Genomic DNA, 281,422 nt, shown 5'->3' on the forward strand with positions numbered 1-281,422 from the left:
CTTTACTTATTCGTTTATCTACGTGTGGTGCTAAGACTCGAACCCAGGGCCTCGCGCATGCTAGTCCAGTGCCCTAGCACTGAGCCGCAGCCGCCCCTGGATTTCACTCCACTAAAACACAACGGAAGCGGTGGCTCTTTGAAAGCCCGTCACCGGGGTCGCGTTGGGAGTGGGGGCTGGCAGTGGCAGCAGCCGGGACAGGGTCCAGCTCGGGCCAGCGCGGGGAGCCAGCTGGGCAGGGTCCAGCTCGGGCCAGCGCGGGGGGCCAGCTGGGCAGGGGTCCCGCTGCGGCCGGCGAGGCCCGGCGGGGAGCGGCGACCCTGTTACGGGCGCCCTCCGAGCTCGCCCCGGACAGCGGACGCGGGCGCCTGCGGACTCACCGGGCAACGCCGGCCCGGGGCGGGGCGTGCGGGCGGGCCTGCGGCCGCGGCGGGCGGGAGTCGGGGCGGCAGCGGCCGGGGTGGGCGCCCCGGGCCCGGGCGATCTGGAAGAGACCCGCGCTCGGTGGGCGGCTTCCTCGCGCCCGCGACCCCGCCACGCCGCCCTCGCTGGCTCCCCGCGGCTCACTGGCCGCTCACAGCCCGTCGCCATGGCAACCGAGAGGGCCAGCTGCCCCGGCCCGCGGGCTGGAGCCGCGGGGGCGGCAGGCGGGCGCGGGCTGCGCTCGGGGACGCGCGGCTGCGGGGCGCGATTGCCTGGGTCGCGCGCCCGCCCCTCCACGCCCGCTCCTCCCTCCGCTCCCGCTCCTCCCTCCGCTCCTCCCTCCGCTCCCGCTCCTCCCGCCGCTCCTCCCTCCGCTCCCGTTGCCTGCTGCTCCTCCCTCTGGCGCTCTCTGCCCTGCCCAGAGGCCCCGGGACCGGGACCGCCAGCCGCGGCTCCCTCTCTCCATGCCCGCCTCCACCTGCACGCCCTCACCCAGGTACAACGAGTCCTCCTCAGTGCCTGGACGCGGCACAGGGGCCAGACTGAGGGGCAGAGCCTCACAGGGGGGCAGCTCGTATTTATCCTCCTCCTCGTCCTCCTCCTCCTCCTGGGCCTTGAGGAAGCGATGCTGGGCACGGGAAGCATGGACTAGGTCCAGGACCCTGATAGCTGCTGCCCCCTGTCCCCTGCCCCGCCCCAGTTTCAGCAACTGGACTTACGCGGGGTCTCCAGGTCTCTGGGGCAGGCAGAGGAGAGGGACCTAGGGCATCTTCTCTCCAAGCTGGGGCATCTGGACAGACAGACAGGCCTCACTTCCTCCCAGCCCACCCTCCTCTGGTACCCACCTCTTTGTCCTTTTAACTAAAGGAACACAACCTGCTGGGCGTTTCTGGCAGGCACTGGGCGGGGAGGTGGTTGTGGAGGCCATGAGTAGGCATGGACCGCCCAGCCACCCTCCCACCCCTGCTAGTCCTCTGCCATTGCACTGCAGATGTCGATCAAGACAGGTGGGAGAGCCGGGTCCCAGGCACCAAACAGGCTAGGGCAGGTGACCAGGGCCTGCGGGGGACACCCAACTTGTGGGGGCCCGTCACTTACCTACACATCTGGGGGGTGGCAGTGGGGGACCCAACCTGCAAGCAGACTGCAGTCAGCTTTGTTCCAGGGCTTCCGAGTTCACGTGGGCCAGACCTTGCAATCTAGGACACTCTCACCCGTGACAGTGTGAACACCCTGGAGTTGTGGGACACTGTGGCCCTGGCACCAGGGCAGCAAGAACGGAAGGCTGGGAACAGAGCTAATGCCCTCTGGGTGCAAAGCTCCATGAGTTGGCCTTGGGGTGACAGGGTGGGAGCAAGGAGTCCTTGGGGTGGGTAGCTTAGCACAGCCCCTGGGATGGGTGCTTTGCAGAGCAGTAGAGCAGGTGAGGCAAGAGAAAGGAGAGCTCACCCTGGTACTCACCGGGGCCTGCTGCTGCTGTGCTTCTCCTAGAAAGAGCCAGAAGGGAAAGAGCAGGGTGGTCAGCCCAGCAAGTGCCCCTGGCATGGGCAGGCTTGTGTGCCAAGGCTCTCCGAGGACCACCAAGTCTCACCATGGCAGTTTAGAGGGCCTCTGCCTCCCTGGAACTCGGGATCTGCTACTGGTGGCCTGGGCACAGGGGCCTATTGTTCCCATCATTTGCATCTTCTAACACTGGAAGAGGGGCCACCTGTGACCGACAACTCTAGTGGACTTCACCCAGGACACTCCCAGAGCCCAATCCCAGTCCCGGCTTCCCCACCCCACCCCCAGCTGTGGTCTCCAGACTCTCAGGAGCAGAGCCAAGCTGGACCAGGACACTCAGCACACAGGCTTCCTTGGGTTCCAGTGTCTCTTCCTCCTCCTCCTCCTCCTCCTCCTCTTGCTCTTCTTGTCCTTCTCCTCCCCTTCTCTCTCCCTCTCTCTCTCTCTCTCTCCCTCTCTCCCTCTCTCCCTCCCCCCTCTCCCTCCCTCTCCCTCCCTCCCTCCCTCTCTCTCTCTCTCCCTCCCTCCCTCTCTCCCTCCCTCCCTCTCTCCCTCTCTCTCTCTCTCCCTCCCTCCCTCTCTCTCCCTCTCCCCTCTCTCTCTCCCTCTCCCTCTCTCTCTCCTCTCTCTCTCTCTCTCCCTCTCCCTCTCTCCCTCTCTCTCTCCCTCTCCCTCTCTCTCTCCTCTCTCTCTCTCCCTCCCTCCCTCTCTCTCCCTCTCCCTCTCTCTCTCCCTCTCCCTCTCTCCCTCTCTCCCTCCCTCCCTCCCTCTCTCTCTCCCTCTCCCTCTCCCTCTCTCTCCCTCTCTCTCCCTCCCTCTCCCTCTCTCTCCCTCCCTCCCTCTCTCTCCCTCTCTCTCTCTCTCCCTCTCTCCCTCCCTTCCTCCTCCCCCCCTCTCTCCCTCCCTCCCTCCCTCTCTCTCTCCCTCCCTCCTCTCTCCCTCTCCCTCTCTCTCTCCCTCCCTCTCTCCCTCCCTCCCTCCCCCTCCCATCCTCTCTCTCTCAGTGCTGGGAATCTAACCCAGGGCCTCAGGGATGCCAGGCAAGAGCTGTACCACTGAGCCACATTCCCAACCCTCACAGACAATGTCACATTAACTGGCAGGTCCGATTAAAAATGAGATGGCCCTTGGAGACACCTTCCTAAACCCTTGCTCCTGCTGCCCTTTGCTGGTGAGTGGGCCCAGAGATGAAGGTTGGTGAGGCGCTCAGAAGCAGGCTCTGGGACTTAGTGAGACAGCTGGCTCTGTGATGGATGTGTGTATTCATCCATCAGGTATTTGTGGAACCTCCAGGCACGATTGCAGGAGTAAGGTGCTGTAGAGAGATGAGCAGGCGTTACGCCTGTGTCGTTCCTTGTCGAACCTCACGATGCGAGCACCAGTGCTAGCTATACTTTTCAAAGAGGAGACTGAGTGTGTGATCAGCTCAGACTTCCGTAACAGAACGCCACAGACTGAGTGTCATTTCTGCAAGGCACTGGGGTTGGTTTTTGGTGTGGCCTCTCTCGCTGTGTCCTCACAGACCTCTTATCTGGGCACAGAGCTATCTCCCAAAGACAGCCACGCTGGAGCTAGGGCTTCGGCCTGTCCGTGCGGGGCACAGTTCCGTCTCTGCCACTGAGGCGCCTCGAGGCTGCGCGGCCTCCCCCAGGCTGGTGGTGGCTGTGTGCTGGAGGTAGGCTGAGGTCTGCCTGGCCCACAGCCTGGCCACCGCGCATCCTGGTCTGGCTGGGAGTCTGCACCCTCCCTCCCCGAGATGCGGTCAGGTCCTGTCCTGTGCGTCCTTGGGGACTTGAGCACTTGTGGTTTCCAGGTGCTCTGTCACCCAAGTGAATTTTGGGACACTGACTTCTGAGAAGTGCTGAGATAACAGGAGGGCAGGCCTGGCGTCTGACCATTTAAACCAAGGAAACTGTGATGGGGAGATGAGGCCTTCTCAGGCTCTGTAGCTCTCTTGCATTTACTATTTTGGTGATGACTGACCCCTGGAACAAAGAAGAAATAAAGTCAAGAGTGGGGGTCCTCTCTGCCACGTCCCGCGTGGAGGAGAAAAGGGTCGACTGCCAGAGCCGGATGTTGGCGGTTTCTCCATTACTCACCTACTCAATAAGAGAGGGGGTGTGACGGTCCAGCCGTCCCAGCTCTGGCCTCTTACAACAACATGGAGATGCCCAACTCTCCTTTATTTATAATGTGCAGGTAATGGGGGCCAGGACCAGGAGGAGCTGCTTCTGTGATGGACAGGACACGGTGGAGTTGGGGAAGCCATTCTCTTAGCGGGAAAGTTCCAGAAGGGCACAGGGAACTAATTCTATGCAGCGCCACTTGCTTCCCAGCAGTTCCTAGAAGCCAGGCCTTGCGTCCCATGGCCCCACCTAGTCGATTCTGCTAAATAAGGACAGCTTCCCACACCCAGGCACCTGTGCCTTTGGAGGGCATGGAACTGGGGCCCTGGGGAGAGAGCTCAGGGCTGGAGCTGGCCACAGCCTTAAGAGAGGAGGCCCAGGTGAGTCATGGGAACTGTACTTCAGAAGCCATGAAGAGCCGGGTACAGTGGCACACGCCTGTAATCCCAGGGACTGTGGAAGCTGAGACAAAAGGATCGCAAGTTCAAGGCTAGCCTGGGTAATTTAGCAAGGCCTTCAGAAACTTAGGAAGAATTTTTCTCAAAATAAAAATTTAAAAGGGCTGGGGATGTGGCTCAGTGGTAACCCTGGGTTCAGTCTCCAGTACAAAAAAAAAAAAAAAAAAAAAAAAAGCCACAAAGAGTCACTGGGATGGTTTCACAGGGAGCCCTGGTGGTGCAGGAAAAACGAAAAAAAGAAAAACAAGAACCAAGCTAGGCACCAGGCCCACTCCTCTCCCTCACTCCCCAGCTGACCATAGGCAGGGGCAACTTCCTCACCTACAGAGCCTCCTATGGGATGAGGGACCACAAGCCAGAGTGAGCAGAAGGTTCTGGACACGTCTCACCATTAAACCCAAATCGAGTGTTTCCCAGAGTGCCCTGCCCCCCCCCCCAGCTGCCTCTCCCTTCTGCCCAGGTTTGCATAGGCAAATGCCATGGCCTGGGTGGAGGCTCCAGCCCATGCCATCTGGGCAGGCCACCACCAGCACAGGTATGGGAGGAGGGAAGGAGGGCTGCCGGGCTCAGTGACCGTCCGCCCTGCAGAACCGTCTGCTCGCTGGTCACGGAGGCCGATGGGGACACCTCCCCCTCCATCTTTGGCACAGGGTTGCTTTGCTCCACCGGAGACGTTCCCTCAAGAGGAACTCCTAGAAGGATCAGTTCACTGCCACATCCCCGGCAGCCCCCGAGCGCCCGTGTTATGGTCCTCCCAGAGCACAAAGTGACTCTCCAGGATTTTCAGAAATCAGTTACTGATGTCCAGTGAGAGCAGGCCACACTTTCTAAGAGTGCCTAACTTCACCCCTAGGAAACAAGCAGCCAGCTGGGGGTGCCCTGCTTGCTTGCAATCCCAGCCACCCAGTGGCTGAGGCAGGAGGATCCCAGGAGAGGCCTGTCTACCTGATTTAGCTAGACGCCCTCTCAAACGGAAAGGGCGGGGACGCAGCCCGCTGGGAGGGCTTGCCGTCACCTCTGCAGCCCTGAGCTGGGTCCAACAACCGCAAAACAAAACAAAATGGGGGAAAATCCAACCCACGAAATCCAGCCCACGAGAGCAGTGTTTTCCCATTTGCCTGATCATAAGAATCACTGAGGGTTCCACCCAAAGTCCAGGTTCTGGCCAGGGGTAACATGCTCACCTGTAATCCCAGCTGCTCTGGAGGCTGAGGCAGGAAGAGCGCAAGTTCCAGGTCAGCCTCAGAACTGAGCACCACTCAGTCGCCTTCCACCCAGGCCAGGACCCTACAGCACAGTTATTTGTGGTGTATTATTTTCCACCTTCACTGGCTAGAGTTGGTTTCTTACTTTCACTTCAGAACTCTAACCTAGGGATGAAACCACACCAACAGCGGTGTCACACCAAATGACTGAAGAAGCCCACAGAGGAGCCCAGGTGTGCGTCACCTGGAAGGAGCAACCAAGAGGACCCTTGGAATTTTCAAAATGACAAATAATAATATTATTGACAATAATAAGACAGGTGCTGTGGCACATGCCTGTAATCCCAGTGACTCAGAAGGCTGAGGCAGGAGGATCACAAGTTTGAGGCCAACCTCAGTAATTTAGCAAAGCCCTAAGCAACTTAATAAGACTGTCTCAAAATAAAAAATAAAAGAGTTGGGATGTGGCTCCTTGGGTAAGGATCTCTGGGTTCAATCCCTGGTTAAAACAAAACAAAACAAAACTGTGCACAGTGGTGCACACCTGTAATCTCAGGCGCTTGGGAGGCTGAGGCAGGAGAATTACGTGTTCAAAGCCAGCCTCAGCAATTTAGCGAGGCCCTAAGCAACTCAGGGAAACCCTGTGTCTAAATAAAACACAAAAAAGGACTGGGGATGTGGCTCAGTGGTCGAGTGCCCCTGGGTTCAATGCCCGGTACAAAATATATACATAAATAAATATGGGGGTAAATTTAAAAAAAAAGAAAAAAGAGGAAGGTGACCAGGATTTCCAATATGGGGAAGGAAGAAAACTACTGTGCCAGGAGAAGCCAGGCCCTGGGAGAGGAGGCCAGGCTGAGGCGAGTCCTGGGGAACAAGGCCACTGAGGCAGAGGCCCCTTTAGGGAGCTGCCTGGCCCCTGCCCCTCCTGGGGCCTGAGCGTCTACTGCCGCTGCATCAGAGGTTTGTGTCAGAGCCTCCCCGTCTCCCCTGAAGGTGGACAGGAAGGTCAGGTCCTTCTCAAGCACAGTTCCCTGGCGTTGGTCGGGTCTCCGAGGGCTAGGGCTGGCGCGAGAGGGCAGAGCACAGGGGCAGGAGCTGGGCTGGCATCGCCCTGCTTCCCTCTGTCCCAGTGGCCTGCCCTGCCCTGTTCCAGAACCTCTGTTCCCAGCAGGCTGGCAGTGTCTGCCTCCGTGACCCCCATGGCTCCTTGAATGAGGGGCAGTTCCTCCTTGAGCCACATCCCCAGCCCTTTTTTATGTTTTATTAGAGACAGGGTCTCACTGAGTTGCTCAGGGCCTCCCTAAGCTGCTGAGGCTGGGTTTGAACCTGCAGTCCTCCTGCCTCAGCCTCCAGAGGTGTGCCACCTCGCTTGGCTTGTTTTTTTTGTTTTTGTTTTTGAGACAGGGTCCTGCAATATGGTCCAAGAGGACCTTGGACTCTCAACTCTCCTGCCTCAGACTCCCACGTGGCTGGGAGCAGAGGGCCATGTGCTCCGCCTCCTCCTTGTCCATCCAGCTCCACCTACTTCTGCAGCCCCCACTCCTCCATGTTTCCCTGGGACTCAGGCACAACCACCTTCTCTCAGGATCCTTGGACCTGGGGTGGCCACTCTGTATTCTTGAACTTGAAGAAATTTCAGTTGGAAGAAATTAAGGGCTTTATTCAGTTCTCTGGTGGGCATTCTTGATATATAGGGAAACACAGTCAAAAGAAAAAAAGGGGCTGGGGAGATAGCTCAGTTGGTAGAGTGCTTGCCTTGCAAGCGTAAGGCCCTGGGTTCAATCCCCAGCACCGCAAAAAAAAAAAAAAAAAAAAAAAATTCAAATTCACACACACCCCCTATGGCAAGGCCTCTGCCCCAGGACCGTCCCTCCCTGCAAGCCCAGCCCTGGGCCCTCATGGTGGCTCCCTGCAGCCCCACAGCTTCCGTGCCCTCTTTCAGCCCAGAGGAGGCGGCGCCTGCTCAGGAAGCCTGGCCAAGCTGGGGCAGATGGAATGTCACGAGGCCCCTGCTGACCTGCCCTGCCCCCTCTTCCTGCAGGCCACCGCTGAGGGGCCCTTGCTCAGTGTGGGTCCCACACCAGGGCAGCCCCCACAGCAGCCACCTGCTTGCTCAGAGTCAGCCTGTGGAGGCCCTCAGTACTGCAGGCTCCACAGTGGGCAGTCGCCCTGTCCACTAGTCACAGCCCGACGCCTCCTGTGGGCATTCCATCTGTGTATCTGCCTCTCACCAAGTGGCCTGCGGAAAGCCCTCCTCTCTGCAAACACCCAAGGCCTCTCTGAAAGGCCCCTGTCTTGTCCTTTCTGGCCCATAGCACCAACTTCCAGGCCTGGCCTACAGGACAGGGCCCGTGAAGGGTCATGGAAAATGATATTCCTTCAAGAGAGACCCCGAAGAGCAAAGGAGGGCCGTGTGTGGGAGGAAGCAGGGGAAACCGGCCACACATTAAGGCTCTCCCCAGGGCATTCTTTCCTGATAACAGTGGGCTCTACAGGAAAGGGGCAGACACTGACCTTGACCTTCCCCCATGGCAAATCAGTCTAAATGACAACCAGCAAGATTTGAGTACTCATCCCTCGAGGTCTGGTTTTAACCTGTACAACTAACCCCTGACTGTCAAAAAACTGCACGGTCAAAACTGCATGTACGTGGTTTCCAATGATTACATCATTGTACCCTATAAAACCAAAATCCTCCCTGTAACTGACGGCCATTTTCCCATTTGGAAAATGGGCCCAATGGCACTCGAGTCCACAAAGGAATAAAGGCTTCTCTGAATCCGTCGAGGTCTGCTTCCGGTCCTTTTGTGCTTATAGCCCGAGCGCTGGTCTAATGATCTGCTGAGCACAGCTCCTCTCTAGGTGCAGACATGTCCCCTTAGGAGAGGCCAGATGCTGGCTCAGGACGTGCCTCCATTCCCACATCCTTCCTTGGAGGATGTGTGAAGGGCCAAGGGCCCTGACGTCAGCCTCCCTGTCCTTTACCAGGGGAAGAGCTGACCAAAGAGGAGATCCTGTCCCCTCACCCTGTCCCAAGCCACTACAGAACTGAGAAGCTGTTCCCCAGGAAAGGCCGACCTCTGGTGGTGAGTGCGAGAATTACAGACCACCATGCATCTGGAGCCAAACTGAAAGGGAAGAAGGTCCTTTGACCAGCAAGCCAGGCCAGCGCTGGGAGCAGGCCAGCGCCTCAGAGAACCCCCACACCCGGGCTTTGGAAGCACAGAGCTTATCATGGCAAAACCCACAAAACCACAAGAACGACGGAGGCACACGTAGGTCAGAAAGACCCTGTGGAGACAAATATTTCAACTACCTGAGAGCGTTGTTCTGATTACACATTTCAGAGTCATTTTTTCATACATCGGGGCCACCGTCAGGGACGAGGGACGTCCCACTGTACTGTCAGGGTAGACGCAGCTTCAGGAGGCGGAAAGGAACACACACGTTAAGCAAGTCCATGATGGCGTCAGGTCAGAGCAGAAGCCTTACTTTGGTTCCTTTCCATTTCATGAGGGGATGTGTGGTGGCCTGTCCCTCAGTCCCAGGACTCTGAGGATGACAGGAAGGGGTGTGGCCCGCGGGACCAGGCCTTATGATCTGAGAAAGGTAAACAGAGAAAAGCCCCTTAGGGGAAGGAACCGGCCTCCTCTGCTCTTGCCCCCACATTCTCTGTGAAGGCCTGGTGACCCTGCTCTGGGCTGACCCGCCTGGTAGATCTTCAGGAAGCAGGAACAGGCTTGCAATGGCTTTTGGCCTCCTGCAGGCCACACAGGCGCTTAGGATTTGGGAATTTGGTGCTAAGCCCTGAATGAGGAAGCAGGCATTCCAACATGATTCCAGGCCTGCCACATCATGCGGGCCAGCGTGTATGCCCCTTAGGGCCTGCGGGCAGGGTCTCCCTGGCGGCGGCCACAGAGCTTCCACCGTACAGCATGTGAGTGCCTGCTAGGGACTGGGGAAGAGGAATGGCCGCCTCCAAGTCATGTGAAAACACTTCTCTGGCCAAATGCCTTTAGACGTGTGTGCATGTGTGTGTGTGTGCGCGCACGCAGCGCCAGGGAGTGAACTCAGCCAGTACTCTACCACTCAGCCACCTGAGTCCTGCTTTCTTGAGTTTTCCAAATGAGAGGGGTTTTGGGAGGGTTTGTTTGGTACCAGGGATTGAACCCAGAGGTGCTTAACCACAGAGCACTGAGCCACACTGCCAATCCTTTTTTTTTTTTTTTTTTTTTTATTTTGAGACAGGGTCTTGCTAAGTTGCTTAGGGCTTTGAACTCACTATCCTCCTGCTTCGGCCTCCCCAGTCCTGGGATTACATGGCAAACTGAATGAGAGTATTTTATTAAACACTAAACGTGGGAGATATTCTTAGCAAACTGTTTGGGAAGATTAATGTCATGTTGTAGATTAGGTTGGCCCATCTTGTGTATAAAGCAGACTTCATCTTTGTCTTCTTAAATTGATTTAGAGTGTAGTTGTCTTTTTTCGAAATTTCTAGCTGGGTGTGGTGGCTCACGCCTGTAACCCCAGTGACTCAGAAGGCTGAGGCAGGATGGAGGTTTGAGTCTAGCCTCAGCAATTTAGACTGTCACAAAAAAGGCGGGGGGGGAGGGGTTGGAGGTGAAGCACAGTGGTAAAGTATCCCTGATTCAATTATGGTAACCAAAAGAAGTTTCTGCATTAATTTATGTCATTAAAAATGTTTACAACGTGCAAGCGCTTAAAAACAGAGTAACGTGAAAATATTGCAACCTAAAAGAATTTTTTTTGGTAGCAGGGACTGGACCAGAGATGCTCAACCACTGAGCCATGTTAGGTCGGGATTTAAGCGGTTGCTTGGGAGGAACAACTAAGGCAGTGGGCAGCATGCCCAAAAGCAACCAATCAAATGCGGAGAGATAAACCCCACTGAACCTACCACTCAGCAGGACTCCCCACCTATTCTGGCCTATAAAGACCCTGGGCAGCGGGGCTTATCCGGCTTTCCACCATGACCTGTACCCCAGAGGGCTGGGAATTTTGCCCTTACCCTTGCCCTCGAGCTTACAAGCCACATCCCCAGTTCTTTTTATTTTTCATTTTGAGACAGGGTCTTGCTAAATTGCTGAGACTGATTTGAACTTGGATCCTCCTGCCTCTGCCTCAGGCATGCGTCACTGTGCCTGGCACAACCTAAAAAAATTCTTCACCTCATTGTGTTTTACTTGAAAACTTTAACAATCTTTGAGGAGAATACATAAAATTTCTGCTTAATTCATCATTTTTTAATGACATAAAATTCATTTCTTCTGGTGCTGGGGATTAAGCCCAGGGCCTTGTGCATAGGAAGCAAGCACTCTACCAACCGAACTACATCCCCAGCCTGAGAGTGATCTCTTAAGAGTGAGGAACTGAGACAATGCTGTCCTCAAGTTTCTAGGTACCTATCTCTGATTTTTAGGGGCAGAAGGCTACTCCATAAAAGGATTATTGTCAGCTGAGCATGGTGGCACCTGTCTGTAATCCCAGCGATTGGGGAGGGTGGGGCAGGAGGATTGCAAATTCAAGGCCAGGTCAGTCTCAGCAATTTAGCAAGATCCTGTCTCAAAATAAAAAATACAGGCTGGGGATATAGCTCAGTTGGTAGAGTGCTTGCCTCACATGCACAAGGCCCTGGGTTCAATCCCCAGCACGGCCAAAAAAATAAAAATAAATAAAAAAATACAAAAAGTTGTGGGTGTAGCTCAAGAGTAAAGGGTCCCTGGGTTCAATCTCCAGTACTGGGGGCGGGGGGAATGGTGGTCCTAACAGAAAGACTCAGGAAAACAGGTCTTCTAGAATCTTCCAGGTAGGAATGGGCATGCTTGCTGACCACTTGACCAGTCAATATGAATGCCTCCCCTGCTACCAAGAGAATCTGGACTATCTGCTTGGAACCCTCTGGAGCAGGTTCTAATGGTTTTAGAGTAAACGGAGTATTTCTAGGGAGTAGAAGGTCTCCACCTTACGACCAGACTCAGCGCTCACCGGCATCACGGGGCCACGGTTAACCTTCGCGGGCTCCGGCCTTAACCATCAGGCAGGTAGCAGTTATGTGCCCTGTTCAGGACCTATGAAGCCTGGACATGGGTTGGAGCAGAACTCCAGCGGGTTCCTAGTCACCGTGGTGTCACTGCTCCTGATACAGGTGTAACCTGAGCCCCACTCGGGAGCCAGAAATCAGCTGAGAAGAGGCCTCAGGCGGTGCGGGAAGTGGGGCCTCGGCACAGCTCGCCCCACCGAGCAGGCTGACTTGCACGGAAAGGTTTGGGTAAGTCCCATCTGTGGGCCACCCAGGAAGCCGGGGCAAGGTAGTGCCAAGGGCCGAGCTGCGGGCGGGGATGAGAGGATGCTCAGCGGGAGCACCCGGTTCCGACCTGCCACTGCGACCTCGGCCCCCAGCCGGCCTCGCCGCGTGAGGCCGGCGCCCGGGGAAGGCCAGCAGCCGGGGGCCCGCCCCGCGCCCGCTTCCGCAGCCGTGCTGGCGCGCCGGCCGGGCCGCGGCAGGACAACGGCCCTGTGCGCGGGAGGGGCGGGCGCTCCCCAGGGCTGCGGGAGTTCGCCTCCTCCCCCGCAAAGGGGGCGCGCCTTCCGGCGTGGCTCCCCTCTCGGCGCCGGGGCTCTCCTCCCCCGACGCGGGGTTCGGCCCCGCGGCGCGCAGGGTGCAGGGCCGCGAGAGTGCGGGACTAGCCTCTCCGCCGCGGGGCGGCACCGCGCCCCGGCCCCACTCGGACCGCGCCCCCACCACGCCGCACCGAGGCCCGCCGGGAGGGGCGGCCCGGGGGCGGAGCCAGGCCGGCCGGCGGACGTGCGCGCGCGCGCTGTCCGAGGCCACGCCCCCAGGGGCGGAGCTCGAGGGGCGGGGCCAGAGCGCCCGGCGCGTGCGTGCGTGCGTGCGAGCGAGCGAGCGAGCGTGCGTGCGGCGTCCCGACGCCCGCAGCGGGCTCTGCTGACGCCGCCCCGGGGCCCACAGACTGCGGCCACCGCCCCTGAAGACTTCGGTTCACGACCCGCTGGGACAGCGGCCCTCTGGCGCTCGGCCAGGAGGGCCCGGGTCCCTCGCGGCCCGGCGGGGACCCGCCCTGTTCACCATGGCCGGGCCCCTGTGGCCCTTTCTGCAGACCCTCGACGTCCCTGCAAGGCCCGCCTCCAGATGGGCAAACGGAGGCACCGAGAGGGGCGCGCCCCTGCCAGGTCCACCCGAGTGAGGACGTGGCCTCGGAGGCCCAGGCCTGCTGGCAGGATGAGATGGTCCAGGCCGTTAGCAGGCGCGCCGGCGCCCGCCTGTAATGCCAGAGGCACAGGAGGCCGAGGCAGGAGGATCGCGTATTGGAGGATAGCCTGGGCAACTTAGTGAGACCCTGTCTCAAAATACGAAATAAAAGGGGCGGGGACTGTAGCACAGTGGTGGAGGCCTCCTGGGTTCTATCCCCTGTACTGCAGGGGAAAAAGTTCAGTGGTGACTAAGTAACAGGCGATGAGAGGACTGGCCGAGCGCGTTGAGGCTAAGATTACCTTACGGGATGGACTGAGGGAAACTTGCCAGATTTGATGACTCTTCCAAGGGAACGCCGAGGAAGTATGTCTTGACCAAGAAAATATATGGGCAACTCTGGCCCGTACTGTGAGAATCAAATAAATGGGGTTCTGTATGTGGGAATTAAGTAAACTAAATCCCGAGGTGTGAGAGGGGGTTATCAGAATCTGGACTCTGTCTCTGTGCCTTCACGGGTCTCACTTCAAAAGAGAAAACAAGGAAGGTCACCTGAAATCCCAGGTTATCCAAGAACAGGAGAATAGAAAGTTCAAGGCCAGCCTGGGCTACTTAGCAAGATCTTGTCTCAAAAAGCTGTGGGTGTAGTTTAGTGGTAAAGGGCCCCTGTGTTCAGTTGCCAGTAACAAATAAAGAGAAAAGAAGGTAAGGAGTCAGAGGTTTTATCCCACATGTGGAAGCCAGAGAGGAAAAAAGGAAGAAAAGGGGGCGGGGAATTTTACAAAAATCAAAGGGACAGACCAGTAGAGTAGAGGACCAGGAGAGGGTGGAGGGGAGAGAAAAGGAAAGTACTGGGGGAACATGTTGACCAATGTGTAGTGTTAATATTGTGTGCATGTATGAATAGGTAACGGAGTCCCACTACTATGTATCATTGCAATGCTCCAAAAAAAATTATGGAAAAGAAAAAGCCAGACGTGGTGGCGCACACTGTAATACCAGAGACTGGGGAGGCTGAGGTAGGAGGATCGAAAATTCAGTCAGTCTCAGCACCTTAGCAAGGGCCTAAGCAACTTACCGAGTCCCTGTTTCAAAATAAAAAATTTAAAAAGGACTGGGGACGTGGCTCAATGGTTTAGTACCCCTAGGTTCCACTCTCGGCACTGGACACACACATGATAAACAGATCTTCTTGAATCTTAGGTCTTCTTTAGACAGTATGTCCATCAAGTCTCCTCAGGGCCTGTGAAATGATTTAGAAAAATGGGTTTGCAGATCAAGTTCACAGGCTAGAAACCCCCAAGTATTGTGGGCAATTCTGAGGCTGGGGTTGTGAAGTATTGCAGCAGATTCCGGTCACCCCTGGATGAGGAAAGGTGGCTGAGCCACACCTCTGGAGGAGTCGGGAATCAGGAGGGGCTCTCCCGCTCTAGGGCACAGAGACCTGGGGAGGGCTCCTGGCAGGGCAGTGGAGGGCAGCGCAGGACCTTGTTAGGGAGACTGCAGTGTCAGGAGCTCTCAGCCCTGGAAATCAGTCTACAGCCTGGATCTCTGGACACAGCAGTAGGAAGCTGGCCATTGGGGAAGCCAAAGCCCAAGCAAAGCAGCCATGTCTGGGAACCTGTGTCAGATGCTCTCCTGTTTTTTCCCAACCAGATGGTCATCTTAGAAGTAGTTTATTAATAACAATGGCGGCAGCCCCTGTCCACACAGGGCTTCATGCTTTTCTAAGCCCCGCCCCCCGTGGCTGCCAGGCTGTAGCCTCCTGAATCTCTAGCACAAAAGGGTTGGGGATCGGAAACTTCAGGCTGCAGCAGTACTGGGATGTGGGGATTTTGCTCTCTAATCTCTTTCTAAGGTATTTGGTAGGGATTTTAGAGAACCTCACCTGCTGGGTGCTTGTGCAGGGTGCCCAGGTGCTGACACGCAGTGGGCACACATGCCTGCAGCACATGGCCCGGCAAGGAGGGAGGCTTCTGGGTGGTGGAAGTGTTTGACACCTTGGCAGGGATGTGGGTCACATGGTTGTTGCCTTGGTCAGAACCATCAAGTTGTATGTGGTCAGTACATTTCACTGTATACTTGGCCTAAAAAAATGGAAAGCGGAATGCTGCAGGCCCAGCTGTCTGGAGGCAGCCCAGGCCGGCAGGGTGCCCGGGTACACTAGCACACACTTGCTGTGGGTGTGGCTGGGGAGTTTCCCCTTGCAGACTACATGGCCCAGTGGCTTTGATGCCCAGAGCAGCCGGGGCACAGTGGAGGGTTTTGGAGGAGGGGTGCTGAGCAGGGGAGAGAGCTTTCTCCTTCCTCCTGGAGTGTGGCTGCTGGGCCCCCAGGCCAGAGGGGCCAGGGTGGGCATGGTTTCATGCCCACCAGTGAGCCATGGAGAGGCTATCCTGTTGGCTCCATGAAGCTGCTTCCCAAGAAGTGGAAAGGCCTCAGCAGTGCACCAGGAGCCTGAACCCTCGAGGTCGGTGGGCACTGCGTGGCTCTTGGGCCACATCCTGGAGGCGAGGCGGGAGAGTGGGCCTCTGCTGCCTGGTGCCTGCTGCGCTCTCCCAGGTGCTGCTGTGCTGACCAGCCCTGGTTAGAAGCCAGCATCACCCTGGAGGGCTGCCTGACCGTCTCTGAGCCTCCCTGAGACTTCATTTGTTAAGCTCGACGCTGCCAGATGCAAGGACTGGACAAGATTCATTTAAAGCACCAAGTTCACGGAACAGTAGCTGTTGGTACCGTGAGACACCAAGGACCTAGGGACTGGATGGGGAGGGGACACTGCCACCCTCTGTAGAGTTCTACACAGTGCTGCTGTCCTTAGCTGCCTTGTAGCGCCCTGAGGGCCTGTCCTGAGTGGCCTGCTGGGCCCTCACTCCAGAGGTGGTGGGGGTCACTGAGCATGCCCTCTGGGGTTTGGGGTTGGAGGGCTTGGGGGTGCCCAGCTCCCTGTGCCTGCTGTGATCCACAGGGAGGAGGGAGGGGAGACAGGCCGTGGGAGGAGCTGCTTCCTGCATTGCATCCCGCTTGGGGGAACCAAGGGAGGAAAACAGCCTTAAAACAGCCTCGTGCAGACACTGGTGGGCAGGCACATTGGGTTCTCAGGTGGTGTGACCTGACTCCTCTCTGTCTGTGACAGGTGGCACTGTGTTGGCCCAGCTGGCTCCTGGGTTCAGGAGGTCCCCACGTCTCAGCTCTGAGCAGCTGGGGCTCGGGCCCTGCCCCTGCTGCACCAGGCTCCCTCCCTCCCTCCTTGCTGTCTCTCTCCACGTGCTGGGAAGGGAAACCAGGACCACACTCTGCCCCGAGCCCAGCCCCTCCCTCGCACCGGGCTGTAGCCCACTCTGGGTCCTTTGCCCCGACCCCCAACCGTTAGGGCTTCTTAACCCAGAGAGGCTCCAGTGTAGGGAGCAGTGATTCTCCTTTGTCCTCGGGGCCTGGGTGGGTGAGTCCAGGATCTAAGAGCCACCCAGGTTTGGACCTGTGCGACCGGAGTCGAGGACCCTGCTGGTTCTGGGGTGGGACCAGGGCTGGGAGAGCAGGCTGCTTCGCCAGTGCTGGGCTCAGGTTTTGTTTTTGTTTTTTGTTTTTTTCTTTCTGCTGGGGTGGGTGCTGGGGATTTAACTCAGAGGCAATTTACCCTGAGCCGCATCCCCAGCCCTTTTACTTTTTATTTTGAGACAGGGTCTCACTAAGTTGCTTAGGGCCTTGCTAAATTGCTGAGGCTGGCCCTGAACTTGAAATGCTCTTGTCTTGGCCTCCCGAGCCAGTGAGATCACAGGCCTGGACCACCACGCCTAGCTAGCGTCGGCACCTTTGCTGGCCTGCTCTTGTAAATGCTCAGCTGGACAGTGGCACGCTCGAGGGAAGAACGAGGAGTCTGCCTATGAGCATCCGTTATGTGCGCTGTACTCTGGCCCTCATCACTCCTTCCGTTCATCCCTGTGCCCACTTTAGGGACGGGCAGAGGCCGAGGGAGGGGGTGTTTCTGGACTGAGGAAGCACGGTCAGCAAGTTCCAGACCGCCCAACTCCGAGCTCCTGGTTCTCTGGCCAGCCTGTGGTTCCTGTGGGGACACGGTCCTGCTGGGACGGCGCCCAGGCTGCCTGCTCTGAGACCACTTGTTCTTCGGGGAGAACATTTACCTTCCTGTATCGCTGTGCTGAGACGACTGTGCTGGGGCTCCTCAGGGACAGGCACGGGAGAGGCCCGAGCCAGCAAGTGGCATCAGCGGGCGCACACTTTGTCCTGGAGCCTGGCCTGGACCCCACTTTTCTTTCTGTACCTGTTTGGAGGGAATGGGGGCTTCGTGCTCCCTGTGTGGCCATTAGTGCTCAGGGCCAGCAAGCTGGAGCAGACTAGCTGTGCGTTTCGGACTGTGATTCTGGAGGGCTGGTGGCACCCGGCCAGCCTGAGCTTCCCCAGAGGGGCCAGAGCCTGGCCTGGTCAGCGAGCAGTCTTGAGCACTCCGGGCACGAGGAGCGCCCAGGCTCTGAACTCCCTCTGAGCGGAACTAGAAAGCCAGTCAAGCGGGTGCGGTGGCCACGCCTGTGATCCCAGGGCCCCGGGAGGCTGAAGCAGCAGGATGGCGAGTTCAACGCCGGCCTGAACGGTTTAGCGAGGACCTAAGCAACGGGTCGGGGGCGTCTCTAAATAAAATGTGCAAGGGCCCGGGGATGTGGCTCGGCGTTGAGTGCCCCTGGTTTCCACCCCCAGCACCCAAAACACACAACCACAAAAGCCCCCCGAACAAACAAATCAAGCTTTCAGGGCCCGGGGAACAAATGGGAGAGCCAGTGACCCCGCCCAGTGACCCCGCCCAGGAAATGCAACCAGCCGGGCGGGCAGGGCTGGACTGGTGGGGGGACGTGGCTTTCGTTGCTGGTCCTGGACTCAGAGGTCCGGCCAGCGCCCCCGGCCCGCGGCCACCTCTGGTCTTCCCGGGACGCCCCCAGGCGGCACCTAACTGCAGCCCGCGTTCCCCTGTCCAGGCCTGCCCGGCCTCGCAGGGTGGGGCAGGTGGGCGGGGCGGCCGGGAGGAGAGGGAAGTGAGGAGCGGCAGCCGCTGGGGGAAGAGCCGCAGGAGCAGGAGCGGGAGAGGAGCCAGGCAGGTGACCCGAGGGGGCCCTGGGAGGGGGCTGGCCAGGGCCCTCTGGGTGGACCCTGGCGGGCTGTGTCTGAGCTGCTGATGGAGGAGCCCAGGGCTCCCCCTGGGTGTGGGGGTGGTGGCGGCACCCTAGAGACGCCGAGGCCCCCAGCGCGAATTCTTTCCCCGGGACAGCACTGGGAGGGGTCTGGGCCACTGGCGGGCTGGAGGGGCCCAGTCGGGCAGGGCAGGGCAGGGCAGGCCTGGCCTTCTGCAGGAGGCACTTTGGCCAAGTCCCCTGTGAGGGGCTGCTTGGGGTGGGGGTGAGGGTGGAGCCCAGGCAGAAGCCCGTCGGCTGGGGGATCTGGTGTGGCTCTGATGCAGACGCCTCCTCTCCACCCCTTCACCGGAAGGAAGCACGTGCACTGCACACCAAGGGGCAGAAAGGCTGTGGGGCGAGGAGGCCTGTCGGGGGGCGAGGAGTCAGGGTCTGAGGAGGGTGAAGATCCCACAGGGACCGAGGCATGGGGACACCGAAGGCTGTCAATCTTTTCATCAAAGGTGTGCATCAGCTGGGCTCCGAGGCCCAGTGCCTGTAATCCCAGCAGCTCAGGAGGCCGAGGCAGGAGGATCTCAAAATAAAGATAAAAAGGGCTGGGACTGCAGCTCAGTGGTGGAGTGCTTGCTTAGCATGGGAGGGCCCTGGGTTCAACCCTTAGTACCTGGGGTGAAAAAAAAAGACACAGAAGAGGCTGTTCTGTCCAGAGGGGTTTCCCATCCCCAGGAGCATCCAAGAAGGGACCTCCGTGCTGTGGTGCCTGGGTGTGTTGGGAGGCAGGCGAGGAGCAGGACTGAGCTCGGTAAGCAGGAAGGCTCCTCCCAGGGCTGGTCTGTGATTCTCGAGGGCCCTGCGAAGGGAAGTGTGAGGCTTCCTCGGGTGTGGCAGCCTTCCACCTCGCTGCACCCTGCGGCAGACCCGAGGCCTGGGCTGCTCTTCAGCCCTGCCCCCAACCTGCCCTGTGCTGAGCCCCCCACAGGCCTTGAGGGAGTGGAGTGGGTGGACGGCTGCAGGTGCTGGGGACTGCGGAGGGAGGATCAGTGCTCCCTTGCTCGGTCTCCATACAGGACCGCCTGCGGTCGAGGCTGGAGCTGTCCTCCTGGGCTGGGGCGAGGGCTGGCAGAACTGCGGAGGAGGCTGAGGCATGGGGCTGGAAGTCTCCTTGGACAGCGGGGCTTGATGGGCGTGAGGTTGAGGAGCTGGGGCTCCGGCCAAAGAGCTGGGATGCGGGGAGAGGGAGAGGCTGGAGGCTGGGCTGGAGCCTCCTGGCAGAGCCTGGAGCAGAGGTGGAGGTGGGGATGTGACAGGGCAGCGGGAGCTCCAGCCCTGACCTGGGACCACCCAGGCTCTCCCCCGGGTCTCTCTGTAGCTGGCCGTCTGGGGCCGAGGTCCTGGGGGTTCACAGAACCCCTCGGGTGATCCCAGTGTGCCAGGGTGACGCTGCCCAGACAGAATCCACAGGCAGTATGAGGTCCCGCCAAGGGTCGTTCAAAGTATGGGTGCTCAGCCCCACTGCAGACCCGAGGAGTGAGGCTGGCTGTGGAGCCTCAGCCCTGAGACCAGCTGAACAAGCCAAGAAGACCTTATCGGCCCCAGGGTCCCAGACCACAGCGACAGGGTCCTGCCCTGCGGGGAGAGGGCGGGCTCATTCCCAATGCAGCGAGGGCCTGCGGCAGCTAAGGAGCGGGGTGAGGGTCAGGGAATGGCCCATGACTCCAGGGACGCAGCAGGGCCCGGGCTCCTGTCTCAACCGCCGCTGGGACTCCTGTTGAAGACTGGCCGGGCGCCCTGCCCTGACATCCCGGGGAGGCAGAGGCTGAGGGGTGGAGGTGGAGGCCGGAAGCTCGCTCCGTAGGCTGTCCCTCTGCGGGACTCGCAGTGTGGGGCATTTAGCCCGGGGCCGCACACGTGCCCGCAGCGCCCTGCCGCCGGCCCCCTCTGAGATGCTGAGGCCCTTGCCGGACTCCACCCTCCGCCCTGACTCCCCCCTCCGCCCTGACTCCCCCCTCCGCCCTGACTCCCGGTGACTCAGGCCGGGCCTGCGGGCGCAGCATGTGACCCTCCCCGCGACTCCTGGGCTGAACCCTTCCGCTCAGGCGCGGCTGGTCCCGGAGGAGGAAAGTCAGGTTTGGGCACCACACACCGCCCTGTGCTCGCTGCCTGCCCAGGCCCCCAGCTGCCCGGCTCCAGTCAGGCTCCAGTCAGTGGCTCCCTGCCCGCCTGCAGCCCCAGCCTGGGATGACCCTTGGCCTCTTCACCCTGATCTCCTGGCTGTGACCCTGCCTGCAGGGCTCCCTGGCCGGGGTTAGAGGCAGGCAGCCTTCAATAAAATGTTCTGTGTTTGGTAGATGCCTTTTATCAGGTCAAGGAATTTCTCCTCTATTCTAGTTTGCTAAAAATTTTGCTGTTTGGTGCTGGGGATTGAACCCAGGGTGCTCTACCACTGAGCTACATCCTACCCTTTTTATTTTTTATTTTTTGTTTTGAAAGCAGGGCCTTGCTAAGTTGTGGAGGCAGACCTTGAATTTACGATCCTCCTGCCTCAACCTTCCATGTTATTGGGATGACAGGCATGTGTCATCATGATCAGCTTAAGAAAGGCACGGGCCTGGCATTCTGGGGTGGGCACAGGCCATGGAGGCGTGAGGGCTGCTCATGCAGGCCGGTCCCGGCAAGGGCAGTGGGGCCGGGCAGCTCCTGCTGGAGGAACTGCCCGCAGGCAGGCAGGGGCTGCCCGGGAAGCTGCGCCTGGAGCCTGGGGGAGGCGGAGGGAAGTGCCTCTGGAGAGGGGCGGCAGGTGGCCCTTTCTGAGCCCGTCTCTTCTTGAGCGAGTTTTCACTCTGTGTATCTTTCAGGGTACTTGTTCATTTCCTGTGAGAAATTAAATACACTGGCATAAAGTTTTTGTGATACTTCGTTTATCGTTTTAATATCTATAGAATCTATAGTGATGTTGAGGTAGGTCAGAAGAAAGAAAAAGACAGGTAGAAAAGAGACAAAGGGAAGGACAAGGAGCTACAATTGTTTTTTCTTTTTTTTTGCAGTGCCAGGGACTGAACCCAGGGCCTTGTGCTTGTGAGGCAAGCGCTTTTCCAACTAAGTTATATTCCCAGCCCAAGGAACTGCGGTTTTGATCTGAAGTTCCACACACGCCTTTCCAGGCCTTACTCCCAAGTTCAGTCTCCCCAGGCCTGTCTCTCCCACAATTCTGGGAGATCTGTAAACCCTAGAATTCTCATAAATTCACCATCCTGTTGTGAAAATTCCCTGTGCATTGATGATTAGCTTACAAAATGAATAGGTTAAGTGAAGGGAGATATGGTTTTTTTTTTAATGTGGTACTGGTGATTGAACCCAGGGGTACTCTACCCTGAGCTATATCCCCACGGTCTTGAGACAGGGTCTCGCTAAGTTGCTGAGGCTGACCTTCAACTTGTGATCCTCCTGCCTCAGCCTCCTAAGCCGCTGGGATTACAGGTGTGCACCACCACACAGGGCTGCTTTTATTTTTATTATTTAATTTCTTCTGATTGTTTTGGGTTTCATTTGCTTGTCTATGGTGGAAGCTGAAGCCATTGGCTTGACTTTTATAATAGTAGTTATTGCTCAGAGAGCTGCATCCCAGCCTTGGTCGTCAGGTGTCTGAGTGGAAGGTAGGTGTGGCTGAGAGGTCAGGCAGGGAGACTGAGCCTCCACCAGCCATGCCCAGTTGAGTGACCCTGCGTGACCTTGGGCGTTCCACCCGCTTTCTGTGCCTGTGTCATGGAAGCAGGGGCAATCCCCTTCTCAGGCCTCTGGAGGTGAAGTAGTTGACTACGCGGGCCACCTGGCAGGGCCTCCCAGACCCACGTGCAAGGGCCCTCAGGCCCCTTGATGAGGTGCTTCTGTCTTGCAGGTCCTGCGACAGCATGTTCACGCCCATTCCCAAGAGGTAGGCAGCCTGCCCCTCCCCACCCCGCTCCCCCCGGCTGCCCACTCCTCCAGACCCAGCCACCGACCTCTCCCTCCCCGCAGTGGCTCTCCGTTCCCCGCGTCCGTGCAGGACCCTGGCCTGCACGTGTGGCGGGTGGAGAAGCTGAAGCCGGTGCCCGTGGCACGCGAGAGCCAGGGGGTCTTCTTCTCGGGGGACTCCTACCTGGTGCTGCACAACGGTCCGGAAGAGCGCTCCCATCTCCACCTGTGGATCGGTAGGGCCGGGCGCCGGGGCTGGCTCAGGGTGGGGGCTGGCCTGGGTCCCGGGGACCTTGCCCTGCCACCTCCTGCCTGCCACAGGCCAGCAGTCTTCCCGGGACGAGCAGGGGGCCTGCGCCGTGCTGGCCGTGCACCTTGATGCCCTGCTGGGGGAGCGGCCGGTGCAGCACCGGGAGGCGCAGGGCAACGAGTCCGACCTCTTCATGAGCTACTTCCCGCGGGGCCTCACCTACCAGGTCAGCGGCTCCTCGGAGCCAGGCCAGTGTCCTGGGCTGGGTCCCAGCTCCCCGCCCGTCTCCTCACGCCTGGGGGGCAGAGCTCTGGTCACTCAGGCGGCCTTCTGGGCTGCAGGAAGGCGGTGTGGAGTCAGCATTTCACAAGACCTCCCCGGGGGCTGCCCCGGCCGCCATCAGGAAGCTCTACCAGGTGAAGGGGAAGAAGAACATCCGGGCCACCGAGCGGGCACTGAGCTGGGACAGCTTCAACACCGGGGACTGCTTCATCCTGGATCTGGGTCAGGTGGGTGGCCCAGCTGAGCACTGCCCAGGGCAAGGAGTCAGGCTTGTACCCCACTCCCGGGTGGACCCTCCACCAGGGGACGCCGTCCCTGTGCCCAGCCCTTGGCAGCTGCAGGGGTTGTCAGAGGCTCAAGGCCTGTGTAGATGGTGGTGTCTGCGTGTTGAGCCCACATTAGGAAGGGCCACGTGGACAGAGGGGCCTCCGGTGGAGCCCACTCCCTCCCTCTGAGAAGCCGTGGTGGCCTGGTCAGCTGCCTGCTGGGCCACTTGTTCACTCATTCACTTACCCACGTGTGGTGGGTCCATGATGCTCCTCCGGGCCAGTACCTGGGTCCCTGGGGAGGCAGCCAAGATAGTGGTCCCTTGTCCTAGCCCCTGGCCTCAGTGAGCAGGGCAGAAGCCAGGGGCTGGGGCTCTCAGGGCAGGGAGGGGCGCCAGCCTGCCATCCCAGGGAAGAGCCCCTGGATAGACCTTCAGGGGAGGGGTAGGCGAGGAGGCCGGGGGGGAGGGGCAGGTGTGCAGCTGGCTTTTTGGGGCCTGGAGTGCAGAGGGAGCTGCGGGAGCAAAATGGCGGGTGGCCGAGGTCTTGGGGACGCTGCTTCAGGCTGGAGTCTGGCTGAAGATCCACCTAGCTGTCCTCAGGAAGGGCCAGCGGAGGTGACATGAGGTGGGCACAGGTCAGGCCTGGCGTCCCCTGGTAGCACAGGAGGAGCGGGGACGAGAGAGAGCTCCAGGATGCGTCCCTACTCCTCGGTCACCCATGGGCACAGGTCTGTACTGTACCTAAGTGTGCCAGCTCAGCTTGGCGAGGGCGCAGGGCACCCAGGCTTCTTCTGGAGGGAGGGACTGGCTCCACCCAGGTAGAGAAGCGGGATAATGGCGACGGCCAGGGCAAGGAGCAGTGGCCGAACTCCTGCAGCGCTGTCCCTGCCTTCTGGGGACAGCCCTCCAGGGAGGACGGGGGTGGGGTCCTGAGCTGGGCAGCATGCAGTAGCTGGCTGTGACCAGGGCTGCCCGCTGCCCTGCAGAGCATCTTTGCCTGGTGTGGTGGAAAGTCCAACATCCTGGAGCGCAACAAGGCCCGGGACCTGGCCCTGGCCATCCGGGACAGCGAGCGGCAGGGCAAGGCCCAAGTGGAGATCGTCACCGACGGGGAGGAGCCCGCTGAAATGATCCAGGTTGGGGGGCACTGCCGTCCAGAGAGTCAGTAATGAGCTGGACACAGGGTGGCGGATGGAGAGCGGCAGGGCCTGGGGCGCAGGCGTCTGTGTGAGGGAGGAACAGGCAGCCCGCTGGCCGAGGGCTGCACCCACTCTTCCCAGTGCCCTTGTGCAGGACCCGGCAAGCCCCACCAGAGGTGGTGGCCCTGGGCTAGAGGGCTTGACCGTTTGGGGCAGGAATCCCAGTGAACCTGGCCTGCTGGGCTCTGCAGGTTCTGGGCCCCAGGCCTGCTCTGAGGGAGGGGAGCCCTGAAGAGGACCTGACGGCCGACCAGACCAACGCCCAGGCCGCGGCTCTGTACAAGGTGGGCACTCGCGCGCAGGGGCGGGTGTGCGAAGGCCGGGCCAGGTCCCCGCGAGGTTCTGCTGGACTTGGAGGGCAGGAGGATGGGGAGTGGGTGGCGGCAGTCCCCGAGGCCCTCCTTGGTGACGTTTCCAGGCTAGTTCCGAGCTTGACTCCTGTCGAGTTCTGTGCCTGTTCCTAACCCGCACTCCTCTCCTTAGGAAGCGGGCCCATGAGGGAGGGACGGCGTGGGGGCGGAGCAGCAGAGTGGGAGGGGCGAGAGGGCGGCGCGTGGGGCAGTCAGCGTGGCCTGCCCTCCCCCAGGTCTCCGATGCCACTGGGCAGATGAACCTGACCAAAGTGGCTGACGCCAGCCCCTTTGCCCCCGAGCTGCTGATACCTGACGACTGCTTCGTGCTGGACAACGGGCCCTGTGGCAAGATCTACATCTGGAAGGGTAAGCGGGGCGCCTCCACCGCCGCCAGGGCCCTGTGGTGCCCTGACCCAAGCAGGTGCCGGCTGCCGGCCCAGCTCCGGTTAAGCCGCGCTTCGAAGCCGCAGTCAGCCACAGAATCGCCGAGGACCTGCTCAGATGAGTTGCTGGGGCCTGTCCCCGAGACTCAGGCTCACTAGGTCTGCGGGCAGCTACCGCTCCCAGAGGAACCTGTGTGGCCCCAGGGACCACCCTCAGAGACTCGCTTCCTAGGCTGCCCCTAGGCCTTCACGGCCTGGGGACCCTTGTCCTGGGACTCTGCCTTGGGCTGTGACAAGTGAATCCATATAAACTGAGTGTCACTTTGTGCAGCGGGTGGAAACTTGCAGAACTTGTTTCCCCAAAGATGGTGTTGGCTGGAAAGAATGCTGTTGTGCAGGAGCCCGTCTGGCCAGCTCGGGCCTCTGGGGCACGGGAGCTGTGTGATCCCAGGCCCCGGCTTGCTTTTCCTGCTTCTGCTTCCTTGAGCGTTTTCCACCTTCCTGACCAGAGGACCAGCTTCCCCAAAGCAGGGACTGTGTCTGTCTGAGAGTCTCCAGGAAATAGCTGCAGGGTGAACCAGGTGTGGGACTTGCCAGCCCTGAATCTGGTCAGGAAGAAGGTGAGGTCCAGGGAGCAGCTCCAAGGGGCTTGTCCTGTGGCCTCCCAAACCCAGAGGCCTGGGGCTGCTGGTGGCATGGCTGATCTCTAGGGGTTGAGAGGCTCCTGCTGGGGCTGCCTTCTCCTTCCCTGGAAGGGATGTGCCCCACGGCACTGATGCCAAGCACAGGAAGCCCCAAGCAAGGAATTGTCACAGAAAGAGAAGCCAGAGGAGAAATAGGGAGTGTGAGGGCCAGGAAGAGAGATGCCTGTGGGTTGGGCGAGGCTGGTGTGTCCACTGGGAAGAGTGCAGCGAGTTCGTTCAGATGTGCTGTAGTTCACGGGATCCCCACAGCCTGCTGCAGAGCCCACCACCCTTCCCCAAACTGTTTCTTCACAGGTTGGGTTAGGGACAGTCTGCAGAAGTGGGTGGATCCGCATGACCTTTGTCTTGATAAGCAGTTTGGTAGCATGACCGTTAGGCCAGTGTAACTGGCTGGCATTATGTGCGTCTGCTCCCCTCCATAATAAATTGTCCCTTCTGTTCTACTTAATTTTATAAAGAAGGCTTGAGCTGGGCATGGTGACCATGCCTGTATTCCAGCAATTTGGGAGCCTGAGACGTGAGAATTGCATGTTCAAGGCCAGCCTGGACAACTTGATGAAACCTTCAAACTACAAAATATAAAAGATCTGGGGATGTGGCTCAGTGGTAAAGTGCCTCTGGGTTCAATCCCCAGCATTAAATAAACAAACAAATAAATAAATAATTAAAAAAGGAAAAGGCTTGTTAGCCATGCAGTCGACAGGCACAACAGGTGAGGGTCCTGCCTCTAGTTGATTCCAGGGAGAAAATCCATTCTTCCTGCTATGTCCCCGGGGCCCGGGGTCCCACGCATGCAGTCAGGTGCTCCAGAGCGGGTTTGAGGAGCAGGCCTGGGCAGAAGTTTTCACCTAGCTTTGAGATGCCAGTTTGGAAAAGCACTGCAGGCTCATTTCATGCTTCCAAAGAGCTCTTTGGTATTCCAGTTAAAAAACCAAGGACTATTCTGCAGACCCCCGTGAAATTCCTCAAGAAAATGGGATGGGGGCTCGAGAGGATCTCTGCTCTTTTAAAACCCTTCCTGCACTCCAGGGCGGAAGGCCAACGAGCAGGAGCGGCAGGCGGCCCTCCGAGTGGCAGAAGGCTTCATCTCCCGCATGCAGTACGCCGCCAACACTCAGGTGGGAGGCGCCTCCTACCCCAGGTTTCCCTACCCTTCTTGTACAGTGTGGCTGGTCTCTGGGTGGCCTGTGCTCCTCAGGGTCACTGTCCTAGGCTGTGACCACCCTGGGGTAGTTGGTCATCCCGATGGGGCTCAGGTGTAACGGGTGGCCTGTCAAACCACATCAGCCCTTGAAGCAGGGTCTGCTCCGGGCCGACCTGGAGGAGTGTGCCTGGCCTGCTGACCACAGCCTCCTCCCTGGCAGAGACAGGCGGCAGCTTCCGAGCCAGCCTTCTCTACACTGTCCTGCAGGTGGAGATTCTGCCCCAGGGCCGTGAGAGTCCCATCTTCAAGCAATTCTTCAAGGACTGGAAGTAAGGGTGGGCTTCCCCCAGCCCCTGCCTGCCCAGTGCCGAGGAGCCCTGTGGACACCAATAAAGGAAGCCAGTGCCTGACCCCGCTCTCCTCTCCCTGCCTCCCTGGGGGTGGGGTGGTTCTCACCGTCCCCCCTCTGTGCCATGGAGGCAGGGGGCTGGAGGGTTGTGAACCCCATGGGAGGTGGCACGGATGTGGCGACTTGGGTCCTGCCTGGCCGATGGGCCGCATGGGGCTGAGGGAGAAGTGCCATTCTGGGCGAGGCCTGGGCTGTTCTGCCTCTCTTGCTCCTGGGCAAGTGGCCCCTCCTTATCTCCATCCCGCTTTGCAAAGGGGTGCGAGAGCCAAGAAGCAGAGGGTGCTGGAGCAAGTGTGTCCCGGGCTGCCTGGGCCCTTGCGGCCAGGCAGGCTGTGGCTGGCGGACTCACCTGAGTCCTGAGGCTGTGGTGGCTTTGGGCTGACACAGACCACTTCTTGCTGACTGTGCCAGAGCGTAGAAACCAGCTGCCCTGCTGATCCCCACATCCTGTCCTCACAGACTGCCAGCCCTCACCTGAGGGGATACAGAGCTGGTGCCAGGGACTGCTTTGAAAGGGAGCGAGGCTAGCACTCAACTCGGGGCTCTGGTGATGGTTTGGACTTGTGGAGGGCCCAGGCCACTGCCCAAGGGAAATGGCTGATTTCTGCGTCTCCCTTCAGAGGGCTATCCCCTCCACCAGCCACCAGCAGCCCTGTACCAACGCTCCTGGGTCATGCCACTGCCCAGGTCTTGAGGGCAGCAGCTGTGAGCACTCTGGTTTGGGGAGCCTTGAATAGGCCACCGCTACCTATGGGGGGCAGCTGCTTCCCTTCGGTCAGGGCCCTAGTATGCAGCCTGGCCCCACGTGCAGGGCTACAAATTCATATGGGCTGCTGGGTCGGCTCCTGTCAGGGCCGCAAGGGAGGGAGGGAGGACCACTGGCTGATGCTCCTGCAGAGGTGCTGCTCTTCTCCCCGTCCACCCACCATGTTCGGCACCTCCCTCCCTCTGCTGGTCTGAGGGATTCACAGAACAAGGCCTTAGTTTAAACCTAGCAGAGACGACAAGAGGCAGACTGCAGGGTTTGTCACCAGCCACACCTGGGAAAATTCCCTTCTGCACCTGGAAGCCCATCTGTTGTCCCCACCTGAGATGGGTCCCACCTTCAGTGAGTCAGGCCTGGAGAAGCCTCAACTTCCACTGGAGCAAAGACAGGTGGCGGGGCTCTCGCTGCCCCGACCCCCAGTCTGGATGCCTGGCCTGCAGCCTGAAAGCAACAGAACCAGGCTGCCATGCAAGTGCACCTGACAAACACCTGGGCCGCTGTGTCCACACCTGCAGCCAGTGAGGATGGGCTTTGCAGCTCAGGGCTGGGTGTGGCTGGGCATGGCAACTGCTCCTTCCTGGGCCGTGTGCTCCTCCCTGCAGGGCTCTAATGGGGTCCAGGGACAAGGCCCAGGAAGGCCCTGCACAACAGGTCCTGGAAGGACACAGTGGGGACCAGAGCCTCCAACTAAAGCACTGCTTTATTTTAAAGTGCTGGTGTGAGTGACTTCCTCCTTCTTTGCCCAGGCCAGAAAGCCATCCGAGGACGCAAGAACCTCCCAGGAGGAAGCCCTAGCTCGTGGGCATTTGCGAGGGGCGGCCGGGGACACCAGCCCAGAGCCCTTCTCTAGATCACAAACTGGGGAGGGGAGGGGGGCTGGGGAGGAGCAGCCCAGCCGTCAGTGCTGCCCCTGCTGGCCGCAGTCGCCTTCTTCCCCGAGGCCCTAAGCAGAGGCAGGCCGACTGCTGCTAGGAGCCAGAGTCCAGGCAGGCTCCGTCCTGTGCGGGGTGTGTGTGCCTCAAGCTCCGCTCACTGCCACCGACCCCTGGAACGCAGCCCTGGAGGCTGCAGCACAGCTGGGCCAGGGCGCCCAGAGCACCTGGAGCTGGTGAGGGTGCTTGGCTTTCCGCATCAGGCCCAGGAGCTTCCCATCTCACCTGCCACGGCAGGAAGGTGCTTGGCCCGGCCAAGGGGCTCTAGACGTGGTCTGCTGTGTGACCTCTGAAGCCTGGTGGCCAGGCTGGGGGTCTTCCTGCTGGCTGGTCTCTGGGCTGCTCAGATCAGCCCTGCACCCTCGGAGGAGTGGGGCTGCAGGTCACACACACCTGTGAAGGTGAGATCTGTGGAGGGAGGGGCTTGTGGCCCAGGACACTTCTGTGCCAACAAGGAGGCCTGTCCCTTTGACGCCCGGGCCAGGTAGCTCTCCAGGGTCTTGAGCAGCCGCCGTGGGCTCTTCTTGGCCAACGCTTCCAAATCTGCAGGAGAGAGGATTAGGGAGAAGAAAGCTCAGGGAACTCTGGTCATACCTAGCAGGTCTGGTGAGCACTCCCAACCCTTAGGCTAGGGAGGTCAAGGTGAGTCACCTAGGATGGAGAGCACCGAGAGCCCAGGCTCACATGCTGCCTTGTCCAGCCAATCTCAACTCTTGAGAGTCAGTCTACCGCTGGACCCTTGGTTCCTGTGTCTGATTCACAAAGTGTGACCCCAGAGGGATATGGCCAGGAAGGAGGGCAGTGGTGGCAGAGAAGAGAGCAGCAGGCTCTGGAGGGTGGTTCCCACATGGGGCAGGAGAGGGAGCTGCAGCTGGGGATAGAAACCAGTGCATCTCTGGACCTGAGACAGCATTTGGGGGCCTGGGCTCCCAGGAGAAAGAGACACCTTTGAGGACAAAGCCTGAGTCTGAGATGGTCTTCTGCTGGGTCCTCCAGACGTGGGCGAGGCGGAGGAAAGTGGCGGCATAGAAGCTGTTCACCACGGCAATGACCTTTTGCTGCCGGTTACACTCCCTGTGGGACCAGGAAGGTGGCCTGTGAGCTGCAGATCAAGGCGACATCTGGGCACCCTCCCGCCCACCCTCCTGGGTGCCCTAGAGGAGCCAGTCAGACTGGGAGCTCCCCACCCCTCTCCAGGCACCCCACCTGCATCAGGCTGGGGAGCAGAGATGGAGGGAGGCGGGTGTGCGGGAACTTGGCCCAGGCCCTCCAGGACCAGTGGGGGAGGAACGGAGTTGCAGAGGTGGGGCGGGAAGGGCTGGCTCTGCTGGTCACGCTGACCAGCCGGGGACTCACCTGGAGAGACACTCCTCCCTCAGGGCCTGGATGGTGATGCGGGTGACATTCACCGACATCAAACAGAAGGGAAACTGCTGGAATGGAGGGGCGGCAGGTCAGTGGCTTCCCTCTTGCCCTGTTTTGCCCCCAGCCTGGTGCGGCCAGAGGCAGTCACAGAGGCAGAGAGGCTGCTCACAATGCTGTCCCATCTCACAGGTGAGAACACCGAGGCGCAGTGGCCTCGGGTGGTTCTGGTAAAGCCTGCGGACCAGGATTCCACTGAGGCTATGTGCCGCTCAGCGGCGGAGCGTTTGCTGGGCCAGCAAGAGGCCCAGGCTGCGATCCCAGCACTGTGCACACAGGGGCGCCTGGAACAAAGGCTGTGGTGCAGCTAGTACTTCCTTAGTTCTGACTATGGTCAAAGGGATGGCAAGATTCTTTCTAGGGGTCAATGGCAGAAAGATATATGAGAACGTTCTGGACTACTTTTACAATTATTCTGTAAATCTAAAATTACTTCAAAATAAAAATTACAACGTGTTCTTTAGACCAGGCCTCTTTAAGACAATGTGACCTGATGGCTAAGGGTGTACTGGGGTTCCAACACCCCCCTTCATTCCCACACAGCTTCACAGTCCCATATAGTTAGTTATTTACGTCTTGTACTGGGGATAGGACCTGGGAGGGGCCACCTTACCACTGGGCTATATTCCTGGCCCTTTTTATTCTGAGATTGTGAGACAGGGTCTTGCTAAGTTCCAAGGCTGGCCTTGAACTTCAGGTCCTCCTGCCTCAGCCTCCTGGGCTGCTGGGATCATAGGTGTGTGCCCAGTCCACCTATCTATCCTGAATGCACCAGGGCCAAGCTCATCTTTGCACCTCTGCATGTGGTGGCCACAAACCCCTCCCTCAGGCCACGGTCTCCTGAACTCTGGCCCCATAAGCCTCTGCACAAGCCCTGGTCTGCCCCCACCTCTAACTCTTCTGCAACTCCCCAAGCCTGCCCGTGTCCCTGGCAGGATGGTCCTGCTCAGTGCTCCATGTTCCAGCTGCGGCTGTGTGTCACCAGCGAAGGTGCCCATGAACGTGCACTGGCCTGTGGCCCTGGCTGGGTGCCCCTGGGTGTGGAGGGGAGGCACCTCTGCTGCAGACACTCTCCACGCTCCTCCAACAGCCCAGCCTTGATTCTCGTGTTATCAGATGACACTGCCCACTTGCAAATTTTCAAATATTTGAAATTATATGAAAATAAAAACTACTGAAGGACTGGGGAGATAGCTCAGCTGGTAGAGTGCTTGCCTTGCAAGCACAAGGCCCTGAGTTCGATCCCCAGTACTGCAAACAAAACAAAACAAAACAAACAAAACAAAACAAAACTACTACTACCACCTGTGTTTGCGCCCATTTGCAACAAAGTTCCTTGAAAAAGTTGTCTAACTTACGGTCTCCAATTTACCTCTCCAATTCCCTCTTGACCCAATCTAAATCAAGGTCTTCTGTGTCTGACCCTCACTGAAAATGCTCACATGGAGACCCCCAAGGGACAAATCCAGCAATGGCTGAGCGGTCATCTGAGTGATCAGCACCATCTGGCCCAGGCGGCTCGGCTGTGCCACATGGCTTCCAGAACCGTACCCTCCCCGGGCTCCTCGCCTTCCTTCCACCACGGCACGGTCCCCTCCACTGGGTCTCTGCCCACTCTGTGGAGTGGCTCAGACTGCACTCTTCCGCTGACAACCACCCACACTGGAGGTAGAAAAGATCCCCACCAGTGGTTCCCAGAATCCCTTGCAGGGTGTCCTGCACACAGGGTTCTGGCCCCACTCACGAGTTTCTGATGCATGAGGTCTGGGGAGAGCACAGAAGGTTCATTTCTAAGAAGGTCCAGGTGAGGCTGATGCCACTGGCTGACGATGGCACCTCTCGAGCCACTGATGTAGCCTACAGCCTCTCGCTAATTCCATACTCACGTATCCTGCCACTTACCAACACTGGCACTTTGAAGTCCGATGGACCTTTAAAAACGTGTGGCAAAACAGAACCCCAGCCCTGTTCTCCCTCGGTGGCTTGTGCTAAGCAATTCCCATGGTCTGCCTGTTTTGTCCTGAGCCCTACTCGACCCTCAGGAAGACATACCTGCTCTGTACTCTTAAGCCCACACTCAACTCTGCATAACCCGACTCTCCTCTAAAAACTCCCTGGCCCCAGCCACTATCGCCTCCAACTTGGACTATGATAAAAGCCCTTCCTGAATGCTACTCTTAACCAAGCAGCTGGTAAGAGCCATTACAAAAATCTAAGTTGGCTCATGCAACAGCTAGTCTGAAACCCTGCTGGGGCTCCTAATTTGACACAAGGTAAAACCTGGAGTCCCTCCTGTGGCTGTGAGGCCCGTGGCGTCTGGTGCTACCTCTGGGGCCCAGCCTGCTGTGCTCCTGTGTCCCTTCCACTCCCACTGGTTTCCCTGTCGTTTCCTTTCTGCCTGGAGTGTCCTTCCCCCACCTCCTTCAAGGCCTGGCTATGTCTTGGCTCCCTCTTGTGAGCGCTGCTGACCGCTCCTCTTCTGCCGACCCACCTGACTTGTGCCTCTCCTTCGCGCTTACCGCCTAACATGCTCTCCCGTAGCTGGCACTGAGCCTATGTCTTGCCATCTCTGCGGGGGATCCTGTTGTTTTGCTTCCTGAGGCATCCCAAGCACCATGAGAAATGAGAAATAACTAGCCCAGGGGACACTGAGTAAATCTTCATTCAGTGATGAATGCTTTCCAGCTCCTATGAATCTGGACTGGATGAATGGAAGGAAGCAGGTCAAAGTTGCTTCCTAAAATGGAGAGACTACCACCTTTTACTGCTTAGGAAAACCATCAGCCCTCTCCCCAGAAGGCAGGACTGGACAGAGACCAAGGAGCCTGACAGTGAGTACAGGAGTCAGCTGAAGGCTCTTTCCCTTTAGGGTCAGGAGAAGCCACCAACACTGAGCAAGGGTCTCTGCAGGGAGCAGAGGGTGAAACAGACTCCTGTGTGTGTGTCCAGTGCTTTGTTTTATGTCCCATTTAATTTTCTCAAGGAGAAAAGGATTTCCACAGATGAGGAAATCAAGGCTCTAAGCTGCTGAGAACTTGCTTGAGACCCACAGCTAGCGAGTGGTGGAGCTCAGACTCCAGGACAGGTCCGATGACAGTGTTTGTTTTCACTGCCCCGAGAGCCTTCAGCAACCAGTTCTCAACCTGTGAGGTCCTCTTGGCTGCTCAGGTCCTTGCTCCAGAGCCCTCTCCTCTGGCTTCCCACCAAAGCCCACCTGGATATGGTGACGAGACAGGCGGAAAATCTCCTGGGCCATAAGCAAGGTCTTCGCATCCATCACCAGGTACAGCAGGTGCAGGAGGGCAAGGAAGCCCGCCCCTCTCAGGTCTGTGGCCGGATTCGCTCCTGTAACAGCCATGAGAAAATGCGGTGGGACAGTAAGTGGAATGGTAATTGGGCCCAACAAAGCCCTGCCCCTCAAGCTCCAGGGACTTGCTTGGGGAGCTGCCCTGACTTGGACTCCTTTCCACGGCGATGGAAGTCTGAGGAGCACAGACCTGCTTCCTGCCATACTCCTGTGACTGGCTCTCTGGGCTACCCCGGCCTGTCTCCCAGCACCCTGGAGGTCACTTCCAACAGCAGTTTCTCTTGCTCACATGACTCTCTGGAGTCATTTCTCCATAATACCAGTGTGAGCCTTTACAGGAAATGACTAAACTTCTGATTCCAGGGCAAGACGAATAATGGACTCCCCCAAGTCCCACGAAGAAGAGCTGCAAACGTCAGAAGCCTCCGACTGGCTCGAGCCTTGACTACTGAGAAATGACATTGGTGAACTCCTCAGGTCTCCTTCTGCCTTGTATTCCAACCAAACGCTGGAGAGTGGTGACAGAAGTGCAAGGGGAGCGTGCCACATTTGAATGCATGCCCCGAATTTTGCGTGTTGGAAACTTAACCCACAAGTTTGTATGTTGGTGGCATTTGGAAGTGGGGCCTCTGTGAAGAGACTGAGCCGATGTGCTCCTCTGTCAGGCTGCATGCTGTCCTCCGCCACGTCATGAGGTGGCAGGATGGCCCCCGCCAGGTCCAGCAGATGCGGTGCCACGCTCTCGAGCTTCCTGGCCAGCATACCATGAGCCAAATCCACTCCCATTTTTAACAAAGGTGTTTTGTTATAGCAAAAGAAAACAGACGTAGATAGCAGAGACAAAGAAAAAAATCCAAGAGAGCCTGTTGTCTCTGGCCAAAGGGCCAGGAGAGGAGCAGCTTAGCAAGAAAGAACACTTTATTTTCTGAGACAGGGTCTCGCTGAGTTGTTTAGGGCCTCCCTAAATTGCTAAGGCTAGTCTTGAACTTGTAATCCTCCTGCCTCAGCCTCCCAAGCTGCTGGGATTACAGGCATGCACAACAGCGCCCGGTTAAGACAGAACACTTTAGATAATAACCATCCTATCCTGCTAAACAAACAGAGAAACATGTCCCTCTTCCCAATCCTCAGTAAAGCCCCAGTGGGGGCCTGGACTCCCACCCTGACTGGTCTGTAACAAGGCACCCTTACCTGCACCAGGGTAGCATCAGAGAAGGCCAAGCAGGAGCTGGGCCTTCATCCTTCCCAGTGGTAAGAAGCAACCCTATCACCTCTGCAATGTCAGTGGAGGTCACACGGGGACAGCAGTGAAGTGCCCCTGTCCCTCCCAGTCAGTGGTGTCCAGAGGCCAAAGGGATACCTGGGCTTTACCCCATGAGTGACAGCCCTTCTTCCCCGACTGGCATGGCAGCAGAGGAGGCCTGCTAGAAGGGGAGCTATAAAGGAGACCCCAGTCTCTTAACACAGTACTCAAAACGACCAGGACTAGCAGAAAACCACACCTGATGCCAGGAACCAGGACATCTCACTTCTCATTCTCAATGTGAATGAGAAACGACACTCAGCGGACACCAACACTGGGATAGCACAGAAGGCGGACGACCTAGCAAGGACTTTACAGTGGCTGTGGTAGGCCAAATATTGCCCCACTTCCAAAGACGCCCATGCCTCCACCCCAGTACCTCTGAGTGAGCAGTACGGGAAGGAGATTAAGAAGACACTAATCAGCAGGAGGGTGACCACCCTGGGCTCTGGGAGGGCCCAGTGTGGTAAGGGAGGTCCAGGAAGGCAGAAGAGGGAGGCCCAAGCACAGGGCCAGGAAGAGGTGCTGTTTCTGGCTCTGAGAAGAAGGAATGCAGGAGGCCTCTGGAAGGTGGAAAGACAAGCAAGTGGATCTCTCCTAGAGCCTCCGAAAAGGAGCGCAAGGAGTGCAGCCCACCCAGCCTCGATCTGCGCGGGAACTCTGGACTGCAGAGTCAGAGTGAACACATGATGCTGTTCCAAGCTACTAAGCTGTGGAGATTTGTCACGGCAACAGCAGGAAACGACCACAGCAGCTATGCCTCTCATGAGCCAGTATGACAGAATATACTTTGGTTTTTCTCCTCAGTGCTGGGGACAGAAGGCAGGGCTTTGGCACGTCCTCCACCATTGAGCTACACCTCTGGGCCCACCCTGAAAAACAACTGCAAAAATAGAAAGGGTCACTAAAGAAATGCAAATGAAGAAAGAATCAAATGGAAATTTTAGAAATGAAAAAATAAATCAAATAAACCTAAACACTGGAGATAAAGGTCAGAGACTATGAAGGTGGAACAAATAAAATGATCCCATCTGAGCAAGAGGACAGGGGAAAAAGCAGAAATGAGCAGGGCCTGGGGGAGCTATTAGGTTAGACCCAAACACCGAGGCGGGGCCGCGGCTCAGTGGTGCAGCCGCTGCCTAGCACGAGCAAGGCCCTGGCTTCAGGCCCACAACTGCAGCACACAACAGCAGCAAGGGTCTCGTTTTGTGTCCTGAGTCCCATAAGAGAAGACAAAGTCTGGGGCTGAAGAAAGTATTCAAAGTAATTGTAGCTGGAAATTAGCCACATTTCACAAAGGACATAAACTAACAGATTCAAGCGGCTGAGCTAACCCCAAGCACGATAAGCCCAAAAAGACCCATACGACGACACGTCATGGTCGAAATCCTGAAATCTTAAGAAAAGCTGGGCATGGTAGCACATGCCTGTAATCCCAGGCTAAGACAGGAGAATTGCAAGTTCAAGGCCAGTCTCAGCAACTTAGCAAGGTCCTAAGCAACTTAGTGAGACCCTGTCTCAAAATAAAAAAATAAGAACAGAATGGGGACACAGTTGCTGGGTTTAACCCCCAGTATTACAAAAAGACAAAAGACCTCCGAAGCAGGGCAGAACAACAGCTCCTTACTCATAGGGGGAGGGAACTCGAGTGGCGGGGACTTCTCATCAGACACCCGAGGCCAGAAGGAAGCAGGTGCTTCAAGAGCTGAAGGAAAAGACCAGGGTTTTAAACTGCACCCAGAGCGCTCCTGACAAGGGAAGATCACGGCATTCTCAGGAGACCAGGAGGAAAATGGCAGAGAAAGAGTCCTGGACACTGGGAGGGAAGAACAAGACAGGGCGCAAACAGCATGTGCAGGACGCCAAGGCCCTGCGGTCTGTCCTGTGCTGGGGAGGAGACCCAGGGCTCCACAGGCTGGGGGGTGCTGCACCACCCACTGCCCCCGCCCTCCCTCCAGAGCTTCTGATGTTATATTTGGTGGAGGCAAAAATCACAACACCATCTGATGTGGTCCTCGATACACGGGGGACACTCTCAAGACAACTACACTACAGTTCTGGGGCCTAACCTCCCACCACTACCAACAGATTAAGGATACATAAAGCTTCCTTTTCTAATTAAGATCATTCGCTATTCCACACAAATATAACTGGATATGATTTTGAAAAAGCATCACCCTAAAACAAGTGAAATCATCTTTCAGTTTAAAAATTTGTAATAAAATTTTCACTTTTCTCATGAAAAAGGAGGAGGACAGATCCCAAGGCTTCAGATTCCAGGCCCTGCCACTCCTGCAGGCTGCAGGTGTCTTCCCGTGGCGAGGCCTTAGCCTCAACATGCTGTAGCCCCCGGGAGCCCTGCTCTTCCTGCCTACACTGCTGGCGCAGCCTCCGTGCTAGCCCTGGGTCAGGGGAGGGAGGGACGGAGAGTGCGCGTCTCCTCTTACCCTGAAAGCCCAGGTCCTCCCAGTGGTCTCCCCGGAGGGCGCAGTCCAGTTTGGAGCCGGTCAGCTTCTTGTAGATGGTCTGGAGCACACGGCCGTGCACTGGGTCTTGGCTGTCCAGGCCACCTGCCCCCAAACACACCACACTCTCTGCCGACTGTCCCAGGGGAGGGCTGGGTGCTCAACACCCTCCTCTCAGCTCCCAGTCTCACCCACCATCAGGTGCATGCCAGAGCCCTGGCCTGGCCAGCTGAGGGGCACAGTGCTCTGTCCCAGCACCCATGTGGGGTGTGCTCTGTGGCAGCCCGACACTCACACTGAGCGATGGTCAAGACCAAGTCCCTTTCCTCCCGAAGGCCCTGATGGAGCTTAGGAGGCCCGAAGAGGCAGTGCCGGAGGGCGGCGAGCCCAGTCCTTCGAACAGTTGGTTGTATTCTCTTCTGGGGAGGAAGATGCAGGTATTGGGCAGAGGGCCAGCTTCATCTGCCTTAAGGAGCTGACCATCCCCTGGGGTCAGTTAGCGCCCCAGCCAGCACCTGCCTCTGGGCAGTGAAAAGAGGCAGAGGCTGCCAAGAACCCGCCAGGCCTCCCAGACAGGCTCTTCCAGCTTGTCTGCAGGGAGGAGGAGGTGTCCTGAAGCCAGCATTCCCTGCCATTCTGTGCGTTGGTCCTTCAGAATTTTCCAGAATTAGCTATTCTACTGACTCCGGGAGGCTCCAGATGCCCCTCTGGGATTCCCCCATGTGGTCCAAGAGAAAGCCGGCCAGGGCTCCCAGCAGGGCTGCTCTACCCTTCCACATCCATCTCCCTCTCTCAGAGGTGAGTCCCCACTCAACTTCTAGGACACCAGCCAGAGGGGAGGGGGTTCAGTGGGGACTCACTGGAGTGAGATGCCTCTGAGGGGTGGCTGGAGCCTCGTGGCCATGACCAGTGCTTCCTAAGCTCAGTCGTGTTGGCTCCTTGTGGCCAGGACCACGGCTGCTGGTCTTAGAATATTCTTTTGTTTTGAGCAGCTGAGGATGAACCCAGGGCCTCACACACGCACGGTCAACGCTACCCACTGAGCCGCACTTCGGCCCCTGCCTTGGGATATTACAATTTGAGTAGCTTCTGGCTCTCTGGACTCTGCTGACCAACACAACTCCTGAGCCAGGTTTCATGTTAATGATCTGCAACTGCATTCTTCTCAACTTACTGCTAGTCACAGATTGAACCAGAAAGCCCAGCTTGGCTTTCCCCCAATACTCCCTCCTTTCCTGACCCCACATACTTCTTAAGATTCCCAAATAGCTCCTGGATCCTTCAGGGAACTGCCCTCCATTGGCCATGACTCATTCAGCTCCTTGGACAACTGCACCACCTCCCCAGGGCGCTTCCGGGTCCTTGGTTCCCCCCTCCCACTGCTAAGAGGGAAGAGCAGGGGACAGCTGCACAGGCCCCTGAATGGCAGGCCACAGGACGCCAGGGGCCTGGCCCTGAGGACGCTGTGCCACAGCACTTCTCGGGTGAGACAGGCCCTCAGATGGACGCTTCCACTTGCTTGCCCAGGGCCCTCTTCTGGAGGGAGGGAAGACTGGCTCCTGGAAGCAGGAACTTCGAGGACCTGAACCTCCCGTTACCTTGAAGGAGGAGAGGTCCAGAGTCTGGAGGTGCTGCAGGGCCTCACCAAAGGAGATGAGCTGTCCAGGCTGGTCTGAGCTGTCCCAGCTCTCTGTGGCAGGAGGGAAGAGAGCTGAGGATCTGTTAACAGTCGTAGTTCTGCCAGCAAGCCTCCACCTAGGGCTCCTGGTGGTCACCTCTGAGCCAAGCACGGGCTTCCAGCTGAGCACAGACACCCACGGCTGCAGCCCTCCTTTCAAGGAGTTGGCTTTACCCGCTGGACCAGGCTGTTCAGAGTTGCTAGCTAACCTCCGCATGGAGCAGGATGGGGCTGACCTGCAAGGGCTCCCTAATTCCATCCTTGAGGGGGCAAGTCACTGCCAGGAGTAGGTACCCACAGGGGGCGTGCTACTGGTTTGCTCAGGGGCCAATTCGCCATGTAGGCGATGGCTGATGCTATTCCCTGTCACATCTCTCCAGGAGCCTGATGGGACTCAGGCTAAGTCCAGGTGCTACCTCTACCCTGCCATGTCTCTACCTGGACCTCTCAGAAAGGGACTTGAGGAGATTCGTACCCAGTCTTCAGAGCACTCCAGTAGATGGCTTTGCCCCTGTCTTTGCAGCCCACCTTGAATACTGAACAACCTGACCAGCTGTGTGCAGGGGCCCTGGCTGCCTGCCTCCATCCTCCTCACCCTGCAGAGGCTGCCCCTGCCCAAGGCTCCCCCTGCCTTCCCTCAGATTAGCTGGATGTCAGGGAGGGCTGGCAACCCTGCACTCATTTCCATTTCTCTGGAGGAAGAATGTCGTCATCTTTTGGTTTGGAAAAGAGATTTTATTCTATGTCACGCTACTAAAATGAGAACACTCAGGAAAGGTCTCCTAATCCCAGAACTCCAGAAACACCAGCCACCCTCGTTTACCTGCATCTGGCTGGATGGTGTCCACAGCTTCCCATTCCTCTTGGGCCCTGAGCACCTCTGCGCTCACAACTGCAACAATGAGAAAAGGAGGGGCGGCTGACCACAACTGCAGACACCAGCCTCGCCTGCCCCGGGCCTGGCCACCCTCCAGGTCCTGCCAGAGTGAGCTTTCAGAAGGCAGTACTGATGTCCTCCAGCGGCTCTACGAGCCCTCACTCTGCAGCGCACACCTAAGCCCCTCAGGGTCCAGATCCTTCCTCCTTGCTGCCTTGCTCGGGGACCAGCTGGAGTCCTCGGCTCGCTCTGCCTTCCCCATGCTCCTGTCCTTGCAGACGGCTCGCCCTGGCAGGCTCAGTTCCCTCCCTCACTGGGCAGCATCTCTGACCTCACACCTGGATTAGGAGCCACACCCTGAGGCGCTACACCCGATGGTTACCATGGTGGGCTGGCTGTCTAGCCCTGCTCTGTGAGGCACGGGGCAGGGTCCTCCAGACCCAGCAGTGCTGCATGCATGGCAGGGGCTCTGCAGGTGTCGGATGAATCAACGCACTTCCGCAAAAGGGAAAGGGGTAGAAAGGGCAGCTACCACACAGCCTTCTCTCCAAAACACAGCTGCCTCTCTAGCCCAAACTGCTGGGCACCTTCTGGCACTGGCACTCCCAATTCAATTCTCATATGACACCAACTAACAAAATGAAGGCTGGAGACTGCACTGCCCAGTGTGGATGAGGACCTCCCTGGCCACAGGGGTGCACGCAGACTAGGAAGGCTCCTGCCCCGTGGTTTGCAATGGTGTGTCTCCAAGTGGAACCCTTCCAGTGCTGAAATCCAATCCCACTGTGAGCTGCTAAGAGGGTGGACACAGTGCGACTCTCCTACTCAGAGGTGGGATCTTCAGGAGGCAATTGGGGGTAAATCAGGGTGGAGACCATGACTGAATACTGGGGCGTCATGAGAGCCAGCCCAGAGGAGATGTGCATGTGTGGTCCTGCTCTCCCTCCTTGAGATGCCCCCATCAACCTGGGCCTGCCAGCACGGCCATCACGATGCAGCCTCAACCTTGCAACAGAGCTGTGAGCCAAAAGAGCCACCCACTGTCAGCCATCTCATGATAGTAATGAAAAACAGACTAAGACAGACGTGCTCTTGCAGATTAAATGCCACCAAATGCTAATGGAGAGTGAGGAAGAGACAGGCTGGGAAACAGAGGAGGACAGTGGCTGAAAGCACACCCGAGAGCCAGACGAGGTGAAGGGTGTGACCTCTGCTGCTCAGTGGCTGTGTTTCTTTGGGCGAGCTGCTTAGTCATCTAGCTCCTCTTCTCCAGCTCCACACGAGAGCATGCAGCCCAAAGGCTGCAGTTCAGTAAGCCTAGCGATTACTGCTGACAGTCCTGGGCTCAAGGCTGTCTATGCCACCTCCAGCCTGAGGCGGCAGACAGCGAGACTGAGGGATTCCAAGGTGGACAACGCCAAACAAATACTTGACCTTGGATGGTCAAGAAAATAAAACTTGCCTTCAGCATGCTGGACCCTCCGGAGATCAAATGAGGGACAAAGTGACTGGCCAGAAAGGGAGAAGCAGAACAACCACAAGGAACGCGTATGGTCTGAGTCCCACCGACTTGCGGCTTTGATTCTGCACCCTCAGACCCCCGCTCCGAGCACTCAGGGCGACCTGTCCCCTGTGCTCCTCATCCAGGTCTGGGAGGGAGGAGTGGAGACCTCAGGAGCAGCACAGGGGTAAAGGTCTGCTGTCACCATAGGTTAGTCAGAGGAAAGTACTAGCTACTGGCTAGCAATATCAAGGGCTGGGATGCGGCTCAGTGGTAGAGCACCCGCTCGGCATTGGAGCCCAGGGTTCCACCCCCAGCAATGGAGAAGAATCAAACATGTGGCACTGAAACCAACTAAAGATACCAGACCAGTGCCTACAAACTGGGGACAGACACCCAAGCCATGTAAGAGCTTTTCCCGTCCTCTTGGAGACCCTCCCACTTCCAGAGATGATCCTGACCAACAGAGGACCACAGGCAAAGGACAGAATTTTGAGAAACGGACTCAGCTTACATTAGTATAGCTGCTTTTTCTTTTTAATTGTCTTTTTTATTCTCCCTCTCTTCCATGTATTCATAAACTAAACATTGTTGACTTGGTCATCCTATTTAATTGAAATTAGCCAAGAGCAATCTGAAAAACTTTTAAAATATGGTAGAAATATCTGGCATAAAAAAATTTGAGTAGAAATATTTTGGCATTTAAGTTAAAAGTTATTTACTAATGTTGGGTTGTTGCCATTCAGTATGGATAGTATTTTATTTAGAGAACTTTGTGGATGTCCAAAAATTTTTTTCTACATTACAATATTTATAAAGCCCCAGAATATTTATAAAAGAGCCAGAATTTAAATGAGATATCTAACTCCAGAGCGGCTGCTTCTGAGATAATGAGGATCTCTCCATAATAAATCAGCAAGTGGAATGAACTTTAAATAGAGTACAGATGGAAAACAGATAAAGCAGGAGACTACCCCCCAAAGCCTTTTCAAGTACGTGAACTCATTTTCCCACTATCCCTTTGAGGATGAGAGAAGTATTAATATTTCCAACCTAGACAGAGATCACATGACTCTCCCAGAGGCACACAGTAAACTACCAGTGTTGATTCTAATTATCCTTAAGGAACACAAGCCCACAAAATTCTGGAGGATAAATAAGAAATTCCGCCAACGAAAGGCAGATCCACAGAAGGTCTGGCTTGGGCCCCACCCCGACTCCAGAGCCCTGAGAGGTCCTTACCACCTGGCTCCCATCCATTAGCTTCTGCTGTCAGGGCCCGGAGAACGTCACGGTTCTTCAACTCTGAGATCTGTGGGGCAGGTCACCTTCAGAGAGAGGGCAGATTCCATGTGCCCCATACACACCAATATTTCCCACCCACTTGCACAAATATCCTTGAAACTGGCCAGAGACTCTGGTCGGCACTGATGGGTCCATTAAACTATTTTTTGAGGGCTAGTGCTGGGGATTGAACTCCTGTGGCACTGAAGGGAACTTCAGAGTGAACACCTGGAGACTTCCACTGCAATGTGGAAGCAGGGCGACGAGAGGACAAGGGCAAGTGCTCCTCCAACAGCAGACAGGCAGACACTCGCTCGAGTCCTTGGGACTCTCGAGTGCTCTGGCACCCACCGCTTTACGCTCTGCTTCCTACGGCAACTACCCAACTAGACAGAGGTGGTGTGGCCTGTCTGCGACTCCGCAGCGTGAGCTCCTGCAGGGGAGCACCTACCAGCCCGTGTCCCCAGTGCCCAGCACCAAGCCTGGCCGGCAAAGCAGCAGAGCAAAGGTATGTGCTGGCAGGAGGCGCCGAGTGTGATACGTACAGGAATTCCTGCAAAGTCCACGAGGGCACCGCCATCTTCCTCACGTGACGCACAATCCCCAGGAGATGCTCTTTCACCCTGTGAGACAGGCCAGGATCAACCTCCCAGGACATATCGATTCCCCCAGGACCACAGTTTAAATGCTGCACCTTTACCCAGAATCACAAAAGACATAACTCCAGAGAAATACTGTCATGAAAAACCTGTTTAACATGGTGTGAAGAAAAACTGTGGGTTGGGGAGATAATGTGGTGGCAGAGCTCGTGCCTATCAGGTACAAGGTCCTGGGTTTCATCCCCAACGCATTAAAAAAAAACAAGAAAAAAACAAAAAAGCTCAATTAATGTTTTCTCAAAATCGTCTCTTGATGGTCCTGGGGAAGGAACCAAGGGCCGTGTGCATACTAGGCAAGTGTTCTACAACTAAGCTTCACCCTCAAACTTTTCTATTTTATTTTGAGACCAGGGGGGTCTTACTAGTTGCCCAGGCTGGTCTTGAACTTGTGATCCTCCTGCTTCAGCCTCCTGAGTAGCTGGGATTATAAGTGTGCACCACTGCACTTATCTCAAAAATCTTATACCCATTTCTTAACTCTGGCAAAGGTCTCAGGACTCTGAGTAAGAAAGTTCAGTGAAGCAGTTTCCCCTGGCCTTTCTGCTCAGCCAGAACTTCCTCCTACTAGAGTTAAAACCCAAATGAGACACAGCAAAAATGTTTCGTCAACTGTTTGCAATTCATATCACAGATACTCTGACATAATGTTGCAGTTGTCAGATTATCAAAGGTCAAAAAGTTTAGGGGTTTGGGGTGTTGTTCAGTGATACAGCTCTTATGTAGCATGTGGAAGGACCTGGGTTCGATTTCCAGCCCAGTGACTACCCCCAAAACAAAACAAAACAAAACAAAACAAAACAAAAGAATTTGCTAAGACTCTGTTGGCTAGAGTGCCCACACGGGACAGTCGGTCGTACCTGACAAAACCACACGTGCACATCTTGGGTCTGCACGTGTATTCCAGTACTTCACCTACCAGACACTCATCCCTGTGCAAAATGACATGTACCTTGACGGTGTCACTCCCTGCAGCACTATTTATGATAGCAAGAGGCTGAAGAGAGCCCACAAGTCCACAAATGGACTGATTAAAACAACTACAGCACTGGAATCCAGTGAGCTACCACAGGCCTGAAGAAGAATGAGAATGCCTGGTGGGCGCGTCTTCATGACCTCTTAAGAAAGGGCAAAGCAGAGAATGCAGGTTCTCCCACCACTGCATTTATAAAGACACATAAATCCCTCGGAATGGCTATTTCCAGTTACATCCCAGGAGGTAGTAACTTTGCTTCCAGCAGGAAAATCAAGTGGCTGGACACAAGGGGGAGGTAGTTTTCACTATATGTATATCCTCCTGTGATTTTTAGATTCTGAACAATGTGAATGTTTTCTCTAAATTAAAGAAAAAATCAGTAATGAAAAGAAAATAATTAGCAAAGGAATCATTGCTTATGTCAAGGCCCTGGAATCCTAAATTATCCTGTTACTCTAATCCTCCTGTTAATTTTTGCCAACTAACGCTCCTTACGCTCCTTATATACAGTTTTGACTTCTTTATATCCTGGAAGCAAGAATGGCAGCCCAGATATATCATGGCTGACCAGACTCCCCAAAACTGGCCTGTGTTCAACACATCAAAGCCCATGACAATCCAGGCAACACACTGGCAGCAGCTACTCTCCTGACCTTCAACCCTTGATCTGACTGGTTTTTGTGCAGAACATACCCCATCTCCACCTCTCGTATCCCTTCCAGCTGGGTTCTACTTCCTCGAGTGGCCTGCTTCACCAACTGCAACTACAATGGCGCCTCGCTTCTCTTTTGGCCCTTCAACAGAGCACAAGTTTCTCTGTAAGGTCCACACAGGGCCCTTCTCTTATGTTTCTCTGATGCTCTCCCCACGACACCCTTTTTTTTCAGGTAATTCAGGGATTGAACCCAGGGATGTTCTGCCACTGAGCTACATCTCCAGCTCTTTTTATTTTGAGACAGGGTCCCACTAAGTTGCTTAGGGCCTTACTAAGTGAATGAGGCTGACCTTGAATTTACAATCTTCTTGCCTGAACCTCCTCAGCTGCTGGAATTACACACCCCTTAACATAGTACAAAGCTCTGAAATATCTAACTCAAATTTTCTTGAAACTTTGGTTCAAAAAATTTTGTGACTCATGGTGCTAAACAACTCCCTGTAGAAGTACATATACCCAGGATTCGTCCTCTACCACAGACCAGTAGTGTCCAGAGCTTCCTGTAGGAAGGAAAACCTTCCTAGAGTTTCAAAGTAAAACTTGTGTCCTTGTTCTAGCCACTCAATCCCACAAACTAAGTTTAAGACCATTTCTGGGGCAGGTAAGATGGAGGAAAAGGTGCAGAACACAGGTGTAGACACCAAGTCCAAGGAAGATACAGCACAGTGAACCAAGAGTCCTGAGGATAATCAGGTGAGGTGGTGTTTGACAGGGAGGATGAAAGGTATATAACACTGAGGAACTATAGACTTCTTGGGGGATTTATCAGAAAAATTTCCCCCAACCCAAACAAACTTTCATAAGCCATTTAGAAATCAAATTATCAGGAAAGGGAGATGAGGCAGGAGTGAACAGAATCTCCTTTTCTGGGGTGGTGGGGATGAAACCCGGGGCCTCATGCGTGCTAGTTTAGCTCCCTACCACTGATCAACATCCCCAGCCTTGAATCTCCTTTAATACAACAAAAAGCTATGAGATCATTTTCCTATTTATTCCTAAATCTTCACATTCTTTTGATATCGTGTCTCATCATTATTATTAACAACATATCTGTAACCAACATCTTTCCCATACAGGCAAGCTTACCTGTCCGTCTTTAAATTCTTTTTCATTATGGAAAGAGCGAAAATTTTCATTCATGACTCAAAGTCATTTGTTCAAATGAGCTTTGTCCTGGGGCTCAAAGGGGGTCTACTGAGGTCTGAGATCTGATGCTACAGGAGAGCCTCGGGTCCAGCAGTTCTACCTTTGTCTTCCTCCTGGCACTCGTTCAGACCCGGACTAAGACCACAGTCCCTCCGCGCCATCGCCAGGGTGCGGCTGGTTTCCGTGCGCACCGAAGTCCCGGAGGCCCGTGAAGCCTCAGCTCTGCAGAAAACAGAAAACAACTCTGGCCTCTCGGTTCGGTCAGGCCTCTATCGAGGTGCGCACTGATTCTCAATCGACGAGCCGCCGGGCCGAGGGCCGCCCCCGCCACCCGGCTGGCGGTGGGAAGGAAGCGGAGCGGGGCCGCCTCGGCGCGCAGCTCCGGGGACCGGCAGCCAGCCAGCGGCGAGGCGCAGGGCCCAGCTCTGGGCCTCGGGGGCTTGGTCTCCGGGCGCAGGGGCGTCGGGGGCTTCGAGCGCCAGCCTGGCTGCCCGGATGGTGGACGCTCAGAACGCGGCGCGCCCGCCGGGCCCGCCAGGCAGGGCTTCCAACGCTGCCCCCGCCGGTGCGCGCCCCGGGGTCGGCCCTCAGGCCGCCCATCGCAAGGCCCGGGCCGGCGGGGCTGGCCAAGGGCGCAGTGGGCCCCGGCCGCGGGCGGCGAGGAGCGGCGGGGTCTCCTTCGGGCCCCAAGCCGCCCGGTTCCGGCCTCGGCCAGGGTGCGCGCCTCCCGGCCGTGCGCGGCCCCGCGACCCGGCCTCCCCCCCGCGCCGCCCGCTCACCGGGTCCGCACGCCCAGGCGGCGCCCTCGGTCTGCTTCGCGCACGCGCACGCCGCCTCGGCCGCCAGCCGCACTTCCCGGCAGGCCGGGAGCTCGGCAGGTACGGGGGCCGGAAGTCCAATCCGAGCCCGGCGCCCGCTTCGCGTGGGCGTGGCCATAGCTGCCTCCACGCCCCCCCCGGACCCCGAGGACCGTGCGGCTGGTCAGAAAACTGCAACTCGGACCAGACGCGTCTGCAGGCAAGATGTGGCTCGCGCTGGTCCTGCTGCTGCTGCTGCTGCTGCTGCTCCTCGCGGGCATCCGCCGCGCCTACCTGGGGCAGTTCGCCGGGCGTTCCCCGAACCCTTTCTCGCAGGACGTCAGGCGGCCGCCCGCGCCCCTGGTGACCGACCGGGAGGCCAGGAAGAGGATCCTCAAGCAAGGTCAGCGGGACCAGCGGTCCGCGCAGCGCTCGAGGGCCTTGCCAGCTGGACTGGCCTCAGTTTCCCCGTGACAAAGTGCCGGGAAGACCTCCTTGCACGTGGGTCCCGTCGTAGGTGTGAGGTGATGACTTTGCACTTGCAAGCTCGGCGGTGCCAAGGGCTTGGCATAGCTGGCGCCTCCCTGCCCTGCAGCCTTTGCGGAAGCGGGACTTTCCCCATTGACTTTCTGACCCCAGCTTTCGCCCACAGAAACCTCTCCCCACTGCAAGAGGAAATGGCTTTGCCGGCCAAGGGATTGGATGGGGTAGGCATGGTCCCAGCTCATAGGACCTAGTCTGGATTCTAAACTTGGGAGAGGCTCAACAGGGCTCCTCAGCTCTAAGCCCGTTGCTCCAGTCGATAGGAAACTCAGGTGGGGTTGCCTGCAAGGTTAGAGAGAGTATTGCTGGAAAAATAAGCAAAAAACAAAACGAACGACCCCCCGCCTCCAAAGTATCCCATTGATCTCCAGCGGCCCTCTTGCTTGTAGATTTTTTTCCCTTGTGACCAGTCTCGCTACAGTCAGACGATACATTTTTTCTTTGTGTGTGTGTGTGTGGTAGTGGGGTTGAACTCAGGCTACACATGCTGGGTGAGTGCTCTGCAACTGTGCTACATCCCCAGCCCTTCCTACTTCGTGGCCTGGAACTTGTGTTCCTCCTGCCTTGACCTCTTGAGTAGCTGAGATTACAGGTGTGCACTGCCATGCCTGGCACTAGGAAGATTTTTAAAGACTAAATGTATATGGAAATACCCGTACAGCACCAGTTGTTCCTCTTAAGGTGTTCGCTCTCCTCCCCAGTGCAGGGGGTGGTGCTGTGATTTCTCAGAGTAGCAGCCTCTGGGCAGCTCAGTCCTGCCTGAGCCTCTGAATCAGTATCTGGAAGAACCACATGCACCCCAGCTGCTCTGGGGGCACTTGCAGACCCTACATCTTCCAAAGAAACCCAGCTTGTGTATGGCTGGTTCCTGAAGCTGCCAGCCTGCCCCCTAGCATTTCCCCATCCCCACTCCTTTTTCTTTAAATATATTTTTCAGTCGTTAATGGACATTTGTTTTCTTTTTTTATTTACATGCCGCGCTGAGAAGGGAACCCAGTGCCTCACACATGCTAGGCAAACGCTCTACCACTGAGCCACAACCCTGTTTTCTTTCCTGGCTCTTGCTCCCTCAGAAGGATCTACACTGAGGTTTACCCACCTGTACTGTTGTCCTCTTTCTCTCTTTGATCCTGTAGTTAACTGATGCCTACTTTTTTTCAAAGCTGTACCCATCCCCAGGTATGGAGTGGTCGTTGTTAAATTAGTTCAGACCAACACACATCACTGACTGGTCGTGAGCACCCCCTCCCAGCTGCAGTCAAGGGCTGCATGCTAAACCGCTCTGAGGTTTCTTCGGGGGGAGTCTTTGGTTTTTCCGTCTTTGCCATTTTCCTGCCCCTGCCTGAGAAGCGCACCCTCTTCCTCCTCCCTTCTGTTGCAGTTTTCTCGACGAGTCATGTGCCAGAGAACCTGGATGTGGTGGTGATTGGCAGTGGAATCGGGGGCCTGGCTGCAGCTGCGATTCTGGCTAAAGCTGGCAAGCGGGTCCTGGTCCTGGAGCAGCATACCAAGGCAGGGGGCTGCTGTCATACCTTTGGAAAAAAAGGCCTTGAGTTTGACACAGGTTAGGCTTGTGTGGAAAAGGGCGGGAGGAGCCATTGGGGGTCGCACATTCCTCTGTCCTGTGGCTGCCATCTTCTTTCTGGGCACCCCTTTCCTTGTCTGACAGCCATACCTGCTGATCTGGTCGTGTCTGCTCTGCCACCTCCCTGCAGGAAGGAGGGCAGCCCTCTGCACCATCTCTTCCACTTTACTTTCTTGTTCCCTTCCCAAGGTTCAGTTCCATTATCCCTGTGCCACCTTCTCTTCCCACCCCCCAACAGGGATCCATTACATTGGAAGCGTGCAGGAGGGCTCCATTGGCCGCTTTATCTTGGACCAGATTACTGAAGGGCAGCTGGATTGGGCTTCCCTGTCCTCGCCTTTTGACATAGTGGTTCTAGATAGGCCCAGTGGCCGAAAGGAGTTCCCCCTGTACAGCGGGAAGAAAGCATACATTCAAGGCCTCAAGGAGAAGTTTCCCCAGGAAAAAGATGCCATCGACAAGTACATGAAGCTGGTGAAGGTAACTTAGACTTGCTCAGGACCCCAGTTTATTCCCAAGACTGACCTTCCTCATTAGTAGAGGGCTGGGCAGAGGAATGGCTGGAGTGGGCAGGGCTCGGCAGCTGCCACTCCTGCTCTGGCCTCCGGAGGGCACTCTGCTCTGCTGACTATGCTGACTTCCAGGTGATAGCTCTCTGCTCCTTTTTATTTCTTCTGAGATGGGATTTCTGAAAAGGAATCTGACCAGGAAATTAATAAGTAGAGAAGACTCACCTGAGTGTGCAGGAAAGGAAATATTCAGAGTACAGAGTTTTGGTTTTTTTCCAAATTCAGGCTGGGTGCAGTGGTGCACACTTGTAACGCCAGCTGTGGTGTTGGGGGACAGAGGCAGGAGGATCCCCAGTTCAAGATCAGCCTGGGCAACTTAGCAAGTCCTGGCATTAATTCGTTTATTTATTTATACTGCATAGAGTCAGCCTACCACTGAGCTACGTCCACAGCCCTTTCTAGATTTCATTTTGAGATAGAGTCTTGCCAAGTTGCCCAGGCTGGCCTCGAACCTCCAATCCTCTCAGCTAAGCCTCTAGAGTTGCTGGGATTACAGGCACATGCCTTGCCAAGACCTTGTCTCAGAAAGCCTGGGGGTGCAGCTTAGTGACAGAGCGCCGCTGGGTTCAATCCCCAGCACCGCAAACAGCAAACACAGAAACAAATACACACTAAAATCCCAATTCAGCAGTGCTCACAGGGGTAGGTGTTGCTGGCCCTCGGCTGCTGGGAGGTGTCGGGAGAGACGTTCGGTTGCAGCTGCCCCAGAGCGGGGCCTGTTCCCACGCTCGGCTTCTTTCCCAGGTGGTAGCCGATGGAGTTGTTCATGCCATCTTGCTGAAATTTCTCCCGTTGCGCATGGCTCAGCTTCTCAGCAAGTGCAGGCTGCTGACTCGGTTCTTTCCGTTCCTGCATGCGTCCACCCGGAGCCTGACTGAGGTCCTGCAGCAGCTGGGGGCCTCTTCTGAGCTCCAGGCCGTGCTCAGCTACATCTTCCCCACCTACGGTGCATACTAGCTGCAGGCTCTGTGTCCCTGGACAGGGGCGTGGCCTCTTCATCTTCCTTCCCGACCCCGCCTGGCCGACAGACGGACCACAGTGGCCCTGGCCTCTGCAGCCTGTGGAGAAGTCTCTGGCTGATTTTTCTGTTGGCCACCACCAGGCTCCTGGCCTTGGTGACACGCTAGTTTGCAGGCTCAACCTTCCGACTGGCCCCAAGGTTGTCAGGCACTGGTGGGATGGAGATAGCTCTTCTGTGGCCCTTGCCCCTGGGAGCCTGGGGTCCTAGGATGGACTCGGTGGTGTGGAGTTCCCTTCTGAGTGGTCCTGGGTCCCTGCTCACTACCCTCCCTCCCCTCTTCCTGTAGGTGTGACCCCCAGCCACACCACCTTTTCCATGCACGCTCTGCTGGTCGACCACTACCTGCAAGGAGCCTTTTATCCCCGAGGGGGTTCCAGTGAGATCGCCTTTCATACCATCCCTGTGATTCAGCAAGCTGGGGGCGCTGTCCTCACAAAGGCCACTGTGCAGACCGTGTTGTTGGACTCAGCTGGGAAAGCCTGCGGTGAGCACCATGCTGTGGGCTTTGGGGTCCCTGTGGGCACAAGGTCCAGAGGAACCAACCCCGTGCAAGCTAAATTTAGAAAGGCTAAATCTGCTGCAGAGCAGTGGCGGGTGGCGTAGTGATGAGTCTGGGAATGAAAGGGTTACGTGGTCTCCAGAGAGCAGTTCGTAATTACTTACTCCGTAGATAAGAATATTTGTCCAGTGATCCGTGACCCCCTCCTTGATTGTGGGGCTGTGTCGTATTTTTCTTGGTAGTGCTGGGGATGGAGCCCAGGGCTTTGCACATGCTGTGCAAGCACTTGACCCCTGAGCTAGGTCCTTAGCCCAGGGCTGTATATTCTCTATTTTATTTACTTATTTTGAGATGGGATCTCAGTGTGTTGCTCTTTTGGGCTAAACTTGCCATCCTCCTGCCTCAGCCCCCCTGCAACCAGGACAACAGGTTGTCTGTCTGTACGCCTTCAGGGTTTGCTTAGTGATGGATGGAGTGAGCAACTTGTGCCTTTGGTAGGCTGCTGGAGGCCAGCAGGTGTCAGATATTGACTGTTTGTGAGCGTGGCAGAGATGCAGCTGGACACAGAAGGGACCAGATCACAGAAGGTCAAGGTGTCCTTAGAGAGTTTGGGTATAGGCCTCTGGCAGCAGCAGAGGAACCTGGGAGCCAGTGCGCTGTGGGGTGGAGGGAGCCAGGAGGGAGCCAGGAACGACTGTGGCAGAGGTGGGGTGCTTGTGGTCACCTCCCTGCTGGCCCTCCACAGGCTGGACCCCAGGTCTGAGGAGACGGGGTGCAGGCCAGGAGACCTGTGGAAGTCTTCCTGGTGCTCAGAGTCTCAGCCAGGCTCCTGTACTGCAGGTGTCAGTGTGAAGAAGGGACAAGAGCTGGTGAACATCTACTGCCCCACTGTGGTCTCCAGCGCGGGCCTGTTCAACACCTACGAGCACCTGCTGCCAGAGAGTGCCCGCTGTCTTCCAGGTAAGACCGCTCCGTGCGGCTGCCTCTCCCCCTGGACATTCTCAGCCTAGGTGACACCATCCCTCTGTCTTACCAGATAAAAACTCCGCGTCGCGCCCCAGTGACGGTGGTTAGGGAGGTGGCGGCCCTGACAGGTGGATCAGCCTCCTCCTGCTGCCCAGCTCGGAGCATCAGGAGCAAAAGCCAGGCTCTTAGTGCTCCTGTGGGCCTCACTGGAAGGGGCAGGAGCGTTGGTCAGCCACAGGGGACGTCGGGGCCAGTGAGGTGGGAAGTCACGTCGGGACAGTGTGTGACTTGAAGCTCTGGTGTGATGTGGGGAATGGAGGCTGCTGACCAGAGGGGACCAGTCACTCAGGAGGGAAGACAGGTCCGGACGAAGGCCTCTGGCTGGGGCAGGAGGTGGGAAGGACAGAGCAGCCCCGGATGTGGCTGGGATGGAGTCCGTGGCTGTCAGTGGTGTCTGGAGAGCAGTGAGGAGGGAGCTGTCCCCTCGAGGGAATGCCAGGGAGGCCCAGAAGCAAAGTCGTTTGGTAGAAAAGTGTGGTCCTGGGTTTTCTAGTGGGGCACGGGTGGGGCGAGGTGGCAGCTGTAACTGTCTCTAAGGTTTAAAATGGCACCTCAGTCAGCTTTGCGTCGCTGTGATAAAATACCTGGGATAATCAACTCAAAAAAGAAAGCGTGTTTTGCTTCACAGTTTCAGAGGTTTCAGTCTTGGTCACTTGGCTCTGTTGTTTTGGGGCCTGTGGTGGCAGTTTGCCACAGTGGGAGGTGTAGTGGAGGCCTGTCTGCCTCATGGGAACCAAAGAGAGAAAAGGCTGGACATGGTGGTGTACCCCTGTAATCCTAGTGACTTGGGAGGCTGAGGCAGGAGGATTGGAAGTTCAAGGCCAGCCACGGCAACTTAGCAAGTTCCTAAGTGACTTAATGAGACCCTGTCTCAAAACAAAAAATAAAAAGGGCTGTGGACGTTGTTCAGTGGTTAAGCACCCCTGGGTTCAATCCCCAGTACCAGAAAAACAGAGGCCCAATGTTTGCTTCAAAGACACACCAGGGAACTCAGCCTCCCTTTGGGCCCCACCTCCCAAAGGTCGAACCACCTCCCAGTAGCACTGCAGACTGGTGACCAAGCTTCACTATATGGCCTTTGGGGGACCCTTACCAAAACCACAGCAGCTGGGCAGCTGTCTAAGTCCTGGGCTGGGGACGTGGCTACGTGGCCCTGCTGCCAAAACCAAACCAAACCCAAAGCCACGTGGGTGGGGTCACCAGGCCGTGTCCGCAGAGAGGTGTCTCTCGGGGTGACTGAGTGGGGCATAGCAGAGACTGCCCAGGGCAGGGCAGCGGGCGGCCTGGCTGGATGCGCCAGCCTTGCCCCCTCCTCTCTCAGGAACCCTGCCCTGAGAAGCCGGCGCCCGCCTGGCCTGCTCCCCTCCAGGCTGGCAGCACCCCAGTCCCACTCTGGGCTTCGCCCCGTGCACACCCTGGCCCTGAGCAGTCCCAGCTCAGGCACCGTGGTCCCCAGGCAGTCCAGAGGCTCTCCAGGTGAGCCCCGCGTGTGCTGTTCCACAGAGGCAGTGTGAGGCTTGACCGAGACCCAGGAGCTGGGGGGCTCCTTCTTCCCAGCTCTTGGGGTGGGGCTGTTTTGGCCTGCCTCTCAGAGGGGAGCCGGATATCTGGTGGCCTCTGGGACCGGCAAGGCCAGCTGACCAGCAGTGGAAGAGGGAAGCCTGGCAGAGGAGCCTTTTTCCATCCACAGGCCGGGGACACGGGGGTGGTCGAGGGACGGATCTGGGGAGAGAGGCCATTCTGAGGGGCTTCTGGAGACCAGGGGTTTCTCCCGGCGCCTGCCTGTGCCCCGCCTGGATGTAGGACCTGGGTGGGAGCCGCTGTGGAAGCCCACGTTCTGTCACCGTGCGCCCCAGGGCTGGGGCTCTGCCGTCGTCGTTGATGCTTCCCTGTGCCCCCAGCCCTCAGCGAGTGGTCCCTCGTACCGTCCTGCAGAAAGCCTCTTCCAAGCGACGGGCCTCCTGTGACCGCTGTGTGCCCAGGGCCTGCGCCGCAGGGCCCAGTACGTTTCAGGGCATCCGCGGTCCTCGTTCAGTGGGGGCAGCAGAGCGGCTGGAGGTGGCGGCTGGAGGGGGCGGGAGGCGGACGAGATCATGGGCGTTTTCTAAGAGCTGGTCTGGGGTCCTCTGCCGGGGACCTTCGGGCGCTGCTCTGCAGGTGCTGTGCCCTCCGCCGGCCGTGGAGCGTTGAGCCGTGCTGGCTGGCCTCCGGCACACGCACGGCCACGCTGACGACGAGCTCGGAAGGAACGACAGCCGTGTAAATGCTGAGACAAGGCCACGGCAGACCTGCCCACCTGGTCTTCACCTTGTCATCTGCTCCTCACGTAGGCCTCAAGGGGTGATGGAGCAGGTAGCCAGCTGCTCTGCAGGTGCTGCCCGCCAGGGGCAGCCCAGGGCTGGGCATCACCTGTGCAGAGCTGGATCAGGCTCCGTGTGGCGGGCGGGAGACAGACGAGCGGGCAGAAGGCCTGGCCCTCCTAGCTGGCCGCTGAGGACCAGCTGCAGACGTCCGGAGCAGGGCCTGGGTCTGCCCGCAGCTCCACCGGCCTGCCTCACCGTCCGGCAGGTGTGAAGCAGCAGCTGCAGATGGTGCGGCCGGGCCTGGCCACGTTCTCTGTCTTCATCGGCCTGAGAGGAACCAAGCAGGACTTGGGTCTGCAGTCCACCAACTACTACGTTTATTTTGACACCGACATGGATGACGCGTAAGCGGGTGTGCTTGGGCACAGGTGCTGGTGCGGCTGTCCGCCACGGGACCCTGTGTGCAGTGCGGGGCAGGTGTCGGCTGGCGTGGGGACCCTGTGTGCAGTGCGGGGCAGGTGTCGGCTGGCGTGGGGACCCTGTGTGCAGTGCGGGGCAGGTGTCGGCTGTCCGCCACGGGACCCTGTGTGCAGTGCGGGGCAGGTGTCGGCTGGCCTCAACCCTCGGGGCCTCCTGCCTGGACACTGGGGTAAGCAGTCGGGGCCGGGACCCCGGAAGGGTTCACAGGGCACCACATCTGGCCACGTCCCCACAGGATGCAGCGCTACCTCTCCGCGCCCAGGGAGAAGGCCGTGCAGCTCATCCCCCTGTTCTTCATCACTTCCCCTTCAAGCAAGGACCCCACCTGGCCGGCCCGCTTCCCAGGTGGGGCTGGGCGGTGAAGCTGCCTGGGCCAGCGGTGGGCAGGGCTGCACAGCAGTGGGCAGGGCTGCACAGCAGTGACCCTGCTCTGCGTCCCCAGACAGGTCCACTATGATCGTGCTGTTACCCACTGCCTACGAGTGGTTCGAGGAGTGGCAGGAGGAGCCGCAGGGGAAGCGCGGCCGGGACTACGAGGCCTTCAAAAGCTCCTTCGTGGAAGCTGCTGTGTCTGCGGCCCTGCAGCTGTTCCCACAGCTGGAGGGGAAGGTGAGCGGGCGTGCAGGTGGGGGAGACCCTGGCCCTGCAGCTGTTCCCTAGGCTGGAGGGGAAGGTGGGCGGGTGTGCGAGTGAGGACAGACCCTGGGTGTCCCTGCCCTGTGCTGGGGTGGGGCCCTCGTCCGGGAGGCAGAACCGGGTCTTCGGAGCTGCCCTGAACCTTGCCTGCCTGCTGCCTTAGGTGGAGAGCGCCACGGGAGGGTCCCCGCTGACCAATCAGTTCTTCCTGGCTGCCCCCCGAGGGGCCACCTACGGGGCTGACCATGATCTGGGCCGCCTGCATCCTCACGTGGTGGCCTCCCTCAGGGCCCAGAGCCCCATCCCCAACCTCTACCTGACAGGTATACTGCCCATTCTGCCAGGATCTGTGACCTTGGGCCTCCCTGGCACCCAAAGTCCTGCAGTGGGACTGACTGAGGGGGCTGTGACCCTGAGCCCTGTGCCCTCCTGCTCCCCACGTGGGTGGACACTCACGGCCTGTGCTCTTGCCTCCCAGGCCAGGACATCTTCACCTGCGGGCTGATGGGGGCCCTGCAGGGCGCCCTGCTGTGCAGCAGTGCCATCCTGAAGCGGAACTTGTACTTGGACCTCAAGGACCTCCGCTCGAGGGTGCGGGCCCAGAAGAGGAAGTAGCTCCTCGGGGCACCCTGACTCACCCGTCGTGCCTCTACTGCATTTATTTCTGGCACATAGAAAGCACTGATTGTTCTGATTTCTGGACGAGGTCTCCAGTGGGAGCTCTTCCTGGGGGCAGGTGGTGGTCTTCCTTACCTTGAAAATGCCTTTCCTCCTAACTGGTCCTGCTGCCCCTGTGGGCAGCCTTGAGGCTACATCTCCAGGGTGTGTATTCCCACTCCTGTGTTTTGATTCAACCCAGTGAGATGTCCTGGGGATGGGACTCAGGTCTGAACACATATTTCCTGTGGTGCTGGTGATGGAACTCAGGGCCGGGTACGCGCTCTGCCCCCGAGCTACACCCCAGGCCACAAAATGCATTCCTGTTTCACATATGCCTTATATACAGACCATGAGTATTTTATAAACAAAATTTTTGCACTTCGACTTGTCACGTGAGGTCACAGTGGCACTCAGAGAGCTTTGTAAAATTCAAGAGTTCTTGATTTCAGTCAGGAATGCTCAGCCAGCATGAAGGACAGACAGGGAGATGATTAATGGTCAAAGGTTAAGAAAAATAACCTTTTCACTTACTACCTGAAGTACCAAGGGCCTTGTTTTAGTACATTTTGATACAGAATTAATAAATTCAATGATTTCATTGCTTTGATATCTGAAATTTATTTTGGTTTCCATTCAGTGACAAAATCACATTGAGATGGCATTTATAGAAGCTCATTAAACATGTACTGAAAAATATCATTAGACCAAATAAGTTTTAAAAAAATAAAATTATATGATTAAGTTACAAAGAACTGAAAATATAAAACAATGCTAAACCATGACAACCCAGTCATTGGGCAAACAAAGAAGGGAAACAATCTCAACAGTTGATCATGTACTTAACCCGCTAGTTTATGAACTAAAGACGCCTATTGGAGCGTGAGGGGCTGGCTCTGCAGGCAGCTTCGAGTGCTGTGCAGCTCACAGCTGGGCCCGTCCCAGAGGGGTTTCTGAGTGGGAATGTTCAGGAAGCCCACATCTGACTTGGGAGCCAGCGGAGGGGAGCCGCGCCAGCTCTGGGTGAAGCCTCAACGTCTCGCCACTGAGCCTGCTCCAGCAAGGCAGTGCCTGGGGCGAGCTTCCTGCAAGGGCTTCAGGCTGTGTGCATGCCCAGGTGCCCACATGCAGGACCACGTGACAGGAACTGGCATGGAAAAGACGCAAGCATTACCACGGGGAATTCTGGAGGCAGAGCCCTATCACCCAGTGTTTCATTAAAAGCCATCACAGAGAAACTTGTCAGTATGCATAGCTACGCGACAGGTCTTTTCAAACTGTCCACGACTGCAGCCCCTTCCTCCTAATGCAGAGGCACCTCTTGTGGCTCCACCCCACCCCCTGGCTTGAGATGCCTCAACAGCTTGCCCCCAACCACACAAACTCAGAAAATATGCTGCCAATATCCACCTGCAGAAAGACAGCCATGGTGAAAAGTGAACTTAAACCCCATCGTGTTCCTTGGTACCCTTGTCATGGAGACAGCTGCTGCCAACCTTCTTCCTGCTCCAACCTTTCTTCCTGCTCTCCTCTTTAAGTCGACATGTCCAGGTCACTGCCACCAGCAGCCAGAAAGCTGTGCAAGCCCTCATCTGTCACAACCAGGTGGCAAGAAGAAAGAAACATCTCTGGAAGAAGTAACTGAACTACCAAGTCCCCAGCAATGTCACTGTGCTAGGCAAAAGCTACAGGGTCGAGGGCAGTCTTTCCAGATCAGAGATTAGGGTAGAATCAAGAAGCAACTGCACAGGGCAGGCAGTCAGACAAGGGAAACTTGGGTTGGGTCTTGATTGGGAGGTTTCGGAAAGGGAGAAAACCTTACCAAGTAACAAAGATGGGAAGCTGGGGGGGCACGCTAAGAACAAAGGCACAGAGGCAGAGGTGGGAGCTTTGGCCTGTATGAGAGGTGCAGGAAGGAAGGTGTCACTACACAGAGTCCTCGATACCAGTCCACAACCTGATTCTCTAAGCCACGAGAAGTCCAGACAGAGCCTCAGACTGGGCCAGAATCCTGGGGAGATTGATGTTTCCAGGACTCTCTAAGATGGACAGAACCAACTGAGGTGGTTCATGGGGAGTCAGCAGAGGGAAGTGAAGTGGGTGGGGGTGTGGACGGGGGAGCAAGGAGAACGGAAAGAAGTCAGCTGGAGATTTAAAACCAGGAAACGAGAAAAACGTAGGTTTGTGATGTGGAGTTCAGACGACTGGAAGAAAGGGCAGCGGAGAGGCCGCGTGACGGGGAGGAGAGTCCGCTTCAGCGACAACCTGGCCGTACTCGTCACACACAGCATGACTGGTCAAGGGCAAGGACGGGTGGAGAAGACGGGGAGGCTGTCAGAGGCCTGGCTGAGGGTCTCATCCCCACAGCAAGGACGAGGACAGCATCGGACGTGAAGAAAGGGCATGCCACCATGCCTGCCAGCAGCACTGACCTCAAGAACAGGACTGAGCTCTGAGGATGAGTCCAGTGCATCCAGTGGCCCTAACAGGAGGACAGGGACTAATGTGGGTTTGTGAAAGTCACAGAGGATGGGTGGTAGGGAGAAGGATGCTCAGAGGAAGCAACGTGCAGATGGCACAAGCCAGCCACGGGGAGCAGGAGGGGAGGGGGTCAGCAGGCAGCACCAGCCAGGGTCTCAGGAACCCAGGAGCCTGAGACTCCCCATGCTGGGCAAGGTGACACAGGACCTGTGCACAAGCAGCAACGTGGAAGGTACTGACCGACTCGCCACAGCATGGAGCCCACCACGCCTCCCTCCTAACACGGTCTTTGTGTGGCCCTGAGAGCTGAGATCCGACTCTCCTCAGGATCTGGACAACAGGGCAAGACTAGAGAAGATTAAAAACCCAAAGAGCGCCATTCAGGATACTACCCTGCTGCCCCAGGGGAACAGGTTCCTGACAGGGGAGCAGGGAAAACTTTACCAGCTGTCACTGGCATCTTAACAGAGATAAAAGTAATGGTCAGAGTGGTTTTTTATAAATAGAAACCTATTTTGTCTATTTTGGGCAACAAGAGCAAAACAGGGTTGGTGGGAGACCTGTTCCACAAAAGGTTTTTGAAAGAAGTGCAGAGGAAACCCTTCTGCATTTCCATGTGTGAAGCCTGGACTGCCCTTTTCAAGAAGCTCCAACTGAGTGGCTGGATCAAAGGACATCCTGTTTCAATGATGATTACTACTTATGAAAAATGATGGAAAGAGGCTTTACTTCCAGAAACCCCAGTCCAGCTCTGTGTTCAGTACGACCAAACACAAGGTGATCCGCTGCCTCAAGTAATAAGAAATACCAGAACAACGTGGGGGCTCATGCTGGATGGGTCAGACTCTCAGGCAAAAGCACTTCTTCAGTCTGCTGTTTGGTTTGCTAAAGCCTTTGAAGAGAACCGTGTGCCCTGCGCCCTCTGCCGGTCAGCATCTCGCCATCTTCTACATCTTTGTAGGGGACGTCCCTGCCCCAGGAGGTGTAGTAGAAAAGCCCTCCTCGTGCAGGCTTCCTAAGTCTGAGGGCAGAGCCACGGCCAGGGCCGCGGCGTGCAGGCCTGGCCCCGTTCCCACAGGCGCCTCCACTCACACTCCGAGGAAAGGACAATGGAACAGGCAGCACAAGGGTCACAAGCACACGCCCCAGCGTCTCCTAGGCCACGGTGCTTTCTCCTCATTTCTCTTGATTCAGAAACAGATCAGCAGGGAGGACGAGGGTGTGGCAGGCAGAAATCAGAGCTGAAACAGAGCAACACAGTCCACTGCTGAAGTTCACAGTCTTCCAGAGGAACGTCACATGGCTAAGATTTATAGGGGGCTGGGCCGGGGCTCAGTGGTAGTGTGCTTGCCCAGCACGTGTGGGGCCCTGGGTTCAATCCTCGGCACCACATAAAAATAAAATAAAGGTATTGTGTCCACCCACAACTAAAAAAAAAAAAAAAAAAAAAACATTAAAAAAAGATTTATAGGGCTACTGTCATGTATAACTTATTAGAACAAATTAAAAAGAAAGATTTATAGGGGTGGCTTCACTTTGGGGAAAAAATTAAAAATTAACTAAGACAAATGGATCCAGCACCATACAAATAACAATTAAAAATAAGAGCACATCAAATGATCTGTTTCTTTGGTAATGGGGACTGAACCCAGGGGGGCTTACCCACTGAGCTACATCCCTAGTCCTTTTTAATTTTTTTAGTTTTTAGTTTTAGGAGACAGCCATTAAGTTGCTGAAGCTCTTGCTAAGTTGATGAGGCTGTCCTCGAACTTATGATCCTCCTGTCTTAGCCTCCTGAGTTGCTGGGATTACAGGTATGCAACACTGCACTGGGCTACATTGATGAATTTTTTTAAGTATTATTTTTATACACATTTTTAGTTTTTGATGGACCTTTATTTTTATTCATTTATTTATATGTGGGGCTGAGAATCGAATCCAGTGCCTCACACAAGCTAAGCAGGTGCTTCACCACTGAGCCACAACCCCAGTCCAACACTGGTGAGTTTTAAAGTTGGTCTGAAATAAAACATGAACTAGGATACACTTGAGGAAGGGAATCTGGGAACCCTGGCTTCTGCTTACACTCTTCTGCACTGTTTTGAGTTATTCACGTGTATTTTTGTGTGTTTGCTTCGGTACTAGGGATGGAACTAGCGTGCTCTACCACTGAGCTATATATCCCCAGCCTTTTTTAATTCTATTTTTTATTTTTGAGATAGGGCCTTGCTAAGTTGCTGAGGCTGGCCTCAACTTGGGCTCCTGCTGCCCCTGCCTCTGGTGTTGCTGGGCTGACAGGCATGCACCATGGTGCCCACCATATCTACATTTTTTCTAACCAGAAGAGTTACAATGAAGGAGGAAAAATTCTTATACCAAATATCAGGGAAAGCAGGAGGTCGGAGCTGAGGAAGCTGACCCAAGATGCCTGCTGGCAGAGACATTGTAAGCGGAATGATTTCTCTGTAGCTGGTACAAGGAGTACGAGTAAACTGTGCTCCCTGAAGGAAACACGGGAACACTGTGGAGCGGGGTCACGCCTCCTCCGCCACTGCCTCCATGCTGCTGAGGAGTGGGCAGGAAGGACGCCTGCTGGCATCTGGCTAGCCGGCTACCTCTGGAGCACCTGATCAGCTCTTAAACTTTGGGATGGAGGACTGTTCTCCCTGGAGGAGGTAGATGGCTGTGCTCAGGAGGGTCAGCCCACAGTGCTGAGTGTGGGGCTGTGCCAGGGATCTGAAGGCCTATGTGGTTCTGGGCTCATTCGTTTTCAGGAAGTGTAGTCTAGTAGTCTAGTACTTGCCACCCACAGTGTGGCTCCAGCAGCATTTGGTGTCCCTAAGAACTCCCAGAAATGTACACAGTTCGGCTCCACCCCATACTAAGTGAATAGGTTTTGCTTTTTAACCACAATTCCCAAGGTGAGTCGCATGCCTGCTGCAAGTGTGAAGAGCTGCTATAGTGCACCAAGCTCAGGCCTGGGCATCTAGGGAGCTGCTTCGGTCCTCATGTCACCACTATCTTGGAGAGGAAATGTTTCTGCACAGGTTAGCTCTCTTATCTGTCAAAGAAGCTGTGGCAGAGGACAGAAAGGCTTCTTCCTGCTGACTTTGTAGATAGTGCACAGTATGTGGAGGTCGGGGGAATGGCAGTAGTATCCCCAGAATCAGCTGCCACCGCCAGTCAAACACAAATCAACTGCTGAGCCCCCTCAGGTGGCATGTCCCTTCCACAGACCTGGCTCCCCGTTCCTTACCTTAAGATTCAAACGCTGGTAGTCACTGGCCTTTGGTCGCCGAGTTACTTTGGATCTTTTTCCCTCCAAAGCAAAAGCAATAATCTGGGGAAAGCAAAGGAAAAGTGATTAACAGATGGCTCTGTAATGACATATTCCAGTCCCTGAAATCAGAGGCAGTCAGTCACGTGGTAGCACATTTGCTAATCACTGCACTATGCAAAGAGAAGCATACCCACAAAGAGGCCTATTTGAACTACAGTGATTTGAGGAGGGGTGGGGGTGGTGTATGCTGGGATGGAGACCAGCCCAGGGCCTAGGGCATGCTAGGCAAGTGCTCTGTCAGGCTGGGAGTGCAGTAGTTGGAGAGTGCTTGCCCAGCATATAGCAAGAAACCCTGGGTTGAAGCTCTAGTGCCTCAAAACAAAACAAAAAACTTAAAAAGAAGGATGAGGCCTAATTACATCAGAATTCTTTATACTGCTTAATAGGAAATGACAAGATGGAATAAGATTGCTCTGAGCTCTAGCTTGTAGGACCTGCATGATTAAATCTTGGGTACTCAAAGACCTGTTCAGTCCTGCCCTGAGAGCTCTGGGATAGGTCATTCCTTTATTACTATTATTTCTTAAATTCTGAGACAAGGTCTATGTTGCCACGATGGCCTGGAATCCTCCTGCCTCAGCCTCCCTGGTAGCTGGGATTGCAGGCGTGTGCTACCTTAATCAAATCTTTGTTTTCTCTATGAAGTCATTATCAGTAATTATTTCTCATCTACAAATATTCTCTTCCACCCACACTTTGCTTCTTCAACAATCACACTCTTATACTAACACTCTCGTTATGAAGACTCATATGTAGAATAAGAAATGTATACTTTTACTAGTGGTTTTCTCTCATTCTTTAATGCCATAGACCTGATGGCCATCATGAATTGAATTCTCCAATTTTAACCAGGTTACTGAAACTATCTTCTAAATTCTCAGGGTTCAACAGGAAACACAATCACTTTGTTATTAGAGTGACTGCTGAGGGATATAGGTACCTTTCACGCTGGTGCTAATGAAGAAATAAAAGATGTTTTTATCTGTAATTTTCAGAATTTCTTCTAATTATCAGTGCAAAAGAGTCCTGGGCTCTAGCTATTGATACCAGAGTGTAGCTCAATCTGTTCTTGTATCTACCATAGATGGGAGACAGAATGGGAAAGAAACTAGAAATGATATATTGTCTTAGGCATGGGAGAGTGAAGAGCTCTGCCTCAGTTAGGTCTCCTGTGGCTGTGAAGCATCTAAAGTCAAGGTCATGGGAGGAGGTCCCACTTATGTCATAAAATCTTGTCCTAACTTGGCACCGAATGCAGCAGGACTCGGGGGAAACAGGTCACATGACTTACAAGAACAAGGAATCCTGCCAGGATCTGAGGAAAAGCTGCAGTTTGTCTTAAAATCCCCAGTGCTCACAGGCAGATAAGCCATGGAGACCTGTGGGTACACCAGCAACTCCCCTCCCAGGCAGCACCAGGCTTACCTTTCGCTTATTGTGGTAGGCAATATAGAGGACAGCCACGAGAATGGCCGCAGTGACCAGGTATGCAAAGAAGTGGCTGCTCTCTGCACTGGCACTTCCAGAATTGTCTTTATAAAGGTCATCCTTCTCACTATTCATGGAATCCAAAAGAGTCCCTTCACGGTTCTCATTGGAGGCAGGGCTGGACATCTTTTTCTCTTCTTCAGCTGGTGAGCCCTCTTCAGGCCCTGTGTCACCTTCTTCAGCCTCCTTGGGCTCTGCATCTTCAGCAGGTTCTGAAGACTCATCTTCTCCCTCCTGCTGGGGAGAAGAGAGGTCCGAGTCCACTGTCACTCTCTCCCCAGCTTTAGTTTTGGAAGTTTGCAGAGAGGGGTGATCTTTTCCAGGCGGCTGGGTTTTATCAGTCTTGGGGGTCTCCTGGTTACCTGACGAGGGACTGGCGCCTCCTTTCAGGGGGCCCTGCTCCTGTTCCGATCCGCTGGCTCCTCCATTCGGGGGGCCCTGCCCCTGTTCCGATCCGCTGGTGACTCCTTTCGGGGGGCCCTGCTCCTGTTCCGACCCGCTGGTGACCCCTTTCGGGGGGCCCTGGCTCGGTTCCGACCCGTTGGCACCTCCTTTAGGGGAGCCCTGCCCCTGTTCCGACCCGCTGGTGACTCCTTTAGGGGGACCCTGCCCCTGTTCCGACCCGCTGGTGACTCCTTTAGGGGGACCCTGCCCCTGTTCCGACCCGCTGGTGACTCCTTTCGGGGGGCCCTGCCCCTGTTCCGACGCGCTGGTCCCGCCGATGCTGGAAGGCCGGTCGGGGGGCGGCTTCTGCGGCGAGGACGGCCGGCTCTCCAGGGGCCTGCTGGTCCCTCTCTCTGTAGAAGACTGGCCTGGGGTGGCTCCCTTCTCCTGCACGGGGATCAGCCCATGCGAACTCGCGGCGTCCGGCCCCGAGGCGAGCGGCGTGGGGCCTGAAAGAGAAAACCAGTGAGCCCAGCAGGCCGGGCGGGAGGCAGGGGCCCGGGGCCGCGAGGCCGGGGCCCGGCGGGCGGAGCGGGGCGGGCGGGGGAGAGGCGAGGCCGGCGGCCCCCGGCCGACATGCAGGTAGGGAGCCTGGGGCGAGGATGGGATGGGCAGGGGTCTCACCCGCCGCGGCGACATTCAGCAGGAGACACGCAACCAGGAACCGCATCCTGCACAAACTGCGCTTCCGTTTTCTACAGCTCTCGCGAGAGCTGCGCGCCGAGCTCCAAACTCGTAGCCCCGCCTCTTCCTGCGCACGCCTCCCTGCGTCGCGCGGCCCCGCCCCTTCCGCGCGGCCCCGCGGCCCCGCCCCCCCGGTCCCGCTCGGCCCTTCGTGGCTGACGCTGGCCCGGCCTCGGCTCCGAGTTCTTGTCTCGCCGTTCGGGGCTGCACACGCGCCGTTGCCTGCTCTTCCCTCCGCGGCAGCCGCAGCAGGGCGGCGCCGGCCGTGGTCCGGGGACTCGAGGCCGCCGGCCGCCGCCACTCGCAGCAGCCTGGGCGTCCAAGGCCTCCCAGCATCTTTGCTGAAAAGCGCATCCTTTCCCGATCGGATACGTCTAGTAGAAAAGAGCCTTCCTCCTCCCCTTCTGCCGTAGTCGTTCCTAGCGTTTTGAGTGTTTTCTGCTCTGCAAACAATTAATGTTTTTGATTAGGTAACAAATAAAAACATGGCTCAAAATCAAAGCAAAAAGGGCTCAAAAATCAAAGCAGCAGGATTTTCAAAGAAATATACATTAGAAAATTCTGGCTCTCTACTCATCTATCGGTTACCATGTAGTTATTTTCTTTCTTATTTGGTGTTTTCTCTTTTTTCTAGGCATGTCCATTTCCTCCCCACGTTGGAGTCATCAAGTAAATAGTTTTGTATTCCTTTGTATACAGGTATCGTGATGTTTAAACATTGTGTGCGTTTGTGAACAGTGAACGTTTGTGAACATTTTATGAACGTTTGCCAGGCTAGGCACTTTGAGACAGTGATTTAAAAAATGATAGGTTTGGGCTAGGGATCTAGCTCAGTGATCAAGCCTTTTCTAGTATTGCAAAAGCACTGATTGGATCCCCAGCACTGCTAAAAATAGCTTTTAGGGGACCTTGATGTCACCCAGTTACTCAGAAGGATGAGGCAGGAGGATGGCTTGAGCCTAGGAGTTGGGCAAGATAGTGAAACCCTACCTCAATAATAAATTATTAAATAAGAGTGACAGGTTTTAACTTCATGGAGTGTGTGATCTAGTAGTCCACATGAATAAACAAATGTGTGTGCATGCATTCCAAGAACTGCCAGGAAGGAAAGAGTGGGAAGTAGGGATCCATTAAGGAGGGGAATCTTGGAGCCCGGGGTTGCAGGTTGTAGATAGGTCCCAGGTGAGGCTGAAGGGAAGACAGGTGTTACAGCACATGCAATGGCCTGCAGGTGGGTGGGAACCTGGGATTTTTGTGGAAGTCTGAAGACCAGACTTGTCAAAGAGCAGCAAGGGGAACTATAGGGAATGAGGCTGGGGCACCCTCAAACGTGTATGTGCGTGTGTGCCCACAGGCAGTGAAGTTCGCAGTTTAGTGGCCTCGCACCTGTTTGGAGTGTTTTACTTCCTCCTCCTAGAGGTAGGGCCTAGTCATCCTGCACAGCTTCTAGTTTCCCGCCTCACCCCAGGTCCTCAATGTGGCCCATCCTGAAATCTGCCCTACGCAGCAGCTTCCTGACAAACATTTCCCTGTAGAAGTTCAGGTAATAGGGACAGTTCAACAGATCTGAGTCTGACTGGCCAGTCTGCTTGGGCGTGACAGCCATCAGGGTGAGAGTTCACAGCACGGTGGTGTGACTCAGAAGGGCGTCCAGCTCAGCCACCTGCCCCTGACCCACACCATGCTCCTGCTGCCCAGGCACCTCAGAGCCGCCTCAGTTGGTGTGACTGCCCAGCTCCGAGCGTATTCCTGCTCTCAGTCCCCCCGCCAGCACTGGCCACGGGAGACCCAAGGCCCCCTGCCAGAACTGGCCGGGGAGACCCATGTAGGCAACACGCTCGGCCCCAGGGAGCCCTCCGCCTGCGGTCCTTCGACTTCTCTCTTGCTCCTGGCCCAGGCTGAGCCAAGTGTCCCAATGGCTGGCCTTTTCCTGTGGGCTCTGCTGCCCTCTTCCCTGATCCATGAAGCGCACACTGCTTCTAGCACTGTCTTGTCTGCTGCTCCGTCATTCCCGACCTAATTCCTTTTAGGGTTGGGCTGTTCTGGAGATTGGCTGTTGTGGTGGAGACGGGCACAGGCCAGAACAGAGCCACAGGGCATCTGCCGGTATAAACCCGATTCCCATGAGAGGGCCTCTTGGTCACTGGTGGGCACCTAGGCATCAGACCACCTGCAGGGCAAAGTATGCTGTGAAAGACATGCTGCCCACACCCACGACCCTGCCCCGGAGCCCCCTCAGCACAGGGCCAGTTCACAGTAGCTCTTCTGAGAGACACCACAGGGCAAATTAGCCCACGGCGCGACGAGGATGACTTTTAAAGGGTATAGGGCTTCTTTTTGGGGTGATTAAAATGTTCTAAAATATTCCACACTGAACATACTAAAAACCATCAAAACTGTCTTTTTTTTCCTTGTGACGCTGGGGCTTGAACCCAGGGCCTCTGTGTGCTAGGCAAGTGCTCTGCCCTGAGTCACACCCCAGCCCTGTTCGCTATTTTAAATTGGCGAATTGTAACTTTAGATAAATGAATCAGGTCTCAATAAAGCTGTTCCCCCAAATATTAACCCCAGCGCCAGCTGCCGGGGGAAGCCCGCAGAGGGTGTCCTGCACAGTGTGAGCCAAGACAGGGGCCAGAGCAGAGGCAGAGACCTCCAGCTGGCAGGCTGGCCGTGGAGGCTGGCCATGGTCCGCACTGCAGCACTGCCTGGCCCAGGCGCATCTGGGACTGCAGGCGGGTTGGTGTTCCCATCCTGCTGGGCCTGCTTCAGGTGGACATGGCGTGGTTTGACCAGGGCTCCATTCCACAGGAAGGAATGTTCAGAAGGTCTTGCAACTGCAATTTTATTTTCTTTTGTGAAAATAAACAATTGGGAGTTTAAATTTCTCCAAAAAACATAAAAACAAAACGAAGTACACACAGAAAAAGCACGTGAGGTGATGGGTAGGGCAGAGGAACTTCCGGCTTTGGCAGATTGTGCTGGCGAGGGCCCAGGCGACAGCAGCTGGGCGGGGGGACATGGACCTCTTCCCTGGGGAAGTGGCAGGCCCCGGAGTCCCTCTCAGTGCAGGGGTGGGGACGTCTAGAGGAGCTTGTCCCCTTGGCTGGGGGGCTGTAGGGTCCTCAGTGCCCAGAGCCCGGGCGGGAGCAGGGTGCTGGTGGAAACAGATCAGGCCAAGGTGTCTTCGGAGGAGGTCCCAGCCTTCCTGGAGGACAGTGGAGAGCCACCCGGGGCTGAGCTTGTGAGGAGAACTGGAGCCGGGCATCAGGAGGGGCAGGACGTCCCGATGGAGGCCCTGGGCCAGCCCTCTGGGCAATGGTGACCATGGGGTGGGGGGGACACGGAGGTGAGGAGAGAGTGGGCAGCCAGGAGCAGGAAGGGGCGGCGGCCGGGCAGCTCCTGCCCAGCGCACCCACCGCAGCACAGGAGAGCAACGCTACTAACGAATTCTTTCTTGTGAAGATTTTTTTGTTGTTGTTGTTTTGTTTTGTTTTGTTTTTTTAAAAAAGCCTGAAGTTCAGCTACGGTCACATCTACAGACGTAAAGTGCTGTTGGTACCAGTCACTCTACTGAACAGTCCAAGTGGTCAAATATTGACCAATAAAGTTTCCTTTTTTTCCTTCTGAATTGTTTCTCCTTGATGAGTCACAGGGCAGCTTAGTGGGCGGACTTGGTGACCAAGGAAAGAGGCTGGGCCTGTAGCACAGGGAGGGCCTGGTGGACGTGCAGTGTGGCAGGGAAGGACGGGGGAGAGGTCAGCAGAGCTGCAGGCATGGACCCCAGGGGCAGGGGCCGGGACAGGAGGGGCGGCTGGCTGCCCATCTGGCCAGAGGAGCTGGCCGCGGCCTTGGCAGAAAGGAAGGCTGCTGAATGGAGAGCCAGCTGGGCTCGGGTCTCGGGCTTGGTGGTGAGGGAGAGGGGCTGGGCCTGTTCCGAGTGGGTGGCCGCAGGGGCGGCTGGCGAGGCCAAGGCAGCGGACGGGGTGGCAGGGGAGTCCAGCATGCTGCCATGGGAGGACGCAGGACTGTCACAGGGCTTCTCGGGAGGCAGGTACTGGACACATGGCTTCTTGCTCTTGGAGGCCAGAGCGCCTAGGGGCAAAGGTGAGAGCGTGAGCAGCAGCAGCCAGGCGGGCAGAGCGGGGCCCTCAGTGTGCCCAGCTCCGCGTCTGTGCGCTGCACCACCGGCGACAGGAAATACTCTGCCGAGTACTGCACCGCACCCAGCACCAGACGCCTCTCCGCTGCCCTGCCCGAGCAGGCGGTGCGGCCACCACACACAGGCAGTCGCCTTGCTGGATGTCGCACGTCAGATGACGTAAAGCGTACGGGAGGGTGGGGGCCGTTTTACACCAGGCGTGCCGGTGTGGGCTTCCTGAGGGACCCGGTGTCTGCAGAGCAGAGCGGGCAGGCGGGTCTCGGAACCGAGTCCCACGGACACTGCAGGACAGCCGTACTTTGGAAACAGGATGCCGTGGTGAGAAGCTGCCGCCACAGCCCAGGCCTTCCAGGGCTGACAGGCCCAGCGAGACCTGGCGGGGACAGCTCAGGCGCCACCCTGCCTCCTTCCTCTGACTTCCCGGAGGCCTCGCCACTCGATTTGGCTAAGTTATGGTGCCCTCGGGGGTGGTGCACAAATCTTAAGAGACCAGGGGAAGTCCCGGCAGGAGGGGCAAGGGCAGCAGAGCCCTGCGGGTGGTGCCAGCCGATGCAGGCTGTGCCAGCAGCGGCACCAGGGTGTGCGGCTGGACACCCGTCCCAGAGGGGCCCCTCTGTGCCAGGTGAGATTCTGGGCTAAGAATCACTAAGCAGCTCTTAAACCAGGCCCTTTCTTCTGGGGGTCAGCCAGAGGAATGTGGGGCCCGACCCACTGGGTCCACGGACGGGCGGCATGCAGTCTGTGCCGGCTGCTTCCGGAGGGCGCTGCCAGGACGACTGCACCATGTCCACCTTTGCCTTCTGCACTGACCCTAGAACCCAGCCCCAAGAAGCCACTCAGCCAACTGAGACGTGTTGGCGGGACTCTGCAGGGCAGCTCCACCTGCAGTTCGCTAAGATCCTCAGCTGGTCACCTGTGAACAAGTGACTGTAGCCCCGCCCAAGTGCACCAGAGGCAGCTAGGGGCAGAGGCCACACGGAGCCCTTGGGAGGGGACAGAGAGGAGGCCCGAGGACCCACCGTCAGCCTCCTGCACTTGCTGCTGCGTCTGTGCCTGTGACAGCTGCTTTTCTCGCTTCCTCTTCTTTTTCTTACCCTGAAAAATACAGCAGAGGAAGAGCTAAGCCAGGGCAGTGCGGGAGTGGCAGCAGCCCAGCAGGGGCCCAGGGCAGGGACACCCACTGAGGCCGGGAGCCGGCCTGCCTTCCCACTCAGACGCTGCCTCCCCTGGCCCGGGCACCATCCTTGGAAGGACCCACGCTCCTCCAGGCTGGTTTCCCATCTCTGTCCCTAGAATAGTGGTCCTTGGTCTCTTCTGAAGGGTCCCATTGAGACACCGCTCTGAATCCTCTTGTCATAGAGGAAGCAGAAGGGACACACGTATGAGCTGTCCAGTGCAGGGAGCTTACAGACCGCCCCCCCCCGAGGCCCACGCACTGGTCTCCATGACCCTGTCCAGTGCAGGGAGCTTACAGACCCCCCGAGGCCCAGGCACTGGTCTCCATGACCCTGTCCAGTGCAGGGAGCTTACAGACCCCCCCCCCCCGAGGCCCACGCACTGGTCTCCATGACCCTGTCCAGTGCAGGGAGCTTACAGACCCCCCGAGGCCCAGGCACCGGTCTCTGCGACCTGGACAGGAGCCCATGGCTCAGGAACCTTTGGACCCAGCACTGTGCCCAGGTTAGGAGATCAGAGGTGGAGTCCAGTTCAAAAGGGAAGGGCACCAGCTAAGTCTGTCCTCAGGCTACCTCCTGGGCCTCCTGAGAATTAAAACGGCTTTCTTATTTTTGGAGACGTGTGACCCTCCCCCTTGTCTAAGAGTCCTCAATACACAGAGTCACGTTCTTCTCTCTGCCCCTGTAGATGAGCTCCTGGGCGCTGGGCCTCCCCTGCCCGGGGGCACTCACGTAGTTGTCCCGAGCTGACCAGGTCGGGTAGAGCTGGGAGTGCAGCTGCCGCTCTTTCCGGGCCAGCTCGTAGTACTTGGCCTGTTCTTCTCGAGACAGGTTGTGCCACTGGGGAGAGAGGGCCAGAGGTGTGACGGGGGCGCGCGGGCGGGCGTGGGCACAGCGGGCGGGCCTCACCTTTCTGCCCAGGATCTGGTTGATGGCTGCGCTCTCCTTCAGGGTGCACTCGGCCACGACCTTGGCCCTCATCTCCTTCATGTACAGCATGAAGGCGTTCAGAGGCTTCTTCACGTGGGGCTTCTTCTCCTCCTCCTTCTTCACGGAGACGGGGGACTTCCTGGGGGGCAGGCGGCTGCAGGTCAGCACGCGCCCCGGCCGCCCATGCTGCTCCCAGGCGACCCCCGCGCCTCTTCCTCCTGCAGTTCCCAACCTCAGGACGACCCCACAGCCGAGCTCTCTGCAGAGTCACCCGGTCATCTCCTGACCAAGGGGCAGAGGGCGGGCGAGCCGAGCCGCCCCTCCCCCAGGACCAGGAAGGTAGGGGCCTTGGCTCTCAGCTCTGCCACGGCCGCCAGGAGTCCTTGAGCGACCTTTCTGCTCTCCCGGCCTCACAGGCGTGGACACTGCAGGGCAGGGAAGGGGAGCTGGAAGCCAGCCGGGCCCTCTCTCAGCCTCTAGGGCCCGCCCGCACCCCTGTCCTTCAGGTGTAGGCCGTCTGGGAGGAGGGGAACAAGACGGGGCGCGGGGCTGGCGGTCGGGGGAGCCAACCGCAGTCCCCTCCCAGGCGGCCCTGACTCACGCGCTGGCCGCGGGGCTCAGGCTGGGTGCTGCTGGCTCCTGCTTCACGATGGGGGACACGATGGCCGGGTGGGGGATCCCTGAGGTGGGCAGGCCGGGATGGGCGGGGGCCACCACGTGAGGGGAGAACCGGCTGGAGACCAGGCTGGGCACGGGAGAAGCGAAGAGGAACAGACTGAGCGCGCCACCCGGCCGGCCCATGGCTGCTGCCCAGGCCCGAGGCGCCAGCGGCCTCTGCTGGGCAGAGATGGAGAGTGAAAGGTCGTCTTCTGGAAAACCAGGTCTGGGAGCACATAAGGACACTCCTCGGCCCCAACACGAAGGTCACCCAACTCCGGTGCCAGACACAGGTGGACTGAAAAACACTGAAGTTGCTGGGTGTGGTGGCGCAGGCCGTCAACCCAGACTCAGGAGGCTCAGGTGGGAGGATCAAGAATTCACAGCCAGCCTCAGCAACTTTGGGAGGCCCTAAGCAACTTAGTGAAACACTGTCTCAAAATAAAAAAAAAATGGAAAGGACTGGGACGTGGCTGTGTGGTAAAGCACCCCTGGTTCAATCCCTGGTATCAAAAACAGAAACAAAAAGCAGAACCTGCTTGGGGTCAGAGGCCAGGGTGCAGGAGGAGCTGGCTCCTGCAGGGGTTGTACTCCCTCCGCCATTGGAGGACTCATCTCCAGTGGGACAGAAACTGCTTTGAACGACCTCCTCTCCTACAACATCTCAAGAATTGAATTCCAGCCCATGGCCTCGTGCGTGTGCCATACTCTCAATGCTTCTGGGCTGCAATGCTGGGAGGGAGGCAGGAGGGGAGGGCCGGGCTCAGTGACCTGTGGTCTCCATCTTCCTGGGGTTGGGGAGGGGGCTCGAGGTGGGAGCTGACAAGGCACAGGCGTCTCCTGCGTGTGGCTGCAAGCTCGAGGCCCAGCCCAGGACTCACCTGGACATGGAGGCGTTCACGGCGAGGGCAGGGTACGGGTGCCGGAAGCCACCGGGAGGAAGGGAGTACACGGGCTGTCCTTGCCTGCAGGGGCCAGGAACAAGGACGTCTGCGCAGATCTTGGTAAAGTTCATGGGGGGAGAGGGGCTGGGGGAGGATGGGCGGGAGCGAGGCAGGAAGGCCACAGGTTCCTTACTGTGGGACAAGCCAGCCGAGGGGATGGGGGATCTGTCCGACAGCTCCAGGAGACAGCGGGTAGTAGGGCGACAGCTCGGGTGGGTGAGGGGGCCGGGGGATTCCTGCTTCAGAGAGCTCGGCGTTAGACCGTTGCCTCACCCACCCCACAACGTAAAAGGCACCACGGACCCTCCCCAGCTGGAGGGTGCCCCTGCCCCATGGCTCTCTTCCACCCCTGGGGCCCGGGCCAGCCTGTCAAGGACCCCAGGGAGGTGGGACTAACTCATCTGCTCTCCATCTGCCTGGGCCTGTCTCTGGGCAGCAGTCGCTCCGGCCACTGGACAGACACCACCAGCGTCTTTAAGAGCATCAGGCACTCCTGACAGAGACCTGGCGTCCGGAGTCATTGGTTAACTGACTTTTAGAAAATCTGCCTCATTTCCAGAGAAAGAAACTCTGGACTTTATCGTTTGGGTCTGTGGTGCTGGGGCTGGAACTCGAGGCCTGGCTTGAGTGAGGTAGCCCACCCTGGCCCCCAAACTCTGTTCCACGTTTGCCCTCATTATCTGCAACTCTCGGAGTTGTTATTTCTCCCAAGGTGGCTCCGGACCGGCTGCGTGCTGTGACGGTTCTGCAGGACTGTGGTGGAGACGGTGGCTCCGCGGGTGGACAGCAGGTGCACAATGACTCCTGCCTGCACTACACCTGCACTGCTGCCAAGGACTCTCCCTGAAAGCAGCCAGTCGAGGGCACAGGTTCTGGTTAGGGAGGCAGAGCCTGCAGCTGGCCGGACTTTGACAGAGCCAACTGGATGTTCACTGTGGGGAGCAGGCTCGAGGAGCGGGTGGGCCACGAGACTCCTGCAAGCCGGGGACGCCAGCTGGATGCAGGTCTGCCTCATCTGAGGCTGTGATGTCCCCAGAGGAAGAGCCTGCAGGAGCAGTGCCTTCGTGCAGATGCCTCACCTGTCTTTGGATCAATCTCCGGAGAGAGGTGTGTGGGAGGGGAGCCGGGGGAGAAGTGGTCGCTGCTGTAGGTGATGAGGGGCGTCAATGGGTGCATGTGATGTGGGTGCTGAACAACAGGGACTTTATTAGACTGAAAGACAGAAAAGAAGGACTATGACCAGTTGCCTGGGAGAAGGGAGTAAGTTAGCTCTTACTTTCTGAGTCGAATGCATGCCAGGTATTTCCCTGTGACATTCCCTTCTGTCCTCATCACAGCCCTGGAGAGGAGGAAGCCACAGGATCAGATCACCCACCCTGACTCTGAAAGGGATCCAGCCCTCCTCCCACCTGGTAAGAAGCTGCATCACCCCGACGTGGACAGGAGGAAACATCAGGAAGGTTAGGTGACCCAGACACAGTAAGCCAGCAGCAGAAGTGGGCTTCCCTTGCCCTGGGAGGCTCTGCCAAAACCAGACTGCTTTCCCCACACTAGCTGCCTCCCCAGGACCCGAGCAAGCATGTCAGAGAGAAGGGACAGTTATTGCTCTATTGGCGGGGGGACTGAGCCCAGGTTGCTTTACCACTGAGCTACATGCCCAGTTTTACTTTTTCTTTTGAGACAGGGTCTCAGTAAGTGGCTGAGGCTGACCTTGAACTTGGAATCCTCAGCCTGGAGTCACTTGGATACAGGCATGTGACACCACACCCAGCGACATCCATTTTTTTTTTTTTTTTTTAAAGGTGAACAAGTTATAAGTGGAGGAGATTTGTTTAATAAAAAGAAATTTGTAAAAGAGATATCTGGAGGGGCCCTGGGGCTAGAACTCCAGACAGCATTATGCCTGTTTGAATCTCTCATTCTGTGGATTCCAAGCCTTTACTCCTTTTATAGGATGGCTGTTTGATGCTCGGGTCAACCGTGAGCTGTGCGCTTCCTAGGCGCCCCTGCCGACAATCGCCTGGCTGTGTTTTCAGCAGGCTGAGCAGAGGAGCGGCAGAGAACAGTCACCAGGCGGGGTCACAGGACCTGCTGGTGGGAGCACACTCCACCTGAACTCCTTCCTGTCCCCTCTGGAGTGGGCTCCTGTGATGCTGCACAACAGTTTAAAACATTTCCTTCTTACTGCCGTCACCTGTTCACTTACTGGCTGTTGACGATGTCGCTATATACGGGAACATATGATACAAATGAAAGTATAAGACATAATTCTAAGATCACTTTCTAGAATCTCAATGCATCTAAATGATGTATTTGGGTTTCTTGGAAACAACTTGGTCAAATGAATGACTTTTGGTATAATAAATGCAGAATTACCAGAGAAAGTGAGTGATAAAAGTAAAAATTATACAGGACAATTTTTTTTAAGTGCTGGGGATTGAACCCAGGGCCTTGTACAAAGCGCGCTCTGCCACTGAGCTACATCCCCAGGCCTGTCTTTTATTTTGAGACAGAGACTTGCTAAGTTGCAGAGGATGGCCTTGAACTTGAGATCCTCATACCTCAGCTTCCTTCATGAGTTGCTGGCTTTACAGACAACAGTTAAAAAAAATGCACAAACTATGATTTAAAAAATAGACTAGCAGGTGTGCGGTGCACACTTGTAATTCCAGTGACTTGGGAGCCTGATGCAGGAAAATCACAAGTTTGAAGCCAGACTCAGCAACTTAGTGAGACGCTGTTTGAAAAAAGAAGTTGGGGTGGCGGCTCAGTGATAAAGCACCTCTGGGTTTGACCCCCAGTACAAAACAAAACAACAACAAAAAAACAAACCCTAAATAGGAGCACACCAAAATATAAATAGTAGTTATGCTGGAGATAGGACTGAGTGATTTTGATTTTTAAAAGTAACTTAACCTTTATATATTTTCTCTTTTTTTATATGGTGCCGAGGATGGAACCCAGTGCCTCACCCACGCTCGGCAAGTGCTGTACCACTGAGCCACAACCCCAGTGCATGAGTGATTTTTAAATTATTTCCATCTCTATATTTTCCAATTTTACTATTACGTAAACACATATGCTTTGATGACGTTGGCCAAATTGTATTGTTATATTGTGTGCATGTGACAATGAATCCCACCATTATGCCAACTCTAATGCACCAATAAAAATATACGGAAGGGGCTGGAGTTGCAGCTGCGTGGTGGAGGGCTTGCCTAGCACGTGTGAGGCACTTGGTTCCATCCTCAGCGCCCCGTAAAAATAACTGCATAAAATAAAAGTATTGTGTCCATCTACAACTAAATATAGGTAGGTGGAAAAACTAAGAAAACGGAAAAAATTAAAAATATGCTTTGAATAGCACACATTTTCTAAGACAGAACTACAAACGACATCAAAAAGCGTTTAGAGAACACAGTCACCGCTGAACCCACTCATCATTTTGGCATTCCTCCTGCCGTCCAGCAGGTGCTAGGTGATATTTGTCTAGGTCATCTGGGGCCACGAAAAGCAGTTTGCAGTGTCAGAAGTCCTGCCTGCCACGTGGTGTTGAGCTTGGCCTTGTCTGCAGTGCAAACCCCACTGAGCACGGGTAGCCCGCCTGGAGCCCACCTGGAGCCCACACGCTGAGTTACCACCGCTGCCCGCCAGGTGGCGCCACGGCCCAAGAAGTGAGCTGGGAGGGGCTGGAGGCAGATAAGCCCTGACTCCTCTAGAGGCTGACCAGGGTGGGGCCCACAGGGACAGGACGTCCACAGAATAAATGGGCAGGAGCGCATGCTTGCTCACCAGCGACCCAGTCCAGGTGTGTGCACCCAGAGAGAGCGCCTCAGACCTCAGAGCCCTCTGGGGCACGGTTCCTTCCTGCAGTCGCGTGGACCAACTGCTTCCAGTCCATCTGTGTCTAGAACTGCCCAAGCCAAAGCTCTTTAAGCCCCTGGCTCCCCAGCATGTGGCCCCCTTCCCGCCCCTCAGGACTCACTGAAGCCAGGGGAAGGCAACTCTGCAGGGCTCCCGGCCACCTGACGTGCGGTGAGGCCTTCACTGGGCCAGCTTCAGGGGTCAGAGGAAAAGGTTTGCCGCTCAGGCAGTAAGCCTCCAAGGAAGCCACAGGCGTGACAACCGGCTGCCCCGTGGGGGGACACAGGCCATTGGGCTGGTGGCTCTACCTGAGGAAGACATCTGTCTGTCCCCGCACAGCCGATCATCTGCTACCAGTGGAGAGATGTTCTCCTGGGGGCCACGACGCAACTCTTATCTCCTCCCGAGAGGGCTCTGCCACTGGGCCACACCCCACTTTCTGTTTTTTATTGCGAAACAGGGTCTCCCTAACTTGCCTAGGCTGGCCTTGAACTTGCAAGCCTCCTGCCTCAGGCTCAATGGGATCACGGGCATGGACACCACGGCTGGCCACCAGCTTTTTCATCAGTGTTACCAATGCCACAAATCTGACTTTCCACAATGTCGATTCTGCTGTATGCAGAGGTCGATGAGCGGGGAGATGTGGATAAGAATTTCAAAGAGGCTAAAGCTCAGCAGTAGAAACAGAGGGATCGGACTAGGTCACCGCTACCAGCTAAGCTGTGGCCTCTGCAGGCCACAAGCACCTCACAAAACACTTATGGATCCCCAAGGAGACGATGGTAGCAGACACTCCCGAACCAAGTCGCCGCAGCCAAGGGACACAGCAGGACCGGGCCCAACCCAGCCCCTGCTGCTCTTGGCCAGAGTGCACGGCCTGACTGGGAGGAGACCCAGGAAGGCCGGGAGGGGCACTCGGGAAGATGGCCGGCCGGCACCTGTGAAGGCCAAGCAAAGCAGGGGAGGGCAAGGAGCTGGGCTGGAGACCGAGGACTCACACGCTGCCGTGCAGGGGCCCAGGAAGACACCAGCCCGGCAGGAGGTCTCGGCCACCATCTGACACTCACCGACCTCTCAATCTACCTGGGGTTAGGTAAGGAGAAAGGATAGCGTTTCTGCCTTGATTCTGCAACTGTACTGTGGCTCTGTGACAAGGGTGTCTCTGTCCTAAGGAAACACAACTCAAGTAGTTAGTGATAAAGGGGCCACCGTCTCCAAGTGACTCGACAAAACACATACGTGTAGGGAGGTGGGCAGGGCGGAGCGGCGGGTCCAGGGGTGAAATCTGCCCCTGGATAAAAGGAGTTTAGGCATTCCCTGCATTATCTTTGTAAATTTATCTGAGAGTTAGAAAATCATACCAAGAAGTTACTACTGTGTGCTCAGCCTCGGAATCAGCCCTGCAGGTGTTTCAGGGCTTCTGGGTCTACACTGCTCTACTGTTGAGAAGGTAGAGAAGTCGTGTGTTTTCAGCACTGGGGATCGAAGCCAGGGGTGCTGTACCATTGAGCTACGTCCCCAGCCCTTTTTGCTTTTGGGGCAGAGTCCTGCTGAGTTGTCCAGGCTGGCCCTGAGCGTCTGTCCTCTTCCTCAGAGTCCACAGTAGTGGGGATCGCACGCGCACACCAGCACACCCAGCTCCGAGGCAGTCTCGAAGGGGAAAGGCCAGGGAGCGTCTTACTTGAGAAGTGGCATGCTAAGCAGCTCCGGCTGAGGCTGCAGCGGCGGCAGGGAGAAGCCAGTCCCCAGAGAGCTTCCGGCACCGGCTTGGCGACCAGCACTGAGACTCAAGCTCTGCACTCTGCGTCTGAGATGGCCGGGTGACGCCCGCACACTAAAACAGAGCGCGGCCATCGCGAGCGCAGACCGCGGCCCCCCCGCCAGTTCCGCCACGTCCCGGTTCAGCAGCAGCTGCGTCCCCTGGGACTTACTGGGATGGGACTCAAACCCTGGGAGTGGAGTCCAGGAGAGTGTGTGTGTGAGAGTGAGTGTGAGTGTGAGTGTGTGCGCACGTGTGTGTGTTGTAGTCCTGGGGACCAGTCCAGGGCCCTGCTCATGGAGACAAGCACTCTACCAGGTGGATTTGTGTGTCAGTGAGCGTCCAGAGGCTTCTGATGGCTGCTGAAGGCTTGATCGCCACTGTCCTGAAGCCAGGTGGACTCGCAGGGGGCGCCTCCAACCCTACACTCAGTCCACACCGAGTTCCATCAGCAGCCTCTGGGGTGGGGCTGGATCTTGGGCCTAAGGAGCCCCTGGGCTGGTTCCAAGACCCACACAAGAGGGCGAGTCTTGGTCCTGGTGCAGAAGGACCGTGAGGCACTGCCAGAGGGTCTTCCTAGTGCCCAGGAGACGGCAGGGAGCTCTGACCTTGACCCCGCCCAAGGCTCTGACGCAGGGCAGAAAGGAGCATGGTTGTTCACACTTGCCAGAACTCATTACTGTTCAGAGAATGTTCCAGAAAGAATTCTAAATGCTGAAGGAGACTGATAAGTCAAGATGTAGGGCCATGAGTGAGTGTTCATGAGTTATTTGTAACCCTTCCTTCCCTTGCCATTGGTATTAGGCCGTCTTACGTCGTGTTCTGACCAAGGGGCCACGAACGGGCGGGAGGCAAAGTGTTGGAGATGTTTCCTTCGCGTGTGTCTGACACGTCAGAAGTGGCTCTGGAGTGGGAGCCACGAGGAGGGAAGCTGAACCTCACCTGACCCTACAAGACCCACTCCCGCTGACCCTTCGGCCTGGAAACAGAAGTGCTTGTTGCAAGTGCAGGGATGATGTTGGACAAATTGTGTTGTTATATGGTGCGCATGTACGACTGTGCATCATTAGGTACAGCTATAATGCACCAACAAAAAATCAGGGAAACAGAAGCATCTGTGTTTGCAAGTCATGGAACTGTTCGTTACACAGCACTTGTCACGGAAATAGCTGACAATGTATCAAGTCCTCAAACATTTCCAAAAATATCTTTTGGAAAATACAGAAAAGAATATTGAATGACAGCACAATCCCAATTTGCAACCTAGAATTAATTAGCTTTTAAAATTTTTTTGTTATGTTCTTTTTACTTAAAAAAGTGCCGAGTGCAGTGGTGCCCTCCTGCAGTCCCAGCTACTCATGAGGCTGAGGCACGAGTTCAAGGCCAGCCTCAGTAACTGCAAGACTGTCTCATAAGGGCTGGGTGTGTGTGTGTCTTAAACGGGCTGTTGCTCACTCGCGGAGGATGAAGGTGTGTGTAGTGGGGATTCAGAAGCAGAGAAGGGACGTGTGCTGGACACTGGCAGGACTCTGCGACACTGGCCACACGGGGGCAAGGCCCTGACTGGCAGCGGACATATGTTCCAGTGTGCGCGGCAGGTGGAAGGCTGAGCAATGGATTCGAGATTTAGCGGAGATGTTCTAAGCAGAGTGCTGAAGGTGTGGCTTGATTTCCTTCCCACTTTGTTGTTCAAGAAGGAACCGGAACCTGAAGATTGGGGAAGTCTCAGCCTATCCATATCGCAAAAACCGAGACAGCGCGTTCCGCAGAGAACACCCAGGGCCCGGCGGGCAAGCACCAGAGACCGTGGGTGTGGCCCGGGGCCCGCCAACCACCTCCACACCTCTCGGCCTTCGGGGCTGCCCAGCTCGGGTCATGGCCACCTGGCTGTGGACACAGGCTGTCCGCCAGCTGCAGGAGGAAGGGCCTGAGGCCGGGTGCTCTTCAAGGTGCGCTGGGTGCTGGTTCCCCACTCCTCCCTTCGCACAGCCCGACAGGCGCAGGGTGGGTGACTGAGCCCCACGGTGTGGTCTCTGTTGGGTGCTGCAAGGCCTGGTCAGGCGCAGCGCCCCCAGGAGAGGGGAGGGGGCAGGGGCAGCAGCCTCAGGCAGGGTCTGTCCACGGACAGTGCGCTTAGCCATCCCATACTGGAGACACCTGTACTGCTCCTGGTTCTCAGAGCTGGCGTTGAGGTGGAAGTGAGGTAGCGACAGAGCTCCCGCTGCCGAACTCCCGCCACTGCCCGCTGAGGGCTGCTCACGAGCCGCCCTCGGACAGCCCTGCGGGACCCAGGCAGCGCTTTCGCCATCGCCCCTGCCCAGCTCAGACCTCTTCTTGACCATTTCCCCTGACTTTCTAATGAACTCCCATCGCCCAGCGTCTTGATTTCTCTAAGCCAGCCAGGATCCAACCTGCCGCGACTTCAAGGAGCCAGCGAAGCCCACGCCCAGGAAGCTGGGGCGCGGCAGGGCCTCCCTCCACTCAGCCTCCAGCCGCAAAGTGCAATCCTTAGAGTCTCAACTCTGCCCGTAGGATCCCCAGGGAGCTTAAAAACTAAGATCCAGCCCCGCCCAGACCAATTAAATCATGTGCCTGGGGATCAGAGGCCGAACTCTATGGGCTCATCATCGCTGCCACCTTTGCAATCTGTGCATTTGTGCTGGCACCTAATCCGGGAGCTCATCACCCCCTGGTCTAGCTGACTGGACGGGACCTAACTGTGCGCTCCCCTCCGATTTCTCAACCACTGCAGCGGCAGCCGCAGCCCGCTGGTGGCGGTGGCGGTGCCCCCTGAGGGGGCGAGGGCGGGGGCGAGACTCCCACTTAGTAGATGAGGAAACCGTGGCACAGAGGGATGCCACAGTGTGCCTGAGGCTGCACAGGAGGGAGGTGGAGTGGGGTTCAAAGGTGCCATCCTCCTGCCGTGCACACGCCTGGGAGCGTGGAGCTCTGACTCCAAAACCCCACTTGTGTGCAATGGATCAAAAAATATATATATATATATAAAGCCACCCCCCAAAACAAAAGGCTCCTCGCACAGAATTCCAAGCTGACGCTGAGGTGCCTTTCCCCAAGGGCTCTCGAGCGCCCGAGGCCCGTTTCCGCCTTGCGGTCTCAGAACGCAGAGCGTGACATCACTAGGAAACCGTCCCCTCCACTACGGTGTGGCCTCTATCAACAGTTAAGGCAAGGAAGGTCTCCTCCGCGGTGGCCACGGGTGTGCAGCTGCAACCCGGGGCAGAACCTTGGAGAGTTCAGGAGTTTCACGTAGCTTTCCGTCACTTACCCTGAGATGGTAAGTGGCGAGGAACCGATTTATTGGAGGCAAAGGGTCTAGAAAGAGGATGAAAGCCCGCAGGTCCAGCACGGTAGGAGTACAACGCAGCGGCGAAAAGCTCAGAGGAGCCACACCCTCAGGAGCCGCCCGCACTGGAGCGGCAGGGGCAGCGCCAGCCAGGCTGCCTCGGTGGGCAGAAAACACACGCAGCCAGGGAAGCCTGGGGAGCCCTGGAGAGAGCCAGACCTGCCACGGCAGGGGAAGGCTGGACACGGGCATCATGTCCAGCACACCCGTGATCCCAGCGACTCAGGAGCCTGAGAGGAGGACGCAAGTTCAAGGCCAGACTGGGCAACTTAGTGAAAACCTGTCCTGAAATAAAAAAATAAAAAGGGCTGGGACATGGCTTAGCACTCTGGGGTTCAATCTCCAGCAGCCGAATAAATAAATGAAGCTAGAGGAGAAACAACGAGCGGAGAGACCGCAGGTGGACGGAAGGGAGAAGGGCAGCCCTGACACCTCAGATCTGCTGCAGGGTGCTGGGGCTGGCACAGGATGGCTGGGCAGGGGGAAATTCAGGGCTGAGGTGTGTGGTCCACCAAGGTCACTCAAGCCACTAGAGGGCACCCGGACCTCATGCTCACCACCCCAAGAGGGACCCTGGGGCCAGAGCTGCCAACCCGGCCTATCCTGAGCACTTTTCAATGGGCTGCTCTGCCGTGGTGAGGCCCCAGGACCTGCCAGGCAGGCCAGGTGGGCAGGCCAGGGCTGTCTGGGTTGCTCGTGGGCCCTGTGTGGCCCCCTGACCTGCCTCGGCAGATGCTGTGACATCTGAGAGTCACCCAGGACGGTGCAGGGACTGCCAGGCTCTGCCACCGCTGGCTGGTCTCCAGAGGACTGGCAGCCCCACAGGCTCAGGGTGCTACCATTTCTGTTCTGTGTATCTCCTGTCTCCTCAAGTGGACACCGAGCTTTCAATGGGTGGGGATTAGCAGTGCGTCTGAAATGTTCTGTGAGAGAGGGAAAGTGCCCGGTTTGCTCTGAGGCACCCTGAGGTAGGTGGGCATGGGGGTTCCTTACCTAATGTGCTCTATTTTTTGGGGGGAGCTACCAGGGATGGAACTCAGGCACTTGACCACTGAGCCACATCCCCAGTCCTATTTTGTGTTTTATTTAGAGACGGGGTCTCACTAAGTTGATTAGTGCCTTGCTTTTGCTGAGGCTGGCTTTGAACTTGAGATCCTCCTGCCTCAGCCTCCCAAGCCGCTGAGATTACAGGTGTGGACACCACACCCAGCAATGTGCTCTACTTTTATGTATCTTTAAAATTTTACTGAATGAGGTTTCCCAAACATCACCTGTCCCCATGTCTGCCTCACAGTTAGCACAGGGTGGCATCAAAGGCCTGGTCCCTGGCCGCACCCTCTGAGATTCTGGGACTCAGAATGCGGAGACCAACTGGCTGGCTGTGGGGAGCCTGGTCTCAAGGTCGGAACTGAGCCAAATGCAGGAATGTGCAGGGCAAGGGCGATGCTCAGGCAGCATCTCCTCTCCACCTGGATTCCAGCCCCTGGCATGTCCTGAGGAGCTGGAACCTGCTCAGACGGGACCCCAGGGCCCCAGGCCCACAGAGGAGCCCCAGCTTCTGTGCACACGTCTTAATGGATCCTTTCCTGCAGCAGCTTCTGTGGAGCCCCTTAACCGCTGCCTCGTGGCTTCGAGGCAGAAGCGAAGGCAATGTTGAGTGAGATGCAACAGGACAGAAAGGTCCCCGTGCCCACGAGGTGTGGCTGAGGGATCCAGGGCAGCGGCAAGGATCTGCAGCGGGTGTCCTGAAGAGCCAGGTGAACAGCCAGGCCCGTGATGTGCCAATCGTGGTTCAAGGGCGTGGACAGGACACAACTCATGGTCAGCCTGATTGTTCCCGCACCAGAGGAAGCTCTGTTGGCCCATCAGCTTCCGGAAGGTGCCAGGGAGGAAGATGATGAGGAGGGCCAGGGTCACTTTGGTGCTTTACGGTGGAAAGAACTTACCAAGTGTGCTGGAGAGGGCGACCTGGTGTCCTTGACTGTGGTGCTGGAGGGGGCCTCGAGGAGGGGCCACTTCATGTGCAGGTACTGCAAGGGGAGGAGCACACACACCAGTGAGAGGGGCCACCCCAGTGCCCAGCGAGGTCCCCATGCTGCAGGAGGCTGCGCTGACCCTGTGCTCTCCAGGCGGGAGGACCCCCACGCCCAGGTCCCCTCTGCTTCTGTCAGGGGACAAGCTGGTCCCCTGGAGGAGCAGGGGCCACCGATGCCATCCTGCCGGTTCATCCCCATCTCTCGCAGCCTCACCCAATGCTCCCTGAGAAAAGCCTCTTCAGGAGCAGCTGGCCAGCAAGTGATAAGACCCCTGCCTGAACTTGCAGCCCATGGGGTTTCCAGCCCCCAAGCTTGCTGGGCTTCTTACAGTGTTCTCACCCTTCAAAGATCACCCTGCACCCACCCGCTCCCTGGTACTGCTGCAAAAAACTCAGACCCAGCAGGGAATCCCCTCTGCGAACACGTGCATGCACACACACACACACACACACACACACACACACACAGGGATCCCCTATACAAGCACACGGATCCCCTATACAGGCACATGTGTGCATGTGTGCGCACACGCTCAGGGATCCCCTATACAAGCACACGTGTGCGTGCGCGCACACACTGGGGCTCTGTCCCAGTGAAAGCCTCCCTCCACCTGGCCGTGCAGCCTTGGCCTGGGTGGAGCAGAGCCCACCTGGCCCCGAGGGCCCCAGGGCTGCTCCTCTGCCCGCCTGAGACTCAGCTCGGAGCTGCTTCTTCATCTGAAGGGGAGCTATTGTCCCTGACGTCTCGGGTGCAAGGTGCGGGGACAGTGTGGGGCTGAGCACAGCGCCGGGCACGGGGATGTTCATGGTGTCGCCCTGCACACACACAGGCCGCCTCCCTGCAGGATTCTCCAGGCCCCCTGGAGACAGAAAGAGGTCAGAATGTCCCTTGCTCAGCTCATTTGACGTCGGAAAAGGACAGGACGTGGCCTTGCGCCTCGGGCACGGTCCAGAAGTGGCAGGAAACCCTGGAGGGCCCTTGGCCCCTCATCGTCCTAAGGCTTGGCCAGGACGAGGGCTTCGAAGGTGTCCACAGGCAGGCGTAGTCCCAAGGACACATCTGCCAGGCACTGTGAGCCGAACAGGATACAGGGATGGACACTGAGGCCCTGGAGTCCAGCCCCGTCCCCTGCTGACCATCTTCTTCCTCCTTTCTTCCTGGCCCGCCCTGGTGCTACCCAGAGCCTACACCTCCTGCACACACTGGCCGATCCCGATGCCTGTGCAAGGTGAAGGCACTGGAAGTGGGCAGTGCTAGTGGCCCATGTAAGTTTCAAAGCCTGTTCTCCAGCCCCGTCTAGCCTTCCTGCACAGAGCTGGGGCGGGGGTGGACCCGGGCGCACGCTCTTCACAGCTGGACGGTCGACACCCGCCCCAACGCTTCCTCCCCCGCTGGGCCTCCCCTGCTTTTTCGCTGCCACCCAGACGGAGGGGATGTGCAGACACCGGTGATCTGTGGGGATGCTCCAGGCAGCCAGAGCTCACACCCATGCACCAACCCTGTTCCAGAGCGTACTGGGCAAATTCTGGAAGCAACACCCCAACCTCAGGTGCTAGAGAATCCCGCCCCCCTGCAGTGAGACACAGGGGAAGGGAGACCGAAGGTCACGGGCAAGGTCACAGGCGGTGGCTCACAGAAAGCTGCCTTCTAGCTTGGACTCGACTGGGGCCTGGGGTCTGAGTAATGCTGTCAGCACCCCTGGGTTGGGCTGGAGAGTCCTCTGCTGTGGGCGACGGTGCTACAGTGTGAGCAGCATCCCGGCCTCTACCTACCAAAGGCTGGTAGCCTCCTGCCCAATGTGATGGCCAAAAATGACTCAGACGTTGCCAAAGGTCCCCTGGGGTGGGGAGGCTGTGCCCCAATTCCGTGTGAGAGCCATGGGGTTTGCCTGCCTGGCTCTGGGACGTCCAGGTATGCACACGCGTGTGAACACACACGCAATGGCAAAGGGCTCCAGCAACAGCTGTGATCTTGGGTCACTTGCCAAGTGCTTGGTGTCCCACCCACCTAACACGGGGTCTGGGGCTTCAGGTGGGGAGGAGACCACCAGGCCTCTCCTCCCCTTGGTCAAGACTCACACGCTGACTCTACCCTGCAGGGTGGGTGACAGTCTGCAGCCCTGCCCACCGCTGAAGGGCAGTCCCTGACAGGTCTGTCCCACCGTGTGTGGGAACAGCGGTGGGAGGGGGCTCTGGGGTGATGGGCGGAGAGGACCTGTCCTGGGAGTGGGCAGTGTGGAGGGCTGTCACCCCCTTGCCCGCCTGTGCCTCCCCAAGGTTTTGCAGTGTGCTGGGGTGGGTGGAGGCTGCGTGGCCTGTGCAGTGCAGCTGAGGAAAGGCGCGTCGCAGGGTCGGTGAGCTTCCCAGGACCGTGCATCTGGCCACAGGAGCGCGACGCTCCCGGGACCTCAGCCCAGGAACAGGAGGGGGGCAGTTCTGAGGTCCTAGGCAAGGCCCGTCCAAGGCCAGCGGAGACGAAGCTCCCCCTGGTGGTGATTCTCATGAAGGCCAGCCCCTCTCTCACCCAGGGCCTTCGCTCCTGTCCTCGGGGATTAAGTGACATGTGGCTGAACTCAGATTCTTGGCACAGTAAGGAAGTGTGTTTCTCTGAGCCCTCTGGTGTCCGTGCAATGGCTCCTGGAGGCTCGGCTCCTAACCGACCTCCCCACAGGGGAGGTGAGCAGGCCGGACCCTCCCTCCTGGGATTCCCACTGGATGCAGAGCCTGGGCACCGATGGCCTAGCTACAGCAACAGTGGCCACCTCTGGGGTGCTGCATACGATAAGGACTCTTGACAGTCGACACAGAAGGAGCAACCCGACAAGGCCAGGCAGGGCCTGACGCGGCACAGCCTGCTACCTGGTGTGTGGCGGAGTGCCGGAGGCGCTCACCTCCACGTCCCTAGCTCGGGTGAACAAGTCTCTCCGTGACATCTGTGTCAGTGCTGCTGTGGGTGTGGTTTGGCCCATTGCTCCTCATCTCCTCACTGTCCTGCGTCCCCTTCTGTCCTCGGGCCCCTCCCCGGAGCCCTCCTTGGACGGAGCTCTGGGCCAGGTGGGCTGTTTCCGCTCGACTCGGGCCTGGGGAAGGGACCCTGTGAAGGATGCCTGCCCTAAAGAGCTGAGCCCCTTTCCTGCGGGGAGGGGGAGTCGTCCTCCAAGACCAGCTCCGCCTGGAGACCCAGCGCAGATTAACTGCAGCTGTGCCCTGGAATTTCCCCAGCACACAAATCTTCCTGATGTGAAACAGCTGGGAGGAAATCCCAGCATGCCCTGCACAGAGGTAGCACTGCCAGCAGGGAGCAGGTTAACCCTCCCGCTCCCAGGCCCAGGGAGGACGAGGCCCCTGCCAGCCGTCCCGCCCCAGGCTTGCTCCGAGGGGCAGAACCCACGCGGCTCTGGGGACGCGCACATTCCTTCTGTTCACACATTCTCAGGGAAAGCCCTCCAAGCCCCGCCAGGCACAGGCATGGAGGAAACAAAGCTTCCCTTACAGAATCCACAGCAGGGCTCCAAACGGGGCGGGGCGCTGCGTTGGGAAGCCAGGAAAGCAGGAAAAATGTCCCCAGGTGTGAAAATCTCAGCCCCAGGCCCTGCACTTTCTCCACATCCCAGTCTTGCCTGTTTCTGAGCTTCAGTAGCAGAAAATGGGACTTGGCAAGTTTAGGTGACCATTCCTTCTTGCCCCTGTGGTCCTCAGTGGAAGTGACTCCAGAGACCTAAGAAATCAAGGCCCCCTTGAGTAGGGAGGTGAGGACTCCCAGTCCTCCCTGAGAGGAGGCTCAGGCACGGTGCACCACAGGGAGGCTAGGAAACCCGACCCCGCGGGCCGCGCTTTCCACGGTGACGTGCCCATGCTCTGCTCTTCAGGAATATCAGAATACAGACAGAACTCAGACAATGCCAACCTGTCAGTAAGTGGGCAAGTGAACTCAACGTACGCTTCTCCAAAGAAGAAATACAAATGGCCAAGAAATAGATGGAAAAATGTTCAGCATCTTCAGCCAATCAAAGTGCGCGCACCCTCCTAGAGAGCACAGCCGCAACGGCCGTCATCAGGAACACACGCCCTAGGGGGCGCTGGAGAGGACGAGGGGGAAGGAGCACTTCCACACTGGGTGGGTCGGGCATCAGCCCAGCACTATGGAAACCAGCAGGGAGGCTCCTCAGAAGACAGGCAGGGAACCCCCACTGACCCAGATGGACCTCCTCGGTATTGACCCGAGGACTCACCGTCGTCACACCACAGTGACACCTGCATGCCCGCGTTCACAGCAGCACAATCACAACAGCCAAACTACGGAACCAGCCTGGGTGTCCATCAGCGGATGAGTGGACAGAGGCACTGCGGCATACGGACACTGCGGAGTTTCATTCAGCCATGATGAAAAATGGAATTATGTCACGTGTAGGAAATGGATGGAACTAAACACATGTTAGGTGAAGTCAGTCCAACAAAGTCGTATGTTTTCTCTCGTGTAGAGAGAAAAACGAAGAAAAAAGACGTGTGGAGGAATCCCATGAAAACAGAAAGGAGATCAGTAAAGCAGAGAAGTGAGGGAAATGGGAAGTACTGGGGAGCAATATTAAGCATGTACTATCGGATTATATTGTTACATGTGTGCATGTACTATTGTAACATATCCCACAATTACGCATAATTATAATGCACCAGTTAAAAATATGGAAAAATGCTTTTCTTTTTCATTTTTTGAGGAAGGGTCTCACTATGTTGCTAAGGTTGGCCTCTAACTTGTGATCCTCCTGCCTCAGCCTCCTGGGTCACTGGGATTATAGACATGCACCATCATGCCCCGCCAAAGGCAGTTTTTAACAGAAAGAATTGTATTACAAATGAAAAAATATGAAGAAACAAGCACTTTTCCCTTATTCTCCGTTCTGCCAGTGGGCAACTGATTAATTCTGAAAGGTTTTCCAAACTCCTACAGGAGTTTTAGCTTTGGAAAACTAACCAGCCGGATCTTCCCCCCACTTAAGGCCCTCCCCTGGTTGGACTGTGGGGTCAGGGATAAAGCTCCAAACTCGCTGGCAGTCCAGTGCTGACCCCGCCAGTCTCGACCTCTGGCTCCAGCACCTTGCGCTGGGTTCTGGGTGCCGTCCACCTGGAGCCGCGCCCCCTAGAGGTGCGCTGAGCAGGGGTCCTCACGGCAGGCCCAGTACCGCGGAGACCCCGCAGAGGCAGTGCAGGCTCCAGGAAGCCCGGGCGGGTCCAGCTGGCCCCAGAGGCCCAGGATCCTTTGCCTTCTGCGGAAGCGGCCGGCCCTGCTCAAGGCGGAAAGCGCTCCGACGTGGGTCAATGAACCCAGCAGCAGGGAGACGGAAGCCTCTCTCCGGCGGAAAAGCACTGGGATCTCAAAAGCGCATTTTCCATATTTTTAATCGGCACATTATAATTATACATAAGATTTAGGAGGACTGGTTCCCCAACGAGGCAGATCAGACAGAGAACCAGGAGAGCAAGGCCAGAAAGCAGACCTCCGCGGTCTCCTCACTGCATCCTCTTTTCTGTGGCCCTGGGGTGGAACTCAATCGCTCGACATCGCGCTGAGTCCCGAGTCCCTCATTTTCTTTTATAAAAAAGCGGCTTTCAGTGTTTGCATGACCGTGCGTGGAATCCCGCTCGCCACCTCCCGGTCTCCCCAAGAGTAGAAGGCGGGGTTCCTCTCAGGCCTCTGGCCAGCGAGTCCTTGCGAATACACCCATTTACAAAGCCGTGGAGCTCCATCGCGAGCTACTTCTGAAATCAACAGACAGAACCATTTTCTGCAGTTATGTAGGGTCACATTTTTGCAGGTTTCAAACCAAAAAACTGGCAGTTTTCTATCCCTTGTCACATTTAGTTAAAAAAAATTTTGTTTTTGGTATCAAGGATTGAACCCAGGGGCGCTGCACCACAGAGTCGCACACCAGCACTTAAAAAAAAAAAAAAAAATTTTTTTTTTCTTAGTTTGAGACAGGGCCTCACTAAGTTGCTCGGGCCTTGCTAAGGTGCTGAGGCCAGCTTTGAACCTGTGATCCTCCTGCCTCTGCCTCCCGAGCCGCTGGGATTATAGGTGTGCGTCACTGCGCTCGGCTCAACGATTTTCTTTGTTTATTTTGAAGCTCTGCCCCTCCGTGCACTGGCAGCAGAGGGCTCCAAAATTATTTCACCCCTGAGTTGTCAACTTGGAAAACAGTAAACAACAGGAGCCCGCAGGCCGGACAGGCTCCGCTGCCCCAGAGGCCCTAGCCCTGCGCACTCCGCCTCTTCCGCACCACCCCTTTCTCTGCAGATTACCTCAAACTGTTCTCTTCCCCTCCAGTTCCAGAGAACTGGAAACTGCCTACCAGAACTCGAAGGAGTTGTTAAAACATCGGCTCTCTCCGGAACAGCTTTCAGTGAGGAAGGAGGGTGGGGGAGCACCACTGGGCCCCAGGCCCCTCTGGGCTCCTGGATTCCCCTGGCTCACCTTCAGAATGGGGTGTTTTACTTCATCTCTCTAAAGGCAGGACCTGGACCTCATGGCCTCCTATGGAGGAAGACAGAAGAGAGGCTGTACACCAGGCGGGGGGTCTCCATGTGTCAATCACACCAGAGGGGACAGGCGCCTGGGGGGCACCTGGCGAGCTCTTGAGGAACAGGTAAACCAGGGGCTACTTTCTTCTCCCAGCTGCTTGGGAGGCTGAGGCAGGAGGATCCCTGGAGCCCAGGGGTTGGAGGCCAAAATGGGCAACACAGCAAGACCTTGTCTCAGAAGAAAAGAGGGAGAACAGAACAGCAAAGGAGAAGGGGCAGACTGCATGGCCACTCACAAGCGGTTACTTTTGTCACTGTGCTGCCCGCTCTCCCCCTTCTGTGGGGCTTGGTGGGAAGAGAGGCCCTGTCCAGGGGTGTGCAGGTAAAGCCTCTCTAAACAAGAAGCACAGCCCCAGACCCTGTCTTGTAGCAAAAAGAAAGGAAACAAAACCCAAAACCAAAGAAACGAGATCAAGTCTCAGAAGGCGGAGTTGGGCGGGGAGCTAACAACGTGCAGCTGGCTCTCTGCACACTGCTGTTGGGACCAGGGTTCCCGGGTCTGCCCTGACTCGCTGGAACTGTGGGTCCATTCACAGGTGGCTGGAGGCCAATACAGGCCTGAGGTCCTGAGGGAGCTGACACTTGACCAGTGCCTCTTACTGGCAGGAGGGGGGGGAAACCTTTTCCAGCACCAGGCTGGGCCAGCCTGGTGGCCCTGACCAGGGGACCCCTGGAGCAGAGCCCTGTGCGTCCACCTGCCCTTGGGTCCTCATTTCTGTGGCCTGGAGCTCCAGGCCCACTTCTCCGGCCTGTGCGTGGGGCCCCACCCTGTGAGCCGTTCCCTGTCGGTTTCTTCCTGGACTTTGCTTCAGGCCAGGATTCACTGGGAGCCCGTGTGGGTGAGTCCCAGCCCTTGGCTGCAGTGCGCCCCACCGACCTCCCCGAGCCCGTATGGTTTTGCTCGTGGACGGACAGTCGTGGGGCACAGCTCTAGCTGTGAGTGGGCGACGGGGCCAAGGTGTGAGCAGGAGGTTTGAGACGTCTTACCAAGTTTCACACGGTGCTAGCTTCGGGGCAGGAGAGGGTTTATTCCCATTGCCCGTCCACACAGGTCACTAAGTTTCAATTTGCATTTCTGGGTTATAATAAGTAAGGCTGGGGATGGGCTGGGGATGTAGCTCCGAGGCGAGCGCCCTGAGTTCAATCCCTCATACCAAAACCAAAACACAGGCCCAGACGAAGGGCCACAGTGCTAACCAAAGATGTCTGAAGCAACCCTAGTTCAATTATTTTCATCCCAAACCTGTGCCTTCCGCCTCCTCAACCAGAAGCCTTAAATCCTGTGCCTTTAGCTGCTTCCGGCCTCCACGGGCCACCAAACGCCCAGGAACCCAGGCCTCCTGCGCGTGCTGGGCCCTGAGCAGCCTGTCCTGGAGGAGCTCAGCAGAATGACCGAGGGTGGTGCAGGTGAAGGGCCCCAAGGCTCTCCAGGGAGCCACCGCTGCTCCTGCCCAGCCCTTCTTCTTCAGTACGCCTGTCGCTCGCCCTCAGAACCTGTCGCTCGCCCTCAAAACCTGTCGCTCGCCCTCAGAACTGCCTACTGACTGGCCCGGGAGTGGGGGCAGCTCTGCAGAGCACCCAGGAATGCCTAGAGAGCACACAGAGGTCACTGGCCTGTGGGCCACAGGGGGGCTTCAAACCGTGCACAAGTGACCGGGCCAGGAGGGCATGCCGGCACACTCGGGTCCTCTGTCGTTTGTTTAGGGTGCTGGGACGGACCAGGGCCTCATGCACGCTAGGCAGGTGCTCTACTGGGCCACATTCTCAGCCCTTAGGCCTGGGAGACAGGGTCTTAAAGTTGTCCAGGCTGGTCTCCTAGAGATCCTCCTGCCCGGCCCTCTGACAAGCTGGGGTTACGCGTATGCACCGCAGTGCCTGGCTGTTTGCTTCATAGAGCATCTTATACTACCTGATTTCATGTTACCGACCTCTGGATACAGGTAAAGCAGATACTGTCGTCTTCATTTTGAAAACGGGGACACTGAGCCTGCTGGAGTTTTCTGAATTGACCCAAGGTCACCAAAATAGTTGACGGTGGTACAAGAAAGCAGGGCTCTGGGCTTTCACAGATGAACTCGGAGGGTACAGGAGGTAGATTTAGCCTTGGCCTGATCCTGGAAGCTTGGAATGGCAGGTGTGGGGTACGGGAGCTGCCGTGCCCCTCTGCCCACGGCAGGCGGAGCCTGGGGGTCACGGCACGCTCCCTGCCTTGGCTGTGCAGGACCAGGGTGCCTGGCACAACGCCAGGCAGCTACCGACAGTGGGTGGAGACCGCTCTGCCAGGCTTGGATGGAGGTGGGAGAGGGTGACGCTCCGTGGAGCAGCAAGAGTAGGAGGCAGGCCCCGGAACCTTCCCCTGCTGCCGGCACCAGAAGACCAGCTCCTGCGGGGCGGGGGCTGCAGAGAAGGTGGCTGCCACAGAAACAGGCACCATCCGCAGGGAGCCCACCGGCCAAATGCAGGCCTGGGAACTCTCAAGTGTGTGGGTTTCCCTGGTGCGGGAGGAGCTGGAAGGCATCCCAGGTATTGAGGAGGCAGGAAGCAGGGCCTGAGTGTGATCAATGGGGAACAGGAAGTGCTTATCTGGGGCCAGTAACACAGCAGGAGAGCAGCCAGGCAGCCCGGAGCTGCCTCCCGGTGCAGAGCTCCTGGTCCGCTCAGTCCTTCCCCGGGCTCTGCCCGCACAGCGCTGGGGAAGCCACAGCCCTGGGCACGGGGAGACACCCCTCCACAGGTGGGCCGTTCCAGGTGCCGTTCCCACCCTGCAGGTGAGAAGGGACTGAGAACAGGGCAGCCCAGCCTCCTCCACACAGGGCCACGGCTCCTGCACAGAGGCCCAAAATGCAGGTTCTGCGCCTGGCCCTGGTGTGAGTGCAGACACACGGGCACACGGCTGCCAAGGGGTTGGGGACGAGACAGTCCTGCACCCACCCTGAAGGGAGGCCAAGGAAACATGATAGACAGAAGGGCAGGAAGTGAACCCTTATCAGGGGCCTTGTAGGTCAGACACCTGCCGTTAAGTGGTACCAGGGATTGAACCCAGGGTGCTCTGCACTGAGCTACACCCCCAGCCTTTGTTATTTTATTTTGAGACAGGGACTCGCTAAGTGGCTGGGGCTGGCCTTGAACTCACAGTCCTCCTGCCTCAGCATCCCAAGTGGCTGGGATCACTGGTGTGTGCCGCCGCCCTTGGTGTGGCTAGAGACTTCACGTGCATCACTGCAACACACACACTTCCTCGCCTCAGCAAAGAGTGCTGCTCCCAGCTTCCGTCTAACGAGCACCCAGCAGGTTCCCTTTACGAGGCCTCAGCCTGCAGGTGTTTGGTGTACACACACACGTGACAGGAGAACTTTGATTTCTTGGACACTTGCTTACAAAGAGGAGCCACTGGAAAAACGTGTCAATAGCACAAGGTGGTATGAGGCCAAGACAGCGCCAGCGGAGGGGCTAGGGAGGCAGCTCCAGACTGGCCAGGGACATGGGGTGCAGCCCTGTGTGCGGGCGACCCAGGGACTGGAAGAGGGCTGTCCAGACCCCGGGTCAGCACGTCCACCTCCTATCTCTACGCCGACCTCTGCTGGCCCGTGGCCCACCATGCTCCTCAACTCCTGCTCACAGCGAGGCTCTGCTCTCCTCTCCTCTACGTCTCCCTCCGCCTCTCGGGGACGGTACCCAGTCTTACGTGTCTCTTGGCCCCAGTGGTGGCACATCGAGCTGACAGGTGCCTGGCCACCACCCCAGGTGCTTCGGGCGTCTCGGACTCTCTGGAAGTGCCCCTGCCCAGCCAGCTCCAGGTGGAAATGTCGCCTCTCTGGGAAGTCAGTGGCTTCTCTTGCGGTGATCCCTCTCCGGTTGACCAGGTGAAAGCAAGTGACACGGGGCAGTGGGTGTCCGGCCAGGGGTGGTCCAGCAGCCCCTGAGCGTTCACCACCAACACATTTGTGCTTCCCCTATGGTTTATAAACTGACCACACGCGGCCATCCCTCCCTCCGAATCCCCGGGGCGTCCCCAGGCCCCACCCACTGCAGACGGGAAAGTGGCCGCTGGCAGGGGTGTGCCGACCTGTCCAGGTTCTCCTCTATGTGGCCTCTGCGGCCACCGCCTCCACAGCCTCCGTGAGGTGTCTTAAGAGGAGGTTTAAGGACGGGGAGGCGGGCCTGGGCGCTGGTGCCTCCTGGTGCCGCTCGCGGGACCCTGGAACCCGCGCGGCGGGCACCCCAGCTGGCTGGGCTCTGGGCTGGGCCGTGCTGCTCAGCGCCAGCCGGCGCGGAATGCTGCTGGATTCCTTCTGTCTGACCGGGGTGTCACTCTGGGGAGGCAAGCGGGAACGTGCAGAGGTGCCCACACGTCTGCACAGGAGGATGGACGGCTCTCCACCTGGACGTTTCCATGTGCCCTTTCACTCCTTGGCCTCAAGCTGTCTGAGGTTTCCCCGATGAAGGGACCGAGGGACGGCGGAACGCAGAGGTGAGCAACCTGCCTGCTCTCCTCCAGAGACCACGTCAGCCCCCCACCACCAGTGGGGAGAGGGTCCGTGGCTGAGGAGGTTGGCCCTGGGCTCCAGAGGAGCTGAGGACTCTGGTTATTTTCTGCTGCCAACATGTAAACTATAGGGGCAAATGTAAGAAGGGAATGAAGCATTAACGCAAGCGAATCAATATCACCAACAGCCATGTTCAGGAGCCCTGGAACCCCGCAGAGACTGCAGCACGCCATTCCAGAGACCGGACCGAAAGGCGGCGGGGACGGCCGAAGCCCCACACTGCCCCCTGCCGTCCCCAGGTGCCACTGGAGGCACTGGGCCACCGCCCACGGGGGCAAAGGCCCTGGACAAGGCAGGTGGCCGTGTGGGCAGACAGCAGAGGCCTTCTGGGCTGGGCGCCAAGCCAGTGAGGCAGAGCTGGAGTCTCCCCTACCCTTTGCTAGTCGAGTTCAAGATAAGGGAATCATGGGCTCAGGAAGGAGTTGGGCAGCCTGTCAGGTTGGCAAAGGCCCTTCCTCCGTAATCTCCACGGGCACTTCTTCCTGCACTGCTGGTGGGAGAATCAACTAGTAAATGCCTTCTTGTGCAATTTCGAGGTCTGGAGCAAGTTTCTGAAGACTCACCACCACTAGGAAAGCATCTAAGTGGTAATGGAGACGGAGTGAAAAGGGTCTGCAGTGGCTGGAGGACATTCAGTACCCACGCTGCAGTGACCACACCGGAGCTCACGTAGCAGGGGCACATTGAGACATGTAAAGGTACCCACAGACACTTGAGTGGAGAAGCAGGATGCCAAAAAATACAGAGCCCACTTTTGCAAAGCAGAGATATGGAGGGAGGGACACCGAGCCAAGTCGCACGTATCTCTGAATGACAAGATTATGACTGTCAAGTTCTACAGACTTATACATGTATACATATATATATATGGTGCCAGGGACTGAACCAGGGGTACTTCACCACTGAGCCACACCCCAACCCCTTTTATTTAGAGACAGGGTCTCACTGAGTTGCTTAGGGCCTTGCTAATTTCCTGAGGCTGGCTTTGAACTTGTGATCCTCCTGCCTCAGCCTCCTGAGGAGCTGAGATGACAGGCATGCCCCATGGCACCCAGCTAAACTTATATTGCTTTTAAAATGTAAAAATAAATAAAGGCAGCAAGAATACGACATAAAGCCAACCGGAAAAGAAAAAAATCAGCAAAGTCTGTACTCGGACCGCCAGTCACTGATTTCTGGCTTCCAAGTGCCATTTTCCTTGGAATCGGTTTTTCCCTGAGGACTCTCCCCACCACTCCAATTGGTCCAGAAAAGCTGTCCCTGAGCCATTTGGAAATTCCTGCTGGTCCGGGGCCAGCAGTGCTGTGACTGGCCCAGGTCTTCGCAGTGGGGAGGGCCCTGCCTTTTGACAGCTCCCGCCTCCTTCCTGGCTGACAGAGGTCCCCTCGGGGAAGGCCTGGGGCCTATGAAGGCAGAGCCGCCTGCCAGCTCCGCGGCCTGCGGGAGCTCCAGCATGGATCCTGTCCTCGCGTCTCGCTGAGACTCTTCCCGGCTGGGCTCGAGCACCCACTTGATCTCAAAGCTCCCCGGGCGATGCCCGCACGGGGTCGGAGCTGGGCCCAGGCTCACCCCCGCCTCGAACACCGCAGCTCCTTGGAGAAACCACCGCGACGCCTCAGTCCTGGTCCCTTTCACGTGTTTTTCACTTTGGGTGCTGGGGGCCCAGGGCCTCGGGCATGCTAGGCAAGCCTGCATTCTGCTTCCATGTTCTCCACTGACACCCCCAGAGCGCTCCCCACCTCACAGGATCCTGTGACACCCGGGCCGCTGCCTACACGCAGCTCCTCTGAGGCTCAAGGCGGAAGTTTCCGGTGCACATGGAAACCAGCACCTCAGAACAGCCCCCACCGAGCTCAGGCAGGAGCCTCCGGAGGTCGGCCTGGAAACGCCTGCGTGGGACAGTCTCCATCACCCGAGTCCCCGACATTCCCGATGGCCCTAGCTCGTCACAGGCCTGGCCTCCGGGCCAGGAGAGGGGCTGCCGTGTCCCCCACCTCTGCGCCCCATCCAGGGCTTGGTCGTTACGGGCTCTGCCACCCACGCTCGGCCAGGAGCGCACGTGCTACCCCAGGAACTCCAGAGGCCACCTCCTGAGTGACCTAGGCAGAGCTGACCAGCTGACCAGGCCCTGCGTCTGAGGATAAGATGCCACCCCTGCCATTTCGTTTCTGAGGGCCGGTTCCTGCCCACTGGCTCTGAAAGGCCGTCGCTGGGCTGGAAGGCGGCTGAGACTTCATGTCCCAGGATCCGTGATGGGTACACAGCTGGGTGGTGGCAGTGTGGCCCCTTTCAATGCTCAGCTGCCAAATTCTCCACTTGACCCACCTTGACTGTCCGCGGTCAGACATTCTCAGTCACTCAACACATGCTGGGTCAAACTCAAGCCATGGCTCAAATGGACCTCTGATTTCTTTCTCCTCAATTTCCACATTCCCTCCGAAGAAGGAGGAGCAGTCAAAGAAAATCAGTGCAACTGGCCAAACCCCCCCAGGGACAGGTGCCACTTTCCCTTCACCAACACCCGGTGTCCCCTCTGCTCCTTCCGTCCCTCCGGCCACGGCAGTCTGCCTTCCCTGCGTGGACGCTAACTCTGCCGAGGCCGTCGCTGACCTCACTGCGGAATGCGAGGCCATCTTCGGGCCTCCTCCCCTCCAGTCACCCGGGTGCTCGGCCCTGGAGAGCGGTCCTCCATCCTCCGTCCTCCGCCCTGCAGCTGCTCATTGCGCCCGCTCTGGTCGCCCTCTCCGGCCGCCCTCTCCCCTCGCTTCCGGCCACCTCTTCTCCACCCCAGACAGCTCACCCCACACAGACCCACCAGAACCCAGCACCCTGTGAGCTGGGGCTCTTCTCGAAGCCCAGGGGACGCTGCCCATGGACGACTGAGGCAAGCCAGGACGCAGGCCACCCTGACCACTGCACAAACCCTGGGGACAACTCTGGTTGCTCCCTTCCCGGGCCCTGCATCTGGCAGAGCAGCAGTCCCCTCATGCTGACCCTGGCCAGTCTCGCAGGTCACCCTACTGCAGCCTCCTCACCGCTGCCCCAGCCTCCGAAGACTTCGAACCTGGATCCTCAGGAGTCCTTGGTGAAATGGCTGGAACCCAGCGCCTTCACCCTGGACGTGCGCTACCTGCTCCTGCCAAGCCAGCGGCTCTGCACTCGGCTTGTCAGAGCCCAGGGCCAGAGGGAGCCTCCAGCAATCTGGAAGCCTGTGCTGCTCTCGGCGTGGACCCCTGCTGCCTCGCCCTGGCGGCTCGGCGGCCTCCTGGCCACAGTTAAAGTGCACCTTCCTGTCCTCCCACCTGCTGGCACACGCGGGTGAGGATGGAACCAGCCACCGTCCAGCGGGTGGACGGCAGGCTGCCACAGGCTGGTCCTGCAGGCCCGCAGCTCGCCTGGCTCACTGTCACAGGCCCGCCCTAAGTGCCTTCTCTTAACGTCTGCTTGGGGGGCGGCCTCTGGAGGTGGCCATCAGAGGCCTGGTCTGTGTGGTGCACCCTGATAGAGGGCCAGGCCTGTGGCCTCTGTCATCATAGTTAACTTCTACTGTGGGCTCTAGGGGCTTAAATAATTCCACTAATATTATTGGAAATAAATTTTATAGCTTGTGCTTTCAAATACCACACGCACCAGCAAGAATCCCAGAAGTGGCCGATGACCACAATAATGCTCTGGAGTGCACCTTCAGCTACCGCACGGAAGCGCAAGCCACAAAGATCCCAGAGCCCCGGCAGAGGCTTGGGGCAGCAGGGCCTCAGAGGAGGGCAGGCCCCATGCAAGCCGACCCCAGGCTGCAGGAAGCGAGTGCTTATCAACTGGGGCAAGACCGAGTCCCGGGGGCCTCGCCGGACTCCACGCTCACGGCCTCTGAGCTGACTCTGCCTCAGCTCTGGAGTCCCACCCAGCACCCGGAGAATGTGGGAAGGCCCAGTGTGCTGCCAACCCTGAGCGCGGTGCTGGGTGGGGGCAGCTTGGGGTCCCCCACAGGTGCACAGTGTCTGTGGTCCCAGCCAGCGTGGGACACTGCGGGCCATGTGCCCAGCTCTCCTCTCCTGGCCCAACACCCGCATCACCCCCCTCCCCCGCCGCGCTTCTTTGTCCATTGTTTAGAAAAATGAATCAAGCCACGACTTGAGGCTTGAATTCAACTTCAGAAATTGTGTGGCTCTAAGGGTCTCCTTCCAAGTTTTTCCCAAAAGATTATTCTCCAAGGAAAAAAGAAAACAAAATGGCTAAATCTCAAACATTTTCCAGTCTCTATTATCCCACGGCTCTCTTTTCCCCTTGAGAAGCAATTTTCAATGGCGAACGGGGCTGCAGTTTGAGGGCATGGCCTGGAGAAGCTGTTTAATTTCTACCACCAAAGACAAACTCGGATTCTTTCAGGCCAGATTTCCCCTCAGGCCAGCCCTCTGCTTTATGGGGCCAAACCACTGAAAGAATAAATGAATGCGAAAAATTTGCCTCTCAGCAGCAGCACTAAGATGTTCTACAGATACAAACTCCCAAGCAACACAGCCAAAGATAATAGAAAGGAAGCCGGGGTCTAGGGTCACCTTGCAGGCTGGCCAACGGGTTTTCTAGGGTCTGGGCATGGTCACGGGTTCAGAGGCTGGTTCTGCAAAGTCCACAGAACACTGATCAGTGTGCCGCCCGTGCAGCCGCATCCCAAGTACCACTGTGCATCCCGGCTGCAGCCTGTGGGTCAGGGAAGGGGACCCCGTGGCTCGGGGTGGCTGCGGTCTGACAGGCGAGGCCAGCGCCTGTGTCCCAAGAGATAAATGCCGCAGGAGAGGGCAGTGAAGGCCAGGGGTGAGGCCGCCTTCAGCCTAGAAGGGAGAGTCCCACAGAGCAGGGCCCTGTTCTAGAACCAATGTATGCGTAAGTGAGCTGGATTCCAAGGAGCGTGAAGGATGGGGCCAGTGTTTTCTTAAAGACAACCACAGAGGAGGCCCGGGTTGATTGGCTTGGGTCTCGGAAGGCTGTGATGGTCCCCTCTTAGGCCAGGGGGCACACGGGCGGGCCCACCTGCGTGTCTGCAGGGCCCCGGGCAGAGGACAGCAGCACAGCCACACTATAACTCGAGCTGACCAGCCGCCCACCGTGGGAAAACTCAGTCCTCTCACCAGCCCTGTGAGGTCAGGGTTGCTGCTAGTCCCATTTCACACACGAGGAGACCAAGAGCAGAGCGGTTTCAACTGATCCCAGGCCACGCAGCTCGGAGTGGGGCAGCCAGGATCTGCACGTTAGATGCTGAATCTCATGGCCTAAAAATACTCAGAGGAAAATCACTTCCTGATCCTGAATCACGGAAAATGAAGAGCTGGAAGGACGCACCGGAATTCGCGGTGGACCCACAACATGGGCTGCTGGCAGGAGCCCAATGTGGCCTGCTGGGTGTCCCTGCAAGGACAGCAGGTGTCCAGGGCTCAGGGGACAGCAGCACCTGAGGTCGACTGTGCCGTGGGCGTGGCCCCTGGGGGACAAGGGGGCTTTGCAGTGTGTCTGAGGCTGCTGCCTCGGGTGCTTCTGCACCCCTTGAGCCACGAGGAGCCTCCCTGAGCTGGGGCATCCCCTCCCTGGGCGGCTGGGATGCCCTGGGGCTGGGCCCCACCCCGGTCCTTGGCCAGGCAAGGCCTTACAGGCTAGGAAGGCGGCTTTTCAGAAATTTGTTTTTAAAACTTTTTTGCGAGGTATTTGATTCAAGTGCACAAATCCCGTGTGCAGCCCGACGAAATTCTAACATGTAGAAGTTATGCAACCAGCACCAGGCCAAGAGGGCAGAACAGAACTGATCCCGCGGCAGACACGGACAAGCACACCCCTCCACGCCTGAGGCAGCCAAGCAGCCTGACCCAACAGGTCTGGGGGCTTCCTCCTGCAGCGTCCCCTCTGCCCACCCTGCAGGTTAGGTGCTCGGACAGGGCTCCCTCCCAGATGAGTGCTGTGGGCGCTCCTGACCTTGCCACCTGCAGCATCTAACTCGGACTCGGTCAAGAGCCGGGCAGTGCAGACAGGTGTGAGGGCCAGGATGGGGAGGCTTGCGGGAGGGCTGGCGCGGGCAGCCAGCCCCTGAGAGGCTCCAGGAGGCGGGGGCACTGGCCCCAGAGCAACATCGAGGCCAGAACTGCCCCAACTGGTTACATTCCAGCAAGATTAGCGCAAGGCAGGGCCTGCTCGCGCCCACCGCCTGCCCTGGGGCCATGGAGCGGATTTGTAGCTATTTCCCTCCTCTGGCCGCCCAGACTCACTGACAAGGCTCCGCTGTCTGCACTTAACCTCCCCTGTGCCAGGAAGCTTCTCAGGGGCTGCTGATGCACACCCGCCTGCCCACCCTGACGAAGGTCCCCGGAAAGGACTCGGGGCTCAGGCAAGGCTGCAGAGGCCAGGCCTGCCAACCACTGCAGTGACCACTGGGGGGCAGGCGCACAGGCTCCCCACGACCGCCCCTCCTGGCTCTGGCACCCCTCACACAGGCTTGGGGGGCCAGAGGGGGCAGGACCGAGGCCTGGGGTAGAGCAGGAAGGGAGGTCTCCAAGGCCCGGTCTCCTTGCTCCGCCTTTCTTTTGGCAAACTGAGTTCTCAGGGGTCCGGAAGCAGGGGGCGGACTGCTGCCCCTGCCCTGGGCTCTCTCCTGTGAAGGGCCCAGCCTGAGGCAGCAGTGGACGTCCACCACACGCACTCCCATCTGTTGGCAAGGCGATGGCAGGTGACCCGGGGAGAAATGGGCAACAGGGTTCCTCAATCCTGTGACCAAGGTCTGGCCTTGGACTCTCCTAGTTCACCAGAGCCTCCCACAGAGGACGTCCTCCCCACATGTGGAGGGTCTTGCTGCACGGCCAGCCAGGTCTGGGCGACGGGCTTTGGGAAAGCGTCCAGGTAATGCCCACCTGGCTGCAAGGCACGGCCCCTCAGCAGTGTCCAGCTCAATGCCCCAAGAGAATCACAGGTCACCACTCTGGGGCAGCCAGCTCCGCTGTGCATGGCTACCGTGGAGCCCTTCTTCACAGAAGTCCCTCTGCCAGCGACCAGCTAGCCCTGATGCTTTTTGAAGCCTGCGTGGACCTGTGCCCCCAGCATGGACCAGGGAGGCTGGTTTTCTGAGCCCATTCTGTTCCCGGCACTGATGCCAGACAGGGAGGGGCGGGGAGCAGAGCTCAGGCAGTCTGATGAGGCCACTGGGCGGAGGGGTAGGAGAGGGGCCCCCAGCGGAAACAGAAACCAGAGCTCCTGCCCTGAGGCAGTCAGCATACAAGAAACTTAAGTGCAATTAAAAAGCAACAACCACAATTAATACGGTTTACACAGGCAGAGCTCATTAAGTGTGGGCTGCAGGCTCTAGCGGGCCTTGCTGCGCAAACCCTTTCTTTACAACAGCACGCATTAATTGCAAACCACGCTCCGAGGGGAGCATTTAAATGGCTAAGAAACAACCTCTGAGCCCCCAGATGAAGGGGAGAGCACCCCTGAACTACGATGGACCCCAAAAGGCCTCACTTGGGGAACGTCCGATGGCCTGGTTTCAATTCCCAGCGAAGTTCAGTGTGGCCAATCTTAGGGTCTGCGGGCGTAGCTCCGGGGCAGAGCGCTTGCTTAGCATGCTCGGACTTCATTCTCAGCACCACCAAAGAAACCCCCCAGCAAAACAAAGTGCCCCTCTGGACAGGTTTTACTATTCAGAAGCCTCCCTCGCCCCCTGACGTCCGCCCACATCTGAGTCACCAGGTCCAGAGCTGCCAGGGCCTTGAGTGCAGCCCGGGGATCGGCCTCACCCTGAGCAGGACTGCAGGCAGCCTGTGTGCTCCCGCATCAGCCCTGACCCTGCCGTGCAGAAGCAGCCGCCCGTGCCCGCTGGCTCCCGCCTCCCACCTCTTCCATGGGGAGGGGCCCAGAGCTCCCAAAGGCGGAACTGCCCCCAGGCCCCAGCCCCCAGCGCCCACCCAGTTTCCTGCAAGTGCCCCTGACAGCGGGGTCCATGGGTCCCTTGCTGTTATGCACGCGGTCCACGGTCACTCCTGGGCCTCAGCTGCCAAGTGTTAAAAGATGCGCACAGTCGGGACCTCAAGCTGGGTTGCAGCCCTCACGCAGAGGGCTGGAGCGGGCCAGCTCTTACAGGGGTGGCAGTGGCAGGAGGGGCTCTCCAGGTGGGGAAGGGCCCACAGCCCCTTTCCTGAGGCCCCTTCTTGGTCTGGAGAGAAAGCTCCTGCCCGAGGTCCTGGCCTCCCCGAGTGCTCACCCTCACGCGCTGCTTGCCAGCATAAGCCAGCCACAGGGACGAGGCAAGGACGCCACTGTGACTGGGATGGAGCAACCAAAGGCCAGACCTCCCAACCCCCATGACTGGTTCCGCTGTCCTCAGAACCGGAGAGGCATCTGGGCAGAGCAGGAGTCCCACCACACCTGCGGCCACCATGACCGCCAACATGTTTCTCCCTCCTATGTAAACGACGTCCGTCACCCAAGGACTGTGGTCCGGAGGGCTCCCCGGTGCTTCAGGGACACCCCACGCGTGCTTCAGCATGACACGGGCCACGGCCTGTTCTCAGCGTCCACCCCTACGGGACAGTCCCCTAGGTCAGGGGCCCGCTTCCTCCAGGGCCCGAGGGGCTTTGGTTGGGAGTGGTGCAGGCCTCGCTGAGGCCCTCCGCGGCTCCGCAGGCCGAGGGCCTGCTAATGTCCTCCGGTGCCAAGAGTTTGGGTTTCCTGAGGCTTTATCCTGAGAAGGCCCTGCCGTTTCCCCCAGCCCAGCCATTCAGCCAGGACGGTGCAACCTGCAAGGCCTTCTGGAAAACCCACCGCTGGCTCCGTATGCCCTCAGCATTCCGAAGCAGAAGGTTTGGTGTCTCCCCAGAGCATCCCTGTGTGCAGGGGAGACGGTGTCTCAACAGACACAAGAACCGTGGACTTGGGTCATCGGCAGGGCAGGGACCCGCCCATTTAGAGCACTGACCTGTCCTTGTTTATTCCAAAACATTGTTTAGATGGCCAAAGAAAGGGGTTAATTTTTCTTCTCATTCCTGAATCATTCAATTAGGGCAGAAGACCCAACCCAAACCAACCAACCACACAAGTCCACACAGAAGACCTAAACCCAAACCAACCAACCACACATGTCCACACAGAAGACACAAACCCAAACCAACCAACCACACATGTCCACACAGAAGACACAAACCCAAACCAACCAACCACACAAGTTCACACAGAAGACCAAAGCCCAAACCAACCAACCACACAAGTCCACACAGAAGACCCAAACCCAAACCAACCAACCACACATGTCCACACAGAAGACACAAACCCAAACCAACCAACACACAAGGCCCCACAGAAGACCAAAGCCCAAACCAACCAACCACACAAGTCCACACACGGAGCAGACCTGCACCCTGTGGTTCCACTCCTGGTGTGGGCTGGCTCTCCCTCAGCCACTCCACGGCCCCAGGGACCCCCCCCCCAGCTCTTCGTGGCCTCTTCCACCCCATTTCTGCTCACTCTGAGCACTGAGCACCCTGCAGACTACGCTTCCTCTTCGCTTTTCTTAAGTGGCTCCAGAAGGTCTCTGGAAGGTCATCTGTCCCCAGATCTCCTCATGCCTGCATGCAGGGCTTTCCTTGAAGGGTACGGCACCAACTCCATGGGCCAGAGTGAGCCGCAGCAGGGCCGCTCGCCTTTCCAGCCAGGCTGTGTTTAATATCTTAGCACTGTTTCTTTATGAAAAGGTTGCACTATCAAACCACGTGTGTGTGAGCGAGAGTGTGTGTGTGAGTGTGCATGTGTGAGTGTGTGAGTGTGTGTGTGTGTGTGTGTGTGTGTGTGTGAAGGAAGCCTGGGTGGTGGTGGTGGAGCTTGTGGCTCCATCCCAGATGCCCTGGAGACAGATAAGAGCAGGCTGCACCAGGCATTAGCATCTCCACCGGACTCAGGACTCGGTGATCTTATGTTGGTGCCTGGCATCTGCCTTGGTGGATGCCACTCTGAGCGTCCCTCCACCCTGAGGGCTGCTGGTAACCTGTGCAGCTCTGCTGCTCCTGACACATTTCCCCTGCGTTTGCACTCTCTCTGTTCTGGTACCGGGAATTGAACCCAAGACATTGTACCGGCGAGTCACACCCCCAGCCCTTTTTAAAATTTTTTATTTTGAGACCGGGTCTTGCTGTGTTGCTGAGGCTGGTCTTGAACTTGTGATCCTCCTGCTTCAGCCTCCCTGGTTGCTGGGTTTACAGGCTCGCCCCTTCTCTCTCAAGAGAAAATTAAAAGAAATGCACTTACTGAGCACGCAGTGTACTGTACAGACATTGGACCCAACACATTGAATGAGCTCACGGTTTCTATAAAATAATGCTAATGCCTCATGAAACAGGAGCAGCCGCCTTGCCCCATACCCAGCTCTGCCCTACTTCTTCACGTTCGCAAACCCGATCCTTACAGCACAGTGGGCCACAGAACTACCCCAGCTCCTCTCAGATGAGGAAACTGAAGCAGGGCAGCAAACACTTGCTCAAGGCCACCACTGGTTTCCAGAACCAGACCTGGGGGCTTTCCCAGTCTCCTGAAAGGGCCTGGTGAAGCCCAAGTTCAAACCCCCCGCTCCGGGCTGCGTCCCAGGGAAGACAAAGGAGCCTGTGGGGGGTGGTCCAGGCAGGGTTGGGGTGGGGGAGGTCAAAGCCACGCAGGCTCCCAGGGAGGCTCTGCAGATCCCAGGAAGGCAGCTGAGAGGCAGGTGGGGCAGGCCTGGAGCCAGGGGAGGGGGCCAACGTGGGGGAGGACAACGCCGCCACCTGGGGCAACGTCGCGGGTCGCCCCCGGCCCACCCCAAGCTGGTGCTGCCAGCCCGCGAGTGAGGCTGAGCAGGAGGCAGGCCCAGGCGCCACGGGACAGCCAGGGCGCTGCGCATCTGCTGGGTTCAGTCAGGAACCCTGGAGGGAACCGCCTGCCTCCCGCCTCTAAGGAGGGAAGTCCGGGAGGGTAGCAGCACATCCAGCAGCAGGCGCTCCAGGCCTCTCCTCAGGGGCTCGGGAGACGAGCCTCCGCTCCCTTTCCCCTACTTCCGCCTGTGCCTTCTCCTCCGGGGAATGAGTCAAGCCAGTCAACAAGTATTTATGGAGCGCCCACAGGCCTGCGGAGGAGCCGTGGGCTGCGGGAAGACGCCCGACAGCTCTCGCTCAGACAGCTGAAGGAAATGCCAGTCCTCGGCCGGGTCTAGGAGGCGCCCGGGGGTTCACTCTGGACCGGCCTCACTGCTGCCAAGCTGCCTGTTACCAGACAGCCAGGGTGGGTGGGTCGCCAAGTCCATGCACATCTTTGGAAAACTGCAAGCACAGTGCTAATGACCCGGGTGGGGCATTGGGCGGGGGGCGGGGTTGGCCGAGAGCCTCTTCTTCCCCCAGCTCCGGGTGGGCCCTGACACAGTGGGAGATGTCTCCTCACCGTCTCCCCCTCTGCAAATGTAAATGCGGATGGACTGGACCGGAGAGGCCAGGGAGAGGCCAGGAACACCAGGCCAGGGCCAGTGGAAGCAGCCTCCCGGGCTCGATGCGCTCTCCTTTGGAAACTGGGTTATATTTACTTGGCTTTAGATCCTACTACTCAAAGTGTGCCCCACGGACCGGCAGCAACAGCTTTGCTAGGGACGGTGTGAGGAATGCAGGGCTCCCAGCCCGAAGCAGAATCTGCATTCCTGCAAGGCAACTGTGTCACAGAGCCCGAGACTCCCTGAGGCCACAGTCGGCTCGCCTGCCTTCCACACTGCAGGGGCCCTGAGTCCTCCACTCACAGAAAGCAAATATCAGTAAAGCCTCATGTTTGTAAACACGGTAAGACTCCTGATCTAAGAACGGGCCTCCTGGAAGGGCCTCCTGGAAGGACCGGGTACCTCAGCACAGGAGCCAGAACTGAGTTCTGCCTTCCAGGGCACGTTGTGCTCACCGACCAGCTCTTGCTTCCAGCTCTCACGCTGAGTTTCGGTAACCTGTATGGTTACAATTAGGACCAGTACATCTGGGGAAGTCACCGCGAACCCCCCACAGAACACAGCCATTTTAACATCAAATGCCACATTTGGAGGAGCACAGCGAGCCCGGGGGAGCCACTGGAGACGCGGGTTTGCGTGTTCATCAAGGGGCGGCCCCAGCGGCCCCCCTGGCGCTCCATTCCACAGAGCCAAAGCCACCCGCAGGCCCATTTTCACATTCTCACAATTCTGGCAAAAGCGTAAATTCCACTGCTGAGAAGGAGAATGGAAGTGATTTCTTCTCCGTGAATCCTAAAGCAGTGCGAGAAGTTCCATTTGTTTGTTTCAATAAGTAAATATAAATATCCAAATAAACTTCATTTGAAGTTTCTCAAAATACTTATCTGGGGCAGAAAACATGAGAAAACTTGTCTAACTGGAAGAGGTCTCTCACGGGCTTTGGACGGGACCAGGGTCCAGTTCTTGCTCTCTGGCTCCTGCACCTCTTCCCAGTGTTTGAAGTAAAATGTGGAAATCACCTTAGGCTTTAAGAAGAGAAATCTTTGCCTGTAATCCTAGGCCAAGACTGGGAGGCTGAGGCAGGAGAATCACAAGTTCAAAGCCAGCCTCAGCAACGTAGCGAGGCCTTAAGCAACTTAGCAAGACCCTGTCTCAAAAAATAAAAAGGGCTGGGGGCGTGGCTCAGTGGTTAAGCGCCCGAGGGTGCTGTTCACTGGGTCTCCTCCAACGCAGTCTGCAGAGGGCCTCCGGCGAGCCTGCCCAACCTCACAAAGGCAGCCGGGCCTCTTGGGGGTGCAAAGCCAGTGTGGCCGGCGCCGCCTGGGCCCCAGACCTCCCCCAGGTGGAGCGGATCTCACTCTTGGTCTACAGTCTGCACAGACGGTGGGGAGCTGGGACCAGGGAGACGCGGCCACAGCCCACACCCCTGACCGCGACAAGTGACCCGGAGGGAAGGAAGGCTCTTCCTCGTCCACCTTCTACCTGGATGCTGGCCAACCCTTCCGTGGACCAGCCTGAGTTCCAGATCTGGAAACGCCTGGGCGCTTTGCGCCTGGACCTCGGGGCCTCGGGTCGGCCATGCTGCCAGTCCCTGCTCCTGTCTCAGTGACCGCCACGCAGGATTTGAGACCGCACTCTGCACAGGGCTCCTGCCTGCTTCTCTCTCCACGGCGAGTCAGGAGTGCCGAGCTGAGCCTGGCACGCTCTATCCAGCAGGGGTGGTCACACTGGCTTCACTCAGTCCCTGCCACTGTCCCATGGGGAGGGACGAGGACCTGGGGCATGCCGCCTGGGAACGCCTGGGTGCCGCCTGCCGACCTGTGGCACTGAGGGTGTGGGAAGCAGCCAAGTCCACCGCCCCTGAACTAGGCAGAGGCAGGCTCCGCTGAGCCGGGAGGGTCTGGGGCCCCGTCTTGTGTCGGGGCCACCCCCATGTTCTCCCAGAGCAGGACGGAGCTCCCCAGGTGGCTGTTACAGCTGGAGGCCAGAACCAAGCCAACTGGCCAGCTACCACCTCAGGGGGCAGCAATAAATAACCCTGCTGTGGGCAGCCAGCACTGAGCCGTCCTGCTCTCACCCCTGGTCAGGGGAAGAGCGGCTGCCGTCCAGAGGGAGAGCTTCCTGTGCAGGGAGCCGGCCAGTCCCTCAGTGACCACAGCCACGCTGCACTGCCAGAGGGGTGCAGTCATCCTCTTAACTGTTCCCATCTGTGACCCCCCTGTGGTGTATGGACAACCATGGGTCCCTGGGGCCTGAGCCGGTAGCAGGAGGACCAGCCATAAGGTTCCCGGTTCCTGTCCAGCCTTCCTGCTTGCACTGTGGCCAGCCGGAAGCCTCCTCAGCCAGCCCACGGCTGAGATGGACGGGTGCGAGGCCGGGTAGGGGGCTTGCCTTCAGCCTCCACCGCAGCGCTGTGCTCCCAGGCTGCACTGGGCCGTGGCCAGCTTCAGCCCTGCTGGCCCTGGGACCCTGACTTGGACCTGACTTGGAAACGTGGATGGCGCCAGCTCCCCAGATCGGGGCTTCAGCTCGGCTTCCCGGACTCTGAGGCTCCCTGGTGGGCAGACGGGCTGGGACTTCAGCGAGGAGCCTCCGTGCCCGGCATCTGCCTCCATTGCCGGCTCGGGACTTGGGCCTGTCCCCAGCAGAGTGCCGAGTGCGTCCGTGGGCAGCAGCCATCTCTGCCTTGGTGTACTGTCCTTCAGCAGCATCTGACCTGGGCGGTCACTCCCCTCGCTGGGCTTCGAGGCGCCCCATGCTGCAGGTCCTGGCCCTCCGGCTGTCCCCTGCAGTCTCCTCCACCGGTCCCTCCCTTCCCGAGGACACGCATGCTCAGCCTTCGCCCTCGTTCTGCTCAGCGATGCCCTGATCTCCTGTCTTTGTGACCCAGACCTGTCCCCGACAGCCGGGCTCCGCCGCCCACTGCCTGTGGAAAGCATCCGGAACGCCCTGCCCCGTCTCCTTCCGTCTTGCAGCTCCGGAGTCCGCTTCGCTCTTGCCGGTGCACCCCGCATTCAGCCCACCCATAGACCCAGCCACTCCCCCTTCAAGGTGGATGCAGAGCCCGACTGCAGTGCCCAGCCCACACCTGGGCAGCACTGGACCTCCGCCTGTCTCTGGGTGTCCATCCTGACCTGCTTCCTGCCTGTGCTAATCCCAGCAGCCACAGCGTTCTGTGAAATTCAAGGCCAGCTCCATCACCTCTGTGCGAGACCCCGACGCTGCTCAGCTCAGGCAGGGGCCAGAGTCTGCACCATGCTGCACGGGGCCCCTGGGATGGCCCCGTCCCTTTCCCCATCGCTCCTCCTGCAACACTGCCCCAGTGACCGTGCGCTCTGCTCCAGCCACACCCTGGGTCCCTGAGGGTATTGGCCCGTCCAGGGGGGCTGTACAGCTTGCTCCTTGGTCTCTACTGGAGCCACATGTGCCCTTTAAGTACAGGACAGGACAGGTGACCAAGGCTTCACCCTGACCCTCTCTGGTGGGCTGGCCTTCCCCGGGGCTGGCTCCTGAGCCCTCTATCCCGGCTCTACACCGCAGTGCCGTGCGCATGCTGCGGCCGGGACTGGGAGGGCTTTCTCTCTCCAAGCCAGTTGCAGGCCCGTGCTCTCCATGAGGACAGGAACCAGGGGAGCTCGAGGGTCACAAAGTGTACTGGGCTCCTTTTGGGCTGCCCAGCGTACAGCAAGTGGCTCCACATGTGTCCACTGGCTGATGAGCAGAGTGGCCCGGCCCCCTTCCACCTGCGCAGTGTCCTGCCTCTCAGATGGGGTTCCCTGCAGAGCCTGCCTCTGGCCAGCTGCTCTCCCGGGTACCTGCACACAGCAGAGCCACTGGGCACGTCCCCGGCCCCTTGTCCCCAGACCCAGTACTGGGCTGGACACCAGGCCACTAATACCTCCTCATGAGGAAGGTTCAAAGCGGCCCTTAGTAACTCGGAACGGTGTGGGGCTCTGTCTGAGCCACCCAAGTCTCCACACGAGGCACGCCTTCGCGCACTCCTGGGTGACAGCTGGGAACCCCAGGGAGCTCCCTCTCAGAAAACAGGGACAGCAGGGGATCTCCAGCACTTGGTGGCGCTGGAGACTGGTGGTAGCACCTTGTAGACTTACGTCTTGGGGTTTTTTTCTGTTTTCTGGTGCTGGCGATGGAGCCTGGGGCCTCACACATGCTAGGCAAGCTCTCTAGGGCTGAACTGCACCCAGACCCCAACGGCTCTCTCAAACCCCAGGCCCGCAATTATCAATGAACTGCAAAACTGCTCGGCGTGGGCCTGGCCTGGCACAGGCTGGGGAGACCCAGAGCCCAACCAGAAGCCAGTTTCCACTGAGACTTTTGACGCTTGCACTGACGCTGGGTCAGCGTGCGGAGTTGGAGCCCCGCTGGGAGATGGCCATCCAAATGGGGAAAGGGAAGAGAAACACGCCCTTGCGCTCCGGAGTCTAAAACACGCAGCGTGCCAGGGAAGGCTGGTCCAACAGCTGGACCTCACGATAGGGAGGCCGAGGAGCAGACAGAAAGCTGGAGACGCAGAAAGAGGAGGATGGGAGGAGGCAGCATGGCCCCTGGAGGGGAGGAGGCCGGGCAGGGGCACTGCAGGCTGAGGCAAGGGCTCCAGAAGGGGACCTGTGCACTCAGAGGCAGCGCCACTCAAGGGGACCAACACGGCGCTCCCTGGAGCAGAAGCCAGGGCAGTGGCGCCTTGGGGTCAGGGTGGAGGGTGTCTGCACACTGCTGTGACGGCCACGGGGCAGTGAGCAGCGCGGGCCCATCTTTGCTGAGACATCTGCTAAGGGAAGAGTGGATTTGGCCCAGGTGTCCTACTGTGCTTGGGCTGGGTCCCTCCTGCCAGCCCAGGGTCCCGGGAAAGCGGTAGGGAAGCTGGCAACCACAGGGTTCCAGCTTCCCATACCAAGGGCTGAATTAGAGGACCAGAGATATCTCAGCAACTCGGGAGGCTGAGGTAGGAGGACTGCAAGTCCAAGGCCAGCTTCAACAATTTAGTGAGACTCTGTCTCAAAATAAAAAATAAAAAGGGCTGGGGATGAGGCTCAGCAGGAGAGCATCGCTGGGTTTAGTGCCCAGTGATTTTTTTTTTTTTTTTTTTAAAAGAGTCAGAGATGGAAAAGACCTGCCTGCGACACCAAGCCCCTCCCCTCCGGGGCCTGGCAGAGGCATGGTTTGACTGAGAGCAGCCATAACTGGCTGCTTTAGAGATGTTTTGGATTCTGGCAATTCTAACATGGTCCCTTCACATAGGGGGTGGGGAGAGAAAGGGAGAAAGCAAGGAGGGAAGGGAGGAGGGGAGGGAGGGAGAAGGAAGAGAGAAGGGGAGGGAGGGAGGGAGGGAGAGAGGAATCTGAAAGGATGTCACTGACAAACAGAGCCAGGTTGTTCCGGAACCCCATGGAGTTACCCACGTCCTAAGGAAGTACAAACAGGCTGAGCTGAAACACCACCACCAGGCAGGAACCAATACATGTGAACATACACCTGGAGCCTGAATCACAACAGGAGCCAGGTCTGTGAAAACGCACTCAGTCCTCTGAGCCATGGAGCAGAAGGGCCCTTCCTTTGGCTCCATCAATGAGTCAATCAACAAACCCTATCAAGGCACTGAGAAAAAGCCACTCCCAAGGCCAAGCACGACAACGCTGGGTTCCAGCTCCTGTTCCCACAGGAGAAAGAAGGAGCCAAAGTGCTGAGCTCCAAAGGCCCACTAAGCAAAACACGTGGAAGGGAAGAAGAGCCCAGGGAGGCGACCTTGGGCACACCCTTCCAGTCAAGCTGGAGGTCCCTGCTCCAGCCCCTGCTTTCTGATTTCCTGACTTTGCAGAATCCAGAGCTAGCATAACGAATTACACCCTCCAGCTTCCTTCCTTTCTCCATTTCCTTAAAAACAAAAGCAAAAGACACAGATTGAACATTTCCATGAAGAAAGAACTCAGCAAAAAACAGCACCCTCCACTCCCTGCCAGCAGTCGAAGGGAACTCTGCTCCCTGCAGGGCACCTTCTCCAGGGGGCAGGGGCTTCCTGCGTCTGCCCGGGCGGGCTGGGGTCCAGCTGTGCGTCCAGGCAGCCCTGGTCTGTCCTTTGGTTTGGGCACCATGCCTTCTGGGGAGAGTCTAAGGCGTCCGAGACCCTCGATCCTGGACAGTGCCAGGCCTCCCCAGCTGTGTGCACAGAACGGTCTCCACACAGCGCCCAGCTTGCGCTTCAGTGTAAGGGGACACAAAACGTCTCAGTGACGATTCTCCACACTGATTCCACGCAGTGGCAGCACTGTGGCAGACTGGGTTTCAGAAAGCAGCAGACCAGGAGCAGCGGCTTCCTTGCCTTTTAAAGGGGACCACTGGACAGCGCTGCCCTGGAGGAGCCGGCGTGGGGCAGCACGGCCACCAAGCTGGCCTGCGGGCGAGAAATGCAGGCTCTGTGCCCGCGGTGCGGGGCAGGCTCTGGAGGACAGGGCCGAGCTTTAGCCGAAGGGAGAGGACCACAGGGAGGCCCGGGGCTGCTGGGGCAGAGCCTCCACCAGGTCCCCAGGGCCAGCTGAGCCCAGCGGTGGAGCCCACCGGGCATGGGGTCACCACACCTCCACACCCCGGGCCCTCGACCCCATCCCTCCTTCCACCTCCTCCACACGCTAGCTCTAGGTTTCGCATCAGCGTTGGGGGCAGCTCAGCGGCAGAGTGCTCCCCTAGCACGGGAGGCCCTGGGTTCCACCCAGCACCTCAGACACCAAATCAGACCACGGCCCTGGCGGGCTGCGCTCACCCAGTCCAGCACACACCCCGGTCCTGCTGCACACCCTGCCTCAGCTCCCAGCACCCCACAGTGGAGTGGGATGTCAGGAGGGCACAGGGCTGGCCCCTCTGGGCGTCCACCACGGCCTGCATCAAGGGCCAGGTACCTGCCCTGGCCACCTGCCTGGGAGACATGCGTTCCCTCCCCACCCTAAGTGCACAGTGGCCCTGGTCTTGGAGGTGACCAAGGCTCTGACTGCGGCCCTTTCTGGTGCGATCCCCTCCCCCACCTGCAAGGCCGCCTGCAGCCCACTTCCTCCCAAACCCCTCACAGGACAAAGGGCCACGGACGGGGTCATTTGCAAGCTGGCCATTCCTCCCACCACCCATTCAGGGACAGTCTTGCACAGCTGAGTCTCCGGTCCTGGTTCACAGCAGGGTCCGCACCTTCACCTGCTGCTTGAACTGGGCTAGGCAAGAAGGGGCCTCTTCCCCTTGACCCGGAGCATCTCACCTGGACCCACCACCCACCTGGCCTCCTGCCCACCGACAGCAGGGTTGGTCCAGGCTGGTGGGTGCAGCCCTGAGTCCTCCGGAACCACAGGAGCCCAGCAGCCCCCAGCCTCCTGCTCCTCCTGCCCTCCCCAGCACCCCGAGGTCCCCTCCCCCACTGTTTACACAGCTGCAAAATGAAGGGATGCTGCGCGGCCCTCCCCAGGCCCCAGGAACTGCCCACAGCTCGGGCAGTGGGAATGCTGCCCCCAATCCAGTCTCCTGCAAGCAGACCACAGGCCCGTAAGGGCACTTTGAGGGGACGGAAAAGCACACTGAACCACTTAGGGGAGGGCTGGGAGGAAGGGTCGCACAGGCGGACTCCACAGGGTGAGCGGCCGCCTGCAGACCCCGGTCACCGGGGTCCACGGTTACAACACGGACTTAACTAGATGGAAATTTAAAAAATAGAAGCAAACAGAAAACACGTAACCGTCCAAGCGTTCTAACAATGATCTTGGAGCTTTTAACCAATGGCCTTGAAAGCGTTTTGAACATCTCCAGTCCAAGGAGGCAACCCAAGTGCTGGCTTCCTGGGCCACCCTCCAGGGCAGGTGGGAAACCAAGCCAGACAGGTCTGGAGGGCACCTCTCCCAATGCAGACCGCCCTGGGTCGTCTGAGACCAGCAGACGGACACCTGGGTCTGCAGGACGCAGCCTAGTGCAGGCTGGTGCCTGGCCGGCCGGCCGCTTGCCTTTGGAGGTCGTGGTCACTGCAGATGCACCCTGCAGGTCCTCCTCACCTCCTTGTCCCCTCACGCCACCTCCAAGGAAGCCCTGGGACTGTGTTAGGGTCTTCTGCCCCGGCTCAGACTGCGGCCATCGAGGTCCCTGGTTCTGCCCACTCCCACTCCAGCCCTGAGCAGGCCACACTGAAGTCCTATGCACAGCGCTGACCCCCACCCAAGGGTCTCTTCCCGTGGTCACAGAATGACAATCTTTCCTTTTCGAGAGTCATTAGCCCTGTCTTATGGGTGGTCCCAGCACCTGCCTGTCATCTTGAAACATTCACTCAAAAATTCTGGGTCTCTAGGGACACACCAGCAGGCTCACCATCCTGTCCAGAGGCTCCAGCTGCAACCAAGGACAGACCCCCATGGTGGGGTCCAGGCTAGAGGCCTCTGCAGAGACCTGGGAGGACACAGCCTGCTGTGCCCTGAGGCTTCTTGGGCTCAGGGATGACGGGCGGCCCAGGTCTGCAGACAGCCCCTGATGGTGGGAAAACCTGCTGTGTGGCCAGAGCGCCATAGGCCACCCGCTTCTAAAAAACCGCCGACCTGCACTGCGTGGTGGCTGGGCGGCCGCCTTTTCTGTTGGTGTCACTGACAAGAAGCTGCACGCCTGGCCCCTGCCCAGGAGGGCCTGATGCCACAGGTGCAGGGCCTGGCCCCTGCCCGGGAGGGCCTGAGCTACAGGTGCAGGGCCTGGTCCCTGCCCGGGAGGGCCTGATGCCACAGGTGCAGGGCCTCGGCTGCTTCCTGCTGGGCTTCACAGGGTTCGGCTGGGGGTGTAGTGTCAGTGTCCTGCACAGGAGAGGGACCCAGGTCCACAGTGCAGGCAGCAGGACGGGCTGTCCTTTCCCACAGGGCCCGCAGGACCCCAGAGGGCGACCATAAACCAGCCCTGCTCTGGGAGAAGGAAAAGCCTGGGGGAATGGGGAGGGCAGGCGAATGAGGACCAGAGCAAACTCTTCTCCTCCTCTAACACTGGGGGGGGCGTGGATCCAGGCCCCAACTAAGCGGAAAAGAAAACACCTCCTTGCTTCTTCTCCCCCCAAGAGCCACCAGTGGTTAACGGTATGGTGGCAACAAGTGGGTCAAAGGTCAGCCTAGCTGCCGGTTTCCATGGAGACGGGCCTATTCATCCACACACAGGCTCTTCACAGCCCCACACAATTGAGCTATTACTGGGTGCCCGAGAGCGGGCTGGGACTGGCAGCATTAGACAGGGCAGGTTTGATGGGCTGATTCAAGGGCGGTCAGGGAACTGTCCAGGGCAGGATTTGGGAATGTCCTTCATAAGAGAGGCACAGCCCACGCCCCGTCCGGTCCCAGGCACCTCCCTTGTGGGCAGCCTCCGCAATCCACGCTGCCGGCCTCTGTTCCGGAGTCCGCCTCCCCAGACAGAGGCTGTCCTGACGCCCTGGACCTCTGCCCTCTAGACCTGTGACTCTACACTGAGAAAGACATCAACCCACAGACAGGGAGTTGCAAGCTGCGTCGTGTCCACTGCAGGGCAAATCCAGAGCCGGAGGGTGAGGAGCAGGCTCAGGACGGTCTTCTCAGGTGAGGCGTCCTTTGGCACCGCTTGGGAGTTCTGTGCAAGAACGGGGCGGGGAGGGGCACTCCTCTGAGAGGCATTGCCACCTGCAGGTTACCAGAGGTTCCACCCAGACCCCCCCCTTTAGGTCAGAGCGGAACCATGCGGGTGGAAGGCAGTTGCTAAAATGGCCAAGGCCTTACCGAAAGACTCTTCTCCCTCACAGCAGATGGCAACCCTTGGCAGTGGGTTCACGGACGCGCCCCAGAGCAGGAAGCACCCACACCTTCCAAGGCCAGTGGAGGAACAAGCCTGCTCGGCCCGGCAGGGGACGCACTCAGTAATGAAGACACCCTGGACCCGGCAGCGAACCCCGGATGCACCCTGCCAGGGGAAGGGCACCGGACTCCAAGGCTGTCGTTCTGGGAGAGAAAAACCCGGAGGGGAGACCGGCCAGTGCTGCCAGGGCTGGGGGGTCAGTGGTGGGGACAGTGCTGGTAACGGGGTGCCCGGGAGACTCTAGGGGGGATGGAAGGTGGACATCACCAACGTGGTGTTACAGTCTGTCAACACCCAAAAGGTGAATTTCATGATACATTGAGAGAGAGAGAGAGAGAGCGAGAGGGGGAGAGAGAGAGAGAGAGCGAGAGAGCAAGCGCCTCTCTGGACTTGGACCTTTAGAGCCTGCAAAAGGAAAGGCCTCTTCAGAACCGTGTTGGGGCTCAGGGTGGCTCAGGGGACGCGCCTAGCAGGCGTGAGGCCCTGGGTTCGATCCCCAGCACCACAAAATAAGACAGAAATCTGTCTTGAACTGGAGCGCCCGTGGGCCACGGCCACCTGACGGGCCACCAGGCATCGAGTTTGCAGTTCTGAGGCCTCGCGGGGAGAGAGAAGAGGAGGCAGGAGGGACAAGCAAGGTCATCACCCAAGGGGTCAGCATGCTGCCCAGGGGTCATCTGCACCCAGCAGAATGAGGAGTGACTGCTTCTGCCCCCGCAGTGGCCCTGCGCCCAGAGCAGTGTCCGCTAGTGTCCCTGCAGCATTCCACGGACAGCCGATAAACCCGAGGGCAGGACTCAGAGCCCACGGAGGCCACGGGGAGGGGAACCTCACCGCAGGGCGAGGGAGGTCGTCCACACAGCATTCCGGAGACAGATTAAAAGTCACAAAACACACAGAGAAAACCCCAAAGCACCCCAAACCAAAGGCAGAACGTGGACGGAGGCAGGAATGAAGGAGGCGTGCACCCCACCCGGGGCCAGTGCTGCCGGCCGGGCCTTGGTCGCTGGCTGCTGCGAGGAACACATGCAGATCCCCTGGACTCTGAGCAGCGTGGTGACGACAAGTGACAGACAGTCCTCGTCACCCAACGTGCCACCCACGTTGCCAACATCAACTCCTCTGTCTCATTCCACTAACTTCGGGAGGTGGGGCCTGACGAGGGTCCCGCTCTGCGGATGAGGAAACTGAGGCACAGGGGAGCTCTCTGACCAGCCTGGGGGAGCTGACCCCCAACCCCTGTGCAGATCTAAACCCTGCGCTCTGGGAAATGGGATGAACCCACTGAGCCGCAGGCTAACAGAGGAGGCCCAGGCCCCTGGAGGTCACCCCCGCTCTGCAGCCTCTCATGTGGGGAGGGGGCGCCTCAGGAAGGCTGAGCTGCTCCCATGGCTGACATTCCCAGAACCCGGGGAACCTTGCCAGGGTCTGGAGGGTGTGGCGGGCTACAGGCCTCCAGGAGAGGTCGGCAGGGAGCAGGTGGCCTGAGAGGTGGAGGCTGACTCCATCCTGCAAACAAGGGCCTGGGAGCTGCGGTGGGCTGCCCATCAGCAAGTCGTTCAGGCAGAGGCCAGACGGCCAATGCTGAGGTCACCCTGCCACCCGGCCACTGGTTAATCATTCTCAGAGGTCCCCGGAGCCATGCGTGAGCTGGGCGGAGGCTCAGCGCCAAGGCAGGAGAAGCCCGCTCAGTGCCAGGAGACAGCGTGGGAAGACAGGACAGGTGTGGGTGGCCATCAGCACCGCAGCTCTGCGCCTGGGGCACCTGCGGACCTACCAGGTGGCCTGGCTCTCGGGCGCTGGAGCTGGCTGCCCTGGCTGGCTCGGCCACCTGGGCCAAAGCAGGACTTGGCAGACGTCGCCAGGGGCCTCCACCGTGCCCCTTCCTGATTCCGAAGGCCTCGCTCCCCCAGACGGGGCACCAGTTCCTAGGGCGCCCAAATTTCACGACTCAATGGGACGGTCCGAGCTTGAACTAAGTCTCGGGAAACTTGGGCCATTTGTCCATGAAAAACGAACAGCAGATCAGAAGGTGACATCCACCCAGCCCAGACTGTCCCTCCAGCGACACTGTGTGCAGGCCAGGCCAGAGGACAGTGGTGACCTGAAGCTGTTACTCTCCGTTTCTAAAAGGGCTTGTGATCGTACTGACCCTCTGCAATAAACAGACTGTGGCAGAAGGGAGGGGCAGGCAGGGCCCAGGGGACAGGCTGCCCAGCAGGACGAGCTCAGCTGGGGAGGAGGCCCGGCCACCGGATGCACCGCCCAGGCAGGAGCTCCATGACCTGAGGCTGGGCTCCTTGAGGGTGGCCACCGTCGCTGCGAGAGCCACCGGGGGGCACGAGGGAAGCCCCGGGGAGGGGACAGAGGCAGGGCGCGTGGCCAGAGGAAAACGCAGGCCGAGGCGCACCTCTGCTGCACACCCCAGAAGGCCGGCCAGGGCTGGCTGACAGCTCATCGGGGAGAGGGCAGTTAGTGAGACCCCCAGACACCCCATCTCCAGCCCCAAGGGACACGCCTCTCCCATGTTCCAGCAGCACAGGGTGAGGCTGACCTTCCCTCTCCTGTGGCCCGGCCTGGTCTGGACTCCGCCTCCTGCCAGGAGCGAGGAGCCTCGCGCACACCTTTGCTGGCAGATGGGGGTTAGGGGTCAATTTCCAATAGTTCCTCGGTGCCCTTCAGGATGAGACCCTAGTTTCTGAGCGCAGCGACCCTGTGGTCTCACCCCCTACACACACACAACACCTCCTGGCTTCCTGACAGTCCCGGCAGGGAGAGCTCCCGAGGCCAGCCCTGTGCTTCATGGGCCTCCCTCCCGGGCCTCCCTCCCCAGCACCCACTGCTCCCTGTTGAGGGCAGTCCCCACAGGGTGAGCCAGATCTTTCCTACATCTCTGTCCGCTGGGAGCAGCCCTCGAGTGAAAACCAAAGACCCAAAACCACAAAGTTTCTGTTGATTTTGAGCCAAACCCAAACCAAGAATTCATCGAGCAACTTCTTAATAAAGACGATTCCAGAGGCCAGAGCGCTCTGCCAGAGGATGGGAAGTAAGAAGGACACACTCACTCAACAGGGCGCCCACGGCAGGGGTTCCTGCCAGAGCGTGGAGACAGGGCCCGGAGCGAGCCTCTGCTAGAGCCGCCGACTGAAGGCCCGTCCTCTACTTGGGGAAGAGATCGCAGAGTACAGGGGACGCGTGTTAGCACCCCTCTAGGTAAAGAGGAAGGCTGGCGCGGCCTGCGGTCCCTGGTCGCACCCTTGCAGTGTTCTGAGGTGCCAGCAGGGCAGGAAACCCGCTGCGGTCCAGGGCAGCTCCAGAGGCGCTGCAGCAACGGCTGGGCTGGCTGGCGGAGTCCCGGGCGGGCTGGTGGTGGAAGCAGAGCAAGGGCCCATTGGGGGAGCGGAAGGCGTGGGGGCGGGCACGGGGAAGCAGAAAAGCACGCTGGGAGTGGACACTGCCTGAGCTCGTGTCACCAGGTGCTGCCGCATCAGAGGGACTTGATGCAGGTGCTTCTGTGCTGGCCGTTGCAGAGCCTTCCGGAACGGGTCACCCCACTTGCCACATACAGACAGACCAGGGCTGGTTTCAGCATCAGGAAGCGGCAGCTGTGGATCTGAACCCGGGTCCAGTCTGTCCACTCTGCTCTAGAGGTCAGACCTGTGTCCACGCCACAGAGGGAGGATGTCTTGAGGTTTGTGAGCAGGAGAGAGGCCGGGAGAAAGAGTGCATTTGATTTAAAAGGTGCGGATAACCAGAAAGGGAAGAGCTGAGCCAGGCTGCTGAGCTAACCCAGGGCTCCTGTGCTCTGGGGTGGACCAGCCCCAGAGAATCAGCAGGGCCCCGAGGACGAGGGAGAGTGGATCAAGCAACAGGAGAGGAGCGGAGACGGGCGTGGAAGCTCCTTTCTAGTTCAAGACTCCCACCAAAATACGCTTCAGGCCCTGAGCTTGGTGCCCAGAGTTAAGTGCTGGCCAGCCACTGCCAAGGGGAGCCTCATCCCTCAAGCGGGAGGTAGGGCTAGAGGGCAGTGTGTGCTGCCCAGTGTCCACCCGCGGCCGCCCGTGGTGGTCACTCTATGCACTGTCCATGGGCGTGGCCCTGCCGCTCACCCAGGCACACCCTGCAGCCTGGCCCCCGGGGACGCTCAGGACCCCACACCTCGAGGGTCCACCAGGAACCTCGACCCCGAGAGCTTGCAGGGGAATAAAAACGGAACCTTCAAAACCCACACAGCCAGGCTGGGTTGTGGCTCAGTGGTAGAGCACTCGCCTAGCATGCGTGAGGCCCTGGGTTCGATCCTCAGCAGCACATTAAAAAATAAAATACAGGTATATTACAAAAAAGTCTAAAAAAAAAAAAACACAACCAAAATGCAGTGAAATGGCACAACTCTGGTGAGGCCACCCCAGGTTCCAAGGCGCTCTGCATGGCCACTGGGTCCGCCCTACCCCGCCCCGCCCCTGCCGGCTGGCTCTAACCCGGCCCCAGGCGGCTCTGACACCTTGCAGACGCTCATGGTTTCGCTGGCCACGTTGCCGCGTCCCTAGACAACAGGAACCCGCACGCTGCTGACTTGCATCCTTGATCTCTCTGGGCTCATCTTCATCCGTGTCCTCCCCCCAGCTCTCCACCACCACATCCTCCTGGTCCAGTGTGTTCCTCCGAGCCGTGTGACCTGGCGAGGACTCTGTGGCTGATTCACTCAGGCTCAATGTCACCGCTTTGCTTGGGAGAGAGGACCAGGTGACCTGGGGAGGGGCTGGAGCATCCTGTACAGAGGTACAGTGCTGCACCCTCCCCCGTCTGCCCTGCCCCGCACCCTCCCTCGCCTGCGCGGGGCCTGGGGCAGCACGGCCAGTGCCCTCCTTGGCTGAGCTCCCGCTCGGGGATCTCACGGCTGGCGTTGGCGCCCGGCACCCGGCGGGCTCCTCTTGGACAGCTCTGCCTGCCCCAGCAGGACAGGCGCTGCAGAGCTTGGAGCCCTGGTGGTAGCCCCACACTCGGCTTCCGGGCTCTGCAGGGACAGCGCGGGAAGCGTACCTTCCCACGTTATGTCATGTGGCGCTCCCGGCTTCTGGGGAAGGCACTGGGATCCTCCCCATCAGCCCAGACCGCCTGGGCCGCCTTCTGCCACATGGAGACCCTGCCCTCGGCGACACCTATTCACACAGGTGGAAAGGCCCAGGACAGGGCCGAGGGGCTGAAGAGAGGGAGACGGGGCAGTTCCTCGGCTGCCTGCCCCACTGCGCTTCCCCAGGTCCCCTGGTGTCCACTGCCTCGGTCCTGGGGACCCACCCAGACTCAGCTGGGTTGCAACCTGCCTCTTTCGGCCTGCTCACCCTGACCTGTGCAGACCAGCTGAGCCCACACAGCAGAGGTGGCTGCAGCTGGAGCCGGGGTGAGTGGGTGGCCCGCATGGCCTCAGGCCCCGGTCTCGCAGTCCGCGTAGTCCACGGCCCCCGCAGGCCCTGGGTGCTCCCGAGGGTGCTCACAGCCGTCAGTCAGGTCATTTACCAACTTGGAGTTTTTGCAGAAACATTATCTTTAGTTACTGAAGGAGCATTGCTTGTGCAACCACATTAACATTTCCCAAAACTAAAGATGCTCACGTGCCGCTCGACGGAAGGCTCGACCTGTCCCCACACTCACGTACCGCTCCCTACCGCTGTTTTTAAGGAAGCGCAGTGTCCTGGACACAGGATGACGCCCTCGGCCGCTCCCTCCCACGTTCCCTGCAACGTGAAGTCCCAAAGGCGCTGCTTGCCAGGCACCATGTATTATCCATACGTGAGCCAGAGACCCCAAGGCGTGGCTTCCGACTCTGCTTTGAGAAACCACAAATTGACAGCCAGGCTGCCCTCGCTGGCCCACACGTGCAGCCTGCTCCGGTAGCCTCCGCTCTGTGACTCATGGTGACCGGGGTGCCCAGAGACACCCCAGAGGAGCCAGGCCCTGCGGCCCTGGGGTGGCTGTTGAGCAGGGCGGCTGCTCTGCAGGAGCGGGGTCTGTCTGCTTGGCGGCACCACACGGGGCAAGAAGAGATGCAGGCCGAGGTGCGGCCAGGCAGGAAGGAGAACGCCACGTGATGGAGGATGGCTGAGGAAGGAGAGCCTGCGCGAGGGCCCCCGATTCAGGACGTCGTCCGCCTTCTGTATCAGAGGTGGCTTGCCTCTGAAGACTTCGGGCAGACCCCAGGGTCATTCGGAAGGGGCCAAGCTGGTAGCCCACGCCTATAATCTCAGCGGTTCAGGAGACTGAGGCAGGAGGATCGCAAGTTCAAAGCCAGCCTCAGCAACTTAGCGAGACCCTAAGCAACTCAGAGAGACTCTGTCTCTAAATAAAATATAAAAAAAAAAAGGCTGGGGATGAGGCCCAGTGGTTAAGTACCCCTGGGTTCAATCCCAAATACCAAGGGGGAACAAAAGAGGAAGAAGGGAAACTGTTCCCTGCCCCAGGGGCCTCCGGAGGACCCAGGGAGCCCCGACGGGTCGGTGGGCCCCTGGGAGGCTCAGCTTGATCACCCGCTCCGCTCCTCCAGGTTTGCTGCTCCTTTCTCAGGTGAGCTGGGATCTGCTGGGTCAGCCTCTGGTCACGCTGCTCTAAGGACTGGCTTTCTGGTTTGTTCTCCGTGCCAAACTTCGGAGGCCAGGACCCAGGAGGCCCGACGTCGTTGCTGGATGGGTGGGCGGATGCACACCAGCGCCCCGCAGGGCGTGCGGGGGTCTTAGTAACGTCAGTCTGGTTATTTGCACAACACGTACGAATTCCAGAAGCCAAACTGAGCATGGGGCTGCCGGGCGGGCGCGCTGCACCGAGGGTTCCCTCAGCGTTGTGGGAATCCTCCTCTTGCGGACACATGGCGCATGGCGGGGCGCGGCGTCCCCGATGGCGGCGGCTGCGGGGTCTTCATGGGTAACGGGCGTGGGCAGACTGCACTCCGCAGAGCCGCACAGCTTCCCGCAGACGCAGCCGTCTCCTGCCAGTCAGCCAGGCCACGGTGCCCACGCTGCCCGCCTCCGTCCACCCTGTGGAACCAGCTCTGCTCCCAGGAGCCACCCTGCCAGCGTGAGCACAAGGAGAGAGACGGCGCTGTCCCCTCACGCGGACCCACACCTCACTCTTCTGAGGCCTCGAAACCCTAATGTGACCACAAAACCCGGCCTCTGGTGTTTCTGTCGAGTATCAGATTCCTTCCGCTGAACTTGGCTGTTCACGGCCTGAACGAATCACATTCGCAGTACGGAGCCATGTACACAGGCCTGGAAAGCACGGCCCAGCGGGCCCAAAACAAATTCAGCGAGGCCTAGCAACAAGCCTCGCCCCCCGCCAGGCTCTGCCAGGGGCTGTGGGCCATGGAGCACCAGCTCCTCTGCAAACAATTAAGGACAAAGTCACAATTACAGCTGGGATTTACAGCCAGAGGAGCGACCCATACATCACTGAGCGCCCACCCCCAGCCATCCCCAGCCAGATAACCAGAGGCAGATGTTCCCACAGCTGCCTGGATGTGGGCACGCCATGCGCGCCTGCTGAGAGCCAGCGGGGCCGTGGACAGGCCAGCCTGCCACGCCGGGGGCCCTGCACCCCGGATCCCGCCCACTGCACGGGCCCCCTCAGGGGGGACCTGTGACGCCCATGCTTCCTGCAAGCCTGCAAGCCTGGCACAACCCAGTCACAGCAGTGCATCTCCCGGGTGGACCTGGTGGGCGCTGCACGGAGCACCCTGCAGGGACTCTGCGACTAACACTCTTGAAAGGCATCCACATGGTCCACAAGTGGAGAAACCCAGCCTCAGAGGGGCAGCCAGCTAAGAGAAGGTTCTGGTGCTCCTGGGCAGCACAGCAGCTGGCCAGTGGCCTCCATCAACAGCGGAGCAAGAGGGAAGGATGTGGGGTGGGGGGCTCCGTGGTGCGAACTACAGGAGGGAGGCTGCACTGCCTGCCTCTCCAAGGGCAGCTGTGCTGTGACGGACGGACGGGTGAACCAATCGGCTGCCAAGGACCCGAAGCGGGGACCCGGGCCTTCCAGGCAGGTGCAAGCTGTTACTCAGTGGTCACAGGAGTCCTTTGCGTGTTTGCCTTCAAGCTTATGGATGTTCGGGGACATGACGCACGTGTAGTGAGGCGCACGCATCTTAAACCCACTGCCCGATTAATGTTTGCATGTGTAAAAACGCCTGCCACCCCTGCTGGACCAAGACATGGCACGCTCTAGAACACATCACCACGTGTTCTGGAAGGCTCGCACCTGCACCCTGCCACCCATTCCTCCTCTGTCACTGGACCAGCGCTGTTCATCTTTGAACCTGTTTGTGTCTCCTGGACTCAGGTCTTTGACACAGTGTTGGTCACTCTCCGGGTCACACCAGGGCCCTGATTCAAAATGACCAGTAACAAAAACCCCATGACTCCTCTGTCCCACCTGCCAACCTCAGGTTTGCAGCCCTCACCACAGGAGGCTGCTCCTGGCCACAAGGATAGCCCCTGTCCTCAGTGGGCGGAGAGCCCCTGTCACTTGTCTCCCAGCAGGAATTGAATCTGGCAGTAAGAAGCAGGAGGAGGAGCAGCAGGAGGAGGAGGAGGAGAAACAGGAGAAGAAGGAGCAGGAGGAGGAGGAGCACAGGAGGAGGAGCAAAAACAAGAAAAGGAGGAGCAGGAGCAGGAGGAGGAGCAAGAGGAGGAGCAGGAGGAGGAGAAACGAGAAGGAGGAGCAGGAGGAGGAAGAGGAGTAGGAGGAGGAACAGAAGGATGAGAAACAAGAGGAGGAGGAGCAGGAGGAGTCCCCCTCCTGACCCTCTGCCTTTGTCCACCTGGCAATGACCCTGAGGCCACCGAGATGCCTGCTGAGAGGAGAAACTGTGTGGGCACAGCCGGGTCACTCCCCAGCAGAGCAGGGGCAGGTAGATGAGGACAGGGCTGCTCCCGTGCCTGGGGAGTGGGTGGGCAGGAGGTGGCCTCTCAGGCACCACAAGGCCAGTGGTAGCCATGTGGCTGGGAGTGTCCTCCACAGGGCCTGAGACAGGTCTGGAGCTTAGAAAAGTACACCCGAATCCACACCCACCCGCGAAGACTTCGCCTGGGTCCTCCTATGTCTTCCCCTTCTCTGGAATTTAGATACGTGGACATCCCGTTGAGATGCCCATGTCTTGTATGCAGATCCCTCAGAAAAAGACACGAGCAGCTTCCTAACTCGCTGACGTTCTGGCCTTCTCGCCTGGGACCTCCCGGACTGCGCCAGAAGCTCCCTGGAGGTGGGGCTCCAAGGCCCTGTGTGGATCTTCTCCTGAGGTGGACATGAGGTCGTGGTCACAGTGGCCCGTCAGCGGCTCTGCTGCCTGGCATCCGCTCCGTCAGCCCGGAGGACAGCCTTCAGCCTGCTGCCAGACCCAGGGAACTGCGCCTCAGCAAGTTCCTGAGCCAAGAGCGTCAGGAGGCGCGGAGGTTGCAGGTGGCCCCCGGGCACTGTAATCCCCAGCGACAAGCAAGTGTCAGCTCCTTTACAAGATTTATAGCAGCAAGGCAGGCCCAAGCCAAGCGTCTGCTCCTCCGTCAATTGCAAAAGAACGCCAGGGCTGATCACTGAAGTATGGTCGGGGCTCCTCCCGGCATCTGCGCACTGTGCTGTAGCTCAGAGGTCCGAGGCTGTGGTATCAGGAGTGAATGTGGCTGCGACACTTTTGGGGACAGGATGCCTTGTGGCTCCTGAACCTCATTCAGACCAGAGGGAGCAGTCAACAGCCACGCGTGGGGGCCGGACTTAACCTGGACTGCCTTAAAAACAACACCTCAAAAGACCGCGTTGTCATTCTCACTGGGCTAAGATGTCCCCTGGAAGTTAGTTCCTGGAGTGGATCTCCTCCTAGATTCACAGCACATGCCGCTGGTTTAACTGAGGGAGGGTGCCTTGTGGAACTCCTCTTTGAAAGGAGGTCTAAGCTCTGGGTTTCCAGCACCAGGACAGTGCCTCCTTGAGAGATCCCGGGGATAGGCTGGGTGAGACCAAAGTCCCGCTGGGTCAAGAGCCTGCAGAGTCTGCATCACCACGAACTGCCCCCTGGACACCAGAGGCAGCGAGAGCGGTGGGATTTCAGGCTCTGGAATGGACTCTTCAGAAAGTTAAATGAAACTATGATCCCAGAGCCCAAGAACTGGAAGTCAATCAGTCGCACACACGCCTGTGTGTCCCCTAAGACACAAGCAGAACCTGACCGGTTATGTGGCCTCCATGCAGCCACCGTAACCACCTTGGACCAGAATCTGAATGTGGCATCAGATCATGAGTATGGACACAGGGCCAGAGAGGACAGCGGGCCTGTCTAGTCTGGAGCCGCCATGAAGGACAGACGTCAGGCTACGAAATGGGCTATGGGTCGGTTCCGGGATCAGGGCTCTGGAAAGCATCCCAGCTGCTGAGGGTTCTCATCAGTGACTTGCCCAGGACCCAACAAAGGGGTGACACTTGATTCTCGCATGATGTCCACTGTTTTAAGGCTGCCTGTAGTGGAGACCACTGGGGTATCTGAACAGAAGTGAACAAAAGGATCAGAACAAGCTCCTGTCTCCTGCCCCAGCCTCCCTCGGACAGACCCGGGTGCAGATGCGCCAGCAGTCTGTGCACACAGCACGTCACCCGCATGCTCCACCACTAGCCAAGTGCAGAAAACTGAGCCTGTGGGCCTCCACATGGCCTGCCTGCTGCCCTCAGCTCCAGCCTGCTCAGCAGGGAGGGAACCGCAGCAGGAACCTAGCCTGTGGAACCATCTTGTGTGCTTTTCTTTGAAACAAAAACTTATTAGCTGGGTATGGAGGTGTACGCCTGTGATCCCAGGTGGAGGCTGAGGCAGGAGGACTGCAAGTTTGAGCCCAGCCTCAGCAACTTAGCAAGAGCCTGTCTCAAAGCTGAAATAAAAAGGGCTGTGGGTGCATCTCGGTAGTAGAGCACCCTGGGCTCAATCCCTGGTACCACACAAAAATTTCATTGTTTTCCAAATTATAAGAACATAAGGACACACACACATTACTTTAAAACAACCTGAACTATCACTCAAATATTTATTTTAGAAAATAAAACTCCACTCCTAATCCCATCTGCCTTCCAGGGAGTGTTCTATGTATGGACTAAAGAGACACATGTGCTACCCTAAGTCATGCCTTTCACCAGTCTTTTTTTTTTTTTTTTTTTTTCTGCTTGAAAAAGAAAACCCCAAATGCGGCATAATTCCTGCCCACTGGATTAAGGAAACGTCGCCAGGGTGTGGAATCTCTCTTGGTTGTTGGTGGAGGTGTGACCCTGGAAGCCTTCTCCATGGCGTTCTGGCAGATTCCTTAGGATGCACACATGCCTGGGACTCAGGAAACGGCTATGGGGCGTCTCGGCTGGAGAAAGCCTGCTTTGTGGGTGTCCCGGGCGAATGGGGACTTGGCCATCCCCCTGTCGCCTTGCCCGGGGTTAGGGGCACCCACTGGAAGGCGGTGCCTTAAGAGCCAGGCCAGCCCGCACGCTGACCCCTCGGGCCTGGGACACCGGGTAAGTGGCGCAGGGCATGTCCTCGGGGGCAACAGGACCCCGGCACTCACACGTGCACACAGGGACTCACCTAGTGGCCCATGTGCACTTCTAGGCCTTGCGGGAAGCGTGACACCAGAGTCAGGCGTACAGCAGAGCGGAGCCAAGAGGCGGCGGACCCCACAGAGCTCCCTGCTTCCCGCGGTGTGAGCCTCGTCCTGCCCCGCGGGGTGCGCAGGGACGTCCCCGTGGTGCGTGTGGGAGCGCAGCACAGCTGCAGGCACCTGCCGGGCAAACAAGCGGACATCCTGCCACCGCTCCTTGGCCCTCCCCGCACTGAGGATGGTGGAACTTGCAAGGCTCACGGGATGCTTCGGCATCGTCTCCAAAACTTGTAAGGCATCTTTATAACTTTATTTAACTTTCTAATGCATTATTTCATCTGGACTTTGTTTTCTTGCGTGGTACACATTGTCCACTCAGTTTCGAGTGGGGCACTCATAATATGGACCTGCGCGGCTACCGCTGCTTGGCCGCCTGTCTGCCAAGAATGAAGACTTGGGCTATTTTGACACGCGTGGTGGGGACCTTCAGCTCTGGTCACAAGACACACTCCTCAGAGGTGGGCTCTGGCTTCCAAGTGTCAGAAACGCTGTTAAACTCACCCAGGGGACACCCTCTGACCTCTGGTAAGCTGGGTCTTCTGCTGGGCTCCTCTGGGGCCTTGGGCTCTGCATCCCTCCCCTTGAAACCTCTGGTGGCATCAGCCACCGCACGGTGGGGCAGGAACTCCTGTGACCCAGGGCCTGCGCCAACACAGATATGAGATATGACCCCATTATCTCGCCCAGACCGAGGCACACCCTACAGTTAGGGACCGGGAGTCCACCTTACGCCGTATACGAAAATTAACTCAAACTTGACTGAAGACATACAATGTAAGAGCTGAAATCATAAAGCCCTTAGAGGAAACCCAGACGTGATTTTTCACCACCTAGGATTCTGCAATGCTTCTCAGACATGATACCTCACACACAAGAGAGAGCAGAAGCATTAGAGAACTTGGACTTAATCGAAAATAAAATCACTAATAAGAAAAGAGACAATGCATACAATGAGAGCAAGTACTTGTCAGCCACAAATATGGTAAGGATCCAGTTTCCAGAATCTATAAAAAAAACTTCACGGCTCAACAATAAAAAGACAACCAAACGGTGGAAAGTCAGACGTTCTGAATATATTTCTCTCAAGAAGACACACCAGGGGTGGGGGATATAGTTCAGTGGGTAGCGTGTTTGCCTCACAAGTACAAGGCCCTGGGTTCACTCCCCAGCACCGCAAAAAAAAAAAAAAGACACACCATACAAAGGTGTTCAGCCACCGGGAACTGCCAGCCAGTCTCCAAGGGCACACGTTCCCACCCACTGGAACCCACAGGCTTGGAGGGACAGAGGGAGGAGGGAGCCGCAGGGGTGGGGACAGCCCACGTGGAAAGGCGCGAACACCTTGGGGGCCGTCCAGGTGGCAGTCCCGTAGAGGGCAGAACACCGTCCTCACGCGGCCACAACCCACCCGGCCCCAAGGCAACCCCAGGCCACAGGCCACCAGTGTGGAGGGCTCAGAGACGCTGCTGGAGGTGTGGAGACAGCCAGGAACGCAGGCAGGTGCCACGGAATCCTGTCCAGCCCGAAAAAGGAGCCGCACTGACTCACGACAGTGAGAGCCACCCTGAGAGCATCGGGCCGGTGACGGCGCCCACCACAGCAGGCCACGAGCTGTGAGTCCAGTCGCACAGAACCGCCACGAACGCAACTCCAGAGACAGAGATGAGCGTCCGCCAGGGACCCCAGGGAGGCGCGGAGGGGGGTGGCGGGGATGGGTACAGGCTTCACTTCGGGGTGAGGAGAATGTTCCAGAATCATACACAACTCTGTGAATACGCGGAAACCACGGAAACGGACACTGTAATAAAAGAACGAGTTTTGCGGAATGTGGGTTATATCTAAATGGAACAAACAGCAAACACACATGTAAGCCAGTAGGAAATGAAAGATCCTCCCGCTAACCCACTGGCAGCAAGCTGGAATCTCCAGTCGGACAGACGGACCCGAGCCGCACTTCCCGCCCCGCCGCCTGCTAGACTCTCTCCTGGGCCTCCAGTCCAGCTGCCAGGCCCCCCTCCCACAGAGGGGGCTCCCCTGGTTTGGGGACTGTGTTTTTCAGAAGCTTCCAGAGTTGGAAACTGCTGCCCTAGAATCCAAGCTCTTACGAGAGTCCCTGGTGTTGGCTTGAGTGTCGGTTATTTTATCCTTTCTCATCACCACGAGACAAAGTTTCCTCACCATCCGTTTCTGGTTGTTAGAACTCGGGCGAACTTGGATTTTATTTTATTGTCTCTTCCGCATTTTTTTTTTTTTTTTTTTTTTAAAGATCAGCGGATGGCCATTTTGCAGACAGAGAATCTGAAGGACAGAACAGTTCAGATGCACACTGAGTCACCGCCCGGGGCCGGAGCCAGGTTACAACTTCATCCTGGGGACCCCAGCTGAGCTTCTCCTCTTGCTCCAGCCTGAACCACCCACGCCAGGCACAGCGCACAGCCCAGCGGGAGGGATGGTCAGGAGAGGATGGCTGGGCAGAGCCTCAGGCCGCCCACTACCAGGTCCCAAGGCCACCTTCAGCTTGGCCAAAGGGGACCTCTGCCTCCCACCCCACCCCACCCCACCCCACAAACCTCCCGTCATCAGTGGGAGGCTGACCACCCTGACCCTCCTAGACCTGAAGCTAGAGGCCACCTACAGCTCCCTGGGGCTCCTGCTCCATGCTGCCCGCCCCCTTGCTGGACCCCCAAGGTGGCTCTGGGTTTGAGTTCTGCTGGGCCATTGGGTGCTCGCCCAGGGATTTCTAGGCAGCCCCTGGCTCTGCCGTCTCGCCTCCTCGCTTCCTCTGCTGCTTTACAGGTTGAATTTCGATCTGGGCCTCCCCACAATGTTGCCTTTCATAGGCGCTCGTAAAACCCCACACAGGAAACTCAGGAGTGCCGAGAAGCCACGTGTCCCTGCCGAGGACTGCGGGTCGGCTTGGTTTGGGGTTCAAGCGCGTCCCGCCTCTGGGGGCTCCGGCCCTCACCAGCCCCTCACCAGCCCTCACAGCGGTGAAGAGGCCTTTGTCTTTCCTCCTGGGGAAGGTGGTCCCGACTCAGAAGCCCTGCCCGCCACAGGCTCCAGGACCTCTGTGGGGTTCTCTGCACCTGCCACCACCCTGCTCCAGGCTCTGGGCATGGGTACCCAGCCGGCTGCCCGGAGTGACCGCTGCCCTGGCCATAGGAAGCCCTGAAGTCCAACTGTATCACCTCACACCCTGGCCACGGACAGTGCCAGATTCCAGGCCACAGACAGCCCCGGAGTCAGCCTGTGCCCGCCTGGCCAGGGGGGGCTTCTGGGGTTACCGTCCCACCTGGAAGCTGCTCAAACACTCATCCGAGGAAAACATTTCTGTAAAGAGCAGAACCTCTCCCGAATGCCTCCGAGGGAAGTCAGGCAGGTCCCTGGAAGAACGAGCTCGCTGCGTGGCCGCACGCCGGGAGCTGCAGCCGCGGGAAGGCCGAGCGGCCTCCTGTCGACCAGGACACCCTGGCGCTCTCTGGTGATTTCTGCCTCAGTTGCAGAACGTGGAAAACCACCCCATTTCCACAGGTAAGTGGCGGCCAGAGCTGCCAGGGCCTCAGCGGGGGCTCTGAGGGCAGACAGTCTCCTTAAACCTGCTGTCTCTCTCTGGTCGGGGCCCCCAGGAGGGGTGTGGCCTTTGCCTGTTTGTGACGCCCCTCGTCCTGGTGCCACCGTGTATCTGTGACCAGGGGCCTTTGTGCCACAGAGCCTGACCCCCCACCAAGGATGCACTTGTCCGACTTCAGAACAGAGCCACTGAGATGACAGCATCAGAACCGGCCCGGGAGCCCTCAACGCGGGGTCGATGCCCTGTACTTCACCTGGTCCTTAGCCTTGCTGTACCCATGTTCTCCTCGTTGGATGAACCAAACACCGGCACAGAGAGGTTCGCTAACTTGCTCAAGGTCACAGAGGAGGCCCATGCTGAGCTGGGAGTCATGCCCAGGTGCCAGCCTCTCGGGCCCCAAGCCTCCAGGCCGTACTGCCTCCCACAGTACTGAGTGCTTCTGTATTACAAGCATGAACAATAGCCAGATGTGCCCAAACCTGTGATAAGCACACAGTGGGCCATGGGATATGCTGGGCCGAGTGGCCGTGGTCACAGGAGCACCTGGTGGTGGCACGGGGACACAGCTCTGTGTGCCTGGTGTTTACAGAACTGGCGCTCACTACAGCTCCTATGCCGCATACACTTACAGGAAAGCCCAAGAGCGTGCTGGGCCGTGTCCTCTGAGAGCCACGCTGGCGTGTGCCCAGGACACTGAGCATGGGTACTCGGGCACCTTCCTCATCTTTTAACATTGAGAGTGGGATTTAAAAAAAAAGTCAATTCTGATGTTGGAGAAACCCCAGAGCACTGGGCCCACAGCAGAGGATCTGGGGGCACCAGGACCCCAGGACTGACCGAATAAGGGGATGGGCACCCCACCCTCTGCTGCCACCCAACCCCACCCATCACCCTGGTGGGCCTGGAGGGTGGGCAGCCTCCGCTCCCAGGCTGCTGAGTGGGGTGCTGCAAACAGCTCCGGTCCTGTTTCGCTAGTGTCCAGAAGGAAACAGCCTGAGCTGTCCCAGACCCATGTGGGCACCGAAATCAGACCCTCCTCTGACGGGTCTCACCCCTGCCACCTGGCCAAGGGCGCCCCGGTGCGGGCAGGGCATTCTTGCCTTTTCCTTCACCCATCTCTTCTCCACTGAGGGCCTACTGTGTCCAGAATCAACAAGGATCCGGGCAACCCAGGGGGCCGAGGGGAAAGAACCCGAGGAGGGAAGAGCAGTGGACGGGAAGGCGGCGGAGTCCCCGTGGGCGAGGCCAGAGCGCAGCCGGAGCCAGCGCGGCCTGCGGGGAGCAGGCAGGGTGGGGTGACCCGGCAGGCGGTCTCCCTCTCCCACACCCCTGCTCGGGCAGCAGCGGTCCGAGCTGGACATGGCAGTCACCCGAGCCTGGCCAGGCACCCCCTGGTGGGGCACCGTCCGCGCTCGCGAGCCTCTGCGGTGCAGCGCTGGGGACCACGCGGACGCAGGCGCAGGCGCAGGGCGGCGCGCACCACGAACACTACCACGGCGACCACCTGGCTCTCCCTCCTGCCTGCCTGAAAGCTGCTCCGGCTCCGGGTCAAAACAGCCTCTGCCTGCCGCGGGGGACTCTGCAGGGTACCATCGGGCGCAGGGGTGCGGTCTGGGAAAAGGAAGCGTCCGAGGAGCGCAGGCGGTGAAGGCTGCACAGCCGCCCGAAAGCGCCGGCGCCTGCGACCATCAAACACGGCAGAGACCGGGAATCTGGTGGCGCAGACCTGCCTTCTCAACGGCTGGGGAGGCTGAGGCAGGAGGATCGCAAGTTCAAGTTCAGCCTCAGCAACTCAGAGAGGCCCTGTCTAAAACTAAAAAAATATGCGCTGGGGATGTGGCTCAGTGGTTAAACGCCCCTGGGTTCAGTCTTCACAAAAAAAGGCTAAGAGGCAATTTATGAGTTTTGCTGCAGTTTCTAAAAACTGCTCAACATGCCGTTTACTTACATTCAAATGTCTTTAATTGCTCGGAATATTTTAAGAGGCTCACTTGAAAAATAAATTCATAGTTTTCCATTTCTAAGAATCTGCTCAATGGAAATGCACATTTGGTTCAGAGTCATTCGCATGCACGGGTGTGTTCAGAGGGAAATGCAGAGAAAAGCAAAGGGATGCAAAACCCCAAGAGCTCGGCCCCGGGGGCATGCTGCCTAAGCCAGGGTTCCGCCTGGAGGGCCACAGTCCAGCAGGGGACACCAGGGGCTGCCTAAGCCAGGGTTCCGCCTGGAGGGCCACAGTCCAGCAGGGGACACCAGGGACTGCCTAAGCCAGGGTTCCGCCTGGAGGGCCACAGTCCAGCAGGGGACACCAGGGACTGCCTAAGCCAGGGTTCCGCCTGGAGGGCCACAGTCCAGCAGGGGACACCAGGGGCTGCCTAAGCCAGGGTTCCGCCTGGAGGGCCACAGGCCAGCAGGGGACACCAGGGGCCGCCTAAGCCAGGGTTCCGCCTGGAGGGCCACAGTCCAGCAGGGGACACCAGGGGCCGCCTAAGCCAGGGTTCCGCCTGGAGGGCCACAGTCCAGCAGGGGACACCAGGGGCTGCCTAGCCAGGGTTCCGCCTGGAGGGCCACAGTCCAGCAGGGGACACCAGGGGCTGCCTAAGCCAGGGTTCCGCCTGGAGGGCCACAGTCCAGCAGGGGACACCAGGGGCCGCCTAAGCCAGGGTTCCGCCTGGAGGGCCACAGTCCAGCAGGGGACACCAGGGGCCGCCTAAGCCAGGGTTCCGCCTGGAGGGCCACAGTCCAGCAGGGGACACCAGGGGCCACCTAAGCCAGGGTTCCGCCTGGAGGGCCACAGTCCAGCAGGGGACACCAACATTGACCAACGATCGCCATGGAGACGCTGGTCAGACCTGAGCTCACATCCCTGTTGGGAATCCTGCCCACTGTACCCTGAAGGGAGGTGGGGCCACCTGCCACTGCATAGGCTGGACATCACCTCCCCAGGGCAGCCTCCTCACCTCCCAAGACAGCCTCCTCGCCTCCACACAGCCTCCTCACCTCCACACAGCCTCCTCACCTCCACACAGCCTCCTCACCTCCCACACAGCCTCCTCACCTCCCACACAGCCTCCTCGCCTCCACACAGCCTCCTCACCTCCACACAGCCTCCTCACCTCCCCAGCACAGCCTCCTCACCTCTGAGCAGTCTCCTCACCTCCCACACAGCCTCCTCACCTCTGAGCAGTCTCCTCACCTCCCACACAGCCTCCTCACCTCCACACAGCCTCCTCACCTCCCACACAGCCTCCTCACCTCTGAGCAGTCTCCTCACCTCCCACACAGCCTCCTCACCTCCACACAGCCTCCTCACCTCCACACAGCCTCCTCACCTCCACACAGCCTCTTCACCTCCACACAGCCTCCTCACCTCCACACAGCCTCCTCACCTCCACACAGCCTCCTCACCTCCACACAGCCTCCTCACCTCCCACACAGCCTCCTCACCTCCCACACAGCCTCCTCACCTCCACACAGCCTCCTCACCTCCCAAGACAGCCTCCTCACCTCCACACAGCCTCCTCACCTCCACACAGCCTCCTCACCTCCCACACAGCCTCCTCACCTCTGAGCAGTCTCCTCACCTCCCACACAGCCTCCTCACCTCCACACAGCCTCCTCACCTCCACACAGCCTCCTCACCTCCCACACAGCCTCCTCACCTCCCACACAGCCTCCTCACCTCCCACACAGCCTCCTCACCTCCACACAGCCTCCTCACCTCCCAAGACAGCCTCCTCACCTCCACACAGCCTCCTCACCTCCACACAGCCTCCTCACCTCCACACAGCCTCCTCACCTCCCACACAGCCTCCTCACCTCCACACAGCCTCCTCACCTCCCACACAGCCTCCTCACCTCCACACAGCCTCCTCATCTCCTACACAGCCTCCTCACCTCCCACACAGCCTCCTCACCTCTGAGCAGCCTCCTCGCCTCCACACAGCCTCCTCACCTCCACACAGCCTCCTCACCTCCACACAGCCTCCTCACCTCCACACAGCCTCCTCGCCTCCACACAGCCTCCTCACCTCTGAGCAGCCTCCTCGCCTCCACACAGCCTCCTCACCTCCACACAGCCTCCTCACCTCTCAGGACAATGTCCCCAACTCCCTAGTCCTGTGGCAGCCATGCCTGGCTGGGGACAGCCCGGTGTCCTTGCACAGACAACAGGCATGCATGTGCAGAAGTTACGTGAGGGCCCCACAGCCAGAGGCAGCCGTCTGCACGACACGGAGAGGCCTCGGAGAGGCCACGTCAGCGACACTGTGTTCCTGGACTGCAGCCTCCAGTACTGTGAGGAGTAGACGTCTGTCCTTCAAGCCCCCAGCCTCTGGTGTCGTGCTGCGATGGCCCAAGCAGCCGACCAGCGACCGAGGACGTGTCTCGACACGGCAGACAGAACACGAGCCGGCCCGAGTCTCGCTCCTGGGTGCACACGTCTCCCAGTGGTCGACACCGATCCGAGCGCGACTGTGATCTAGGGCACATGGTCACGGGTCAAAGCGTCGACCTTAAGAAAGAGGACTGGCCACGCCTGACCTAATCAGAAGACCTCAAGGCAGCTCTGCTGCTCGAAGGAGGGGTCACGCTGCAAGGAGGCGGGTGACCTCCAGGACCTCAGAGTGGCCGCACTTGACGGCCAACAAGGAAACGTGGCTTCAGCTGTGCAACTACAGGGACCTGAACATAACCATCAATAATGCAGAAGCTGGGAGGCAGGTTCTCCCCAGAGCCGCGGGAAGGCCAGTGTTTGACGCCAGTCTGGCAAGGCCTGAGCAGGGAACTTGGGTGCACCCTCTCCAGATTCCGGCCCGTACCACCGTGAGGTTCTGACTGGTGGTGCCAAGTGCGTGGAGACCTGTTGCTCAGCAACATCCAGTACGTACATCATCAAATTCCAACAGTAAGTGGAGACAAATCCGCAGTGACGTGAGGCTCAAATGACAGAGCAAAGGAAGCAGATGTTCTTGGGTAAGAACTCGGCACACGAGTGTTTCTTCTACTATTTTTATCTTTCTGACTTTTTGCAAGTTTGAAATCATTTCCAAATTAAAAGAAATAAAGAAATCCCTGTTCTGCTGCTCTCTAGCCAGCTGAGACCACTGCTGGCCACTAAGAGCCTGGGGTGAGACCACTCTAGTGGGACTCTTCCTCGTGGTGGTGAGAGGTACGGGGGCGTGAGGACCGAGGACTCGCTAAGCTCTGAGCACTGGGCGACCTTGGGCTCCGCCTGCCACCCTGCCTTCACCTGCCGCCTCACAAAGCCCTAGAAAAGGAGGAAGGGAGAAGCCGGTTGCTGGAGGCCACAGGCTGGGCCTGGGGCCACATCCACCACTAACGGATAAGCAGATGCTGTGCCTTCGGGGTGGGACAGGAGGCTGGAGGAGGCCTCGGCCTCTTCCCTGTCTGCTCCGAATATTCCGCAGTAAAAACCACCCAGGTATCATTTCAGACAAAGCCACACTTCCTAGTGGCAGAGCCTGAGCCAGCGTGGGAGCAAGCCCGATCCTAGCAGCTGAGACCCCAAAGACCTGGGCTGTTTTCTGCCGCTGCCACCCAAGGACTTACGGGGGAATAGGCTCCAGTCCCCAGGCAGGTCTTCCTGCTCATCTCCTGTGCCCACCGCTGCTGGGTCTTCTGGACGGGACACCTGGCACTGACCCTGGGCTGGAGCAGGGCACCCTCAGGCCTGCTCTGGGGCTCAGCGTCCTGTCCATCCGCCCCACAGAACCGTCCCTCTTTCCTTCTCCAAGGTCCACATCAGAGCTGCTTCCCTGGGCAGCCTGGCTCCCTCCCCCACTCCTCAGGAGAGCCCACCTGAACCTCCAGCATGGGGCCTGCCGGGTCCCCTGAGGTGCCCCTGCCTGTTTTGGGGGCACCGTGTTCAAGAGCACTTTCTCTCGCAGCTCGTTCACCCTCTTCACTCCCTTCCCCTCCTGGGGCCCCTGTGCTGGGGTCCCACAACCAACTTCTACGTGCCCCCAGGAGCCCTGGGGTACCGTCTGATCCCGTCTGCTCACACTCTGCTCTCGGCACCCGGGTAGCGGCACGCATGCCGCCTCTTCACCCGAGTGTTCAGTGTGCGTTTCTTTATTAATTGTTTTATTTTTAGGTGCTGAGAGTCCCTTATTTTGTTCATTATTTTCATGCAGTGCTGAGTCGAACCCAGTGACTCACACGTGCCAGGCAAGCGCTCTGCCCCTGAGCCCAGCCCAGCCCTCAGGTGCGTTTCCACGAGACCTTCTCTGCTCTTTCCAGGTGAGTTACTTGGTCAGGACGTCACCGCAGACTTCATGCTGTCACCCGACCCACAGGCTGCATCCCGGTGGTGCCAGTTGTCTTCACGCTGTCCTCTAGAGCAAGAACAAAACCAAGACCCAGGGTCCAGGAGGCCGCCCGCTCGGACAGCGCGTGGACTGGACCAGCAGCGTCCGGCCTGTCCGTGGCCTGGCTCCCTGTCCGGGGAGCTCTGGTGAGACTTCTGCCGCCTGCTCACGAGCTGCTCTCCTCGCAGGCTTCAACTCCATCGCCCACAGGGACCGAGGACAGGGGAGCCAGTCCTGCCTCCTGCGGGTGACCAGCTGGTGGGTTGGAAGCACCCACCAGGCAGAGGTGCGGCCCGCCCAGCTGAAGCAAGACGCTACCTCTACCCGTGCTTCCTAGGGGGTCTGCAGGCGCCCACACTGTCATGCATCCTCCACAGGGAGACCCCGCCCAGCCTCTGGCTGCATCTTTAGGGGGATGATGGCCTCCCACTGCACGGTGCATGTGGCCATTATCAGTGCACGTGCACCGTATTTACAAATATGTAAGGACGCACGTAAAACCAAAGTCAAATGAAGTACTGAGCACAAGCACCCAGTTCCCAATAAGTAGAAGGCTCTGCTGTTTCTTCTGCTACCACTGCAACCATTGGACATGATTTAGGAAATGCCAAGACCCCAGCCTACAGCTTCCACTCCCCTGTGTTCAAGCTCTGCCTACAGCAGGGACACAGCTGGAGCAGGGCCACGGGGGTCAGGGTGCTGGCTGCCACACGGTACAAACCACAGGGAGTCCATCAAGCCTGCCGCCCAAACCAACTCCGCCTCCACTGGTTCTGAGTCAGCCCAGGTCCCACCCGTCCAGGAACCAGCCTCCCAAGAGGCTTCTGCAGGGGCCTGGACGCTCCTCACCACGACCCCTAACTCCCAGACAGATCTCTGGCCACTTCACACCTTGAAAGTCTCCTCTGTCCCTCCAGGATCTCAAATTCGACTGTCCTTTAAACATGAGATGGCTTTCAAAGGACGCCAGTCCATTAGGAAGCCCCAGGCTAGAGGGAAGCAGCAGCAACTTAGTTCACTCATTCGACATGCACTTATTGAGTGCCTCAGGTATGCAGGCCTATGAAGATAAAGAATGCTGAGGTCTCTACTCTCAGGGGATCAGACAGTCGTACACAAAGATAAAGGCTGAAGGTCAGAGCCACAGAGAGGCTCAAGTAGGCCTGAGCTTGCTCAAGCCCCAGTCCCACCCACCCCTGGAGCCCCAGGCACCCAGGATGAATGGACCCCACTGCTGTCCAGTGCCACCCCTCTGGGTTGCTCCTGGGCCCTGGGCTCCTCCACACAATCGGGGGCTCCTGGAGGCAGGCCGAGCAGGCGCATTCTCCCCTCTCAGCTGATTGTGTCCAGGCGGCCCGGGTCTCCGCGGCGCATGAATGCCCCTGAATGGGCCCATTCAGCCTGATGGACAGGGGCTGAAAGCCGCGTGCACACAAAAGCCACCGGGCAGCCGGGAGGCTCCAGCCCGGGGTTGCCCACGGGAAGGGAGGCCATCCTGCCACAAAGCAGCGTGGCGCAGAGACGGGGCCGTGCTTTCAATGGCCTCCTCGGGGCCACCGAGAGCACACCGCCCCGCGCTGTCGCTGTGCAAAGGACGGCGCTCCGCAGAGAAGCCGCAGCTGGGAGCCGAGGCCCACACCCACCAGGCGCCCGACCAGGCGAGCAGCACCTTCTCTCCCCATGCCACGCGCACACCATCAACGCCCCCTCGGTGGCCTCTGGGGCTCTGTCACCGGTCACCAAGAAAAATGATCTCCAAGGGACATGGCCAGGGTTCCAACGGGGACCGGGAGACAGCGACCTGTCCTTGTGTCATGCACACTCCAGGAACAAACCCCAGGTGCCGTCTGGGTGTGTGAGTGGGACGGGGGGGTCCCGACCCTGACCCTGGGCTGCTCGGGGAGGGCTGCCCACACCCGGCCACAGTGGCTCCTGGGGAAGGTGACTTGCAGCTTCCACAATGACCTCATGTCATCACGAGGCCCTCAAGTGTGTCCTGGCCATGCAGGACAGTAACGCGGAGTGAGATCACCCGCTCCTGGCAGGCTGCTGTGATGGTCTCCTCGGCCTCGGCCCAGAGGTGCCACCCAGGGAGGACCCGTGACTCCGTGACAGTTTTCCTAAGGGGACACTAACCGTTCAGGCCAGCTTTGTGAGCAAAGCAGGATGACAGGTATCCAGGCACCATACCGCCTCTCTCCCTCTTATTTTTCTGGTACTGGGGATTGAACCCAGGGGCTTTCAAGCACTGAGCCACATCCCCAGCCCTTTATTATATATACCTATATATATACACACACATGAGACACGGTCTCGCTGAGGCTGGCCTTGAATTTGCCATCCTCCTCCTGCTTCGGCCTCCCAAGCCACTGGGATCACAGGTGGGCGCCACTGTGTCCGGCCACCGTTGCTTCTGTGGGCATTTAATTCTACTTTCTAAATAATGCCACAATTCAACAAAAGTTTAAAAGGACAGAAAAAGCACACAATAAACACCGAGAAACCCGCATCCCAAGCCCACGCAGTAGCGTCTGGCCTCCTCGGCCTTGGGTGCAGGGTCTTTTAAGAAAGGAGAGCGAGCCACTGACGTTGGGGCGAAGGAGGATGCAAGATTGCTCTGTTTCCTTCACATCTCGAACTCACTGCAGATCCACGAGAAGCTGAAGAGATGCACGGGAGGCACAGGGTCTGGGCTGCCCAGGTCTCCCTGCTGTGAGGCCCTTGTGGGGGGCGGCTCTGAGTGATTTTATGACTTACATGTGTAGCTCTCCCCCACACTGGGCACATGCTCCACCGTGGGGCCATGGACCAGCCCCTTCGGATTGTCCTTCCAGGCAGGGACTGGCTAGGATGTGCAGGATGGCCTTGAACTTTCATGGCCTGTGGCCTACCACCTCACCCAGCTCCACGGGTAGCCTGTGCCAACGCCACAGGAAGGCACCAACCTGCACCATCACACGCACCTGCAGGCCACCCCCTCACAGTGTCACCGACCCTCGTCCCCCACTCCAGCCCCTGGTCCCTAACCTCCTCCCCTAATGATTGCCGTCGGTGCAAGAGGGTGGCATGGGGCCCTAGAGACGAGACGTCTCCTTCAGCGGGATGTCCTCGGGGCTCCTTGTGCCGCTGGTGGGGTCAGGAGCATGCTCCGGATCACCGCGTCTGCTCCGTGGTACGTGGTTTGTTCAGCCGCTCCCGTGGGCGACCTGGCTGCTGGCCTGTGGCCATCCTGATTACAGGTGCTAGGGACATTCACAGGGGCATTCCTTTATGAACATACGAGAAAGGCCCTAGGAAAGCCAAGACAGTTTTTAAAACGAGCGGAGGAGCCTCTCTTCCAAGGGCACATGCCTGCAGTGCCTGGTGCCAGCCTGGGATTGGCAGGGGCCGATGGGGGACAGGGGCACAGCAGGGAACTGGAGAGCCTGCTGAGTCGGGGCAACTCAGAGGTGAGAGCAGCTTCTCAAGATGGTGCCTGAGCAACCGGACATCCAAGAGGGTCAGCCTCGATCTCACCCGGACATCCAAGAGGGTCAGCCTCGCCATCATCCATGAAGAACCAACTTGAGGCTGGGGATGTAGCTCAGTGGGTAGGGTGCCTGCCTCGCAAGCACAAGGCCCTGGGTTCGGTCCCAGGATCAACGGAAAGTGTAACACTATAAAACTTTTAGCAAAAAACTTAGGGCACCTGGAAATACCTGAATTCTGTAATTTGCAGGCCCTAGTTAGAGTCTTTCTTTAGCAACCCTCGCTAGTCTGTCTCAGTGTCCGAGTCTGGTGAAATTCCACCTTTAGATGGTCACATCTTCGGCTTAAAGGATCATCCAGACAGTTCCTCTGTGAGAGATAAGAAGGGCAAGCACGCGTCTTGGGACATATCAGAGCATCAAGTCCTCTCTGCTGACAGCCCAGAGGAGGCTTGGAGGACATGAACGGAAGTGAGCCTGGAGAGTGAAGAACGACGACACCAAATCAGCTTTTCCAAAATCTGCCCCAGGCCAGGCCCCTCTGGGAGGGCGGCTGGAGGGTGCTCCCGAGCTGCACCCGGCAGCATTCCCGGACACTCCTACCAGGAACCCAAGCAGACCTCCGCCCGTGAGGTCTCCTGGTCAGACATGAATCTGGCTCAAAGCGACAGGAAGGACAGCACACTGACCACCTGCCAGTACTTCCCTGCAGGGCCTGCGATGTCTCTGGGACCTGTCACCAACTTCCCACCAACGCCAGCAAGTGCCTTCACCCCAGACTTCTAGAAACACATTTATCATCAGGGCTAATTTGGGAGACGCGACGGGAGCCCTGTGGCCATGGCCATGGGGTCCCCCAGGTCACGGGCTTGTCACACAGACGAGGAGCGAGCACCAGCGACATGACAGGAAGGCGTGTGCACCCAGGTGTGTGGTCCCAGCAGCTCAGCGGCCGCCACGGCCCGCCCTTCCCGCCCTTCCCGCCCGGACGGGAGGAGCAGAGAAGGTGGGCACTCTCACAGCGCCCTGGTGTGAACCTGTGGTTGGGGCATAAAAACCCTGTGGTCACCCTGCCTGGGAGGGCCCCGGGGCCTGAGAGCAGGCAGCAGAGCAGAGGCCGGCTCCGCCAACGTGGCCATGCACCAGGCCTCCTGCCCTCCTCTCAGCCGGTGGTCACGAGATCCACCGCAGGCCATCAGCCGCTGCTCCACAAACTGCCCTGACCCGGGCCGGGGGCTACACACCCAGAGCAGTGCCACGCCACAGCCTGGTTTCCAGGCTGGCCCTCAGGACCTCGCTGACCGCGGCCAGTGCAGGCCCTCCTGACGCCGGTCCCTCAGGTATCTCCTCGCCCCGCCCAGGAGTCACGCTCCTAAGGAGCACGAAACCTTCAGGGTCATGGAAGACGCCGAGGGGGGCAAGAGCGCACCAGCCGTGCAGCGGACACCCGGACGCCCCAGAACCTGTCGCTGAGCTTTGCTGTGAGACTTCGAGCAGGCCCTTGGCATCTCTGAACACACTTCCTCATTCCAGAAATACCAGGTCAGGGGAGGGAGCCGTGCCTTCCAGGGGTGCTGGCAGGAAGGGAAGGGGCAGCTCGCGTGACGCCCACACGCCTGGCCTAGCAGGAGGCAGGCCAAGCAGCCCGGCTTCTGACGCGGGCAGGCCAGGGAGAGCGGGGCCGCCCCAGAGGGCACAGTCACCGAGAGCCCAGCCCCGCGCTGGGGCAGGTGGGCCACTCAGGCCCAGCACAGTGGCATCCCGGGGGCAGCCCAGGCGCTGTGGCCCTGTGTGTACACGTTTCGTGGAGGGGGCAGTCGCGCTGCCCGGTCAGGAGCCCGTTCCACCTGCAGGTTGTGAGGACTGGAGCTGCAGACTCTGCAATGGCCACTATGGACACCGCTGTCCTGCAAGCTGGCCCGTTGTCCCGGCTCCCTCCACGCCATCTGGGCACCAGACCACACGTCTAAGCAGGATCTGCGGTCACCCTCGCCGCCGGAGTCCAGAACCCGGCTCCTGCCTGCCTGCAGGAACCAACTCTGAGAATAGCAGGTCCAGCCCTGTCCTCTGGGTGCCACCTCAGGCCTTCGCAGCCTGCTGAAGATCCGGGCTCCCCCTTTCTTCCGGACCCATCTCCTCCGAGAGCCATTCGCCAGTGGAATCTCCCCTGGGAGCACTCCGGTGCCTCTGCGCCCAGCAACCTGAGGCCCAGCCCTGCCCTGGAACGCCACGCGGCGTCCACCGAGACCCACAGCCAACGCCAGCAGGGGCTCAGCGGCCCAGAGGCTGCACCCCCTCCCAGCCCTTCGCCATCATCCATTTGCCCAAGTCCCGCTGACCGGCATCCCCAGAGGGAAGCCCGAAGCTCCGGAGGGGGCTGGGCAGCAGAGCTGGTGGGCGGCTCTCCGCCCCGTGGGCACCGCGCCTGGACTGCAGCAGACTCGCGGCCCCACGTTGGCACCTCCCCTCAGACGAGCTCGCTGACGACGGCCTGGAGTCCTGTTCCCTGGGGCCCTCGGCGCGCTGGGCACAGGCAGAGACCACCACCTGCCGCTTCGCCCGCGTCACAGGACAGCCGGCGCCCGTGGCCAGGACGGAGCGCACATGCCCGCCGCCAGGTGGGCCAGCGGGGCTCTGGGCTCCCAGCCACCGGCCCAGAGACTGGCCCAGTGATGGCCAGAGCAGGCCTCCAGGAGGGGCTGGGGAGGGGGCCGGGCAGAGCAGGGCTGGGGGCAGCGGGGGCTCCTCCCCGGCCGGGCTCCCCGAGGCTGGCTCACACCACCGCGAGCGGGGCCATCGGGAGCGAGCTCGCCCACCATCTGCCTGTGCGCGGCCACCTGCGGGCCAGGGTGAGACCTGGAACCCGGAGCCACCAGGAGAGCCAGGCGCTGGGCCACCTCGGGCAGAGACGGTGCTGCGCTGCTTCAGGTTCCCGGGTCACCGGGGGCGCCCCTCGCCCCGTCTCCTGGCCGGAAGCTCCAGGGGGAACCACCACAAGGCCCAGAGCAGGGTTCCCAGCGCCTGTGCCCCGGAGCAGGGGCATGACTGGCATCTGCCACGTGCTGGCAACACACGTTCCCTGGTCCCGCTGGGGATGGACCCAGCCACCCGCGCCTCACTAACCCTTGGTGGTCCCCAGACGCCCTCCGAGGGCTCAGGCAGAGCCACCGCTCGCGGTGACCGAGTGAGACAAGCTCGTGACGAGCCGTCCCGGGGTGACTTTCTAGGGGCGAAACTGACCCAACACTGCAAGAGCGGTCGCGTCTGCCCACCTCCCGCCCGCCCACCTCCCACCCGGGGTTCCCACCGCCAGAAGCTGCAGCTCAAGCCCGGAGGGCGTGGACTGGGTCCTCCACGCTGGCCAAGCTGCGCTCAGGAGCCCCTTGCCCACTTTGGCGGCTCGGGCAGCCTGGCTGGCGTGGCACCGGCAGGATCGGATGGCCACCCTGCCCCCGCAGCGGCTTCAGGTGGGTGCTGGAGAGCGAGCGTGGGCACCTAGACACGGCACCCCCAGCAGCACTGCTGCTGCAGACCCCACGGCCCACGGGCCCCGCTGACGGGCAGGGCCAGCTCCCAGGGCCTCGCTCCCCAGCCAGCTTTCCCTCTCCTCTCCTTGGAAATCCCACTGCCTCCCTGAGGTCCCCGCACAACCTGCCTCCGCTGACATGCCCTGGCTGCTCTCCCGCATCCCCTGGCGCCCTGGCCCCCTGTGTCCAAGATTCCCAGCATGGCGTGGCCATGGCCTGGCCTGCCCCACGGGGCCAGTTTCACGCAGAGCTGCGTCTCCCGGTGACACCGGTTCTTGAGGCCGGGGCTGCTCTGGCCTGTCTTCCTCGTGCCGCAGCCTCGGCTCCAGACACGGGCACTCGTGAAAGTCACCGCCCAGGTGAGCCTGGAAACAGGTGGCTGTGACGCTGCCCGCCTGCCCAGGTCAGCGCCGCGTCTGCTGGGCATGGTGCGTCCCGCCCTCCTGCACAGAATCCCCTCCCTTTGCTGTCCGCCTCTTGCTCTCAAGGAAGAATGCTCGACCTGGTCATCGGCGCCCCCGGCTCTCCTACCCACCCACGCCTGCTGCCCAGGCAAGTGGGGTCTGTGCCCAGCACTGGGCCTTTCCCTGGGCGACTTTAAGGGCTGTGGGTCAGGTCCTCACATGCCCAACCCCACAAGAAGCTCGTTCCCTCCTGGGCCCACGCACACGCCGCGCTGGCCACTCCCGTTGGGCAGGTCTGTTCACCACGAGGTCACCTCCCTCTTCTGTAAGTCTCTCCCCAGCCCCTAAAGGAAGCCCAGGCCAAGCAGAGCCACGGGGTGCAGGACACCTGAGCCAGCCCTCGGGAGCTGCAGAGGCAGGCCGGGTGCCCTGGTCCCCTCGGCAGGGCAACGGAGTCCACAGGCCCTTCACAAGCAGGGCCTCAGAAAGCCGGCAAGGAAGAGCCCCACCCCTGCTGTCCGCTGGCTGCAAACTGCAGCTCCCAGAGCCTCGGGGTCCCCACCCGACACTGGGTTGACCCAGGTGCTGACCGCCGTCCTCCCACTGTCCTGGATGGCGGCAGGGACGGACGGCGCCTGCAGCGTAGGACACGCCCCAGGGCGAGCTGCCCTGTGAGAAGGCTGTTATCTCCTCAGGCCTTCCGCAGACCAGCAGCCCCCGAGGGTCATGAGAGGTGGCCCAGAGCCAGCCAGGAGCGCACGGCTCCCTGAGGTTTGCAGTGTGGACCGAGAAGACTCGGGGTCAGGGGTTACAACAATCTGTGGGGGATGCCAAGGTGCACGTGTGGTGGGTCTGGCCCCAGTGAAATGGCCGTGCTCAGGCAAGGCAAGTGGACACCCAGCAGACAGCGGGACCTGGCCAGCACGCTGCTGCCCAGAGTCCACCACACACTGCAGCTGGGGACTCGGCATGCAGACCCAGCCCAACCTAGAGCCCCTGTCCCAAACCTGTCTCCTGGGCCCTCTCCAGGTGGTGCCTCTGGGCCTGGGCAGTGACGCCACAGGACAGTGAGACCTCATGGCCCCCGCAGCCACCGGACACTAACTCCAGAGATCTTTGGGAGCCAAAGGCACCCAGAGGAACAGGTCTGAAGGGCGGGCGTCCGCAGCCGCTCTTCACGCAGCATCAACGAGGACTCAAGAGAGGATATGCTGCTTTGTTTCAAAAGAAGGTGAGAAAGCTTCTCTTAAGCACGTGTCACGGGAAACGCTTAGCTCGCCAAGTCCCGCCAAGTCCCACCGGCTGAAAGAAGCGAGGTTGACGATACAAGAGGACTTTGTCCTCCCAGGCAGGAACCCTGCGCTGCGGCGGGTGCCGGGGCCTCCGGGACCAGTGTGCACGGCAGGGTCAGAGCCCAGCGGCAGGACCCAGCCACAATCCCAGCCACGATCCCACGACGGCCCTCAGCTGGAGGAACCCCCCCAGAGTGGCACTGCCACACTTCCTGGCCCTCTGGCAGCTCTGAAGGGAGGTGGACAGAGTCCAAGCCTGAGTGTGCTCCCCTGGACCGGTATCCAAAGTCCGGCTTGGACCCACAGGAGCTGAAAGTCCCCAGGGTCCCCCAGGCCCTGAGAGGGGACTGGGTGGAGAGCCAGCCGTCCAGCACGCGGGTCGCCTTGTTCCACGCCTGCTCCCTGCGTAGCTGGCAGCGAAGGAAGCAAAGGAAGTTGGGCTCCGTGCCCTACACCTGCCACTCCGGCCACTTAGGAGGCTGAGGCTGGAGGACCACCCATTCAAGGCCAACCTGGGCAACTTAGCAAGGCCGTCTAATATAAAGACACTTAAAAAAGGGCTGGGGATATAGCTCAGTGGTAGCGTGTCCCTGGTTCAGTTCCCAGTACCAACAAAGAAGAACAAAAGAAAACCCCTCCCACAGCGGGTGGCAGGCAGGGGGCCGTGAGCGTGGTGAGTGTGCGACATGGGCCACCCTCCCTTCCCAGCAGGGCTCTCACAGGCCCTGCCCGCTGGTGGTGCTCAGGCCAGCCCTCTCCCCGTCCCACCTGCCTCCCGACTCCCCACTCTCTCACCCCCGACAGTCGCAGAGACCCCACCCCTGGAATTTCCAAACAGCCCTGACCGTCAAGCCGAGGCCTCCAGACTCCAGCCTCAGCCAGGCCTGGACACGACCATCCACACTGGCAGGCCTTAGTGTCCCTGTCCACGTAGGACGACCCGCCACCTGACCCGCACTGGCAGAAGGTCCTGTTCCTGACCGGAGAGCGACTCCTGGAGGCGTGACCTGAGGCTGGGGTCCATCCACGGCCGCCCACATGGCTGTCCCCCAGCCCCGCTCTCCTGGAACAGGCACAGGAGGGCGCGACGGTGAGGACTGTGACCTGGAAGTCACGTGAGTCCACCCTGGGAAGAGGCAGGCGGTACCAGGGCGGTGGTCCAGGGAAGGAGACGGCTGGACACACAAGCCCTGTCCACACCCAGGTAAGCAAGCCCGCACAGCGGCCAGCACCTGCCGGTGCAGACACAGCAGGCGAGCGAGGACACTGTCCTGCCTCCTCCCGAGGGACCCAGGTTGGCAGGGCCTCCCTCTCACTCGCCACAGCCGGCGTCTCGGCAGCTGCTCCCTCCCCGCTGCCACCCCCAGAGGGAGACGCTTGTGCTCCTCAGCCCTGGCCGCTTGTGCTCCTCAGCCCTGGCCGCGCAAGGCCCAGAGCAGCGGGGAAGCTCCTCGGGTGACGAGGAAACCAGGGGTGAAGCTGCTCGGGTGACGGAGGAAACCAGGTGGGTCACGCCCTGACAGGAAAGGCCCAGATGAAAACAGGTTCGTAAGGTGGAAGAGCAAAGCCTCTCTTCCCTTTTTGATGTAGCGTGGCTGACTCGAACTTTGGACTTTAATATCATCTAAACACGTGACAAACATCACATTACGGACTGCATGATCGTGTGCCCCCAAACTCCCAGGCTGTGATCTGCTGTGATGGCGCTGGGAGGTGAACCTCTGAGCAGCCGGCAGGCCGGAAGGGTGAGTCCTGGTGAATGGGATCAGTGTCCTCATGAGAAGAGGCCGGGGCGGGGGTAGCTCAGTGGCAGAGCACTCGCCTAGCCCATGCAAAGGCCCTGGGTTGAAACCCGATACTGGAAAATAAATAAATAAATAAAAACAAAGAAGGCCAGGTGCAGTGGTGTGCACCTGTGATCCCAACAGCTCTGGAGGCTGAGGTAGGAGGATCCTAAATTGGAGGCCAGCCTGGGCAATTTGGCGAGACCCTGTCTCAAATTTAAACGACAAAGAACCAAGAACACATAAGAGCCAGAGAGCCGGCCACTCCATCCAGCATGTGAGGAGGCGAGGACAGAGAGCCAGCCACTCCATCCAGCATGTGAGGAGGCGAGGACAGAGAGCCAGCCACTCCATCCAGCACAGCATCTGCGGGGGCAAGGGACCCAGCACTCAGCAACCTGGAGGACAGCCCTCAGCACGCCCAACAACCTGTCACTCAAACTCAGACTCCACCCTCCAAACGGAGGCTCCCTGGTGCTCAGCGGGGGGCAGTTTATGGCAGCCCATGGACAGTCAGCCCAGGCTCCGGGGCCCACTGGACTCCTGGAATGTGGATCATGCAATCTGCAGAAAACCACTATTTCAGCAGGAGAGGGACGGTGGGCGAGGTCACAGCCCCGGGGAACTAGGTCTCCGAGGCTCCAAGCCTCCCAGCCCAGCAGGTGGAAGGGGTGCAGACTCACCCTGGGGCTCCAGGCGGTGCAGGGGAAGAGCTGTCCGACTGGAAAGGGATGGCCGAGGCTGGCCTCCACCCGGCTGTGGGGGACACCTCTGCACACAGGCCTGTGAGCTCAGGTGCGGGTGCGAATCTTGCCACGGGCTTCAAGGTGAACGGGGCTCGAACGGCACCTCAAACCCAGATCTCCCAGGGCCACCCACGCGCCGCACCGGGGCTTCCAGGTGGGCTGTCGCAGGAGGAGCCAGGGAGGCCGAGGCCCCGGGGCAGCTGCCTCCACGTCCTGGGCCCCAGTCACCCTGGCGACGCTCCCGCGGTGGAGGTGGGGAGGCCCTGGCCCCTCTCCAGCCAGCACAGGCTCCAGCAGGAGGCCCCACCGCCCCCCAATCCAGCCCCAGCGAAGACGCAGGGAACGGCCAGCCGGGGAAGAGTGGCCTGTGCACGTGGGTAGCGGGGGAGCCGAGGTGGCCGAGCGAGACCACCAGCCTGTGAGGCCCCGTCACGTCCACGCGCGGGCTCCGGATGGGCCCCTCCTGGCCTTCCCTGCCTCTCTGCTCACTGCCACCTCCACATCGACAGGGCCAGGAAATGAGGTCACCTGAGCTACCTACCCACCAGGAGGTCAAAGTCGGGGAGCAGATGAAGGGTGGACACTGAGTGGTGGTCTCGGTCACCCAGGCCCCCTGCCGAGGCTCCAGGCCGTGAAAGGGGAGGGAAGAGCGGGTGGTGACATCACGGGCACCGACCTCGGGCCACAGTCAGGGTTTGCTCGAGGCCGTGACAACATGGAGCACACAAACCCCACTGTGGGGCCAGACAGGGACCTGCTGGGCCAGTGACCAGGACACGAAGGAGGCTGGACCCCAGCAGAGTGTGCGGAAAGTTAGATGCGCTCAAGACCAATGGACGAGCGGCGGTAAAGACTGGAGGGCAGCCAGGGGAGGAGGCTGCCTGTGGGGCTCTGAAGCGCTAGGTCAGCACTCCAAGGTCAGAGCAGAGCACACAGATGACCCCACATAGCACACCAGCGCAGAAAGGCCCCGGAGGCAGGGGAAGGCCACGTCTGAAGTGGACAGCGACCAGTTGAAGAGACGTGCCCACCCTCACCATGCCAGGGGGCCTTGTCACCCCCCTTGAGAAACACACTCACATCAGGCCTTCCATTAGATGTCCAAGTGGCTCAGCAGGAGCCAAAACACAGAAAGAACTGCATGTTCACCAACTGATGGGTGGGTGAGGATGTGGTATGTCCATGCGAGGGAATAGTATTCAGCCATAAAAAGGAACCAAGTAGTAACATGTGGCTCGAGAGCCCTGAGAACACAAGTGGAAGGAGCCAGGAAAGGACCACTGCTCTGTTACGTGGCATATGCAGGAGACAGGGCGAGAAGCCAGGGGTGGCCATGGGTGGAGACGAGAGAGGAGAGGCTGCCAGGCTCTGCAGGTACACCGTGCTGCTGGACTTCGTGAACTGTAGGCATGCCAATCTCAATCAAGTTGTCATTTAATAGCCGGCTCCCTAGGAGTTTCTGTAACCGTCTCTGCCATTCTCCTGTCTTTCTTCTTCACCCATGATCCGGCTTGCCATCTTAATTGTTGACGGGTGGCACCTCTGATGTATGAAGACCACGGTGCCCACCCACAAAGGCTCCCTGTCTGTCCTGAGGGCCCCGCCCTCAGGGCCCCTCTGCCCGGGAAGCCCCTGCAGCAGCTTCCTCCCCTTTCAGGACTCTGATTTGTGACCCTAATTTCTCTCCAGAAACAAGGTTCCTGTAGAAAAGGGAGGCAAACCTGGGTATTTAAAATACTGCTGCCACTTATGTCTTCATTAAAACCACTTTGGGGTGCCTACTGTGTGCCTGGTCTGTCCACGTGCAGGGTGGCACAGGGCGCAGGCCCTTCAGAGGTGACCTCTAGCACAGGCCCAGCGTGAGCAGACACCAGCGGGAGTTCTGAAAGAACAGAGTGGGGGACAGGCTGGGCCTGAGCTGGCCTTCCAGACAGTGGCAGGGAAGCCTCCCTGCAGGCAGGGGCGGGAGGAAAGGCCTGCATGGAGCCGGCACAGAGCAAGGCCGGGCTGCGCCCCTCTAGTCACCGGCTCCAAGAACTCTGCTACCTGTCATACGGGCACTGTTGGTGCCCTGAGCTGGACACCCAGCCGAGCCTGTCGTGCGGTGGGAGGAGTCACGGAGACTCATGGTGGACACGTGGCTGGACTCAGCGTCTCCAAGGCCATCAGCGAGACGTTCGGAGCAGGCCTAGAGGGAGACACTGCCCAGCTCATGAGATGGCCAGGAGAGCCCGTGGAGCAGCGATGACTGAGAACCTGTCTCCGCAGGAGCCACCAGGCCTGGCGGTGACAGAGTGTGCTCAGGCAGCGTGGCCGGGTATGCAGAACGCTGTCCCAAGCAGGGAGAGCAGCAGCCACCGAGCCAATGCGGACGTCTGTGATTTCTGTGCTTGACAAGCTGGCACTGGAGACGTCACAGACCCATGGGGACAAGACTGAAGAGCCCAGAGGCCAAACTGGCCGAACCGCAAAGCTGGGGGACGAGAGAGCCTCAAGCCCCGGCCATCGCGACGTTTTGGTCCTTCTCTCAACTGAACACATGCAATTGCTGGCAATTCACTGCTGGTGCCCGTCCACTGCTGCCGGCTCCATGTGACCGTCCACTGCTGCCACTCCATCCTGACCGCCCACTGCTGCTGAACTCCTTTGCTGTAAATGTCGTTGGCTCCAATGCTCAAGCTGACTCTTACTGACCTCCAAGAGAGCTGTTTCTCAGGGCCCATTTTTGGACTGAGAAACCCATATTGGCTACCCCAGAAGCTGGAAGCTCCTGGACAGGCATCGAGCTCACCACTCAGGTCCACTCCTGGGCCCCATGAGCAGGAGTACTTGCCACAAGGCCCCCAGCCTGACCACCGTCAGAATCACGCTAGTAGTTCTCGCAGAGCCCTAGGCCCGTCCTACCTGGATCAGGATATCCAGGGTGAAGCACCCGCCCCTGGGCTGGGGAGGTAGCTCAGTCAGTGGAGTGCTTGCCTTGCAAGCACAAGGCCCTGGGTTCCATCCCCAGCATCCCCCCCCCCCAAAAAAAAAGAAAAGAAAAAAAGAAACCGCACCCCATGTCATTCTGACACGTCCTTCCCCCAGATCTGACACCAACTACCTCATTATGTCTTTGACAAGTGGATAGAGAACTAATTTCAAGAAGTCCATTTTCCAAGATGTCTCCAGGCAGGAATCTCCAAGGGAATTCTCTGGGACCAGCCACCTGACGTCCTCCTGTTGAGCTTTGGTCAGGGGGCAATTGGAGGATGGGATCCCCATAATACCTACTACGTCCAGCTTCCTGGGCAGGTGGGAGCAGTAGATTTTCAAATCTGCACTCTGGGTGGGCTCCGGGCACCCTGCTCTTTCTGGGGACATTCAGAAGATGCTTTTGAGCAGAAGCTGCTTCAGCAGACGGGAGGAGGATCTGGAGAGAATCCTCTCCCTTTCAGTGAGCGTGGTCTCTGCACGGCAGCAGGAGGGTGGTGGAGGAGCCCCTAGATGGGCCGGACACTCCAGCTTCTCTTAGAACAACAGCACACCATGGCAGCCTGTACTGACTGTTCCTGGGCCTGTCCTATGTGGTCAGGATGTCCAGGGTGAAGTCCAGAAATCTGGCAGCCTGGATCCACCCAAGACTTGACTCCAAACCTAGAGCAAAGCTATCTGCTCCCTAACTTAAAAAAAAAAATTCCTCGATTTCCTGACTCAATCTTCCTTTTGCTGAATATGTACGACTTTTTCCCTCCAAAACTGACTTAACTTCATGGTTAAAGTTTGCTCCCTTTGTTGAAAATGCTAGTCTTGATTCTGAAATGAAGTCTATCTATGGGAGATCCGGTCTCTGCCCCAACCCAGGACAGCTCAGCAGAGCAGTCCGTGAGTGCCTCTGCCCACCCCAAAGGAAAGTAGTAGGAGCCTGCCACTCACAGGGTTGAGGAAGCTGTTCCCAAGAGGCCCTGGAACCTCAGCCTCCTCTACTCACCCTCTAAGTTGACCTTGTCAAGCCCTAGACCGAGATTGCAAAAAGCAGGATCCAACCACATCAACTTTTAGTAGTAAGGACATATCGTTCATTTATTTTTTCAATTCTGATCTTTCAGTTATCTCAAAAAGAGTTTAACTGAGTCTCTCATGCCCGAGTAAAACCTAAACATTAACTAGAATATCCTGATAGCCAGCCCCTCGCATTCCAAGCTAATGACTACTGTAATTGTAAATTCCAGTCTGCTTTGGAAGAGCCTGCAGTCCCAGGACCCAGAGCAGAGCAGCCTAGCAGCCTGGCAGCCAGGAGGGGCGGGGCGTAGGCATCTCCAGCAAGACACCTCGGAGCAGGTGCAGAGAAGACGAGGAGTCCAGCAAGGGGTCCCCGCCCCGGGCGGCCAGGGACACAGACGTAGGCACGGAATGGCACGGCATGCTTTGTCTTGTCCCCTGATCACACACACATCAGTTACACCCGCAGGCCCCAAGGCAATCCATTAGCCAGCGGCTGTGCTGCCTGAGGTGGGGGGACAGGGCAGCAGGCTGGCGCAGTCTGGGACCAACCCCGTTTTGCTAGGGAGGGGGCAGAACGTTGCCGGTTGGCCTGGAGGGGAAGCCCACGCCCTGAGTGAGGGCCGAGGTGGACTGCGGAGCTGGGCCCCGGTCTGGCGGTTGGGGGCTGATCTGCTGGGCAGGGTCAGATGTGGACCCCTGAGAAAGGGGCGGGCAGGAGCGGTCACGACGAAGCCGCGGGGTGCTTCGGGAAGCGGGGTGGACCGTGGGCAGCTGCGTGGACAGCACAGGCAGGCCGTTCTCGGTGATCTCTGTCCCAGATCAGTGGCACCCCGGCCTCGGCCACCGGCTTCCCGCTGTTCTCCCGTGGGTCAGGCGAGGCCTGAATTCGAGACCCACGGGGTCTGTGCCGCCCAGCCTGGGCGGGCAGTGGGCGGAGCTCGGGCGTGGCCGTGCACCCAGCCCACCTGTGTGTGCCTGCGCGCTCCCCTGTGCATGTTAAACAAACAGGTGGGCCGGCTGGACACTGCCTACGTCCACCCCACCACCCACCCCACCACCGTCAGGGTGATGGACACTTCAGTACCGCCAAGGATTCGGTCACTGTGCTGATACAGGACACCCGAGGTGAACCCTACCTTCCTAGCAAATTTCCACTGGGCCACAGTGTGAGTCACAAGCTCTGTGCTGCCCTGCAGCTCCAAGAGGCCCTCAGCTAGCCTGACTTCAGCCCACTGTCCCCCTCCCCACCGGATCCACCACTCCCCTGCGCCAGCGCCCCGGCACTCTGGGTGTGGTGATTCTGGATTTCCCACACAAGCAGCTCAAGCAAGGTTCATCCCCCATGCCTAGTCACTGTGCTCAGCTTCGTGTTTTCCAGGGACCCCCGAGTCCTCGGACATGCAGGACTCCTTCTCTTCCAGGGTGAACAACCTCCCCTCAAATGCACAGCCCGACCTTACCTCCCAGTTACCTCCTGGCTACGGTGGCAGGACGGAGCAGACATCTCTTTGAGAGCAGATTTTAATTCTTTTGGGTGCGCCCCGGGGGCAGAGGGGGGACCACTGGGCCTGAGGGTAACTCTCTAAATTTTAGTTCTTTGAGGACCTCCCAGGCAGGCTTCCATGGTGGCTGTACCTCCAGGCCTGCCCTCGCTGGGGCTGGTCACCACCCACCAGGCTGTCCCACACTGCAGGAACAGACCGGACAAAGGTGGGGTGGGGGTTGCGGGTATGGGGCCAGGTGGTGACCCTAACAGTGAACACCTAGCCGAAACCCAAACCAAAGACACCAGAAAAGGAGCAAACATAAAATTAAAACAGAAACACACCCCCGGGCATTGCCAAATATCCAAAACCATAAAACCCAGATGCAGCAAGAGTGCTGATCCTCTGTGGTTGGAAAACGGAGCGCTCCACTTTAATCAGACCCTGTGGTTAACTGAGAGGTGCCACAGAGAAGATAAACCTGTTTCTGGCTTTGGGGAGACACTGCCACCTTGGTCCTGGTGGGGTCTGGGGTCTGTACTGAGAACCCGCCTCCTCTGTGGTGCCTGGAGCTTGCCATGTGATAGGCAGGGACGAGAACGGTCCCACCCGTGCTGGAGGCCGTGCCCGTGGGGAAGGGGCCAGGCCCCGGCACTCCCATGCTCACCTTGCTGCCACCTCGCCCACAGCCTCCCCCCTCTGCCCGGGCATGCAGGGCTTCTCTCCTACCCACCTGTGCCCTCCTCCCTACACAGCCTGGAGCCTTGCAGACCCCAGAAACCGGGCTGCCCCTCTTCCTGCCTCCCTTGCTCTTCTCCTCTAGCCCAGGGAAGGAGACTCTGCTCCGAGGTCGGGGTCAGAACCTCGTGGTCGCCAGGCTCCTGGCTGCAGGGCTGCCCTGGCGCTAGGGCAAATGCTCCCCATCCTCTGCGGGCCTCAGCCAGCTCTGCAGCCAGCCCTGCTTCAGCCCCAAAGCCAGACGGACAGGTGACCCAGGAGGCAGGTGCTGCCACCTCCACTGTGCCCTGGGGCTACTGGACAACTTACCAGGAACAAGAATTCCCTGCACGGTCTGCCTCACAACCCAGGTAACACGTGTTCCATGAAACAGTTGTGCATCACGATGGTGGCAGTTAGTGACGCAGATTTATACACAAGAAAAAAGCACAATGAACCGTGTACACACACACACACACACACACACACACACACACGGCTTGGCCTTAGGAAGCCAAAAAATAAAATAAAGTTGTAAATATGAACCGAATGAAGTGATCGGCAAGACTGTAACCTAAAATTATCTGTTTGTAGGATTTACTCACCAATGGGGTCCAGCAAGCAGCCGTCACAAAGCACAACCCACGGGACCCAACCTCCTCAGTGCCGCCGAGCTCTCTGGTGGCCTAGGCAAGCCGGAGGACCTTTCCCAAGTGTTACCAAAGGCACACATTCAATACTCAGCATTTGCAAAGGCAACCAAGACAGAAACACGGCATTGGCCTGCACAGCCTGAAACCTCAGCTGTTCACTGGACCCAGAAAACCCCACAAAGCCATCAGGCCAAGAGGGTCCACTCTGGGGTTCATTTTAAGAGCACTGGCAAAGCTGTCCAGGCCCTGGGGCTGTGCACACCTGAGGAGCCACCGGGATCTGAAAGGGTCATCCTGTCCTCACCACCACCGTGGAGCTGGTGGGGTGCCCAGGACCAGAGGGGCAGGACACTCTGCTGAAGTCCCTCTGCACAGGCTTAAACATGCAGAACAGTGCTGAACACAAGGGTCCAGGTGCAGCTCCCCTGGCCACTGAGCTTGCCCAGGTGAACAGAGCACCAGGAGGCCTGGCCAGTGCCAGGGTCCTCACTGAAAAGGAGGAGGCCCTTCCCAGGCCAAAGAGAAAGGCACCCATGAGAAAGAAGGACATAGACAGTGGAGAAAACTTGGTGAGTTCAGGGCTGGGGAGATAGCTCAGTTGGTAGGGCCCACAAGGTCCTGGGTTCGATCCCCAGCACCGCAAAAAAAAAAAAAAAGAAAGAAAACTTGGTGAGTTCAAATGCCCACTGGGAGAGCAGGCGGCTCAAGCTCAGAGGCCGAGCAGTAGCCACATGACCATGCTGGTTTGCAGCAGTGACACGCTGTCCGCTGCGACCGCTAAGGTGAAGAACTGACTCTTTCTACTGTCCACAGTCACGAGAACGTCGGGACGCGTTGTGGTCCACAAACACAGTGGGAGGAGAGGCCGCATTTCGACTCATGAAAATAAGATTCCTTCTGTGGGTCGCCCCAGGTAAGAAGCTGGGGGTCGAGGTGGAGCTGGAGGTGCACTCGAGGGCACCCCACCCTGCCTCCCCTCACACCTGGGGAGTCCTAGCCCCGCCCATTCCAGGTGACACATTCCAAAGTAGCCTCACTTTAAAACAAAGACCCATCACCCAGAGGGCTCAGAATCCACCCCCTCTACTCAGCAGCAGCGCCTGACCTCGGCCCTGGGAGGCCCAAGAGGCCCAGGTCCTCCTCACTCTGCCTCCAGCCTCTCCCCTGCCAGGAGAGGAAACCAGAGGAGCTGAACTCCTCTCCGGGGTGGCTGAACACAAACCCCGTCCTCCGAGGTCCTCCGAGGGTTCGTGGAGGTGGGAACAGCTGTTGGCTAGTGGACAGGTTCACGTCCAATGCCAAGAAGCAACCAGCCCGAGCTCTGCGTCTGAGCAATGGACGAACAGAAGCGGGCTGAAGGGGAGTGGGGTCAGGCGGGAGCTCCAAGGGGGCCTGTTAGGGACTGAGGCTGATCCCCCAGAAAGAGACGCCGCTCCGCCAAAGACGGGTTCCACCCCGGCAAACCCACCACCGCTGATCGTACTAGAAGCTGAAGCTGCACCGGAACCCTCCCACCTCCCACGCATGCGGGCTCAGCCACTCGGCCCACTCCGGGGGGCTGGCTTCTCCCTCCTGATCCCGCGGCCGACACGGAGGAGCACAGCACACCCTGCCCCTGGCCAGGAAAAGGTCCGACTTGAAAACTGAAAGCACGTTTCTGCTGCACGAGCACCAGTTCCAACCACCGCAAAGCTGAAGAGCTCAGGGCGACTCTCCTAAGTGGGGAACCACCTGCCTGCCGAGTTCAACCCCAGCACCTCAGGAGGGCTACCTGGGGAAGTGTCTTCATACAGAGCGAGGCCCCTAGGGCGAGGTCCCCACCTGGCTTCCCCAGGGGGACTTGGTGAGATACATGCAGGTGGAAGACCACGGGGAGAGGACGAGTCCAGGAGCCAAGGGCCATCCCTCCCTCAGACTTCTGACCTCCAGAAGTGTGGGATTAACGACCTTCTGCTGTCGAAGCTACCCAATCCGCGGTGGCTGGTTATGGCAGCCCCAGCAGAGTAATCAAAGACCACATTCCAGCATGGTGTCCCTGCAGCCCCAGCTGCCCTACAGGCTGAGCACAGGGGCCCTTGAGCCCAGGAGTCTGAGACCAGCCTGGGCAACAGGGTGAAACCCTGTCTCAAAAAACAAAAGCAACAAAAAATCCAGTATTCAAACCAGATGCACAGACTCAAAGAACAGGGCTTTAATTTGGAGCCCAGTACACTGTCTCCTTACCACAGAGCAACCTGAGATGGACTGGTTTGCCGATGCAGGGCTGGACGATGGAGGGGCTCAGGGAATCTGGAGGAGAGCCGCTGGCAAGTCCACCACCCACCCGTGCTGCCCGATGGGGGCCGTAACCCACCAGGCAGAGATCTCTGTAACCCGTTCATCCCGTCTCCAGGGAGGTGCTGCAGTCTAGAGCAGTGGTTTGCAAACCTGGCTGCGATCAGAAGCCCCTGGGAGCTTTCAGAAGATCCCACCCAGGCCGCGCCCCACCCCAGACCAGCTGGATGGCCATCTCAGGGTGGGGGCGGGGCTAGCGGTTTTAAAAGGCTCCCAAGGCTGAGAGCTGCTGGACCCTGTGACCTCCCAGGGCCTTTCCTCCTCAGAACTGGCAAGGGTGCACGTTGTGTTTATCTTAGTGGTTCTCGAGCATGCTCCGGGGCTGCCTGGCTCCCTGCAGGTTCAGTCTAGGGCGCCCTTTATGGGGAATGATGAGCCATTCTGATAAGTGGGGGTTTAGAGGCCAAAAGGGGCGTTTTCATGAAAACGTTATTCGACAAGCAGTGTCCTCCAAAGCACCTTCGTGCCTGGACTCCAGAGTCAGACAGGAAGAGTTCTCCAGGCCACGTCTCCCGAAGCGTGCCGGCAGCCACCGAGCGAGGCCAGGACAGCAGCCCACCTCCGCGCGGGGGCCAAAGGGCAAGGGTCACTGCGCAGACCAGCTTGGAGGAGAACCAGGAAGTCTCTGCCAGGGCAAGGGCATGAGAAGCCCGGACGCGGAGGCAGTGACGGAAGTAGGGAGACGCACCGTCAGGGCCCAGAGCATCAAGAACCCCTGGCATCCTCCATCAGGGCGCTGGCGTGCAGCCAGAGATGGCCTGGGGGCTGCGGTGGGGCCTGAGCCTCCAGCAGCGTCTCCACCTGAGCCCCGCACCACCTTGAATACACGTTCCAGGGCCCACAACCCCGAGGTTCTGAGCGTGGGGTTAGCCACGTGGAGAGTCAAAACAAAAACCAAAGCACAGGCCCCAGGGGCTTCTGAGGGCCCGTGACTCCTGGCCTTTGGGGACCTCAGGATGCGAGTTCTTGGATCGTCATTCCTGAGAGCACAGAGCCAAGGCCTGTGGCCCCACACCTGGCTTGCCCTGCTGGCCGGTATGTAGACCCACGGCCTCTGTCCCCATGGGAATGTCCAGCTGGCTCCCACCCTGGGCTCCAGCAGACCACATGAGCCCGCGTTCTGCCTCGAAGGACCCAGCCGGGCCCGGCCACCTTCAGTTCTGGCTCTGCTTTCAAGCCAGGGTCCCGGTACCACCCTGGCAAGAGGACACCTGAGCACAGGCCCCCCACAAGCAAATCACCAGGAACCCTCAGTCCCGCGTGGAAAGGGGCTCCTGGTCGCCTGGCTCCCCAGGTGAACTCCACGTGCAGGCAGAGCCTCCCTTCCTCCCAAGCCGCCCATGGCTATCCTAGGAGCAGAGGTAGCCACAGCTGGGCAGCTGCCTCTGACCTCCGTAAAGAGATCTGCAGCCCCACATGGACTCCGTTCCCTCCAGCAAGGGCCAGTGCGCCACATTCTGGAGCTACGTGCCAAGCACTGGAATGACCTTTGATAGACTTGACCCCGAAAACACCCCGAGCTCCTTCGGAGCTGCCGGAGAACCTGAAATTCACCAGGAAACCGGACAACTGCACAGTTACCCCAGAGACTCCAGAGTCTACGTTCCATTAGATGAGCCGACGTTGGCACCATAATGAGGAGGATGTGGGCAGCAGGAAGCAGGCTTTCCTGAGGGTGAGGCGAATGCAAGCCCCTAGCTATGGGGGACGATGGCACATCCCAGAGCTCTGTAGGCAAAGGGCACCATGACCAGCCGCCAGCTCTCCCAGGGGGCGGTGGGAGCTGGGGAGAGGCTGGGTACTACGCAGCAGGACAGAGGCACCGAGGCAGAGGGACGCGGGCAGGGCCCACGGGATGGCAGGCCAGGCCTCTGTGTGGGTAAACTGAGACCCGCCAGATGCCACACTCTCCCTAGGCATCTCCCGAGGGAGGCTTGTCAGGGTCCTTGGCCCAGAGAAGCCTGAAATGACCTTACATTTCTTCAGGGTTTCTCCATCTCTGAAAGGGAAAGAAGTGGCCTGGCCGGAGCAACTGCCCTCACGCCCTGCTCAGAGCTCCCCAAGGGCAGCAGCCAGGACGTGCCCTTCTGATCTCCATGGCTCTGGAGAAGCCGCTGGGCCACAGCGTGGGAGAGGCCTGGAGAACAGTCACAGAGGGACAGGCGTCAGCCTAACTGGCCCTGAATCACCCAGAGTGGCCGACAGCTAAGTCCGGGGAGGCTGCAGACTGAGCAGCTCACGGGTCCACGACAGGTGTCATCCAGCTGCCGACAGGAGGGTCTGTCCTGGGAGCTGCAGTTCAGGCAGACTCAGCCACAGGCGAAGAAGCCCATCTCCCTCCTTCCAGGAATCCCCTGCGCCACGCAGGCAAGGCTGAGCACCCCCTTACCAGGCCAGGGAGGCCTCCTCCACCACACCCTTGTGCTTCAACAGCCTCGGCCAAGGCCGGGACCAACGGTGCCGAGGGAAGATGGTCTGCACCAGAAGGGCAGAGTCAGACTCAAGACGCACCTTCTCTCACAGGATTCTTCATCGGGCGCGTGGAGCAGCCTGGGAAGCGTCAGAGGCAGGTGGGTCCCAGCTCGATCCTGCCCTTCAGCAGGACCTGTCCAAAGAACCAGGCCCCCCAGGTCTGAGACACAGTGCTGTGCTATTCTGCTCAAAATGACATTTTCTTAAAGCAGGATAAAAGATACACTGAGGGCTGGGGTTGTGAATAAGTGGTGGAGCGCTTGCCTCGCATGTGTGAGGCACTGGGTTCGATTCTCAGCACTGCCTATAAATAAATAAAATAAAGGTCCATCGACAACTATTAAAAAAAAAAAAAAAAAAAAAAAAAAAAAAAAGACACATGGCTCCTAGAAACTGCTGGGATTTTTTTTCCAAAAGTTGCTGGGAACTTTGTCACCCTCTCGAGCCCCCCTAGCAGAAGCTATCTGATCTGAGTGATTCGAAGAGTCATTTTCTTCAGGATTCAGTGAGCTTCCTTCCTGTCCCTCAACCTCTCTCGGCAAGAGGTGTGGTCAGAAATTATGAACGGGCTGTCCACTGCCCTGTCTGGGATCCCCGCTGACCTTCTGGCTTTGGCCTCCAGGAGACGGTGCAGGAGGCTGTGGAAGCTCTGCAAAGCCCGTGCCCCAAGGAGGGGCCAAAACGAAGCCCACTCGCCCACCAGCTCCTTGGCCAGTTCAGGTCTGGCTGCAGTTGCCAGAGCCACACGGCGTCCCAGCCCCATCAGAGCTCCTGGTGGGCAGTCCCTGAGGCGGAGCTGCCCCCCCCCCCCCAGCTGGCCTTCTCTGGCCTCCCTGCCAGCTGGGTCCCCGCTCTCTCCCCAGAAAGCACTTTCAACACCCGTGCCCCCGTCTGCACAGATGATGAGCAATTACACTGATTGCCCCTCGCCTCCCACTCACCCAGACCTCCCCTGGGCAGGAGGAGGAGCAGAAGCGGAGGCAGAAAGCCCGCTGGGTCTCCCTGTCCAGCTCCCTGGGAGCAAAGGAGGCTCCTGCTCTCCACCCAGAGGTCTTCAGAGGGCTGGAGCCCCTGCCCGGGTCCTCCTGGAGGACCAGCCATGCCCCAGCAGAGCCTCGGCATGCACGTGCTTGCTGCAGAGCCCGGGTGGGCCCTGGGACCGCACCTCCACCGCACAGCCCTGTCCCTCAGGCCCACACGCGCCATCTCCACGGCCCGCGGGGGTGGCACCACGTGGTGGGGCTGGGTGAGTCCGGGTGCAATGCCCGCCCTTGCCCGGGATGGCTGGATGACCTCAGGTAAGGCTGCTGACCTCTCATGGCCTTGATTTCCTCTTGAGAAAGGCAAGAAAACCTCAGTCGTGCCCTGCATGTCATTTTGAGAATCAAATGAAATGTGACTCCCCAGGACACAGAGAACACTCAAAGACGGAGTCACTGCTGAACGTCGTGTGCAGAGGGAGGAGAGCAGGCTCCAGGAGGCCGGGACTCTTCACCTGCCTGGGCCTCGGTTTCCCAAGTCAACTTGTGTCTGAGTCCCCCTAATAGAGCAGTCCGTGAGTAAGTGTCCCCAGCTTCTGGACACCTGTGGACAGCTGGGGCCTCGCACGCTGCGGTGAGGAGCACTGCAGGGTGCTGGGTCTCCAGGCGGGGCGCCCTGGCTGAGACCCCCCCGTGACGCACAGGTGGCCCCCCGCCGACGGTGCCACGCTCGCTCTGCCACGTGGGGCCAGTGGGAGCTGCCTGCCCGCTCCCTGTCCTGCAGGAGCTCAGGGTGGTCCTGGCAGGATCACAGACCCCTGTGCTCTCCCCGGGACAGGCCTGAGCACAGTTGACGGTTCCTGGGGTGCCTGGGGGCCCCGGGGTGAGAGTGAGGGACTGAGCTTCCCCACAGAGCCCCTGAAATGTGCTCGTGCCAACCTCACGGGAGCTGGACGCACACCCGGGACTTGGGTTCCTGGCCTTGCGTGGCGGCTGAGCTCCAGGGGTGCCTGCAGGCTTCGATGGCGCTTACAGACAGGGTCCCACGGAGGGCGGGGGCTCCCTCCAGAGCTCCCCACCGCGGGCCGAGGCTGCTCAGGCCTGGCCCAGAGAACAGAACACGGACGTCTGTGATCCCTCCCTGTGGACTGTGGTGGTCACTCCTGAGGCAGGGGGCATCCTGCCAAAGTGGTTCCCTTGGACTTAGTGGGTTCAAACTTCTGGATGTATGAGCCTCCTGGCGCAGCAGGGCTGGCAGCACAGTGAGGAGGCCGGGGCACACGGTGCCCACTTGCTGGCCAAAGGAGAAACAAGCTCAGATGCACACTGAAGCAGAGTTCCAGAGAGGGGCTGGAGGGGAGGAGAGAGGCCAAGGTCCAGAGGAGCCGTCTGCTTACCCCGGGGTTGAAGGACGAGGCTCCTGAACTCCCTCTCCACCTCATTATGACTTCTTTAACATTTGTTTTTAATTTATCCGAGATCATAATCTCTGCACACCACATATGAGCCAAACTTGAACTTGAAAACCAAGCTGGGCCTTTTGTTCTGCCCACGTTAATGAGCGCACAAAGGGGCGTCTGACTGCTTTCCCCCCCAAGTCTGAATGCCCGTTCCCACTGAGGTAACAGAACGCGTGCAGACGGGCCGCGGGCGGTCCCGGAAGTCAGGGTTCTCATCGGGCTGACTCACTGTGAGTTGCTGAGATTAGTTATTTCAAGCACTGTGCCCGTTTTTAAATAAATCAACAGCTCCCCGCTCCCTGGGCACGCTGAGGAAATGACAGGAATTGCAAAGGTCCACAGAATTCTAGTCATTTGCATTTGAAAGTGAAATACTAAGATTAGAGTAGAGCAGTACCGCAGACCAACCTGTGGTTCCCAAAGTGGGTTCCACAGGGCACCAGTCCTGTGAAACGTGGCGTGGCAAAGCAGGGCTCCACCGTTCACCAGACGCCGGCTGTGGGCCTCGCGTGCGCCGGTGCCCAGACAGCCACAGGAGCTGTGGGGTGGGCCCAGGGGAGACGGTGTGTGTGGGATGATCAGGCCCCACCCTCACCACAGCCAGGTGTGCTCAGGTGGAGAGAGCCGAGGACTTCCAGCAGGAGCCCTGTGCAAGGCCCAGGCAGGGGAGCACCAGGTGAGCCTTGGGACTGGGCGAGGGGACAGGGTGGGATGTTCCAGACACAGGAAAGCTCTGGTCCACAGGCCCCAGGAAGCCTGCAGGATCCACGCGGCTGTAAGGCGGACAGCCCTGGAGAAAGCAGCCAGCTGGCTCCCCCATGCACAGCGAGGATGCCGCTCTGCAGGGCTCATAGATGCACCATTGTTCTCCCGGCCTGTAAGAAACTTCAGAACAAAACAAAAGCCTTGTTCCTATAACTGGAAAACGATCGTGTGTCCTCTCGGAACAGCCAAAATACCTCGGAGTTGCTAATGTAATTCAAGTATTGTCCTTGGCACAGGCCTAGAAAAACATATGGCCTCCTCAACTGCACACAGGCGCCTGGGGTCGCAGCACAGGGATGTCCACGGACACACGCCAGACCGCGGCTTCATCTGTTTCTAAAAGGAGGATGTGTGGCCTCGATTCTGGGATGAGGTGAAAAAACTTCCACAATAAGCAAAATAAAAACGATCAGTCACCCCGAACACTTACGGAGAATTATGCACTGCAAGGTATATTGTTCAGAAGTGAACAATGAGTTCCCTTGTCAGCCTAAGAACGTCAGGAGGAAGGCAGCCACTTGATATTTGTTTTATTACATACGGTGCATAAAAAAGGGGGAAATGTAAAGAAACAATATCAGATATTCACACACGTGCAGAAAGGCAGGCTGTACAGAGGCCCCGTGAGGGTGATCGAAAAGCAGATAGGACAGCTGGGCCCTCAGGAACATGGACTGAAGGAAACCAGCCATCCCAAGTCAAACGCAAGGGGCCAGGCTACAGCTCGGCGATAGAGCGCATGCCCAGCCTGCACGAGGCCCTGGGTTTGATCCCCAGCACCAGAAAACCAAACTAAAACAACACAGAAGTGCGCCTGAATTTCAGGAGGCCAGTGAAACCCCCAAAGTGCAGGCTGCTACAGCTGTACCGAGCTTAGCTCCAAGCCCTCCGTGCGCCAGGCACCGTCCCTCACACACAGGTACGACGCTCCCTCTCCGGCACCAGGAACAGGACCTGGGCCACGTCGACACGGCTTGGCCCTGGAGCCGCGTGGACCTCTGCTGTCGGTGCCGGCGTGGGCTCCACCCTGAGCTCCTACCTGATGGTGGCCAGCTGTACTCAAGGGGCAGCAGGCCCGAGTCTGTGAGAATGTGAGCAGCCAGGAGAGGCACGCAGCCAGGATTTGCTGCCCTTGCCTCTACCCGGACGTTGTGCAGTCCCCTCATGGGTTTTACCTGTGGAGATGCGATCAGGTGGGAGAAACGTACCGTGTGTGTGTGTGTGTGTGTGTGTGTGTGTGTGTGTGTGTGGTGCTGGGATTGAACCCAGGGCTTCATGAGCGCTAGCAAAGCGCTCTACCACTGAGCCACATCCCTAGTGCTACGTATATACACGACCATATATGTACACGCACATAAACACATGCACACAAACATACGTATGTGTGTATGCGTATATATATATACACACACACTATATATATATATATATACACACACACAAAATAATATTTTTTAGTTGTGGATGGACACAACATCTTAATTTTACTTATTATTTCTATGTGGTGCTGAGGACGGAACCCAGTGCCTCACACGTGCCAGGCAAGTGCTCTACACTGAGCCACGACCACAGTCCCTCACAGGTATATTTTTTGTTCATAGAATAAAATGTGAGCCAGGCTTGGCTGGGGATGTGGCCTGGGGATGTGGCTCATTCGAACACTGGTACCCCCAAAAAAGAATATAAGCAAAAAAGACCTTAATTTCTTATACACAATGATACAGTATCAACTGTTAAAGGGACTGATTAACAACATTACTAATGTCAAGAGTACCTTAAAAAGAATCTATGTCCCTTTGGAACAAGTACTTACTAACTTTTTTTTTTTTTTGCGGTGCTGGGGATCTTACTAACTTTTTAAGTCACGACAGGCACATATTCCACTTCCAGCCCTACAGAACGGCTTGGCACCCTAGGAACGTCACAGAGTGACCCTTAGGGGCGAGGTCACACCTGGGTGTTTACATGGAGATCTGCAGGAACCTTCCCACTGTGAAGAGTCAGAACTCCTCCTAGAGACGGCTGGCTCCAGGTCTGGGACAGGAAGCAAGACGGGCCTGGAACATCCTGCCACTCCGGGACGGCACCCAGAGGACTCTGAGCCAACCTGAAAAGGCTCCAGCAGGCTAAGACAGAACAAGGTATCAATAAGGAAAATAAGGGCTGGGGAGATAGCTCAGCTGGTAGAGTGCTTGCCTTGCAAGCACAAGGCCCTGAGTTTGCTCCCCAGTACCACCAAAAAAAAAAAAATAAAAAATAAGGAAAATAACTGCAAATAGACCGAAAGACAATAACTAGGTTTAAATCCAAAAGTTCACGAGGATGCCAATGATGACGACAATGATAAAATCACTAGTCACCTTCACGGGGTGATAAGACACCATCTGGAAACTAGTAAACAGGTACAGAATCAAGCACTGGATTGATGACCTGGATAAAGCAAGAGAGCTGCAGGAGGTCTGTGAATCTCCCATCTCTGCGGCCACATAGGGCCCCAGTCACCACCACCCAACTGGGCACCTCGTAATGCAAATAGCAGCACTAAAGGCCATGCAAATGACCAAGCATGGCTGTGTTCTAATAAAACTATAAAAACAAGTGACGGGTCGGTTTTAGTTGGTGACCCTTGATCTAACGCGACTGAACAGTGGACGCTGGACACTGTTACTTTTTAAACATATCACAGCTGAAAGATGATGGAGTGAGAGAGACTTCGCCATTCTGAAGCTGCCAATGAAGCCAAGGAGGCGGGTGTCACTCACCAGTGATGTGACCAACACAGAGACCTCAGGCGGCTCCCAGGAGGGATGGACACCTGTAAGACAGTCTTGCAAACACAAGTGAAGAAGAGGTGGAGAGAGAACACTGAAGCTGGAAAAAGAATCCAAATCTAACAATTTCCAAGAACTGGAGGCAGAGAAACATCTGAAAGACATCGCGGGGGTTGCATTCAACAAAATGCAGAAGGCGAGAAACTCCACAGGTGTCATCAAGATAAAGATCTAGAAGCCTAACTAGGAAGTTCTTGACACCTACCCAAGAATGCAGAGCAGTGTCAACCAGCTGTCTCATGAGGGGAAACCCTCCAAAGTCATGTGTCGTTCCTTGATAAATCATCTGTGAAGACTAAAAAATCTAAAGCAGGCTTGTTTTTTGTTTTGTTTCTGCAGGGCTGGGGACGGAACCCAGGGCTCACACGTGCCAGGCAAGCCCTAACCACTGAGCTACACCCAGCCCTATTTGCTTGCTTTTTAATGAAGGACACAAAACTCTCTTCATCTTATTTAGTACTCACAATTATGCTGGCAGCTTGGGAGATCTTTATTCTTTTCTTACAATGTCAACTTTTAAAACTATGACCGTCAACTTGTCAACCCCCCACAGTAATAAGTGTTTTTGGCAAAAACCATCAAGGGTTAGACTGTTGCCAGTGGTTAGTGCTTGTGTGGAATGCAGGAAACCCTGGGTTCCATCCCCAGCACTACAAAAAGAAAAAAAAAAATCATTCAGGGCTAGTAAAGCCAGTGGGTGAAACTTTGATGAGAATGGAAGGAATATTTATATAGTCTCAAGTAGCTCCCATAAGATACTTATTAATTACAAAAAAAAATTAATAACTTCCGTGGAGAAACCAGCCAGACATGATTTCAACCAAGAGAAGAAGATGAACAGCAACTACACTGGGAAAAATAGGCGTAGCTCCTGATGAGATGCTCCACCAAAATGCACAGCCTGAATCTACTCATGAAGGAGCCACCTTCCTGCTGCAGAACGAGTGGCTTGTGGTCTCTAAAAAGTAGGAGCATGAGAAACAGCCTGAAGAAGTGGTCCAGTCTGAAGGGGACCAGAGCATGGGCGTCTGAGCCCGACGCACCCCAGCCCCGCACCCTGCCTGCCCCACGCCCCACAGCCCACCGCCGGTCTTCTTTTTTGGTTGCTGGGGGTTGAACCCAGATCCTCTATGCTGAGCTACCCACCCCAGTCCTCCGAGTTAAAAAAAGAAAAGAAAAGAAATGTACTGAATGTCCTTCTTTTTAAAACATACACATGCTATGCAGTGGCACAAAATAATATAGCTCCTTGAGAAATTATGCCCCTTAAATAAATTGATATTGGGTCTGCAGGTTACTCTGAAATACTCTAAAAAAGTTATAGAGAGAAGGATAAAGAAAATATAGTGTATGTTGACATTCTGGGAAATCTGGAAGAACCTGGAATTTGTTGTGTTCTTTGTGTTTTTTCAGTCCTGAAATTAGTCTAAAATTCAAAGTTAAAATATACACATATAATTTACATACTGTCACATGTATCCCATATATAAATTAAGTTTAACTATTTATAGTGTTTTATTTTGTTTTCGGTACCAGGGCTTAAACCCAGGGATGCTTAACCACTGAACTATAACCCCAGTCCTTTTTATTTTTATTTTGAGCAAGCATCTTCCTAAGTTGTTTAGGGTCTCACTAAATTGCTGAGGCTGGTCTTGAGCTTTCAGTCCTCCTGCCTCAGCCTCCCAGGTTGCTGGGATTGCAGATATGCAGCACTGTGCCAGGCAGGTGTAACTTATAAAGCATAAGTACACACACTGTCAGGTGGAGAGCTACCTGATTGGGAACTCATGCAAACCCAGGATTTATTAAAGTGACATGTGAGTCTTGCAAAGGGAACTGACAGCCAGGTAAATTCATAACCTGTACCAAAACTAATGCTGATTCATCAATCACTCTGAAGCACTTTCCGGTTCTCCGTGATTACACACTTGAATCATTTCCTATAAAGGTATTTTAAATGGGGCAAGAAAACGTCCACTTATTAAAGCACTGTGTACAACTTTTCTGATGGGACTGTAATGCCACACCGCTATCAATTGTCATGCTAACATTTCTCGTTTCTTTTGATAGCCCAGAGATCCGTTCTATGGCTCTGGTGTTTTATTTTAGCCTTGGTCCAATTCTGCTTTTAAGTCATTCAGTTTAGCCAGAATCTGAACCCAGTGCGCCTCAGAGTACTATGGTCATGCGGACGCTAGGCTGGTCGGGAGCAGGAGGCAGGAAGACATGCATTTGATTATTCCCGTGTGGCTTCAGAAGCCAGGCAGCCACCTCAAGTGGTCAGAAAGAAAACAGGGAATCCAGAGGGAAATAGATCCACTGAGCTACGGGGCACAGGAAAACCAAGAAGGAGTCAGAGGCGAGGACGCCACTGTGGCTGTGGACAGCCCCACCGGGCTCCGGCTGCATGCGGGCGCAGTGCATCCTGAGGGGAAGGGGCGGGCAGGCGAGCCCGGAGCCAGGGGGTGAGCTGGAGCTCCTCTCGACTCGACACACACGCTCTCTGCCTTTTGCTGCAAATGGCGTTTTCTCATCACCGGCTTCTCCGGGAAGAGTGGAACCAGAGCCCTAAGCCTGGACACTGGCTCTACCGCCGTGTGGGGAGGAGACTGGGCCCCGGTCCTCTCGCAGTCTCAGCTTCCTCGAGGATGAAACGGAGGTTAGCACATCAGCGGCGCAAGCCTTCCGCGTGGTACCAAGGTGTGACAGTGCCTTTGGGCCGCGGTCAGCAAGCACACTTAAATATTCACGCTGTCCACATTCAACAGACGAATGGCTTCAGATGCACAGGTGCTATCTAGGCAAGGCGTGCTGAGGCGCACGGTACCCACCTCCCGAGAGGGGACGGACGCTCCAGGGAGGGCAGCTGAGCAGCTCAGCCCTGGTCCTGTCTCTGTCTCGCTCTACGACTGCTCTGGGCAGGCTGTCTCTGCGCCGAGTCAGATCCTTCCAGCTGAGGGCTATATTTGCACGCTTGGTTTACCAAAGCTTGGTTTGTACTCTAAATTGCAGGGTCCTGACTGAGAATCCCAGAAGGAACACTCAACCCACCCCAGGAGGCGTATTACAAATCCAGCTGATCTTGGCGACCCTGACGTACTCACTGAGAATTCATGGAGGGGAGCTTGGCCCTGATCAGAGGTCACTGCGGCCAGGAGACCTGGGCTTGCACACTGACCTGTGTCTGCTCCTCCTCCTCAGATTCATCAGCTTCTTCAGGTGCCCGCCCTGCAGTGACGCCCCTCGGGTCCTTGCAGGACTGTCTTCTCCCTGAGAGCCAGCGCCTTCACCGCCAGGGCTCCAGGAGGGCTTGGCAAACACCCCAAGGCCTCCCCAAGTCCACAGTCATGCTCGGGAGGCCCCGGGGAGCCTCTCACCAGGCTGCTGTTTCCAGGAAAAGACCACCTGGAGGTGATCTGCACACTGGAGGCAGAAGTACTGGATTCCACGATCTCTACTTTCAGATCATTGTAGACACTCAGGTGCATGTGCACACAGGGCAGGGACAAGAAGGGAGGCCAGTAGCTCCCCTCAGTTCCCCAAATGAAAAGGGTGCAAATGTCACCCCCGTGGTCAGGTCATGCTGCAATGGTCTTCCACAGGTGACTGATTTGTAGAGAGCTCAAAGAAAGCAACTAATTTTCAGATATTTTATAAGTGAACAAGGACATATTTGCACACCTGGTTTACCGAAGCTTGGTGTGGACTCTAAGCGGCAGTAGCGAGCGGGCGGGTCCCTCCAACGTCCTTCACACCAGGGACGCACGTCTGTTCTTCAGCCCTCACAGAGTTCAGCAAGGAAAACCAGTTTCCAGCTTCCCAACGAGTCAGACTCTAGAAGATGACCACTCTTCTCCCATGGTGAAGCGCCTGGGGCAGTGGGCTAAGGCTCCTCTGCAGTCCAGCCTGCTGCCGGGACTTGCCCACGGCCTCTCACTCACTCAGACAGCGTGGATCAGGGACGGGAGGTCCCTGAGTACAGCCTGCACCCTCCCTGCACGGCCACTGACGACTCTCAGCAGTCCTGCTGAAGCGGGAAGCAAAGGCTGCTGTCCTTCCTGGAGAAGCTGGTGCTCCCAGGCTGGAGAGAAGTGGAGTCCCAGGGCAGAAGGGGCAGCCCGGGACTCGGGAATCGCTTTCCGTGATCAGCAGTGTGACTTGTAGCAGACGCCTGACTTCACAGTCTGCGTGTGCAGCGGCCAGATGGGAAGAAGTGCCTGTTTCCCAGCAGGTCAGACACTGCGACACACCGAGGTTGCCGCAGCCACTACCAAGCGCTCGCCACTTGGGAGGCCACTTACCTCTGTCACAGCCGGACAGAAAGAGCAAACGCTCTGCACTCATCTGCCAGCCTTCAAAGGCTTAAGACAAAATCTGAAGGTCAATCTGATGGGCCAAGGTGATTCCTGCGTGAATGAGCGTGTTTGACCACCTGGGAGGTGGAACATAGTTTCCCATACCTGGTCCCCATTTATAGTTCTTTTGTGAATTTGACGTCCATGTTTCCTCTCAGTCAGGGTGAACACATGGGGCCTTGTTCTCTCTCTTGAAAAAGGATTTCCAAAAACACTGCAAACGGTAGAGGACAGGAGTGTGGATTCGTTTCCTGTCCTGGGGTCTCCAGGCAGCTGGGACCATCATCCTGTCCTGGGGTCTCCAGGCAGCTGGGACCATCATGCTGTCCTGGGGACTCCAGGCAGCTGGGACCATCATCCTGTCCTGGGGTCTCCAGGCAGCTGGGACCATCATCCTGTCCTGGGGTCTCCAGGCAGCTGGGACCATCATCCTGTCCTGGGGTCTCCAGGCAGCTGGAATTATCATTCTTTTATGGTTTCCACAAAAACTCCTAAAAACAGCCATAGTTAGGAAAACATTTTGATGATTTTATTTTCAAACTCTGAAGTGTACGTCTAAATTAAATGTTCATTTCCCAGGAAAATCTGTAGATCATGTACACAATGAAAAAGATCTATGATTTTGAAGTTTGTTTTAGAATCTTAGAAGTACAACTGAGGTTCCTCAGAGCATCGCTGGATGCTGTAGGAATCGCAGAAAGAAACTAGTGCCGGCCGCCTTGCAGCACGGGGGAGAGCCAGCCCCGCATCCCTCCTCCCAGATGCCTGGGCTTTCAAACTGCATGGACTACACTGCTCCTTGTTTCGGTCAGCTTCTTCACCACTGTGACCAAAACAGCTGACAAGAACAACGCAGAGCAGGAAAAGTTTGTATGGGGCCCACGGCCTCAGAGGTCTCAGTCCGCAGGCAACGGGCCCAGAGCAGCAGGCCGCGGGGAGGAAAGCAGCTCAGGACATGGCACCAGGAAGCAGAGAGAGAGAGGGATTCTCACTCACCAGGGTCAAAATATAAACCCAAAAGGCACCCCCCCACCCCGTGACCTGCCTACAAGTCACCCCCAGCCAGCCCACATCAGTGGAGTAATGCACTGATTAGGTGAAGACTCTTCACCCCAGTTTCTCCTCTCAACTGTCTTGTACTGTCTGACACATGAGCTTCTGGGGAACACTTCCTATCGATCCCATAACACCCCCTAAATGCAATCCAATGATACACACAGAGAGCACACTAAACCTCGCAAAGCAGACGAACAAACGGGGGCAGTTTTCTCCACGCTCTTAAGTGACCGGAACTTCCTGGCCCCCAGCGTCTGCCCCCTGCTGCAAACAAGGTGCATTTGGACTCCCGTCTCTCTCCCCAACACCAGCCAGCCCCGTGCAGGAGAGATCTCCCAGGAGTGTTGTGACGCCTCCTTATTTAGCACAGAGCTGAAAGGTCCCACGTGTCTGCTTCTTAATGAGGCCCAGAGGAAGAGCCCGGAGTCTCCCTGCTGGGAGCAACAGTCCAGCCCTCCAGCGCACTCGACCCGCGCATCCGCCCACCCCACCTCTGCACACCTGGCTGCTAGGGCGGGGAGGACCCCTGAAGGACAGCATCCTCCACGGGGAAGGAGGACACCCACAGTCCTTGAGGAAACTGTGGACAGAAAGTGACTGTGGAGAGTGCGCCCTTCCCTCCCCTCCACCTCCATGGGTCTGCGTGGTCCCTCAGCCGTCCAGCCACCCTGGTCCCCAGCTCCTCCCGCTGCCCTTCTCCAGCTGCCCACACCGTCCAGGCACTGAGGTGCCAACGGTCCTCAGCACCATCCCCTTGAGCCAGGCGTATCCCCAGAGAAGCTCAACAGTTCCCCAGACGAGAGCCCACAAATGGTGTGGGCTCTGTCCTTGCCAGAGCACCAGGGCATCTGTCAGGTGGGGACCCCTCGAGGTCACTCACAGGTCACCCAGGCGTGGACACCTGGGTGAACTGTGACCTGGGCCACTTCCTGGTGACCCACACCTCCTCAGGCAAATGCAGGCGGCCATCCCCGTCTCCTTCCACTCGGGTCGTCTCCCTCACCCTGTGTCCTCGCTGTCCTGGCTCCTTCCGGGTCCTGCCCTCGGGGTCCAGCACTTCCTGCCACGACTTTTTAGGAGTGGTGCTGGGATGGAAGCCAGGACCGTGCACATGCTAGGGACGCCCTCCAACACTGAGCCTCACCTCAGCACTGCGCGTGACCCCCAGGGTTCTCCACTCCTCCCAGGCTCTGCCCCTCGTCCTTCCACGTGGATGGAGACCAGTGGCCTGCAGACATCCAAAGACCTTGGTCTCTGCCCTCTCTGCACCAGCTCCCATCTCAAAGTGGGAGTGGGATAGAGTGAGACGCCCTCTCTCACGTCAGTATATATTTATATTTAACAAGATTTACTTTGAATTAAGAAATGAGTGAGCTGGGCATGGTGGTCCATGCCTGTAATCCCAGTGGCTCAGGAGACTGAGGCAGGAGGATCACAACTTGAAGGCCAGTCTCAGAAACTTAGCGAGGCCCTAAGCAACTTAGTGAGACCGCATCTCCAAAAATAAAAAGGGCATGGGATGTAGCTGGATGGCAAAGCTCCAGGGAATTAAACCCCCAGTACCCCTCCCCCAAACTGGGTGGGTTTCAAGGACTAGTTTAAAACCACCCCGTACCTGCCTTCCTCCAGCATCCCAGCTCCACACAATTTCCCCTACTTGTCCTTATTCTAAAAAATGCTTCTCCAGGCTTGTCTCTGAACATAGACATCATCTCTTGATGCTAATAGTACTTCTTCCTAACTCAATTTTATTTGTGTATTTGTGTGTGTGTGGTACTAGGGATTGAACCCAGGGGCACTTAACCACTGAGCCACATCCCCAGACAGATTTATGTTTTGAGACAGGGTCTCACTAAGTTGCTTAAGTTCTTGCTAAACTGCTGAGGTTGGCTTTGAACTCAGTATCCTCCTGTCTCAGCCTCCTGAGCCACTGTGATTACAGGCGTGCTACCTCCATTTTTACATCCTTTAGGGAAAAGACTGGGTCTAATGCATTTGTCTCCCATGGTCCCTTCACCACTGTCCATCATAAGTACTCAATAAATATTAACCAGAGCAGCCAAGTTGTTACAAATTAATATTAAGGATGAAGTTCTGAATTTTCCCAATTTGCAAATAAAAGTTGCCTCTCAACTGAAATATAAATCGGATCTTCCCATTACAAAAGATTTTTCCAGTGGGTTAATCATTTAAATTCTTTTCCTGCCACAATTTTTTTGGTAACATTACATGTCTCTAGAAAGGCTGGAATATTCTTTGTTAAAGTTAGATGTGTGCGTGTGTGTGTGTGTGTGTGTGTGTGTGTGTGTGTGTACACTTGCAACGACCTGCTCTCTCCCCAAGAAGCCCTAGAAATGCGATCAATAAAGAATGAGAGCAAACTAACTTTCCAAAACCATAAGAAGTCAAGTCAGACATTCCCTGCCAGATCCACCCACCCACAGAAAGACTGACAGGGTTCAAGTCCCTTCACGGTTGAAATCAAATGTCACCCTAGCAATCCAAGTGCCAAAACTTTTGCAACACAGGGAGGGTCCCCTGGAAGCTTGCTCTCTCTGCAAAGCCCTCTTTAAATGCTGAGTTATATTTAGAAAAAATGGAACAGAAGTTATATTTAGACAAAATGACTTAAAAGAATTTTACCAAAAGCAGCATGTTTATACTAATCCTTCAAAAGAAAGGTTTCCCTCAGCTGTTACATACGACTCCAGAAGCAACCCCTGTGCACGCAGAGTTCTGCCCATCGGGAAGAAGGGGTGTGCCTGGAGCCTGGCCAGACTGCCCACGGGAAACAGTGGGGTCCAGGAGGACTTAAAAGTGGACGTAGGTGACTGCATGACCATGTGATCCTACAATATGTACGGTCAGAACAATGAGAGGTCACACGCCGTTCAAATATCACCTATCAAAATGTACAAATGCATTCTACCGTCAAGCATAACTAATTAGAACAAATTAAAAAAATTTCTTTTAAAAGTGGGCCCACGCTCAAAGACAATTTTGGGCAGAAACTGCAGTTGATGGTCTGACGAGGACCTGAGAACCTGGCTTGAGCTGCAGGCCACGGTGCCTAGACGTACACACCACAGAGGCAACGGGCGCCCTCACCACTCCACCTGGGCCGCTCCCTTCCAAAGGCCTCAGCACCCACCCTGTGGCCCCAGCCCACTCTGTCCCTTCCTGGGTAGCCGGCAGAAAACGTTTTCAACATTTTCTTTTCAGCTGTCTTAAACTTTGAGAGCCAATTTCTAACGTATTGACTACGCTTCCATAAGAAAATTCTGCTCAACAGGGCTGAGGTGGTTTTGGAAACCTGGGGAGACTTCATGGGTGACTACATGAGTTTGGTGTGACAACTGCCAACAGTGAAAAATGGCCTGTGGCAGTTATTCCCCTCGGCATAGGCCATGGCTCCAGGCTCCAGATAAGCACAGGGCTGGGAGGCCTGGCACTCACCCAGGTCAAGGGGACCTCTTCTCCAAAGAGCCTCAGGAAGAGGCCATTTCCCAGCATCTCGGCCAAGCCAGGGCAGAGGCCGGGGTGCCGCTACACAGGGAGAGCCCGCCCGGCTATTGGCCTGCCAGGCCCCAGCTGTCCCAGAGCCGAGCTGAGGCCTAAGGCCCACCGACACCTGCAAACACTGCAGCCAATCCCTACTCTTCCTCCTAAGCTGGTGTTTCCAGGAAGAATTGGAGCAGCAGAGAACCAGAGCCATCAATTCTATACCACGTATAAGCCCTAGAGCAGCACAGCCCAGAGCTATACCATGGAGAGGTAAATCAAAGACCTAAAATGCCGCTGGGCACGGTGGCACACAGCTGTAAGCCCAGTGGCTCAGGAGGCTGAGGCAGGAGGATCGCAAGTTCAAAGCCAGCCTCCACAGCGTAGTGAGAACCTAAAGCAACGTAGCAAGACCCTGACTCAAAGTAAAATGCAAAAGGGGGCTTTTTACTGTCATGTATAACTAATTAGAATAAATGAAAACAAACAAGCAGAAAAACACGGCCGGCTTCACAGCTTCAGCAACTTATCGAGGGCCTAAGCAATTTAGCAAAACCCTGACTCAAAAAAAAAAAAAAAAAAAAAAATTAAAAGAAAAAAAAAAAAGGGCAGGGAGTGGGGTGGGCATGTGGCTCAGTGGTTAAGCACACCTGAGTTCAATGCCCAGTACAAAAAAAAAAAAAAAAAAAAAAAAAAACCCCCCCAAAAAAAACAAAAACGATGCCCCAAACAGACCAGATCATATAGTACAGGCACCTCCTCCCCCAGGAGCCAGCTACCTCCCTCCCTCCCTCCCCACCGACATCTAGCAATACTCATTTTCCCAGGCTAGGGACCCAGCAGAGGCCACTGTCTGGTAAACTGTTTGCCTATGGTGAAGATCATATTAATGACATTGATATAATCACCTGGAGGAAAATCATCGGGTCCCATAGTCCAATCAAGTGGTCACGTGTCTTATCACTAGCTCCCCTTACTGCCCAAGGAAGAGGGTCCAGTTAGACATCAGTGAGTTCGGTAGCTAAGCAGGCAGGAGACACAGAGAGCGGGTACCACAGGGGGCTCCAACAGGCGGTGGCCTGGGCTATTGATGAGGAATGGTTGCAAAGAAGGGCGGGGACAGACAGAGTGGGAATGTGGACTCCCTAAGAAAGGCTCCCAAATGCCACGCAGGCCTGGCTATCGGAACCCCAGTATCAGCAAGATTCAGCCTGCCTGCATTCTTCTTCAGGAAAGAACACAGAAGAGAAGGAAAGACAGAAAACCTGCCTTGCTTGGCTCTTGGTGTGGGGAGGCAGAGTAAGATACCCTTGACACAGTCAAGGTCCAAGAGGAACCTGTGAGGCGAGAATCCAACCCCCCAAAGAGAAATGGGCACACAGAGTAATCTCCAGCTTGAGGAGGAGACATGTTCCAGACACGTCTGCTGGCTCTCCCTAGAACGGGCTCTGGGTTGATGCAAAGAAGTCGGTGGCTCCTTTCCCCCTCTCCAGGACCCCAGACATCCTAGTGACAAATGGGAAGAATGGGGCTTCATGGATAACTCTGGCCACACATGCCAAGTTAGGAAACTCCCATTTCCACCTCCATCTGCGGGGAACGCGGCCCAAGGAGGGAAAGCTCACCCAACTTTTCTTGAACTAGGAATAGGAAAAAGCAACAGTTGCAGGCCCAAATCCAGACTTCGCTGCGAAAGGGACACAAGACGGTTGGGCCAAACCTGCGGAGTCTCCTCCCTCTCAGAGCGATGCTGAGAGGTCTGTGCGCTCCCACGCTCCTCTGCAGGATCAGAGCCTCCCCCAGCGCCCACTCCGGAGGGTCAGCACTCCCCGACCGGTAAGGGGAAGCTGGGCGGAAGCAAAGACCACGGGTGGGAAACCGCAGCGCGCAGCAGGCACACAGTAGGTAGGCGCTCACCCAAGGCCTGCCGCCGGACCCAGCACCTGGGCAGCGATCACGGGGGTGGGGTGGCGACACAGGAGATACAAAGGCCTGGCCAGGCCAGGGCCGTACCCCTCGCTAGGCGGGCGGGGGGTGGGCAGTTTGGAGCTGAAGAGGGGGAAGGAATCCGCCCTCATTTGCACGTCGTCTGGGGCCCAGGCAATTTGCTTAATCACCGCTCTTAATGCCAGAGCGCAGTACACAATGCGCGCCCATTCACGGGCTTAAAGTGTCGCAGCGCTCGCTTTAAATGAGAAAAGCCAGCAACAAAAGGGGGGAAAAGCCAAGTTCCTCAACTTGGGGAATGCCTAGGGTCGCCTCAAAATCATCTCCGGGAGTTTAAAATCCTGAGCTCGGGTGTGAGGGTTGGGGGAGAGCGGGGGTCGTGAACAACTCTTCCAAATGCAGGGTGGTTAGCTACGAGCTCAGGGCCGCCCAGAGAACCCGGGGAACGGGGGGCAAAGTCGACCCGGCTCCCCGGAGCCCGGCCCTATTGCCAAGTCGTGCTGGCCGGCTCTGGAAGGAAGTGCGACCCCCGCAGCGGGCACAGACCCAAGCATTCCTTGAAGCAGGCCAAGGGCTGTGGGGGCTAGGGAGATCCCAGAGGCGGGTCCCAGAGCCTCGACCGCAAGGGGAGAATAGCTAAGGAACTTCCCATCCGTGCAGGCGCTGGCAGCGCAGCCCAGCGCTCCGCCGCCACCGAGAAGTTCAACTCCGCAAACAAGTTCTGCCCGGGGTCGGCGCAGGAGGCCCCACCCCCACCCCGCGCCGAGCCTGGGGGCACATCCTGCGGTGCCCGCCCGGCGCTGCCGGCCCTCGCTCACCGTGCGCGCTCCTCCGGGAGACAGGGGTCCGTTGGAGAGGTACGGGCTGCTCAAGTCCGGGATCATCAGGAAGGGGTAACCAGGGTAGGGGGGCCCCTTAAAGAACGCGCCGTCCTGGGGCCTTCTCACTGCAGACAAAACCGAGTCTGGGTGAGGCCTGGGCCCGGGACGGCCGCGGCAGGGGGCTCCGGGCGGGGACCGGGACTCGAGCGCCCCTCACGCGCGCTCCAGGGCGGCTGCTGCCGAGAGGGCGGAGAGCAGGGGCTCAGCCACCGGCGAGGGGACCGAGGGCCGCCTGCTGAGGCGCGGAGCCCCGCGGGCCGGCACTGGGGGCTGGCCCGGTGGACACGTACCTTCGGCGAAATAGTCCCGCGGCTTCTGGAAAGCGTCCCGGGCGGGCTGAGGGCGCCTCTCCGCCTGCGGAGGAGACACAAAGGCGCGGGCGGGTGAGCGGGCGCGGGGCTGGGTCCCCCGGGGCCGGCGTGGGACCTCCTTACCTCCGAGTCCGAGCTGCTGCTCTGGTTCTCCGACTCGTTGACCAGGGACGACTTGACCTCGTCCAGGTCCCGCTGCGCCGAGGCGCTGTCGCTGCTCGGCTCCTGCTCCTCGCCACCCTCATCCTGGAAGGGGATCAGCTCGTCGCTCGCCCCCAGGTCGTCCCCTCCTCCGGCCGCCCCGGCTCCGGAGCCGCAGCCCCCGCCGCCGCCTAACTGGGGCATGGTGGCCGCGGACCCGGGCCGCCGCTCGCAGCCCCGCGCCCCACCCGCGCGCTCGGCTCCCCGGCGCCGCCGCGGCAAAGTTTGACAGGGCGTGGCCCCGCGGGGAGCGGCGCGGCCGGCCGGGCGGGGAGCTCAGATCGGCCCTCGGGCAGCGCGAGCCCGGGCTCCCCAACTCGCCGCGGCCGCCTGCTCCGCCGGGGCGTCCGGCGCGGGCCAGCGGGGAGGGGCGATCGGGCAGTGGGAGGGACCGCCGGCTGGGCAGGGGCGCTGGAGGGAGGAGCCGCGCTGCAAGCTGACACCCGCGCGCCTCGGGAGCCCGGAGAGCAAGCGCGCGCTCACACTGGCCTTCACACTCGCACCTTCCGGAGGCCGTGCCTCCCCGCAGCGCGCGACGCCGGACCCCGAGCTCGCCCCGATCCCTCCTCGCGCCTCACCCGGAGCCCCGGAGACCCTCTCTGCAGCCTGGCGCAAACCCCGGGAGTCTTGCCCGCACCCCTCCACATCCCCTAACTTTCTTCCAAACAGCCCCACAACTCTGCGCCGGCCCGCGCCCCCTCCCACCGCCTCGGCGCGCAGGCGGGCGGCACTGCCCCCTGCGGGAAAACCTCAGTCGCGCAGATCCGCGCCGACCGCTCGGCGGTCCCTGGGAGCGCGGGGTCTGTCAGCGCTGGAGCACGGCCGCTGCAGAGCAGGGCTTTGGAGAAATCCATGACACTCCGAAATACGCCGCGGTCCTCTTTCCTCTGGGATCCCATCGCGTCCCTCGCCCCTACCCAGGTTTTCCACCTGGTCCAGACGTCCAGAGTCACGCCCTGCTGAAATTCCAATGATCTCCCCTTCTTAGTTTGATTAGGACCTAACTCAAAATAATCACTGTCTTGGATCCGAAAGATTTAGATTCCATTCATTTCAGGGCAGCATTTTCAGCCAGTGCTGGAGCCTGTGCGCAGCCTGCGTGCACCCTGGGTTCAATCCCTACCACCAACGTGTATATTTAATTCCCTTCCAACCAGTTCGGGAAAAGCGGGTGGGGGGAAGTACCATCTCCGTGTAGTCCACGGAGAAAAAAAGTTGACAAATTTTAAAAGCACCGTGGAAGGCGGTAGGGGAATAACTAAAACTATTTTTAAACACAACGCTAGAGTTTCTAGAGGTACCACAGGCGTGGGCAGTCACAGGCACAAGGAAGGTCAAAGCATCAGGAAGACTGGTGAGGTGCATTCTGGTCCTCAACCTGCACAGAGGCCTACTGTGTGCAGGGGGTCCCTGCACACGTGGACCCCGGATGATCTGGAAGCAGCCCTCTTCAACAAAGTGAGCGTGTATGGCAGGCACTATTGCATTTTTGTTTTTAGAAGATTCCATACATTTTTTCCTGCCTAAAAAATCAGAGATGTACACCAAATTATTATCAATGACTATTTCTGGGAAAGGGAAAAGAGGAGGGGGGCAGTATTGTTTCCTACTTTCTACAGGTTTTATTGTATATTTACAGGAAACAAGTGGCATGTCTTTCTATTTTTTACACAATTAATGCATGAATATGGTCGCATAAAACCTTTTCAAACAACGGAGGGATCATGAGTAGCACCCTGAACAAAAAGTAGACCTGCCTCTTCCCCAGAACAGGAGCCTTCCCATCAGCCACTTTCAGCTGAGCCCCTCCAGTGCACCCTGTGCAAGCCTGGTGTGTGCCCTCCTAGACATGTCCCCAGGCAGTTGTGAACATATGTAAGCACGGACACTAGGCACAGATGTGCATACATGTGGAGACACTTAGGTTATTGTGTGACATATTTACAAGTGTTTTAAAGTCAGAAGGATTTCATGTCCCCAGCCTTATGAAAACCCTGCAGCTGCTGTAACAAATCACCACCATTTGGTGGCCTAACACAGCCGAAATGTATGCCCTCCTGGCGATGGAGCAGAGAAGTCAAAATCAGTTTCACTGAGCGGCCAAGGCACCCGCAGAGCCATGCTCCCTCTGGAGGTTCCCCGGAGAATCTGTTCCTTCGCTCCTCGGAGCTGCTCGCAGTAGCTGTGGCCACATCCCTCCAGTCTCTGTCACGGCCACACCACCTTCTCTTTCGCGTCCAGTCTCCCTCTGCCTCCTCATCAGGAAGGACACTTGTGATGGGAGTTAGGGCCACCACACTCATCCTGGGCAATCTGCCTGTGCCGAGACCTGTAATCACAGCCGCAAAGACGGCTTTTCCTTGTGAATTTACAAGGTCCAGGGCTGAGGTCATGGGCCTACCTGTGGGAGTGAGTTCTCACCAGCCTGTCAACCTCAAAGAAATGAGTGCAAATGGAACAAGCAGAGACAACATTTTCTCATCTACCAGGTTGCCACCAGGAGGAGGCAGTGGTGACAGTTAGCATTGGTCCCCCGCGGGGTAGTAGGCACGGATTCAAGGTGTGTCATTGTGTAAGGTTTCTGAAGGGAAGTTTGGCACTACCTACAAAAGCCCTGTGAAAGCTGGACTTGTAGGTAGTGGTAGCACTTGCCCAGCACGTGTGAGGCACTGGGTGCAATCTTCAGCACCACGTAAAAATAATGAATAAATAAATAAACAAAATAAAGGTATTGTGTCCATCTATTTAAAAAAAAAAAAAAAAAAAAACTTTGAAAACCAGGTCTGGTGGTCCACCCTGTCACCCCAGCAACCTGAGGGGGTCAGACCAGAGACTCAAAAGTCCAAGGTTAGTGCGAAGCTGAAGCAACTTACTGAGACCCTGACTCATCATAAAAAATAAAAAGGACTGGGGGTATGGCTCAGTGGTAAGGTGCCCTTGAATTACATCCCCAGAAACAAGAATTAAAACCTGTGCCAGTATAAGCCCTTGATTGAACCATGTACTTCTAGTATTTTATACTAGGGAAATAACTGGGTGTACAAGAAACCTGTAGGAGTGAGCTCATCCCAGTGGAGAGCTGGAAACGATCTCAACATCCCAAACAGGGAATTGAGATATAAAGTCATGGTGCGTTCATGAGTTTGTCAATGTGGAAAGAGGCTCATGATAGTAGGTGAAAGTAGCCAATCAGCCTGGGACCTGGGTGTGCTCGGTGGTAGAGCACAGGCGGAGCGTGTTCAAGGCCCTGGGTTCCAGCACCAGAACTCAAACGAATCAAGATTAACAGACTCATTTCCCCATTCCACTGAAGGATTGATGTCAGACTGAGCCTTCCATCAAGACCTGCTGTAAACTCTGAATAAAACACCAAAATCAAACAGGACTGAGCTGACTTCCAGACATCAGGACAAACCAAGGACTTGAGGAGCCAACATACCAGGAAGGAAGCTCATCTGGGTGAGCTCCTTTCCATCCCTGTTCATCCCATCAGAGTCTTTGGGGACTCTCAGTGCCAGGCACAGAGGCCAAACCAACTCTTTAAGGCAGGCAAACTATGACCTGCTCCTTGTTTTTGTGTGGTCTGTGAACTAGGAATCTTCTTTATATTCTTGGATGGTTGAGAAAAACACAAGGAAAGATGATGTTTTGTGACACATGAAAATTAGATGAAATTCAAATTTCAGTGCTGACAAAGTGATATTGAGACCTGGTCTTACTCAGGAGTTTCTGTGACTGTGTCCACACTGCCTGCAGAGCTTGGTCGCTAGAGCAGAGACCTCGCACCGGCTGCTCATTGCTTCTCACCTGCTCAGCCCTACAGGCCGCTAGGGAAGCAGCACCTCAAGGAGCAAGCGTGTTTCTCCACTGCGACATTTTATTTTGTTTTTCTTACCAGTGTATGCCCAGGGTCTGTTAAAATAAGAAGAAAAAAAAGCACATACCGGTAATCCCAGGAGTCTGAGGCAAGAGAATCCTAAGTACAAGGTCAGCTCAGGCAACTGAGTGGAAGCCTGTCTCAAAGAATCAAAGTTCCTGGGGGTATAGCTCAGTGGTACAGCCCCCTGGGCTCAGTCCTCAGTACCAGAAATCAACAACAGCGAAAAAGTCCTATGTTGTCACAGATGGAAACAGCAAGTGAGACCTGCATTTCATGTAAATTTGCAGTGGATATGACATCAGAAATAAGAGCAGCAAAGGAAAAAGTAAATACACTGCACATCACCCAAAGTAGTCAGATGCAGGGGCCCGCAGCTGTAGTCCCAGCTACTCCGGAGGCTGAAGCAGGAGGGTCACTTGAGCCAGAGGGTTCAAGGCCAGCCTAAGAAACATAGCGAGATCCTGGCTTAGAAAAACAACACAAAAAATTTAAAACGTTTGTGATCCAAGAGATACCGTCAAGAAAAGAAAAAAGTCAAAACAGACTGAAGGAAAAATTTTGCAAATAACTTATCATGCAGCAGACATATCTAGACTATGAAAAGAACTGACTCAGCCATAGAAAGTCTGATCTAAGAGTGGGCAAAAGATCTGAATGAACATTTCCTCAAAGCAAAGCGCAAATAGCAAATGAGCATGTTATAATTGTTCATCATCAGCACCCACCAGGGAAAGATCAAGCAAAGCACAGCGCGGTGACCCTTCATGTGGGACGCGATGGCTGCCAACAGGAGAGGAGGAGCACAGGCTGCGCGGGCCCAGGAGCCTCCTGAGCTGCGGCCGCCTTGCACCCGCTCTGCAGCGCGCACCGCGGGGTCAGCAGAATGAATCTAGAACAACCTCACCACCTGGCAACCCGCCTGCGGTACTCGTGCGCGCTCACCCCCGGTGCCGTGCGCAGAGCTCTCCGCAGGTGGCTGGGGTTAGGTGAGGTCGGAAGGGTGGCGCCCTGGCCCGACAGGACGGAGGTCCAAGGAGAGGAGACACCGCGTGAGCACACAGCAAGCAGGCAGCCATCTGCCGCTGGGGACAGCCTGACCGGCACGCCGCCGTGGACATCCTATCCAGGAATATTAGTGATGTTAGTGGAGATAACGGGACATTTCTTAATGCTAAAAGGAAAAGATAGAATGATTCAAAAATTAATCTTTACCTAACAATATAACTTCAAAACAGACGCAGGGGGAAAAAAAAAAAGAATTAGAATGAGAAATGGATAAAATGTTCAAAGCTGGCAGGCTGTTTGGATGTTTTGGCGGGACTGGGGATGGAACCCAGGGCCTGACATGCCAGACAAGTGCCCTACTGCTGAGCTGCATCCTCAGCCTTCTTTATTTTTAGTTTGAGATAGAGGCTCACTACATCGCCTCAGCCTCTGGAGTCGTGGGATTCCTGGAATGCACTACCGCACCTAGCAAGGCAATACAGCCTTTTTTATTTTGCGACAGGGTCTCACTAAGTTGCTGAGGCTGTAGCTTGGTGGTAAAGTGCCTGTCCAGTAAAAGCAAGGCCCTCCTGCTTCAGATTTCTAAGTCATTGGGATCACAGGTGTGTGCCACTGTGCCAAACTAAGGCAATGTTTTCATTTATTATTAATTTATTGATACTGGGGATTGAACTGTGGAGTGCTTAACCACTGAACCATATCCCCACCCCTTTTTATGTTTTAATTTGAGACAGGGCCTTGCTCAGTTGCTTAGGGCCTCGCTAAGTTGCTGAGACTGGCTTTGAACTTGTGTTCCTCCTGCCTCAGCCTCCCACATAGTAGGGACTACAGATATGCGTCACACACCTGCTCGTCATTGATCAACTCTTCTAAATTTTTCAGGAAACAAATAGCACAATATATTCCGAGTTCTACAGTGTTACTATCTTAACCCTCTGGATCTCAGAATTCCCACTGTGACCTCAGTTGAAAACAGGGTCACTGCAGATGTAATTAGTTAAGATGAGGTCACACCAGAGTCTCTCCTGAAGCTTCTAATGCAGTGGTTCTCATAAAAATGTGACAGAGAGACACAGAATCTTGTGCAGATGGAGGCAGATATTAGGCTACTACCACGAGCCGAGGGCCACCAGGATTCCCAGCCATCACCAGAAGCCCAAGCAGAGAGGACTGTCTGCTCTCACCCAGAGCCACAGGTTGTTGATCCTCTGGCCTTTGATTTTGGATGTCTAAGCTCCACAATATCTTTCTCTTGCACTTTTTTTTTTTTTTTTTTTTTTTGGTACTAGGGATTGAATCCAGGGACACTTAGCTACTGAGCCACATCTCTAGCACTTTTTATATTTTATTTTGAGACAGGATCTCACTAAGTTGCTGAGGCTGGCCTTGAACTTGCCAGCCTCCTGCCTCAGCCTCCAGGATGCTGGGATTACAGGCATGCACCAGAGCACCCAGCTGATAATTTCTCTTGTCCTAAGATACATGATTTGTTGTGCTTTGTGACAGTAGTGGTACAATACACACATTTATGTAAACACTTCAGAGAATAGAAATGGTCAGAATAATAACCCACTCATTTGATGAGGTTAGTGTAATCTGGGTCTTCTTTTTGGTGCCGGGACTCAAACCTGGGCCTGGAGCATGCTAAGTACTCCATCTATGCCTGAGCTACACCCCCAGACCCGTCAACATAATCTTGTCAAAAGACATTATAAGAAAACTGAAAGTCAAACTTTCTCATTACCATATGTGCAAATAACAAAAATAAAATATTATCATACTGAATTCAGTTACATTTAAAAAGAAAAATAGGCCATTAATTGGATTTATTCCAGAAAAGCCAAGTTGGTTTGTCATTCAAAAATTCAATCAATAAAATTTGTCACAATTACAGAATCAAGGAGAAAAATCATATGATTATTTCAATAGATTTTTCAAGTATTTAAAAAAAATCCATACTCACTTCCAGTTTTTCAAAAGGGAAGGCATGGCGTAGTAATGAAAGGAGAGCATCTAACTAGAAGTAGAAGCAGTTTCCTTGATTGGATAGACTCAGCCGGAAGCTTCATGGGGAGTGTGTTGGATGGTGGACAGTGGACATGCCCTGAGGTCAGCAGGAAGGCAGGAGCTGGCTGACCTGGCCTGTGCTCAGATGGTGGCAAGGACTCCAGACTATGCCGTACGCCCAGGAGGAAAGGAATCAGATGAGCGCCGTCTTCAGACAACACGGGTATGTACCTAGGCAATCATTAAACATTCACAGAGAAGTTACTAGAATTAACAAGTGGATTTGGCAGTGTTACCAGATAGAAGCTTAGCGTGACACCAATCTACTGTATTTGTATGTACACAGCAATAAAAAATGAGAAAATGGAATAAATACGTGATTTAGATAGCATCAAAATTGCCACATTCAGAGGCAGGGGGGATAGCTTTTATATATATTATATATAATTATATATATAATATAATCATATTATATATATAATATTCCTAGAAATAATATAATTATGTATGTATTATATAATCATATTATATATATATATATAAAATATTCCTAGAAATAAGTTGAACAGAAGATGTGCAAATGCTTTGCATTGAAAACTGAAAATATCCCTCAGAAATGAGTCTTCAATGGAAAAGGAAAGTGGGGTATTTGGTTCACCAACTAGAAGACCTTTTCCTTGGGGGCTGGGATTATGGCCAGGGCCTCAGGCAGGCCAGCGCTCAGCAGCAGCTCCTGGAAGACCCAACACCCTGAAAGTCTTAATTCTTCCCAAGTCATGCTCAGATTCAATGCAAAGCTGAGCTGCAGCAGAATGTGTGGGGTTCGTATTCTGACAAGCTGAGTTATAGCAGGTGTATTATCCATGGTTTTTATTTTCTGTGCTTTCTGAATCTGACTTCTTGGGGACCTTGCTCACCTGGAGAGTCCGCCCCTCCCAAGGCCAGCTAGCTCCTAGAGAGGCCAGAGACTCGGTGAGGGGGCCTTTCGTATGCAGAACACCCAGTCCAAAGCCACAGCCCGCTACCACCTCCTGCTTGGGCTGGAAGGCTCCGTGCTGTGCTCGGGGCCAGCTTTCCCTTCCCTAATCGCCCCGGGCTGGGGACCAGAGAGCTCTGGACAACTCCTGCACCTGGGGCCCCTTGGGAGTGTGCCCGCCCACCCAGGTCACAGGTCAGGCCTGCTCGGCCGGTTTATCCTGCCTTCTCTGCTGCCTTCCCTTGGAGACCTGGAGGCCAGAGCAAGCTCTGCCCGGGCCTCTTCTCAGTCCTCTTCCCTCTTCCCCAGACTGGCTGCTGCTTCCCCGTGGGGCCTGCAGACTGACCGGCCCTTCCTCCTGGGTACTGGGAATCACAGACTGTCTTCTGCTCTGTGGGCCTCGCTCCACCTGAACAAAAAGAAAACCGAAACCTGCATTTTAAAATCAAAGCGTCTTCAAAAGGCTGGAGACAGCATGGATGGTCCTTTTTACCTGGGATGCACCTGGGGCTGGGGCATGCCAGGCAAGCACTCTGCCTCTGAGCTGCACCCTTATTTTCAGGTTGAGGTGGGGTCTCACTGAGTTACTCGGGTCTTGCTAGGCTGCCCAGGCCGGCCCTGAACTCGGTCCTGGAATGACAGGTGTGTGCTCCTGCGCCTGTTGGCTCTTGGTCTTCTAGATCTTCGCCTGGGTGAAGGCCGGTGGGCATGCTGGGCGTGGAAGGCCCCCGCTGCTGCTTTTGGTGTATGTGTGTGACTTCAGAGAGGGTGGGCATTGAGTAAGCGCTCCTGTCCAGCCTGTGCCTCCGGCCCCTCCTCTGTGTCCTTGTGTCGGCCTCCGGGAGGCCTCCACTAGGCTGCCCACCCTTCTTGGCTGTCCTTTGTGCCGCTGCCCTCCCCAGCAGCAAGTCCCCTGGCCTGGGCCGCCCACTCCAGGGCCGGGCTCCTTCTCTTCGGCACGTCCCGGGGCCCTTCCCTTGTCCAGCCAAGCTAAGGCAAGGGCATTGTCCCACGAGACCCCCTGCCCTGCGGTCACCCTGGAAAGGGTTCCGGTAAGTGCCCCCATAGTGAGGCAGCCAAGGGGACGGGGTCCAGAGGGGCTGCGCAGCTCGGAGCCCCTGGGCTAAGACGTGGGAGGGGTCCACGCGGAGGGATCTGGCTGTGGCTTTCTTCCATGTTGGGTGGAGCCCAGCGCCTCGGGCTCGCGCTTCACCCGGGAGCCACACCTGCGGTCCGTTTTGCCTTGCTGGTGCCTGGCTGTGTCCCCCGCCTCCTAGCACAGTCCCTGGACCGTCGAAGGTGCACAAGTCCTTGCTGACTGAACAGTGGCCCCCATGATCACCTCCATTCTCCTCTGGCTCCTCTGAAGTTTCTCCAGGGCATGGGCTCATGGCGCTGCGGACTGAGTGCCCAGTGTGCACAGTCCTCGGGGGCAGGACAGCCAGGCAGGCCACTGTGGCGAGGCCAGGGTCTGCACCAGCTGCCCTCATCCTGGCCTCGTCTGGCCCATCTGGATCCACTGCAGACCCCAGGTCGGTCCCCCTGCCTCCGCTCCAACCCTGGACCCCTCCCCGCACCCCTCACCGGGGCCCACTGAGCTCCGTGACTCCTCTTCCCTTCTCTGGTGGCCAAGCCCGGAGCTTGCTGGGCACGCACCTGCCACCTCGCCACGTCCGCAGCCCGAGCTCCCGCTCTCCCGGCCTGGAAGGAGGGCAAGTCCTTCGACTTTCTCTCTCCACCTTTCTTGTTTTCTCCTCCCTTTCTTCATGCTGGGACTGAGCCCTGGGCCTCATGCCTCCCAGGCAAGTGCTGTGCCTCTGAGCTGCACCCCAGCCTGGAGGACCAGGAGCGTCACCCCTTTCTCCAGCTGGGAATGTCCTAAAGGACCTGCTGTCCTGATCTTCAAGATCCCCACGGCTCGGGTGTTGAAGGCTCAGTCTCCAGCCTGGCATTACTGGGAGGAAGACTTCAAGAGGTGGGTCTGGGGGGTCTTCAGGCACTTGAGGGGGGGCATGGGACCTGGTCTCTTCTCTCTCTTTCACGTCTTGGTCATGGGGTGGGAGGATTTTCTCTGCCCCCTACTCCCCGCCATGCTGTGCTGCCTCATCATAGGCCCCAAAGCAATGGGACCAAACAGTCACAGACTGAATGCTCTAACACTGCAAGTCCAAATAAACCTTTTATCTTCATAAGTTGATTATCTCAGGTATTTGTTACAGCACAGGAAAGCTGACTAACACATCGTATTAGGAAACCAAGATAAAGTGATAACAATAAAAATGCTTAAAAGGACCCGGGTGGGACTCTGGTGGAGGGTTTTCCTAGCATGTGCAAGACCCTGGGTTCCATCCCTGAACCATACCAAAACAAACAAACAAAACCCAACCAAACAAACAAAAAACACTGAGAAGACAAAAGCAGCTAGGCATGGTGGCACATGCCTATGATCCCAGCAGCTCAGGAGATTGAGGCAGGAGGATTGTAAGTTCAAAACCAGCCTCAGAAACCTAGCGAGGCCCTGTCTCAAAATAAAAACTCAAACAGGCTGTGTATTGGGCTTAGTGGTTAAGCACCATTGTGTTCAACTCCCTGGTACCGAAAAAAGAAACACCTGCCCTGCTAAGGACTTCTGTCTTCTGGGTCCCTTGACATCTGGCTTGGTTTGCTTGGAGGAAGGTTTCCCAGGATCACCAAGTTCCTGTGAAACAAAGAGAAGGCAGATGGAGGCTTGGCAGGGGCTCTGAGCTGGGGCAGCTGAGGGAAGGCTGGTTCTCCACCTGGTTCTCCACCTGGTTCTCCAGGTCCATGGGAGGAGCAGGCGTTCCAAGAGGTGGGTGGTGGCACAGCACCTGAACAGGCGGAGGAGGCGGGGTCACAGAAGACCAGAGTGGTGACTCTGCTCCAGTAGGGCAGAGCACACTGTCACCCCAGACTCGGGAGGCTGAGGCAGGAGGATCACGAGCTCACAGTGAGGCCCTGAGTGACTTAGCGAGACCCTGTCTCAAAATAAAATATAGACAAGTGCTGGGGATGTGGCTCCGTGGTGAAGCGCCTGGTGCCAAGAATAAAAAATGAGAACGTGCAGGGGTGCGGCTCAGTGGTAGAGCCTGCCCTGCGTGTGAGGCCCGGGTTCGACTCCCACCGCCCACCCACTCAGCGGAGGGCTGGGCCCCATCTTCAGGCCACACAGCTGGAGGAGGCCCTGCAGCGGGAGGGAGCCACTTCCATGTGGTTGCGTTGCTCTGCCAGGACCCGCCGCCCTTCGGTCTCAGCCGGCTCTCCACTGCGCCCAGGTCACCACTCGGAAACCAGACGGCCTCACTTTCTTCTCGGAGTTTGAAGGAGGAGGCGGCCACCAGCACTTTCCTTTCATCCAGTCCTCTGCAGCATCGGAGGTGGACACAGCCACACAGCCACACACCCACACACAGCCACACAGCCACACAGCCACACACAGCCTACACACACACACACACACACACACACACACAGAGCCACACACACACACAGCCTACACACACACACACACACAGCCACACACCCACACACAGCCTACACACACACACACACAGCCACACACACACACACAGCCTACACACACACACACACACACAGCCTACACACACACACACACAGCCACACACACACACACAGCCTACACACACACACACAGCCACACACACACACACAGCCTACACACACACACACAGCCACACACACAGCCTACACACACACACAGCCTACACACACAGCCTACACACACACACACACAGCCACACACACACACAGCCTACACACACACACACACACAGCCACACACACACACACACACACAGCCACAAACACAAAGCCTACACACACACACACATAGCCTAAACACAGCCACACAGCCACACAGCCACACACAGTCTACACACACACACAGCCTACACACACACACAGCCTACACACACACACATAGCCACACACACACAGCCTACACACATACACACACACAGCCTACACACACACACACAGCCTACACACACACCGCCTACACACACACACAGCCTACACACACACACAGCCACACACATATACACACACAGCCTACACACACACAGCCTACATACACACACACACACAGCCTACACACACACAGCCTACACACACACACACACAGCCTACACACACAGCCACACAGCCACACACACAGCCACACAGTCACACACCCACACACAGCCTATACACACACACAGCCTACACACACACACAGCCTGCACACACACACATACACAGCCTGCACACACACACACAGCCTACACACACACACAGCCTACACACATACACAGCCTACACACACACACACACAACCTACACACTCACACACACAGCCACACATACAGCCTACACCCATCACACAGCCACATATACAGCCTACACCCATACACACAGCCACACACACAGCCACACACACAGCCTACACCCACCCACACAGCCTACACACACACACGCAGCCTACATACAGATAGCCTATACACACACACACACACACACACTCACACACAGCCTACACACACACACAGCCTACACACATACACAGCCTACACACACACACACGCAGCCTACACACACATAGTCTACACACACACACACACACAGCCTACACACACACACACAGCCCACACACACACACAGCCTACACACACACACACAGCCTACACACACACACACGCAGCCTACACACACATAGCCTACACACACACACACACACAGCCTACACACACACACACACAGCCTACACACACACACAGCCTACACACACACACACACAGCCTACACACACACACAGCCTACACACACACACACACACGCAGCCTACACACACACACAGCCTACACACATACACAGCCTACACACACACACACACGCAGCCTACACACACATAGCCTACACACACACACACACACACACACAGCCTATACACACACACACACAGCCTACACACACACACACACAGCCTACACACACACACACACGCAGCCTACACACACACACACACAGCCTACACACATACACAGCCTACACACACACACACACTCACACACAGCCTACACACACACTGTAACGAGACAAGGAATAGTAGGAATTGCTATCGTTGTGTGTTGTGTAGTGATCTAAGCTGAATTGGGCATTTGCCTGACTTGTGAACTAAAATCACAAAGGCGCCTGGTGACAAACGTGCTGTGTGGCAGGATGCCTCTCCCCGCAGTTCCACCAGCGCGGGTGAGCGTGCTTTCCCCACAGCCTCGCCGGCACTTGTCGCTGCCCGTGTTCTTGATGATTGCGGCTCGAGGAGGTGGAGTCTGGGCTTGTTTGCGTCCCTCATCGCCAGAGACTGTGCACATCTCTTCACGCATTTGTTGATGGGCGTGTTTCCCCTTCTGTGAAGCGCCTGTTGGGTTCCTTAGCCCACTCACCGGCTGGGGTGTTGTGCTTTGGTGTTGAGTTTTCTGAGTTCTTCATGTCGCTGGAGATGCGCTGTCTGGTGACAGCGGTGAGGATCTCCTCCCACTCTGTGGGCCTCTCTTCACGCTATTGTTTCCTTTGCTGAGAAGAAGCTTTTTAGTTTGAATCCATCCTATTAATTGGTTCTTGATTTTACTTCTTGTGCTTCAGGAGCCTTGATAAGGAAGTCAGGTCCTGGGCCGACATGACGACTTGGGCAAGGAAGGACTATGTTTTTACAGGAGCCTGGGGTGGTGGCACACGCCTGTGATCCCAGCGGCTGGGGAGGCTGAGGCAGGAGGACGGTGAGTTCCAAGCCAGCCTCAGCAACTTAGGAGGCCCTGAGCAACTTAAGACCTGTCTCAAAATTAGAAGAGAAAGGCCTGGGATGTGGCTCAGTGGTTGGTGCCTGTGGACGGCGGGCGGGACGGCTGGTCTGGGGAGTTCTAGAGGCGGCATGACCACTGTGCTGAAGTCGCAAGTGACTTGTGGGCGCCATCAGCAGCGTCTGGTCTGGGGAGCCCTCAGCCAGGGCTGGGTGCAGAGCACTTGCTCAGTGTGTGAGGGCCCCCGCGTTCAACCCCAGCCCCCCTCAAACCTCCGCGGGGTCACCAGCTGCAGCTGGTCCCTGACTTCCGTTTACCTGCCTTACCATGGTGCAGAGGGTCCCCCCACAACCACTGGGGTGCTTGCTCTCAGTGGTGTTCAGCACCCTGCGTGAGCCAGTCAGCACTCTGAGGGCTGAGGAGAGGCTCAGTGGTAGAGTGCACTTGGCACGTGCCAGGCCCCGGGCTCCATCCCGGCACAGCAACCGCAGACACTCAGCACTGCAGTGAGGTTGCTGGGTTGCTGACTGCCCCGCTGCAGGCTGCCCGGGGGTCCTGCGTGTGTTCAGGGCCGGCTGGGACAGGCTGTGGCGGTCAGTAGGTTAGAGCTGTGACGTGCGTGTTGCTCTCACGATGGATACTTGTGTGGGGGGCTGGGGGTCACCAGGGCGGTGCCCAGGCTAGGCAAGCCTTCTACCACTGAGCTTCGTCTCCAAAGAGCTGGCCACCCTGTCATGGTGAAACCTCTGCGTCTGACGTGGGCTCCTGGAGAGTCTTCTCCTTTTCTGTTTATATTGATTTATCTTTTCTTTTCTTAGTACTGAGGATTGAACCCAGGGTGCTTAACCACTGAGTAACATCCTCACCCCTTTTCTTTGTTAATGTTTTTTATTTTGTTAATTTGCTTAGGGCCTCGCTAAATTTCTGAGGCTGACTTTGAACTTCTGATCCTCCTGCCTCAGCCTCCTGAGTTGCTGGGATTACAGGTGTGTGCTACCGCAACTAGGTTATATCCATTTATCTTGATCAAATGTTTTTATGTCTCTTCGATTACTTTCCAAATCAGAAAAAGCAGTTAATATTTTGAATTGGATAGGGGGAAAAGGCCATCATTTCCTTCTCAGGTAGTCAGGAGGGACTCTGGAGCCAGGATGACTGTATCAGAATCTCTGTTCTGGGTGATCCTGGGCAAGTCATTCAACCTCTCTGTGCCTTTGGGTTCTCATGGGTAAAACAGAGTTAAAACCATCCCTCCCTCAGAGGATGGTGGGAACTGAGTTAATATAGATTAAGCACTTACCAATCAATAACCCTAAGAAAATACTTGTTAAAATGACTAATTGGGAGGCTGAGGCAGGAGGATCACAAGTTCAAGGCCAGTCTGGACAACTTAGTGAGACCCTGTCTCAAGCTAAAGTTTAAAAGGGCTGGAGATGTAGCTTAGTGATAGAGCACCCCTGGGTTCAATCCCCAGAACTGGAATTTTAAAAAAAGGCTGGGGTTGTTGTTAGTGGTAGAGTTTGGGCTGAGCCCTGGGTTCCATTAAAAAATAATAATAATAAAATAAAATTCAGCTCAGCTGCCTGGGAAAGGCGGCAGGAGAGTCGCAGGTCCATGGAGGCTTCTGCTTGGTCGGGACCGCTCCCTTCTCTCCTGACCCTCACCTGGTCCCCTCTCTCTAAGGCTGACGTTAGAATTTGTGCGGGTTCTGGTTCCTGCTCCACACTGATGGCCCCGGACACTGCCCAGGTCCTCTGCAGGTCCTGTGAACCTTCAGCCACTCTCTCCTGTCTGAGCTGTGTCCTCAGACAGGCTACCCACACCCCAGCTGCCCCCAGGGTTGCTGAGTCCCTCTCTGTCCCTCCAGGGCCACCGTGGGGCCCAGGACTGCCCAGTCTCCAGCCCTGACCGCAGGCTCTGGTCCTCCAGCGGCCCCGTCCCAGGCCTCCAGCCTGACCAGCTGTGCTGAACCCTCACCACAAACTGACCCAGGAGGAAGGCCAGTCTCTTAAACCTACCTGGGCAGTGAAGCCCGAGGGTCCCTCCCGAGGCCCAGTCCCTGCTTCCTCTCAGCCCTGCTCCACTTCTCTTGGGTCAGAGACAAACCTGAGAGTCCTGGAGGACTGGTCATCACTAGAGGAGGCCCACGTGGGCTCAGGCTGAGACTGGTTTGTGGTGACCAGGGACGGGACTGTGGGCAGCGGGAGAGCACGGGGACGTGGAGTGGGGAGGGGTATTTCTAATGGAAGAAGAGGGAGGGCAGGGGCTACGTGAGGCGGGGCCGGGACCAGGACAGGAGCAGAGAGAAGAAGGGGTGGGTCCTTCCTCACGGTGTCGGTGCCTGAGCACAGGGATGGTCCAGAGGTGGAGTCCACAAGCAGCTTCTGTTTGGCAAGTGTCCCCAGTGACCAGCCTCCCTGAGCTCTAGTCTCCTGTCTGTCGAATGGCTGCCAAGCACCTTCCTCCAAGACCTGTCGGAGGTCCCAGGAGACGGCGTGGTGGCCACAGTGCTCAGCAGGTGCCTGGCATGGTAGGTGCTCACAGATGAACGGCACAGGCTGGTTTCCAGTGCTGGGCTTGAACCCAGGCCCACACGTGCTGGGCAAGCGGTACCACTGAGCTGCACCCCAGCCCCAAACGCTTCTGATGGGGTGGACAAACCTGTCCTAGGAGGTGGGGCCTCAGGTAAGAAACCAGCTGAGCAGAGAAGCCCCAGAGGGACAGGAGGTGGAGGTGGAGGTGGGTGTGGTGAAGGTGAAGTTCTCTTCTCCAGCATTGATTCCCAGGACCTTCTCTCCCCAGACTCCTGTCCCTCCAAGGCTGAGGGAGACCAGAGTCAGCAGCCTCTGTGAGCCTGTCCTACAGGTGCTCACAGCAGCGCCTGGACGGAGGCTGCCCCTGTGTGGCCCAGCCTGTCCCCCTCCCCAGGGGGGCCCAGGGCAAGGCCTGGCCACCACTAAAAGCAAATTCATAGGCATGAAGTACAGCAGAGGCTGCCAGGGGCCCAGGGGAGGACCAGGAGGGCTTGAACCCAGGGCCTGCATGTGCTGACCAAGTGCCCTGCCGCCGGGCCACACTGCTGGTCTAGGAGGTATTTTTAAATGGATACAGTTTCTGTTTGGGGTGAGGAGAAAGTTCTGGAAATGGATAACGATGGTGGTTGCACATCACGAATGTGCTCAGTGCTACTGAACTGTGCACTTGGAAATGGCTAAAATTCCCAGGCCTGGTGGTGACACCTGTGACTCAGGATCCCGAGGCTGGAGGATTGCAGGTTCAAGGCCAGCCTGGGTAATGGAGCGAGATCTTGTCTCAAGATAAACTAAAAATAGGGTTGGGGACGTAGATCAGGGGAAAAGAGTCCCTGGGTTCAGTCACCAGTACTGGGGAAAAAATGGAAATTCTGAATAGATCCACAGAAAATAAAAAAAAATACATAAAAATTGAATTAGTAATCTACTAATTTTAAAGTAAACACTTTTTTTTTTCTTTTTCTTTTTTCTTTTTTTTCTAGTGTTGGGGATTGAACCCAGGGTTGCTTAACCACTGAACCACATCCTCAGCCCTTTTTTCCCCCAAGCTTTTCCTGGTTAAAGTTCTTTTTAAAAAAATTTCTAGATTTTTAATTTAGTCGTAAAGACAGTAGAATGTATTTTGGCATATTATACATATGTAGATATACCTTATTCTAATTATGATCCAGTCCTTGTGGTTGTACGTGATGTGTAGTTACCCTGGTCATGTGTTGAAATACAAGGCTAGGAAAGTCATGTCTGATGAATTCTCTGTCCCCTATTCCCCTCCCCCTCCCTTCCCATTGTTCCCCTTTGTGTAAACCAATGGACTTCAGTTATTTCCTTCCCACCCTCCCTTGTTATGGGTTAGCATCCACATATCAGGAAGAACATTTGACCTTTGGTTTTGGGGGATTGGCTTATTTCACTTAGCATGATAGTCTCCAGTTCCATCCATTTACGGGCAAATGCCATAATGGTTATGGCTGAGTAATATTCCATTGTGCATATATACCACATTTTAAAAAATAATTCATTTATTGTGATTCATTGTAAACAAATGGGGTACAACTTGTTTCTCTGATTGCATGAAGTAGAGTTGTACCATTTGTCCACATTTTCTTTATCCGTTAATCTGTTGAAGAAGACCTGGGTTGTTTCCATAGCTTGGCTATCATGAATTGAGCTTCTATAAACATAGATGTGGCTGCCTCACTGTACTATGCTGATTTTAAGTCCTTTGGGTATAAGCTGAGGAGTGGGATAACTGGGTCAAGTGGTGGGTCCATTCCAAGTTTTCTAAAGGAATCTCCATACTTTAGCCCTTTTAAAAATATTTTAGTTTGAGACAGGGTCTCGCTAAGTTGCTTAAGATCTCACTACATTGCTGAAGCTGGCTTCAAACTTGGGATCCTCCTGCCCCAGCCTCCGGAGTCTATGGGATGACAGGCATGTGCCTGGAATACTAGAAGGAACGTAAAACGGTGCATCTGCTGTGGAAAACATCTCAGCCTTTCCTCAAAAAGTGAGGCCTAGATTTATCACGGGCCCCAGCGATTGTACTTCCAGGTGTTTATCCAAGAGTTGAAAATTGACTCTCAAACAAACACTTGTGTGCACACACTTGGGGCAGCATTAGTCACACCAGCCAGAATATGGACACCAAAAACGGCCCTCGAAGGTGGAGGGAGCATCAAGCGGTGGCCTGCTGGGTACGAGGGCTGCGTTGTGGAGGAGCCCGGGAAATGAGTGGAGGGGCACAGGCAAGCCTGCGTGGGGCAGCGCCTGGCAAGGTCAGTCCAAGAAGCGAACCAGGCTGCTGCTGCCCGGGCTCAGGGGAGGACGCGCAGTGTGCCTGGTACAGGGCGCCGGGAACGTCCGGAAACAGTCGATGGAGAGCCCGTGGGTGCACCGGAGGCCCGGAAGGGTTCACTTCAAAGTCGCCAAGGGTACCTTGCGGGATATTTTTGATTTTTGGGGGGTGGGTACCAGGGGTTGAACCCAGGGGTGCTTAACCACTGAGACACATCCCCAGGCCTTTCCATTTCTCATTTTGAGACAGAGCCTCACGTAGTTGCTTGGGGCCTACCTAAATTGCTGAGGCTGGCTTTGAACTCCCTATCCTCCTGCCTCAGCCTCCCCAGCCACTGGGATTTCAGGCATGGTCACTGCATCAGCTGTTGAGTGAATTTAAATGTAATAAAAATACATGATTCTTGGATGATGTCATAGAATTTAGTGGTAAAACAAATTTGATTATAGTTATAAGTGTATAAAGTCACTATAAAACTTTCAGCAGAAAACATAAGAGAAAATCTTTGTCTGGGATTAGGCAAGAATTCTTAGATGGGATACCAAAAGAATGTTCTTAAAAAAAAAAAAAACAACAACTGAACTGCATCAAAATTAAGAACCTCTTTTCTGTGAAGGACACTATTAAGAAAATGAAGAGACAAGTCACAGAAGGGTACAAATTTCTTGGGCATCACATGTGATAAGGACCCGTATCCAGAATATGTAAAAAATTCAAGCCAGGTGCAGTGGGCACACCTGTAGTACTAGGGACTTGAGAGGCTGAGGCAGGAGGATCACAAGCTCAAAGCCAGCCTCTGCAACTTAGTGAGACTCTGCCCCAAAATAAAAAATAGAAAGGCTGTGTATGTGGCTCAGTGGTAGAACATCCCTGGGTTCAATCCCTAGTACCCAAAAGAAAAAACAAAAGCAAAAGAAAAATAAACAGCAGTCGTAAGACAAGAATCAAGAATGACCCACTTATATGGACAGACATTTCAGCAGAGGCCGTGTGAATGCCTATTCAGCACATGAGGATGATCCACACACTGGTCGACTTGGAGGAACAAACTGAAAGCACCTTGAGATTCCACACCCCGATTCCAATGCTGTCACAGTCATTGTAGACATTGGGCCACTACCGAGGGGCTCCGCTCTGAACACGCATCTGGGACCCGGCGCTGGGCGCTGAGCAGGCACCAGGCTCAGCGGACCTGCTCCGGCCAGAGACCCGTCTCTGTCTCTGCGGCCCTAGGTGCTCTAGAGAAGCAGGGGCCATGACGCGCTCTGGTCTCAGGTGGTCAGCGTCAGGTAGGAGCCGGTGTCCACCATGCTCAAGGTAGTTGGGTGTTTCATTTCCTCAGAGCCCAGTTACCCACGCAGTGAGCAGAGCTTCCCGGGAGAGGCCGGGAGGGACATGGCGTGCGTTGGTGTGGGGTAACGTGGGCCCTGGAGAGCCGCTGCTCCTGGGGTGAGATGAGGAGGACCTCAAAGGACAGGGCCAGGAGGCCAGGAGGAGGGAGCTGGCCACCCCTGGTCTCCAGCCTGGGCGGGGTCGAGGGAGCGCCCTGGGTGGTGCAGCGAAGGCCGTCCTCCAACAGCTGGGGGCTGCCCTGTGCAGCGGGCTCACGCCCGTTCTGAGTGCCACTTGCAGGTGCCCTGGGCCTCCACCCTGTCCCTCTGCTGGCCGAGGAACGCGGGATCAGGACGTCCAGAGACTGCGTCCAGTCCTCCGGGTCCACAGTGCACTGGGCTGTTGCAGGCCTGGGGTCGCCGTCAGGATGGCTCCTTCTGGAGTTGGGCCTCTTCAATCAGGCTCTGGGCTGGAACTGAGTCTGTAGGACTGGGCGCCGCCGGGCTGGGGCGTGGGTGGCCCCTTGCCCAGCCTGTGCCGGCCCTGGGTTCCATCCCAGCACCTCAAGACCCAGCAGGGCAAAGCGGGCGGGGCGTGGCCTGGAGGAGGCGTGGCCTGGAGGGGCGTGGTCACGGCCGCCTGGGCCCTTTGGTTCAGGTCCCGCAGGCCCTGACTGGTTAGCCCTCTGCCTCGCGGGCCGGTTCCACCCGCCATCCCACCACTCGCTCCACCTGGCCTGCGAGCTGCTCTTCATTCCTGCTCACGGGTGTCACTGCTCCCCTGACGCTGCAGTCAGGTGCTGTCACAGCCTTGGCCGATCAGGGCCTGACCCATCCCCACCTGAGTCCCTTCTCAGAGGCGGGCAGAGGTCAGGGAGGGAACAGGAGCGGTGTCCACTTCCCTCAGGCCTCACAGTCAGTGAGTGAGAGGTGGCGCCAGAGCCAGGCTCTGGTCCCAGACAGCAGCGTTTACCCAGCTCCCAGGACGGCCTGGGAAATCCGCAAAGTAGTAAAACAGACCCCAGGGACCTTCCAAGGCTGGGCTGGGCGAGGAGTCGCCTTTCCTTTCGTGGGAGTCCACTGCCCCCACGTGGCCACTTCCTGAACTTCATCCCTGTTTGCTGGGAAACCCAGCCCTGGTCACCTCAGACAGCAATCCCTGACCTGGGACAGGATCCGTGTCCTCCTGACCTCAGCTGCCGTCTTGCAAATCGAGATGATGCCAGGCGAATTTAAATGATGAGATAGAATAATCCATCTAAATTCTTTTTTGTTGAGGGGAGGTACTAGGGATTGAACACAGGGGCACTTAAGCACTGAGCCACATCCCCAACCCTTGAGACAGGGTCTCCCTAAGTTGCTTAGGGCCTTGCTAAGTTGCTAAGGCTGTCCTGGAACTTGAGATCCTCCTGCTTCAGCCTCCGGAGTCCCTGGGAGGACAGGCATGCACCCCCGCACCCAGCCCATCCGCTTCCTGATTGAACTAAGGGCCTATAAATGTTAGCTCTGGTGCCGTCCGTCGATCTCAGAGCCTTTCTGTCTGAAGCGGGAGGCACTGTTGTCCCCTTACCTTTGCCGTCATGTGGAAATCGAGGGCAGCTGCAGATGATAGGAGGGCTGTCCAGGACCAGGCCACAGAACTTCCAAGCTTCCTGAGCCCTGCTGCGCAACCCTCGACCCAGATGACCTGGGGGCGGAAGGGCAGGCACTGCCGAGAGGAGAGGGGCCTGGCCCAGGTGCTCAGTGCTCAGACTCAAGACTCTTCAGGAGGGACGTCCCTCACCTGGCAGGGCTTGGCTGCTGCTGAAGCTGGGGGCATGGAGGTGTTTCCCCAGCCCCTTCTCCTGGACAGGGCTGGTGCCTACCAGATGTGAGGCTGCCGGGTGCCCTCATGGACATATCTCTGCTCATGACAGCCAGCTGGCTCTCATGGGGCAGGAGCAAGGCTCAGAGTAAAGCTGCGCCAACCTCAGAGGTCTGGGCCTGCTTGGGGATGTGTTCCCAGGTCTGGTGCCTCCCAGGCATGGTCCTGTGTCCCACAGCAGCCTCTTGACAGCATGGAGCCGCTTCCCGGTGCTGATCCCGTCTCACAGAACAAGGAGGGAGCAAGGCCCCTCCCTGCACACCCCGTGACCGCTGAAGCAGGTCTTGCACCACAGACACAAGAGGAGACTCCTCAGGGTCTGCTGCCTCTGGTTCCCAGGAATGAGCCAGCTGGTCATCTTGAGGGCAGAAGATGCTGCAGGGTCAGGGTGGCAGGGGAATGCTGGGTGAGGTGCCACAGTTCCAGGGTCCCTCCTGGAGGAGGGCATCCTGCCCCAGAAGCCATGGCGGCCATCCTGGAGACAGCATTCCAACGCAGCCTAAAGAGCACCAGATCGACTTCCAGCCCTGTGAAGAAGTTTGCACGTGTTCTTCTCCAGTGCTTCTGAGGTCTTGGGTGACTCCCCCACCCCTCCGGTACTGGGGATTGAACCCAGGGCCTTGTGCTTGCAAGGCAAGCACTCTACCGACTGAGCTATCTCCCCAGCCCAGGTGACTTTTGGAGAATCTGACCCAGAAGTTCCCCCAGGACCACTGTCCTCATGCCTGCAGGACACTTCGGAGCTCTTTGCTCAGAATCTGTTGCAGTACAGGTAAGGCCGACCTCTGGAAGGGGCCAGAGAGCACTAGAACAAAGCTCTTGTTTCTGGAATGGCCTTCACTTTAAGTCCCCGTCACCCAGAGAGCTCGCCAGACAATTTCACTCTCCGACTTGAGTCAGACCCCCTGCCACAGGACCTGCTTCCACGGTGGTGGACCTGGGAACATGGATTTCTCTCTGCATCTCCTGTTAAGTGTGCCCACGGCAGCAGCCTGGTGGCCCTGGGGGCCGTGTGGGGCACCTGGCAGCAGCTGCTGGCCAGTCACTCTCCAGGTGGGCTATGAGGAGTTGTCAAGTCACATGGATTCAGACAGTTGTCACATGCACAGGACACAAAAGCAGCGAGCAGTAAGCATGGTGTCCTCGTCCTGCAGGATGACACGAGCTGGGGTCCAGACAGCAGATGGAACAGCAGCAGGTGGCTCTGCTGACAGGAGCCCACTTCTGATTGCAGGCAAGCAGCAGCTCGGACCTGGCTGGAGCTGCAGACCGTGGTGCAGAGGCAGGTGAGGCTGCAGAGGGTTGCTGTCCACAGAGGTGGAGGAGGTGGAGGAGCACTGACCTGGCAGCACAAGCCTGGGGGCAGCTGGGAGGCCTCCTGGCACAGGCCGCTCAGTGTCCCTGCTGCAGAGGACACTCGGGTTCCTCCAGGCCTGGGGGGTCTCCTGACATGAGGCTGCTCAGTGTCCCTGCTGCAGAGGACACTCGGGTTCCTCCAGGCCTGGGGGGTCTCCTGACATGAGGCTGCTCAGTGTCCCTACTGCAGAGGACACTCGGGTTCCTCCAGGCCTGGAGGTCTCCTGACATGAGGCTGCTCAGTGTCCCTGCTGCAGAGGACACTCGGGTTCCTCCAGGCCTGGGAGGCCTCCTGACATGAGGTTGCTCAGTGTCCCTGCTGCAGAGGACACTCGGGTTCCTCCAGGCCTCGGGGCCTCCTGGCACGAGGCTGTGCTGTCTGTCTACAGAGGAGACCTGGAGTTCTCTCAGGTCAGGCTGGCCGAGCTCCGCTATGCTGCCACCATGTGGACGTGCCAGGTCGCTGGGTGTTGAGACTGAGCAGGTCCCTAAAGCTCCTCTCTTCATCTGTGAAACGGAGTCACCAAAATCACCTATACAGGGTTTTTGTTTTTGTTTTTTTTGGCACTGGAGGTTGAACCCAGAGGCACCTAGCCACTGAGTCACGTCCCCAGCCTTTTATCTTCTCTATTAGACAGGGTCTCCCTGCAATGCTCAGGGCCTTAAGTTGCTGAGGCTGATTTTGTACATGTCCCTCCTCTCCCTCCTCCCCCTCCTCCTCTCCTTCCCCCTCCTCTCCCTCCCACTCCCCCTCCTCCTCCTCCTATTTTTTTGGTATAAACTTTCGAGAAGTCCATGATTCGATTTGCTCAGTGCTCTCCGGGGGCTGCAGGACACCGCTGCTCTCTTTCTGGAGCACAGCCTCCCGCTGAGCACAGTGAGCCCTGCACCCTGGGCAGTCCTGCTCTCCCTGCCCGCAGCCCCTGGGCACTTTAATCCGCTCGCTGTCTCTGTGGCTTCGTCTGTTCTGCACAGGTCACTTACGTGGAGGTAAGCGGTCTCTGGACTCCTCTGACTGGCTTCTGGCACTCGGCATGTGTTGCTGCCTCGGTGTTTCAGTGCCGGTGGAGCCAGGGCCCTCAGGGGCTAGGCAAGCGCTCTGTCCTGAGCTCCGCCCCGCCTCCCCTTGGGTGCTTTCCAGGGGATCCGGGTGGTTCCATGCATTGGTGCTTCCTTCCTTTTCAGGCCAAATGCCGTCCATCGCATGGACACATGGCACTTTTAACTCTGTCCCTGAGGGGCAGGTGGGTGTTCCACTCGCGGCCGCTGTGAGCGATGCTGCTGTGGACCCTGGTGTTGAGCTCTGCGTGAATGCACCTTCCCAGTCGGCCTGGCTGCACTAGACGGGACCTGCTGGCCGTGGTAGCCCTGCTCAGGATTCTGAGGCTCTGCCACGCTGTCTGCACAGCGGCCGAGTGTGCGTTCTATGTCCGCATGCGGTTTAGGTAATAAAAACCACTCCTGATGGAGCCCGGCCCCGAGACTCATGCTTCCGACCCGTGGGTACTTATGGAGCACCTGCTGTGTGCTGTACCTGTGCAGACGCAGTGGTGGGGACCGATGGCCCTGGCAATGCACACGTCTGGGTCAGAGGATGCTAGGAATCATGGGAAGCAACAGAGCAGGGAAGGGTGGGGAGCCTGGTTCCCGAGGGGACCACCAGGGGAGGCCTCGCTGACAACAGGAAGGAGAGAGGGAACTGGGCCTCCCGAGGAAAGGAGGACCCAGGACGTGTCCCCAAGCTGGAGCAGCCTGAGGGGCAGCGAGTGGCTGTCAAGCCAGGGCGGAGTGAAGAAGAGGAAGGAGGGGGTCCGCAGGACCCTGGCGTGGAGAGGTGCAGCCCCCGCAGGGTCTGAGGCTCAGGGCCACAGGCTGTCCTCCGGGTTCAGACACCCCTCGCTGTCCTGGCGGGAGACACCTGGGCATGCAGAGGCAGGGCTGCTGGCAGGGCCACGGCAGGACCCTGGGGCAGGGGGTGGCCTGGGCAGGGCAGTGGTGAGGTGGCAGGTGGGGCCAGCCCCACAGAAGCTGTGGAAGCAGCCACAGGATTAGCTGATGAGAGGATGCGAGGTTCCCTAAAGAGGAGGGGTGCAGAGGGACCCCGAGGCCTGGGCTGGGCACCTGGAAGGAAGGAAAGCTGTGGTGCCCTCTACCCTCTGTGTATTAGTCACCTGTCATCTGTTCTGGGTCAGTCCATCATCTGTCACTCAACTATCATCTATCAATCACCTACGTATCCATCTACCAATTGTCATGTACCTAGCATGCTTCATTTATCAATCTATCATCTGTCAATCATCTGTCATTATAAATCTATCCTCTATCAATATCTATCATCACTTCTCTGTCATCTATCACCTACCAATCAATCATCTGTCAATAATCTACCAGTCATCTATTGATTATCTGCTTATCCACCTAATTATCTATCATTTACCTATCGTCTATTGTCTGTGGCCTATCATCCATCATCTGTCATCTATGATCTATCAAACAGTCTATCACTAAACCTGTTCTTCACCCACCTACCTTCCACCTACCTACCTCGCTGCCTACCAACCTTGAGGTGCTGGGTCCAATCCCACTAACTGAGCTGGGGACATTCTGTCCTCTTCTCACTGTGGACCCAGGTGCCTAGAACTGAGCAGGCACTTAGTAGGTGCTGAAGGGTTTGTGCGGAAAGTGGCCGGTGCCCAGGAAGTGCCCATCAGCGTTCCTTGTTTGATACCCGGGGTCGCCTGGCCTGGGGAGGGAGCCTCCTCCCACACTGGAGCCCTTTGGGGTGTGGACTGCAGATTGGGTGAGTTTGGCTGCACACACCTTCGTGGGGACACCTGCAGGACGGCTTGCACGTGTTCAGGAGGCCGGCCGACAGCCTCCACGTGCTGCCCTGCAGGACCCTGCGTGGCTGTCTGTTGGCCTGTGCAGACCCCGCCCTTTCCGCTGGCCTGGGTCTACCCCAGGTGACTGCCTTCTGAGGGCCACCTGCAGTTCACTTGGGGGCTGCACGCGCCCGCTGTGCTAGCACGTTCCAGCGCCATCAGCTCCTTCTAGCACGAGGCTCAGGTGCATCTTCAGTTGGATCCATTCGCTTGTCAAGACCAACAGCAGGTGCAGGGTTGAAAACCTGGACTGTGCTTGAAGTCACCACATGCCCCCTGGCTCTGGGGGTGGGCAGCAGGAGCCCTTCTGTGGGACTCAGAGAGCAGGGGAGGGGTGGCTTCTAACTCGAGCTGTGATCCTGGATTTGCGCTGTCCTAACTTCACCTGTGACCCACACTGATTCTGAGCCCCATCCCCTGTCCTTGTTGGATAATCTGCACTCTGTATTATTGTTTTATTTTTGGTCCTTGTAGTCACACGTAATGGTGGGGCTCATTTTGGCTCGTCCGTAACTGCACGTAACAGGGCTGTCTCCATTTCCACCCCAGTGCCACCCCTTCCTCCCGCTCCCCTCGCCCTTCCTCTGCTGCTCCTCCTGTTTACTTACGTTAAATGGGTGCCTTGAGCCATGAGTAACACTGGATGCACTGTGGCTTGTTCACATGCCCCTCGTGTAGTTGGTGGACTTAATTCCCCAGTTCTTCCCCTTTCCTTCCCGCCACCCTCTCCTTTGTCCCCCATTTCCGCTCTACCCCTCTCCCTTCTCTTTCACAAGATAAACATTTTTATTCTTTTTTCCTCTGTAGCTTTTGCACGTGAGAGAAAACCTTCACCCGTGACTTCTGAGTCGGGCCTCTTTCCCTTAGCGTGTTCCCCAGTTCCGTCCAGTTACCAGCAAACGCCCTCACTTCATTCTTCATGGCCGAGCAGAACTCCCTCGTGCACGTGCCACATTTCTTTATCCTTTGTGTATCGATGGCTCCTGTGCTGGTGGCACAACGTGGCTCTTGTGGAACGTGCTGCTCTACACACAGGTTGTGTGGAGAGTCTGTGTCTCTTAATCCCGGCTGTGAACGGCAGGTCCTTCCACTTCATCAGAGAACACCAGGTCTTCCTCTTGCTCCTGGGGACAAGCAGGTCAGCAGCCCAGCTGGGGCCGTGGAGCACGTGGTGACACAGCCGAAGGAAGTGCCTGGAGACAGCAGGGAGACGTGTGGCTCACAGAGAAAGCTCGTGGGAGATCAGGGCCTCCCCAGGGAGAGTTCAGTGGCCACAGGCTGACAGGGAGCTCCCCATCCCTCCTGGGGCTTGGCCACGTGTGCCTGCCTCCCTCACGGCATTTGTGCAGTGGTGGCTGGTGGACAGGGGACAAGTATCCTTAGGTGTCCCCACTCAGAGAGGGGTCTTTGTTAGTGACATCATCAGCCTTAGCCTGCTAGGTGTGCTTGTCTGATCTGCATCCCAAGGAGCAACAGTCCTGTGGTACATGCAAGGAAGAGGCTCACACAGAGGACACCAGCCTGCCCTCGGTCCCAGTGTGCACGGGGGAAAGCCCACGTCCTTCAGGGTAGCCTGTGTCTGGACTTCCCGGCCCAGGCCTGCTCTCACTGTTCCTTTAACATGGCTAGGCATTTTGAGAACAGAAAAGGGGGTTTCAGGGACATGGTGCTTTACAGTCCCTCTTTGGTTAGGGACAATACACCAGGAATTCTATTGCTTGTCCTGAAGTTAGGGTCAGGGTAAGGGTTAGAAATTGGTCCATTTTTTTTCCCTTGGACCTTGAAATCAGCATTAGTTTGTTTATTTGGGATCTTTCAGACTTTTAAAATACAGGCACTCATAGCTATAAACTTTCCTGTCAGAACCACCTTCATAGTGTCTGTAATCGTTAATTTGAATTGTCAACTTGATTGGATTAAGACATGCCAATGATTAAGAGGCCTCTGTGTTGTCCATGAGGGCGTGTCTAGGAATGACTGGCAGGTGGGATGGTGAACTGAAGTGGAGACCCTCCCACAGCAGGCAGCACTGCCCAATAGGATGGAGGCTTGGTTGGAATAAAAGTTGGAAGAACAAGGAAGCAGATGCAGATGCAAGCTCGGCTCTTCTTGAACAGATTCTTGATCGCTGCTTTGATCATCTGAGGACATCAGACTCTTGCTTTTCACTCTTCCAAAGCAGACTCTGCCAGTGATTCTCCAGGTAGTTTCCAGAAGCCTTGGTCTTGGACTAGGGTATCACTGTTGATCCTTCTTGTTCTGGGGTTTCTGCCTCTTGGGCTGCGCAGCTGCTGGTTCTTCTAGCTCTCCAGCTGCAGACGGCCATTGTGGAGTATCCAGCTTCTGGTCATGTAAGCCAATCTAATAAATTCCCTTTTTATTATCATACTTCCTGTTTATTCTATTCCTCTGTGAACTGTGACTAATACAGAAATTGATACCAGGAGTTGCTCTGGAGAAACAGAATTGTAAGGATGAATTTCCTTAGTTGGTTTTGTGGGTTTTGAGGTTGGCTGTCTAAATTGGTCAGACCTAAAGTTACTAAAGTCTCGCCTACTGGTACTACAGAGAGCACTGATAATCCATGGTGTGAACTGTTTAAAGAGATCAGCAAAGTAAATGCATTTGATGCTCCCAATTATCCACTCATAAAAAGCAAGGCATTTAGTGACTCTGTACATGATACCTCTGAACAGTTCTGGAAAACTAAGAAATATGACGATGTTGCTTGGTTGCTTCTGGCTTCATTGGACAAACAAAGGAGAATGATGAGCTCAGAAATTCAGTTTCTCAGCTGCAGATGCTCATAACTGATCTGAAAGCAGCTAAGTGTGTTCTGAAGGAGACTTTTGTCATAGGACTGAGGTTGCTGAGAACCAAACACAATCCCTCATCCTGCAATTGGCTGGACTAAGAGGAAAGTTTAACTCTCAGCCTCAGAAGGTGTCTGCAGTTAAAGTGAGAGCAAGGCTTGGAAAAGAATGGGGTCCTGCAAGTTGGGATGGCGATGCCTGGGAGGAGCCTCAGGGGCTGGGGACGCTGAACTTCCATATTCTGATGGGTTTGTTTTGCCAGAAGTTGTTGAGTCCCCACCCTTAGCCAGACTGAGGCTCCCCTACCTCCACCCTTTGTGGCATTGGCTTCTTACCCTCCCTGGAGTGAACTAATCCTGCTTTGCATATGGAAACAGTAAGAACCTTCTGGGATTCAGTTGCTTAGCATGAAGACGTTCATGCTACTCAGGACCCTCCCTCACCACCCACTTTTGCCTCCAGGTTTATAACTACATCCACATCTCAGCAGGTCCCTAGAGGTGAGGTACAGAGTGTGGCCCATGAGGAGGAATGCCTCACTCCAAAGGAGCTTCTTGAATTTTCTTATTCATACATGTAGAGGTCTGGGGAACAGGTGGGAATGGATTTTAAGGGTGCAGGATAATGGTGGAAGGAACATAAACTTAGATCAGGCTGAACTTAAAGATATTGGCCCATAAAGCAGAGACTCTAGATTTAATGTAATAGCTTGCAGTGTTAAAAAAAGGTACTAATAGTTTGTTTGACTGGTTGGCTGAAGTATGGGTCCCAAGATGGCCCACTGTAAATGAGCTGGAAAGGCCTGACGTCCTTGGTTTACTGTGGATGAGGGAATTCAGAGGCTCAGAGAGATTGGGATGCTGGGGTGCATCTGTCATGTACGACCTTCTCCTCCAAACTTGGGGCGTCCAGAAGATGTGAGCTTCACCAAAACCATAAGACACAATTTGTGCAGGGAGCACCAGCATCCTTGAAGAGCTCTGTTGCTGCTCCTCTCTGCAGGCCAGACCTTACTGTGGGAGCTGCCGTCAATCAAATGGAAGACTTAGGTGTGATGGGAACGATCAGATCTCAGGGAGGAAGAGACCAAGTGGCAGCCTTCCATCGCCAAAGACAGGTGGTCGTAGTTACCGTAATGCACACCAAAGGGGAAGAAATGGACACAATGCTCGACTCGTGTAGATCTCTGGCGTTGGTTAATTAATCATGGTGTTTCTAGAAGCCAAATAGATGGGAAACCCACCAAATTCTTACTTTATAAGCAGAAAAATTCCAGGGCAAATGTATAAAAGTCTGCCCTTGATTGTAAGAGCAGAGAATCACAGGCCCTCAACCACTTCCAGGATTTGAGTCAATTTACTGATCCAGAACCCCTTGAATGAAGGCGAGGCCAGGTCCCTTTGAGGAGGGACCCTGGTATAGTACCAGAAATCTTTACTGTTGTTAATCTTTCTCCCATCCTTCCCCAAAGGGACCTACGGCCTTTTACCAGGGTAACTGTGCACTGGGGGAAAGGCAATGATCAGAGCTTTGGGGGTTACTAGACACAGGCTCTGAACTGACACTGATTCTGAGAGACCCTAAATGTCACCGTGGCCCTCCAGTAAAAGTAGGGGCTGTTGGAGGTCAGGTGATCAATGGAGTTCTGGCCAAGGTCTGACTCACAATGGGTCCAGTGGGCCCCTGGACGCATCCTGTGGTGATTCCCGCAGTCCTGGAATGCAGAGTCGGGACAGATACACTTAGCACTTGGCAAAACTCACACATTGGTTCCCTGACCTGTGGAGTGAGGGCTGTTACGGTGGCAATGGCCCGGCGCAAGCCTCTGGAGTTGCCCATGCTGGGAAAACAGTGAATCAAAAGCAATACCACACTCCTGGAGGGACTGCCAAGATCGTGCCAAGATTGTGCCAAGATTGTGCCAAGATCGGTGCCAAGATCGTGCCAAGATCGGTGCCAAGATCGTGCCAAGATCGTGCCAAGGTCGTGCCAAGATCGTGCCTCCATCGAGGACTTGAAGGATGCAGGTGGTGATTCCCACAACATCCCCATTTAACTCTTTATTGGCCTGTGCAGAAGACAGCTGGGTCTTGGAGAATGGCAGTTGATTATCCAAAGCTTAATCGGGTGTCGACTCCAGTTGCGGCTGCTGTACCAGATGTGGTTTCTTTGCTCGAACAGATTAACACATCTCCTGGTACCTGGAATGCAGTTGTTGATTTGGCAGACGGTTTTTCTCCATCCCACTGCCTAAGGACCACCAGAAACAATTTACTTTCAGCTGGCAAGGCCAGCAATTCACCTCCACTGTCCTTCCTCAGGGGTATGTCAGCTCTCCAGCACTGGGTCACAGCTCAGTTCACAGAGATCTTGATTATCTTTCTTTTCCACAAGGTATTATATTGGTCCATTATATCAATGACATTATGTTGATTGGACCAACCAAGCAGGAGGTAGCAACCGCTTTGAATTTGCTAGTGGAGCTTTTGCTAGAGTTGCTGCTGGCAAACTCAGTGCCCAATTTGCCAGCAGCAGGGGAGTGGAAATAAATCCCACTAACATTCTGGGGCCTTCAACTTCAGTAAAGTTTCTAGGAGGCCAGTGGTGTGGCACCTGCCGAGATATTCCTTCTAAGGTGAAGGATAAGCTGTTGCCTCTGGCCCCTCCTACAAATAAGAAAGAAGCACAATGCCTGGGGGGTTTATTTGGGTTTTGGAGGCAGCATGTTCCTCACTTGGGTGTGTTACTTAGGTTCATCTGCCAGTGACTAGAAAAGTTTCCTTGAGTGGGGTCCAGAACAGAAGGCTCTGCAACAGGTCCCGGCTGCTGTGCAGGCTGCTCTGCCATGGGCCACGTGGCCCGCAGACCCAATGGTACTTGAAGTATCAGTGGCAGATAGGGACGCTGTCTGGAGCCTTTGGCAGGCCCCATGGGTGAATCACAGAAGAGGCCATTGGGATTTTGGAGCAAGGTTCTGCCATCATCTTCGGACAACTACTCTCCCTTTGGGAAACAGCTCTTGACTTGCTACTGGGCCTTAGTGGAAACTGAACGCTTGACCATGGGCCACTGGGTTACTGTGTGACCTGAGCTGCCCATCATGAACTGGGTGTTATCTGACCCACCAAGCCATAAAGTTGGACGTGTGCAATAGCATTTCATCATCAAGTGGAAGTGGTACATATGCGATCGGGCATGGGCAGGACCCGAAGGCCCGAGTAGGTTGCATGAAGAAGTGGCCACATGCCCATGGCTCCTACTCTAGCTGCAGTGCCTTCTGTCCCTCAGCATGAACCTGTGGCTTCATGGGGTATACGTTATGACCAATTAACAGAGGAAGAGAAGACACGCCTGGTTCACGAAGGGTTCTGCACGATATGCAGGTACCACCTGGAAGTGGACAGCTGCAGCACTGCTGCCCCTTTCTGGAACATCCCTGATGGACAGTGGTGAAGGGAAATCTTCACAATGGGCAGAACTTCGGGCAGTGCATCTGGGTGTGCATTTTGTCTGGAAGGAAAAATGGCCAGGTGTGGGACTGTACGCTGACTTGTGGACTGTAGCGAATGGTCGCCTAGCTGGCCAGGGAACTGGAAATAACATCATTGGGAAATTGGTGACAAGGACATTTGGGGAAGAGATATGTGGATAGACCTCTCTGAATGGGCAAAGGATGTGAAGATATTGTGTCTCATGTAAATGTCCACCAAAAGGTGACCTCAGCAGAGGAGGACTGTGATAATCAGGTAGATAGGACGACCTGATCTGTGGACAGCAGCCAGTCTCTTTCCCCAGCCACCCCGTCATTGCCCAATGGACTCATGAATAAAGTGGTCATGGTGGCAGAGATGGCAGTTATGCACGGGTTCAGCAGCATGGAATTCCACTCACCAAGGCTGACTTGGCTACAGCCACTGATGAGTGTCCAGTTTGCCAGCAGCAGAGACTGACACTAAGCCCCCCATATGGCCTCACTCTCCAGGGAGATCGCCAGCAACCTGGTGAAAGGTTGATTATATTGGACCACTTCCATCATGGAAGGGGCAGCGGTTTGTCCTTACTGGAATATTCTGGGTATAGATTTGCCTTCCCTGCATGTAGTGCTTCAGTCAAAATGACCATCCATGGACTTACAGAATGCCTTATCTGTCATCATGGTATTCCACACAGCCCTGCTTCAGACCAAGGAACTCAGTTCACAGCCAAAGAAGTGAGGCAATGGGTTCATGCTCATGGGATTCACTGGTCTCACCATGTTCCCCACCATCCTGAAGCAGTTGGGTTTGATAGAACAATGAATGGACTCCTGAAGATGCAGGTACAGTGCCAGCTAGGTGGCAATACCTTGCAGGGCTGGGGCAGGGTTCTTCAGAAGGCTGTCTGTACTCCGAATCAGCCTCCACTATACAGCACTGTCTCTCCTATTGTTAGAAGTCATGGGTCCAGGAACCAAGGGGCGGAAACAGGAATGGTACCACTCATCATTACCCTAGTAACCTCCTGGGAAAGTTGTTGCTTCCTGTCCCTGCAACCTTATGCTCTGCAGGCCTACAAGTCTTGGTTCCAGAAGGAGGAATGCTTCTGCTGGGAGTATAGCAAGGATTCATTAAACTGGAAGTTAAGACTCCTCCCTGGCCACTTTGGGTCCTCACGTATCTGAGTCAACAGGCTGTGAAGGGAGTTATGGTGCTGGTGGGGGTGGTTGACCCAGATTACCAAGGGGACATTGGACTGTTTCTCCACAGTGGAGGTAAGGAAGCATACTTCTGGAGTGCAGGAGATCCCTTGGCATGCCTCTTGGTATTACTCTGTCCTGTTATCAAGGTAAATGGGAAACTACAACAACCCAATCCATGCAAGACAACAAATGTCTCAGACTCTTCAGGAATGAAGGTGTGGGTCACACCTCCAGGTAAAGAGCCAAGACCTGCTGAGGTGCTTGCTGAAGGTAGAGGGAATGCAGAATGGGTAGAACAAGGTAGTAATAAATAACAACTATGACCACATGACCAGTTACAGAAACAAGGATTGTAACTGCCGTGGATATTTCTTCCCTATTCCATTAATAATGTTTGTGCAAACCCACACATGCATTAAGAGGAAACATTTGTTACTTTCCTGGTATTCATCATGTAATGTAGTATTGACTAACTTAACATCAGTAATATTTCTGTTTTTTTCTTCTATTCTGGGGAGAGAACCAGTATGTTTTTAGTTGAATGGAGGATAGTTATGTTAGGTGGAATTATGAACTGTTATTGTGTTGATTTGGAGATAAAGTATAATGTAAAGAGTCATGTTTGGATATCAAGTTGACAAGGGGTGGACATAATTTGAATTGTCAACGTAATTGGATTAAGAGATGTAAATGATTAAGAGGCTTCTGGGTGTGTCCTTGAGGGAGTGTCTCGGAATGATTGGCAGGTGGGATAGTGAACTGAAGTGGAGACCCTCCTAAGCGTGGGCAGCACCACCCAATAGGATGGAATAAAACCTGGGAGAACAGGAAGCAGGTGCAGATGCAAGATCGACTTTTCTTGAACAGGTTTCTTGATCGCTGCTTCAATCATCCGAGGATATCGACTCTCGCTTCTTCACTCTTCCAAAGCGGACTCTGCCAGTGATTCTCCTGGTAGTTTCCAGAAGCCTTGGTCTTGGACTAAGGTATCACTGTTGATCCTTCTCGTTCTGGGGCTTCTGCCTCTTGGGCTGTGCAGCTGCTGGTTCTTCCAGTTCTCCAGCTGCAGATGGGCACTGTGAACTATCCAGCTTATGGTTGTGTAAGCCAATCTAATAAATAACCTTTTTATAATCACACTTCCTGTTGATTCTGTTCCTTAGAGAACCCTAACTAATACTTTTTTCATTCTTTCTCCTTGGGTCACATTATTTTGGGGTTTGTCTTTTTCCATAACCAACAGTTTTTGCCTTTATATACTCTGTGCTTCCAAAATTCAGGTGCTGGGAGATCTATGAGGTGCTAGCCTGCTCCCAGCTGCTTGCCTGGCTCGCTCATTAAAGGACCTTTGTTTCTTTTTCAATTTGGCTCCAAAGCATGGTGGTTTGTAATTCTCTCCCACTCCAAAACACTAGCAAATTCAGCAAAATCACAGGTTACAAAATCTACATAAAAAAATCAATAGCTTTCCAGAAGGGGCACAGGGTCTCAAGGATCAGTATTTTGGGGCTGAAAGGGCTCTGGAAATAGACAGATGGCACTCAGTTTTCATCTCCACTACTGGCCATCATGGATACCTGATGAACTGATACCTCACTCCAGTGTTACTTCATGCCTCATGGTGATGAATTCATGTTTCTCTTAAAATACACTTGTCTTTTTACCTTTCTTTATACTACTGGCTTCCATGTATTTATTTTATTCAAAATTATACATGTATATGTCCGTGTGTGTGCCTGTGTGTGTGTGTGTATCCACTATTTTCATTCCTTGTGATGTTTTCTCCAGAGCTCATATGTGGAGATAATCCCCTACAAACATACTTAGATTAATTACTTGCACCTACATTCATGAAGAATACATACATACACATTAATTAATAAAGCGATATGACCAAGGTTGATATGAAACAAGGTTAAATGCAAATACCTTCCTGGATGGGCTAGATCCTACTACTCAGCGGAAGCCTGAAGGGACTCAACTGAACCAACCTGACTCCATCTTAGGGGTCGGGCCCCCAACCCTCCAAAGAACAAAACAGCCCACTCCCAGAGCAACCATGGTGCAGGAGGAAAGTCCCTATGAGCTGGGAAGTTCCTGTTCTGGGATCATGCCCACCCCGACCTATCCCCAACGAGGTCAGGGACACCCCACATACCCTTACCCAATCCCGAAACGCTAAGGCATGAAACCCCCGCCTCGGGTCCCCAACTCCCTGCTTGGGGTCTTTCCTATAAAAAAGGAACCCTTGTAACGGTGGGGGCCGCTCCTCCTCTGCCCGCTGCGTCGTGCGCTGGGTGACGGTCCGGACTCGAGTCCGCTAATAAATGGTCCTTTTGCGCTTGCATCGGACTCTGGCTCCCTGGTGGTCTCTGGGGGACTCGTCGACCTGGGCATTTCAAGCCGCGCCTTAACACAGCCGCCGTCTGAGACGCTGGTTCAGCGCTGAGCACTCGAAAGTAAAAGAACACAGGCGGGGGGCATGACAAATCCCTACGACCCCAAGGCAAGGCCAGCCCGGGCGCCTGAAGGAGGACCGTCTCAAATTAGTCAAAAAAATGAAAGGACTGGACGTTACTCAGAGGGAGAGGTCTCCGGGTTAAAGCCTAGTGCTGGAGGGAAAAACCAGTCGCCAAGAGCGCGTCACTCTGCTCTCAGTCCTTCCCTGGTTGGATGCGATCGACTGTCACTCAGAACCGTGCGTCAATGGGCGCCGTTCCAGGGGGCGGGCCCTGACGTTCTGTCCAATCAACAGCTAGTGTATGGACGCTGTCCAATCCGGCACGCAGCCCGTGAGGAGGGGGCGGGCTTCCGCCGTCCGGTGCCGCTCTGGCCTCCGAGTCCGACATCCTTCGGGTCCACCTCTAGACTCGCGCTCCTGCGCTCCTGCTGCCGGTGTGGCGCCACCAGGAGGTGCCGGAAACCCCGGAGAGAGCGCCGGGTTCCCGACGCCCGGGATGGTGACTGAGCGGCGGGCCTCTTGGGACTGGGGGCAGCTGTCCGGACCCCGAGGCCCTGGCCAGGCGGGAACTGGGGACGACCCTCCGTGGTTTCCAGTCTGCAGACTGAGTCCTCCTGGGGCAGCTCATCCGCAGTGCACCTGGCCGTGCTGGTGCAGTGCAGGTCGGCAGCCCGGGACCCAGCACACCCTCTCTGATCGCTGCACGGTTGCCTCAGCCCCTGACTGAACCCTGCCTGGCAGCAGCTGCCCGCAGCCCACCGTGGTCTCCAGAGTCTGCAGACTGAGTCCTGGGGCAGCGCAGCCGAAGTGCACCTGGCCGTGCTGGTGCAGTGCAGGTCGGCAGCCCGGGACCCAGCACACCCTCTCCGGTCTCTGCACGGTTGCCTCAGCCCCTGACTGAACCCTGCCTGGCACCAGCTGCCCGCAGCCCGGCGTCGCCACAGTTGTGTGGTGGAAATTGGGACGATCATCAGGAGAGAGTCCCGACTCTGTGTGGTTCCTGCGTGAGAACAGCCGTGTATGCTGGGACCTCAGTTCCTCCTCCCTCCTGAGCCTCTAAATGCAGAGGAAGCCGCATTTCCAATGCAGAAGTCCGCCCTGCAGCCTCGCTCTTTATTGGTCTGTGAATAAAGTCCTAAGTTTCCAGCTCCCTGTCCACATTCCGATGCCAGATTCTCCTCTCCAGACTATGAACTGTTTGTTTCCCATGCTGCATTTCATACTGACACCATAGTTTTCTAATTTTTTTTCTCCAAGTATTGAATGGCACATTTTAAAGATTTGTTTTTATGTTTTGAGCATTTTTCGTGAGAGGAAAGCAGAGAATTTTTTGACCATTTGGGGGGAAAATGTGTGTGCCTTTCCCTTTGTCTTTCCTCTGCACAAAAACTTACGCGACGTTTCGAGTTGAGGTTCCCTCTGCAGAGGTCACTGTGCGAGGCGTCCTCACTCCGCCCTCCCATCTTTCCAGGGCCCTGGGTTTCAGAACTGCCTGACACAAGGAGCCACGACTCCATGTCTAAGACCTGGAGTGTCTGCTGAACACCATTCCCGGGGTCTTGTGCTCCTGGAGAGGAGTTGGAATTGTCAGGTTGGAGCCTCTCAGGGGAGGAGCCGAATGTCCTGCCCTGGTTTCTCCTTCAACTAAAAGGCATCTCTGTTTCTTTTAGCAGCTACTGTGCATAGCACTACAGTGAAAATGAGAGTGCGGTCATTTCTTTGACATGCTGATTCCGACCCTTTTGATGTGTACCCAGAATCGCTGTTACTGGATCATATGGCAGTTCTATTTTTAGTTTTTTGAAGAACATTTATACTATTTTTTAAAAAACTGCCTACAGTTTATATTCTAACCATCATTCTATAAGGTTCCTTTTTCCACGTATATACTGTGGAGCGCTTGTTGTCTTGCACTTTTTAGATATTGGCCATTTTGACAGCCCTGCACAGGCTGCAGGAGGTTTGCTCTTAAGTCCCTGATGCAGGTTAGAATCCAAACTGTCAAGTTGCCACTGGAAGAGTGTGCTGAGACTTTTTCTGGGATCTGAACCTTTTAACCCCTTTTCTTCACTACTGGTGGGGATTGTAGCCCAAGGAAGTCTTTGCACACCAGTGTAAATCCACTTGTTTGTGATCCAAGGAGATTTGCACATGCTCAGTTACCTTTGCTCACAGAACTCAGGAGGTTGGGATGGAGTCCCTGGAAGACAAAGTTGAGGCTGTCAGTGCATGGGCAAACTCCTTGTAGGAGAACTGGAGTTACTACTGGGGTGAACTGGAGGAGAGTGACAAACTCCCACTCAGGCGGCCAGTCGTGGCCTTTATTTTCCTTTGTAAATTCATGATTCCTGCTAGGTAGGAGCTCAGCTGTCTGCAACAGCAGTTGGCAGCAGAGTGTGCTGGCAGATCCAGAGCCCTTCTAGGAATAAACTGACACCTTTTACATTGAACTGGTTGTCTTCGCAGGTCCCAGGTGATGGAGCCCATGGACGTACTTGCATGTCTGTAAAACATCACTTTTTCCTGTGTTCTTGATACCTGTGTATGTGTGGTGCCTTCCTCTCTTAGCATTAGATAAATTAAGTTGCAGACCACAGAAAACTTTAGAGTTAGGATTTGTACAGTCCTAATCTTCCTCTCCTAAGTCTCTCAACTCATTTGTGACCTGACTGTGTCTAAGGACTTGAAACATGAGTAGATATTTATTCAGTGTATCCATAGATGGAGGGAGAGTCAGGAGTCTCCTGCTCTGCTGAATTTCCAACATTGTCCTCCATTAAAGTCTGTCTTTATTGTGGTCCTGGGGTTTGAACCCAGGCCTTGCACATTCTGCAGGCACACTCTACCAGTGAACTGTGTTCCCAGCATGTACCTTTAGGTTGGGCTGATCATCCTCTCAAATTCAGTGTTATCCTAGATGTTTGGATTCATATTGGCCCTTCTGTTGCTCTTGACAATAGAAAATTTACATACATGTGGATTCAGCTATGGATTTTGTTTGTATTATGAATCCTCAGTCATTATTAACAGTATTACATTTTCATAATATACATTAGGTAATGATAGCTAGTTCTTTTGCTCCTACCAATCACAGGGTTTTTTGGCTACTTTGCATATATTTTACTTGGAGATGAATTGTCAGGTGCTTTGTTATTCATATTTTTCACTAAAAAGAAAGCATGCTGAAATTTTGATGGATAATGTTGAAAATTAACTGGGAGGAAAATGATCATTGTTGTAAGGATGAGTTATCATCTACACCTGGTGTGTGTATTGAGTCTCATTTGCTTCTGTAAATTTAATTTTCTGGTAACTTCTGCATGTTTCCTTTAAAAGCATGCATGCACATGAAGTACCACATGGATGAGACAGCTCTGCCACACTTACCTGGTGTTTTCTGTGGTTAAACTGAACATAATGGGACCAAAAATGTGGCTGGGCCCTAGAAACCAGTGCTTCCCTCTTTGTTATTTGTCTCTTCTTGAAGGTTCACCTTCTTCCCCACCTAGTGTATTTCATCATTTTGGTCAGTACTGCTGTGTCCTGTATCTTGGTTCACGCCTGCAGGCATTTCTACATGTCTGCTGATGGTACAAGATACATTGGATTGTTGTGGTTAGCATGTTTATGTAACGCTCCTCACCAGTGTGTAAACGACAGGTCCTGGGTCTTATTCATGCTCAGGTTCTTCTTTCTCAGGGTTTGTCCTGTCTCATGCTGAGTGGCATGTGGCTCTCCTCCATGCATCTGACTGTCCCTTTGCTCAGTTGCTTCTCCATGAAAACACGGCTGTGAGGAGAGAATGGATCCCTGCCATCCCCACCCCGTCCTGTGTTGGTGTGTTAGGTGCAGCCACAGGACCTGTGCACTGGAGCAGGTAGGAGAACCAAGGCAGGGGCGAGGAGGCTGAGGCGGCCAGGACTGAGCCCCTGGTGAGGCTGAGCTCACTGAGGTGCAGGGAACCCAGGCTGGGCTCCAGGTGCAGTAACGAGGCAGCGCAGCAGTGCATGTGTGAGGCTCGCGAGGCTGTGGCCGACCTTGTGGAACTCTCAGCGTGAGTCAAGGAATAGTCATAAGAGTAATAATAGAATGTTACTTAAGATGTGACAAACAGTCATTTTAAAAGTAACAAATGGTATAGAAGAATAAATATGAGAAAGAGTGGCATTAGTTGATCTTCCAAAAAGAAATAATCAAGATGATAAATGGACCTTGTGCTGGGGAAGTGGCTCAGTGGTAGAGAAGTTGCCTGGCTTGTGCAGAACCCAGCTTTAGTTCCCATCACTATGAAAAATGAAAGAAGAGGAAGTTTTGGTTTATTAGAGCATTACAACTTTTATCTTGCCGATAATCTAACACAGGGCTTTGCACATGGTGAACAAGTACTGCAGCACTTGACTACAATAGCTCCAGAAAATATTATTGCTTTACCTTGTCTGTGAATAAAGAACTTACAGATGCTCCATATTTATGTGCAGATATATATGATCATATATACACCATTATGTAATTATGACTTATTTATATGTAATTATATGTACAGTTTATTAATTAATATATCAGTATATCAAGTTTTCTTTAGGGTATATACTTAAACTTTGTAATTCTGTAGTATTTTATATACATGTAAATCTATCTGTATCTGTGTATATGTAGATATAGATAAACAGATATCAACAGAGATACATAAGTCAGATATCCATGTATCTGTTATAAGTCCAGGTGTTCATACATTGATTGAAAAGACTACATTTTCTCCACTGAAGTTCCTGCTCTCTTGTGAATGAACAGTTCTGCTTGTTTTAGTTTATTTCTAGGTGTTTAGTCTGTTCCACAGATTTTTTTGCATACTCCTTGCCAAATATCTCACTGTGTTGAGGACTGTAACTTCTTAGTAAACCTTATACTCAGATGTGTCACTCTTTAAGTTTATTCTACCATACTGTTGACCATTCTGCATGCCTTGCTTTTCCATAGAGCCTTTAGAGTCAATTTTTTTCTTACTAGGGTTTTTTTTTTTTTTTTTTTTTTTCCCAGTGCTGGTGGTGATTGAACCCAGGGCCTTGTGCTTGCGAGGCAAGCATTCTATCAACTGAGCTATATTGTCAATATATATTGTCATATTGAGCTATATTGTCATATATAGGGTTCTTATTACAATTGTTCAATTCATTCATTATAATTGGAGATAATTGACAATAATACTGAACCTTATTATCTGTGATCATAGGTTAAGTTACCATTTACTTATATCTTATTGAGTTATTTTTCCAGAAATCTCAATATTTTATTATACCTGTAAGTGCAAAAGGATGAGAAGCAGACCTTGAAAATTCAGATAAGCCTTTATTCCTTTGAGGACGGGCGCCAACAGGACCTTTTTCTGGATGGGGAGATGGCCCCAGTTACAGAGGGGATTTTAGTTTTATAGGGTACAATCATGTAATCATTGGAAGCTGCGTACGTGCAGCTTTGACTGTCAGGGGCCAGTTGAACAGGCTGAAACTTTAACTTAGGAGGGAGGTTGTAAAAAGGCTAAAACTCGTGGTTGTCTGGGGAGATAAGAGTCCAGACCTCGAGGGATGCGTACTCAGATCTTGCCCATGGTATTTGCTGTGCTTGCATCTAGGACTAGTTAGCCACAGGAAGGGCATGGTTTAGGGCCCAGCATTCAGTATCTGCCCTTTCCCCCAGGCCCATGTTCCTCTGCTAGTTTCCCCTCCCACCTCCCGAGCCACATCTCTCTCCATTTCTCTTCGGGGCTATGTTGCAGGAATATTTTCCCATAACCCTTCAATACCCATTTGTCAGATTCATGTTTTTGTCTTTTTTTCTTGGTTTTCTAAAAGTGGTATTTTTTTTTTTTCTTCATTTCAAATCCAAGTGTTCACAGAAAATACAATACACAGATACACAGAAAAACAATTGACTTGTATGTTAGTCTCTTACTTTACAGATTTGCTCTAATCTTGTTCCAGGACATTTTGTTCATCCTTCTTGGTTCTACGTAAACAATTATGCCAACTTGAGAAAAACAGTTTTACCTTTTCTTGCTCAAACTCGGTGCCTTTTTCTCCCTTTTTTTTCCTTGGCATTTTCTGTAACTGTTGATATGAGCAGTTTTTTGTTCTTTAACTTGTTTGTGTGATGGGTTATGTTGATGTATGAATTTTGAATTAGCCTCACTTGTGAAATGCTGCACATTTGGTTCTCAGGTAAAATTTTGGAAATTCAGTGTACAGCACAAACCTAGTAGTATATCTTGTGTTAGAAGATATTTAAATTTTTATTTTTTATTTATTTATTTATTTTGTGGTGCTGGGGATCGAACCCAGGGCCTTATGCTTGCAAGGCAAGCACTCTACCAACTGAACTGTATCCCCAGCCCAGACATTTAAATTTTTAAAAAATAAATTAAATTCTTGGGCCATATCAAGAAAGTAAATCTAAAAAGTCTCTCGCAGTAAACCAAGCTTTAAAAATGTGGGGCACAGAATAAATAATGCCAGCATTGGTTCACTATCACATAAACTCATATCAGTGAGTTAACATTCATTTAAAATGATTATGTGAGGAAGGTAGGAAGAAAACAAAGTGGGGACAAAGTATTTTAGAGAAAAATTCCAAATAACAAATGTAGGGGGATTATGCACAGCAGGAGGTCACTGGTAGAATAGTGGAGTAACCGCCCCAGTGGGCGTCTTCGCTGAGGAGTACCATTCTTGAGGGTGGAACAAGGAGAACATTGTCTAGCTTAAGGCGAATCCTCTCAGACAGCCATTGATACATTTTTCTTTTAATTCTTTGAAACATATGATTTAGAGCAAAAATCACAACACTCTGTTGTGGAATTTATACTGTGAAAATCGTGCGCAATTCTTACACAAAAGGATAGAAGAAACACAGCCTGAGGTTGTTAGATACTTCAGTTATTAAATTTATACTGTAATAACTATGAAAATTATAATACATTAAGATACATGTTGCAATCTTTAGAGCAACTAGTGAAATCTAAAGCTATGTCATTTAAATGCTGGTAAGAAATTAAACTGAATAGAACAGGCATTAGTTTAAGAATGTGCTTAGACCCTGCAGTTGTAATGGTGCAAAACAGGAAATAACCCAGATGTTTTTCAGTGCTGAAGTGGACGAGCATGTTGTCATGTATCCACACAATAACACACTGCTCAGCAGCACATAGGAGCATATTACTGAAGAACGGGCTGGTTGAATCTCACAAACGTGGTGTGCTGAGACAGCTGGACCTAAAATCATGCTTACTGTATGACTTGAGGCACAGTGAACCTGTGGTACAAAAATCATAACAGTGACTGTCATCTGGAGGAGGAAAATTTCAGGCACAGTGAACCTGTGGTACAAAAATCATAACAGTAACTGTCATCTGGAGGAGGAAAATTTCAGGCACAGTGAACGTGTGGTATGAAAACCTTAACAAATTGTCATCTGGAGGAGGAAAATTTCAGGCACAGTGAACCTATGGTACTAAAATCTTAACAAATTGTCATCTGGAGGAGGAAAATATGGGAAGATCCACAGATACTTTTCTTGGGATATTGTGACTAGTGTCTGCTTAAACACAGTAAGGTTTTATAAGTGTGATTGTCAAAGCAGCGCAGTTAATATTTGTTACATTCAATATCTGTACATCTGAATTCACCCAAGATTAAATGAAGTGGGGGTTGGCTGGGGAGTGGGTAGGCACATAGGGGAAATAAAAATGGCACATAATTAGCAGATGTTGAATATGGGTGGCAGGTATGTTGTACTATTCACTTTATGTGTTTTTAAAACACTTCATAAACCATTTGTATAAACATAAATATCTGATTTACAGTGTTAGTTCTTAAGATCTTGGTTATATGATCTGTGAATCATGGTACAAGAAGTCGATTATGAGCAAGGCTGATGCTATTCCTTTGTTATACAAATGTGTTTGCTTTGTGAAAAGTCATGAAGTTTCACATGAATGCCTTGTGTATGTTTTTGTATGTATGTCGTATATCAATGTGAATATTAAATATGATTGATTTGCCCTGAACTTAGTATCTTAGAATAACAGCAGTATTTTGGGTTTTTAGAGTAGGATATGTTTGCTCATCTTATGGATTTTAGTATTATGAGGTATTTCTATATGTCCTTTGTCCTTGGGTGGCCACCTGTATCTTTTCATTTTGGCTACAATTTGGTAAGTGGCCTTGTTTTTATTTTTATTTATATTTCTTTCAGTACAGAGTACTTTACTATGAGTTGCATCTCCAGTCTTTATATATATATTTTTTTCTTTGTGAGACAGGTTTTCACCAAGTTGCTGGAACCTGTGTCTGACTCTCATTCCTCCTACCTCAGCCTCCTCAGTGGCTGGAATTGCAGGCATGCACCACTATTCCCAGCTTAACTTTTCTGTGACTTGCAAATTTTCCCAGTAAAATCCTTCCACACAGTGGTGCTCATCATGAGCAGGGTACCAACCCCTGTGCCCTGGATGTAGTGTAATCTCAACAAATATGAACTGAGTTGAATGAGGAAAAAACTGGCTCTCAGAGAGGAGTTTGTGCAAAGCGTAGAAATGAGGCCGTGCAGGTGCTGTGGTCCAGGTAAGTGTGCGCCAAAGGGGATGCATCAAAGGCTTGGTTGCTGGCGTTGGGAGGTGGTGGAGCTTTATCAGGTGAGGCTGAGGGAAGGTGGCTGGGCCATTCAGTGGAGAGCTTGGACCTGAACAGGTTGTAGACTCCTGCTGTTTTCTTTGCTCTTTGACCTCCTGGACATGAGGGGATCAGTTCTGCTTCGCCATGGCCTTCTGCCATGCTGTCCTCCCTTAGCTCCAGACCAAAGCTACAGGGACAATCAGGTGTCAGCTGGGAACGGCAGAACTGTGATTCAAATTGTAGTCTCTGCTCTATGTCAGTTGATTGTCACAGGCAGGCATTTTTTATAGTAATAAAAGAATTGACTGACATTTGCTTACATTGGGTAAGCAAAGGTCCAAATCATGAGCAGATGTCTTACATATGTTTGCAAGTAGTTCATCAAAAATGTTTATTTGAGGCAGCAATTTTTAGGCTTAGCTGCATATCATAATTTCATTAAAATCTTTGGGAAGCCAGTGGTGCACACCTGTAATCCCAATGACCTGGGAGGCTCAGGCAGGAGGACTTTTAAGTCCAGAGCCAGCCTCAGCGACTTAGCAAGACTCTAAGTAACTCAGCAAGATCCTGACTCCAAATGATACATAAAAAGGGCTGGGGATGTGGTTCAGTGGTTAAGTGTCTTTGGGTTAAATACCCAGTACCAAAAAGAAGAATCCTTAGGAAGCACCGATGTCCCAGTTCCATTCCAGGAATTTAGATTTCATTTATTCATTGCAAGTTGGGTTTGGGAATGTTAAGAGCACACCAGGTGACTGCAGTGTTCCTCCAGGGCTGAGAATCACTCATCTAGGGTTAGAAATGCATTGCCCTTTGTGTGTACCCTTTGTGTTGCCTTTGTGTGGATTTGCCCTTTGCAGCATCTCAGCTTGGGAAGGTCTTGGGAAATAGCTTTCCTCTGTTAAAATCAGGTTATGAACTCAAGACATACTCGGGTGTTGGGTTAAGTAGAGCTGGAGGAAATGTCTTCTCAGCAGATCTACCTCAGATCTATCTCAACCTTAAGAGTTTGTTTCAGGCATAGTGTTTTCAATTAGTCTAGATTAAGAATGAGATCCTACAAAGGCCAAAAAGGAATGAAAAAATTGCAGATGTATTGAGTATAGTAAGCACATTTTCAAATTTATCCCATGATAAGAAATTTTTAAAAAATCATTGTGCCTTCATTTCTTTAACAAAGCTCTAAGCTATTTATCCATATTATTTCAGGTTTTCCAAATCAGTTAAGTGTTCTCTTGTGGACACTCCTAGTAGTAAGAACTAGAGTGATGTGGATCTGAAAGAAATCCTGCACTTGTTGCAAAAGTTTCACTCATTTCCTTGACGTCCTGAGAATTTGCATGATTACTGTGTCTAGCAAAGGTTTTTGAATTTGAAGTTAGACCATAGAGATTCTGAATCCAGCCCAGGCTAGCTTTTTGGTCACTGTGGAATTTGGAAAGTTTTCTTAATTTGAAGTCGTAGACTTCATCTGAAAAAAAAAAAGGCATAACACGCGATCTCAAAACAGCTCCAGGTCTTCCTGCTTCCCAGTGTCCACGCCTCTGGCCTTGCTCTTTTTATAGCTGTTCCCACTGAGAGGATGCGGTCCTTCCCAAGCTTTGGATCTAGGGTGGCTCGTGTGCTTTGCCGTGGGATACAGTGAGTGTGGCAGGGTGCCAGTTTTATTCCTGGGCCTAGAATGTCTTGAATGCTTCTGCCTTTCCTTCAAACCCCACGGGCTCCATGAGAGAAGGCTGCAACAGAATCATGAAGGACAAGATGCGTGAGGAGGAGGATGAAAGTGGCCCAGGGGCAGCCAACTCTGCCCAGAAGCAGATCCACAGGTCAGATAGCGGAGCCCGAGACCCACGGAGTCTAGAAGAGCAGCCTCTGAACCCGCCTGTCTGCCTTCATTGTGGTCTAACAATTTAAATCATACACGGTTAAACATGGGGGCGGCTTGCTGTGCTTGGTAGCTGTTCAACAATCACCTATTACCGATAGGATGCCAGGAGTAACGGCTTGCTGATTTCGGATGAACTGAGGAGCGGTAGATGTGCAGTCATACTGAGTTGCTCTTTACTGTCCCGTTAGGTGCTTTTGAGTTACATGGAAATGCAGGCATGGAAACACGTTGACAGTGCCTAAGCTCACACAGCACTGCACTCCAGAGGGTGGGACAGACAGCCATAGCCTAGGATTAGGGTCAAGGCTCAAATGCAAACTAAGTGCGTCTGTAGTCTGTTCCCTTCACATCTAAACTCTGGTGTTCAAGGAGAGGACGATCCGAGGTCCACATGGGACTCATTCCTTCTGGGACCACGTCATCCATTATTCAGTCTGATGTCTGCCAGGGGGATGTGCCACTGCCAGACAGCAGTTGGGGAACAGTGTCCTACCTTTGGGGACTTACTTCTCTCAGGGCACCATCTCTTCCTCCGTTGGCCAAAGACTAGATATTGGGAGGGAAATCTTGTCTCCTGACCTCTGATGAAAAAGGGTCAGCCCTCAGATCTCACTTACAATGTGGCAGCAATTTGCCACCTGGGGATGTGGCACACTTGATGGAGCTGGTCTGTATTGAGAAGTCCTAGGAGCTTAAAACAGCAGGTTGTGAAGGTTTAGTGCCAAAAACATACAATTAATTAATGATTTTACATTGGTCACATGTTACAATGAAAATGTTTTGGATATGTTGGGTTAAATTATTATAATTAATTGCACTTGTTTCTTTTCATTTATTATGTGACCACTAAAATTTCAAAGCTGCACATGTGGCTCACATTTAATTTTCATGGACAGTGCTTCTCTCCTAGTTTGTGTCCTTTTGCAGAGTTCAGACTGCCGCTTCAAGTTACCAGAGGATAGGCCGGGTGTGGGGGCTCATTCCTGTAATCCCAGTTGCTTGGGTGCAGGAGGGGATCATAAGGTTGAGGTCAGCCTCAACACCTTAGTGAGACTCTGTCTCTAAATAAATCTTAATAAGGATTGGGGATATAGGTCAGTGACAAAGTGCCCTGGATTCGAACACACACACATAACACAAAGTTTATTCAACCTGAAAATTAATATGAATTCTTACTGTATTATGTGTGTGAATATATAGTATTGATATTGTTATTGGCAGATAGATATAACCTTACCTTCCAGGTGAACTTCATGTCCCCTTTTCAAGATCAGCTATTCTTCAGGTAGGAAGCGCTATCTAAAAAGGATTGTAGCCAAGAACCTGTCAATCTGTGCTCTGCAGCCAGACTGAATTTCTTCACCTGCCACTCAGGGCTCGAGGAATCTGAGCCTGGAGCTTTGTCCACTAGGGTTGATGAGGTGCGAATTATCCAATCAGAGGCACAGACAACAGGGGTGGGCTTCATAATGTGGGAGGTTTTCTCTCTGGCTCCAGCAAAGCTCTGAATCCGTCTTCAGGTTCTCAGTGACAAAGGTGGCTTTGTCACTGTGACCTTCAGGTGTTGGAGGATTTGTAGAGAGGTTGGACACCCCAGAAGCCAGGAAATGGTTAAGTCTGCAGCGGGTTAGGGTTTGCTGGAAGCAGCCAGAACTGGCTGCGGGGACCTGAGCCTTTCTAAGGTCAGGGTCTGAAACCGAATTCCATTTCAGTGCTAGGACAGCTGAATATTTTGTCCTTTGTGGCCTCATGGTGAGGCTGGACTGGCAGCGAGGGTCCTGGTTGGTTACCTTTGAATGGTCCAAAGTCCTCTTTGTACAGCTCCCTCGCTATACCTTACACTGACCCAGAGGGGGTGATGAAGACAGGGAGGGTCATCACAGGAGAATCCTGGCCATGTGAGGGACTCATTTTGGAGTAGCTGTGGTCTGCAGCATTCCTGTTACTTTCCTCCTGTTGCTCAAAGCTTGATCCTCACCCTGATGCCAGTCCAATAATGAGGACACAGTTTTGAGAAGCAGGTTAAAGAAAACTTATTTCTTTGCTAGCAAAGGCGAAACATAGGGGACTCCTGTCCCAAAGGCTGTGATTCTGCCCATCAGCAGGAACAGGGGGCTTTTAAAGAGACTCAAGGGCTGCATTCCCGTGTTCTGTCTGGAGATGTCATTCACTTGTTGGTTTGGGAGGTGGTCATTTCTGAGATCTTCGGGTGCCATCCCCACAGTCTGGGTCACTTTGCTTCTGTGTGGGTGTGTACTCAGGGACAGAGAGGTCTGCCTAGGATGGGGAGGAAGGTGACCCTGTTTCCCCTGAGATTAGGGAGGAGGAGAGATTAGAGAGGAGCAGGGAGAGAGGGCGAGGAAGAAACATGTCCATTGTAAAAGTAAGTTGCAGTGGTAGAGCCAAGTGCTATATTCAAAGCATAAAGAGGACACTGTTACCCTACCCTGAGGTCACTGTTCTGCACCATGGTTTCCAACTCTGTGGAAAGGATGTGCTTTGTAAATATTCCTGCATCCAGGTTGCTACTTATTAAATGTTTATCATGCTACATTTCAAACAACAAAGTATTGTAATTCATTGTTTCACTGAGTTATTCTTGGCATTTTAAAAATGAACATTCACATGACAGGAAAGCAGAGAATAGTCACCGACACTCAGATGTGAATCATCTTTGTAACTCTTCTCCATTTATCATAGGCACAGTTACATATTAGAATGCCATTTTGTTGTCTCTCCTTAGGAACCTTGACAGGGTGACATGTCCTCAGTCACTGCAGTGTCTCCTCCTCATCCTGCATTTACAGGTCGTGAGTGGGAATGAGCCGGCACATGGTGCTCTGTGCCGGAGGACGTCAGCCTCTGCTCTCTCCTACTCAGAGCAGCTGAGCTTTGGTGATGAGGCGCTCGTGGGCGCAGCGGGATACCCGGGAAACGCAGGAATACCCGGCATAGGTGTCGTGTAAGTGGGTTGTGGATTTGGCCATTAGGATTGTCTTCCTCCAACTCTAGCTTCAGTTCCTTGCAGACACTACTAGCTTCTAGTAGTGAGAGGAAGGCAAAGATGATCTTGGACTTTGGGTCCTCCGAGTTGTGAAAGGAGATGGAACTATTCCAAAGAACTGGGAAGGTTCTCTCAGTGGATTTTTACAGGTGTTTCCAGGGCAAAACTCACTTCATGCAGATTCAAGGCACAGCACAGTACCTCATGGTGGGACATGTTCAGTTCTTTTGTGAGCAGGATATTTGTGGAAGAATATCCCACTTGGCAGGATGATCTGACTCGAAGGTAGAGGGAGACATGTTTGTGTTCAGCTCAGCAGTACCCCCTCCCTGAGTGTATCAGTTTGAAAAAAGACATTTACTAATTTCAGACTCAGGTTTTCTTCAGCTATGTTTTAAAAAAATTTTGTTACTGGGAATTCAACTCAGGAGTGCTTAACCACGGAGCCCCATCCCCTGCCCTTTTTTGTATTTTATTTAGAGATAGGGTCTTGCTGCATTTGTAGGGCCTCACTACCTTGCCGAGGCTGGCCTGGAACTTGTGATCCTCCTGCCTCAGCCTCCCCAGTCACTGGGATTATAGGTGTGCTCCATAGACACCAATCTAAGCTATGTATTTGATTAATAGTAATTGAAAACCATTAAAATATTTTCTAAGAGGCAAGATACAGATGAATTTCAGCCAAAAAAAGCCATGAACGCAGGCCACCCTTTGAGTTTCTAAAATAATGTTGTTGAAGGCCCATTCTTTCTAAGGTCCTCCTCTGCTGCTGTCACATTCTTCTCCCATGCATGAAAGGGCCTTTTACACTGAGAGAGCAACAGACTGGAGACTGGGGATCCAAAGGTAGATGTTTCTAATTGTGATGGAATGGAGAATTTAAGGACCTTTCTGAGGGTATAATTTTTTGTGAGGCTGTTTGCATACTGTCATATGTGCCAAATTCATATTTGGGTAGCAAGTAATTTTTTTATGAAGATGCATTGACATTCTGGACAGCAGGCATCTCTAGGTTGAGGAGCACTTGCTTTCTGTCCTTGTCCCCATTGCTGATCCAATAATGAAAAAGTTAAAAGTTAAAAAAAGTTAAAAGTAAGTTTTCTTGTTGTGTTAGCGAAGGAGAAAGAGAGAGTATCCTGTCCCAGAGGCTGGGATTCTAACTGCCCTGGGGAGCGATGGGCCCACAGTGATAAGGCTGCCCTCCAGCTGTGCCCCGTTGGGAGTTTTGCCTCACTTGCACCCTTGCTAGAGAGCCATTTCTTAGATCTTCTGGTGCCAGCCTTGAAGTCTTGCGTTTTTCATTCTTGTGGTGCAAGAGCTGGAGGAGAGATAATTAGCCAAGGATGGGAAGAAGGTTATTCTTGTTCCTCTCATGATTAGGAAGGGGGAGAGGGAGAAAAGAAAGGAAGAAAATAAGTAAGTTTTAAAATAAGTTGGAGTGGCAGAGCAGCAAGGGTTGGGTCAGTTTTTAAGGAACAATGGGTGACTACACCTCTCAGCTGCTTCCTGCGCATACTGGGTGGTGAAGGTTCCTAGAATGGAAGGTCGTTGCCTGTTGTAATTTTTTCTTTTGGATTCTTACTAGAAGAGACAGAGAGGCAGTCCAGCCTTGGTGGTGACCTGGAAGAAGCACACTCTTGTACAGTAGTTTCTTTGACTTTAACTAGATTTTTTGGGGGGCTGGGTTTGCTGTTGCCATCTTTTTTACTCTCCCTCCGTGATACAAAGAGGGTTCTCTAATACACTGTTTCTTTGTGGGCTCAGTTTAATCCTGGTCCTATGTGTACCCTTTGGAGAAGAGCATTTGACAGACACCTGTTCCCACGGCAGGTGGGTCTCTTGGCTTAATTTAGACCCTTTATTTATTATTCTATTTCAATATACATGACAGTAGAATGCATTTTGACACATCATACATAAATGGAGTATAACTTCTCATTCTCCTGGTTGTACATGATGTAGAATCTCGCTGGTCATGTAATCATATGTGCACATAGGGTGATAATGTCCTACTCATTCTATTATCCTTCCTCCCCCACAGACAGCTATTCCCACGGCAGGTGGGTTTCTTGGCATAATTTAGATCCTGTTATCTTTAAGTGGTGATTTCTGATTTCCCTGTACATGGGGTCTCCAGCATGCATGTCACACCCATTGTGTATGCACTGTTCTGCTCACTTGTCAGGCGGATTTGTGTGAAGATAGCTGTTGTCACTTTCCACTGAGGAGGGGAGCCCATGTCTTAGGATCAGCTCCTTCTAGTGGACTCTAGTTATTTCTGAAGTCTTTCCTGTCCTGGTAGAATAAGCTGGACTCACGTAGAGATGGTGTCTGCCGTAGGAGCAAACATCTGCAGGTTCCTGTGACAGGGCAGACCTTTCTTGTCAATCACGGAAAGATCATATTTTACATATTGAACCTTTATGGTAGACTGCCTGTTAGTCTTTGGATTGTTTGGGTGCAGAAGACACAGCTCTGAGTCCCTTGCTGAATAGTCCGTTGGAGGTGCGACCCTCACCGTGGGGCTTGGTGAAATCGACCAAGGCTCCTTCCCACAGTGGGCACTCCTGTGGACGTGTTTTATCAGGAGCGGCCAAGGCTTCGGGCAGAAGGCTGAGCCCAGGGGAGTCTCTGCACTGGGCAGTGCTACCCCAGAAGTCAAAGCCTTCTTTGCCCCTTTCCTCCTTCCCATCAGTATGAAAAGGCTGTGTTGGTCTGACTGAAGCTGAGGTTGAGGGTCCTGATAGAGCTGTTCTTTCTTGCCCTTTTGGTTGCTCTGTCAGCAGCCTGATTTCTCCTGGTCACCTAGATGTCAATCTTCTCATGACCAGGCTAGTGAATGATTGTCACCTGCTTTGGTGTGGCCACAGCCTACATTAATGCCAGTACTTTCAAGGGGATGCTTAATGCCCTGTTCTTAGCTGCACGGGCGCCTCTTTCCTTCCAGATCGCTCCATGTGCCTGTACTCCGATGAGAGCGTATTTTGAGGCCGTTTAAACGCTTACCTTCTTACCTTTGGCTAGCGAGAGCTCTTGTCAGAGAAGTTAGCTTGGCTGTATGGCTTGATGTATTAGCAGCAGAGCCTCAGCTTTCAATATCTGGTTTTCCTTGACTGCAGAGTATCCACCTACCCACTGGCCATTGTCCTTGAACTTGCTGTCAGTGAAGAGGCCAGTCTGACTCAGTGAGAGGCCACTGTAGCAAATGCCACTTGCTGAAGAGTCTCCAGGTCTCTGAGCTGTCATGCTGTATGGGCCATTACCATCTGCTACAACAGGATGGCTTGATTTAAGGTGGCCTGGTTCCTCTTGAGGTTGACACTTGGAGTGTCTTGATTTAAGGTGGCCTGGGTGCTCTTGAGGTTGACACTGGGGTGTCTTGATTTAAGGTGGCCTGGGTGCTCTTGAGGTTGACACTTGGATCATCTAACAGAATGACCTGGGACCTCCCTACCCCCAGCACTCAGCTGACACCCATCCTTCTGTTTGAGCAGCACCAGGACTCAATGAGGAACATGCAGAGAAGTGGTTTGTCCTAGAGTGGGTTTCTCAACCTGTTGTAGCAAATCACAAGGGGCAGTCAAGCCACGAAGGCAGGAGGACCCTCGTTTTATTGTGTGGTCAAGCTGTTTTCAGGACACTGACCACTGACCCCAGTGTCCATATGAGAACTCCAAGGGCTGCCCCTTCTTTCTCCTTCGTATGTAGTCGTAATGCTTTTGTGGGTCCGGCAGGCCTAGGGCAGGGGCTGTCTTGAGGCTTTGTCCACCTCTCAAAGGCCGCTTGGCTTGCTGGTGTACAAGTTTAATTCTTGATTTCTGTTCCTTTTAGGGCTTCACACAGACATTTAGCTATTAGTCTAAAATTAGGGACCCAAATATGACAGAACCTTGACATTCCCAGGAACACACATTTCTGTCTCTGGTCCTGAGTTCTTGATACAGCCTGCTTTGAATCCCACGTCGAAATTCATGTTCATGCCTACTCTGGAATTCCATGTAGGTCACATTTTTACAAACTGAGGCTTTTTAGATCAGCATAAGGGCACCTTTCAAATAGGCCAGTTAGGGGAGCATCTCCTGGGTTCCCTACTGCTACTTAACTATAACTCTGACGCCAGTGGTGCCTTAGATGTCCACAGAGAGAGGGACCAGATGTTCCCCTGCAGAGATGTGTGGAATCAAGGGTCTCCGTGTGCACCTGGCGGAGCTTACCAGACGTCCCCTTTGGCACGACGTCCCTGCATTCTGCTTCCTCTTCCTAGAGCCGTCCCACGGTGGAGCAGCCCACACCACTCAGGAGAGGAGGAAGCTCAGCAGCCTTGGCAGCTGCTGGGAAGAGCCTCAGACCTCCCTGTACTTACAGGAGCAGCTCCTCCAGGACCACCTGAGGCAAACCCACCTGTCCCCTATTCCCAGGCTCAGCTGTCAATGAGCTCATCAGTCTCAGTGTGGAAGTGGGGTTGCTCAGAGTGCCAGACGTGCCCAAGAAGGCTGGAGCAGGGCACTCTCTGTTTTCCTCAGGGTGGCAAGTTTGATACTGAAAGCTTGGTCCTTGACCCCAGTCCTGATCCAATAAAATAAGAACGAGGTTTTGAGAAAAAGGAGAGTGAAGTTTTGTAGCTTTGCTACCAGAAGAGAAACGCAGGGGACTCCTGTCCCAGAGGCTGTGATCCTAATTGCCAGGTGAACAGAGGCCTTAAAGTGTAGGATCACAGACTGCCCTCCTGCTGTGCCCTGTCGGGAGCCATGATTCCCTTGTAGCCTTGGAGAGCTGTTTCTCAGGACTTGTGCCAGCCCTGAAGTCTGGATTTCTTGGCTCCTGTGCTGCATGAGCTGAAGGACATACAACCTGGCCTAAGTCCTGACTTGAGAAAGGAAGAAGGTTAATCTAATTTCCCATGGGTAGGGAGGCCTGGAGGGAGAAGAGAAAGGAAAAAACAAGTTGGTTTAAATCAGCCCCAGTGGTAGAGCAGCAAGGCTTGTGCTCACAGCGTGCAGTGGACCCTGCTGCATTCCTGGGGGACGCGGACAGGACACCTGGCAGGAGGGAGTGGGATGAATTCAAATCATGTAGCCATGTGGTGTTCCCCGTGAGAATCGTGAGCCTGGGTGAGGGAGCATCCCCACACTGTGAAAAAGGGACACAGGGTGAGTGGACCTCACAGAAGCTTCCTTAGCTGCTCGATGTCCTCGCTCACACTCAGGAGTGACCCCTGCAGGGCTGCAGCTTTGCAGGAGAGTGCGCCCAACGTGGGTGTCCGTTCCCTCTAACGAGTCAGTTTCCATTGAGCCGGGAGCACTGCAGGCTGCCCACCCGGCTGCTGTCTGTTGCCTCCTTCATGAAATCTTGTGCCACACAGCTCCAGTTTGCCCTCGTGTTTGGGATTTTTATTTTATGATTTGAGTTTTAGCTTGTTAATTATGGTTTGAAATCTGAGGGAATGGGGTGAAATGCTCTGAAGAAGCCCAGGTCATTCTTCCCACCAAGCCACGCTGAGTTTGATGATGAGACTCCAGACACCCTGGGGCCCCAGTAGATAAACAGGGTGGTGGCCGTTCTGGTGCGTCTCTCTGCTCTCCTTCTGCACACAGGGACCACAGTCCTGGGACTCTTGTCCCTGCTCCTGACTTTACCGTGTATTCCTCAAGGGTCCTTGTTTTGCGTGGGTACGTTACTTCTGAGTATTCTGTGACATTCCTTCCGTTGCTGTTCCATTAGGATCATGTTTCTTTGCCTGGGTCTCTTGGACACATGCTGCTGTGCTGCTCTCGGGGACTCTGCTGTACCCAGTTGACTCACTCACTGCTTATGGATCTTGAATTGTTTCAAGGTTCTGTTTTGATGATGTTGACAATGTCATTTTTATTTGTCCCCAACATTAATGTTTCATGAATATGTTACACACTGAGGAGATAACAGTGGGTTGTGTATTATGCATAAATTCAGATTTACTAGTAAATGTCAGTGAAATGTGCCCCCATCTGGGCATGATGCAGGTGTGTTTGTTCCTCATGAACATTTACCCTTACATATTTTGATGTCATTTTCCATTACTTTTATTGATAATCTAAGACATTGAGCATTTTTCTCACATGGTTTTTAATCTAAACAATCTCCATCATTTTATTACATTTAATTAATTTGCATTTATTCTTCCTGTTTTACATATTTTACTGACAGTACATTTTTATTTATATTTCTTTCACACAGATAATTTCTTTGGGAGAGGGGTCTCTTTTCACTCCATGCTATATTTTTATGGACTGCTCTACATTTCAATGGAGCTGATTTATCAAAATTTATTCTTTGGACTTGCTTGATTTTCTTAGGTAAATCTCTTCCAGGACAGGAGGAGGTGTTGAGCTCCCAGGGTTAACTCCTGAGATTTCCAAGCCTCAGCTCCAGAGACTGATTCATTCTGCAGCTACATATTATCCATCCGTCTGCCTCCAGAGTTTGTGAGCTTTCCAAACAGGCTTATTCCTCTGCACATAGGTTTTCTTTTTGAAATATGGGTCAAGCAGTCTCCTCATCTGAGTTAGCTACAGAGTTTGTTTTCTTAGTGCTACCTGTTTTTTTTTTTTAAATTAATGCTATATAATCCCCCTTTTTATATGTGTTTAATTGTTACATTCCTTTGGGCACCTTTTGCTTGCCTTGATGAAGTAGACCGAGATTGAGTGTCAGAGCCTTGGTCATGCAGGAGCAGCCTCACCTGGCTCCCTCTTTCCAACGCAGCCGGGCCCGGCTTGTGCAGTGCTCTGTGCTGAGGCCAGAGCTGGCTTGCTAGAACAACAGAGCTGTAACACGACACATGCACCCTGTGACTCCAGGTCCAGAGGGAAGATACAGGAGTGGCCCACTAAGGAAGGGGTGTGCTAGGTTCCCAGTGGGCATGTTTCTTGGTCTTTAAATGTTGCGGAAGGAGTGAACCATGTTTTGTTTCCTTTCCATCTGGGTGCTCCCTCTCCTTAAATACACAAGAGTCAAAAAAAAAAAAAATGCACATTCGTTGCCCCTAAGAACTCAGTAAGTCCTAGAAGAACGGGATATTAGAAGACTGAGTGTCTAGAATGCCGGGTAAAGTCGACTGAAGTGCCCTGTTATGTCTTTTTTTTTTTTTAACCAGGCCATGATATCACAGCACTGATGATGTGCCCTCTTATGTTGATTGACACCTGGTACCAATTATTCTGTTACAGCTGTTGTAACCTTATTTGCTTGGTATAAATGCTGTCTGCCAGATTTTCCCCATAAAGTTATTGTTTTCTCTTTGTCTGTAGGCATCTTGGTAGGATTTTTAAAATAATCTACAGGAGCCAGCATGTTTGGTATGGAAACCCTTCTTTCTTGGTGATTTTCCCTTGTGCCTTGCTTCAGGGCGTGCAGCCTCTGCCTTTTCATCACGGAGGCAGACGCAGCCCTGTGGGCGTCACTGTGTCCTGCCTGCAGCTCACAGACACGCCCCTCATGGCCTCCTTTCAGGGAGGGAAACCGTATCACATCTTCCCAAGAGTCTGAAGGTTATAAAGTGCACCACCTCCAAATAGATTTTGATTATCAGGGAAAAATTAGGCACGTAAAAGACTCAGTCACTGTGGCTCTTATTTTATTCCCTATCCTTAAATGTGTGAATCTCAATGGTGTCTTTTAAAATGGCATCCATCCCAAATTGACTTATATGATTTCATTTGCATGAAAATTGTCTGTGGCTTCAATATTTAACATTGATATTTCTGTGTGCGTGTACCTGAAACATAAATATTTGATCAATTTCATCTTGTTTCTTAACATGTTTCCATTAGTCTTCTCATGTATGATTATGGTCCTGGCTCTGAAAATTCTTCTAACATTCACACTTTATCTTGACTTTAATGGTCCCTTTTTTTCTGAATTACAAATAAAAAAAAAAAAAAAACGGGTAAAAATCAGACTCTACCATTTACTGAGTGTTTGACAAAATGTCATAAAAGTTGAATATCATTACTGCTATCATATTCTTTTGGTTTTCTCCATTAAGACATGAAATCCTCTTGGAGTTAGAAGTATATATTTGAAATGGTCAGAAAGAATTGTTGTTTTGGGCTGGGGATATAGCTCAGTTGGTAGAGTGCTTGCCTCACAAGCACAAGGCCCTGGGTTCAATCCCCAGCACCGCAAAGAAAAAAAAAAAAGAAAAAAAAAAAAAAAAGAATTATTGTTTCTAGTTGCTGTTTTAATAAAAGTACATAAATCCCTTAAAATACTTGAACTCGAATTCATCGATGATTCTTTCCTGAGGGTCTACCTCATTGCTATTCAAGAGTTCCTCCTGGACCACTGGCACTAGACCACTAGATTGGAATCACTGCTACATGTTCAGAAAACCAGGTCTCATCCCAACTACTGAACCAGCATCTGCATTTTCTCTGGTTCATGTTTGTACATTTAAAATTTGAGAATCACCCTTCTTAATTACCACAACTTTCTCATCTGAGAAATAGTTTATCTTATGATATATAAAATCACAATTAAAATTTATGTTCTTACATTGATGCCTGAATTTTACATTTTATTTTATGAAATTGGAGTCTATACAGCTTTTTGTAGACTTATGACCCTCTTTCCTCTAAGTTAGATAATAGAGAATACTACTGTGTTACCAAGTATTTTCTTGAACATTTACAGTCCCTCACCTCCTTGAGAGCAGTTCTAACTCCCATTTCATCTCCAGTCAACCTAACCGCTCGGGAATGATCATGTGGTCAACGTGCTATGAAGTTACCCTTTCTTATTGCAGGAGCCGTTGACACTCAGGGACGTGGCCATTGATTTCTCTGAAGAGGAGTGGGGATGCCTGGAGCCAGCTCAGAGGAGTCTATACAGAGAAGTAATGTTGGAGACCTGCAGAAACCTGGTCTTCCTGGGTGAGCAGAGCTTCCTTCAGAATTCCCAATTAATCAGAATTCCTGATTGTATAATTTCCTTCCCTTGCAGACTGTCTTTTGGGATATTCATGAATGAGTTTCAGATTCTTGCTTTTAAGAAAAAGACTTGGGCAGTTTTTGTTACAGAGAAGAAAACATTAATGCCATTTCTTTTAGTCCTTGATCTCTCCCTTCCTGGAGCTGATATACACCTTCATTTTAGATTAGTGGTACTTTCAGTAATTCAGTGATACACTGGACCTACACATCCAAGTCCAGTTTCTTTTCTTTGTGGTACTAGAATAGAAGTATCAGTAGTTGCAGGGAGAATCTGTGTGATCCCTGTGATCATTTTCCAATGATCACACTGTCTCTAAACTCTATTTGTGTGGCGAGCCGCCTCACCACCATGATAAGATGGCGCTGGTTTCCTGAAGTGCTTTCTAGGTAAACAAGCCCATATTTGGTTGAGCTAACTGTTGCAAATGGGAGCACCTATGAACACACGCCAAGTGGCAGGAGTAGATTGGCTATTGCAAGAGTATAAAAGTGTATGAATTCAGCTCAAGAGGAAGAAGAAGAAAAACCATGGTTTTATAATATTAAGGTCCTGATTAAACTGCTGAAGGAAGATTCCTGTGTCGTGCTTTCTTGCGGGCGAGGGACACGACAAGTGGTGCTGAAACCCGGGAGTCAGAACTTTCAGTGGTCAGAGGGTGCACCGGTAAGTACCACAGGTAAGTGGGGTCTGTGGACTAGGATTTAACCGACTTTGTGTAGTCGGTCAGCAAAGATAAATTCAACCGACTGCGTAGTCGGTCAACAAAGAAAGATATTTTGTTTTTGCTTTCATTCTGCTTGCTCTGAACGCTGCTTTCATTATGGGCAATTCTCCATCTAGTTCATTAGTACAGCCTTTAGATTTTTTGTTGCGCTCTAAAGAGCTCAAGGTTAAACGCAGTACTTTAGAAACATTCCTTGTAAGAATTGATAAAGCAGCCCCATGGTTTGCTGTCTCCAGAAGCTTGATTCCTACCAGCTGGGATAAGTTGGGAAAAGATTTGGATTTCCTTCAGGAGCAGGGACAATTGGAGAAAGGAGTGATACCACTATGAAAATTAATAAAAGGATGTATTCTTGATGGTAGATGTCAGGGAGCTATTCATAAAGGACAGGCAGTTCTTAAACAACTACATGAGGAGAAGTCCGAGGATTCTATGAGTACTTCCAGTAAACATAGTGCAGGAGAGCAGGTTTATGGAACTATTCCAAAGAGGAGACTGTACCCAGATTTAAAAGCCCTTAGAACACCAGAAGATACAGGGGAGTCAGAATCAGACGGTGATGAGAAAGTGAAAGAGCTAACGCAGCACTTACGGAAGGTGAAGATAAAAGAAGGGGGAACTAAGAGGCAAAAAGATTTTAGACAAAAGGACTATAAGGAAGAACAGAAGCCAGCTCTAGCCTATGATCCTCCCCCGTATGTGGGAGGGGTTCCGAGCACGGGTAGAACTTTTAACTCTGCAGCTTGGAGGGCTGCCCATGTAGAGTTGGGGTTTGCCTGTCCTGTATTCCAGGACAATGATGGGGGAAGACATCAGGAACCCATAGAATTTAAAACGATAAAGAATATAGCAGAATCTGTCCGCACTTATGGTGTGGATGCTGCTTTTACTATTGCCCAAATAGAGGGGCTCAATAGATTCTGCATGACCCCCTCGGAGTGGGCCAGTTTAGTGAAAGCTTGTGTTTCCCCGGGTAAATATTTAGACTGGAGAGCCTTCGTGTTAGAGGGGGCCAATGAACAGGCTGCACGCAACCAAGCTATGGGCAAACCTGCCTGGGATGTAGATATGCTTCTGGGGCAGGGTAGATTTGCCAATCAGCAAACAGGCTTTCCATTAGAGGTTTATAAACAAATTAATAAGATCTGCATTGCTGCCTGGAAAGCACTCCCTAATAAAGGAGAAGTGCGAGGTAACTTAACAAAAATTGTCCAAGGTCCCACAGAAGCTTTTTCAGATTTCGTGGCTAGAATGGTAGATGCAGCAGGGAAGATCTTCAGGGATGCTGATGTAGCTATGCCTTTAATTAAACAATTAGTATATGAACAATGTACAAGAGAATGCAGAAATGCTATTAATCCATTTAAAAGCAAAGACATAGAGGCATGGATGAAAGCTTATAGAGAAATAGGTGGCCCATTAACAAATGCAGGCTTAGCTGCTGCCTTCCTTCGCATGGAAGGACTATTAAAGGCTTTATTAAAGGCTAATGGAGCACCTTTAGAAGTTTCCTCAGCTAGGAAGTTTTTAAAAGCTGTAGAAGACAAAGCCCCTTGGTTTTTAGATAAGGGCTTGTTGGATCAAGAGAAACTATCACAAGAGACAGAAAAAGGCCCCCCTCATGATCCCTTCCACGCAGCTCCATGGCCACCTAGGGAGGGAACACCCATGTCCTTGAAGCAGTCCTCTCCCTAGGCAGAGATCTCAGCAGCTCCATTCCTCAAAAGTAGTAAGAAATAATGTTTTGTGATTTTCTACATTCAAACCTAACCTGATTTCTCAACCAGGAAGAAAAAGGGTTAAAAAAGTCCTGGGTGATCCTCCCTCCCCCCTGCCTGGCCTTGCTGAAGCCTGCATTGGAATGTAAACTGCAACAGTCTCAGTGGGAAAGGGGGGGTAACCTGAAGATAAGAAAAAGAAAACAAAAGGGTGTCTGTTTTAAACTTCTGGGTTGCTACACAGAACTAATTCATTTTCCAGGATTCTTGTTTTGTTTTGTTTTTCTTTAATGTTGTATTTTTGAGCTCATAATTTTGATCTTACATACCTAGGTTAATGATTTTTTTCTTTTTGATCAGTTCTATTTTTTATTCAACTAAAGTTTTTGAACATCTGTTACATTGCAATGGAGATTCACCTATAAAGTTACAAGGCCTTTGATTTTGTGTTATTTGTATGTCGTGCTGTCTGGTGTCATGTCTTGTCTGCATCAAAACTGAGCGCTCCTAAAATTAAAATTTAAAAATGGATCCAAATACTTTTATTCATGGGATTTAAAAAGGGTTCAATTTAAATTGAGTAAACTAATAAAAGTGAAATGTCTTTAAAAATAACTTGCAAGTCTCTAGGTGGTCAAACTAATGAAATGTTAATGTTAAACAATGTCTAATATCAATTGTTTCTAGGCCTTTTCTTCAACAGGAAAGAGACAGCAAATACTGTTCAGGACACCTGGCTGCTTTCTTGGTTTTTACAAAATAAGTGAATTAGAGTTAGCATATATGGGATTACTCAAATGTGTTTGTAGAGACATCTGATTAATTTACAAAGTTAAAATGCTAATTGTTAAATAACATCAAGTACTCTTAACTCCTTAAATTCCATGGAGTATCATACTTAAACATTATTGGTGTTTTCATAGGTTGGTAAATAAAAAGGGTTTAAACTTGCTTTGTGTCATCACTAAACTAAAAACAAGGTTACTAAGAGTTATGTCTTAACAAGTACAATTCTATATACAAAGGGTTCTAAAGGTTTCAACTGTGTTTCAATAGTACTATAAACAACAAAATATTTAATCTTATTAAAATAGAGCAATTTATCTAAATTCAGAAATTTCATAAGAGTTGTTTCAGCATGTGAACAAAAAGGGGTCAACAGATAGGAAAGAGAAAATAAAAGGGTCTGGATATGGAAATATATTTAGTAAAAGAGAAAAGGAAATGTTTCTGGGTAAAAAAGTGCTTGTATGATGAAATACATGAGGGTCTAAGTAAGTGCTAAGAACGTCTATGTAAATAAAGGACAAATTTCAACATGTAAACAGCCAAAGCTATTAAAGGTTTTTCCTAAGGTGAAATACTAATGTTCTGATATAAACCAAAGTTTAATCTACATGGTAAAATGACATGGTAAAATGGCAAGGATTTCTTAGAAACACTAATTTACTCTTAACTTTGTGTCTATTAAGTTTTATTCTTTAGAACAATTAGTCTTAAAAATTGGGGTGTATACAATTATGGTTAAACAACTGTTAAAGTATTGTACTGTGTTACAGAGTCTACATTTTTCTTAAAAAACAAACTAAATTTGGTAAGATAAAAGTGTCAAGGTAATTGTGAAATGGTTTCTAGTTGTATATTAAATGTGTTCATATTTTTCAGGTATATAAGTTTTTAAAGCAGGGAATTTATCAAGCTGTGCTATTCTCCAGATTAAACTTGTCTGTAATGGTAATCTTAAACTTATAAAGAGTAAATTTTAATTGGGGATTTATTTCTATCATTTAATGTTCTATTATAGGACCTGTTATCAATGGGGTACGTGTAAAATTTGTTACTTTTTACATTGAGATAAAGAACTTCAAATATAAATGTATTTATAAAAGTTAGAGCCTGACTTGTTTAAAGGTTAATTTTGTGAAACATAAAGGTATTTTGCCACTTTATCACACAAAAGGAGAGTTAAAAACTCTCTCAGCCTTTCTTTACTTCATGTTTTAGATACAATGTTAAATTGTGTTAATTATAAAGTTTATATAGACTCAGGAAACAGTATATGTAGACTACTTAATGATATTTAAGGAAGAAGCAAAGATCAACATCAAAATTAGAACACTTAAGATTTGTAAGGAGCCACGCCTTACCTGAGATAAGGCTCTGCCTCCCACCTTACTGCATGTTAAAGTGACTCCAAAATAAGTCAGACTTCAGCTTATTTAAAGTTATAATCAAAAGATTGGTTTTTTTTGTTGTAAAATTACTATGATCTCAAATAGGGAATATAATGTGGTTCTCAGTCAAAATTCAAAATAGCTATTATACAAGCAAAATATATTTTTACTCTTACTTATTTCATTTTGTAAAACTGTTACCTATTAATGTTTTGCAGAAGTAGCTGCTTCAAGAACACGCAACCTAGGTAACTTGTGATAATAAGCCATCACCTAACAAATAGTGGTAACAGATACCAGAACAAATAGTGGTAACTTCCAGAACTAATGCAGACTCCAGTTAGATAAAAGGGTAAATAACTGTAAAGTTATGGACATTAAAGTTAAAGCCCAGTACTCTTACTTTATGACTGGTGAGACTGGCTTGCTGGATGATTAAGATCAAACTTCGAGATTGGTATTAAATACAAAAGACAAGATAGACCAGTATTTGGATCTTTTGCCCTCAGTCAGCCTGAACCCAGGAAATAAGAGGACTTCTCTAAGGAGCACTTAAGGTGTTGAAAACTGTAGGTGCCATCAATCCTAACAACAAAGTTTCATCTTTATTTACTCAGTTACAAAATTTGATTTTGGGCCGTTCTGCACCCTTTTATCCTGTACATATAAGAGCTCATACGTCTCTCCCTGGACCTATTGTTAAAGGAAACGCAAGGACAGATGCCGCTACCCGCACAATTTGTTTTCTTTCTTCTCTTGACAGTGCTCGAGACTTTCATGATGCATTTCATGTTAACTCCCAAACACTTCGTAAGCGCTTCTCTATTCCTCGAGCAAAAACGAGACAGATTGTCTTAGATTGTTCTCATTGTGTTCCATTTCACCATCTCCCTTCTCTTGGTGTTAACCCCCGAGGCTTGCGACCTCTTACGGTTTGACAAATGGATGTAACTCATATTGCAGACTTTGGTTCCCTAAAATATGTTCATGTCTCAGTAGATACCTTCTCTGGAGTTATGCATGCCTCTGCTTTGGCAGGAAAAAAAAGGCCATCATGTCATCTCCCATTGCCTAGAGGCTTGGGCCGCCTGGGGCCTTCCATGCTCCTTGAAGACAGATAATGGGCCAGCGTACACTGGTCAACAATTCACCTCTTTCTGCTCCACTATGGGAGTACAACTGACTCATGGCTTACCTTACAACCCCCTAGGTCAGGGAATCGTGGAGAGAGCTCATAGAATGGTTAAAGAACTTTTACAAAGACAAAAAGGGGGAATAGGAGCAAGCTGTACTCCTAAAGAGCGTTTGTCTTTGGCTCTTTTTACCATTAATTTTTTAACTTTGGATGCACATGATAATTCTGCGGCTGACAGACATTGTTTGCCGCCTGCCCCCCCTTTTCTATTTCTATTATCAAACAGTTCAGAAGTGATTTTAAATTGTTCTAATGATAATATTACCTGCCTGCTTTCAGAGTGTTGGAACGGTAGTGAATCTGTTGCTGTGATTGTAAAGGTACCCACCTTTGTACCTGTCCCAGTGGAGGTCAATCCAGATAATTTTCCGTTGGTGCACCTCTTCAGAGAAAAGAGAGACTTTGGCATTACCGCAGCCATAATAACTGCTATTGCTGTCTCTGCTGCTGCAGCCACTACCGCTGCTCTAGCCATGACCAATCAAGTTCAAACAGCACAAACCATTAATCAAGTTATACAACAAACTGCACAGGTACTGGAATCCCAGGGCCGTGTTAACAGACATATCCTATCAGGGATCTTGGCGGCGAATCAAAGGATAGATTTACTACAAGTACAGTTGGATGAACTTTTCAACATTGCACAAGTTGGATGCATCGGGAATCATAAACACATGTGTATAACTCCAGTAAGATATGAAGAAGCAAAGAATCAAAGCCACTTGATTTCCGCCTTTCTTGCAGGCAACTGGTCCCTAGAAGCTGAGAAGATGATGAATCAACAATTATTGCAGATTGCAATTTTAAATGACACTCGTGTTGAGCCTGTTACTTTGAGTCAGTTCTCTAACTGGCTCACCTCTGCCTTTAGTTATTTTAAAGAATGGGTTGGTGTGGGGATCTTTGGATGTATTTGTTTTGCAGGCATTTGCCTTTGCCTTTGGTTTATTTGCAAGCTAAGAGTGCGTCAAGCACATGAAAAGGCGGTGTTAATTCAAGCTGTGTTAGCCATTGAACAAGGGGTGTCACCTTCTGTGTGGTTGGCTAATCTGGCACGGGAATAAGTGACATTTTTAGTATATCTCTGTTAGAGTTAGAATTATCATTTACGCTAGGTGTCTGCCAGGGTACTGCTGTAATTAATATGTACTTTTCTTTGAGGACTGTGAATTTACATCCTGGGGATTTCTTGTACTAATTAAGGCTTCAATTGTCTTGTAACTTCCACTTTTGATCTTGAGCTATAACAATGATGTTGGAGGAGAGAACTGTTACTGTATGCCTTGTGTTCATTATGGTGCTCCTGTATTGTGCAGCGTTGGCAAGAAGAGTAATGTGTTTTCCTACCTCAGGCCTTTGCAGTTGCGTAAGCTGGATAAGCTCCCCCTAGTATGGTTTTCCATACCGCTATGTCTTCATGGACACAGGATGCGAGGCAAAGCACTGCACTTGAGAGTTTTATTTTTGAACCTCAAGGAAGGCATGCCCTATTGCATGTGGGTTTGATGTCCACGTCCCACCCTACAAAAAAAGACATCGGCTTAGGTGATATTAGGCCCGGAGAAGGCGCCACTCTGGGACTGACGTTCACTATTTGCCACTTTTGCACAGTAGGATAGGGCCTCTACCTTCACCTGTGTTCATAAAATAAAGAAGGGGGAGCTGTGGCGAGCCGCCTCACCACCATGATAAGATGGCGCTGGTTTCCTGAAGTGCTTTCTAGGTAAACAAGCCCATATTTGGTTGAGCTAACTGTTGCAAATGGGAGCACCTATGAACACAGGCCAAGTGGCAGGAGTAGATTGGCTATTGCAAGAGTATAAAAGTGTATGAATTCAGCTCAAGAGGAAGAAGAAGAAAAACCATGGTTTTATAATATTAAGGTCCTGATTAAACTGCTGAAGGAAGATTCCTGTGTCGTGCTTTCTTGCGGGTGAGGGACATGACATATTTGGACACCTTCCTCTGGTGCAAAGGAGACAGCACTGAGCCATGTACCCAGGTGGGTAGAAATTCATGACACAGAGGACCCAGCTGAGAGGTCCAGAGGCCAAGGAGGAAGAAGTCAAGTTCAGATGCTGCTGGAGAAGTTACTATGCCACAGGAATGGTCTTCCTGAGCTTAGGTTTGTTTCCATTGCTGTCCTACAGGACACGTTCTGCCCTGTGTCTGGCACGCTTTCAGCTTCTTTGGTCTCCTCCTCCTCCTGCAGTGATGTCCCAGTGTGTTGAGTGGACAGCTCAAACACCCCCCTTGCTTGTGAGGGTCAGCGTGATCTGATAGCATTTCATTATTTGGGGTTTCTCCCAGAAATCTATGCACATTTCTAAAGACCTCTAGGGTAGGCCATTGTAACCTACTGGTATCATAAAGGACTTTCCCTAATGTCACTTATCTGTTTACTCATTGAAATTCCCTTATTAGAGCTCATTATAAATACTCATAATGGATTTTCTTTGGAATTTTTCTGCCATATGATGAATGTCCCATGATTCACAATAGCTGCTCAATTTAGGTATATAGTCACAGGTGAAAATTGCAGTTATATGAAAGGGTTTGTGAAATAATACATCCATGGTTATTCAGAATGTTGTTTAAATTTCCTTTTTCTTTTTTCCTTTCTGTGTTTCATTTTTTAGGGTAGATTTCAAGTTATAGTATAGGTTTCCTCACATCAGTTAATGTTTTTATTTTTTTACCTACATTTTATGATTCGATGGCAATTTCCAATGATTGATAAATTAGGACAATGTAAGACGAAATTAAGTTATGCCCGATTCTTGTTTCTATTGCCAATAAAGTTATATTTGCTTCTATTCTTTTATTTTTAATTTTTTGTTTATATTGCCTATAAAATTACATTTGAGATAAAATACATTGTATTTCATCAGCTTTTGTTTTAAAGTATGTTTCACATGGTAATTATTACCACACTGGCTTCTGATGACTTTCATGTATAATATTGTTTTATAATTTTGCCTTCACATCGCATCCTTACATTTAGAGTCTCCTGTAGACTGCAAGCGTTTGCACTTTTTTTTTAAAATTTATTTTTATTGTAAACAAATGGGATACATATTGTTTCTGATTGTACATAGAGTAACAGCATACCATTTTCGTAATCATACATTTACATAGGGTAATGATGTTTGATTCATTCTGTTATTTTTTCCTTCCCCCCCACCCCTCCCACCCCTCTTTTCCCTCTATACAGTCCCTCCTTCCTCCATTCTTGCCCCCTCCAAACCCCCATTATGTGTCATCATCCGTTTATCAGTGAGATCATTCGCCTTTGGATTTTTGAGTTTGGCTTATCTCACTTAGCATGATAGTCTCCAATTTCATCCATTTGCCTGCAAATGCCATAATTTTATTATTCTTTATAGCTGAGTAGTATTCTATTGTATATATATATATATATATATATATATATATATATATATATATATATACCACAGTTTCTTTATCCATTCATCAATTGAAGGACATCTAGGTTGGTTCCACAGTCTGGCTATTGTGAATTGAGCAGCTATGAACATTGATGTGGCTTTATCTCTGTAGTATGCTGATTTTAAGTCCTTTGGGTATAGGCCAAGGAGTGGGATAGCTGGGTCAAATGGTGGGTCCATTCCAAGTTTTCTAAGGAATCTCCACACTGCTTTCCAGAGTGGCTGCACTAATTTGCAACCCCACCAGCAATGTATGAGTTGTACCTTTTTCCCCACATCCTCTCCAACACCTATTGTTGCTAGTATTCTTGATAATTGCCATTATAATTGGGGTGAGATGGAATCTTAGTGTAGTTTTGATTTGCATTTCTCTTATTACTAAAGATGGTGAACATTTTTTCATATGTTTGTTGATTGCTTGTAGATCTTCTTCTGTGAAGCATCTGTTCATATCCTTAGCCCATTTGTTGATTGGGTTATTTGTATTCTTGGTGTAGAGTTTTTTGAGTTCTTTATAGATTCTGGAAATTAGTGCTCTATCTGAAGTATGAGTGGCAAAGATTTTCTCCCACTCTGTAGGCTCTCTCTTCACATCACTGATAGTTTCCTTTGCTGAGAGAAAGCTGTTTTGTTTGAATCTATCCCAGTTGTTGATTCTTGCTTTTATTTCTTGTGCTATGGGAGTCCTATTAAGGAAATCTGATCCTAAGACAACAAGGTGAAGATTTGGACCTACTTTTTCTTCTATAAGATGCAGGGTCTCTGGTCTGATTTCAAGGTCCTTGATCCATTGTGAGTTGATTTTTGTGCAGGGTGAGAGATAGGGGTTTAGTTTCATTCTGTTGCATATGGATTTCCAATTTTCCCAGCACCATTTGTTGAAGAGGCTATCTTTTCTCCATTGCATATTTTTGGCACCTTTGTCTAGTATGAGAAAATTGTATTTATTTGGGTTTGTGTCCGTGTCCTCTATTCTTACCGTTGATCTACCTGTCTATTTTGGTGCCAATACCATGCCGTTTTTGTTACTATTGCTTTGTAGTATAGTTGAAGTTCTGGTATCGCGATACCCCCTGCTTCATTCTTCCTGCTATGGATTGTTTTAGCTACTCTGGGTTTCTTATTCTTCCAGATGAATTTCATGATTGCTTGCTCTATTTCTGTAAGGTATGTCATTGGGATTTTAATTGGAATAGCATTGAATCTGTATAGCACTTTTGGTAGTATGGCCATTTTGACAATATTAATTCTGCCTACCCAAGAACATGGGAGATCTTTCCATCTTCTAAGGTCTTCCTCAATTTCTTTCTTCAATGTTTTGAAGTTTTCATTGTAGAGATCTTTTACCTCTTTGGTTAGATTGATTCCCAAGTATTTTATTTTTTTTGAGGCTATTGCAAATGGAGTTGTTTTCCTCATTTCCCTTTCAGCTGTTTTATCGCTTGCATATAAAAATGCTTTAGATTTATGCGTGTTGATTTTATAGCCTTCTATTTTGCTGAATTCATTAGATGAGGTCTAGAAGTTTTCTGGAGGAGGTTTTTGGATCCTCTAAATATAGAATCATGTCATCCGCAAATAGTGACAGCTTAAGTTCCTCTTTTCCTATTCGTATCCCTTTAATTTCCTTAGTTTGTCTAATTGCTCTGGCTAGAGTTTCGAGGACAATTATGAATAGAAGTGGTGAAAGAGGACATCCCTGTCTTGTTCCCGTTTTTAAAGGGAATGGTTTCAGTTTTTCTCCATTAAGAATGATGTTGGCCATGGGCTTAGCTTAAATAGCCTTTACAATGTTCAGGTATGTTCCTACTATCCCTATTTTTTCTAGTGTTTTGAGCATGAAGGGTGTTGTATTTTGTCGAACGCTTTTTCTGCGTCAATTGAAATAACCATATGATTCTTATCCTTAAGTCTATTGACATGATGGATTACGTTTATTGATTTACGGATGTTAAACCATCCTTGCATTCCAGGGATGAACCCCTTTGATCGTGGTGCACGATTTTCTTAATATGCTTTTGGATACGGTTTGCCAATATTTTGTTAAGGATCTTTGCATCTATATTCATCAAGGATATTGGTCTAAAATTTTCTTTCCTTGATGTGTCTTTTCCTGGTTTGGGTATGATGGTGATATTAGCTTCATAGAATGAGTTTGGTAGGGTACCCTCTTTTTCTATTTCCTGGAATACTTTGAGAAGTATTGGAATGAGATCTTCTTTGAAGGTCTTGTAGAACTCGGCTGAGAAACCGTCTGGTCCTGGGCTTTTCTTGGATGGTAGATTTTTAATGGCTTCTTCTATTTCATTGCTTGATATTGATCTGTTTAAATTGTGTATGTCCTCCTGGTTCAGTTTGGAGGAGCATATGTCTCTAGAAATTTGTCAGTGTCTTTGGTAGATTCTATATTGTTGGAATACAGATTTTCAAAGTAGCTTCTAATTATGTTATGTATTTCAGTGGTGTCTGTCATGATATTTCCTTTTTCATCACGAATTTTAGTGATTTGAGTTTTCTCTCTCCTTCTCTTTGTTAGTGTGACTAAGGGTTTGTCTATTTTGTTTACTTTCTCAAAGAACCAACTTTTTGTTTTGTCAATTTTTTGAATTGTTTCTTTTGTTTCACTTTCATTGATTTCAGCTCTGATTTTAATTATTTCCTTCTTCTACTACTTCTGCTGTTATTCTGTTCTTCTTTTTCTAGGGCTTTGAGCTGTAATGTTAGGTCATTTAGTTGTTGACTTTTCATTCTTTTCTTGAATGCACTCCATGCAATGAATTTTCCTCTTAGTACCACTTTCATAGTGTCCCAGAGATTTTGATATGTTATATCGTTGTTCTCATTGACCTCTAAGAATTTTTTTATCTCCTCCCTGATGTTTTCTGTTATCCATGTTTCATTCAATAGCATATTATTTAGTCTTCAAGTGTTGTAATTTCCCTTTTTTATTTTGTCATCGATTTCTACTCTCAGTCCATTATGATCTGATAGAACACAAGGCAGTATCTCTATATTTTTGCATTTCCTAAGGGCTGCTTTGTGGCATAACATATGGTCTATTTTCAAGAAGTTTCCATGTGCTGCTGAGAAGAAAGTGAATCTGCTTGTTGATGGATAGATTATTCTATATATGTCTATTAAGTCTAGGTTATTGATTGTGTTATTGAGTTCTATGGTTTCTTTGTTCGGTTTTTGTTGAGAAGATCAATCTAGTGGTGACAGCAGTGCGTTAAAGTCGCCCAGAATGATTGTGTTGTGGTCTATGTGATTCCTGAAATCGAGAAGGATTTGTTTGATGTACAGGGATGCACCATTGTTTGGGGCATAAATATTTACTAAAGTTACGTCTTCCTGATTTATGGTTCCCTTAAGCAGTATGAAATGTCCTTCTTTATTCCTTCTAACTTTGGCTTGAAGTCCACTTTATCTGATATAAGGATGGAAACCCCTGCTTTTTTACTGAGTTCATGTGCATGATAGGTTTTTTCCCATCCTTTCACCTTTAATCTGTGGATGTGTTTTTCTATGAGATGAGTCTCTTGCAGGCAGCATATTGTTGGGTCTTTCTTTTTAATCCATTCTGCCAGTCTATGTCTTTTGATTGATGAGTTCAGGCCATTAACGTTCAGGGTTATTATTGAGATATGATTTGTATTCCCAGTCATTTGGCTTATTTTTGGTTTTTAAATTCGCTTGGTTTCTCCTTTAGTGGTTTTTCTCTAAGATAGTTCCTCCCTTTGCTGACCTACATTATTGTTTTTCATTTCCTCCTCATGGAATATTTTGTTGAGAACATTCTGTAGTGCAGGCTTTCTATTTGTAAATTATTTTAACTTTTTTTTATCATGGAAGGATTTTATTTCATCTTCAAATCTGAAGGTTAGTTTTGCTGGGTATAGGATTCTTGGTTGGCAACCATGTTCTTTCAGAGCTTGAAATATGTTGAAATATTTTCATTATAATGTGCCTTGGTGTGGATCTGTTGTGATTTTGTGCATTTGGTGTTCTGTAAGCCTCTTGTATTTGATTTTCCATTTCATTCTTCAGGCTTGGGAAATTTTCTGCTATTATTTCATTGAATAGGTTGTTCATTACTTTGGTTTGTATCTCTGTGCCTTCCTCAATCCCAATACTTCTTAAATTTGGTCTTTTCATGATGTCCCATAGTTCTTGGAGATTCTGTTCATGATTTCTTACCATCTTCTCTGTTTGGGCAACTTTATTTTCAAGATTAAATATTTTGTCTTCATTGTCTGAGGTTCTGTCTTCCAAGTGGTCTAGTCTGTTGGTGATGCTTCCCATTGAGTTTTTTATTTGGTTTATTGTCTCCTTCATTTCAAGGATTTCCATTTGGTTTTTTTTGAGAATCTCTATCTCTTTGTTGAAATGATCTTTTGCTTCCTGCACTTGCTCTTTCAGCTTATTGGTATTATCATTCATTGCCTGCATTTGCTCTCTTATCCCATCCTTTGCTTCGTGAATCATCTTAATCATGTATAATCTGAAGTCCTTTTCTGACATTTCTTCTAACATACTGTCATTAGATTCTATTCATATAGAATCTAGATTTGTTTGGATCATTTTCTTCCCTTGTTTTTTCATGTTGTTCACGTATCTTCCCCTCTAGCAGTGCAGATCTGGGGTATTGCAGATTTCCCCCTATAGGCTTATTGTGGCCCTGTAGGTTTCCAAAACCCTTTCTTTAAGGGGAGATCAATATTAGCAGTGCCCAATTCAGACACTGCAATCCTAGACCAAATAGCCCCTACGGGGACAATAACAAAATTGTTGTAATAAACAGAATGAGTTCAAATATTATCTTCAGTAAAACAAACAGATTTGCAATAAGGTCTGCAGTTTCTAATGGAGGACAAAGAGGATGCAGAGGGATGTAGAATGTGGCTGTTAATGGGATAAGAAAAGATTATACAGAAGTTCTAGATAATAGAAAGGGTGAGAGTGTAATCAAAAGAAATTGGATGTTAGCATGCGAAAAAGGAAGAAAGAGACTCTGAGGGAACAGGTAAACAAAAGGAAAAGAGAGCAAGAAAAGTAAAGGAATAAAAACAAATTTTTTCTATAAGGAGAAAAAAGAAAATCTACAGTATAACAGACATATAGTAATGAAACCTCCCAGAGTTCAGTAGCCTGGTGCATGAGAGGTACCTGACAATGAGCTTCAAGCCTCCAGCAGGCGTCTCAGGATGGGATTTGCTCCACCTAAAGATCGGAGGTCCGGCTTCCAGGATTATCCACGATGGCCGCTCTGGCTTTGAAATGTGTTGGCAAATGGGGAGCTGTAGCTCGGCGTGTGGACATGGTCAGCTGGAGGTCCTGGAGGCCGGATGCGGTTGGTCAGGGAGGGATCCTGGAGGTCGGGTGTGTTTGGTGTGGTTGTGGGATCCTGGAGCCCGGGTGCAATCAGTCGGTCTGGGGTCCTGGTGATAGGGCACAGTCAGTTGGTCTGGGGGTCCTGGCGGCAGGGAGCAGTCAGTCGATGTGAGGGCCCCAGAGGCAGGGAGTGATTGGTCGAGCTGAGGGATCCTGGAGATGGGGCTCAGTCAGTCCGGCCAGGGGTCCTACGTGTCCTGGCTGTTGTCTCAAAATGGCGGCAGCCACGTGTAACCAAACCTGCAGGTACTGTAACAGTGAACTTCCAGGCAACAGCAGGCAGCTGGCGCTCCACTGGCAGTCGATGATCAGTTTGCTGACTGTTGTCGGAGGATCGGGAGGTGAACCTTGTGCATTGGGTGATGGATAGGTGTAAGGCAGGCGATGGACAGGCAAGAGGCAGGCAAATGGCAGATGATAGGTGCCTGACAGTGAGCAATCTGCACTCAAAAAAGGCGTCGATATGCTGGCAGACTGCAGGTGATCACAGCAGACAAATGGGGTAAACACCAGGGAATTGATAAGCAGCAAAAACTGCCTCACCAAGAAACAGATATCCTCTGCTTGAAACCGGAGTTACGGAGCGACAAGAAACGCAGCCTCCCTCTAGTCCGCCATCTTGGATCCCCTAGTTGTACTTTTTGTAAGTTTCCTTTGCCTCTTTTAATTCTTTTTCCTTCTTTCTTATTGGGATAACTTGTAGTTCAGTGGTTATTATATTGAAATTATTTGATTCTTCTTTCACTTCCCTTCATTCTATCAGTAACTTTTGTCATTTACTTTGGCATTTTATAAAAATCATTTCAAGCTTACACTAGGTTTTTAACTTGCAACAAATTAACTTCAGTTTCACAACAAAAATTAGTGTATTTATCAATCCATTGAAAATTGTTATTGATGGCAGTTATTTTTATACTGCATGCACATGAAGAGTTTTATGATGATTTTTATGGTTTTATCTTTCAAATTCTATTGAAAAAGTAAGAGTTTTATGACCTATCATTCCAATAAAATTGAATTCCATATTTGCATGACTTTTCCTTACCAGGAAAAGTTTAAATTTTCACATGATTTGTGTTGCTGTGCACATTTATTTTATTTTAATTAATTAATTAATTTTTATTTTTATTTGTTCTCATTAGTTGTACACGACAGCAGAATACATTGGTTCATTGTACATGAATGGAGCACAGCTATTCATTCCTCTGACTGTACATGATGTATCACACCATTTGTGTGATCTTACAAGTACCTAGCGTAATGATGTCCATCTCATTCCACCATCTCTCCCACTCTCCTGCCCCTCCACTCCCCTCTCTTGCCTCTGCCCAATCCGAAGTTCCTCCATTCATCCCCTCCTCCTTCCCCATTATGGATCAGCATCCATGTATCAGAGAAAACATTTGGCCTTTGGCTTTTTGGGATTGGCTTATTTCTCTTAGTGTATTATTCTCTAACTCCATCCATTTACTGGCAAATGCAGTTATTCCCCTTTAAGGCTGAGTAATATTCCATTGGGTATGTATGTATGTATGTATATATACCATATTTTTTGATCCATTCATCTGTTGAAGGGCATCTAGGTTGGTTCTACAGCTTAGCGTTTGTGAATTCAATTGCTATAAACATTGATGTGGTGCATCACTGTGGTATGCAGATTTTAAGTCTTTTGGGTGTAGACAGAGGAGTGGGATAGCTGGGTCAAATGGTGGTTCCATTCCAAGTTTTCTGAGGAATCTCTATACTGTTTTCCAAGTGGTTGCATCAATCTACAGTCCCACCAGCTATGTACGAGTGAACCTTTTCCCCACAGCCTCAACAACATTTATTGTTGCTTGTATTCCTGATCATTGCCCTTCTAACTGGAGCAAGATGATATTGTAGAGTAGTTTTGATTTGCATTTCTCTATTAGAGAATTTGAACCTGTTTTTATATGCTTGTTGATCAGTTGTATTTCTTCTTCTTGGTCTGCTCAGTTCCTTAGCCCATTTATTGATTGGGTTCATTTGTTGTTTTGGTGTTAAGTTTTTGGGTTGTTTCCGATCATAAATACCGATTGAGTATTTACAGTATACTAGGCATAATAGAAATACAGAAAACATTGTCCCTGCTCCTGAGGAGTTTACATTCTAAAAGGGGAACAATAAAACTTTCAAAGTGGCATTTTTGTTTAGTTTCCTGTAAAGAACTGAGGAAATATTCTGTAGGGTGTGCGTTGGGCATAACTCAGCCCCATCACTATTTAAAGAGAGGAAGAGGAAGGATTTTAAAGGCAGATGATGACAGACCATTCAGGATTGGCAGGGTTTTCAGGGAGATGAACATGATCTCATCAACTAAGGAGAGATGTGCTCTAGTAACAAGGGTGTGGGAGACAGTTGGAGGGATGCAAGCGAAGGAAGCGGGTGGGTGTCCTAGACCTTAAGCAGAGCCAGAAAGGTCACACGGCCTCTTCCCAAGCATGTGGCCTCCAAATAGGAGTGGTTGGTGGCCATACAGAAGCCAAAAAAAGGAAGGTAATCCTGTGCACCTGACAGATAGAAAAAAGGATGAGAATGAAGGCAGCCCATAGAATATCAAGAGATCCTTAAAATCTGGAAGCACAAAACTTACAGTTAATGCTACCCAATGTCATGATGGGCCAAGAACATTTTGGCTTCCTAAGTTAGAAGATGCCATATACCAAAATTTTGAATGGAACACAATGTTTTTTTCTAATCAATTTCATTCTCCCCCAGAAATTAAAAAAAAAATTTTTGGTGGGGAGTGAGGAGGGGGAAATGGAACACAGTTGAGAATGGTGATTGTATTAGTAGTATTTTTGTTGTTATAACTTTGCATTTAAACTTGGTAAAAGGCCATTAGAGGCCAAGAGGGAATAGGATACATTTCCAAGGATGTACAGTTTACTTCAGAGAAGTTTCAAAACCAAAAGAGTAATTTACTTTAAAAGCTGTAGAGAAAGTAGGTGAAAAGTCCATTCATAAAACTTTTATTCCACTTACATGAACTTAATACAGAGGTTCTAAACAATTATGCTTGGACTGTTATGAAAATTTCGTAAGACATTAAACAAACCTAGCTATCATCTCAAGCTGTTTCCCTGTTATTTTTACAGCACATGCATGTATTAAAAAAAATCACAAAAGCAAAACAAAACAAAAAAATTTAAAAAGTTAAAAACATGGGTTTTGTTTTGTTTCCTGCTGTGCTTGATATACATGAAGTGATGGATATCAAGCAATTCATTTTTACTGCATCTTTACTTTTACATTTGTTCTTAGGTTGCCTAGAACACCTAAATACAAATAAAATGTGTAGCAAAAATAATGAAAGCAAAAGGCAGGTAACTACAAATAATGGAATGTGAACCCTTCCTGCCCTCATCCAGGGTAAGTTGGGTCACAACTTTGCTTCAAGGAGGACTTCTGCAGCTGTTGTCCAAGCTGCGTACTGAGATCGACTCTTCACGTGAATCGAATCGCACATGTAGGGTCCCCGGGATTTCCGTTTCTACTCCAGCCTGTAAGTGCCCCCAGCCTTGAAGTACCACAGTAACTACACCTGTGACTGGAACCAACCCCTTTTATTCTCCACCAGGGAGTTTTCTTTGCTTAGACATGGAAGCCACACTGTCCCTAAGAGTACTATGCCAAACATTTATAACTTGTATAAAAATTCCACACCTCCATATTGGCCAGCTCAAGATGAAAACAGAACACTCCCTAAGTGTAACTGGCTCTACTCCCCTTATATTAAACATAAAACCACATGGGAAATAAAGGAATTCAAATAGAAGTAAGATGAACCCGTCATAAATCATAGACAAAAACTACTTGTGGGACAGCATGGATCACAAACGATCTGCTGTGTAAATTTTAGAACGAGGCAGACAAAAGTTGGAAGGCTGTTTTCTTCTCCTCCTTCTCCTGCTTCAGCTTCATCTCCTTAGGTATCTGATGTCCACGCTGTCAAGTTGCCTCCCAGTAATTGCATTATTTGCGCTGTCTGTGTTTGATTCTTCACTTGATGTATCAAGTTCAGCAATGGCTTCATCAAAAGCTGTCTTTGCAAGAGAGCAGGCTTTCTCTGGGAAGTTCAAATCTCAGAACACAGAGAAGTTAAGGGCCAGACCCAATTCTGATAGGATGTGTTGGCTGCATTTCCTTTTTGCTAATTTCAGAAGTTTCTTGGTGTGCTTGTTGTGACTGATCCACATCCCTTTCTTACCACCAGCGGCAACCCCAACCACGAAACGGTAATGGTCTCCTTTCATTTTCAAATGGAAGACTTTGCTCCCGACTTGTGTAGCATTGGGAATCAAGACTTTTTGCAAGAGAGACAGCGCATCATTGCAGATACCTGTTGGCTCGGTCTCAGTTTTCTCTCTGTTCTCCAGCCACCTGCTGCTTTCTCTCAGCACCTTCTGTCTTTTGCTCAGTGCTTGAGATGACCCTCCAAGATGCCCTCGAGGCTCCTACATTCTTATAAGCAACTGAGAAGACGCCTCTCACATTAGGTGGTTCATCTCCTTGACCAGTTACAGCCTTCGTGCAGGCCGCCACGTCCTCATGTTGCTCGCCTGTTCGGCCAGCTTGGCCTTCTGCACCAGCTCATGTTTCCCCATGCCGTCTGTTCTGTGTCTAAGTGGGTGGCAGTGGAGGGACAGGGCCCAGCCGTGTCTGGGAGGGCGGCAGCGGGAGGCTGTTGCGTTCTTCCTACACCCTGGATCCTGGTGCTGCATCTGAGGTGCGTGTGCTGAGGACTCGCCCACCCTGCCGGCTCTCTCCGCACAGTACTGTTTCCTTTGCCGAGAAGCAGCTTTTTAGTTTGAGTCCATCCCGCTTATTGGGTACTTGATTTAATTCTTGTGCTTTAGGAGTCTTGTTGAGGAAGTCAGGTCCTATTTTTCAATGTAAAGGATTCACACTGGTATGTTTTGAAGGACGGGTCAAGAGTTACATTTGGATGTATTTATAAATATTTAAAGTCCCTCTGTTTCCTCGCTTTTGAAGGTCAGTGTTTCTGGTTGCAGTATTCTTGGTTGGTAACCGTGTCCTCTGAGCCCTTGGACACTAGTCCCAGTTCCTGTCTGCATTGCCAGGCGTCTGTGAAGTGGGCCGATGATCACGCTCAAGTGCCCTTCTCAGCGGCACGTCTTCCTTTCGGCACTGTCAACATTCTCTCTTTGTGAACATTGAAAAACTGAGCAAAATGCCCTTTAAGTCTTTTTTTGTTTTTGTTTTTTCTACTGGGAAACAATCGAGCTTCTTGAATTTTTGTCTTCTGTTTTATTGCTGATATCTATAACTTTTCAGACTTTAAACATTGATACTGGAGATTGTACTCAGTTGCTTTTCCACTGCCCTTTTCCTCAGCCCTATTCATTTTTTATTTTTGACCATGTCTCACTAAGTTGCTGGTTCAGCCTCCGCAGTTGCTAGCATTACCTCTGTGCATGCCCACCCCTGACTGTCTCAGTCACTATTTCTTAAGAAATTCTTCAAGTACATAATATGTACTTGTTTCTAGTAATGATTTTGGTCTAACTTTTATTCAGGTTTCTTTCTGTGCTCTGGTTCAGGTCACTAAACTAATTTGGAATGGTTTTTTGGGTAATTCATCACTCTCCCTTTCCTCGCATTCAATTCCTAGTGTTTTATTTTGTTCCTTGGATTAAGCCAAGTGTCCAAAGGTGTGCTGTACTATTTTTGATTTCTCCCTATAAAAGCCAACCAACGGCAGATCAATAGTCAGTTTGTAAACAATGGGGAAGTTGGTAAAGACTTGAAAGACAGGCAAGCACAGTGCTCTGCGTTGAAACCCCAGGAAACTGGGAGTACCTGCAAAAAGATTTTATGTTTGAGGTGTGTAACAGCAACTGAGCGACACCACGTCTCCAAGTCACAGTTTTAAAGGGCTTATGTTGTAACTCGGTGGTACAGCACCCTGGGCTTAATCCTAAGACGGCACATAAAAACCAAAACTAGAATGACCCTGTGATCCAGAAATCCAGGTTCTGAGTAGGTCTAAATAGGTCTAAATAGGTCTAAATAGAGGAGATTAGGTCAGCATGTTGAAGAGAACTCCACCGGTGTTTCAGTGCAAGCATCGTGCACAGTGATCAAATATGGACTCAACCTCTGTGCCCAGTAGGGGTTGGATGAGTGAAAAATATGGTGTTTATGACAATCAATCAACAATAGAAACGAGATAGCATCTTGCTTAAAGTGACATGGGATGAATATGCAGGACATGGCATTACATGAAGTAAGGTAGACACAGAAAGTGATTTCAGCCTCATGGGACTCACATGTGGAACTCAGAAATGCAGAGAATAAAATGGCTATGAACTACTGTGTTTTGTGGAGTTTTATTAGTAAAATCTGCATAATATCATTTTAAAGGACATAAGAAGGCCAAAAATAGTATAGTACCACATGGTGAGTGTAATGTATTACGTTCTTTTTTTGTGGGGGGTACCAAGTATTGAACCCAGAAACACTTAACTACTGAGCCACATCCCCAGACCTTTTATTATTTTTTATTTTGATAGAGGGTCTTGCGATGTTACTTATGGCCTCTCTAAGTTGTAAGACTGGCTTTGAACTTGGGATCCTCCTGCCTTAACCTCCTGACTTGTAGAGAATTCCAGGCTTGTACCACCAAACCTGCTAATGTACTGTGTTCTTGATGAACACTAATAGAATCAATGTAATGTTTTCCAACCACTAAAATGATAATTACATGAAATAATGCTTTTGTTCATAAGCTAGATTTAGTCATTTCACCATGTATTTTATTTCCCAATACCATGAAATACTTGGTAAATACATGAAATTTAATTTGTCAATGAAATGATTCCATACATAACCAAAATTATAAAAATTATAAGGCAAGTCATTTGTCTTGATTGCCATGTGATAACAACATCGAGGTAATACTGACATAGGCTGTGTGTGTGTGTGTGTGTGTGTGTGTGAGTTTCCCATTAAAAAGATTTGTTCATATCTCTCCTTGGACACCACAGGCTCTTTTCCCTTGCTGAATATGTGTTATTGTCACCCCAAATCTGTTACATCCGTGTCTCTGTCATGGTAGACAGAAAGTGGTTTTCAGACAGTCCCCAAGAAAGCCAGAAATGTTTCACATTTTCTTCTTCCTATCGAGAGAGAAGGGAGTTGAGTTGGTGGATATTTCCTAAATGTACAATGACATATTCTGGAGGAGGAAGGCCTTTCGTGGATAAAACTAGCACACTTTCCTTTCCTCTGCTGTATTACTCTCTTAATGACATACTCCTCTGTGATACTGTGAAGTCACAAAATAATTTTTCTGTCCATTGTTATTTAGCTCATATATTCATGGAATAATGATGACTTTTGATGTACTGTTCTGCTTCCCTGCTGATGTCTTGACTGCTCTAAGTTCATGTTATATTTGCAAAATAAATTACCAGTCTAATGTGTAAAATAATTGTCATTTCCATTTATTTCAGCCATGACCTCTCATCAGACCCAGGAAATATCAGAGCCTGGACTAGAAGATTTACTTAAAACACTGATACAGAGAAGATATGGAAATTGTGACCTTGACTATTTCCAACAAAAGAAAGTACTGAACAGTATAGGTGAGAGTGAAGGTCAGAAATCGTATTACAAAGGACAAGACAAATTAGTAGTGACTGTGCATAATGAAAACTTTACTGTCAACAGACCTCAAGAACATTTAATAGCTCAGAACAGCATTCAATGTATAGCTGAAGGACGAGATTCTAAAAGTGATCATTTTGAAAGTTTCTTTACAAACTGTCCATTATTTTGCAGTGAACAAAGAATTCCTTCCTGTGCCCAAACGTACACTTTTTTTTTTTTTTTTTTTTTGGTGCTGGGGATCGAACCCAGGGCCTTGTGCTTACAAGGCAAGCACTCTACTGACTGAGCTATCTCCCCAGCCCCCAAACGTACACTTTCAATGATTGTGGGAATGTCCCTGTGTATTCATTACTGCTTAATCAAAATTCAGATGGAGATTTCTGGGAAGCATGCAGCACATGCAATGAAGCAAGCAACACCTTCAGCCAGGTCTCTGCCCCAAGCAATTACCAGTGCACTTATGTTGGAGGAAAAGAGTATGAATGTAGCAAGACACAGAACTTCAGCTTTGGTTGCAATACGAGAAAACACGAGTGTGCTCACTGTGCCCAGAACCTTTACCATGACAACAGGTGTGGGAAAGTCCCTCCTCAGTGCTCAGAGCTCATTGCCCCTCCAGGTACTCAGAGCCAAGAGAAGCCTTGCACATGTGAGGAATGTGAGAGAGCTTCCCATCCAACTGCAAGTCCTCCTGGACACAGGGGAGCTCAGCCTGCAAGGGAGCCACGCAAAGTGAAGGAGCGTGTCCAAGCATGGAGTTCTGCACCCCTTTCTAAACAGGTCGGGTACCACAGTAGTGATCAACACGACAAGTTTAAAGAATGTGGCAAAACTTTGAATCAAGGACCACCCCCTGTTAAGCAGCACAGAATTCATACTGCAGAGAAACCCTACAAATGTGGACAATGTGGCAAATCCTTTAAAAATTGTTCAATCCTTTCTAAACACCCGAGATGTCATAGCAGTGGGGAAACTTACAAATGTAAAGACTGTGACAAAGTTTTTAAGAATTTTTCAATCCTTACTCAACATCAAAGGATTCATACAAGAGAGAAGCCCTATAAATGTGAAGAATGTGGCAAAACTTTTACTAGTAGGGCACACCTTGCCCAACACCAGATAATTCATACTGGAGAGAAACCCTACCCATGTGAAGTATGTGGCAAAGCTTTTAATAAACAATCATGCCTTACTCGACACCAGAAAATTCATACTGTAGAGAAGCCCTACAAATGTGATAAATGTGGGAAAGCTTTTAGGTCTCATTCATGCCTTACTCAACACCAGAGAAATCATATTGGAAAGAAGTTCTACAAATGTGAAGAATGTGGCAAAGCTTTTAATAAAAAGTCATACCTTACTCAACACCAAAGAATTCATACTGGAGGGAAGCCCTACAAATGTAAGGAATGCAGCAAAGCTTTTATGTGTAGTTCATCCCTTACCAAACACCAGAGAATTCATACTGGAGAGAAGCCCTACAAATGTGGAGAATGTGGGAAAGGTTTTACTCAAAGAGTAGGCCTTACTCAACACCAGAGAATTCATACTGGAGAGAAGTCCTACAAATGTGAAGAGTGTGGGAAAGGTTTTGATCAAATTGCATGGCTTACTCAACACCAGAGAAATCATAGTGGGGAGAGGCAGTACAAGTGAAAAAACTATTGCAGTCCTTTTAGCAACTGCTCAAACATTACAATCACTGGAGAATTCACAGTGCATAGAAACCCACAATGTAAATCCTGTGTCCAAGTCTTTACTCCATTTAAAAACATTCTTTAACATTAGAATCCTGATACCTGTCAGGAATGGGAAAGACATTTTCCTGAAATATGTGCCTTAAATTATAGCAAAATATATATAATGAAGAAAATGCCCTGAGAAATATAGAAAATTTAGGAAAGCCCTATCTGTTCCTCATATCTTGATATATGTGAGAGGGAAATGAGGAATTACCTTTAACTTTTGCTTAATATTTGTTAAACATCGTTAGCTGGTGTGGTAGAAATAAAAAATTCTCACCCATATCATGTAATAGTGCAGAAAGCTTGTCTCTAGAAGGATATAAATTTATTATAAATCAAAGATTTCTCAATATTTTCACTTTTGAAAACTGGAGAAAACAATTCTAACTTAGATCTTTTATCAGAAGTAGAGTTTTTCCTGAGATTTGTTAATATATACACATACTTTTTTTTGAGACTTTACAGTGGATTTTGAAATACTTTATTCAAATTATGTTTGAATTTGATATTCAATAAAAGTAACCTTTGTTCATGTGTTGACAGGGTTAGGTATTGAATCATGGTAGTATGTGACAGGTACCACCCCAGTGTTCCTCATTACTAAAGGTTTTACGTAATAGATACAAAAACATACTGAAATGTCTCCATTAATCTTTTTAGAAACATCAAGTCACTTGGACAATAGTACTCCCACCAATCAGATCTTTATTTATTTCCTCTGTTTGTAATTATGGAGATCTTAAGACAGTTACAGGCATAATATAAGACCATGACAATAAGACTCAGATTTCTCTGTCTTGAATTAGTACTTTCAAATTTTACCCTATTGGTGCTGGACATGGTGGCACATGCCTTTAATTCCAGCACCTCAGGCTGATGGAGGAAGATCCCGAGTTCAAAGACACCCTCACTAACTCAGCGAAGCCCTAAGCAACTTAGTGAGACCCTGTCTCAAAATAAAAAACAAAAAGAATTGGGGATGTGGCTCAGTGTCTAAGCACCCTGGATTCATTTCCTGGCACCAGAAATTTTTTTTCTTGTACGAGAGTATTCCTAAGGACCCTTCAATTTGGAGGAGCAACACGACTTCCCAACACAGGGATTTTGAATATCCCTGAAACCAGGAGCCACCAGTGCGTGTTTTGTGGACAGGAGTGCCAATTCCCCAATGGTTGCCCAGGAAGCCCTGTGGTCAGCTGGCCCATCCTGACTCCTGGCAAGCGGGGTAGAAAACAGACTGAAGAAGCCAAGCAGTTCCTCATGAATCCCCACGAGTAACCCCTGAGGAGGCTTGACTGACGTCAAAAAATTTAGAAAAAGATTTTTGCCCAATATCAAATACCTATTCAGTCTTGGACACCCAACGGGGAAGTATAACCAGAACCAAGTGTCCAATGATGAGGGTGAAAAGAAAGAGTCATACTCAGGGAGCATTTAAACCTCCCACCCAACTTACGTAATTGTGTATCTTTTGTGGTTCACTACCTTTTATTCTTTATAATTTATCATGGCTGTTATACATTGGGTATTAAAGAATAGATGGTATATGGCACAGGCTCCCAAAACTTCTCCACCACTGAGTCCTTAGAGAGACCCCAAGCTACACCTGTCCCTTTTTAGGTCTTACCAGGCACAAGAGCACGTGCTACCACAGAGAGGAAAACAAAGTTGTATTCAGGTGAGCCACTGCAGTATCTAAAAGTCGTGTTCAAAAGCTACACAGAGAATGAATTATATTACCTTACGTTTTTTTCTTGTGTTAGTGCTTTAGGTCAGTGGAACACCCAGAAACATCAGTTTGATTTAAATTGCTTGGGATATGTAGATACTGCAAGGTAATGATAGATTTTATGCACAAGAGACACAGAAGCAGGGTGTGTATGTGATAGATTGATTTCAAGTTCAGCTACACGGTCATCAGTGATTATTCTCTACCTTTTCTGCTTGTGTCCACTCCAGGTCATCTCACACAGGAGACTGATGAGTCATTTAAAAGTTTCCTAAGGCAAGTTAAATTGTAATTTGGGAGTAACTGGGGAGTTACTGCAATTTTGAAGAATATTTGTAGTTTTAGATGGTCATAATGCCCTTATTTTATTTATATTTTTATGTGGTGCTGAGGATCAAACCCAGTGCCTCACGTGTGCTAGGAAAGTGCTCTACCACTGAGCTACACCTGTAGCCGAAGTTTCAGCATTTTTGGAATAGTTTTCAATTTACAGGTAAGAATTGTTACTCTTGGGTTCAGAGGGAAGTTTCGATACAATGTATATCTTACATGATCCAGTTAGTAATTCATGTGTCTTTCATTCAGTTATTTTGCATAATTATGGGAAAACGTTGAGAGGGTTTCTTCTCATCTTGGATGCACTTCCTGTTAATATCTGTACTCACCCTACTGTGTGATTGGACCCTAGAGCCCTAGAACTTATTTTTCCCATAAAACTGTGTTTATGCACCCATCTTTCACTTTCAGAACATAATCAGAAATGGGATACCTGAATCATAAGTTTATTAATTTTATACAAAGATCAGTCAATCTGGATGGCTTCCTCTTTTTTCCACTGGCATGTGCTCCTACTTTGGCACCATGACACCTAATGCTGCCACGCATGCTCTTCAGCAAGTTGTGACAGCAGGCCTTGGGACGGGAAGCTTGCATTTGCTTTATAATGTGGGGGGTGTGTGGTGGGTTCATTTATTTGCCCCACAATAATTGTGTACTATAGCATGAGCCCCTCACTTTCTAAAACACATGCACACACATACAATATAATATATATATTTATATCTCCTTGTAATCTTCCTTGTTTTCATGAAGGATAATCAGAGTTTTCCAAATTAGGCAGGAATTAACTGCTTCAAGATGGTGAGTCTTGAAGCCATTTGTCTATGGGAATCTTGTAGTCATTCACCTTGAATAGAGAAGGGAGACTGCTAAGCAGGTGGGACAGGAGGTCAAGTGCAATAAGGGTGTTTATCTTGTCTCTTTTTTTACCTAGGGTTATACAGAATATTGGTGGTATGTTTTTTAAGACCTATGTGTGAAACAGTATGAAATAAAAAGAACTTCCTTTCTTTCTCTTTTTCGTTTCTTTTCTTTTCTTCTTTCATTTTTTGGTCCTAGGGATTGAACCCAGGGCTGCTATAGCCCTGAGCATCATCTCTTCAATTTTTTAAGAAAGGGTCTTGCTAAGTTGCTGAAGCTGGCTTCAGAATTGCACTCATGGTCTGGGGAGATAGCTCAGTTGGTAGAGTGCTTGCCTTACAAGCACAAGGTCCTGGGTTCAGTCCCCAGTACCGCAAAAAAAAAAAAAAAAAAAAGAATTGCACTTATGTCTCAGCCTCTGAGTCCCTAGGATTACAGGCATGTGCCACTGTGCCTTGGAAAAAATACCTGCACAGATCTTAAGTGTTCAGTGAAAGAAGTTTTTTTAATTCACTTCAATGATCAGAAACCCAATGAGTTTTGAAATATCTTTAATACCCACAACAATTTCCTCTGTTTCCTATTGTCAAAATGGAATAGATTATAGTAAAAACCATCAACTAAACATTCAAACGTTTCTTTGTGGCGTACTGTGGATTGAACCAAGCAGTGCTTAACCACTGAGGCTCTAGCTATTTTTATGTTTTATTTAGGTATAGTTTTGTTGAGTTGCTCAGGGAACTGCTAAGTTGCTGAGGCTGGCTTTGAACTTGGGCTCCTCCTGCCTCAGCCTCCTGAGCTACTGGGATTCCAGGCATGTGTCACTGTGCCTGCCTTAAATTATCTAGAGTTTCGCAGCAGCCTGCCATGGCCCAGTAGGGAGAGTAGAGGACTCTAGCTGTTGTCTGTGGGCATCTGTAGGTTGCTGGCTTGAATGTCGCCAAAGGTGCTGCCTTTGGAATGTTCCAGTCTCTGCTCTGCACTCAGCACTCATTAGGAAACTGAGAACAGAGTGAGTGCTGTCATGTGGGCATGACTCTACAGCCGCCCAGGTGCTCTGCAGAGGACACTGCTGACACAGGCTGCTTCGCTGGCCGTCACCTGCGTTGCTGGAGGACGGTCACTTCTCACCAAGTGGAGGAATCATGGGAAGGGAAGGCACCTTCCACTGAGATTTCCCTTTTTTCTTTTTGTGGATTTGATGCCCTTCGGCTCCCTCTGCCATGCTGGGACTTGCTGTGAAGACGCATGTTACTAATGGCAGTTTCAGACACACCAAGTAGACAGCGTGTCCTCAAGGGCCACTTGGCATTGCCCTGGCACAGTGGCACCCTGCATCGTCTGTCCCGGGCACAAACCCCTCACTCCTGGGCTCGTCCCCACACCTGCTCTCCCTTCATTCATTTTTGATTGGAAACCGTCGGGTTAAGGTCGTCACCTGCTGCTCTGGTCACACTCCTTACAGAGCAGGACGGGGCACCTGGCCAGTTCTCTGCAGTGGAACTGAAGCAGGCACGCGAGCGCTCCAGGATTCCTTATCACAGCTCAGACCCTCCTAGAAGCGGGGGGGGCCATGAGGTGCTGAGGATGCAGCTCAGTTGGTAGAGTGCTTGCCTCGCATGCACGAGGCTCGGGTTTGATTGCCCAGCAGCCATGAAGATTCAGAAATCGCTCAGGCCCTCTGGGGAACACGCATTCCGCTGCAGTTGTGGATGCCTCTGCCCACCTGGGTCCTCTGGAGAGGAAAGGACGTGTCAGGCTGCAACAGAGGTTGGCTTGTACTGGGGGCCCCTGAGCCTGTGGGCACCTCTCCAGAGGGCAAGGGACTCCCTGTGTGCCATCTGGGTAAGGAGGGTCCATGGCTGAGCATAAAGTGGTGGACAGTGAGGGCTGGTGGGGGCCCAGGGCTGCTGGGGGATGCAGAGTGAGTCTGAATGATGGTGCAAGTCGGCGTGCGCCAGTGCGAGCCTGCTGCAAGGGCTGTGTTGTGCGTGCATCTGATGCATGTGCAATAACTAAATGAAGTGGATTTGGGCGATTTGGATGTATTCAGACGATATGTCTATACACATGCATAGTAGGGACAACAAGTTCTTTATGAAAATAGCTGACAAGCCCTTAAATATTAGCACCACTCACAACATCCAATTTGAAGTACTAAATTGCAATGTTGAGGAATGTTTTTACTATCCCTATCTTTTCTACTGCTTTGAGCATAAAGGGGTTGCTGTATTTTATTAAATGCTTTTTCTGCATCTATTGAAATAATCATATGATTCTTAACTTTAAGTCTATTGCTGTGATGAATTACATTTATTGATTTCCAGATGTTGAACCAACTCGCATCCCTGGGATGAACCCCACTTGATCATGGTGCACTATCTTTTTAATATGTTTTTGTATGTGGTTTGCCACATGCAGTCGGGAGGCAGGATCCCTGTGGGCTCAGGCCAGGATCAGCACCTGCCTTCCCCTGCAACACGCTGTGGGTCAGCCCTGGGTTTAGGGAGACCACATATAGGGAGCAGAGTAGAAGGTGACGGAACCTAAACTGCAATGTAAGAACACAGGAAAACACAGACACAAATATTTTAATAGGAGCCCTTTGATTTAAGGTGGTATATTGTTTGCATGGGCTGGTGTTAATATTGGTCTCCCCCTTAAAGATGAGGTACTGGAAGGCTCAGGGACATTATGAGACTACAGGGCAGAATCTGAATTGTCTCAGCTTCATACCGCTAGATGAGAAGGCACACAAACAACATGAATAAACAAGGGAACAATGTACCTGAAATAAACCAAGATAGATGTTCCAACAATAGAATTCATAGACAACACAGTAGAAGAAATGTCAGAGGAGGAGTTTAGAAATTAATACTTAGTTTAGAAAATGCACACTTGTTTATAATAAAGCATGGTATTGGAGAGAAAGTACAGGAATCCAAAGATTACTTCAATAAGGAAATAGAGATTATAAAAAAGAATGAAACAAATCCTCAAAATGGAGGAAACAATAAACCAAATTAAAAATTCAGTGGAAAGTATCACCAACAGACTAGCCCACTTGGAAGACAGAACCTCAGAGGATGAAGATTATAAACCCTTGAAAATAAAGGTGACTGCACAGAGAAGATGGTAAGAAGCCATGAACAGAACTTCCAAGAAATATGGGATAATATGAAAAGACCAAATTTAAGATTTATCAAACTAGACAAAGGCATGGAGATACAAACCAAAGGAATGCACAATTTTTTCAATGACATAATATCAGAACACTTCCCAAATCTAAAGAATGAAATGGAAAATCAACTACAAGAGGCTTACAGGACCCCAAATGTAAAAAATTACAGAAGACCCACACCAAGGCATATTATAATGAGAATGAGTAACAGAGAATAAAGATGGAATTTTAAAGACTGCAGGAGAAAAAAATCAAATTACATACAGGGGGAAACCATTTTGGATCTCAACTGATTTCTCAACCAAGATGCTCAATGCCAGGAGGTCCTGGAGTAATATATGTCAAGCTCTGACAGAAAATGGATGCCAATCAAGAATTTTATATCCAGTAAAATTAAGCTTCAGATTTGAAGATGAAATAGAAACCTTCCATGATAAAAAAAAAAGTTAAAAGAATTCACAACTAGAAAGTCTGCACTATAGAACATTCTCAGCAAAGTATTCCATGAAGAGGAAAAAAACAAAAAAAGGAAACCAGCAAGGGAAAGAACTACACTATAGGAAAGGTCAATCAAAGGAGGAACCAAGTCAAAAGCCAATATTAAACCAAAATGGCTGGGAATACAAGTCATATGTCAATAATAACCCTGGATTGGGTTATTATATTAATGACCTAAACTCATCAATTAAATGTTAATGGCCTAAACTCATCAATCAAAAGACATAGAGTGACATATTGAATTTAAAAAAAGATCCAACAGTAGACTATCTTCAAGAGACTCACTTCCTAGGAAAAGACATCCACAGACTGAAGGTGAAAGGTTGGGAAGAAACATATCTCACATGAACTACTTAAACAACCAGGGGTTTCCATCCTCATAACAGATAAAGTGAACTTCAAAGTCAATCAGAAGGGATAAAGAAGGACATTTCATTCTGCTTAAGGGAATCATACACAAACAAGGTGTAACAGTCATAAATATATATGCCCCCCCAAACAATGGAGATCTGCATACATCAAACAAACCCTTCTCAATTTCAAGAATAAAACAGACCACAACACAATAATACTGGGTGATTTTAACACATCTCTCTCAGCACTGGACAGATCTTTGAAACAAAAACTAAACAAAGAAATTACAGAAATAATGCAATCAATAAGTTAAACTTAAAGGATATATATATATATATATATATATATATATAAAGTATATCATCCATCATCAAGTGAATATACTTTTTCTCAGCAACACATGGATCCTTCTTTAATAGACCATATATTATGCCACAAAGCAACCCTCAGCAAATACAAAAAACAGAAATACTATGCTGCATTCTATTAGATCATAAAGGAATGAAACTAGAAATTAACGATAAAAGAAATAATAGAAACTATTCCAACACCTGGAGACTAAATAGCATGCTATTGAATGATGAATGGATAAAAGAAGAAATCAAGGGGGAAATAAAAAAATACTTAGAGATAAATGTGAACTCTGATACAATATATCATTTCTCTGGGACACTATGAAAGCAGTCCTAAGAGGAAAGGTCATCGCACTGAGTTGATACATTAAAAGAATAAAAAGGCAGCAAATAAATGATCTGACATTACATGTCAAAGCTCTAGAAAAAGAAGAACAAATCAACCACCAAAAGTAGTAGAAGTCAGGAAATAATGAAATCACTTTTGAAATCTATAAAATTGAAAAAAATAACAAAACAAAACAAAAAATTCTTTGAATAAATAAATAAAATTGATAAACTCTTAACCACACTAACAGAGAAAACTTTAATTACTAAAATTTGTGACAATAAATATCTCAACAGATACTGCTGAAATACAGAAGATAATTAGGAACTATTTTGGAAATTTATACTCAAATAAAATAGAAAAACTTGAAGATGTCAACAAATTATGAGACATGTGATCTACCCAAACTGATGCAGGACATACACAATTTAAACTGATCAATTTCAAGCAATGAAATAGAAGACACCATCAAAAGATTACCAAATATGAAAAGTTCAGTACAAGATGGATTCCCAGTTGAGTTCTGCAAGACCTTCAAGAAGAATTAACACCAATACTCCTCAAATTATTCCATGAAATAGAAAATGAGGGAACCCTTCCAAACCCATTCTATGAGGCTAGTATCAACCTGATACCAAAACCAGAGACTCATCAAAGAAAGAAAACTTCAGACCAATATCCCTGATGAACATAGATGCAAAATCTCAATGATATTCTGGCAAATCACATAGAAAAGCAGGTTAAAAGATAGTGCACCATGATCATGTGGGGTTCATTCTTGGAATGCAAGTTTGGTTCAACCTATGGAAGTCAATCAATGTAATACATCACATCAATAGACTTAATGACAAGAATCATGAGTATCTCAATAGATGCAGAAAAAGCATTTGACAAAATACAACACCTCTTCATGTTCAAAACACTAGAAAAACTAGGGATAATAGAAACATACCTCAACAATTTAAAGGCTATGTATGCTAAGCCCAAGGCAAACATCATTCTAAATGGAGTAAAACTGAAAGCATTCCCTCTAAAAACTGGAACAAGACAGGGATGCCCTCTTTCACCACTTCTATTCAACATCATCCTTGTAACTCTAGCCAGAGCAATCAGAGAGACCAAAGAAATTAAAGGGATATGATGGAAAAAGAAGAACTGAAACTGTCACTATTTGCTGATGACATAATTCTAAATTTGGAAGATCCCAAAAATTCCACTAGAATGCTTCTAGAATTCATAAGTGAATTCAGCAAAGTAGCAGGATATAAAATCAATACCCATAAATCAAATGCATTTATATACATAAACAATGAATCCACTGCAAGAGAAATTAGAAAAACTATTCCACAATAGCCTCAAACAACAACAAAAACAACAACAACAAAAACAAAAAAACAAACTTGGGAATCAGTCTAACCAAAGAGTTGAAAGTCCTCTACAATGAAAACTACAGAACACTAAAGAAAGAAATTAAATAAACTGTAGAAGATGGAAAGTTCTCCCATGTTCTTGGATAGCAGAATTAATATTTTCAAAATGACCATCCTACTAAAAGCACTACACAGATTCAATGCAATTCCAATTAAAATCCCAATGATGTACCTCATAGAAATAAAACAACCATGAAATTAATTTGGAAAAATAAGAGACCCAGAATAGCCATGGCAATTCTTGGCAAGAAGAATGAAGCAAGAGTCATTTGAATACCAGACCTTAAACTATACTACAGAGCAATAGTAACAAAAACAGTATGCTATGGCACCAAAATAGACATTTAGACCAATGGTACAAAATAGAAGACACAGAGACAAACCAATATAAATACAATTATCTCACACTAGACACAGGTGCCAAAAATATACATTGGGAAAAAGATAGCCTATTCAACACATGGTGCTGGGAAAACTGGAAATCCATATGTAACAAAATGAAATTAAACCTCTATCTCCCATGCTGCACAAAATTCGACTCAAAGGGGATTAAAGACTTAGGCCCTAGGACAGAGACCCTGCACCTAATAGAAGAAAAAGTAGGCCCAAATCTTCATCATGTTGGCTTAGAACCTGACTTTCTTAACAAGATTCCTAGAGCACAAGAAGTAAAATTAAGGATCAGTAAATGGGATGGATTCAAACTAAAACGCTTCTTCTCAGCAAAGGAAGCAATCAATGACATGAAGACAGAGCCTACAGAATGGGAAAAAATCTTTACCACATGCACCTCAGAGCACTAATCTCCAGCATATATAAAGAACTCAAACTTAACACCAAAACTATAAATAACCCAGTCAATACATGGGCTAAGGAACTGAACAGACGTTTCATAGAAGAAGAAATACAATCAATCAGCACACATATAAAAAAATGCTTATCATCTTTTGCAATTAGAGAAATGCAAATCAAAACTAAGATTTCACCTCACTCCAGTCAGAATTGCAATTATCAAGATTACAGACAATAATAAGTGTTTGAGAGGATGTGGGGAAAAAAGGTAACTCATACATTGCTAGTGGGACTGCAGATTGGTGCAGCCACTTTGTAAAGCAGTATGGAGATTCTTCAGAGAACTTGTAATGGACCCACCACTTGATCCAGCTATCCCACTGCTGGGTTTATAAACAGAGGGCTTAAAATCAGCGTACTACAGTGACACACCACATCAGTGTTTATAGCAGCTCACTTCACAATAGCTAAACTGTGAAACCAACCTAGATACCCTTCAACAGATGAAGGGATAAAGAAAATGTGGTATATATACACTACGGAATATCACTCAATCATAAAGAAGAATGAAATTATGGCATTTGCAGGTAAATTGAGGAACTAGAGAATATCATGCTAAGTGAAATAAGCAAATCCCCCCAAAATCAAAGGCTAAATTTTTTTTTGATAAGGGGATGCTGATCCATAGTGGTTGGTGTGTAGGTAAGAATGAAGGAACTTTGGATTATACAGAGGGAAGTGATTGGAGAGGTGGGGTGGGGGGTATGGGAAAGATGGTAGAATGAGACAGACATTATTACCCTATGTACATGTATGAAAAATAAATTAAAAATAAATAGAGCTGGGGATGTAGATCAGTGGTAAAGTGCCCCTGGGTTCAGCCATGAGTACTGGGGAAAATGGGAATTCTAAGTAGGTCCACAGAATATTAAAAAGAAAAAAACCCAGAGCAAATAAGAAATTGAATTTGTAATCTGTTAATTTCAAATAACTTTTTAAAATTTTTTATAAATCTTTCTCTTTCTTGTTTCCTTCTTCCTTGCTTCCCTCATTTCTTCCTTTCTTTTGCTGGGGACCATAAACAGGGTCACTTAAGGACTGAGTCACATCCTCAACACTTTTTTTTTTTTTTAGTTTTTTCAGGTAAAATACTTTTTAAAAATTTTCTAAATTTTTAACTTGTTATTTTTAGTTATAAAAGACAGTAGAATATATTTTGGCATATTATACATACATAGAGTATAACTTGTTCTCATTAGGATCCAGGCCTTGTGGTTATGTGTGATGTGGAGTTACCCTGGTCATGCCCTGAAATACAAGACTAGGAAAGTTATGTCAGATTAATTCTTCTGTCCTTCCTATTCCCCTCCCCCTTCCTTCCCTTCATTTCTCTTTGTCTAATCCAAAGGACTTTAGTTATTTCCTTATCCACCCTCCCTTGTGGTTTAGCATCCATATATCAGGGAGAACATTTGGTCTTTGTGTTTTGGGGACTGACTTATTTCACTTGGCATGATAGACTCCAGTTCCGTCCATTTACTGACAAATGCCATAATTTCATTCTTTATGGTTGAGTAGTATTCTGTTGTGTATGTATGTCATGTTTTCTTTATTCATTAATCTGTTGAAGGAGACCTGGGTTGTTTCCATGGCTTGGCTATTGTGAATTGAGCTGCTGTGAACATTGATGTGGCTGCATCACTGCAGTATGCTGATTTTAAGTCCTTTGAGTGTAGAATGAGGAGTGGGATAACTGTCTATATGGTGGTGCCGTTCCAAGTTTTCTAAGAATTCTCCATACTTCAGCCCTTTGAACAATATTTTACTTGGAGACAGGGTCTCACTAAGTTGATAGGGCCTTGCTGAATCGCAGAAGCTGGCTTCCTACTTGGGCTCCTCCTGCCCCAGACTCCTGAGTCTGGTATGGCAGGCAGGCACCTGGCACCTGGAACACTAGTATGAACGTACAATGGTGCATCTGCTGTGGAAAACAGCTTAGCCTTTCCCAAAAAGGTAGGCATAGAATTACCATGGGCCCACCAATTGTGCTTCCAGATGTTTATCCAAGAGTCGAAAACTGGCTCTCAAACAAACATTTGTGTGCACGTTTGTGGCAGCATTAGTCACAACAGCCAAAAGATGGACACGACCCAGATGTCCACAGCATGTGAACAGAATATCAAAGGGTGGCATGCTGGGTATAGTGGGACACTCGGCCCTAAAAAGGAACGAAGCCTGGATCAGGCTGTGATGTGGCGGGCCTGGGAAGCCCAGCGGTGGAGGGACACAGGGCGAGCCTGCATGATTCCAGGGATGTGCAGGGTCTGGCAAGTGAAGTCCAGGACACCAACCAGGCTGCTGGCTGCCCGACCTCAGGGAAGAATGTGCACAGTGTGACTGGCACAGGGTGGTGGAAGCATCTGGAAACAGCTGATGGATCAGCACTGTCTGTCCCAGCTCCAAACACCACCGAGTAGTGCACTTCAAAATGGCCAAGGTACATTCAGCCTTTTTTTTTTTTTTTTTTTTGGGGGGGGTGCTGGGGATTGAACCCACAGGTAGTTAACCATTGAGCCTCATCCCCTGTGGAGAGCAGAGGCAGAGGAGGGGAGGCTGGGACGGGCTCTGATGCCCTCATGCTGCGGCAGGCCGGGTGCCTGGGGATGTCCTGTGAGGGCACGGGAGGCTCAGCTGCTGGCAGTGCCCTGCAGGAGGAGGCTCTGCAGGAGTCCTGCCAGCGCTGACCTTGAGCTCGGGCACGCAGCTCTGGGAAGGAAGGGATCCCCAGCTCCGCTTCCCGGGCTCCTGCCGCTCACAGTAACTGTGAACAGTGGCTTTCCTGAGAGCCACACCAGCTCCTGACACTGCACTTTGCAACTGTGAAAAAGCTGCATCGATGTCCTGGTTTCTGTAACTTTCCTGAATACAAAGAATAACGGTTGTGCAGTCATTAACCTGACAATAAGACATATATAAATAAAGATTGCTGGCAGTACTCCACCTGATACCAGCTTTATCTTCAATATCTGTGTTTGTGAGTCCTTCGCCCCTCGCTGCAACTGAGTTTGGCAACGCTGGCAGTTGGTGACCCATACGGATGTGGACCCAGGAGAACTTCAGTCATCGGATGAGGGGATGCTCACGTGAGGCATGCCACATGAGCTAACAAATCCTCAAGGTAAGGAGGTGGGGGGAGTGACTCAGAGTCAGGTGTAAAATATGGGATCCACAGGATCCACAGAAAGGGATCATTGTTTCCATCCTTAAAGATATGCTTAAGGAAAGACTTAGTTCTGTTAGAAGAGCAAGTTGTTACAATTTATAAATTTCACTAATGAATTTGCACCTGGTTCCATACAGAGGTAGCAGTAGATGGAAAGACAGGGACAACGGTCGCCCTGATTAAAGTAATGCTCATAGCAGGAGGAACAAAGAAAAAAGGGGGCTCTCCAGAGAGAATATGGACTAGACACCATGCTGCCAGAGAATGCTCTTACAAGAGAAAATGGTTACTGCAGTTGTCCTTGCCTCTTAGTTTTTGTTGAATCTCTGTCTTCTAGGCTTATATTTATTAAATTCAAACTGCTTGGCTGGTATCTTATCTGATTTCAGCTGGCTTTCTGAACCAGTTCCTCCCTAATGCTATACTGAAAGAGAATAGTGGAGAGATTCTGAATGTACTGAAAGATAGAGGGAGCCCGCACCTGTATAAACACAGGCTTCCCCAAACTGCCCTCATCCCCTCTCGTAAAAGTAAAGAATGTATAAACACAGGCTTCCCCAAACTGCCCCCAGCCCCTCCTGAAAGTGGCAAAGAATTTTTCGTCTCTTATCTTATCTGTGAAGGCCAGGGGAGCTGACCCAAGAGCAAACCTTGCTAAGGACAACCCTCCTCTCGGAGGTCAGGGTGACCCAGAACTTAAGATAACATGCTTTACAATTGTATATGTTAACCAATTAGGAAGAACACTGTATAACTGCTTGCCTTTCATTATATAAACCTGCTAACGAGGGCTCAGGGCCTCTTAGCGTCACCGGTTTTCGAGGGCGCAGAGGACCAGGCTCGAGCTTGCTAATAAATGACTCTTTGTTGCTTGCATTGATCGTGGTCTCTGGTGGTCTTTGTGGGGTCTCGAGCTTTTGGGCACAACAGTACAAGCTTTCTTCTTCTAAATTTTTTTTCCTGAGGACTTCACAGGTTTCCACATTGTTTAGATACTGAACTGACTCTTATCTGAGCTAAAAGAACACTCTGATCTTCACTCTGATGAAGATGATAGTATTGTGGCCATGTAATTAAAAAAAAAAAAAAACAAAACTCATGTTTTTTGAAATTCTACATAAGTTAATGTATTTTTCCAATCAGTCTTATTTTATCTATTAAGGTTTTCGCCTTCTTTGTTCAGAGACCTTTGTTCTCCAGAGTTAGCTCTCAAATATATTAGAAAAATTCTTTTAAATAAATCCTGAGGACATAGACATGGTGGTGTTGGGAATGAGTCTGATAACCATCAAGGACAAATAACCGGGTATCTGAAACCTTCGATTTCAGTGTCCGTCATGGCTGTTAGATTTAATACTGAGCATTTCCAATTGGACAGGCCTGTCCTAAATTTAAGTCATAATGTAAAATCTGATGGGCTCTATTTTAATTTATAATAGGTTAATTAATAGAGCCTTAATATAGATCAATAACATTGTCTCCTACCTGTGGAGTTCCACTTACAAAAAGTTACAAAATCTTTGTTTCCTGTCTGTTTTGTGTATGTGTGCACAATGCAATACCATTCATGATGAAAACTTGTGACACCCTAAATACAAGGAAAGTTCTAGAACTGGATAGAGGCATCTCTATAATTTGAGACAAATACCATACTTGTTGGTAAAAGACCAAATGCTTCCTCCATTAAATAAGAAACAAGACCAGAAATCTGCTCTGACCACTCTTACTCAATTCCACCCTAAGGGTTTTAGCTGTGCAGTAAAGCAAACTAAGTAAAACCAGGCTGAGAAGGAAGAGAGAGAGCTGGGTCAGCACCAACACAACTTTCTGTGCAGAACATTCTGCCAGAAAGCTCCTGCAAGGAAGAAATCCCTTTAGTGTCTCATAGGAGACAACATCCACAGGAAAACCAACTGCATTAACTTGAGGGGACAGAGGAGAAAATGTGAAGACCTGGAAAATGTTTCTTACCCATCATGAAAATACAAATAAAAACCTCAGTGAAAAATTAATTCACACCCATCAGAGTGACTGAAATAAAGAGAGTGAAGGCAAAAGACAAATGCTGGTGAAAAGGTGAAGAAACAGACTCACTTTATATCATTGCTGGTGGGAATGTAAAGTGATACAGCACATTTGAAAGTAGACTGGCACTTTCTTAGAAAACTAACCAGCTAAACAATAGTCTCACTCCTGGGCATTTATCCCAGAGAAATGGAGACAGAGCATCACAAGAATCCTTGTACCTGTACACCGCAGCTATATTCATCAGCACCCATTTGTTTTTTAAAAGCAAATAATGTCATCATGAAATGTTTGGAAATATTTGAGCTTTCAGTCCAAGTAAAATACATTTTCAAACATAAAAACTATAACATGATGACTTTTTCTTTCATCTTATCTTTAATAAGTAGAAATTTCTTTTACTGATGAAAAATTAAAACTTAAAAGGACATATCCTGCAAATAGAAACAAGTTACACAAAGTAAAACTGAAACAACATCACTGTGAAAATCATTTCCCATCAATTGTATTTCCATATCTCAGCAACAATGTCAGAAAATGATTTTTTTTTGTAGTTTTGGTGATTGAACCCTGGGCCAAATATGAAAATTACTTTTGTCTTTTGATAAAAAGCATTCAGGGCCTATACCCTGAAAACCACACACACACAATCCTGAGAGAAATTATAAAGACCTAAATAAATTGAGAGCTGTGTCATGGTCATAGATGAAAGGATTCAATATTGTTATAAACCTCCATTCTTCCTCACACTCAGTTGTAAATTTGTTGTAGCCCCAAACATAACCCCAGCAGGCCTTTTTGGGGTCATTGGAAAGCTGAATCTAAAATGAACTTAAAAAAGCAAAAAATGCAGAAGAGCCAAAACAGCAGAAAAGAGCAAAACTGGAGGAACACTGACTGCCCAGGTCCAAGGTCACTGCAAAGCTCAGCAAGCAGCACAGTGTGTGCGGACGGAGACCAAGTGAAGACAGCAGAGGGCCAGGTGGTCACACTCACAGCTAGGTGGTCAAGCAGGCTCTGACAAATGTGCCGTGTGGATGGGGAAAGGAGAACCTTTTCCACAAATGGTGTGGGAGCATCAGGCTCAAACCGCACATGATACTGTTGGCCCAATCAAGTAAGAATGCACTGCAGATCAAAACCTGAGAGTTAGGTTTCCAAAACTACATCAAAAACACTATGACCTTGGGATTGGCTGACTTCTTGTGTAAAATAAAAAAAGCATGAAGTACTAAAGAAGAAGAGGGCTGGATGTATCTCGCTTGCGTGGCACTTGCCCAGCAAGCATGAGGTCCTGGGCTCGATTCCCAGCACAAGGAAAAGGCCTTTACCGTAAGTGAAAGGATGACCATGCACAGCACTGTTACAAATGTGGAGCAGCAGGAACCTTCGCACCCTGGCGGGAATGTACAGTGGTTCCATCTGGCAAACAGTGTTGGGACTAATGACACATTAACTAACTCAGGCTGACTCCTTACTCCCTGGCGAGTGAGCAAAATCAAGGCTCAAAGGAGGTTTCAAAGGTTCATGACGATAAACCAGACCACCGTGAGGGATTGGTTAACAACACTTCCGCGAACGTGATCAGCTCGTGCTTGCCATATAGTCCAATGGGACTCTTGCCTGTGTGAACCCCCCTGTCTTGCTGACCTTTAAGCTGATTGGTTCCCGTCCCCACCCTACATAAAAGCTGTGCAATTTCCTCAATAAACGAGTTCCTGCTGTGACTGGTCTCCCTGACACGTCTGATTGTCCTCCGCCTGGAGGGCTGGGAGCAGGCAGTCAGTCGGCCCTACCTATCCCGGTCTGACCTTATTGGGGAGTGTCAGTCCCCTACCCTTGTCGCTGGTCGAGAAGAGCAAGGGGGCTTAAGACCCCGACAAACAGCCTGGCAGATCTTCAAGTGTCCCCTACCTCACGGTCCCCGCATGCCACTCCGGGCATCAGAAGGGAAACGCAGGTGCAGTTCTACACAAAGACCATGGAGAGATGCTGCGGCCACTGTGTGGATGAGAGCTGGATCTGCATGCGGCTCACATGTGACTGAGTCACTGGGGAGACAAACTTCAACATGTGCAAAGATGCAGCGCTGAAAAGGAAGGAAGCGGGAGACGCCAAGTACACAACTCCAAAAAGTGCTAGAGATGGACGGGAGCACAGAGGATGTATGGTTATCTAAAGTGGTAAGAGATTATTTATAGTGGGAAAAGCAGCAGTTACTTGCAAAAAGGAGGATACCAAAGGGGGAGCAGGAAACCACTGGGGGGAATGGATACATTTATTATCCTGGATGTGCTAAGTTCCTTAGGGCACAACCTAAATGTGTGCTATGTATTATAAATCAATTACACCTCAATAACATATATAGGAAAAACCCCAATGACTTACACAGTAGAAGTTTAAACAAAAAAACAGGGGACCAAGGAACTAAAGGAAGGTTGGAGAAGAAAGATAAGAACAAAATAAGTACTTCAAAACATCACAAATTATTCATATGCAAACAAGCCACTGTGAGCACTAGCACATGGTGGAGAGCAAGGCAACAGCACTGTGGTCAAGGCAGATCCTGGGACGCTGGCACAGGTTCAAAGCTATGCTATTGTAAGAGCAAAATGCACTTGCCTTTTTCATTCCAATTCTCTCAGGAGCATATGCTAGACTTTGCCACAGGCTAAATGAAATAAGCTGAACATACAATATAGAAAAAGGGGAATCCAGCTCTCTTCTAATTAGCCAAATGGCAAGATTTCCAAAACTGTAAAATAATGTCACTCTTCCCATTGCTATTTTTTGTTATCAAAATATATTCTAATAAAAATGCTATGTGTGGTGACATGTAATAGTTTATAATATTTTAAGTGAGTGTAGTATTTTTTTAACTTCTCAGTTTGCCCCAACAGGGCAAATATTGATAGATAACCCCAACATAAGTTAAAGCTCTTTGGAATTTTCAGTGTTGGAGAAGGGCTATTAATGGACCATCAAGGAGCACTCTGGCAGGTTCCTTGGGAGGGACAACTGCCTTGCTAAGGCATGGTCAGCTACCCAACGGAGGGTTTCCACATGTGGGCTGCTGGGGCAGCTGGTACACACACCATGACTCATTCAAAAAGGCTCAGCACAAGAATCCAGATTCAACCTTCAGAAGCGTGAACAGCACCTAACACTGCCACACTCACCAAGACATACGCCCTGTGGGTATCTTGGATGGTTTCATCTCATTTTTCCTCTTACTGTTTTATTGTATTTTACATGAGCGTTGTTCTATAAGAGTTTGGAACTCTCTCAAAAGTCTTCTTCACCATGGACACGTGGAGAAACACTGCACGGTCTATCTTTCAATAAGTAGCAACTGTTATGGTTTCTAAAGCAAAATGTGATGAACAGAAGCCAGTTCTACTTCACTAACAGCAAATGGAGAGGGCTTCCTCTATAAGTACGCCATTTCTAATATCAACGTCAAGACAGTCACACAACGGGAACTGGTGATGACAAAGGAAACCACACTACCCTCTTCACGAAGAACCTTTCCATGGGTCTCACACATGGCTTGATTTCATCAAGTTCACCTTTGCTAGGTTCTGGAAATGAGGGGGGGGATGATAGACATTTACTAAACATAGCATTTTAAGCAAAAAGTTCCATCAAAGTAAAATCAGTCAAAGGGGAAGGAAAGGTTATACCAGATTGCACCTCTGACCAGCAGGACCAGATCCACTGCAGGACCTGAAAAGCAACCTCACAGGTGCCTTAGCTACAGGAATGAGATGAGACTCCACCTCCTCCATCCAGCTCTGTCCCCACACAGACAGGGGTATTTCTCATTTGGATCCACTTTCTTATCAGTCAAAGCCCATGAGGACTTTCCCATAAAGGGGCCCATGACTAACAGAAGCCCTGAGTTGAGCCTTGATTCCCTGCTTACTAGTTGAAAGCACGCTGGCAAATCACTTCATTTCTCAGCACTTGCATTTTTACCCATGATCTGCAGGTCACATTTTCTCTAGCCCTTGTGAGAATTTCAAGAGACAGTGAACATGAAAGCTGATTATTCAAATGGAGATCCTGTATCAGTTACTTTGTCAGGTCAGAATGCTGCCACCGGTGGGTCTTCTGTGGGTACCAGGCCTGACTCCTGGAGCTGCTGCCCTATGCTGCTGACACCTGTTCCCTGTGCTGAGTCAGGGAAGGAGCTGAGGGTCACTGCTGTCTCTGTCACTGACAGGGACTTCCTGCATAGGGCATGTGAGGGCCAGGGACGTGATGTGGGGTCCAGCTAGGGAGCCAGATCCACCTGAATGCAGTCTGGTTTTCCCAGTCACTAGATGGACTGAGACAACCCACCCAGCCCTTCTCAGTGATTCGCTTCTATTAGAAATGATCCCTTGATCTGTGACAGTAAAAAATGGCCATTCCTTCTGGAACATGAAGTAATTAAGTATATGTATTAGATTCTGGCTATGCTCTTGTCCATACTCCCAGAGTGGAGAATGACTTAGCTTCCAGTTTCTGCTTTAGATCAGTGAGTGGCCAAACAACCCAGGATTCCCTGTTGGACCGTGAAATCATTCTGCCATATCCTAAGTCGCTCTGGTCTGCTGGAGTCCAGTCCCTCCTTCAGCTGCCTGCATGGTGTGAGGATGTGGCTTTGGACCCACTGTTGCTGAACAGTGATGGGTCACAATCTGCCAGGTCAGGAACCCTGCCTCTTATCTTGGCACCTCTCACCAAGTGCCCGAGGAAGAGATTTTTCACAGGAATGCTTAGCCTACCTCCCAGTTTTGTACATCATCAGCCACCTGATTCCCCTTCTGTAGCAATGGGCCACCAAATCTGTTCCTCTCGGGCCCTAGTGAATAAGACAGTAAAGTGGCCAGGCAGTCATAATGGGCCATCAATTTAAGTTGTCTTTTTTTTTTTTTTAACGCAAAGCTATTCCATGAAGTTAGCCTGTAGGAACATTCCAAACATTCCAGCCAGCCTGTATCCCACAGCGTGTGAAAATGGAAAAGGAGGGAGACTCAGATGGAGGTTACAGGTAAATTCAAACTCAGCACTTAGAGGGCACAGCCAGGAGCCTCGATAATTTTCCAATACCTGTTCAACACGGATGTTAACCAACAGCCCTGGAAATTTTACAATACCTGTTAAGCACCGATTTTGACCAAAGTCCCTACCCAGGAG

General features: G+C 53.4%; 7 protein-coding genes, 1 long non-coding RNA gene, 2 other non-coding genes and 1 pseudogene across 20 annotated transcripts in view; 6 read left to right on the plus strand and 5 right to left on the minus strand.

Moving 5' to 3' along the window:
• Positions 1-2,053, minus strand: part of Sh2d6 (SH2 domain containing 6) — a 6,597-nt gene extending 4,544 nt beyond the window's left edge. Inside the window, exons 1-6 of the mRNA XM_047523245.1 lie at positions 2,015-2,053; positions 1,885-1,910; positions 1,522-1,556; positions 1,143-1,213; positions 916-1,051; positions 381-484 (exon numbers count right to left, since the gene is read on the minus strand). Coding sequence (XP_047379201.1) covers positions 381-484; positions 916-1,051; positions 1,143-1,213; positions 1,522-1,556; positions 1,885-1,910; positions 2,015-2,017 — 375 coding nt within the window. The 5' untranslated portion in view covers positions 2,018-2,053. The remainder of the gene's footprint in view (positions 1-380; positions 485-915; positions 1,052-1,142; positions 1,214-1,521; positions 1,557-1,884; positions 1,911-2,014) is intronic.
• Positions 2,054-11,321: 9,268 nt separating this feature from the next.
• Trnav-cac (transfer RNA valine (anticodon CAC)) lies at positions 11,322-11,398 on the plus strand. The gene has a single exon. It is a non-coding gene; the product is annotated as a tRNA-Val (tRNA).
• Positions 11,399-17,813: 6,415 nt separating this feature from the next.
• Positions 17,814-27,034, plus strand: Capg (capping actin protein, gelsolin like). Of its 3 annotated transcripts, none has more exons than XM_047522745.1 (10): positions 17,814-18,057; positions 21,986-22,021; positions 22,105-22,277; positions 22,363-22,517; positions 22,633-22,800; positions 23,828-23,977; positions 24,232-24,324; positions 24,627-24,759; positions 26,510-26,598; positions 26,892-27,034. In XM_047522745.1, exons 2-10 carry the CDS (start codon positions 21,999-22,001, stop codon positions 26,955-26,957), a joined length of 1,050 nt encoding a protein of 349 aa, XP_047378701.1. In that variant the 5' UTR covers positions 17,814-18,057; positions 21,986-21,998; the 3' UTR covers positions 26,958-27,034. The 3 variants fall into 3 exon arrangements, with proteins under 3 accessions (XP_047378701.1, XP_047378700.1, XP_047378702.1); XM_047522744.1 differs by having other exon boundaries at positions 17,815-18,053; XM_047522746.1 differs by lacking the exon at positions 17,814-18,057 and adding an exon at positions 18,868-18,892.
• Positions 26,044-46,868, minus strand: Elmod3 (ELMO domain containing 3). 6 transcript variants are annotated; one of them, XR_007104672.1, is made up of 14 exons: positions 46,162-46,830; positions 46,002-46,018; positions 43,114-43,191; positions 42,527-42,596; positions 39,730-39,798; positions 38,827-38,918; positions 37,524-37,647; positions 37,211-37,333; positions 33,368-33,498; positions 30,088-30,164; positions 29,678-29,805; positions 28,957-29,274; positions 27,383-27,507; positions 26,044-27,001 (listed from the first exon to the last, which is right to left on the minus strand). XR_007104672.1 is itself a non-coding variant. In XM_047522740.1 (12 exons), the coding sequence occupies exons 2-12, from the start codon at positions 46,053-46,055 to the stop codon at positions 29,075-29,077; spliced, it is 1,146 nt and encodes a 381-aa protein (XP_047378696.1). In that variant the 5' UTR covers positions 46,056-46,283; positions 46,841-46,868; the 3' UTR covers positions 28,482-29,074. The 6 variants fall into 6 exon arrangements, 5 of the variants coding, with proteins under 5 accessions (XP_047378696.1, XP_047378694.1, XP_047378693.1 ...); XM_047522740.1 differs by lacking the exons at positions 26,044-27,001; positions 27,383-27,507 and adding an exon at positions 46,841-46,868 and having other exon boundaries at positions 28,482-29,274; positions 46,002-46,283; XM_047522738.1 differs by lacking the exons at positions 26,044-27,001; positions 27,383-27,507 and having other exon boundaries at positions 28,482-29,274; positions 37,524-37,644.
• Positions 46,869-46,950: 82 nt separating this feature from the next.
• Positions 46,951-56,787, plus strand: Retsat (retinol saturase). The gene is made up of 11 exons (XM_047522735.1): positions 46,951-47,261; positions 48,783-48,965; positions 49,225-49,466; positions 50,300-50,501; positions 50,863-51,060; positions 51,916-52,035; positions 54,670-54,808; positions 55,120-55,229; positions 55,327-55,493; positions 55,684-55,843; positions 55,999-56,787. Exons 1-11 carry the CDS (start codon positions 47,084-47,086, stop codon positions 56,133-56,135), a joined length of 1,836 nt encoding a protein of 611 aa, XP_047378691.1. The 5' UTR covers positions 46,951-47,083; the 3' UTR covers positions 56,136-56,787.
• Tgoln2 (trans-golgi network protein 2) lies at positions 56,764-64,649 on the minus strand. 2 transcript variants are annotated; one of them, XM_047522743.1, is made up of 5 exons: positions 64,555-64,649; positions 64,151-64,379; positions 63,424-64,108; positions 61,915-61,998; positions 56,764-59,899 (listed from the first exon to the last, which is right to left on the minus strand). In XM_047522743.1, exons 1-5 carry the CDS (start codon positions 64,598-64,600, stop codon positions 59,894-59,896), a joined length of 1,050 nt encoding a protein of 349 aa, XP_047378699.1. In that variant the 5' UTR covers positions 64,601-64,649; the 3' UTR covers positions 56,764-59,893. The 2 variants fall into 2 exon arrangements, with proteins under 2 accessions (XP_047378699.1, XP_047378697.1); XM_047522741.1 differs by having other exon boundaries at positions 63,424-64,379.
• A 2,791-nt stretch (positions 64,650-67,440) lies between these two features.
• On the minus strand, positions 67,441-179,011 carry Tcf7l1 (transcription factor 7 like 1). 3 transcript variants are annotated; one of them, XM_047522769.1, is made up of 12 exons: positions 178,575-179,011; positions 178,431-178,494; positions 178,078-178,205; positions 83,413-83,496; positions 73,559-73,691; positions 72,613-72,715; positions 72,417-72,500; positions 71,480-71,623; positions 70,858-71,017; positions 70,681-70,788; positions 69,793-69,868; positions 67,441-68,706 (listed from the first exon to the last, which is right to left on the minus strand). In XM_047522769.1, exons 1-12 carry the CDS (start codon positions 178,794-178,796, stop codon positions 68,273-68,275), a joined length of 1,740 nt encoding a protein of 579 aa, XP_047378725.1. In that variant the 5' UTR covers positions 178,797-179,011; the 3' UTR covers positions 67,441-68,272. The 3 variants fall into 3 exon arrangements, with proteins under 3 accessions (XP_047378725.1, XP_047378724.1, XP_047378726.1); XM_047522768.1 differs by having other exon boundaries at positions 72,613-72,718; XM_047522770.1 differs by lacking the exon at positions 178,078-178,205 and having other exon boundaries at positions 72,613-72,718.
• Positions 73,368-74,711, plus strand: LOC124963200 (uncharacterized). Its single transcript, XR_007104679.1, has 3 exons — positions 73,368-73,586; positions 73,817-73,891; positions 74,433-74,711. It is a non-coding gene; the product is annotated as an uncharacterized LOC124963200 (long non-coding RNA).
• Positions 120,171-120,242, plus strand: Trnaa-agc (transfer RNA alanine (anticodon AGC)). The gene has a single exon. It is a non-coding gene; the product is annotated as a tRNA-Ala (tRNA).
• Positions 179,012-255,544: 76,533 nt separating the features above from the next.
• LOC124963513 (14-3-3 protein zeta/delta-like) lies at positions 255,545-256,352 on the minus strand (annotated as a pseudogene).
• A 496-nt stretch (positions 256,353-256,848) lies between these two features.
• Positions 256,849-261,036, plus strand: LOC124963514 (zinc finger protein 664-like). The gene is made up of 2 exons (XM_047523246.1): positions 256,849-256,862; positions 259,680-261,036. Exons 1-2 carry the CDS (start codon positions 256,849-256,851, stop codon positions 261,034-261,036), a joined length of 1,371 nt encoding a protein of 456 aa, XP_047379202.1.
• The last annotated feature ends 20,386 nt before the right edge of the window (positions 261,037-281,422 follow it).

Source organism: Sciurus carolinensis, chromosome 13 (assembly GCF_902686445.1).
Source record: "Sciurus carolinensis chromosome 13, mSciCar1.2, whole genome shotgun sequence".
NCBI lineage: Eukaryota > Metazoa > Chordata > Mammalia > Rodentia > Sciuridae > Sciurus > Sciurus carolinensis.

Bases quoted from the DNA above. Each gene is read 5' to 3' on its own strand.
- Capg (XM_047522745.1), top strand. From the start codon at position 21,999: ATGTTCACGCCCATTCCCAAGAG. The intron at 22,022-22,104 runs GTAGGCAGCCTG...CCCTCCCCGCAG, and splicing joins TTCACGCCCATTCCCAAGAG to TGGCTCTCCGTTCCCCGCGT. The intron at 24,760-26,509 runs GTAAGCGGGGCG...CCTGCACTCCAG, and splicing joins CAAGATCTACATCTGGAAGG to GGCGGAAGGCCAACGAGCAG.
- Elmod3 (XM_047522736.1), bottom strand. From the start codon at position 46,222: ATGGCGCGGAGGGACTGTGGTCTTAGTCCGGGTCTGAACGAGTGCCAG. The intron at 39,799-42,526 runs GTAAGGACCTCT...TCATTGTTGCAG, and splicing joins TAATGGATGGGAGCCAGGTG to TTGTGAGCGCAGAGGTGCTC. The intron at 38,919-39,729 runs GTAAACGAGGGT...CTCCTGCCACAG, and splicing joins CACCATCCAGCCAGATGCAG to AGAGCTGGGACAGCTCAGAC.
- Retsat (XM_047522735.1), top strand. From the start codon at position 47,084: ATGTGGCTCGCGCTGGTCCTGCTGCTGCTGCTGCTGCTGCTGCTCCTC. The intron at 51,061-51,915 runs GTGAGCACCATG...CCTGTACTGCAG, and splicing joins CTCAGCTGGGAAAGCCTGCG to GTGTCAGTGTGAAGAAGGGA. The intron at 52,036-54,669 runs GTAAGACCGCTC...ACCGTCCGGCAG, and splicing joins GAGTGCCCGCTGTCTTCCAG to GTGTGAAGCAGCAGCTGCAG.
- Tgoln2 (XM_047522741.1), bottom strand. From the start codon at position 64,600: ATGCGGTTCCTGGTTGCGTGTCTCCTGCTGAATGTCGCCGCGGCGG. The intron at 64,380-64,554 runs GTGAGACCCCTG...TTTCTCTTTCAG, and splicing joins GCTGAATGTCGCCGCGGCGG to GCCCCACGCCGCTCGCCTCG. The intron at 61,999-63,423 runs GTAAGCCTGGTG...TGCTTTCCCCAG, and splicing joins CCTACCACAATAAGCGAAAG to ATTATTGCTTTTGCTTTGGA.
- Tcf7l1 (XM_047522768.1), bottom strand. From the start codon at position 178,796: ATGCCCCAGTTAGGCGGCGGCGGGGGCTGCGGCTCCGGAGCCGGGGCG. The intron at 83,497-178,077 runs GTGAGCGAGGGC...CTCCCCTTGCAG, and splicing joins CTCCCGGAGGAGCGCGCACG to TACCTGCACATGAAGTGGCC. The intron at 72,719-73,558 runs GTGAGGCATCTG...AGCTCTCTGAAG, and splicing joins GGAGATTGATCCAAAGACAG to CAGGAATCCCCCGGCCCCCT.